Source organism: Rhinatrema bivittatum, chromosome 4, assembly GCF_901001135.1.
Source record: "Rhinatrema bivittatum chromosome 4, aRhiBiv1.1, whole genome shotgun sequence".
In the NCBI taxonomy this organism is placed as follows: Eukaryota; Metazoa; Chordata; class Amphibia; order Gymnophiona; family Rhinatrematidae; genus Rhinatrema; species Rhinatrema bivittatum.
Genome location: NC_042618.1, coordinates 469,711,220 through 469,999,577, shown reverse-complemented (window position 1 = coordinate 469,999,577; position 288,358 = coordinate 469,711,220). Strand labels below are relative to the sequence as shown.

Below are 288,358 nucleotides of genomic sequence, written 5' to 3'. Positions count from 1 at the left end.
AGGCCTTAACATGATCAATGCAGCTATGATGCAAATTCTTAAAAACCATTTCCTGCCACTTAGCATCTATAGACGTTGTTGCATAATGATCAAAAGAATACATAACAAAACGAGATCAACTTTTATACCAAACATGATAATAAGAATAAGAACTGTGTAGAACACCATTCGGTAACTCCGGTCCTCGAGTGCCATGAGCCACATGAATATGCATGAGATGTGGTGGGGGCAGTGCACACAGATGCATCTGAGGAGTATTCAGTGCAGATGTCTTAAAGACCCAACTGGCTTGCAGCACTAGAGGACTGGAGTTGCCTCCCTCTGCTCTTTATCTTGTCATTCCTAATTAGAACATAAAAGTCAAAAGGAACACCTTTTTTTTTTTTAATTGCTTTGCTGCACTCAAAACATTTTTTCTTTTGTATTTCTGAGTTAGTATTTTCAAGACTAGAGTTCAGCAGTCCGTGATACACATTTCATGTGGGGGTGCGTATATTGACATATCATTGTTCTGTCAAGAACTGTTGGAAATTCGTCTCTGACAATTAAAAGGTGTACATACCAACCTGAGCAACTATTAATCCTAGTAAACCTGTGTATGGTATGTGGCTAAACCAGAGAAATAGAACTGATTCTTGATTTTTATCCTGATTCAGACAGATGCTGGAGGCCTGACAGCTACACCAGCGAGACAGGAATCCTCAGGCAGGGTTCTTTGTCACAGACAATGGTGCAAACATGGTTAAGGCAATAAACGACGGGCACTTTAAGAGCATTCGATGTTTTGCACCACTCTGCACCTGGTAGTGAAGTCAGCTCTGGGATTGGATTCCAATGACCAAGAGAATGAATACCTGCATAGGTTAATACAGAAGTGCAGGAACATAGCAGCACACTTCCACAGAAGTGTGAAGGCGGGGCAGGTTCTCCGACAAAAGCAGACTGATTTGGAGATGCCTCACAAGCGTCTCATTCAAGACATTGCCACCCGGTGGAATTCCACCTCTATGATGCTGGAGAGATTAGTGGAGCTGCAGACACCCCTTCATGAACTTTCTGGTACAATGGACATAGGTGTGCAGAATCCCCTAGGGCAGGGGTGGGCAATTCCGGTCCTCGAGGGCTGCAAACCAGTCGGGTTTTCAGGATATCCTTAATGAATATGCATGAGAGAGACCTGCATGCACACTGCCTCAGTTGTATGCAAATCTATTTCATGCATATTCATTATTTATTTATTTATTTATTTATTTATTTATAACTTTTATATACCGGCATTCGTAAAAAAAACATCATGTCGGTTTACAGACAACTGAGAAAGGAAATTACAATGATAGATGGAGGAAGGATAGGAAGTTAAAAGGTGACAACTTTACTGTAGAGCCAACGGGCGCCACAGTTATTAAATGAGATTACATGTGGTTAACCAGGTTGGACATAAATTAATTATATACAAGAGGCGACAGAGTGGGGGGTAGCGCGGGGTGGGGGATGAAGCGCATAGGGGAGGCGGGGTGGGGTAGGAACTGTACAAGGGGGCAGGTGGTGGCGATGGGAAGGAGAGGTGGTGACTGAATATCAGGAAGCCATAAAATGGATGGGGTGGTGAGGGAGGGAGGGTGTGTAGGGGGGCGGGGGGACACTGTACTAGGGAGAGGGAAATAATGAGTGTTGAGGAGAAGTCAAATGCTAGGGTTGAGAGGCGTTGGGATAGGCCTGTTTAAATAACCAGGTCTTGATTCCTTTTTTGAATTGATTAAGTGAAGGTTCTAGTCGGAGCTCGGTGGGGAGGGAGTTCCAAAGGGTGGGGCCGGCGATGGAGAAGGCTCTCGCTCTGGTGTTTGTGAGGTGAGCAATTTTGAGTGAAGGGGTGTGGAGGGTGCCCGCAAGGGAGTTTCTGGTAGGACGGTTGGCCTGGTGGAAGTGTGGCATATCTTCGATCCAGGGGGAGTTATTTTTATATAGCGTGTTATGTATGATAGTAAGTGTTTTGTATTGAGAGCGATAGGTGATTGGTAGCCAGTGGAGGTTTTGTAATATGGGAGTAATATGATCAGTCTTTCTTGAGTTTGTAAGGATGCGAGCCATGGCATTTTGTAAGATTTGGAGGGTAAGATTTGTAAGATTTGTAAGATTTGTAAGATTTGTAAGATTAGGGGTATCCTGAAAACCCGACTGGTTTGCAGCCCTCGAGGACCAAACTTGCCCACCCCTGCCCTAGGGCATCATGATTGGTTAGTCATGAGTCAGCTGGTAAAAATCCTGCAGCCCTTCAAGGATGTCACGGAGGAGCTGAGTTCCAGAAGTGCCACCTTGGCTGACATCATCCCTATAGTTAATTTCCTGGATGAAAATTTGGAGGCCTTTAAACAGGAAGAGGGAATGACAGTTGAGGTGCTGCATTGTCTGGACATTTTGCAGCAGCAGGTGGAAGAGAGATTAAGGCCTTTAACAGAACAGAACACATACATGCTCGCCACAGTCTGTGATCCCCGTGTGAAAGGGAAACTCGCCCTACAGTATGATTGTCTCTTATTGGTGAAGGACCTGCTGTTATCAAAAGTCCGTGAACAGGAGCACCATAGGCAGAGACAGATTAGGCGTGAAGCAGAGGTGGAAACAGCGGGCACTTCAGAGAGTTAGGGTAGCCCAAGCAGGAGCAGCACTCTGTCAGTGACAGCTAGTACCTCCTCCTCCTCCTCCAATTCAGAACGCCAAAGGCATGTTGCCCATAAAGATTAATCTGTTGTGCTACGGGCTAGAGAGAAAGCAGCTGGCATGAGTGATTCTCAGCCCACCCAAGCAAAGGAGACACCAGCACAGCTGTCAGTGACACGGTATTTCTCAGAGCCGACAGAGAACATGCAGACAGATCCGCTGGCATATTGTGCACACAGGTCCACACTCTGGCCACACCTAGCCAAAGTGGCTCAGCAATATCTGTCATGTTCACCAACCAGTGTGCGCAGTGAACGTGTCTTTTCAATGACAGGGGATATCATGAGCCCTCACCGCTCAAGGCTGGCACCAGAGTAGATGGAAATGCTAGTGTTTTTGAAAGTAAACCTGCCTTTGCTTGGGTTTCCAAATTTTCCCTGTGAATGGCAAGATGAATAAAAGCAATTGAAAGCCTTGCAGCAGCTCCAACTGCCTCCTATACTCCAGATAACGTAAGCACTGCAGCACATGCACCTGACCTGAAATGCTGTGCCTGTCCATCCATTGTCCAGGCCGTATGTCCCTACAAGGGCCTTACCTCTAATGCTGTGCCTGTCCGTCCACTGTCCAGGCCTTGCGTCCCTACAAGGGCCTGACCTCTAACGCTGTGCCTGTCCGTCCAGGCCTTATGTCCCTACAAGGGGTTGACCTCTGTCCTCGAATGCTGTGCCTGTCCGTCCAGGCCTTATGTCCCTACAAGGGGTTGACCTCGATTACTGTGCCTGTTTGTCCAGGCCTTATGTCCCTAGGTGGGCTTGACCTCTGTCCTCGGTTGCTGTGCCTGTTTGTCCAGGCCTTATGTCCCTAGGTGGGCTTGACCTCTGTCCTCGAATGCTGTGCCTGTTCGTCCAGGCCTTATGTCCCTACGTGGGCTTCACCTCTGTCCTCGATTGCTGTGCCTGTCCATCCAGGCCTTATGTCCCTACAAGGGTTTGACCTCGATTGCTGTGTCTGTCCATCCAAGCCTTATGTCCCTAGGTGGGATTGGCCTCTGTCCTTGATTGCTGCGCCTGTCCGTCCAGGCCTTATGTCCCTAGGTGGGATTGATCTCTGTCCTCGAATACTGTGCCTGTTTGTCCAGGCCTTATATCCCTACAAGGGTTTGACCTCAACTGCTGTGCCTGTCCGTCCAGGCCTTATGTCCCTAGGTGGGCTTGACCTCTGTCCTTGATTGCTGTGCCTGTTCGTCCAGGCCTTATGTCCCTATGTGGGCTTGACCTCTGTCCTTGATTGCTGTGCCTGTCTGTTCAGGCCTTATGTCCCTACAAGAGTTTGACCTCAATTGCTGTGCCTGTCCATCCAGGCCTTATGTCCCTAGGTGGGCTTGACCTCTGACTTTGACTGCTGTGCCTGTTCGTCCAGGCCTTATGTCCCTACGTGGGCTTGACTTCTGTCTTCGATTGCTGTGCCTGTCCGTTCAGACCTTATGTCCCTAAGAGTGTTTGACCTCTGTCCTCGAATGCTGTGCTTGTCCATCCAGGCCTTATGTCCCTACAAGAGTTTGACCTCGATTGCTGTGCCTGTCCATCCAGGCCTTATGTCCCTAGGTGGGCTTGACCTCTGTCCTCGATTGCTGTGCCTGTCCATCCAGGCCTTATGTCCCTAGGTGGGATTGACCTCTGTCCTCGACTTCTGTGCCTGTTCGTCCAGGCCTTATGTCCCTACGTGGGCTTGACCTCTGTCCTCGATTGCTGTGCTGTCCATCCAGGCCTTATGTCCCTACAAGGGTTTGACCTCAATTGCTGTGCCTGTCCGTCCAGACCTTATGTCCCTAGGTGGGATTGACCTCTGTCCTCGACTTCTGTGCCTGTTCGTCCAGGCCTTATGTCCCTACGTGGGCTTGACCTCTGTCCTCGATTGCTGTGCTGTCCATCCAGGCCTTATGTCCCTACAAGGGTTTGACCTCGATTGCTGTGCCTGTTCGTCCAGGCCTTATGTCCCTATGTGAACTTGACCTCTGTCCTCGATTGCTGTGCCTGTCCGTCCAGGCCTTATGTCCTTACAAGGGTTTGACCTCGATTGCTGTACCTGTCCATCCAGGCCTTATGTCCCTACAAGGGTTTGACCTTGATTGCTGTGCCTGTCCGGCCAGGCCTTATGTCCAGTCCTTACGGCCGAACCCTCATTGCAAAGGGAAACCTCAGTCTCTGGCAATTTAAACTAGTAATCCTTCACAGCATGGATCCTTAAATAAAACAAACAGTTTTCTTTAGTTTCAGGGCAGAGAAGAGAACTTCCTCCGTCTTGCTTATGAAGTCATGATCTGTTTGCAAATGCTTAAATCCTAATAATTTGTACCATTATACACTCTAGGGGCCAACCCATTCCAAGGATCCCTTTCCTGCTCAAAGAAAGGGAACTTTCCCCGGTTTTGCAGCCTATCTCTTAGCACCAGTTGACCCATGTTGAACCGCTGTTCACATGGCACCCTGCTCCATGTCGCCACGCTTTGAAGACTCGTCCTCCACTCTAGGGGCCAACCCATTCCAGGGAGCTCTTCCCGGCTCAAAGGAAAGGGAACCCTCCCCAGGTGTAGCCAGCCTCTATCTACCCTCTGACCCATGTTGAACCGCTGTTCACATGCATCCTCCTCCGTCTCGGCCTTGAAAACTCTTGTTTGTATATCAGCTAAGTCCACCAGATTTTAAAAGACCAGCGAGAGCTCACTAGATGCCAATGGAAACACCCCACTCTATGGGCGAACCCATTCTAGGAAGTCCTTTCCTGCAAAAGGAAAGGGAACTCTCCCCAGGTATAGCTACCCTGTATCTACCCTCTGCCTCTGTGCCTTGCTGCCATACACCAGATGACTCACTCAATTCCTTGTGGTGTTCTTGTTACTATCATGGTTGCTCAGTGTGTTGGTGCTAGTCTTTCTGCTTGCTATGTTCCCCCTTCATTGTACTATAGGATGTTGATGCCACTTGTCTTGCCGCTTTGCCTGTCGTGCTGCCTTTGAGGGTTCATGCATCTCTTATCGGTGCTCTCTTTTGAAGCTGTGGTGTGTTTTTGACACTCTCACTGCTGCTTTGCACCTCTATTAAAACACTCTTCTTGCCACTCCTGGTACCCCTTTGCCCCTTTAAAGTACCTTACACTATTCATGCCACTTTGGTGCCACTTTGCCACAGTCTAAGAACCTTGGAGCTCTTTTCTTGTTCTGATGATTGCTCCTCAGAAGTTTCATCAAAATTGATAATAAAACCCCAATTCTGCAGCCAAAAATAGGCTGCAAATACTTCACCCATTGACTTTAATGGGAACCGGAAAACGAATGCACGTATCAACGTATCAGGGTCGCCATTGGACGAATGCAACACATTTGCCCATCGACAAATACGAATACCGAATTGGACGAATCCGTACCCTCTGCACATCACTAAAATTGGCAAGTAACCTCATTTCCTCAACAGCATACGCAGAACTTGCGTACATAGCACACATACTTCCACATAATAAGGTGAATTTTAAAAGCCCTGAGTGCACCACAGCAGGAAGATATACACACAAGTTGGGCCAGTGCACACCGAGCAGATTTTATAAGCTGCCTGTATACATGCATATCTCCCGCTACACGCACGAATCAAATGTTTTTAAAAAGGGGCAGGGTGTAGGCATGGTTGGGCGGAGCTTATTGGGGGAAGACCAAGAGATGTGTGTGTAACTTTACTACTGCTATGGATGGCATGTAAGTAAGAAAATAAAAAACCTAGGCTAGTCAGAGAACAATGCACCAACTGGAGAGCTGGTCCTTACTACAGGATCACTTAGTGCTGCACCAAGGTGATGCTTTCTGACCAGGTGACCTTCCTCCTCCAAGGTAGCACCCCAGCTGCCATGCTGGAGTTGGGACTTGGCTACTATGTCCCTGAAGGTATCCTCTATATACCTCTCTGTCTGCCTCTGCTCCTCCAGGTCTCTCACTCTAGCCTCCAGAGATTGGACTAGTTCTCTGAGAACCAGGAACTCTTTGTACCATGTGCACACATACAACCTGTCACCAGTGGTTAAAAAAATCATTCATGTCACACGATTCAAAAGACTGGAAGGCCCCTCTTGCTGCTGGACTGCTGCCTTCATCTTAATTTTGTACAGTTCTTAGTTAAGTTTAGGTTGCTAAGGGAGTAGGAATGCATAAATAGAGTCCTTTAAATGTATTGGTGTATTCACTATTAATCTGGTAATGACTCTTGATAAGGGCTGAGGCAATCCTGTGTTTTAATAAAAGCCAGATTGATTTTTAATGTGAAAGTGTCTCTTCCATATAAATCAAAGACTGAGCTAGGGGTGAGTGGGAGGGAAAGACAGATACTAGAATTAACTACCTTTGACTTGATTTTTATTACAGGTGCACACACACTCTAAACTATTAACTACCTTTGTGTTGCTGTTTATATCGGTCATATACGCATTGATGAATATACTATTTCACCTCTCCCCCAAACTTTTTAAGTCCTAAAATTTCCCAAAGCAATACTTACCAATCATTTTCAGTCATCAGCAAGATGGTCTCTTCTCAGTGTTCTCAAAGGATTTCTCAAAATTCCATCTCCACGACAGGTGCACCTTGACTCCACTAGAGAATGAGCTTTCTCGATAGTTGGCCCCATCTTATAGAACTTACTACTTTGCAGCATTAACGACCCTAAAGAATTCAGGAAAGCCTTTAAGACCTCTTCATTTACCAGCGCATTATAAAATGACTAACAATGTAAGACTAATATATATGTTTGACTCCTTCTGCAGGCTTGCTCCATATTTTGCACTTTATCTCTTTAGTGACTTTACATAGAAACATAGAAATAATGGCAGGAAAGGACCAAATGATCCACCTAGTCTGTCCAGGTGCCAATATCTGCTGCCAATATCTGCTGCACTGCCAATATCTGCTGCACTGTGCAGGTTACCCTCGTGTTTATTAGTTTCCCAGACTGTAAAAGTCAGGGCCCTCAGATGCTGTCCAAATCCAATTTTCCCTAACCCCTGCCATGGAAGCAGAGTGCAGTGATGGAGCTGCAACAAAAGGTCAGGCTTAATGATTAAGGGCCGGATTTTAAAAGGGTTACGCGTGCCGGGCCTATTTTAAAAAGGCCCAGCGACGTGCGTAAAGGCCCAGGATTCGTGTAAGTCCCGGGGCTTGCAAAAAGGGGCGGGGAGGTCCGGAGGCGGGGTCATGCTCCCGGCACAGCGGCCATATTTGCCGCTGTGCCGGGGATTGTGCGCCAGCCTGAGAGGGAATGGGGGAAGGCAGCACGGCTCGGCGCGTGCAAGGTGCACAATTTTGCACCCCCTTGCACGCACCGACCCCTGATTTTATAACTTGCGTGCGCCTGCACGCACCTTTTTAAAATCTACCACATGGGTAGTAAAAACCGCATCAGCAAATTACCCCATGTTGGTGCCCTTGTTGGTTGCTGTCTGAACCCAATTCCCCTTTTCCCAATGCAGTTAGCAATGATCGAGTTGCATTAAGCCTTGATACTGTTATTGGTTAAGGGTAGCAACCTCCACACCAGTTACCCCCATGCACTCTTTTCTTTAATTCCATCCTCTGGCCTTTAGGGATCCACAGTGTTTATCCCATGCCCCTTTGAATTCCTTCACTGTAATTGTCTTCACCACCTCCTCTGGAAGGGCATTCCAGGCATCCACTAGAGATGTGAATCGGAACTGAAATCCGAACCGATTCTGGTTCCGATTCACATCTATAGAGATGTGAATCGGAACTGAAATCCGAACCGATTCTGGTTCCGATTCACATCTCTAGAGATGTGAATCGGAACTGAAATCCGAACCGATTCTGGTTCCGATTCACATCTCTAGCATCCACCACCTTCTCTGTGAAGAAATATTTCCTGACGTTGGTTCTGAGTCGTCCTCCTTGGAGTTTCATTTACAGCTGTATCCGCCCGTATTTTAATTGTTAAGTGTCTTACCAGAAATGTTATGTGTGTTCTTTTGTACCCCGCCCCGAACTTTGGAGGATGCAGGATATAAATAATTTTCAATAAATAATAATTAATAAATAAATAAATAAATAAAATCTGTCTCTCTCTCTCTCTCTTGCTTATAGGGTCATTTTCCAAGGTGTGATAGCCCATTATCGCAGCGGTAAAATTAAAATTAGGGGAAGGGGTGGAGTTAGGGAAATGGGGTGGCGGCACTGCTGCCAGCGATAATGTTTTGGACATTATCCCCGGCAGCAGCGCGGGAAATAGCACCGCCTTTTTGCGTGGTGCTATAGCGGGGGCGACAGCGTGCGGCATGGCTGCACAGCGGCCGGCGGAACCGCACCGCCGTGATGCGGCCGGCTGCACACTAGCGCTCCCCGCCCCTTTACCGCAGCAGCTCATAGGCTTAAGCGTGGAAATAAAAGGTCAATAAATACATTTAAAGTAATACTTTTTTTTTTATATCGGACTAACAATACATTTCCTGACACGCTTTCGGCAGCCAGCACGCCCTTTCTCAGGTCAAAAACAAATGAGCCGGTCAACGCCAAAGAACATGGCCGAGAATCCTGGTTACGTTGCAATGGTTTTGTTAGGAGGAGGGGGAAGGGGGGGGCCACGATTAATAGAACATAATCTTAAGATTCGCCTGCATGCCCAGGCAAGGCCTTCTTTTGCTCTGACCTGCTCATTTTGTTTTGACCTGAGGAAAGGAGAGGTGGCTCCTTCAATAGGCCGGATAACTTGTCCCATGTATTCAATGCATCAGCCGAAAGTTATCTGCCTACCTTCAGCCAGATAACAAAAAAAACCTTAACGGCTACGTCTGAATATAGTCGGAGAGGTTTACGGTTATCTGCCCTTAATGTTCAGCTTACGCTTCCCCGGCGCCGGCACAAGGAGTAGGGCGCAGAGTCCCTCGCTTCCGGCAATGAAAGAAAAAAAGTATTGGGGGGGCCACCGTGAAGTTTAGAATCCTTACGGGTGGGGGAGATGATATAGGATTTTATAATACACTGGGACGGGGGGTGGGGTGGGTCTTTGTACATTTTAAGATTTTTAGGGGTGAAGAGAGCACGGCCCGAAAGCACCTTTATAAGATTTTTTTTTTTGGGGGGGGGGGGGGGGGAGGGATGAGATTGGCCTGTTGGCCCATTTATGTGTTTCGTTTTTATTCTTCAATGACAGCGCTACTTAGCTGGATATTTTTTAAAGATATCCGGCTAAGTAGCACTTTATCTGCCTAATCTAGCTGGATATCTGGTTAGCCAGATATCTATGCCCCTTCCTAGAACGTTCCAGATAAGTGGCTGAATGTGCCGCATTTACATGGATAATTTGAGTTATGCGTCTAAATGGCTTTTGAATATCTACCCCAAAATGTATTGTTAGTGCAATAAAAAGGTCTCAGCTTATATTTTTTTTTTCTTTACTGATGTGCATTCAAGCGGACTAATCCAGCAACTGTAATACTTTGTCTTGCCTAGTAAAAGAGATACAGAGATGGCAGAAGAATCCATGTGCACATTATGTTTATTATAAATGCAAGCAAAATTCAGTTACAGTCCACATTCCATAATAATATAAATGCAATTTATCCTTCAGCAAGAGGCATGGTTTTTCCACTTAATGCATCTCTGGGGTTTGTTACCGAGTTAGGAAGCAGTATAATACTTCTTTTAAAATTCATCCTTTTAGTCTATCTACTTAGACATCTGGAAGGCGCAGCGAGGCAGATAACCTTCTGGAGAGGCCAAGTGCTTCCATCTGAGGCTGTGCTAGGATTGGTGAGCTATAATTCCAGGCACATAGGAATTCATCTTCCTGCTCTGTGATTTACCATTAATTCCTTGAAAGCTAGAATATGATGTCAAATCTAATAAATCAAGCCTTTAGTCCAGGCATGACTGTCAGCTTAACAAAATGCCATGGCTGGTGGAGTGTGAGTTAAATAGCCAAGAGCCCATGTCTGATGCATATCATATTTACAACTGCAGTCAAACACCCAAGAGCGGACAGAAATCATTTCTTTTCCCAAGTGATTGCAGACAATATCCTTACCCTCATGTATTAATCCAGCAGCCATCCTGTTACCTAATGACTACGTTCAGGAACAGGCAGAAATGTGATAGAGGCATGTTAGAAAAATGAATCCACCTGTAATACTGATTTTTCTCCACAGTAACTTTTTCGTCTGCCAAACCGTGGATTCTGTACGTGTCCTGCAGCCTGACCCCCCCCCCCCCCCCCTGCATATGAGGAATTACAACAGGGTGGAAAGCAGACAGGTGTTTCAAGATAATTAGCTTTTAAATAAGAGGAGAAGAGCAAGAGTTATTTTAGTCATGGCTGGTTTCAGGCTGTGCTGCTATTAATTACCACACGTATTTAATTAAAATTGTATAGCTGAAAAGAAGCCGATATCAGGAACTTTCCATGACAAATAAGACAATAATTACTCAGGAATATGATTCCTTGGCAAGCTTTCAGCCTTCCCCTCCCCCCCATGCCTAATTCCTTCCATTCTTGTTAAAACATAGGATTCAGTTATTAAAGAGAATTCACTGTAATCCTCGTGATTTTTGTTCTAATTCCAAAAAAAACTGGATATATCAATTTTTTTCCCAACCACATATTCCGTAGTGCAGAGTCCTAGCAGCAGCAGCAGCAGCAGCATTGGTCCAGGAAAAAACTAAGCTATTTGCAAATTGTGACACCTTTCCCTGAATCAACTTGAAAAGGATACAAAACGGCAGCTGTATGTATAGAAGACTACTTAGGTCCCTTTTTTTTTTAAGGTCTTCTGTGCTACATTTTTGTACAAGCAGCTTTTCAAAAAAGATATCAAAGCTTGCAAAGAATCAAAATAGAAACGGTATACAAAAAATGAAAAAGCTGGAATGCGGAGACTTCATTTTGAGGGATTATATTATGTGACAAGCATTGGCATAGAGAGAATGACTGATCGATCCTCCATACACACAAAAAGTTTCTATTTCACATTTGTAACCCACTTAGAAAGTAGCCACTGCTATTACTAGCAACAGTAACATGGAACAGACTTAGTTTTTGGGTACTTGCCAGGTTCTTATGGCCTGGATTGGCCACTGTTGGAAACAGGATGCTGGGCTTGATGGACCCTTGGTCTGACCCAGTATGCCATGTTCTTATGTTCTTATGTCAAAGAGACCCAAAGTGGCTTACATCAGCAAAATTAACAAATTAAGAAACTACACCTCAAAAAATGTAGCCTGGATAACTTACCCTGCTAAATTTAGCTGGATATGTTATTCAGAATATTCAGCAGGATAAACATTCCACTGAATATCCCCAATTAAAATTGTCCAGCTACCTTTACACCTATAAGGGTTAGGTGTAAACTTATTTGGCCTCATGTGCCCGGATAACTTTATTTTATCCTGCTATATTAAAAAAATAAAAAGGTGCACGAGCCCAGCGAACCCAAACCCAAGTGTGCCACGGAATGTTTAAAAAAACAAACAGTCTGCCAGTCTACCCCACCTCCCTCCAGGTATTAATAAAAAATGAAAGCATTCAGTGTCAGCGCCGGCCATCCCCCCACCTCCTTCCCAGTTAGGGATGGTGTCACACGAAGACCCCCTGCACCCTCCTGGTACCTCTCAGACACTCTCTGCAGTCTGCTGTGATCCCCTTATGCTTCCAGCATTGTTCTGGTGAACAGCAGGTGCACAGTTCTGTGTAGGCATTTTTTTTCTTGCATTTTTCAAACGGAAAGATTTCCTTCTGTGAAATGGTGTACAGGCCACAGGTAAAAGGTAGAATGCAAAGTCCTCTTAAACTGTGAACTTTCTTGCACCCTGCGGTTCTGTGGACATCTTGCAACCGTAGTCATATTTTCATTAACATGCTTCACTGTGCTTTTAAAGCACGCAGGTAAATACTAGCTAGACGACCCATCCCCCTGAGGTGTGCTAATTTTATACTTTCAATGGGGTTTTTAGGATATGCTAACACTCTTTCTTTATTAATAGGTAGCGTTCATGGTGCACTAGAGAAGAGAATTGTCTAGGTCAATGTTTCCCAACCTGGAGTCCATGGACTCCTAAGGGGGAAACTGACAGTCATTCACGCTCATAGTTTGGAGGTAGATATCTTTAAAGGACACTGGCATAACAGGGCAGTTAGAATATCTCATCGTAGTAAAGGCTGAAGTGGCCAAGGTGAAATTAATAAAAAGCAGACAAATAAGAAGGATTCCAAATCACCTGTATCAACCATTAATAAGCAGGTTGTGAATACAAATAAAAACCAAATATCCTAAATTGCCTATATGCAGATTCCAGAAGGTTAAAAAATAAGACTGGACAGTTAGAAGATATGGCAGTAAATGAAGATATAGATATAATAGGCATCTTAGAGACCTGGTGGAAGGAGGATAATGGGACACGGATAACTAGGGTACAAATTATACTGACATGACAGGGCAGATCAAATTAGTGGAGGGAAGGCAATGTATGTGAGTCAAGCAGGGTAAAAATCTTGCAGGAAATAAAATGCACTGTAGAATCTTTACGGACAGAAATTCCATGTGTGACAGGAAAGAGTATAGTAGTGGGGGTATCCTGGCCAGGATGAAGAATCAGACAGCGAAATGCTAACAGAAATTAGAAAGGCAAATCATCGAGGTAGACTATGACCAAAGAGTGTAGCATGTCTCTGAGAACCTCATTCATGAGGTTTTGAAAAACCGCCGGGGCATTGCAGAGGCCAAAGGGCATGACCAAGTATTTGTAATGGCCATCCCTCGTATTGAATGCGGTTTTCCATTCGTCGCAGGGACGAATCCGCACCAGGTTGTACGCTCCTCGGAGATCCAATTTAGTGAATACCTTGGCCTCCTGTAACCTATCCAGGAGTTCCGGGTCCATGGCCTTGCAAACTGTTACGGTTGTGGACCCTTGGGCCGGTTGGGACAGAGGATGGTATGCTATGGATGACCATAGCAAGCGTCCCAGCCGGGAGGCGGCTCAGAAGAGAGACAGGGAAGGTTTCGTCGCTGGAAGTCAGAGGGGCCCCCTCAGACTAGGTGGAGTCCTATGCGACCAAGGACCCTAGGCAGTGGCTGAAGAGACGGACGATGGTTGGGTCCGGGCGGCTGGAGAGTCTTCACCCGGGAAGCCGGTACTCCCCCAGGAGGAGCCCGAAGGAGTCCGGCCGCTGGGATTTAGGAGATTCACCCTGGAAGCCGAAGCCCCCCCCCGGGAGGAGCCCATAGGGGCCCGGCCGCTGGGACTTAGGCGAATCTTCTGGGCCAGGGAGCTCCGAGAACCTATTTATTTTATTTATTTATTTAAGGTTTTTCTATACCGGCATTCATGATAAGATCATATCATGCCGGTTTACATATAACAGGGGGTGCAAAAACTGTTCTTTTAACAAGTGCAACGGAAGCAAAAGTTACAATAAAACAAGGTTGTAGAACTGGGAGAGGAAGGAAATAAGGATAGTAGCGTAAAAATTTACAGAGGTAACTTATTTACATTGTGCAGTGATGTCTCTTTATGGATATTAACATTGTGCAGTGAGGTCTCTCAATGGATATTTGACTCCGAAAAGGCTTGCCTGAATAGCCAAGTCTTAAGTTTTTTTTTGAATGTTGGTAAGCAGGGTTCAAGTCTAAGGTCCGGTGGTAAGGTATTCCAAAGAGAGGGGCCCGCTGTAGAAAAGGCCCGGTCTCTGAGTGCCTTATGGAGTGTAGATTTAGTTGGAGGAACGGTCAGGGAGCCTTTGTAGGCGTCTCTGATAGGTCTGGATGATGAGTGCATTCTGAGGGGGATTTGGAGGTTGAGAGGGGCCTGTGAGTGGATGGATTTGTGGATGATGGTGATGGACTTGTGTAGGATTCTGTAGTGTATTGGCAGCCAGTGAAGATTAGATAGAATTGGCGAGATGTGGTCTCTTCTTCTGGAATTTGTCAGAATTCTGGCTGCCGCGTTCTGTAGCATCTGAAGTGGTTTTATGTATGAGGCTGGGAGACCTAGCAATATTGAATTGCAGTAGTCCATCTTGGAGAAAATTACTGATTGCAAGACTGTTCTGAAGTCATGAAAGTGTAGTAGTGGTTTCATTCTCTTGATTACCTGCAGCTTGTAGAAGCAGTTCCTGGTTGTATTGTTTATAAATGCTTTTAGGTTCAGGTGTTTGTCTATTACTACCCCTAGGTCTCTTGCATGTGTAGCAATGGTGTTAACTGTTGCAGAGTGTGGGGAGTTGCTATTTTCAGGGGAGATGAGGAGGAGTTCTGTTTTGGCCGAGTTTAGAATCAGGTTTAGGTTAGCGAGGAGTTGGTTGATCTCTTGTAGGCAGTTTTCCCAGTATTTGAGGGTTTTAGAGATGGTTTCTTTGATGGGTATCAAGATTTGTACGTCGTCGGCATATAAGAAATGTTTTAGTTGTAGGTTGGTTAACAGTTGGCATAGAGGAAGAAGGTATATGTTGAAAAGGGTTGGGGATAGTGAGGAGCCTTGAGGAACTCCTTGTGAGGAATTGTAGCGGGGAGATTCTTTATTATTGATTTTAACTTTGTAGCCTCTGTTACAGAGGAAAGACTTGAACCAAGTGTAAGCAGAGCCTGTAATTCCAATGTCTGAAAGGCGGTTGAGGAGGGTGGCATGATTGACCGTATCGAAGGCTGCCGACAAGTCCAGTAGGATTAGTAGGAACGATTGTCCTTTGTCCAAGCCCATGGTGAGATGGTCAGTTAGTGATAAGAGAAGAGTTTCAGTGCTTAAGGTCTTGCGGAACCCGTATTGTGTGGGGTGAAGTATTTCATGATCTTCGAGGTAGGTAGAGAGTTGCGAATTGACCAGTTTTTCCAGGATCTTTGCTACAAAGGGTAGATTTGACTCCGCCCTCTGCTTCTTCCGCACCTAGGTGCGGAAGAAGCAGAGGGCGGAGTCCAGGAACGAAGCCCGGTCGGAGGCCGGGAGTCAGTGATCCAAACCAAAGCCAGGGATGAAGCAGGAGACGGAGTCGAGGACGGAGCCAGAGTCAGAACCAGAAGTTAGAAGTGAAGCCAAGCCAGGGACTGAAGCTGGAGCCGAAGTCGTGGGACGAAGCCAGGTCGAAAGCCAAAGGTCAGAAGTAGATACCAGAACCAGGGGACGGAGGCAGGAGACGAGTCAGGAGGCAAGCCGGGTCGAAGACAGGACACAATCACCAATACGCAGCAACTAGCAGTCAGGAAACCTGATGAACCTTGTTGCAAGGCACTGGAGTAGTCTGGATGCAGGGTACTTATACCCTGAGGGCGTCTGATGTCACCTATGGCAGGACTGAAGTTTTTCCCGCACTGGCCCCTTTAAATGGAGCTCCTCCCCGCGCACGCGCGTCAGGGGGCGGAACCAGCCACACCGGAGAGACGCGCTGGGGGGCCTGCAGGCCCGAGGAACCCCCGAAACGGCCTGGGCCGTCCCAGAGGTAGGTGGAGGGACCGGGGCATGGCCCGGGACCATAACAGATATGATGCCCGGAAGCGACACAATACAGGCACAGGTTCCGAAGCCATCGGCGATATCTCTTGTCCTCTGTCAGGTGGGAATGGCACATTTGCATGGGTTTTTCCAGGGATGACGAAGGGTTATTTAATTTATTTATTTAAAAAGTTTTATATACCACCATTCCGGTAGTGTTTGAGGTGGTTTACCATATTACATACATAACTGATATACAAGCTATATATTACATAACATATAGTATGATGCAAAGTAAAAGAATTATAGAGTTATCAATTTAGCCTTTCAGTTGGAAATATTGGCTATAAAAAGCAAATTATGATGCACTTAGGTGTTAATGAATGTCAAACTCTGGAATCTCTAACATTCTGGGGAAGATTTAAGTATGCTATAAAATGTTTCTTGTTTAGCTTCAATATCAAATATTTTCTTAAATAAAAATGTCTTTAAATTACATTTAAAGGTTTTCATCTCTGTGCAAAGAATTGGGTAAAGGATATCAAAGTATTGGACCTGCAACAGAGAACACTCCTTTCCTTGTAATATCAAGTCTTGCTACCTTCATAGTTGGTACATCAAGTACATTTTTATCTACTGAGCATAGATGTTGTATAGGTTTATAAATCATCATGAATCAGTTTGTACAAGATTGTTAGTACTGTATATTGGACTCGGGCAGATATTGGTAGACCGTGCAGGAAGGTTAAAGCGGGGGTAATATGGGCACAAAAGTTGACGTTAGTTAAAATGCGGGCTGCTGGGTTGTGAACTAATTGCAATGGATACAATACATAGAGTGGCGCAGCCTAGATATAATGCATTACACGCAGTAATCAAGTTTTGTGAGCATTAGAGTCTATAGAACTGATCGAAAATCGTATGTATTTAGCAATGGTTTGAGTTTTTTGAACAACTGTAATTTGTAAAATTCAGATTTAACCGTTTTGGAGATACGTGAATGCATTGATAGACTAGAGTCCAGTATTAGTCCCAAATCATGGATGTTTCTGGTAATTGGAATATTATGACCCTCAATATCAATTGATTCTGGTAATGAATGTGACTGATTACTAATACTGGATAGAAGCAAAATTTCTGTTTTTGTCATGTCCAATTTTAATTGATTGTGAGACAAGCAGGACTTTACAGTGTATATATAGCTTTGAAGTATCATGCCAAGATTTACTATAGGGAATGAAAAACTGGTTATCATCTGCATAAATGTTATCATTTATTCCAAGGCCAGTTAGCAATTGACATAAAGGTATAAGGTAGATGTTAAATAGCATTGCTGAAAGGGCTGATCCCTGAGGGATGCCTGATTGAATCTTATGCCAGTTGGGTTTATATACATTGATCTTTTATTTTATTTATTATTATTTAAGATTTTTATATACCGGCATTCGTGATACAATCACATCATGCCGGTTTACATAAAACAAGGGGTGTACAATGAACAATTGAGTAACTTATTGGTGAGGAAGTAAGCAGTTACAAATAACAGGGGAAATAAAACTGGGAGAAGAGAAAAAAAGGATAGGATAACATTAGATAACGATAAAGATATTTACATTAGCTAAACATTAGCTGTAGATATTTACATAAAGAAGGGGTAGGACTGGCTGTATGATGTATAGATTGATGGTAAGAGAATTAGTTAGTGTCTGGGAATGCTTGTTTAAACAGCCAGGTCTTAAGTCTTTTTCTGAAGGTTGGGAGGCTAGGTTCTTGTCTGAGGTCCGGAGGGATGGAGTTCCATAAAGGGGGGGCCGGCTGTTGAGAATGCCCGATCTCTTAAGGTGATGTGTCTGGTGGTTTTGGCAGTGGGTACTTGAAGAGATCCTCTGAGTGCATCTCGAGTTGGTCTGGAGGAGTTATAAATTTGGAGAGGGACTTGTAAATCGAGTGGGATGTGTTGATGGATGGTTTTGTATATTATGGTAAGAGATTTGTAAAGGATTCTGAAATGAATTGGCAACCAATGGAGATCTTTGAGGATTGGAGTTATATGGTCCCTTCTCCTGGAGTTTGTCAGTAGTCGTGCAGTAGCATTCTGTATCATCTGAAGAGGTTTAGTGTAAGAGGAAGGGAGGCCCAGAAGGATAGAGTTACAGTAATCGATCTTAGAAAAAATGATGGCTTGTAGAATAGTTCTGAAATCCTGGAAATGGAAGAACGGTCTGATTCTTTTCAGTACTTGGAGTTTATGGAAACAATCTTTGGTGGTTCTGTTGATAGAAGCTTTGAGGTTCATCCGGTTGTTCATCCGGTTGTCGATCTTAATTTGTTGTGTCCAGTCATGTAAAAAGGCAGTAAGCCACTGCAGGACTGTTTATTTATTTAAACATTTTATATACCGTTGTTCCATATAATGATCACAACGGTAACATTCATAGGTATTATTCAACAAATCTTGACGGTTTACATAGGTAGAATTCATTAGCAGTGATTAACATGTCTCAAATGAAATGATATGTTCTAATACCTATTACAGAGTTTACTAAAGATTGAAAAGACTTAAGGCAAATAATACAGGAAAATAATATAACAAAATTCACATAATTGTCTGTACATTGTTTTACGATTCTTAGGTTCTCTCTGTTTTATTTCTCTTGCTTCAATTAATATCACTCGTCTATCTTGTTATTGTATTTCTTTACATTCTGATGCACTTTTGAATAGCCATGTTCTTACCTCACATTTAAATCTCTTTCTATCTGGTAACACACGTAACATCTCAGGCAGAGAATTTTTCTTTTGGGGGGGGGGGGAATCCAATAGAGGGTGCAGGAACCTGGGTGCCAAGCGTAGTGCTGTGCAGGACTGGCTCTGCTCCCAAGATCCTTCTTGGAAATGGATGCCAATCTGGGTGCAAAGATATCCAAGGAGATGGGAATCTCCCGTCCGGCCAGCTCATCCTTAATCTGGACGGCTAAGCCTTGCCAGCACACAGCTGTTAAGCTCTTGTCGCTTCAGCGAAATTCCGCTGCAAGGGTCCGGAACTGGACAGGGCGCTGGCCCGCTGCTTTAGAAGCCTGGCGGAGATGCAGAAGGTCAGCTGCAGCAAAAGAGGAGCGGCCTGGTTCTGCGGACCATCCACGGAAATGTACCAAAAGCTCACCCAGGCTGATGAGCACGCGGTTACTGCATTCCCACAGCGGGGATGCCCAGGCCAGAGCATGCCCAGTGAGGAGAGAAAGGATGCAAGCCACTGTTGCCCGGTCTGAGGGGAAGCTCGGCACTGGTTCAGGAACCCCCTACAGGTTTTGGGGGTTCCCAACATATCGTGGAGGAGGCGAAAGGTGAATGCAAGATGCCCCAGGTGGAGGTTTTTGTACATGGGAAGTCAGTGCTATAACTGGTAGCTGAGGAGCTGTGTTCTGTGGCTGGAGAGAGTTCATGAGTTGGCAGAGTTTGAATGGACCCTGCGAGCTGCTGAACTTGAAAGGCCTGTCCCTGCCTAAGTTGGAGCGCCAGTGAGTCAGCAGAGCAGAGCAATGTAAGGAGTAAGCCCTTATTAGGGATGTGCAGACGAAAAGTTTAAGTTCATAAGTCCATAAGTCGAAAGGGGGTCCCATTTGCGGTCATTATGGACATATGGAGAATTCCATAAGTTGAGTCTATGTCCATATGTGCAAATAAAAATTTAAACCCCTCACCTGCCTTAATCCCCCCCCCCCAAGACTTACCAAAACTCCCTGGTGGTCCAGCGGGGTCAGGACGCCATTCCTGAACTCCTTTGCAAGGAGCACGTGACGTCGGCGCCACGTCGGAGTGACGCGGCGTCACGTGATTCCCCTCGGGTTCGCTCCCGGACCCTCGTTGGGCCCAAAAGGAACTTTTGGCCAGCTTGGGGGGGGCCTCCTATGTTGAATAAGTTGGAAATCCGATCGTTTAAAAGCCTCATCTTTTTTTTAAGTTAAAAAAAAAAAAAAGTTGCGTTTTCCATTTAAGTTCAAAACGAATGCACACCCCTAGCCCTTATGCTACTGTCACGTTGTGCAGGCACAAGATAGGCCTTAACAGGCAGTGGTTGACACACCACAGGAGATCTTCTGCCTAGCCAACCAGCCCCATTGGCTTAAGCCTGCGGGTTTTGGCAGCCGGCAAGACTTTTCTGGCCTGAATCAAAGGTGAGGGCGATAGGCTGGGTTGTGGCTGGTGGTGAGTGGAGTGAAGTTAAGGCCTCATTCAAGGCCAGGGCAGGCTGAGGGCAAGCGAAGTTGAGGTCCGGTCCGAGGCTGATGCAGGTTGAAGACAGAGCGAAGTCCAGGTCCGGTCCAAGTTCAAGGCAGGCTGAAGATAGAAGGAAGTCCAGATGCAAACCGAGTCAAGCCGAGAAAGACAAACCAGAGGAAGGAGGTTGAAGCATGGGCAAGGCGAAGGCAGGGACCAGAAGGCAAGAGAAGGATCAAATCAGGACCAAGCAGGAACAAGGAGGTGAGGAAACAGGAAGGGGCAGGAACGCTGAGCAGCTAGTACTGCAAAGGAGCAGGAGACCTTTCGCAAAGGCGTCGGTGAGGAGATCAGCTTGCGCAAAAATCCTCTGGCGGAGTAACGATATCAAGCAGTGCTGCGGCGAGGTTTCCTGCTGTGGAGCCCATAAATTGCAGGAGTGCGCACGCGTGCCTGAGGGCCATGGCTGCGTCGGAGCGTCTGGAGGGTAAGTGAGGCTGGCCATGGTGTGGATGCCGGGACTGGCCCATCATTACTCTTTGCCTCAGGACTTGTTTCCCAGACTTTTAGAGACGGGATGGATTGGGGCTACATTGTATGGGATGTATTTGTGCTAATATAAATGTATTAAGCTTTGGAGATCTTAGTGAGAAATTTTCATTGACAGAGATAAGTTTGCTTACCTGCAACTACTCCATTACAGAAAGTCAAAGCCAATTATTACTGATCTTTTGAAAGGTAAATCACTACTGGAAGGTTTTTGTGAAAAAGCAGATACTACTATTGTGAGAGTGGACCTGTTAATTCTAAACAAATCTCTGAAGCAATAAGTAACTTGAGACTTTATTAGAGAAAGACAGAAACAAAGGGAATAGGAACATGGAAAGAAACCGGAACAAAGCACAAAGAAACAGTTTGTTCCGGGGGGGGGGGGGGGGGGGCGACAGGTCCATACAACTGCATAATCTCCAAGTCACCCCAAAGTTCCAGTAATGTGCATAATCGTTTATACCTTTCATACTGACCAATCAGAGCATATTCAGTGCTGTTTCTAGATAAATGCAGGGCTTCTGATTTGGGAATATATTAGACCAATCAGCTAATGGGTCTGGGGTGTTGGCTAGCTGCATTCCAGCACGTAGTCAGGGTCCTCTGCATTCTGTGTCTAACACTGGTATACAGCACAAAGAAGTGTCAGAAAGACAGTGCATACCTACAGACCCTTGGACCGAGGTGAACTTGGCACAACCCACAGGGACTTATGCACGAGTCTCTGAGAAGATGTAGATCCATTGCGTAGGATGTTATAGGCCAGCACGGAGAGGAGCGGAGACAGTACGAGCAGTGGACGGAGCAGGTGGCAGGCAGCAGAGACTGGTGCAGGCTGTGGTCGGAGGCAGGCGGAGTTTGTTCAGCGCTGAGGTTCGAGCAGAGGTCTGGGCAGGCAGAGTTCAAACAAGTCAATGAGCAGGCAGAGGTCAAGCAACGTCAAGGTACAATCCAAAGTCAAAGCCAGGAGTCCAATCCGAAGGGGCGAGGAGAGGAAGAACAGCAGGACAGGCAAGACGCTGAAGGCAGAAAAAGCAAGGCAGACCACAAAGACGAGAACTCAGGAGAAGACCAGAATTGCGAGGGAACTAGGAACAGGACACGGGAACTCAACAGGTCATACAGCGAAACAGGAACCAAGCGGCAAGGATCAGGAACCAGGAACGCAGAGGCAAACCGCTACTCCAATGCAGTTGACCTATTGCCGAGGCAAGGAACATTGCCTGTGAGTATACAAGGAGTGGCCTTGTATACTCACAGGCAATGATGTCATCAGGCAGCGCAGATCCCAGTTTTCCTGCCTCTGGCCCTTTAAGAAGGGCAGGATCGGCGTGCACACGTACCCAGGACATCCCAGACCTGACTCGGAGTCAGAGGCAGGAAGAGCATGGCAGCCTGCCACGCCAGGAGGGGGAAAGCAGCGCCGGAGCTCCCAGGAACGGAAGAAGAGACTGCCACGTGCACATTTTGGTGTCTGCTGGGGCCAGCTCGGATCCAGGGCTGGAGGTAAGAGCAGCGAGTCGGACCTGCAACCCGCCAAACGCAACAGCTATTAAGGGTGAAATAATCCATACCAGTGGTTCTCAACCTTTTTTCTGTCGGGACACACCTGACAGATGGTTCTCACATGCGTGACACACTGACCCATGATCGTCACAGGGCTAGATGTAAATGTACAGTTTGCATCCACGGGAACTCCCCTGATCCACAATAATGGATGTAAAGCAGAATTATGACATTCCCCGTTCAACTCACTCTACAAAAAAGATATTCTGGTTCTGGTGTCATCTCAGTAACAGCAACTCAAACTCCTTCTACTTTCAGGCTCAATAGCCCTACTTATGAAAAGACAGCAGTTTACCACCAATGCATGTCCTCTTGAGAAAACGCAACAAATAAGACTGATAAAACACTTACATGCTAGTAAAATATCTCTGTAACAGACACAGAACCGACCTAACATACTCCCAGGATCTGTAGTAATGCACATAAACTAATCCACACACAGTTACACCTGTATTATGGAATACACTCAAACAGGAGCAACCCTATCTATGAAAAGGCAACACTACAAATATTAAATCAGGCTCTAAAAACCAATACACCTCTTATTAGGAAAACAGAACTAGCAGGCAGCTATAGATTCCCACACAGAAATAATTGTAAAACTATACTAATAAGCAGAATAAATGTTTCACAACTATGAACAGAATAACATCCAACAATTAAAAACTCATAAAAACTATTAAAAATTCTCCAAACACCAATAAAATATTTCAAAAAAAGCAGACACATCACATAATATTAAATAATTAAAATGGAAGTCAATCAAGAAAAATAAACTTAAAAAGCCACCTTTACTTACCCCCTCCAGCAGCTCTCCTACTCCTCTTCCATGCAGGCTGTAGCACACACCAGAAGCAGCAGTAGTGGCTAAGCTCTATACTCATGGTCCTCTTCCTTAGGGCCCATGTCTCTCACACACACACACCATACCAGTCATGCCCCCATGACCAGTTTCTGTCTCTCACACACCAATCATCTCCCAGTCTTTGACAAACACACCAGTCACCTTCCTGAACAGTTTCTCTCATGCCATACACACACACACAGGCTTCCCACTCCCGTGTTCCACTTACATATATGGGCTTCTCACTCTCATAATCACTTTCTCTTTCTCACATACGCTCACCAGTCTCTCACTCCCATGCTTGTTCTCTTCACATGCACAGGCTTCTCATTCCCATAATCACTTTCTTTCTCTCACACATACACACACACCAGTCACCTGATCTCTCTCATGCATACACACACAGGCTTCCCACTCCCATGTTCTCTTTCAGATATACAGGCTTCTCACTCCCATGCTGTATATCACACACTCCCAGTTTTCTCACTCCCATGCTCACTCTTCACATGCACAGGCTTCTTATTCCCATAATCACTTTCTTTCTCTCTCTCACATACACACAAACACACACCAGTCACCTGATCTCTCTCATGCATATACACACACACATAGGCTTCCCACTCTCATGTTCTCTTTCAGATATACAGGCTTCTCACTCCCATGCTGTGTCTCACACACACACAGGTTTCTCACTCCCATAATCACTTTCTCTCTCTCACACACACACACCCGTCACCTGATCTCTCTCATGTATATATACACACACACACACAGGCTTCCCACTTCCATGTTCTGTCTTACATACACAGGCTTCTCCCTCCCATGCTGTGTCTCACACACACCCAGGTTCTCACTCCCATGCTCACTCTCTTCACATGCACAGGCTTCTCATTCCCATAATCACTTTCTCTGTTACACACACACACACACAGTCTCTCTCTCATTTCCATGCTCGCTCTCCACGTGTACAGGCTTCTCATTCCCTGAATCACATTCTCTCTCTCTCACATACACATACACACCAGTCACACCGTCACCTTACCAACCAGTCTCTCTCATATACATGCACACACACAGGCTTCCCACTCCCATGCTCTCTCTCACATAATCAGGCTTCTCACTCCCATGCTTTCTTTCACATACACCCCCACAACACCAGGCTTCTTACTCCCATGCTTTCTCACATACCCAGATTTCTCACTTCCATGCTTTTTCTCTCTCTCACACACACACACACACACACACACATCCCTGACTGTCTCACACTCTCACATACACATCAGTCATCTCCTTGAGCAGTCACTTTCATTGTCTTTCACATATACACATACATCAGCTCTCTGACCAGTTTCTCTCAATCACACACATACTCTCGAGCAAATACATTCTCTCACTTACACACAGGCTCTCAATCACACACATTCTCTCACTTATACACAGGCTGGCTGGCTGCTTCTCTCTCTTTCTGTCACTCACTTCCTCTCCTCCCCCCCGAGCACAAACGGTAGCTGCTCCTCCTCCTCCAGCCCCCGCAGGCCAAGAAAGAAGAATTCCATCGGCCGCGGGAGGCTCCTGCTGCTCTCTCCTTTCCCGATTACCGGCTGCTGCAATAGCTTGGGGGCCGATCTGCTGCAGCGGCCGCTGCTAGTTTATCACGCGGCACGGCCTTTCTTCTTCCCGCGCACCACTTCCTGTTCCAGGTCCGGGGGGGGGGGGGGGAAATGCAGGCGCGGGAAGAAGAAAAGGGCAGCCGCGGATGCCACAGCTTTTTTTTTTTTTTGCACCGCTGCCGTTCCCGCTGGGCTTGAACGTGCTGATAGCCCGGCGGCAACGGCAGCAGGGAAGAACGAGCAGCGGGAGGGACCGGGAGCCACGCAACACACCTGCCGGTGCTTGGCGACACACTGGGGTGTCGCGACACACCGGTTGAGAACCGCTGATCCAAACTATATGCTGGGTTGAATGGGGAACTGCTTTCCAAACCATGACATTTAGTAGCTCGGGAAAGGGATTTGGGAGAATGCTTAGAGGAGTCCATTTGGGACTTCTGTTGGTGGGGAGAAGTGCTATCTCTGCGTTGCTGATTGAAAATGGATATAAACTATCGTTCTGGTGATACCTTACTCAGGAGACATTACACAAAATTTACCCTGATGTTAAGCAGAACTGCTGGCGATGTGGTTGGAGAAAGGCACATTTTTTCATATTTGGTGGGGATGCCCTTTAGGATATCATTATTGTACTTATCCAATAGATCTCAATGGTATTAACATTCCTAAGGATCCCAGGATTTTTCTTTTAAGACTTCCTGCCCACAATGTGCAACCTTCACTTCAATCCTTGATTCTGCAAATCACTGCCCCTGCGAGAGCTGCACTGGCGGCTCACTGGACGAGACCAGCGATGCCCGCTCTCACGTCAGTTACTATGCACCTCTGCAATGTTCATTGTATGGGGAACTTAACTGCGATTCCACAAAATGCAGTCAAAACGTTTGAAAGAATTTGAAAGCTTTATATCATTTGGTCAAAATCCTGTCCTACTTGATATGCGATTGTGGCTATATTAATGAACATAAGAAATTGCCATACTGGGTCAGACCAAGGGTCCATCAAGCCCAGCATCCTGTTTCCAACAGTGGCCAATCCAGGCTACAAGTACCTGGCAAGTACCCAAACACTAAGAAGATCCCACGCTACTGATGCCAGTAACAGCAGTGGCTATTCCTTAAGTCTACTTGATTAATAGCAATTAATGGACTTCATAATGTTCCCAGAACCGGTAGCTATGTTGTATGAGGGGGCAGGGTGTGTGGTATGGGATATTCTTGGGTTTTCATAACCACGTCTGCATAGGATGTTTATCACCTGGCTGGGCAAATGCTTCTTTTTATAAAAAAAACCCCGTAAATTATAAAAATAAATAAAAAATCAAAGATATTTTTCAAAAGGATTTATGTGCATAAAACTGGATTACAGGAACATAAACATCCTGTAAACATTTTCAGGCTGGATTTGTTATTGATGTAAAAGCTAATAAAAACATTTGTATTGAAAAAAAACAACTGGGTTTTAAGCAGGTAAATGGGTTTTTGAAAACTGAAACTTTTATGCGCTTAACTCATTTGAAAATTCACTCCGTAGGGCTTAATCTTCAAAAGACTGTACGCACATAAACGAGCTTTTGAAAACTGCTACAATATTTGCTACTTTTACGCATGTAATTCCTTTGAAAATTCACTCCAAAATCTTGGAAGCCCAGGCCCAGTTAAGCTGTGGAGATTGTTGCCAGAGGATGTGGTTAAGGCATCTAAGCACAGCCGAGTTTAAAAGGGATTTGAACAAGTTTGTGGAAGAAAAGTCCGTACATCACCATTATTAGCCAGATGGCATGGAAGTGAGCAAAGAGAAACTGTTAAGATTCACGGCTCGCGGGAAGGCCCCCACAAGCCGCTGGGACTCACCCCCGACGCAGTTGGCCAGGAGCTCCTCATGCAGCACACAAACACCGCCATCTCAGCTGCTCCCCATTCTCTCTAGGCTCGCGTGCGCCAGACCGCACACTACTTAAAGGGCCCGCGGTGGGAAAATGCCTGTGGCGCCCATCGATGGTGTCAGCGCGTCAGCCCTATTTAAGGGCCTCTCAGACCCTCGCCTCAGTGATGGGTCTCATGCACTCCTGTGCAGTGCATGTTGCTTCTTCTGCGGTCCTGGTTCCTGCTTCGTCTCTCCAGCCTTGCCTCGTCTTACATGTTGTCCTCTTCAGTGTCTTCTGTGTGTCCACGTCCACCCTATGGGAGGATGGGAGGAGCGGTGGTTTGTGGCGTCCCGGGCTGCGTGGAGCTGCGTCCCGGGCCTTGCTGCTGGTGGCCTCTCTGCCGCGCATGGGACCCGAAGTGGCATGCAAGCCGTGACGAACTCGCTGGCATCCTGGGGTATCGCGGCTCGCGGGGCCTACCTGTGAGCCCAGTTCAGGCCTTGTCCTTGTCCATGGTTCAGCAGTGCCTGTATCTAGTAGAGATGTGCATTCGTTTTTCACGATTTAGGCAATGCCAACGACATTGTCTAAATTGTCATTGTTCGGCAAGTTGGAAAAAAGAATCAAAATTCCACGAATTTTCGGGTTAAAGTCGGTTTTTTATTACTGCGCACTAACGGATGTTAGTGCGCATGGATTATCCATTAGTGCGCGGTCTCTGGAATTAGGGCGCAGTACATGCCGCCACACCATACTGCGCACTAACGGATTATTAGTGCGCACTAGGTACATGACAGTGCGCATTGATATATGTTAGTGCGCAGTAATATAAATTGATACTAAATTGACACTTTTTTGTAAATTGAAGGTTGAATATGTATTCCTATTGGGTGTCTTCTTGTTTTTATTCATTACCAAGGTTACCAACAGCCAAGGTGCTGTTTTTTACAGATTGTTTTATATGGGGGATGGGGAATGGGAATGGGGGATAGAGCTATTAGCTTGAAGTTCTAATCCTACTGTAGTGTGTCTGTGGATATTGTGATTATGTCATCAGTCATGTGACTAGAATTTGTTTGATATATGCATAATATTCATTTGCATCATTTTTGAATTGGCCACTTAAATTAATAGGTTTATTTTCCCTCCTACTTTTAGTCAGTAGCTAGCTATAATAGCTATATAATAAGGGGTGCTCTGCTTATGTGTTGCTTTTGTTTTGTGGGTTTGAGGAGAAAACATCAGTCAATCAGTCATTATAGCTAGCTGCAGCTGTTGATTGATAGTTAATATTATACAGTCTTTATTGTTATTAATAAGGGGTAGCTGCTAGCTGGCTTAGCTAGCTGATACTAGTATCAGCCTATGATACTAGCCAGCCAGCCAGTAGCCAATGCCACTAGCCACAGTAGCATATAGCTACTGCTAGCAGCCAAGTACCACTAGCCAAAATAGCCAATAGCCACAACCAGTGAGCTGAGCTGAGCTCTACTTTTTTTTTCTGTTTCTTGAGTGAGCTCTTCGTTCGCAGCATTCCTAGCCTAGGCATAGGCCAACACTCCAGCAGCAGTGCTTGCTTGCTTATAAAGGACAAGGTAGGTGCTTTGACTGCTTTCTGTACATTGCAGCAGTAGAGTTTTAATAGATTTATAAATATATAATATTATATAATATTATATTTATCAATATTATATAGATGTATTAATGTGTGTAATCTACTAGATTTATCACTAATAGTGTTTAATAGCTAGCCATAGCCAGTGACACTAGGCTAATAGCTAGCTTGGCTATTAGCCTAGTGTCACTGGCTATGGCTAGCTATTAAAGCCAGTGAGTCACTACTATCAAATCAATTCTACTACTAAACCTATAATTGGCCAATAGTCTGTCCACTATCCTATATTATGTATCTTGTGCTTGGCTTGAGGCTTCTGCTCCTGTGTGTGAGATTTGTGGGTAAGACTTGAAGTGGGAGGGAGAAGTTATTTTAGTCCAAAGAACAGAATAGGCCTGAAAAGGATATGAAAAAATAGGAATAGGACTTCTCTAACCTCAATGCTTGGCTTGCATGTAGTATTAACAGAAAAGCCTAGCCAGTCCTGCCAGGAGGCTAATGTAATGAGTGAAGTATTGCAGCCTAGTTTCAGACTCAGTCTGCTGCAGTTTGATGCTCTGGCCAATGCATGGTATAAATAATATAATACTGTAATTGCAATATAATATATTAGTAAGTATACTATATCAAATTATCAATTGTCAGTGTCACTCACTGACTAATAAATAATCACTATATCCTTCTTTGTCCTGTGGTCTGGGGGTAGCCTTAGCAATAGCTAGCTAATGCTATTAGCTCAATAAAGTTTTAAAAATGAATACCAAACTAATTTATTAACTTGTTTAATGTACTATATTTATTATATATTTCTTTGACCACAGGATCATAATGCCCCTACCAGTACCCTCTGGAAAAAAACGTGTTGCTAGTGATAGTGCTACTGGAAAGAGCTGTCTGCCAGTCCCTAGGAAAAAACTGCGATTTTTTGAGAAGAAAGAGGATGTAGAAGTGCAAGGAAACTTGTTGCAAGGGAAGGAACGAGCAAAATTTGAGGAAAAGGTGAAAATATTAGATGAAAGAATGGTGCTACAGAAAGTCTTGGATGATGATGATGAATCAGATATTGAGGAGGAGGAGGAGGATGATCAGGAGTTTTTGGCTAGTAAACATTCTGCGGAGGAGGAGGAGGAGGAGGAGGAGAACACAAGCAATGACAATGTTAGTCAGATTGCAAAACAAACAACTACTGCCAGTGCCAGCAGTATTGCTGGTACCCTGTCCCCTACACCATTTGAACATCCACGTGTGACTACTACTACTACTATTTCTACTACTAGTATGAAAATGACAAGACGTATCCAGCCTAGAGTAAGGAACAGTACATCAAAGATTTGGAATCATTATCATGTTGTGGCTGACCAGAGATTTGGACAATGTATCCATTGTAAAAAGATGGTGAGCCGTGGAAGAATTATTGGACATCTTACTAACAGCAACATGAAATATCACCTTGAAAGAGAACATAGAGCACTGTTGCTTGCAGAAGAAGCTGGTCCCACCGTGCTTGCCCAGGCTTCAAGTAAAGCAACAGGGAAGCAGCCACAGAAGGAAAGTAGTAGTACTAAAGAAGATACAGATTGTGTGCATCTGCAGAAGCAGCAGTCTCCTCTTCCTCATCCCCAGCAGCAGCGGCAAGCTACCATGGAGCAGATGGGGTGGTGTCACAGAGCAGGAAGCAGGCAATGTCCAAAGTGGGTGCACGACATATTGCTCTAATGATTGCTTTGGATGATCAGCCACTGCAGATTGTAGAAAATGAGGGATTTAAGCGGATGCTCCATTATTTCGCCCCTTACTACAAACTTCCTTCAAGAAGTACATTTAGCCGTCAGGTGCTTCCTTCCCTATACAGAAAATGTCGTGCTGAAATGCAGATTGTGATGGCAAGGGCAAAGGGGAGGAGCATCCATCTCACCACTGATGTTTGGACTAGTATGAATGCAATGCATGCATATTTGTCTCTAACAGCACATTGGTGGCAGCTGGATGAGGCATTAATACCTGTAAGCAGCACTAGCAGCATTGGCAGTGGCAGTGGCAGCAGCTCCAAAAAGGTTTCGCCAGGATACCATTGGGCTTTACTGCATGCTCAAGTGCTAGACAAGAGACATACTTCAGAAAATATCTTACACGCAATTCAGGGGATGATGGAAAAATGGAATGGGCTCCTTAGAAGCAGTGATATGGAATGCTTAAATGGATATTTCATTACTGACAATGGTTCCAATATTATTAAGGCTCTGGCTGATGGTAGATTCAACGGCATCCGATGCTTTGCACATACCCTGCATCTGATAGTGAGGGATGCTTTGGGGCTTAGTGGCAAGGAAGATGGTACTACTAGTTGTAGTAGTCAACTCCTGAAGCGGTTGATTGAAAAGTGTCGCAAAATAGCTGGGCATTTCAATCGTAGTGTAAAAAGTGGGAAGCAACTCAGAAAGAGGCAAATAGCAGTTGGCGCACCTTTGCACAACCTTCTTCAGGATGTGCCTACCAGATGGAATTCCACCTATCTTATGTTGGAGAGGTTGTCTGAACAGCAGACACCTCTTCATGATTTGGCAATGGCAACTGAAATTGGATTGGAAAATCCTCTTGGATGTCAGGACTGGACAAACATTGCACAGATGGTGCATGTCCTCAAGCCTTTCAAAGTATATACTGATGCATTGAGTTCAGCTAATGCCACTTTGGGTGGTGTCATCCCTGTAATAAACTATCTGGAGGAGGTATTAGAGGAATTTCTGCATCATCCAGATTTCTCTAAGGAAGTGTTAATGCTTGTTAAATGCTTAAAAGAGCAAGTTCAAAAAAGATTGAAACCTCTCATGCAAAGGGATTGCTATATGTTAGCCACGATGTGTGACCCACGTGTGAAAGGCAGTATTGCTCTCAAGAACAATGCTCTTATACATTGGAAAAAAAAGTTGATTAAAATGGTTGAAAACATAATGTCAAACAGGGTCTGTTCCACTGGTAACGATGAAAAAGAATTAGTATCATCCTCTCAGTCTCCAACTCCATCCTGCTCAAGTACTAGTATGATCAGCTGCTCCCCTACCCCTTCCATAACACATCAAATTATTAGTCATTCCAAATTTAATGAACTGCCTGCCATGTCACAAGCAATCGCATCAGCTGTTGGCAGAAGAGTGACTACTGAGTCCTACCTGCAGGAGAATGTTTCAGAAGTGCATGTCTGAGCCAATTCAGAGCATGGATTCAGATCCCTTGAGATATTGGGCACAGAAAGCTTCAATGTGGCCTGATCTTGCAATACTAGCACAGCACTTTCTTTCCTGCCCGCCAACAAGTGTGCAAAGTGAAAGAGTATTTTCAATGACAGGGAACATAGTGAGTCCACACCGTGCACATTTGTCTCCAGACTTAGTCGAGCAATTGGTTTTCATCTAAACGAACTTTCCACAGCTTGGGTATCCGAACTTTCCCTGTGACTGGGAGGAGTGAGCCTCTTGTCGAGGGCCGAGATCCAAGGTCAAGGGGTGGAAGAGAGGCTTGGCTCTATGCAGCTGTGCTCCCCGCATCGCTTGCTGGGGCGCCCGGCAGTGCCGCTACCACAACACTGCCGCTGCTGCCTCTTGTGGCCCCCAGGAGAAGCCAGTCCGGGAGTCACAAGACATGAACACTCTGTCCTGCTGCGTCTCCAACACAGGCTTCTCACTCCCAGGCTCCTTTCCCCCAGTGTCCACCTCTGAGGCAGGCAAGTCCTCGCTGGGTTCCTCTGCCTCAGCGTCCATCTCCGACAGCATGATTGTGTGAATGAAGTATGAAAGAATTTCAGGCCAATACAATATTAAATTGCACTTACAGTGCACAGAGAGGTTGATACTCTAAGTAGCTAGTGGCTGTACTAGTACTAGTAGTATACTACCTGTTACTGTTATATCCACTACTGTAACAATATATTGATTAACCAAATATATACAAACACCCTTGAGTGTAATAAAAAGAGAAAACTGAGCACCCAGAAGTTGTACATTTCTGAAGGATTTTTTGTTCATGAGTCTGCTTTCTTCTTACTCCTACTTTAGTATCACAAGCATTAAATTTTTTGCTTCAAATGGCTGTCTTGGTCATGGAGCAATTTTTGGCATCGACGTGTGAGTCATTGCAGTAGCTTGAGTGCTGCACACACTGCACAGTGCACAATATTGCATTGGCCAGGTTGAAAGATGTGTGAATGGTCAGTAGCCACGGTTGAAGCCTTGACGTTAGCGCTACTGCTCACAAGTATACAACGTGTGCTAATTCAGCCAGACTGAATGTTTTATGGAAGTGTATGACTAACTTAGTTACTACTAAAACAATGAAATGTGTTGGATTATAATAGACGTACATCCGTACATGTCTGCTCTTTGTAATTTAGTAGTACCATACTATTTAATTTTGGAATAATTATTATTAGTTAAATGATTCATAAAATCATTTAATATATAAAAAAGAACAAACAAACATTTTCAAAACATTTTAACATTTATTTTTTAAAATCATTTAATATATAAAAAAGAACAAACAAACATTTTCAAAACATTTTAACATTTATTTTTTGAAAAATATAAAATAATAGACATATTTCTTTTTATAAAAAAAAAAAAAAAATGAGTGGAGGTCAGGAGCCCAGGTCAAGGCGAAATATGATGCCTTGACTTCATGATGTTGCAGCAGGGTCAGACTCATGTGGAGAGGAGGGTGCCGCCACTGGAGAAGCCTGCTCTGAAGCAGAGGGAATTGGCACCTCCTCCTCATGAGGCATCTCGTGAGGAGGAGAAGCCATTTCCCTCTGCTCCTGAGGGGCCTCCTCCAGGGCTGACAACCTCCTCTCCACATTGCTGACACTCTCTTGAATGTCAGAGACCTTCTGCTGCAACATCATGAAGTTGGCATCATATTTCGCCTTGAACTGCCGTACTTCCTGCAGGATCTCCTCCATCTTTGAAAATTGTGCACAGCACTTACAGCTAGGAGGAGATCCTGCAGGAAGTACGGCAGTAGTAGTGCTGGTGCTGGCGCTGGTACTGGGCCGCCGGAGCTTTCTCTTGGCCTGTAAAGAAATCTAAAAAAAAAATAATTCAACATGAGACACAGAACAATACATTACATACATTACATAGTCAGATATGACAAATAAATAAGCAAATACTGGATGCGTGCGAGCAAGTTTATAAAATAATCTACCCCTTACTTAGTTTATTGACCTTGAGGATTATAGAAAAATGAGGAGTCCATTGCAGGGGAGAAGGAGTGAGGGGGAGAGTGGAGGGATATCAAATCAATCAACATAGATTAGAGATAATACATAATTTGAAGGATTGGAAGGAGAAATAATAGTCAATCTCAGGTTACACAGAATATGATGGTAGGAGATACACTACAAACCTCTTCTTTTTTTTCACCTTCAATTCTTTAGTTTACTATCATAGCCACTCAGTGTCATTTAATATATACAAATAAATAAATACACACATCCCCCCATTCCCAATCCCCAGCCACTATAACTGACTGATATAAAAAAAAAAGATTTTGTTTTTCAGCCTCAGATAATATATACTACTGTACTGGCCGTGCCAAGATATATTATTTCCTACCTAGACCACTAGTTGTTGCTGGTGCCTCCGTCCTCCTCTGGTGACAGCTCTGCCTCCTGCTAGGCCCAGGAAGCCCCGCCTCGTTCCTGCCTGGGTGTGGTTCTGTACAAGACAAATCAAAATTCAGAGAACAACAGTTAGAATTTTAAAAACAAGAATGAGATCAGACACAATGATTCATTCAAGGTTATAGTAAACAAACATATTTAAACACAAATTCCATTACAATTAATTGAATAGTTGTGTAATGTGTGTTGTTCTTGTGTAGTATTCTGAAAACAACCTACCAGGCACGGAACGGGGCAAGGTTCGGTGGACCTCCTCGAGCCACCTACTCTCATGTAATCTCAAATGGCGACCTGAAAATTAGAGGAATATACAGGAAAAAGAATAACATTGATTAATTGTTACAACATGCCCATGTTTTGCCTTGACCTACTAGATTATTTTTTATGCAACATACAAAAGTTAGTTATAAATAAATACTATTTAATTTATATTTCAATGTGGCTTTCAAAAAAATCCCAAATACCACCATTTCAAAACGATAAATATAAATATCAATAATATACCACAGATAATTTTATTTCCTTTGTAGTCTAGTTATTAAGTATTAATACTAGTATAGTATAGGGTAAGGGTGGTACACTAGTAGCTAGCTAGCTAGTAGCTAGCTACTAGTATTTCTGTTTTTTTAAAATATATTTACTTAACATTATAACTTTTATTACTTATAGTAGTTAATTATTACATTATAATTATATAACTCACTCTATGCTACTAGCTACTGTAGCTAGTATTACTATCATACTCTATTCAATTTTCAATGACAAAATAATATACATAATTTATAATTGAATAATATGATCAACATTATTATTTCTCACCTTTCTTTTTCAGGTCTTCCACCTCACGAGGGTAGGAGGCCCGCCGGCAAAACTCCTCCTGGAGAGAGGCCCAGGCAGCAGTCTCCCTTTCTAAGTTAGGCCTGCTGCCTGGGGGGTGTAGAGGTTCCTCTCATCCAGGAGGATGAGCCGGGCCAGGAGGTCCACGTCTGCCTGGGTAAAGCGGGGCTTCCTGGACCTTGCTGACACCTTGGAGGAGGACGGTGGGGAGGAGTCAGACTCCCTGTCCTCAGCTGACTCCCTTTCACGTTCCATCCTACCATGAGAAAATAAAAAAGAAGATGACAAAAAGTATGTGCTATAGGACACCTGTTTGTTCAGAAGCTCACACACTAATGCAGGGAGGGTCGGGCAGCTCTCCCCCTGTCTGTGAAGCCAGCCAGCCAGCCTCTCACTAGTAATGCAGGGAGGGAGCTGTCTCAGCCCTCAGCCCTCACCCACACACCATTCACTGGCTGGGACATGGGGGGAGGGGAGGAGTGAGGGTCAGGCAGCTCCCCCCCTGTCTGTGAAGCCAGCCAGCCAGCCTCTCACTAGTAATGCAGGGAGGGAGCTGTCTCAGCCCTCAGCCCTCACCCACACACCATTCACTGGCTGGGACATGGGGGGGAGGGGAGGAGTGAGGGTCAGACAGCTCCCCCCCTGTCTGTGAAGCCAGCCAGCCTCTCACTAGTAATGCAGGGAGGGAGCTGTCTGACACTGACAATCTCTGTTAAACTTTTTTTTCACTAAATTAGCATAAAATTAAATGAAGTACTTTGTGTGTTAAACTTTTAATTTCCCCTAATGTAACTTCATTTAATATTATTTTTATATTATTTTATACTACTTTACCAAAAAAAAGTGCATTAACTATTTAACTTAACCAACTAAGTAACTAGTAAAGTAATACTGTATAAAAACTAAAACAAAATCTTATATATTTATATATAATATACTTACAGTGGTAGAGATAGAATCAGTCTGTCTCTTTACTAATAGTTTAGTTTCACACTTCACAGCTGAGACTAGAGCTGTATTCACTTCAGTGTATTGTAAGTGCGTGTTTCAAATGAATTCTTAGTGCGTGTATTTGAAGCAAAATGGCCCCTGGGGACCCCACAGAGCATGCTCAAGGTAGTGCGCACTAACTTTAGTTAGTGCGCACACAGTCTCCCTAGTGCGCACTAACCCGCGGTAGTGCGCACTATCTACGGATGAGTTAAAATACTGATTCTACATTCCCATTGGCTGTTTTCCAGGTGGTGCGAACCAGTGGGAGCCCAGAACCATACATCTAGCTAACGAACTCCTTAAAAATTGATACGTTTTACTTATAAGTTGCAATTTTTGGTAGTGCGCACTAACCCCCGTTAGTGCGCACTATTCCCGTTAGTGCGCACTAACTCCGTTCGTAAAAAAAAAAAAACCACACGCGAAAAACTAAACTTTTAAACGAATTGGCCGACCGAAGCTCGACCCGATTCCTAAAAACGAAGCACATCTCTAGTATCTAGTCCCTGCCTGACCTCTGTACCAGCCCTACTGCCAGTACCTGACTCCAGCTTCCAGTCCATGCCTTCTCCAGCCATGATGGAGCAGGAGACAAATCCTACCGGCCTCCAGATCCCAAAGGGCTCAACCTGCAGGGGAGGGGGCTGGCTAGGCAGAAGACCAGCTCCAGCTTGCCTCTGCGAGGGTGCTCCGAGTCCGGCCTGCCAGACCGTAACAGTCTCAATCAGCACGGCGCTTCTTACGTTCTTAAATTCCTGAGTGTGTCAGTGTTTGACTGACTTGCATGGCATACAATATCTTATTTATCTCCATGGGCTTGCATAATCTGATTAAACCAGAACACTGGATTGTTAAGCGGAGGTGAGCAGAGGCCATCATGCCCTGTCCTTTCAGCTTTGTGGCAGCAAACTGGTCTGACAGGGGAACAGATGTGCGCCTTGTTTCCTGTATTCCTTGTGTCTTGGACGAGTCTGGAGAGCATGAACTCTGGCAGGGTAGCGCCATAGGCAGAGCGCTCTACCCTTGTCTGCCACCCACCGTGTGGCATTGAGTGAGTCATCCAGCCTGCCCGCGTCCTTAAACTGTCAGAGAAAGGGATGCTTTAACCATTTGAATTCTCGCCTGTGCTCACAGTGCTAGGTAATTAAATGTCGTCCCTTCTACTCGGTTTCAAAAGGCCTGACAACTTGCAGCTTTATGTATAGGAACGTGCATGCGACATCTGCTTTTCCACCTAAACCAGGGGTTCCCAATCTTTTGAGGCGTGTAAGACCCCTTTTCAACTTCCAAAAAAATGTGAGCACCCCGGCCTTTAACCCTTAACTGCCTGCCACACAGAAAACTGATTCATGTAATAACAAATAACAATACGCATTCCAGATTCATTTCTAACATTCAATAAAAAATGCTTTCTGCTATAAAGTGTATTCTCCCTCCTGCTCTTCTCTTAAGGCCTTTTCATGAGTGCTAATCCCCCCTCGCCCCACCATGGCCCCATCCCAAGTCCCCTCCTTCCACCCACAGCCCCTTCCTGAGTGGCCTTCCCTCCTATCCTCATCTACTTGTGGTCCCTTCCTTGGTTCTCTCCCTCCTAGCCTCCCCCCCCCACAGCCCCATCCCCAGTTTTCCCCCTCCTGTCCTCAGTCCCTCTTAAAGCCTCCTCTTAAAATACTTTCTCTCCTGTGCTCTCTCTCTCTTGCCCTCTCCTCCCTGTGGTCCCTTCTCCCACTCCTGCCTAAGTGCAGACTCCCCGCATCCCCATGGTCCCTTCCCTCCTGCCTCATTTCCTTTTCAAATGCTTGCTCCAGCAACTGAGCTCCATCCTGGGTAGGATGAAGCCCATCCTGTCAGAACAGGCTCCCTCTTCCCTGCACCATCGTCTCATCCACGCATTGAGGCTCCGGAGCTCTGCCTGCCTCTGGGGTCCTGCGCGTGGAACAGGGAGCATTTCAGAGAATGCCACCCTGTAGGTTCTGGATTTAAATTTTCTATCTAAAAGCCTAAATTTGGTTTCTAGCACCTCCCTATGTTGTTGGTGCCCGCATTTACCATGACAGCCGGCTCCTCCCCAGCGCTCTGTAAAATCCTATCTAGGTGACAAGCGATGTCCACCACCTTTGCGCCAGGCAGGCAAGTTACTAAGCGATGCTCACGCCCACCTGCTACTCAGCTATCTATATTGCATGAATTGCTCAATTGTAGTTGACAGCAGTATGTCTTGTGACGTGAATCCCCTCAATGACTTGAACAGAAACAAGCTTTATACCTCCAGCCCTAATCCCTCTATGCCCCTACAACTGAATGAGAAACAAAATGACCACATATTAGAGTTACATATTGGATCATGGTGTATGTAATATATTATATGCAACCCTGCTGGATGACGGAGGCACATATCCAGCAGCTGGCAACATCCCAGCTAAATCATTCTAACGCACCTATCGCCATAATACGAGGGCTTCGGAGTCACAGGGTGAGCAGGCCAGCAAGGAGAATTACCATACATATTGACATGGTCAGTAGACGGCATCTGTCTTCTTGTCAGCATCGCTGCCTCCTGAGGATTTTGGAATGTCGAGGCCGGTGAACCAAGGCTAAGCGCGGCTGCCTTTCATGATTCTCGGGGGAGAGTGACAGGCAAGAAGAGAGATCCATCCTGCTGACCGTATTATTGGACAACAAAAATGCCTTAATAAAAAAAAAAAAAGAAACCGACAGCATTCATAAGTCCTCTCCCCGTGGAAACAATACATTGAAACCAAGCTATTTCTCAAGATTTTACTTACGAAGGTACAGTCCAAACTACAGCTGTGCAAGTGCTGAGCTTTTTTTTGCTCTAAATAAGAACATCTGTATCTGCCTCGACATGACATCACAACATTCATTATCCTAACGAGGTTTATTTATTTACAATAATTTATATTCTGCCTACTACCAGGCCCTGTTCTAGGTGGATTCCATGACATGTAATACAAATAAACATAAAATAAGCAATTACATACAATAAAACTGTAAATAATACTTAAAGAATTGTAATAATATTAAAGTTAACAAAAGCAGAGAACATAGAACAACATAGAACAACTTCGTAAACAATTTAAATGCCTACCTCTGAGCAGGCTAAGTATTTACATAGGATCTTCTTAGTGTCTGGGTACTTGCCAGGTTCGTGTGGCCTGGTTTGGCCTCTGTTGGAAACAGGATGCTGGGCTTGATGGACCCTTGGTCTGACCCAGCATGGCATGTTCTTATGTTCTTATGTTCTTACATGTATACGGCAATGGTCAAAAGCTTGAATCAGTTTATATGCAACCACTCTGTTCATATGAAGCTGCTGGTGAATGTTATTCTGGTATAAAACAATCTGTAGGCAAGAAATATATGAAAAATCAGGATGCTATGACCTTTATATTAGAAGCTATGCCTGTAATTAATTTGATTATAAGATTTTCTACCCATTTACTTCTTGCAGGGGATGAAAGTCAGCAGCATTATCCATCTGCTTGCTCTCTCTGCCAACAGGGCAGCCTATTTTATGCACTAGTTCCTTCTACATTTATTTTCTATTACCTAAACTTTGAGCTTAGGTTTATCTAGCAGTACAGGCTACACAGCACTTCTGCGCATAAACCCCAAAAGTTACGCGCGTAACCCTTTTAAAATCCGAGCTTATACGAGCAGAAATTACTGTTGGTGAACATATATGCTCCAAACTGTTGCTTACATAAATTCTTCTCGGAATTAATAACTACGTCACTACAGTGGGAAAATTATGAGTTATTCTTGGGAGGAGATTTTAATGTAACAGATAACCCGCTCATTGATTGCAAACCCTCCAGGATGCCAAAAAAAACCAAAACGTCAATCTGAGATGGGGACTGGATGTCTAATACAGGAATTGTTGTTAATTGATTCACGGCGAGTTTTACACCTTGACAATTTAGAATTCGCCAACTTCTCTCATCCACTTCTAGAATTCGCCACATCTTAATATCAGAAACATTATTTGATAAACTTTTAAGTAGTGAAATGCTGGAAATGACATTTTCAGACCACACAATGATCTTAATCCAGCTCTCAATGGGAGGGAAGAGGGCCATATGCCAGTATGGCTTTCTCTACCATAGACCACCGTAATTCTCTCTTTATCGGTTTACCCAAATATACCCTCCGACCACTCCAGATCGTTCAAAAATTCTGCAGCTCGTTTATTGACTGGCAGACCTATTCGTGAGCAGATTACCCCAGTGTTACAGCAACTTCACTGGCTACCAATAACATTCCAAATTCAATATAAACTTGCCGCAGTTATTCACTCCCCTGTCAATAATGAACAATCCTCACGGATAAACGCCATCGTGAAAATAGACTCCCCAGCGAGATCAGAGCCTGCTGGATCTCCCCTCCCTTAAAAAAGGCCCATCTTGATGAAACAAGGGACCGAGCACTATCAATGGCAGCTCCAATCTCCTGGAATTCATTTCCAAACGAACTGAGAAACCTGAAAGACCCTTTCTCTTTAAACTTGCATTTCATGATGAATTTTTTGATTGCTTGTTGCTATTCAATGAGTATTGAACGTGACGTGCTGATGTTCTGGTTTTAAAAGCCGTGAACGTTATATTCTAACCCGCCCTGAACGTGGCACGGGCGGGCTAAAAAAAATGGTTTAAATAAATAAAGAATTCGTAAAATACTTAAAGGAAAATTGGGAGAATTATAAAATAAATAATCCTACGCCAGAAATTGAGGCTGGAATGTTTTGGAGCGTAGCCCAAAGCGGTGTTGAGGGGCCAAATAATTTCCTATTGCTCTCATAAAAAGAAACTGAGAAACAAAAAAATGTTGGTGTTAACTAAACAACTAGCTGAACTGAAAAGGGCGCATATACAAACGCTGGAGCCTGCTACCCATGTACGTCTGAACAAAATCTGACCAACAAAGCAAAGGAAAATATGGTTTTATAAGGATAAACTGTACCAGTGGGGCAACAAGTCAAGAAACTTGCTAGCCAATTTGGTTCGACAGGCCAAGGCCAAACATTAGGAGATTATATGATGGGAATAAACTTTGTGCAGAGACCAAGGAGATCCTAAAAGTATTTGCAACATTTAATAAAAACTTATATGCAGCAGGCTCCATAGCACCTACCAATTCCACAGTTATCTGAGGAACAAATGATGGCACTGCAGGCTCCCCTTACTGAATCAGAAATATGTAAAGTGATATCGCAAGTCAAGCTGGCTAAGGCATCAATCAGGGTCTGATGGGCTTGGCCCGGAATTTTATAAGAGTCTTGGCGAATAGGTGACATCGTCATTAAAAAGCATGTTTCGACTAGCCAGAGTACTGGGGAATTTGAGATGGGGCATAATTTAGCCACAGTGGTCCGGGGTGATCCCAGAAACTATAGACCTGTGGGCCTGACTTCAGTGCTGGGAAAAATCGTGGCAACCGTTATAAAGAATAAGATCACAAAACATTTAGATAGACCTGGTTTAATGGGACACAGCCAGCATGGATTTACCCAAGGGAAGTCTTGCCTCACAAATCTGCATCATTTTTTTGAAGGGGTAAATAAACATATGGACAAAGGTGAATCAGTAGAGGTGGTGTATTTGGATTTTCAGAAGGCTTTCGACAAAATCCCGCATGAGAGGCTTGTAAGAAAATTAAAAACTACCGTATTTCCACGCATATAACCCGCGGGTAATGTGCGTTTTTACCTACCCCGCATGCCCCCCGCGGGGTATAAACGTGGGCGGGTTATCCAGAAAAAATTTTACAACCAATAAAGTTTCCCGACTCTGAATAGGCTGCAGCTGAGAGGAGTCCGTCCTATCCCTGCGCCCGGCCGCTTCCTGATTGGTCGCGTGTTAAATCTAGGCCGCAGGCGGGTGGGCGCTTGTTCCAGGCGGCGGCGGGGGCGGGTGGACGCGCGTTAGTTCGAGACGGCCGGCGGGTGGTCGCGTGTTAAATCTAGGCCGGGTCGCACAGGCGCGCATTCATTCACTGCCGGTGGGGGCAGCCCCCACCGGCAGTGAATGAATGCGCGCCGAAAGCAGCTTGTTCCAGGCGGCGGTGGCGGGTGGACGCGCGTTAGTTCGAGGCGGGTGGTCGCGTGTTAAATCTAGGCCGGGTCGCTCAAGGCAATCTAGGCCGGGTCGCTCAAGGCAGTCACATGCCGTGACGTCACGGCATGTGACTGCCTTGAGCATCGAATCGCAGGGGTCGCATTCATTCACTGCCGGTGGGGGCTGGGGCAGCCCCCACCGGCAGTGAATGAATTCATTCATCCAGGCGGAGGAGCCGGCTGCTTTCAGCTGCCGCTGCCGGCTGCTTTCGGCGCTCAAGGCAGTAGCGGCGAAAGCAGCCGGCTCCTCCGCCTGGATGAATGAATGCGACCCCTGCGATTCGATGCTCAAGGCAGTCACATGCCGTGACGTCACGGCATGTGACTGCCTTGAGCGACCCGGCCTAGATTGCCTTGAGCGACCCGGCCTAGATTTAACACGCGACCACCCGCCTCGAACTAACGCGCGTCCACCCGCCACCGCCGCCTGGAACAAGCTGCTTTCGGCGCGCATTCATTCACTGCCGGTGGGGGCTGCCCCCACCGGCAGTGAATGAATGCGCGCCTGTGCGACCCGGCCTAGATTTAACACGCGACCACCCGCCGGCCGTCTCGAACTAACGCGCGTCCACCCGCCCCCGCCTGGAACAAGCGCCCACCCGCCCGCGGCCTAGATTTAACACGCGACCACCCGGCTCCCGCCGCCCGCCTGGACCCACGCGGCCCTCCGACAGGTATTTAAAATTTATTTTTTTTTGAATTGCGGGTTATATGAGGAGGCGGGGTATATTAAAACTTTTTTTCATAAATCTTGAAAACCTGCGGGTTATGTGTGTGGGCGGGTTATATACGTGGGCGGGTTATTGTCGTGGAAATACGGTAGTTAAAAAACAGGAAAGAGAGAGTAGGATTAAATGGTCAGTTTCCACAGTGGAAAAAGGTAAACAGTGGAGTGCCTCAGTGATCTGTACTTGGACCGGTGCTTTTTAATATATTTATAAATGATCCGGAAAGGAATACGACGAGTGACGTGATCAAATTTGCGGATGACACAAAATTATATAGAGTAGTTAAATCTCAAACGGACTGTGATAAATTGCAGGAGGACCTTGAGAGACTGGAAGATTGGATTCCCAAATGGCAGATGAAATTTAACATGCACAAGTGCAAGGTGTTGCATATAGGGAAAAATAACCCTTGCTGTAGTTACATGATGTTAGGTTCTATCTTAGGACATATCACCTAAGAAAGAGATCTAGGCGTCATAGTGGATAATACATTGAAATTGTCGGCTCAGTGTGCTGCGGCAGTCAAAAAAGCAAACAGAATGTTGGGAATTATTAGGAAGGGAATGGTGAATAAAACAGAAAATGTCATAATGCCTCTGTTTCGCTCCATGGTGAGACCACACCTTGAATACTGTGTGCAGTTCTGGTCATCACATTTCAAAAAAGATATAAATGCAATGGAGAAGGTACAGAGAAGGGCGACCAAAATGATAAGTGGCATGGAACGACTCAGTAACATAATAACATAGTAATGACGGCAGAAAAAGACCAAAATGGTCCATCTAGTCTGCCCAACAAGCTTCCCAAGGTAGTAACTGCCGCTCCGTGCAGGTTACCCCCCATGTTTCTCTTATTTATTTTATTGATTTAAAATTTTTCTATACCAGCATTCGTTGGCACATCACATCGGTTTACATATAACAAAAAACAAAGTGTAAGCTTTACAGGGAACTGTTTTTAGAAATAACCATAGAAATAACAATAACCTTGAACTGATTGAGTAAATAATAAATGTAGAACTGTAAGAAGAATATGTGTTAACTTAAAATTAATTACATGGCAAATAGAAGGAGAGGATTATGAATTGAGGGGGGAGCAGGAGGATGCATAGGGGAAGGCAGATATGGGTGTCAATGGGAAGGGGTTGAGTGGCATGTTGGGGGAGTAGTGGAAATACGGGGGAGCGGGCGAGTAAATACAGGAGGATCATGAAAATGCCTGTTTGAATAGCCAGGTTTTCAGTTGTTTTTTTAATTTTTGTAAACAGTGCTCCTGGCGTAGGTCAGGGGGCATGGAATTCCAGATTGTGGGTCCTGCCATGGATAGAGCCCGCTCTTTCGTGGTGTTGAGATGAGTGAGGTTAGGAGAGGGTGTGTGTAAGGTTGCCCTGTAGTGATATCTCGATGATCTAAAAGATGTGTGGAAATGTAGGGAGTCTTTAAGCCAATGTATATCTTGGTTGTGTAACGTTTTATGTATGAGTGAAAGGGTCTTGTAGAGAATTCGGGATGAGATTGGGAGCCAGTGTAATTCTTTGAGAATAGGGGAAATATGATAGGTTTTGCGTGTGTTGGAAAGGATACGGGTGGTGGCATTCTGCAACATTTGTAGTGGGGCGATGGTACTTTTGGAAAGGCCTAGAAGGAGGGAGTTACAATAGTCGATTTTAGAGAAGATGGTGAATTGGAGTACAGTGCGGAAATCAATGAAGTGAAGTAGGGGTCTTAGTTTTTTTTAGAGTGTAAAGTTTGTAATAGCATCTTTCAAGTTGGAGTTAATGAATTTTTTAAAATTTAGTTGATTGTCTATGATGAAGCCTAGGTCTCGTATGTGTTCTGAAATGGATATTGTAGGGGGGGAAGGGGTTTGGTTGGGCGTGGGTAATGGTGCTGCAGGCTAAAGAAGTTAGGGCTGTTCAGTTTGGAGAAGAGACGACTGAGGGGGGATATGATAGAGATCTACAAAATCATGAAAGGACTTGAACAAGTTAATGTAAATCAGTTATTTACTCTCTCAAATAATAGGACTAGGGGGCACTCCATGAAGTCAACAAGTAGCTCATTTAAAACAAATCGAAGAAAATTCTTTTTCATTCAGCGCATAGTTAAACTCTGAAATTCGTTGCCAGAGGATGTGGTTACAGCAGTTAGTGTAAATGGGATTAAAAAAGGTTTGGATAAGTTCCTAGAGGAAAAATCCATAAACTGCTATGACGGTAATTAATAAGCAATAGAGCTTGGGATTTATTTAGTGTTTGGGTACTTGCCAGGTACTTGTAACTTGATTGGCCACTGTTGGAAACAGAATACTAGGCTTGATGGACCCTTGGTCTGACCCAGTATGGCATATCTTATGTTCTTATGAATCATATCGCCCAATTTCACTCCTAAATCAAGATATCAAAATATTAGCAGCAGATGTGTTGGCAAAGTGCCTGAATATGGTGATACAAGGATTGATAAATCCAGATCAAGTGGGATTCATAAGGAAAAGGCTATCTTCCACCAATTTGGTCAAGACATTGGCTGCTATTTTCTCCACAGCAAAAGGAACAAGGCAGAGATTGATACTGTTGGATTTGTGGACCCTTGAGCCGATCGGAACCAAACGGTGAACTGCTGCAAGGTAGCAGCAGAGGCCCCGACCGGGAGGCGGCAAGGATGGAGATGTGGCTGGACCGAAGAAGACCCAGGGACGCCCTTTGCGACCAAGGGCTAGGCACGGAAGAAGGGAACGGATGGAGCTGACACAGTGGTGAGGAAGTCTTCGCCCTGGAAGCCGAACCTCCCCCGAGAGGAGCTCGTAGGAGTCCGGCCGCTGGGACTTAGGAGATTCACCCTGGAAGCCGGAGTCCCCCCAGGAGGAGCCCGTAGGGACCCGGCCGCTGGGACTTAGGAGCGCCCGCGGGGGCGGAATCAGAGGAGATCCAAGGTCGAGTGCCAGAGGGTCGTTGCTCACCAGTCCGGAGTCAAGTGCCAGAGGGTCGCCGCTTGCCAGTCCAGAGTCGAGTGCCTGAGAGTCGTCGCTTGCCAGTCCAAAGTCAGAAGCCAGGGAATCACCGTGAGCCAAACCGGGGTCAGAAGCCAGGGAATCGTCGTAAGCCAGTCCAGAGTCAGGAGCCAGGGAATCGTCGTAAGCCAGTCCAAAGTCAGGAGCCAGGGAACACCGTAAGCCAATCCGGGATCAGGAATCAGGAAGACCAGGAGAACACAGGACGCAGCAACTTGAGACAGGAAACCTGGAACCTCGTTGCAAGGCAAAGTCCTAGTCAGGCTGCAGGGTTTAAATACCCTGCAGCGTCTGATGTCATCAGAGGGCGTCCCCGATCTTTTCGCGCGCTGGCCCCTTTAAATCTTGGCCTGGGGTGCGCGCGCACGTCTAGGGGGCGGGGCCTACCGCCGAGGAACGCCGGCTGCTCCGGCGCGGCGAAGACACGGAGGCAGAGGAAGCTGCAGGCCTGGGGGAGATGGGCAGACGCTGGGCCTGCGGCGGCAGGGATCCCTGGAGGCCCGGGGAGCGCGGAACCTGGCCAGAACCCCGACGGGGTAGGTGGCGATTCCGGGGCCGACCTGGAATCGCAACAGTACCCCCCCTCCTACGCCCCCTCCCGGGGGGCCGCGGCTTGTCCGGATGTGCCTCATGAAAGTGGCGAAGGAGATCCTTATCCAGGATGTGGGCGGAGGGCTCCCATGAGTTCTCCTCCGGACCGTATCCTTCCCAGGAGAGAAGATACTCCCAGCGATGACGACGAAACCGAACATCCAAGACCTCTTTCACCGTGTACGTGGACCCAGGATCCGAAGCGACCTTGGAGGGCTCTGGAGGCAGAGGTCGGAAGCGAGAGAGGACCACTGGTTTGAGGAGGGAAACATGGAAGACGTCGTGTATCCGAAGGGTAGATGGAAGACGTAAGCGGTAGGAGACCGTGCCAACACGTTCGGCTACTCGGAAGGGTCCGATGTAGCGAGGCGCTAGCCTCATGGAAGGGACTCGGAGCTGGATGTTCTTGGTACTGAGCCATACCTGAGATCCGGGCAGAAACACTGGAGCGGGTCGCTGGGACCTATCCGCGTAAGCCTTGAACCGGGCGGCGGTGCGGTGGAGCTTCTCCCGAGTGGAACGCCAAAACTGATGAATCTGGCTGGCCGTCAGTTGCGCCGCTGGCGAGGAGGTGGATACTGGTAACGGTAGTGGAGGTTTGGGAACCTTCCCATAAACCAGCTGGAAGGGAGACTGTAGCGTGGCGGAGTGTCGATGGCGATTGTAAGAGAACTCGGCCCATGGGAGAAGAGCAACCCAGTTGTCCTGTTGCTCCCCTACAAAGGCACAGAGGAACGCTTTCAGAGTTCGATTCGTGCGTTCAACTTGGCCATTGCCCTGGGGATGGAACGCCGTGGTTAAGTCCAGCTGAACCCCAAATTTCCTGCAGAGTGCCCGCCAGTATTTTGCCGTGAATTGGGGCCCTCGGTCCGAGGCAATATGTAGAGGCAAACCATGCAGTCGGAAGATATGCTGGATGAATAGTTCAGCTAACTCAGGAGCCGTAGGTAACTTGGCAAGTGGCACAAAATGAGCCATTTTCGAGAAGCGGTCAATAGTGACCCAAACCACAGTCTTCCCCTGGGACGGGGGCAGCTCAACGATAAAATCCGTGGAGATGTGCGTCCACGGTTCCGTGGGTACAGGGAGTGGCTGGAGGAGTCCCAGGGACGACCAGGCGGGGTTTTCTGCTGCACGCACGTGGGACAGGATTGTACATACAGGTGGACATCCTCCTTCACCCGTGGCCACCAATAGAACTCCGTCAGTAATTGAAGAGTCCGGGCGATCCCGGGGTGGCCCGCCGTCAGGGAGTTGTGTGCCCATGCTAGGACCTTCCTTCTAGCACGTACCGGGACTACCACCTTCCCCGCCGGTGCCAGTTCGGTGGCCGCCAGCCGGACTTTAGCCGGGTCCAAAATGTATTGAGGGGGTTCGGAGGCGTCTTCAATTTCAGAAGTGCGTGAGAGGGCGTCAGCCCTGGTATTCTTGGCCGCTGGTCGATACCGAAGGGTGAAATCGAACCAGCTGAAAAAGAGGGACCAGCGTGCCTGCCGGGGATTAAGTCTTTGCGCCTGGGACAAGAATTCTAAGTTTTTGTGGTCCGTGTAAACTACGATCGGATGTTGGGCCCCCTCCAACCACTGACGCCACACTTCAAAGGCCAACTTAATGGCCAGTAGCTCCTTGTCTCCGATGCCGTAGTTTTTCTCGGCAGGCGAGAACTTGCGGGAGAAGTAGGAACATGGCCGAGTTTTACCGTTCTTGGAAGTCTGGGACAGGACAGCCCCCACGGCTACATTGGAGGCATCCACTTCCACAATGAACGGGCGTAGGGGGTCCGGGTGACGGAGGCAGGTGTCCTGGAGGAAGGCCTCTTTAAGATCGTGGAAGGCCTGTACCGCAGTGGGAGGCCAATTCCGGGCATCGGCACCCTTGCGGGTGAGAGCTGATAAAGGCGCCACTAAGGAGGAGTAGTGCGGGATAAAGTGGCGGTAAAAGTTGGCGAAGCCTAGAAAACGCTGGAGCGCCTTAACTCCCGCAGGTTGTGGCCAGTTCCGGATAGCCGCGACCTTATCGGGATCCATGCGGAAGCCGGTAGAGGAGACGATGTAGCCCAGAAAGGGCAAAGCTTCCTCTTCAAACTGGCATTTCTCCAGTTTAGCATATAATCGGTTTTCTCTTAACTTTAGCAAAACCTGGCGCACATGTTGACGGTGTTCCTCAAGGTCCCGGGAATAAATCAACACATTGTCGAGGTAGACAATAACGGAGGTATACAGGAAGTCGCGAAGCACCTCGTTCATTAGGTTTTGGAACACGGCTGGGGCGTTGCAGAGACCGAATGGCATGACGAGGTACTCATAATGACCGTCCCTGGTGTTAAAGGCGGTCTTCCACTCGTCTCCCGGCCGAATCTGTACGAGGTTATACGCCCCTCTAAGATCCAGCTTGGTAAAGATGCGGGCCCCCTGCAGGCGATCCAGGAGTTCCGGAATCAGGGGCAACGGATAACGGTCTCGTCAGGTGATCTGGTTTAGACCCCGGTAATCGATACAGGGCCGAAGAGACCCATCCTTTTTGGCAACAAAGAAGAAGCCGGCTCCTGCCGGGGACTTGGATGGTCTTATAAAGCCTCGGTCTAGAAGATTCTCCTTGATGTAGGCAGACATGGCTTGGGTCTCCGGCAGAGACAGAGGATAAACTCTACCGTGAGGAGGCGTGGTGTCCGGTAGCAAGCCAATCGCACAATCGAAGGGGCGATGCTCAGGTAGTAATTCTGCCTTCTCCTTAGAGAAGACATCCCGGAAGGCCTGGTACTGGGGTGGCACCGTCAGCGGAGCTGCCAGAAGCGGAAGTGTCTGAAGCGGGCGGGCAGGAAGACAGCAACGGGTGCAGCCTGGCCCCCAAGATGTGATCTGAAGTGAGTCCCAGTTGATTACTGGGGAATGTTTCCTGAGCCAGGGGAGTCCTAAAACAAGGGGATGAATGGATTTCTCCAGGATGAGAAAAGAGATCTCCTCTTTATGAAGCAGTCCGACCTGAAGCTTGAGTAGTTGTGTACGAGTGGTAATGGTCCCTGGGAGAGGGATCCCCTGGATGGACGATACCCGCAAGGGAGGTTCTTGAGGCACGACTTCAAGCTACAGTTGTTGTACCAGATCTCGGAGGATGAAATTCCCCCCGGACCCGGAGTCGATCAGTGCCAAGGTATCGAATCCCCCTCCTGGGAAACAGAGTCTCGTTGGGACAGTACATGGGGAGTTCGGAGAGGTACTGCCTAGAGTCAGCTCCCCACTAGACTCTAGGTTCGGCCGTTTCCCGGACGCTCTGTACAGCGAGCCAGGAAGTGCCCCTTACCACCGCAATAGAGACATAACCCCTGCGAGCGTCTACGCCTCCGTTCTTCAGCCGAGAGGGGGCCCCGGCCCAGTTGCATAGGTTCTTCAGGCGGAAGGGCAGGTGCCGCAGGAGGCGAAGCTCGGGCCCGAGGTGGCGTGGTTCGACGAGCGGCCGACCCCTGGACTGGCCTTCGCTCCCGGAAGCGGCGCTGGATGCGTCGGTCCACTCGTCCAGCCAAATCTACGAGCTCTTGGAGGTCATCCGGAAGGTCCCGAGCCGCGAGTTCGTCCTGGAGCCGTGAGGAAAGACCCTCCAGGAATATCCCATGCAGGCTGTCCTCTCCCCAGGCCAATTCGGTGGCAAGGGTCTGGAACTCCATCACGTATTCCTCTAGGGGGCGATTACCTTGTCTCAGCTGGAGGAGTTCCGAGGCAGCAGTAGAGGCACGAGATGGTTCGTCGAAAATCCTCCGGAAGGCCTTGACGAACTGTACAAGGTTATTTAGTCGGGAGTCTTGGCGCTCCCAAAGGGAAGAAGCCCAAGCCAGGGGTCTCCCGTCCAGGAGAGAAATAATGTAGGTCGTCTTGACCCGGTCTCTAGAGGAACTGCGCAGGCAGAAGGTCAAAGCGGATGTAGCATTGGTTGAGGAATCCCCGACCACGCCTTCGGATCTCCAGAGTACCCGTGGCGGGGATGGCAATCTGTACCGGGACAGGGGAACCCACGTTGGCCTGAGACGAGGATGCGGAGGGATGAGCAGCGGAGGCCCCTTCCACACGATCCGCCAGGCGTTGAACGGTCGACATCAAGGTATCAAGGCAGGACTGTTGTTGTTGCAGCTTCTGGGCTAAGCCTGGAATAGCCTTGAGGCCGGCAAGGTCCGCCGGGTCCATGGCCTTGCAATCTGTTGGATTCGTGGACCCTTGAGCCGATCGGAACCAAAAGGTGAACTGCTGCAAGGTAGCAGCAGAGGCCCCGACCGGGAGGCGGCAAGGATGGAGATGTGGCTGGACCGAAGAAGACCCAGGGACGCCCTTTGCGACCAAGGGCTAGGCACGGAAGAAGGGAACGGATGGAGCTGACACAGTGGTGAGGAAGTCTTCGCCCTGGAAGCCGAACCTCCCCCGAGAGGAGCTCGGTAGGAGTCCGGCCGTCTGGGACTTAGGAGATTCACCCTGGAAGCCGGAGTCCCCCCAGGAGGAGCCCGTAGGGACCCGGCCGCTGGGACTTAGGAGCGCCCGCGGGGGCGGAATCAGAGGAGATCCAAGGTCGAGTGCCAGAGGGTCGTTGCTCACCAGTCTGGAGTCAAGTGCCAGAGGGTCGCCGCTTGCCAGTCCAGAGTCGAGTGCCTGAGAGTCGTCGCTTGCCAGTCCAAAGTTCAGAAGCCAGGGAATCACCGTGAGCCAAACCGGGGTCAGAAGCCAGGGAATCACCGTGAGCCAAACCGGGGTCAGAAGCCAGGGAATCGTCGTAAGCCAGTCCAGAGTCAGGAGCCAGGGAATCGTCGTAAGCCAATCCGGGATCAGGAATCAGGAGACCAGGAGAACACAGGACGCAGCAACTTGAGACAGGAAACCTGGAACCTCGTTGCAAGGCAAAGTCCTAGTCAGTCTGCAGGGTTTAAATACCCTGCAGCGTCTGATGTCATCAGAGGGCGTCCCCGATCTTTTCGCACGCTGGCCCCTTTAAATCTTGGCCTGGGGCGCGCGGCGTCTAGGGGGCGGGGCCTACCGCCGAGGAACGCCGGCCTGCTCCGGCGCGGCGAAGACACGGAGGCAGAGGAAGCTGCAGGCCCGGGGGAGATGGGCAGACGCCCGGGCCTGCGGCGGCAGGGATCCCTGGAGGCCCCGGGGAGCGTGGAACCCGGCCAGAACCCCGACGGGGTAGGTGGCAATTCCGGGGCCGACCCGGAATCGCAACAGATACTAAGCTTGAATGATGAAAAGGTATTCGAGCGTGTGGAATGGCCATACCTGACTTGGGTTTTAGAAAGGTTTAATTCTGGTCAGGGATTATGGAATGGATAAGGTTATTATTAGATTTTTTTATACTCTGCTGTTCGCACTTTTTTCAGCACTTCAAAGCAGATTACATTCAGGTACTGTAGGTATTTCCTATCCCCAGAGGGCTTACAGTTATTGGCGAATGGTGCATTCTCCGTCAATTTACATTAAACATCTTTAGAACCATGTGCAATTAAACTGCCGCAAATGGAGGTATTTAGAGGAATAACGGTGGGGAAAGAGGTAATTAAAATAAGCATGTTCACTAATGATGTGCTATTATTTTGTAAGGCACCCAAAAAATGGTTTGACTCATATAATGGTAATGATTATGTTGGGGTCCTTGGCCGCGTGAAACCGCGACCAGGTCCCCTCACCTGGACAGGCAGGAGGCCCATGCCGGCTCCCCCTGTTGCCGTTTCCTCCCACCAACGCCATACGCTGTGGCCCGCTCTCCCGGCACCTTCCACATGCCGCCGACGCTGAGCTCTTCTTCCAGCCCCCTAGGCGCGCACGCGTCCCTACAGGGAATTTAAAGGGCTGGCGGCAGGAAAACTCTCCTCGTCCTGAGGAGATGACGTCAGACGCGTTGGGTATTTATACCCTGCCCTGCCACCACCATGTCGCCTCAGCAACGGGTCCTGCTCATCTTTGAGTGCGAGTTGTCTGCGTTCCCCATTCCTGCCTTGGTTCCTGCGTTCTTACCTTGTCTCCTGCTCCCTGGTTCCTGCATTCTGTTCCTTGCCTCCAGTTCCTGCCTTGCTCCTTGACCCCTCGGATCGATTCTCTGGGTCTGACCCTGCTTCGTTGACTCCGCTTGATCTCCGCCTGCCCTGACTCCAGCCTGGTACCTCGTCTCTGCTTGTTCTCTGCCTGCCCCGACCTCTGGCCTGGCCTTCGTCTCTGCTTGTACGCTGCCTGCCCTGACCTGTGGCTTGTTCCTGTTCATCCGCCGCCTGCCTCTACCCTGGGCCTGTCCAACACTCGACTCACGGCCCGACGCCTCGACAGAGGCGTCGGGCCGTGAGTCGAGGGCTCAACCTGCGGGGTGAGTGAGGGCTCACCTGCGGGGAACGAGGACTGGTATAGGTGAAGGTCCTGTGGGGTCTTCTTCTCCGGAGCCACCTCCTGACGACGAGGACCAGCAGGGGTCCTTCCCTGGTGGTAGCGTGGCCAAGGGGTCCACAATCCTAACAGATTACTCCATTTGGAACTTTTTCTGGGTTCGAAATAAACTACAATAAATTCCAAGATTTTCTGCTGGACGTGGGATTAAGAACTGAGTTACAGGACTTGTTCCCATTTACCTGGGCAGAAAGGGAACTAAAATATTTGGGGCGCTCAGTAAATATCTTATATAAGTTGAACTTTGGAGCAGCTTTAAAAAAGACAGAACTGCTACTGAAGCGATGAAGACATCTTCCCCTATCTTTCATGGGTCGGTGTGCAGTAACCAAAAATATTGTTATTAGATACAAATGCTCCCAATGTGGCTAAAACAAAAAGATACCTTTAAGTTTCAATCTATGATTATGTCTTTCATATGGAACAGTAAGAAAGCCAGGATCAGCTATCAAACCTTGAAGATTGAGAATGAGAAAAGGGGGTCTGGCGATGCCCGACACGGTTATAGATGAGGCATCCCTTCTCCGCTTTATCCAGGATTGGGTGTCTTATGGTACAAAATATGATCCAGAGGTCTTGTTAAAAGAAGGGTTTTTTTTGACCATATAATCCTGTTAATGCATTGCATACGTCCAAAGGGCCTGTGGGAAATAAATACTATTTGCCATTTTGCCAGGGGGCAATCAGAAGAGCCTGGAAATGGAACCTGGCGGAGGCTGGCAGGCAAATCTGTGACCATATCCCCATATTTATCATTGACAGGGAACAGAGACTTTCCTGTAGGACTTAGTGCCCCAATATTTTGTGACTGGGCACACAGAGGCCCGTACTGCGTGGGGGCAAATGGGTGATTCGGATACTAAATCAATAAAATCATTCCGAAGCTCGCAGAAGGACTGGTCTGCCCCTGACAGTCACTATTTTGCATCTATGCAGGCTAGGTATTATTATCTAAGTTTGGGAAGGACAAGAACGGAGCCCATCATTTTTTCAGAGGAGGAATGAAGAATCCCAAATATAACAAAATAGCTATAGGGTTTGGACTCTCCAGCAATGTTCAAAGATGCCAGGCTTGACTGTAATAGTGACTAAACGGAGCATAGACTTAGGGAAACAGCTGGAAGAAGATATCTCGCAAAAATGTTCCCAGATATACACCCACATGTCAGCAGTAAATACGAGTGAAATTCAATTCATAGAAACAAAGAAATGATGGCAGAAGAAGACCAAACGGCCCATCCAATCTGCCAAGTAAGCTTTCACACATTTTTTTTCTCATACTTATCTATTACTCTGACTGCTGAGGTCAGGGCCCTTATTGGTAACTTTTTGGTTCCAATTTCCTTCCACCCCTGCCATTGATGTAGAGAGCAGTGCTGGAGCTGCATCAAAGTGAAGCATCAAGCCTAATTGGTTAGGGGTAGTAACCGCCGCAATAAGCAAGCTACTCCCACGCTTATTTGTTTACCCAGCCTGTGCAATTCAGTCCTTGTTGGTTGTTGCCTGAATATAAATCCTATTTTCTTCATTCCCCCCTCTGCCGTTGAAGCAGTGAGCTGCGCTGGATATGTATTCAAAGTGAAGTATCAGGCTTAATTGGTTTGGAGCTATAAAACTAGGAATATGGGGGTTAAAATGAAGCTTTGGGAAGCTGTTTCCTGTGAAAAACATAACACAGAAACTGGCACGCTGTGCCACATGGTAACTCGTTCCACGAGACTGCAGAGGTTTTGGCACAAGGTGTGTCGGGCATGCTTATATACAGGGCTGGCGCATCCCATTAGGTAAACTAGGCGTTTGCCTTGGGCACCATTAGGGGGCGCCCAAGAGCAAGCATGTGGGGCCGTGAGTGGAGCCCTATCCCTATCTAGCGGCAAAGAGGAACAGAGATGTGGCGGGCTGTGCCCATCCTGCACGTGACCCAGAGAAGCCCACACGGCGGGCGCGAATGAAGTAGGAGTTGGGGCCGCGACGGGGGGGGGGGGGGGGGGGGGCGCGGTGCAACAGGGGAGGGAGAGCAGGTGCAAGGCAGAAGGTTCGCCTAGAGTGCCTAATACCCTTACACCTGCCCTGCTCATATATCTGCATTTATTAGACATAAATATGAGATTGCCGAGTGGTGTCTCTCTCTCTTACACTAGCTAAGAAAACTATTCTATCATCCTGGAAAGGGGTGGAACTCCCTCCATTTGAAGCCTGGCATGGAATGATGCAAGAAACTGCTTTACACGAGATGCAGAAAATGAAAGACATCACTAATCCTCACCAGGCTGTGGAACTGAAGGGCTATTACCTATTGTGATTCAAAGTATACAAAGCAATGGGATCAAATTCTGGGCGGAGAATCATTCAGTCGTTAACAATAGCCTGCGCTGAATGCAACTTTCAGGACTACAAAGGCGCTGGGTTGAGTGGATGAGGGAATGGGTTGTGTGCCTGGGGTGTAAACTGGCGTAGGGAAATGTTAAATTGAGCACATGAAACCGAGATGTTATGTGCCACAATGTTCATTTGCTGTGTGGTTCCATAGGAGTCAAATAAACAAGAGTGTATTTGACTCCTATGGAACCTGCTCTTGGGCATCAAAAAAATGTATTAATTCATAGAACGCTGCTGTTGCTTTGATCGGGTTCATGGCTCGTCACTTGTTGTGGATGTTTCCTCAGTTTTGAAGTTGGTTGCTCTTGTTTGGTGGCGGATTCCCGCTCGGGAGCCCATTTCTGTCAGCGTTGTGGGTGTGCATTTCAATCAAGTTCATAAGTTGTTTGTTTTTTGTATCACATGTTCCTTGTATCGCTTCCAGGCGACTATTCAGTTTCTATGTAACCGGTTGTGTGATGTTTATTCTATACAGGAACGTCGTATATATAAAAAAGTTAAATAAATAACTGATCCTGACATTAATCAGCGGATATGCCCCTGAAGCCTGGGCAGACACACGGAGTATTATAGGGACGTGGGGAACTCCCTAAAAATGAAGGCCACGCCCTCAAGATAAGAGAGATTTATGAAGTTGGCGTGGCCACTGATGATTTATCTTCTTCACTATACTGGACTCTTTCCAGGAGAAAATGAACCCCCAAGACATCCTTACTGTTCTCTTTTAGGACTTTCGCCGCCTGAAGGCACACCTGACGGGATCGCCAGAGCCCTCCGAGGTACAAAACACCGCTGCGGCTGCGGTCTGCACCTCCCGCCGCCTGCTCCGTGACCGAAAGGAATCCTGCTTGGGAAGCAGGGGCGCCACAGGGCGTGGAGGAGCTATAGCTGAACTGTACCAGGGGGGAAGGAGGGAGGAGAGCAGCACTGAAGACTATGGTGATGATGAGGAAGATCCGACCTAGAGGGGCTGCAAAGGGGGGGGGGAGCTTGAGCAGAGGTAAAAAAAAAACAGAGGGACTAAAATAAGAAAAGGTCAGAGAGGGAAGAGAAATAGGAACTGAAAACAGAGGCAGAAGGGAAGCGAAAGTGGAGCAGGCTGGAGAGGTCAGGAGAATGGGCTCTGAAGGAGAGGGTAATGAGGGGAACTGCCGAGAAAATTACAGCAGAAGAAGAGACGGATGGGGGAGAGGTAGAGGGGGGATGAGAGGAGTGAGGGAAACAGAAAGATCAGACAGTGACAGAGTAAGGAGTTAGGGGGTCACAAAAGACATTTTGGTCCGTACATCACAGCTGAAAAAATCATCCCAAAATGTCTGAAAGCTTTAGTAATGAGGGGGACCCTAACGGGAGAGACTCTGCCACATAACTGCACTAATACAGGGCTGCTTAGCTCATTGTTTTCACCATTAGCTGTCATGTGACAGATGGGAGAAGATGTGGGCGAACGCCAAGAGGAAGCCTGCCTGCGATCATCCCCTCCCACTATCTTCCGCATCCTCAAACTGCCGAGGCATAACAAGGTACCGAGCTCCAAGTTAGAGCATTTCGGATCAGACGGATGCTCTTTTCAAGACTGACTCAACTTCATTGCAGTTCTGTTGCCCGTGGTCCCTCTTGGAGCGGAGAAGAACGTCTGCATGCTTGTACCTCATGCCACGATATTCCACTTCAAAGGGTGTTAACAACAACAAAACTCGGTGGCAGAAACGCCTGTCATGTATTTTTGTATTCAGCGTTTTATTTATTTTCAGAAAAATCTCATTTGACGGGACGTCTTATTATTTAGTAATTGTTCATAAAAGGGAAACAGGGCGTGGGCGTTAGGACCCCTGTTTTTTTTTTTACTTCTATAACAGTTACAGAACAAAAAAAGAATCCATAACTTATATATTTTCTGAAATTAGGCTAAGGAATGTATTCAGAACTGGACAGCACAACTTTCTGGTCCTCTGAGTTGAGTGTGTAACTTTACTGTATTCCAGGATAAGGCTTCAGTTCCAGGGGGTTATGGATAAACCAAACTTAACATCAGCCTGATGTCAGAAAAAGTAACTTCTGATGAGATTCATTACTTGTGAAATTCTGCCTGTGCAGGAAAACCATGGGGCGGGACCCAGTTCGCCTTCTATAAAGTTTCCTGCCACAGGCTATGTTTTCAGAAAACAGATCAAATGTTAGGTTTCGGGAGCCGACAAGAAGTCTTCTCCCTGCAGTTTTTTTTCTTTATCATAAAACCCCCATCTGGAAGAGAAAGGGTTCACCTGTGTTTTCAGATCTATCTTAGATATAAAAAATATAAACTACAGTGAGATGGTGCATTGTTCAGATAAGGCATCCTGAGACAAGAAATGGTAGTTAATAGGTTGTGTCACAAAGCTGTCTTGTTTCAGTAAGGCATCCTGTCACTAATTAACAGGCCGATACAGTAAAGCACGGCCGCAGTTACCCCGTTTCTAACCCGCTGTGTACTCACAATTTCTTAAACGTAGGTGGCATAAGAGGGTCAGGTCTGTGGGACCACTTTCTCCCCGGTAATGTCATGCTACCTCAAACTGCTGTTACACTGGAACACAACTGCTGTGATTAGACAGGGATTATGTGCAAATGTGACCAGATACCTATAATAATTTTATATTGATGAAAACCTCATCTTATACTAAAAAAAACAACAAAAACCTTTGCTTTGAAGGTTACATTATTCTACTTTAAACATTTCATTGTACCCCCCACTTAGCAGATAACTTTCAAATCTGCCTTTGTATGCCTGTACGTGTCTATATGGGCACGCACAAAGTTGCTACAGTATTTTATAACCTGTGTATGATATAAGCGCAGGTTATAAAATATGAGCACATATGCACGCAAACATGCTCACATATGTAAACCCATGCGCCGCGTAAGTTCTGACTTATCTGGCTAAGTAGCGGCACTTATCTGGATAAATTCCAATTTATCCAGCTGAGTAGCAGCAAAACCGCCATTTAGCTGGATATATATTCTTTTCAGACTTATCCAGTTAACGGGCTGATACAATAAAAAACGCAGGAGAGCGGGCAAGCGCTCGCTCTCCTGTGCGCGCGATACAATAAAAAAATGTATTTAAATTAGGCCCGGCAGTAAAAAGAGGCGCTAGGGACACTAGCGCGTCCCTAGCGCCTCTTTTTGGACAGGAGCGGCGGCTGTCAGCGGGTTTTGACAGCCAACGCTCAATTTTGCCGGCGTCGGTTTTCGAGCCCGCTGACAGCCACGGGCTCGGAAACCGGACGCCAGCAAAATTGCGCTTCCGGTTTTCGGCCTGACAGCCGCCGGCCCATTTTAAATTTTTTCTTCTTTTTTTTTTTTTAACTTTCGGGACCTCTGACTTAATATCGCCATGATATTAAGTCGGAGGTGCACAGAAAAGCAGATTTGGGCAAGGTTCTCTCAACCTAGCTTGATGTTACCCAGGTAGAGAGTCCATCAAGCTAGGTTGAGAGAACCTTGCCCAAATCTCATCTTGCAGTGAGTTTCCTCACTCCGAAGGCCAGCAAATCTTCACAAGAGACCACTGTTCTGTTCGTAGGTGTCACGTAGAATGTCAAAGTGGCCCCTAACCCCCTACACACTTACCTAATCCCCACCTCGAGTTACTAGGTGGGCCTACCATAGGGATACAAATACCTGCCTATGGGCCATGATATTATGGCCAGGTGCACTCACTCTCTCTCTCTCTGAGGCTCTGAAGCTGTCAATTCAGCTGAAATTGGACTTATGGAAGACATCACAAATGGCAATGAAATGTTACTGCACGGTCACGGCAGCTATCGCACCCTTAACTCCTCCTATTTTTGGAATTTGCATCGCACCATACGATATGGTGCGATCGCATGCGGTAAACACGTTTTCACATGCGTTAAAGGCCTATCGCATGCGTTAACGGGGCTTTACGCATGCGATAAGCCCTTAACGCATGCGAAAACGCCTTACCGCATTTTGATAAATGACCCCCTTAGTTGGATAAGTGTGCGCAAATGATATACATGCATATCTTTACTTCCAATTTTAAATGGATACATGGATAAATTTTACACGTGTAATTTAGACACATTTACCCCCCCTAAACTGGCTTTTAAATGCGTACATTAGTGGATTTTCTAGCATTCACGAGACAATGAAATAATCGGTTTTACTAAATAGTCTACCAGTTCACTCAGTCCATCTGCAGCTCATGAAGACCCTCCTGGTTCTTCAGCCTGAAGTCCTCCCATTTCACCCAGACCTCCTACCCGGTCATTTTTACTTTTAAGATGTTTACAATCACTTGTTCCTGATAATGAGCAGAAGTAAATATACACGAGTATGGTGCCACATTTACATGTGTGGTTTGCTTATAAAATAGCATCTTTCTTGTGGAAACGTCCCTTTTTTACACTGATTTATGGGCGTTTGTTGATGTTTCTAACATAGCATATACTCTCATCTATGCTACCTTAACACGCGCAAGTGTTGCCAATTCACACTTTAAAGTCCTTGGGCCACGGAGGCTGCAAACAATCCGAAGTAATGACGGGATCAGTAAGCTTATTTGATCAAAACTGGGCACTCCTGTAAGTTCAGATCAGGCTTGTTGGGTTTTTAGATTTGCCAAACAGGAAGAACTTTCAAAAGCTTTAACTAATTCGCCACCTCAGCAATTAAAGAAAATATGCTTAAAAAGGCAAAGGTCTTACTAATTGTAACTGGCAACTAAATTATTAAAAAAAAAATTCCTACTACAGCTGCTCCAAATTGAGGAGCTCATTTGAGAAATTACTTCCCCTTATGTTGCAAAGTTACTGTGCAAACTACTCAAACCTCCTCTCCGGACGCATGGAAATGTCACGCATTGGGAACATGATGAGCAGACAGCAGCCTCCAAGCCGCCACCGCCTCACCGCATGAACTCTCCCCCCACCCCACCTTCGGCCTGTGGCACGAGGTAAACGCGCCGCACGTGGTCACCACCCGCCCTCTCTCCGCATCAGGGAGCCACACGACCGTCTCCGGATGTCCTCGTGCTAGCGAGCAGCAGCAGCGCGCGCACGGGCGGAGCCGATTGGCGCACGCGCGCTCCCGGCCTCGCGCTGTTTAGGGAGGGACAGGTCACAGCTGCGGGAGCGAGGCTGGCGGCGTGACGTCACGGCGAAAACTCTCCACGGGAACCTCACCCCAGCGGCTCTCGGTGCTCCCGGGCTGCGGGCGGGAAGGGACTCGCGGGCGCCGGCGGAGGAGGAGCCGCAGAGCGGGGCTCACAGAGTGAGTTGCCGGGCGTCGGTTGGCTGCTAGTACTTTTTTTTTTTTTTTTGTCGGAGGGGTGGCGCCGAGTCAGGCCCGGGCCGGAGTGGGGGAACCGGGGCCTGCCGGCGGTCGCGGGTGGGGGTGAGGCCGGGACGCGCTCGCGGAGTAGCGGCGGCAGAGGAGGACGCGCTCTGCCGAAGAGATTCGGTACTCCTGAAATATGGCGGAACCGGAGGCCGGCGGCAGCAGCGGCTCCCTCCCTCTCCCCTGCGGTGTTCGCCGTCCAGGAGGTTCAGCCGCTTGTCGCCTGCCGAGGGGGGTGGGGAGGGTGCGCTCTGTCGTTTCCTCGGAGCGCGAGGGCGCCCGGCTCCCCAGCGCCTCCCTCTCTTCCGCCGGGAGCCTCAGCTGAAGTTAGAGCGGAAATACAAAACTTGTCCCGTGCGGCTGCTGGCGTGGAGCCGCTGCCGCCGCCGCCGCCTCCTTTCCCTTCTGTCACATTCGGCTGCCCCGTGGAATACACGGAAAAGGGGGAAGCTGCGGTAAACTGAGATCTAGGAGCAGGAATTGCTGTCGAAATTGCTTGGAACCCCCGCCTTGGTTAAGGCTTTAGGGCAAGCAGCTCCTGCCTCTCACCCAGCGTCAGGGGAACCTTTTAGCGGACAGGGAAAAAAGGGCCAAAAGCTTTGCTTTCCCTTTAAAAAAAAATCATTTTTAAAGCTTGATCGGGTTTACACTTGTATTTTCTCCCTTAACGTGTCTTTTCTTTTCCGTTTAAGTGCAATTTATAATTATGTAAGACGTTTTATATACTTTTTGAACAAAGGTTTTCTGTTGCACACTGACACAAGTAAACTCGCATTATGTTAAAGTAACAGTCCTACGTTTTTAATGCAATAGTCTTAATTTTCGGTCCACTTTTGTTTTAAAATGCTATAAACGTTTTAAATGTAAAATGCAATTATACACTGATTTATATGTTAAACATTCTTGGGTATGTGCACTGACTTTTGTATAAATTGAGAATTGCATGATTTTCAATGAAAACAAGTAGGGTAAGGTGAATGCCTCAACCACAAGCATTGATTTTATTTTCAATGAAAACAAGTTCTATCCGTTCTGTGTTGCGTTGTTGCTTGAGTTAGTTCCTAGTGGGGATTAACTAGATTATGAATGTCTCTATTAATATATTGGCTATTAAATCGCCTCTGTCATGTACACTCTAACAAGAAGCAAACGATTGTCAGTCTTCTAGAGCAGTAATTTCAGGACAGGACAGGCCAGGAAAGATATGGCCCTAGGTATTCTGATTCTCAGCAAAACATTTAATAACCCAGAGCGGACGTCCTGGGTATCCAAAATATTTGCTGCCTTGGATACTTTAAGATGGCATTCTGAATCTCAGCAATCATTTTCTGAGTGCCCTTGCTCTTGTCCAGGGTTAGAGTTTAGAATACCTTTCAGAATCCCCAGTGTATGACTGTACACATGTTAATGAATGGTTGTGCATACAGCTTTCTTCTTGATTTCATAGGGAATTTAGCTCACAGTCACACAGACTGACCAAAATTTGCACTTCTGTAATATATAATTTAAAACAGCCATAATACCTGAAGGCTGGAGTATGGCCAACGTAACATGGATTTTTTTAGAAAGGGCTCTGGGGTTATCCAGAAAGCTATACACCAGTGAACTTGATATATGTTGGGCAAAACAAAATTACTGGCCGTATAGATACACTTGGCTTCCTGGGGAAAGAGTCAACATAAGTTTTAGCAAATAGAGAAACCAGTCTGTATGGTCTTTCTGCTGTCATATCTAGTCTGCCTGTAAAGAGAAGTCTTGTCTTAAAAATCTAATAGATTTTTCTAAAGGTGTAAATAAGGTGAGCTTTTTGGTGTACTGTTTGGATTTTCAGAAGGCATTTGACTCAGGAAATTAGTCATGGGATAGGAGGCAGTATTCTACTGTGGGATTGGTAACTGGTTCAAAGACCAAAAATAGAGGGTTAGGGTTAAATGAAGTGCCATTAGTTATGTATGAAAGGGATATGTATGAGGCAGATGGAAACAGTGGTGGATTGTGAGGAATTGTAAAAGGATCTTCTACGACTGGACTTCTGAATGGCAGATTAAATTTAATGTGGGAATGTTCAAAATGTTGCGCATAGGAAAAAATAATCCTAATTACAGGTATACAGTGCAAGGTTTGGTATAAGGCATCACTATCCAGGAAAAGGACCTCAAAGTTTTTTTTGGACAATACTCTGACATCCTCTGCTTGATATGCAGCTGTGGTGAGAGAAAAATCAAACAATCAGGCCGATACAATAAAGCGCAGCCGCGGTTACCCTGTTTCTAACCCGCTTTCTACCCACAATTTGGCCATGTAAGTCTAACCTGCGATTCACTATCCATTTTTACCAATCTTTACCACTTCTTTAAATCGATACATCCCTTTCCGCCCGCGGCATGTATATGATAGGTAAATGATCGGATTAGCTATTCCCTCCCATACAGTAATGTGCAGCCCGATTATCGCCTCTTTTAACTAACTGTTTTTGCCGCGTCTTTAACCCGCTAATTTACTGCCGACCCCTGGCTTTAGAGGATTGTGACAGCAAATAGGCAGGCTCCGGTCAAATAAGTGGGTGGGTTGGAGCAAGCAAGTAACATGGTGTGGCCTGGTTCTCCTACGCTCGGGCATCGGGGATTGCCAGTCCTCTCTCTCTCTCTCTCTCTCTCTCTCTCTCTGTCTCTCTCTCTCTCTCTCTTGTTAAAGCAAATAGAAATTGTAACAAAAGTAAACTTACTGCATGCTTCCAGCAGCCCCAGTCCTCTCCTCCCAAGGCGCCACTGCGGCGCCGGCTGCCTCCCGGGGGCAGCCGGCAGCGAAAGTGGCTACTAGCAGCCCCGCCGGCAAAGGTGCATGAACGCACACCGTGACCTCGGACGTCCATACGGGCGCTCAGGTCACGGCGTGCGCTCATGTGCCTTCGCTGCTTGAGCGCCCAAAATTGGACGTTCGTTCATGCACCTTCGGCGGGGCTGCTGGAAGCCGCTTTCCGCCGCCGGCTGCCCCGGGAGGCAGGGGAGCCGCAGTGGCGTCCTCGGGAGAAGGGGAGAGAGGACTGGGGCTGCTGGAAGCATGCAGTAAGTTTACTTTTGTTACAATTTCTATTTGCTTAATAACATGTCGAGTCGATTTTTGCCTTCTTCGAGAGGGGGGGAAAGAGGACTGGCAATCCTTGATGCCCGAGCATAGGAGAACCATCCACTTCCTGGTTCCTGTCATTTCAAATGTCATTTGAAATGACAGGTACCAGCGCACCCAGGATGCTGTATAGCGCTCTATACAGTAAATGGATTGCACTTCATGGATGCGGCTTGCATTTGCATGCCATTTAAATACTGTATCGAGCAGTATGTGATCCGAACTGTGTGCGCGGCAAACGAGCGGGCGCCTGGCACTGCAGCACTTTTTTTTTCTTACGTGCCCTTTCTGTATCGGCCCTAATGTTAGGAATGATCCAAAAAGGAATGGAGAACAAAATGGTAATATATTGTGCACCGTTCTGATGACTTGGTGGGGAAGGGGGGAGATATGGTAGAGGTTTAAAAATATTGAGTGGGCTAGAATAGATAATACTAAATCAAGGGGGGACATGCTATGAAACAGATTTAAAACAGAAATTACTTTTTCACACTGTATACAATCAAGCTATGGAATCTGTTGCCAAAGGACATGGTCGTGGCATTTAGCATAGGATTTAAATGACATTTAGATGGGTTCCTGGAGGAAAAGTGTAAAACTTTATTAGCCAGGTAGATTAAGGAATGTCATGGCTGGAAGTAACAAGGAATGGATCAACGTTTTGGGATCTGCTGGGTGCTTGTGACTCGGAGTGACCAGTCTTTTTAATGGACCTTGGTTTGACCCAACTGGCATATCTTGTGTAGCTATTACTCTCCAATGCAGAAAGATGCATAGACTTAACTCCTGGGGTGGAGTGAAGTTTCTTGAGCTAGTGTTGATCTATACAGAAATATAGTAAATGACAGCAAAAGTCATGGCTCATTCAGTCTACCCCAGCAAGGTTTTTTAAAGTTGTCACTCTGTGCAAATTATTCCCATGCAGAAATGTTAAAAACCAAAATTTGCCACAGGTCATCCCTTTTCTTGATTTTCATTCTCTAGCCACTAGGGATCCTCTGTATTATCCCATGCTTTTGAATTACCTTACAGTTCTTGTCTTCGCCAACTCTTCCAGGAGGGCATTCCTTGCATCCATCATCCTTCTCGTAAATAAGTATTTCTTGACACTCCTGAGTCTATTCCCATGGGAGCTTCACATTGACTCCTAGTTCTACAGCTTCTTTTCCGTTGGAAAATGTTTTATTCTTATGCATTATTAATACAGACTTTTAAAATTCCTGAAGGTATCATCATCCCTGCTTCTTCGGTCATGTGTGTATGTATTTTAGAAGATCCCTAAGTCCTTATATGTCCTTTGGTGGCAAGACCCCAACATCATTTTCCTTTTCTCTGAACTACTTCTATTCTCAATGCTCTTCCACTTGAGAGATGACGTCCTGAACTGAACACAATACTCCAGGTGAGGCCTCGCCAATGATTTCTAAAAGGGCATTTATCTTTTAATTGCTAGTTATGCCATTCTCTATGCAGCAGTAGCATTCCTCTGGCCCTTTAGTGTTTCTACCTTCACCTTCACTGCACCTTGACGTCTTCCTCCCAGCCCTATATACATTAATCTCTCTCCCCCCCCCCCCCCCCCCAAATCATGTATAGCCCCTATGGATTACTACAGCCCTTCTTGGCATTGAATCTGTTGCCAAATCTTCTACACTCCTCAAGCTTTTTTGACATCACTTCTCATTTTCTTTACTCCTTCAGGGGTGACCACTCTGAGGTAGATTTAGTGTCCTCAGCAAAAAGACAAACTTCTTCTAACCCCTCAGCAGTATTGTTTACAAAGATATTTAACAGAACCGATCCCTGAGGCACTCCACTAATTGCACTTCTCTCCCCAAAGAATTGCCTGTCGATCAATTTGCAATCCATTTCACCATATTGGGGCCCGTTCCCAGGCTGCTCATTCTATTCCTGAGCCTCATATGTGGGACCTGCTGAAATCAAAGTAACCCTCATCACGTCTGTCCTTGATATAAATCTGTAGTAACCCAATCAAAAAATGAATCAGATTTGATTTGACAGAACCTTCCTCTCATAAAGCCATGTTGCCTTGGATCCAGCAGCCTCACAGTGAGTGAATTATAGATAATTCACTATTTTTTTTTAGCATGCTTTCATTAATTTTCCCACTCCCAAGGTAAGACTAATCGGCCTGTAGTCTCCAGCCTTCTCTCTGCTACTGCTTTTGTGAAGCAGAACCACAAAATTAAATAAAAAAATCTCCCTTCTCCAATCTTGTGGCGCCTCTCCGTATCTGAGGATCTATTGAACTCCTTCAGCGGACCATGGCCTTGTCCACTTGTTTTGCTATTTTCAGACCAAGCACTCATCTGTAAGTGTGGTGGTATCTATCCCTCACACCCATCTCTACTTTTGCCCAGCCAGCAGTGGTCCTCTTCCAAGGTCATCTTTAATAAACACTGAACTGAGCATTTGTCACCTCACTTTCTCTTTAGCAATCTTTTCTTCCACTTGAGCTGTTGCCATTCTTATTTCTCTTTTGGAGTATGCAGTACAGGAATCATGTATGCATGAAACACAATTTGTAAACATGTTCTTTGTGTGTAAACCATGGTTTATGCAGACTACATGTGTACACCATGTTTTGTGTGCATGTTTAGAGGATATGCTTTTTTTTTTTTTTTAATTTCTGATATATTAGCTTACTGCTGGGGTGGTCAGCTCTGGCTTTGTTACAAATAGATGAATATCCAACAATACACCAAAACAGCGAACTGGTATTAATCAAACAACAATCAAGAGCGAAAGCTCTGTCGCTGGACAATTGAAAATTTTTTCAAAATTGTAATATTGTTTTTCTAATGTTTCTAATTGAAATAAATACCTACACTGTGCAATGGAAAAATTTTTTTAGTGTTTATGTGATTTATACTGATCCGTCTGTTGTTAAACCCAAATCCCATTGGATACCACCGGGACCTCAGGATCCCTACATTCAAACTTTCCATGCTTTGGTACTTAAGGATTTAGCCACATTTGAATCTAAAACACATAGAAGGACACAAAATCTTTCCCCAGCACTGAAGGAAGCTCTTATGAGTTTAAAAAAAGAATCCCAGATTATCATCAAACCCGCTGACAAAGGGGGGGCAGTGGTAATACAAGATCGGTCGAAGTATATTGAAGACCTTACGGCACACTTGACTGATGCGAAATACTATAGATCAGTTTCCACAGATCCTACAGAGTCTTTGAAACTGTTGGTACGTGAAGTGGTTGATAGTGATTTAAGACTCACTTTAAAAGAAAAAGCCTATCTCATGGTTTCATCTCCCAGGCGTCCAGTGATCTATTCTATACCCAAAATACATAAGAGCCTGACGGCTCCGCCGATTAGACCCATAGTGTCTCAAAACGGGTCTGTCCTGGAACCTGTGGCCAATTTTTTAGACATCTTTTTGCAACAGTACGTGACACAGTCACAATCATATATTAAAGATACATCCCACTTCCTACGAAATTTAGAATCTCTGACAGTCGAGTGGCAATCAGTCATCCTGGTAACTATGGATATAAACTCCTTGTACACCAATATACCGCAAGATTCAGCATTAGAAATTGTGGAATGTACACTAGGTCATCGTAGTGACACAGAAAGGATTAAAACCCATACATTGCTAGAGTTGGCTGAAATAGTCCTACATAACAACTTTTTTTGGTTCGGTCAAAACTGCTATCATCAGGTACATGGGATCCCGATGGGGTCTCCCCTTGCCCCGTCGGTAGCAAATCTGTACGTTGCCCAGTTCGAAAGGACTAGGGTATATACGTCTCATTGGTGGCAATACATTTTATGCTGGTATCGTTTTATAGACGACATCTTTTACATTTGGAAAGGTTCAGAAATACAATTGCAATCGTTTTTGGAATGGATTAACACTCTGGATGAAAATTTGCAATTCACTTCTCATGTTTCTAAACGGCAGATTACATTTCTAGATGTCCAGATAAACATTGTCAATGGAGTATTACACACTACTATTTATCGCAAATCGACGGACCGCAACAATTTGTTACGATTTTCAAGTCATCATCCTAGGAGCTTTAAAATGGGGCTCCCAGTGAGCCAGTTCTTCAGAGCGAAAAGAATTTGTTCTACTGAGAAGGACTTTGAGACTCAGGCAGCGATATTGACTGGCAGATTCCAACAAAGGGGATATCCACAAAAGGCTGTTAACAGTGCTTATAAGAGAGCAAAATTCAGTGCACGCTCGTCACTATTACAATATAAACCCCAGAAGGAAGAATCTAGGTTAACGTGTGTCTTGCAACAATCAACAGCAGCAAGTGCAATAAAAGCAGCAATACACAGACATTGGCATATACTATCGATGTATGACATTTTTTCAGAACCACCCACATTCGCCATGTCACGGGGGAAAAACATCAGAGACCAGACAGTACATGCTCAGATAGACAGTTATGATAGAGATGACCCTTTAGTGGGTCACCGCAAATGTGGCCATTGTTCCTGGTGTTTACAGACCATTACGGGTGTCTTATGGGAAGTTCCATCTTCAGGTTACAAGATTTGGAGGAAAAGTAACACCGACTGTCAATCTAACAATGTGGTGTACGCGATCATTTGTACCTGTCCAAAACTATACATAGGACGGACTACTAGACCCATTCGAGTGAGATTGGGGGAACACAAATCACGATTTACCACGTTGAAGCTCACGGCACCAATGGTTCAACATCTGGTGGATTTTGGCCACACTATCACAGATTTGAAATGGACGATCATTGAGCAAATACAGCTCTCTCCCCGCGGTGGGGATATACGATCATTGCTCAACACACGAGAAGCCTTTTGGATTTTTACCTTACAGACCTCTACACCCCTCGGTATGAATGACGAGCTTAATTTTAACATCCTTTTATGAATGGTAAACAGTGATTATTCATTGTAGATGCTAGGCATTTTGTTACCTGATCGCTCAAAAGACTGAAACATTCGGACTGTTTTGGAAGGTTTCCTTTGTTTATATCTTTTTGACAGCTTGAAAAGTTCTACCTTAGACCTAAGGATTGCAGTATCAACCTATTGAATGAGCTCTTCAGCAGGTGTGAGATTGACGTCATTAATTATGTTTTGACAGTCTAGAGCGCCTCTTTCAGGTCCGAGGCTTTCAGTATCAGTCTATGGAGCTTGTTCTCTAGCAGGTCCGTTAGAGACGTCACTAATTGCATCGCTATGTTGAGATTTCTCATTGGTCGTTTTGAGCCCCAGTAGCAACATATATTAGGAGTCTGTTTTCCCGACAGGTTATTCTTCCGGGCGACAGAGAGGAAGATCACTCAGGAGAAACCGTTGAGAAGAGGGTTGCAGATTCCGTGAAGTTGGTTTTGGAAACATCGAACCCCCTGAGGAAAGGCACTTTCGTCTGAAACATGTTGGGATAACATAGAGGAACATGGACACACCAACCAAAAACGGGGAAGTCTGTTTTTATACCCTTTATTAGCATTCTCGTTGAGTAGCACTGAGTAATTAGCTTGCAGCATTGCAATTAAAAAATTAGATCGCCACGGAAGAATCCTGTAGGTGTTTTCAGGGACAACACAAGTAGACACACAAAAAAATCATTTTAAAAAAAATTATATTATAAATTTATCGAGGAGGAGGAGGAAGGTTGATGATTATATGTTCACCTTACAGAGGTGCAGGGCACCTACACTAGTATGAAACCTTTCTCTGACTCCATTATATATTTTTATAAATCACATAAACACTAAAAAAATTTTTCCATTGCACAGTGTAGGTATTTATTTCAATTAGAAACATTAGAAAAACAATATTACAATTTTGAAAAAATTTTCAATTGTCCAGCGACAGAGCTTTCGCTCTTGATTGTTGTTTGTTACAAATAGGCCAGGTTTTCAGGATATTCACAATGAATATGCATGAGGTAGATTTGCATGCATTGCCTGTCATGTATGTTCATTGTGGATATCCTGAAAACCTGGCTTGTTTGTGGTTCTTGAGGATTAGTTGGTCTCCTCTGGTTTATAGCATCAGGTATTAACTCTTAGCACATGAGTAATGAATATGTGCACTGAAATTAGCACTTTCTTTACTCGTATATCAAGACCAGAGGTGGTCTCTATATGTTGTATAATGCCAATTTTTATGAAATTCTTGTCTTTGCAGTGTTGTGCACATCGCCAGTTAGAAATCTGATTGGTTACGTGGTTTTGGGGTTTGAGAATTTAGATAGCTGCATTTTGAGCTAAGTTTTATGGCTGGGAACTAGTGATAAGTATCATGCAGATTCTGTTAGCCTCAAGTACAAGTGGGATTTAATAGGTTATTATGCTGATAGCTTCCAAGTTGAAGCTTTTTGCTGTTTCCCAGAAAAAGTGAATTAGAAAAGCCTGAAGCAAAAATCTCAAGGTTATACTCTTACTGAATTAAAAAAAAAAAAAGTGTACACTAAGTGGTGAGAACCTGGGTACATCTGAAAAGGTGTTGCCAAAAGTTGTCCTAATATTAAGCCATTCTGTATACCTGTAGGAATGCATACTTCATAATTAAGGTTTGAGTGGTGCTAAGGTGAAGCTCTACTTGCCTGATACTTTCTATTTATAATTTAAAATGTGTAATTGTAAGATTTATTGCAATCTGCCACAAACACCTTAAGCTATATATTTAAATAGTTTGAGAAAAATGTTTTCATATTAGAAAATAGCACCAAGCAGTGTGACAACCAAGTCCAAAGAGGTCATAGCAGATGAAAATAAAATATTACTTATATGGATGAGTGGAATAGTTGTTATAGGTTAAGGTCCTCTCTGCATGATTAGCTCTGCTTGAGAATTGAATAGCAGAGTTGATGTGGGAAAGGAGATTAATTTAATGTATTTGTATATTGTAGAAATTTGTATAGTGCCCCTTGAAAATCTAAAGAACATGCTGATGGGAAGGTGGCAGTGTTGCACTTTAATATCAGTAATGTGCTGGAAGGGTTAAGTAATATGGTGGAAGATTAGTATAAAACATATATCTATGCTGCTAGTCTTGCTAATCATACAGAGGAATTTAGTGATCGTAGACATACGTTGCACTTGCTTGCACTGCACCTATTAGGGACTCAAGTTGCATGAGTAGTAATATACATTAAACAGTACTTGCTGACTTTAGGAAATCATTCTGGGCAAAATAGTTTTATAATCAGCTGGGAATGAATGTGCAAAGCCAAACAAACCAGAGTTCAGTGTGGTAATTGGTGTATGTTACAATAGAGTTCTAAAGCTGTGCTTCTCACTCTTTTTTTTTTTTTTTTTTTTTTTTTTTTTTTTTTAATTTTGATTTTTTTTATTTGCAGTACACTTCTCCAGTTTGCTTGGTCCTTGAGGCACACCATCCAGATGTCATACAATCCTTACCCTGATTCTCTTTCCTCCCGAGTGATCCTCACTTCCCCTAGCATGATCCTCTTTCTCGCAGCCCACTGCATGATCCTCTTATGAACCAGGGCTCAAAACACGTTTGTAATTGAGCTTTTTGTTTTTACTTACCTTCCGTTGGGTTTGCTGCCTCTTTAAGAATTGGTGGGGCAATAGTGAGTGACAGCAAGCTGTTCAGCAGTGATTGCAGACGAAACTAGTTCTAGTGGCAGGTATGAGGGGGAAAGGTAGCATGTTCTTGGGTTGTGGGATTCCTGGAAGTAGGCAGCATTGATATGAGCTAAGCAATGCAGTACTTATGGGGAGTAATTATCCTCTTCCTTCTGCACACCTGCTCGATCCTCTTACATCTTTCCCCCCCCCCCCCCCCCCCCTCCTTATCCAGCAGAAGGAGAGCGGCGCTTATTACCTGTCTGCCGCTTCACAGTGGTGTCTGAATGTGTGGAGCCAGAGGGTCTCACCAGATATCCTTAAGGATCAGAGTGAGGTTGACAGAAAAGGAGGTGGATGTAGCATGAATCGCTACTCTTTCTGCAGGAGGAAGGAGAGAAGAGCATCAAGATGGGATCGCTGCTGGTGTGGCACTGCAAGGACTTTCTCGCATATATTAGAAGATGGAAATAAGGGATAAGAGTCCTAAATGGATGAGAGGGGATTATTTTTATTTCAGGAGCAAAAGATTTGGAATTCTCTTGGGCTAAGTATCAATAGATTTTACCCCCTTTCAGGGAAAAGTATTGGTCATTAAATGAAATCATGGAACATTTTATCAACTGATCATGGTTCTGGTCACAACACTAGCTTAAAAGCAAAATTAGGCAAACTTGTGTGGATGTGAGGGTAGACAGATAATGGTGAATATGATGGAGTAATTTTACGCTCAGTGAAGATGTCAGTTGTCCTTTTCTCTTTTCTCCGTGATGCTAAATTGGCTATTAGTACAATATTTTCAGTTTCTTTTTGGATTACTATCTTTTCTATAAAAAGCAGTTGTGTGAAGCTTGTGTTGGAAGGGCTGTGTAGAACGTAGCTTGGAGGGCTATGTGCCTTCTGCCTGTCTATAACAGTGAGTGGCATAGTAGCCTACAGGGACACAAGGTGGCAACAGTGGTTTGAGCAACATAGCTGTCAGGGACCCCATCCCTGGCAACTGACCAAACTTGTATGGTGCAACAAAGCAGGTAGGGAGATCAGGCCGTGCTGGCTAAAAGACACAAGCATGTGGCAAAAAGACGCCGCTCCATCGCTGAAGGGGAGACAAGCAGGTGATAGTGTGCTTTTGCAAAGAGAAGAAGGTTCTACCAGCCCTAGAAGCTGTGATGCAGATGGTGGTAGGGGAGGGCTGCAATCTTGACAGTTGCTTTTGTGAAAAATCGCCCAGAACAGAAGTAGAGGCAGTGAGGGAAGAAGGGAGGATCAGAGCAGAGAGGTTGGCAGAGCACAGTAAGCAAGTGTGCTCCCCCCCTCACCCTAGCTTACCCATATAATCTCACATCCTGTGCCTCAGCTGCCCTTGCACACTCTCTTGCACCTGCCCTGCCAGCCCCATACATGCACACACAACACCCACCAGTCTGTCCGTCCCCCCACTTCCAGCCACACACACATCTTTCAGCCTCATATGTGCACACATGCCCTATCCCACCATATCTGCAAACCCCATCTGGCAATGTAGGCTAACCATGCAGTTCAAGCTGGAATGTAGTTGCAATTGGTGAGCATGCCTTTTGTGGAATGATGTGGAGGGGCATGTGCACTCCACTTGACTAGTTTTCCTGTCATTCAATGATGGGCTTTTTCTGCTAATATAGAATGGCTAAATTGGTCAGAAGGTAGGATTCTGTGGAACTATGGTTGACTTTCAACCTTACCAGTTATGCATGCTAACCATTATATGCGCTTAGATACATTTCAACATGGCATGAAATTGCATTACGTTGAGTCATTTTTGGAGAGATCTCATGACCGAGAAAATAAATGAACTTAAATGATATGCAAATTTAATAAATTGTTATGAGTTGTACCCAAGATGCTTAAGAACATAAGAAATTGCCATGCTGGGTCAGACCAAGGGTCCATCAAGCCCAGCATCCTGTTTCCAACAGAGGCCAAACCAGGCCACAAGAACCTGGCAATTATCCAAACAATAAGATCCCATGCTACTGATGCAATTAATAGCAGCGGCTATTCCCTAAGTAAAATTGATTAATAGCCATTAATGGACTTCTCCTCCAAGAACTTATCCAAACCTTTTTTGAACCCAGCTACACTAACTGCACTAACCATATCCTCTGGCAACAAATTCCAGAGCTTTATTGTGCATTGAGTGAAAGAATTTTCTCCGATTAGTCTTAAATGTGCTACTTGCTAACTTCATGGAATGCCCCCTAGTCCTATTATTCAAAAGTGTAAACAACAGAGTCTGAAATACATTATCTATTCACATTCCAACTTGAATACCCATAAGGGCTCTTTTTTTTTTTTTTTAATGGGTACTTAAGATCCTAGATGTCTTATGTACTAAAAATTATAAGATTATATTTTGAAGATGAGCTCTTGTTAAACTAAGACTTATCTGTATGAAAGTACATGTCTGCAACTTAACCACCACCAAAGCTCAACAAACCCTCCCAATAACACAAGCCTACCTGACAACACTATGATTAAACTTTGAAATAATGTGAAAGACCTAGGTATATGGCTAGACCCTGAACTGAACTTCAAGAAACACATCGCCCTGAAAGCCAGAGGGGGCTTCTACAAACTCGCAATACTTAAGACTGAAACCAATTCTAAACCAACCAGAATTCAGATCCGTACTGCAAGCTCTAATTTTCTCATGCACTGACTACTGCAACTCTCTACTCCTAGGACTCCCCAAAACAACCAGACGTCCTCTTCAGAGAATTCAAAATGCCACAGCCAGAATTCTCACCGGACACACAAGATCAGACCACATCACTCCATTACTAAAAGATCTGCACTGGTTATGCATTGAACACAACGCTCACAATCCACAAAACTATACATAACAAGGAACCCAACTGCCTAAATACATTATTTCAAAGCATCATCCCCATCGAAACACAAGATCAGCAAACAAAGCCCTACTAGCAATTCCCCCCCAGCTCCTCAGCAAACTTCACAACAATCAGAGAGAGCGACATCAATAGCTGGACCAAACCTATGGAACTCACTCCCAGAAAACATAAGGCTTCAAAATGACACAAAACTCTTAAACTACTCAAAACTTGGCTATTCCGACAAGCCTACAAAGACGGTATAGGACAAACTCATGATACTGCAGAAACTGACAGTATTAGATAAGCAGATATCAACCTTTACATCTGTTTCCGTTTACATCACTATTATGCTATTTAGCCACGCTCCCACGGTTTATCATCCTGTGATATTTGTATTCTAGTCTTTAACATTGGAATACTCTAACTGCCATTACTATGGTCTTTCTTCGCTATACATAACTGATATCATCCTTTTACTATTTCATTATTGTACTTTCCTTGTTAAATGATCATAAACCATTGTGAAGGTTCCTGCTGATACGACAGTATAGAAAAACAAACCATAAACCATCAGGAATTGAGATTCAAGTTGTGGTGTACACGCTTGTTACAAAATTGCTGAAGAATAAGATTCAACTGTTAACTATTCTTACCACAATATTATCACAAAAGATCATCAAAACAGGTATATAGTTGGTTTGGGTGTTTACTTTCAATAGTTATTTTTTTCTTAATCAAAAGGGAGCCTGTGGTTAACTTAATTGGACTGTTAGGGTTGATGGTTTTCCAGCGCACCATTATTTTAGCGCTCTGTTCTTATAAGGTGTTCTTATATAAGAACACCTTCAGCCGTGAGCGCACTTACTGACTGTCAGTAATCGCTGGCAGATTAGTGGGGACACAAGTAGATTCAGTGTGGTTTTGGAATACAGTTTGTTAGAGCACCATTAGCATGCTGTTTAGATAATTTGGCATTTAAAATTGTTTTATATAGAGGCTTTTAAATATTAAAAATACTTAGCTGGCACATTCCTGTGGATCATTGTGGATGTAGGTGCTATAGTGAAGATCCTCATTAGAATACCATGCGCATGCTGAAAAGGGGACCTAGGAAGGGAATCTTTATTTAAATAAGGAAACTTGGCATCTAGCCACCCATAAAAACAGCGTTTACAAAAAAAGTTTAAAATATAAGGAATTATTTGCACAAAGAAGGAAGACGTAATGATACAATCACAAGAAGCAGTATAATGCAGAATAAGTCCTTATGTTGAGTAATCTCTGCGAGAGCTGTTTTAATCAGTTTCTGAAAGCACGTGCAAAATAAGGTATTGTCACGCAGTTCTAAAGGGAGAACAAAACAGTTTCTCTCGTCAGTACTTAGTTTACTAATTAAAGCCTGTAATTATTACCTGTTTCCAACTGGCATCAAAATTCCTGCATTGAAAGCATAATGTGATGTAGTATGCTTAGAGAAAAAGTGAATACTGTTAGCTCACAATACTATAAAAACTATGAAACATACAAATAGGACTAGACACTGGCAATATAAATTTAGAATATTCCTCATTTTCTTAACTTTGTAAATAGATATTTTTATTAAACAAACATCCTTGCTATTTTAAACACTTTCTGTTGACATTCTAATTTTTCTATGCACAATATAATTTTGATGGCCTCTAGCACCAGCTAATCTAAGCAGGAGTATAAAAACTTTGTTAAAGAAAAGTGACAAACTGTTGATGCCGAAGTTGGAGAATCGGATTCTTTTTCTGTATTCAGCTCCTTTTTTAAGGTGCTTTTTAGCTAGGTGTGAAAGTGCTATAGCTGTGGCTTAATCTGGATGCGGTCACAATAGCTTACATGAGAAATTCATTGATTGGATGTAGCATGAGCCTGGCATCTACTCGCTTGAAAATGACCTTGGTTTTGTAAGGGTGAGAACTTATTAATAAGGCCAGAGTTGAAAAGTGTTAGAAAATCCATACATTGGCATAGTTTTCACTTCCCTTGGCAGTAAGAATGTCCCTGTGCTATAGAACAGTAGTTTGCCAGCAGCTTGAAACTCTTGTCACAGAAAATAGTACATAAATTGGATGGTACAATTTGTTTTATGTTATGGTCAGATCATACATCATAGGTGAAAGAGGCTAATGGCTGCTAGGAAATCTAACTGAAGATATTTTCACTGTGCAATATTAGTCTTGCAAATTGCAGAGGTCAGAGTAGAGGAGTAGCTAGCTAGGGGTTAAAATTTTGCTGACATGCCTTATGACTTTTGGTAAGTCACCTTTTTCCCTATATTGCCTCAGGTATTAACTTGGGGGATAGTTTATTAAGGCTTTTCTCCCATTCTCTGTCTGAGGAAAATTAGTAAATCAGGCCCTTAGATTGTAAGCTCTCTGGGGATAGGGAAATAACTACAGTACCTGAATGTAATCTGTTTTGAAGTGTCATGAAAAGCAGAATATAAATTATAGAAACAGGATCCCAAACGCATTTTTTTTTGAAGGGATTTTGATTTTTTACTTTTGTAGAACAGCTGTCACAAATTTGAGCTCTTGGGCTATGGCGTGGTTGATGTAGCCCAGTAGGTGAACCTTCGAGGCCCATGCCAACCACTGGCTGACATGCCTTTACTGGGTCTAGAGATGGAGCTTCACTGCAGTTTGAGCCCAGGGGCCAGGGGTGACTGTACCCTTAAAGAGAATCCAGGTCAGGGCTGGCAGTGAGGAGACAGGATCCAGGTACAAGCTGAGGTTGGGGCAGGCAACGGTGTAAGGAGGCATCAGGGTCTGTAGCAGATGTTGCTACCAGGCGGCATTCAAGGCAGAGGTCAGTATACAACGGGCAAGGCTGTAATATTGCTAAAGTCACATGTTGATTTTTTTCTTAGTGTTACTCATATGGAATTACCAAACATATGGGCATGGTTCAATTTATTTGCCATGCTGATTTTAACAAGTATTGGACCTACTATTTAAATTGGTAAACAGGTTTTTTTTGGTGTTTTTTTTTCTTGAAGATTTAAATCCCTCCTAGCTGACAGAGAATTCACCTAACTTGCTAATTTGAGTCAGTTTTACAGTTCTCCCATCTGCTAATCCTTCTTTCTTGATATGTATTGTCCTGCTGTACAGAATGCGGATAATCTAATTGATGTTAGCATGCAATGCTTTTCTCAGGAATTGCTTCTGTGGCTGTGTATGAGATTAAAAGCAGGGTCTTGCAGGAACCATGTTTGTAAGCAGACTTGGACAACCTGATTATTGCTTTGGCTAGAGTATTAAATAAGACTACTTTCTGTATTTTTTTTACCTCCAATATCCACTTATTTTTTGGAATAAGTTGAATAACAATACTAATATATATTAGTGTTTACAAAAAATGCATTAAGTTGTTTGGCTGCTGTTATACTCGAATATACATAAATGGTTAAATACAAAAAAGTGATACCTTTTTATTAGATTAATACATTTCTTGACTAGCTTTTGAGAGCTAATACTTTGGGTCAGAATTCAAATGAGCAAAAGATGACCTTTTAATAGGAAATATAAAATTGTGTGGCTGCCATAAGTGAATCATAAAAGGCATTCCAATAATAGGGGAATGGATGAACTGAGGGGGAAAAAAAAAGACCCAGACCTAGGTTTCCTATCTCATGAGCCATAAAATTATATTGCCTGTCGGCTTCTGATCATCCAAACCACCTCCTTGCCCCTTCCCCTATCATTGGAATGCCTTTTATGAGTCACTTATGGCAGCCACACTGCTTTATATTTCCTGATAAATGTTATACACATAGAAACGACCCATCCAGTCTGCCCAGCAAGCTTTCACTCTTGTTTTTTTTTCTCATACATATCTGTTACTCTTGGCCCTTAATAACCTTATGGTTCTATTTCCCTTCCACCCCCACCATTAATGTAGAGAGCAGTGCTGGAGCTGCATCTAAGTGAAGTATCTACCTTAATTGGTTAGGGGTAGTAACCACCATAACAAGCAAGCTACACCCATGCTTATTTGTTTACCCAGACGTGTAATTCAGTCCTTGTTGTCTGAATATAAATCATCTTTTCTTCATCCCCCCCTTGCCGTTGAAGCAGAGTTACGCTGGATATGCATTGAAGTATCAGGCTTATTTGGTTTGGGGTAGTAACAGGCAAGCTATTTCCCGCTCTTTTGTGAATGCAAATCCTTTTTACCACATTTCCTCTTGCCGTTGAAGCATAGAGCACTGTCGCAGAGTCACATTAATCGTGTGTATGTTTATTGAATTAAGGGTATTAATCACCAGGTAGTAGCCGTCATTCCTGCAAGCCACCCCATGCCTCTTCTCTTCATTCCCATCCTCTAGACTTTAGGGATCCACAGTTTTTATTCCATGCCACTTTGAAGTCCTTCACAGTTCTGGTCTTCACCACTTCCTCTGGAAGGGCATTCCAGGCATCCACCACCCTCTCCATGAAGAAATACTTCCTGACATTGGTTCTGAGTCTTCCTCCCTGGAGCTTCAGATCGTGACCCCTGGTTCTGCTGGGTTTTTTTCTTTCCCAGTGGAAAAGGTTTGTCATTGACTTTGGATCATTAAAACTTTTCAAGTATCTGAAAATATGTATTATATCACCTTTCCTCCAGGGTGTACATATTTAGATTCTACAATCTACCTTTTGGTTGCCCTTCTCTGGACCGCCTCCACCCTGTCTCTGTCCCTTTGGAGATACGGTCTCCAGCACTGAACACAGTACTCCAGGTGAGGCCTTACCAAGGACCTGTACAAGGGGATAATCACTTCCCTTTTTCTTACTCTATATTCCTCTCTCTATACAGCCCATCATTCTTCTGGCTTTAATTATCTTTGCTTGCTTCAGTTTTTGTCCTGAATAGTATTGGTGCTCAAAAGCTAGTGACACATACAGTTAGTCCAATAAAAAGGTACTACCTGTGTTTTGTTTTTACTAATCTTTATTTCTGTGCAAAAATGCAATAGGGATAGTGCAAACGTCATTCCATTATTGAGAATTTCATTGATGTATGACTGTTAATGATCTTAAGTATTGCCTGTACATAAATCCAATCCTGCTAGGCCTGTATCTGGCAAAATTCCTGGGCCTCTGCAGGCTGCCTCTAATCCCAATTTTACCTCCTCCCCCCCCCCCCCCCCACTGATATTCCTTTTTTTTTTTTGGCTGCCATTGCTTGCCCAGCCACTCTGCTGCAAGCTCAAATCTCTGCCTGGTGCTGCTGTTCTGACAAGGCACTGTGTATGTGGGGGACAGTCAGCCCATGGCCCCTGCACTTGCAGATCCCGACTTCTACCTTGATTTGAGGTGGTTGGGGCCACCATGGTACCTATGAATGCCGTGCCATGGACTAACTCAGTCCCTCGCACACTATTTTATGAGAACAATTGCACCAGCTGGACATCTAAAGTCTGTGGGGGAGCAATGGAAGGGAATGAATCAGGTCCCCAGAAGCAAAAGATGCTGAGGTAGGGTAGGCTTCAGAAAACCAGGTAGGCAGAATGGAGAGGGGGTGGTGCACGGCAGAAGACAAAATTGGTCACTGCTTGAAAGTGGCTGTTTCTCAAGTTCATGAGGTGGGAGCCCACAATAACTTTACAAGGCATGGGTAGAAATAGTCAATTTCTATCTGCTGTGGCTTTTTCTGAAAATTCAACTTTCTGTATGTTACTCTTGCTTTTTCCCTTCTGTCCTCTGTGGGTTTTTTATAGCTGTCAAAACTGCTATTGGGTGTGTTATAGCACAGATTGTTAAACATAACTGAATAGAAAATACCACTGAATTGTGTAACAGTAAATGAAAATTGATATAATTCACTATGTATGTCTTCATAAAACAATTATAGCAGGCATAGTGACAGAACCAATAGGAAATGAGCAATTGGTCATCTTGTCTGTCTACTTTTCTGGTTCACACTAATAGATCCCAACTGCTAGCTACAGAAGTTCTTGTAGATTGACCCTTCAAGTTAGTTTTTGATGTTTTCCTCTCTTGGTTTTATGCTGTTCTGGGTAGATGAGCACACAAGTTTTTGTACTCAATCCGCCACTCAGCCTCTCTCCTATCTCAATGTTTTATCACCAAACTTTTAATCTAAACAGCTCTCAAATCTAGCAAGGCTATTGCCTTGGACCAAGGGTAGGTAACATCAGTGCCACAACCAGGTCTGGTTTTCAGGATATCCACAATGAATGTGTGAGGTGTATTTGCATGCAAATATCTCATGCATATTCATTGTTGATGTCCTGAAAACCAGACCGGCTTTTGGCATTCCAGGACCCAGAGCTGCCTTCCCATGATCTTACTAAACAGTACCCAGTCTCTATCCCCCTGTCAGCACTGACAGTTATTTTGTAGGGAGTTGCAATCTGGCTACCTTGAGACCTCTGGGGTTGGTAGGTTGTGCTGTCTGTATCTTGCTGCTTGTTTTCTCCATTTCCAGCTGGGCAGTACCCAGCTACCTCTAATCTATTGCTACTAACTCAGTTCATTTCTGGGTGATTGTAGCCATCTGATTCCAACCCAGTTATCCCATGACCTACAGTATTATTCATTCTTCCCTTGTTTTCTCCCGGTCACTTCAACCCTTGAGGGTATGAAGGGATAGGTTGTGTGCAATACTAGTCTTCTGTTTTACCACTGTCTTCTTTATCTGTCCCAAGCATGCTTTAAGTTGTCACATTGCTAATTTCCATCTCCTCTGGCAAGTTTTTGTTTTGTTTTGTTTTTTTAAACCATTGCAAATACAGTTGTGCTCATAAGTTTACACACTCCTGGGAGAATTTGTAAGATCTGTAGCATTTTAGGAAAACATGAGTGATCAGATAACACATCCTTTTTTTAATGTTTCAGATTAAACTAGTACGCATCACAGAATAGCATAATCATTAAGTCATAGCAGTAAAGGAAATAATTCAACCTGTTCAAAGGTTTGAATACCCTTAGTTCTTAATATCGTGCATTGCCCCCTTTTTGCATTAATAACAGCTTGCAGTCTTTTTTTTTTTTTTTTTATGGTTGATGTGAATGAGGCCCTTTATTTTCTCTTGTGGTAAAGCTGCCCGTTTCTCTTGGCAAAAAGCCTCCGGATCCTGTAAATTCTTTGGTTATCTTGCGTGTTTTGAGTTCTCTCCAAAGTTGCTCAATGACGAGGTCAGGAGACTGCGATGGCCACTCCAGAACCTTGGCTTTCTTCTGCTGCAGCCACTAAAGGGTCGACTTGGCCTTATGTTTCAGATCATTGTCATGTTGGAAAGTCCAAGTGCGCCCGATGCGTGGCTTCTTGGTGGTTGAATGCAAATTCTCCTCCAGTGTTTTCTGATAAAGATGCTGCATTTATCCTGCCATAAGTTTAAGTTCCTTGTGCTGCTTTAGCCCTCAACAGATCTACCTCCATGCTTCAAGATAGGGGATGGTGTGCTTCTCTTCATAGATCTTGTTGATGCCTCTCCAAACATAGCATTTATGGTTGTGACCGTAAAGTTTGATTTTGGTCTCATCACTCCAAATTATTTTGTTCCAGAAGTTTTGAAGCTTCTCTAGGTGCTGTTTAGCATATTGTAAGGAGGCTGTTTTGTGGCATTGCTGCAGTAATTAGTGAAACAAGGTAAAATTGTGGATGCCTATCCTTCATTGCCATCTCAACATACTCAAGTTGACACACAGGTTATCAGCCCAAACATTCGAGAGTGCCAACTTCTTGGTGCAGAATCATCTTATTTCCTTTATTGCTATGGTTTGTTTAATGATTGTGCTATGCTGTGATCCACAATAGTTTAACTTGAAGCACATTAAAAATTAAATGTTTTTTGTCTGATCGCTCATGTTTTCTTGAAATGCTACACATCTTACAAATACTACCAGGATTATGTAAACTTATGAGCACAACTATCTTTTATTTTCACTGACTGCCCTTTGTTTGGTTTTTATTATCTGAATTCATTTCTTCCAGTATTTATTACTTTTATATACTGATATTTGATCTCAATCGAGATCACACAGGTTTGCATTCAGGTACTGTAGGTATTTACTTATTCTGAATTTATTTTTCTCCTTCATCTCCCACATCTGTTCATTCTTTTTTATCCAACCCATACTGTTTAATGCTGTCCACTTTTCATCTAAGTTCTTCCACTTTTTTGCCTTTCCTTGACTGATTTAATTACCTTTATTTTGCTTCACCTTTTCAATCTCATCTCCCATCATGTCTTTGTCCCTTTTTTCCTTCTGTTTTGCTTCTCCAAGTCCTGTCTATGTATCTTCTATTTCTCTTCATGCAAGAGGAGTGGTCTGTGCTTTTGGGATCCCATTTCCATAAACAGGAAAGGAAGGGATATAAAGTCCACAAATTACTAATGCTGCCTAGAGTCATTTTTGAAATAGGTGACCAAAAATGTAATTAAACCACATCAGGAGAAAATGTCTTCTCTTGCTGCCTCATCCCAGCAGGCTTTTGTCTTGTGAGCATAACAGCTAGATACTAGGCTGTGCTAACTGATCAGAGTGGCTATAAATCACTTGTCGGCTTTGTAGTTAAGCTGTAGTGAATGATTAGTGCCATTATGGATATCCTGAAAAACAAGACTGGCTGGAAAGTTCACTAGGATTGGATTCAGAACCACTCTTGTAGAAGATATGAGCTTTTATTAGACTAAAATAAAAATTATTGGCGGGACCCAAGATGGCTGCTCGATAGAGATGCACAATTTTGAGCTCCTGCGTTGCCTGAAAAATTTTACTTGCTAAAGAATTACCTCTAATGGGAAGGAAGTGAAAACCACGAGGGGAACCATAACCCTGCAATTCCCTCCGCCGATCTCGGGGCCAATGGATGCCCATATCGTGCGCAGAGAGGCAAACGCGGGAAATGCTCAGCCGCTGGAGATTCGGGGAGGAGAAGTTGAGCTCCCCTCTCTCCCAGGCTCGATGTCACCTTTGAGCCCCGCGACGAGGACGCCGCCGGAGAACCTAGCAGGCGAGAGGCACCCTAATCCGATCAGGCACGCCAGACGACCGAAGAGCGTATCCTGGCAGGGAACAGAGGGGTTGAAACTCCGCCAGCAAACCCAGGTAACATTGAGGAAGTAAACTATGTGAATACAGCTTCTTCTTTATTGGACAGACCTGGAGGAATATCACTGGTCCCAATTCAAAGTATTCCTGAGGTGGTAAGACCTTCTCATTTTTCAATGGAAACTTTCTTCTCGATACTGTAACGTGCGATTGAAGATTTCCTGTCTGTAACGTGCTGGGAGCGCACAATACAGACGTGTAAGGCGAACCAACAATAGTCTCCAGTTTCACGCGTCCTTAGCGCTTCTTAAAATAGACACATAACCCTTTCCGCACGCAGCATGTATATGATGTGTAAATGAAGGAATTAGCTATTCCCCTCTGATACTGTAACGGGCGCTGATATTATCTCCTTAGTAACCCGCTGTTTTGCCGCGGCCTTAACGTGTTAGTTTACCGCCTCCCCCTAGTAGGTGTTAGGACTGTGAGTCTAGTAACAAATCCATCGACACCACTTAAGATACTCACACAATAAAACACAATAAAACAAAAAAAAAAAAAAGCGATACAGAGATGAGCAAGAAAATGTAATGCTGTGGGACACATAAAAACCTGTCAGAAAATTTTTTTTTTTAAATACCTGTCACTTTCGTGCGGTCATCCAGGCAGCGGCGGGAGCCGGAGGGCCGCGTGGGTCCAGGCGGGCGGCGGCGGGAGCCGGGTGTTCGATCGAGGCCGCGGGCGGGTTGGGGCGGGCGGGGGCGGGTGGGCGCCTGTTCAAACGAGGCCGTGGGTGGGCGCCTGTTCGGGCCGGCGGCGGGATCCGTGGGGGCGGGTGGGTGCGTGTTCAAACGAGGCCGGGTCGCACAGGCGCGCATTAATTCAGGCGGAGGGAGCCGGCGGCGAAAGCGGCCTCCGGCAATCCCCACCGGCAGTGAATGAATGCGCGCCTGTGCGACCCGTGCGATTCGGCGCTCAAGGCGTGACGTCATGTGACTGCCTTGAGCACCGAATCGCACAGGCGCGCATTCATTCACTGCTGGTGGGGGTTACCGGAGGCTGCTTTCGCCGCCAGCTCCCTCCGCCTGAATTAATGCGCGCCTGTGCGACCCGGCCTCGTTTGAACAGGCGCCCACCCGCCGCGGCCTTGTTTGAACATGCGCCCACCCACCTACCCGCCCGCGGCCTCGATCGAACACCCGGCTCCCGCCGCCGGCCGCCTGGACCCACGCGGCCCTCCGGCTCCCGCCGCTGCCTGGATGACCGCATGAAAGTGACAGGTATTTAAAATTTTTTTTTTTTTATAACTCAGGTTTTTACATATTTTTTGTTTTTTGTTTTTTTTACACTTCCTGGTGCCTGTCATTTCAAATGTCATTTGAAATGACAGGTACCAGCGCACCCAGGTTACTGTATAGGCGCTGTATTAAGCGCCTATACAGTAAAATGGGTTGCGCGGGCATAACCCTTCCCTAACACTTCACAGCCGCGGCATGCATTTGCATGCAATTAGAAGAGAGTATCAGGCGCTAGGTCAAGAGAACTGTGTGTGTGGGGAGGAAGGGTGCACCTGGCAATGCCGCACTCTTTCTGCCGCGGTTTTAGAGTATTGAGCCGTTTATGTGAAACAATTATTGAGATGCACGCTTCTATAATACAAATTGTTCAGCCATTAACAGTAAAAGTTGCTCATTTTGAAGAGGAAGTGAAAGTGCAATAAAACATGCAACAGTGGAGTTGGAAAACCAAGGAATGTCTAATAGACAACAGATACTCGAAATTAAGGCAACACAGGCAACGTTTATTAAGGACAGTAATAGTACTGCAAGGAAATTAGAAAACCTGGAGAATGTGAGTAAATATAGAAACCTGAGATTTATAAACTTCCCTCAGGTACCATTGACACCCCCAAGAGACTTGTTTAAACGTTAGGCAGCAATGCCCCCCATTTCAAAGATGTTTTATGCACCTAAAACAAGAAGATCTGAGGAGAAAACTCAAGGGAGAAGATCTATAGACCCTGGGCAAAATCAAATAATTGATATTTCTAACATCCTAGAAAGTTCAGATACTGACTTGACACCAGCAACATTAATAGTATGCTTAGCATTGGATCATGATAAAGATTGGCTATTGCAGTTATGTTTACGATATAGAAACGAAGTATTTCTTGGTTGTAATATGAGTTTTTCCAGATGTCTCTCGTGAGACACAGAAAAGGAAGAAAGCCTTCCTACTGTTAAAACCGCAAGTTTTGCTTATTGGGGGGGGTCATTCTTTTTTAAATTCCCTTGCAAATGTACTGTAAAATACAATAGTAATACTTATATATTTTATGACCCTCCACAGTTAACCCAATTTTTAATAGGGAAAACTGTTACTCCAACAAGTGCTAACATTGAAACTTTGTCCTTAATAAATAACTCTCTGTATCTATTGAACTAATATGTTGATATAAGAATATCTTAAATTTCTTTAAGTTGAGTACATCCTGTCCCCCATCATTGGTGGACTTTATTGCAGAGCTGTGGAAGATGTTAGATTTTTTTTTAAAGGTTTCAATTGTAATTGGATGTAAGTAACATCTCTGTATTTCATTTTTCAAGAGAAATTCTTGCAATTTTTGTTAAATTGCATAAAAAAGAAAATAAAAATTATTCAAAGGCATGAACTTTTGAAATCGCTGCTTTCTTTCTTTCTTTTGGATCACAGTGGTCTATTGTGCAATGTAATCATTAACTGGCACTAGGCAGCACCATTCTATGGTCAGGGACAGCACAGCATGACTCCTGGTAGGAGCCTGCAATCCTAGGCCTTGTCTAGCAATTAGGTGGTTTTGTGCAGTTGAAACTTCTACCTCACCAGGAGCTTTGAAAACTTCAGAAGCATCTCTAGCTGGCTCGGAGAGCAGAGGCTGACCTAAGAATAAAACTGGGCCTCTGTACTGAGCCACTGGGCCAGTCCATTCTATTTTGTTGTTTTTTTTGTAAAAATCACACATGACTTCTGTGTATCAGCCCATTTTATCATCTTCAACATTCCTGGCTGTAATTCTATTTTTTTAACAATTCCTTTTCAGCTTTGCTTTAATATCCTTACAAAACTTTAAGATATTTTAATGTTTAGCATGGCTATATTTAGTACACTTGGATAAATAGAAATAAAGGTCAACAAGCAGACTGTAGAAAATACTATTGCATTAGGTTAACTCAAAATTTGAACTGGCTTCAAAGAGCTACATTCCATCGGGTCCATACAGAAAAAGGTTTATTCCTACTTTATACCAGTTAAACAGCTACCAAATGGTCAGCTGAAGTCTGGCTTCCTTGGCATCTGTACTGCAATTAGCATAACTATGCAGGAGAAAACTGAAAATACTAAAACAGAGACTGGGGCTGCTTGACTCTTGTTTGGAAATTTTTATTTTTATCCAGGTTTTAGAGTAGCCTGCAAGAGGTATGCATAGCATAATTTTAGAGCTGAACAAAGTACATTCTGTCTTCTGATGTGATTCTGTTTTTAAATATTCTTACAAAGGCAATCTGGAACATGGAAAGCAAGTGGCTGTATTTTCTCATTGAAAAGCATTTAGGGACTTTGTAAGTCCGGCCCATGGGTATCAGCATTGGAGACAGACACCCAGAGACCCGGGAGCTATATCAGGAGAGCATTGTGGCCCCTTAGGCATCAAGCACTAGGCAGAATTGAGGACTGACATCTGTCACTTCCCACCTACACAGAGCAAAGGGTTCAGCCTTTTTTTGTTTGGGCATAGAGTTGCTCAGGTGACATGTTGGGTGAAAGCCAAGAGGTCTGTTCTCCTCCTCCTCCTCCTCCTCCTCCTCCCCCCCCCCCCCCCCAATGTGCAGTGCCAGCATCAGGGATAATCTAGCCACAACCTTAAATTCCCTGCTCCCTTCCCTGGCCCAAAGTTTTCCTGCGATAAGGAGAGCTCATCATTGATGCTATCCCTGGAATTGTCAGCCATTGATGTCTCTAGTATCTCAGAAAGAGGTGGCCTCCTCTTAAGCCATGTTGGCATCAGTAAATTTTGAGAGAGCTAGATAAAAGAAGCAAAGCATTGGTGCACTGGCATTGACAGCATTGGTGTCCTCAGACAGATGTCCAACTGATATTGGAAACCTTGCTGGCATCTGGTAGAATGGCACCAATACTGGTTACTGGAGGGTTACAGACCTCAGGACTGCACTGATGGTGATATTTAGCCTAATGGGGAAGAAACTTTCCTGAGGCACAGGAGCTTGTCGGGGTCTAGATTCCAACAGATAAGTGCTCCCCTCTCTGAGGCCTTGTATGCTAGTCAGGTGAGATCCAGGTCCATGCTCTTGCATACCAGTTGGGCGTGGGATATTCCTGAGGTATGGCTATGGATCTGAGGAATTCTCTGATAAGGGTATAGACAGGTCTTCCCTTCGATCTCTCCTGAGGACCTCTTCTTCCTTCTCCATATTTATTCGGAGACTTGAGGACCTCTTTCATTTACGTTGCAAAAGGAGGAAGAGTCCAGAGCAAAGATGCTATGTCTTCCAGTTTGTGGAGCTCCCAAAGAATATTGTGCCAATACCAATAAGATCCTTCAGGAGGTACAGATGATGTAGGAGAGCCCTTTCTCTGTGGCTTTAGTGAGCAAGAAGGCAGGTGGAATAAAAGGTGACAAGGCTCCAGGATTTGAGAAATAGCATCTGCCACTCCAGTTGGTGGTCCAATTCATTCTCAAGAAAGCCAGGAGGTCAGAACCCATTCCTAGTTGCCACTGAGGAAGAATTCTTGTGCCCTGGATCTACTTGGGAGAAGTTTTCAGGAAGCTAGGCTTAGGGCTTGCATAGCATCCTATCCTCAAAAGTAACATGATGACCTCAGAGCATTGATAGACAAGGGCATGGAGTATGAAAAATGCATGGTCTGATCAAGCTTAGTTTTGAGACAGTCTTTGCAGTGGGTTTTGGCTTCTGTAGACTTATCTGACTACAGACATCAGTCCTGACAGGATGTTCAGGAAAGACTTGTAGTCATACCTTGCAGAGGAGAGAATCTCTTTGGAAGCTCAAGGAAGTGGTGGCCCAGATTTAAGGACCACACTCTTAGGGAGGTGCCTGAAGGAATGGAGCACTGAGGCGTTTTCCTCCATCCCCTCAGTGCCATCAATAGGGTCCTTGTACTTGGCTTTGGGGGCCCTCTGATACTAAGGACACACAAGCACCCCAGCCAAAAGCTGGGATGGAGTTTTGACTGTATCATAAAGAGCATAGTAGAGATCCTCCTACCTATGCCAGAGAACCTTCTGTTAGTGGCAAGCTGATGTATTACATCAATGGTTGACCCAGAGAAACTTTAAATACTAGAGTCTTCAGCATAGTATGAAAAGGGTACGGTTTATACTTGGGCATTGCTCTAAATCGCTCATTGAAATCCTTAATTGGTGTCTCAACATCAGGAACTACTGAAATGGAACTCTTCATTTTAGAGGCCAATGTGGTTGCGTCTGTTCTATTGGGAGAAAGAGGGTGTGAATTTTTTTCCAAGTACTTCCTGATCTCAAAGAAATAAGTGAACTCTGTCCTATCCTAGACCTAAGGGTGTTGAGCAGGTTTCTAAAAAGGCACAAGTTAAGGATGGTTTCCCTAGGCACCTTGATTCCATTTCTAGAAAGAGAACTGGCTGTTCTCTTCAGATCAAAGGATGCTTACACTGGCCTAGAGCCAAAATGCTTCCGAAATGAATGTAGTCAGTCTTCACTAAATTTGTGTCACTGAGAATGAAAATGCTTAAAATTGATTGGCTTTAGTTTTCAAGATGTTACTGGGTCACTATCCTATGCAAATAGGATAGTCATGCAAGAGATTCCTACTGCAGCAAGAAACTGGCCACTCCAATAGTGTTTGGAGCCTGGGAGGAAAAGTGTTCAGCATGCAGCACTTGTTGAATCGAGGAAGATTTTACCACCCTTGCACATAAAGCTGGGTCTGAAGAACTTTTTCAGGGCCATGGACAAAACTAAAGTAGCTTTCAAGTATATTTGGTAAATTTCCAAGGTTAAACAAACCTAAGATAAAGGAAAGGTGTCTTTGTTGGCCCTCAGATTCTCAAAAAAAACAAGCAGCCATGGTTCTCAAATGAGCTCCGTACCCAGAAGCAAAACCTAAGATGGAAAGAAAAAGAATGGAGGAAGAATCCCAATCCACATTCTCTAACCATATACAAAGCCGCTCTCCACCATTACAGAACGGCAACGCTTCGAACAAAAAGATTTCTATGCCCACCACATCCACGATATGATGTTTGACAAGAAGGCTCTTTTTTCGTACGTATCGGAACTCACCAAAACTGCTCCCCCTACAATCCCAGATGATACAGCCCAATCGAAGGCCAATGATCTGGCCTTATTCTTTCAGAACAATTTCCAACACCCTGGCTAGACTACCTACCAGCCCAAACTCACTGCCTCCGAATACTCTCTACCTACTGAACACAGACATTAGCTTGGAATCCTTTGATCCTACTCACACTACGGTGGAAACCCTGATAAAAAGAATGAAACCTTCGACCCACCGTCTAGACCAAATGCCTTCCAAATTTCTGATTCTCATACCAGAATACATCTACAAATTTCTAGCTGATATCAATTGTTCCTGCCTCACAAGGAATATTCCCAGATGCTCTCAAATTGGCCACCCTCAAACCTATACTCAAAAAACCGAACCTGGACCCAGACGACCTTAACAACTATCGCCCCATATCAAATCTCCCGTTTGTAGCTAAGATCATGGAGAAAATCGTAAATAAGCAACTTTCAAATTACCTAGAACAGTGTTTCCCAACCCTCTCCTGGAGGCACACCTAACCAGTCAGGTTTTCAGAATATCCATAATGAATATGCATGAGAGAGATTTGCATACATTGGAGACCCAGGGTATGCAAATCAATCTCATGCATATTTATTGCGGCAATCCTGAAAACCTGACCTGCTAGGTGTGCCTCCAGGAGAGGGTTGGGAAACACTGACCTAGAAGACCATAATATTCTACACCCGTCACAATATGGTTTCCGAAAAGAACACAATACCGAAACCCTCCTCATCTCACTCCTTGATCATGTTTATATTGGCTTTGATAAAGGACAGTCGTTCCTCGACATCTCTGCAGCTTTCGATACTGTAAATCATAATACCCTTCTAAACCGGCTATCAGACATAGGAATTGCAGGATCAGCTCTCAGATGGTTCGATTCCATCCTTAGCAATAGGAGGCTATAAGGTTAAAATCAATAACAAGGAATCCTCTCACTAACGCCCCATTCGGAGTCCCCCAGGGCTCCTCCTTATCGCCCACCCTGTTTAACATCTACATACTCCCTCTCTGCCACTTACTCTCAAATCTAAAACTTAAGTTCTTTATATACGCAGACGATGTTCAAATTTTAATCCCAATATCCAATTCACTGGACTCAACACTCAGGTTATGGAACTCGCCTGCAAACGATCAACCATCACCTCTCAAGCCTCAACCTGGTGCTCAACACCTCCAAGACAGAACTATTGCTAATCACTCCAGAAGGCAGTCCCTTCCAACAACTGCAAATTAACATACAAATATCCCACGCTAGAGATCTTGGAGTCATTATTGATAGTCACTTGAACCTAAAGCAATTTATAAAACACACTACAAAGGAGTGCTTCTACAAGTTACAAGTACTCAAACTGCTCCTATTCCATTATGATTTCAGATCTGTCCTCCAAGCCATTCTATTTTCCAAGATAGACTACTGCAATTCCATTTTGCAAGGTCTCCCAGCGTCTACTATAAAACCCCTCCAGTTGCTCCAAAATGCAACGATGAGAATTTTGACAAATACCAATCGGAGAGCGCATATCTCTCCCATTCTAAAAGATCTTCACTGGCTCCCAGTAAACTTCAGGATTCTCCATAAATCACTCAATTATCCACAAAAATATTCACCATCAGACCCCTCTTGATCTGCTACACCCTCTCAAATTGCACTCGACTGCCAGACCCTTAAGGGATCCTTACATGTTCCTCCAATCAAAGTTGTGCACCACTCAAACATCAGAGACCGGTCATTCTCTATCACACAGTTCCCGCCATCTGGAACGCCATGCCTCCGGACCTCAGGCAGGAAACTTGTCTAACTTTTAAAAAGAAACTAAAGACATGGCTGTTCTGCCGAGCCTTCCCTGCTACTAGCCCAACAGCCTGACTTAGAATTGTTCCAGCAATTATGTAAATAAACAAACGCTAAATCACGCGTATGGGAGGGAGGCAAGGAGCCGTCCTCATGATACTCTCATGTATATAATACTTTATCTTTGTTCTCCCTTTCTTATTTCCTACTCCCAGTTAAGGCATCCTTGTTATAATGTAACTTTATGCTCCTTCGAATTGTCTCTTGTTGATTGGTTGGTTATAGTTACTGCTTAGTTCGATGTAAACAGAGTTGATTTGTATCAGTCTGTATATAAAAGCCTTAAATAAATGAACTACTTCAAGATGATATGCTTAATTGCGCATTGCATGGCAAGGAAAAGACTGCAGGGAAAGCCTTCTAGTTAGTGGTAACAAACTTTATCTAAATCAACAAGGCAGACAGCTACAAGGAGTTGGTGGGAAGACATCCTCAAGGTGTCAAAAGCCTTGGCTGCAACATGTCACTAAAGATACATTTCTTTACGCACTCATCTAGATTTTTATCCCCACCAAACTGCAGAGCAGTGAGCAATTTTCACCAGGACATTGCAGCAATGGAAAAACTGTATCGGGGAAATGGAGCCTATCTGTGCTTGCAGACAATTGCTGGACAGATATGAGATGTTCCATTTAATGAATGAGACAAGCCAAGAACAGAGTAGCCACTGAATAAGGATTAAACTATATACAGTGTATATTATATTGAGAGAATTACATTTTTGGCTGCTTGTTTCATAGTAAACTTTATTTCTATAATCCTTTTGCTGATTTAATTTTTAAAGTGTTGCATATTTCACCTGTCTAAACTTAAATACACAAAAACACCTTGTTTACAATTTGATTAAAACTCTACACAAGACAAAATAAATTGTATAAACTTCAATATCATGGAAACAGCCAAATCAATTGGCTTAATTGTCCAATTTGAAGTCTGAACATCAATAATGGCACATTTTATCGCTGAAGTACAGCTTAAATATATACAACTGTTTTCTGTGACTTGGAAATCTTTTTTTGTAATAAGAGAATACCACCTCTTATCCCAGGACAAGCAGGATGCTAGTCCTCACATATGGGTGACATCATTGATCAAGCCCTATTGTGGAAAACTTTCTATCAAAGTTTCTAGAAACTTTTGACTGGCCCTATGAGGCCACTGAGCATGCCCAGCATGCCATGATATTCTCTGCCACAGGGGTCTCTCTTCAGTCTTTGTTTTTCCGTGCTGCTGTAGGCATCGCGGAGCAGGAGCCTTTGAGTTTTTCTCGGTGTTTTCTCTGACTAAAAGTCACACTTCTCATTCATTTTCTCCCACATGGGATCTCTCAGGTTTCCACCAGCTGGTGAGTAATCGTTGTCTCATTTTTACTCCTCTGAGTAAAATTTTTCCCCCTCACGTTTTCTCCTCATTTCATCAGCTGTCGACGTTAAAATGGCTACGGGGTTTAAAAAATGTCCCATCTGTAATCAGACAATGTCCATTACAGACCCACACCTTGAGTGTGTGCTTTGTTTAGTAGGGGAAAAACACGACTTAACAACCTGCCCTAAATGTGCAGAAATGCCCGCCAAGAAAAGATGGAGCATTTATTCCTTCTACATCTTCTGCCATTTCCCTCTACATAGACTAAATCGTCTCGGCCGGAGTCTCCAAACGCATAATTTTGAAAAAACGTTGTCCGGAAGGGTTGGGGGACCATCCATCACAAACATCATCGATAGCATCAAAGTCAGCGATCGAACACCGCTCGAAGCACAGTCATCGACAGACACCCAATGATACCAGAGGCGCTTCTCTCCCCGGAGGAATCTACCGCGAAATGGCCAAGAATCCAGGAAACACCGGTACCTCCGCCGGGGCCTTCATCCCATGGAGACGTACCAGTTGTCGAACCTCCACAGGGCTCTGTGGAAAGAACATAGACACCTCCACCACGTACAGCTGCTCTGCCTGCACCAGCTGCTATGCAGGAATTGTCGGATTTCATCCGTCAAGTGGTGCTCCAGGCCTTAAAGGAACATATGTCTATTCCGGTGCCTATGCCGGTGGTTCCATCGCTGCAGATGTCACCTGGGGCTCCAGGACATCCTGAATTTGTGCTGTACCAACTTCTCATGAAGAGATTTGATGAAGTAGTCGGTGCTCTTCCACCCAAGCCATGAGAAGAGATTCCTGGACAGACACACCTTGATTGCAACCAGGTCCTTCAGGACTTCCTCGTCCACCAAGATCTTCTCAGATATCTCCACATTAGGACGATACTTGGGATGATGGGCATACAGACACTTCCTCTGAATTAGTCAGATCCTTCCCTTCCAGACCAAAGGAAGAAATCTCCACTGGAGGATTTATCCTTTAGAAATTTTGTTCAGGTGGACACCATACCCTTCACCTTGGTAACTGAGGAAGATGCTAGACCGCAAACATTGGAGGTCCTCCAATTAGTGGAACGCAAGATTTGGTGAGAGAGGTAACTGTGGTGGGGCCACTTGGCAACAGTGATCATAACATGATCAAATTTAAACTAATAACTGGAAGGGGGACTAAGTAAATCTGCAGCTCTAACAGTAAATTTTAAAAAGGGTAACTTTGATAAAATGAGGAAAATAGAAAAAAACCTGAAAGGTACAGCTGCAAAGGTTAAGTGTTCAACAGGCTTGGACATTGTTTAAAAATACAATCCTAGAGGCGCAGTCCATATGTATTCCGCACATTAAGAAAGGTGGAAGGAAGGCAAAACTATTACCGTCATGGTTAAAAGGTGAGGTGAAAGAGGCTATTTTAGCCAAAAAAAATCCTTCAAAAATTGGAAGAAGGATCCATCTGAAGAAAATAAGATAAAACATAAGCATTGTTAAGTGTAAAACATTAAGACAAGGCAAAGAGAGAATTTGAAATGAAGTTTGCCATAGAGGCAAAAACTCATAATAAAAACTTTTTAAAATATATCCAAAGCAAGAAACCTGTGAGGGAGTCGGTTGGACCATTAGATGACAGAGGGGTTAAAGGGGCTCTAAGGGAAGATAAGGCAATTGCAGAAAGACTAAATGAATTCTTTGCCTCAGTGTTTACTAATGAGGATGTTGGGGAGATACCAGTTCTGGAGATGGTTTTCAGGGATGATGAGTCAGACGAACTGAATGAAATCACTGTGAACCTGGAAGATGTAGTAGGCCAGATTGACAAACTAAAGAGTAGAAAATCACCTGGACCGGATGGTATGCATCCTAGGGTACTGAAGGAACTCAAAATGAAATTTCTGATCTATTAGTTAAAATTTGTAACCTAACATTAAAATCATCCATTGTACCTGAAGACTGGAGGGTGGCCAATGTAATCCCAATATTTAAAAAAGGCTCCAGGGGCAATCCGGGTAACTATAGACCAGTGAGTCTGACTTCAGTGCCTGGAAAAATAGTGGAAACTATTCTCAAGATCAAAATCATAGAGCATATAGAAAGACATGATTTAATGGAACACAGTCAACATGGATTTACCTGAGGGAAGTCTTGCCTAACAAACCTGCTTCATTTTTTTGAAGGGGTTAATAAACATGTGGATAAAGGTGAACCGATAGATGTAGTGTATTTGGATTTTCAGAAGGCATTTGACAAAGTCCCTCATGAAAGGCTTCTACAAAAACTAAAAAGTCATGGGATAGGAAGTGATGTCCTTTCGTGGATTACAAACTGGTTAAAATACAGGAAACAGTAGGTTTAAATGGTCAATTTTCTCAGTGGAAAAGGGTAAACGGTGGAGTGCCTCGGGGAATCTGTGTGTGTGTGTGTGTGTGTGTGTGTATATATATATATATATATATATATATATATATATATATATATATATATATATATATATATATATATATATATATATATATATATATATATATATATATATATATAAATCTTGGCTTGGACTTTAGTATGTACTTTTTCTCAGTATTGCACATTTCTTTATAATGTGGAATTGATCTACTAAATTTCAGGCTTGTATCTAAGGTTTTTAAACTCCATTTTTTTTTTTTACATAGAAATGACGGCAGAAGACCAAACAGCTCATCCAGTCTGCCCAGCAAGCTTCACACATTTTTTCTCTCATACTTATCTGTTTCTCTTAGCTCTTGGTTCTATTTCCCTTCCACCCCCACCATTAACGTAGAGAGCAGTGATGGAGCTGCATCCAAGTGAAATATCTAGCTTGATTAGTTAGGGGTAGTAGGGGTAGTAACCACTGCAATAAGCAAGCTACACCCATGCTTATTTGTTTTACCCAGACTATGTTATACAGCCCTTATTGGTTGTTTTTCTTCTCCCCTGCCGTTGAAGCAGGGAGCTATGCTGGATATGCATTGTTTTACTTGTGTGTAAAATTTGGATTATGGTGCTGCTTTCAAATGCCTTGGGTTATTTTTTCATAGGATCTTTGGCCCATAATCTGTTGCCAGCAGACAGTAAAGTACTCAGTCTTCCGTTTTCAGTAAACTTGTGCCCATTGTGAAAAGATTCTTACCTGTGCAAAACATTTCCTAGGGCATATTTTACAATTTGTGGTTTATATTTCTAAGATTATAAAACTGATGTAACAAAATATTGGTAGATAGGAATATAGAACATTATTGGAGCAGGTTGAAAGATGACGAACTGTAGAAAAAAAGCACAAACGTTAGATTTCAATGTTCATTTATACTTTCATTTGTTAAAATGTGCAAATTGTAGGTGACTATTGCCTACAACTTGTTTGACCCTTATTTCTGTGTATTCTTGTGAACTAAATACCTACGGTACCTGAATGGAATTTGCTTCGGACTGACGGGCAGAACGTAAAATTAAAAAAAATATTTTTTTTCCAATTCCTCAGAACTAAACATTAATTTGCTCTATTCTCTGACAATATTTACATATCTGTTAAATAGCTTTGGATTACCACCTTGATTTGGAATTTTTCAGAACAGAAACTAGCACTGAATAGAATGGTAGGGTGGGATTTATTGCTTGCTTCAGTAAGGACTTTTTTAAACAAAAAATTTTATGTAGGCCATCTCATGCAGCCTGTTGGAATGTGGCCAGGCCACTAAGATTAATAACTGTGCGACAGGCATAGCCTTATTTTACACACTCATCTGAAGATGACATCTTCTGTAGCACAGTGCTTTCTACCACATTAAAGAGAGGGTATTTTGACATGTTATGTAGACAGGTAAATGCTTCTTCCCGCTCCTGAGGCCTCAGAGTGCATAGTGTGTGTAGCTACATCCAGAAGAATAAAAGCAGACCACTTTTTTGCTGTGAAAGTATGGTCTTGTGGGACAGGCTCATAGTAATACTGGATATTATGATATTAAAGGGGAAAAAAAACCCACCACCTTTTTCTAGCTTGTGTTCTGGATTTTCCCCTTAGTAATTTTGGTTAGTTCAAAGGTGAATAAGGGTTGATCTGTGCAAACCAGCCACTCAAAAAGCTGCACAGAGGATTTTCACCACCTATGTAGCTCTTTGAGGTATTCTATCTAGGTAAGTAGGTTGACCATATACTTCATGTCAAAGGGCACATAAGCCCGTCCTGGTTTTAACTCCTATGTATAGAGATGTGGTCCTGCTTTTCTTAGAAATCATTTGGGGAAATCAGAAGCACATTGCCATGCATGCACTGGCTTGATCAGCCTGTTCCCCTTGACACTGAGCTCTGTGGCCACCCTGTACATTGTGGGATGTGGCCACCATTGCAGTGAACTTGTGCAAATTTATATTTTTTACACTCGCTGCTGAACTGGTTGGACATGCCTTTGTTCTGCTGGGTACTCTCAGCCTGCATCAGGACTATTTGGGATGGCTTCAGTTATAGGACTGCTGTAACAGGTTTTTCCCAGCACTACATGGTGTCCTGTTAGGATTGAATAGGCCTTTTTATCGCCATGTGTCAGCTTTGCTTCCTGCTTGTCTGACCTGACTTTTATTGCAAACTCAGCTGCATAGAGAGACAGTTTGTTTCAGTACATAAGAGCCCTGAAGACAAGCGAGTGCTCTTACTTCATATGGTGTGGCATCTGTTGGCACTTGGATGCAGCATGCACGTTTGGGTGAAGGCAGAGCACGGCAGTCATGCATGCAGTGGCTGATATGTGGGCCCCAGTTCCTGATAACTGCAGCCTCAATTAGCCTAAGCCCAGGGTACTGAAGGTACAGGCCCAATCTCAGCCACAGTTCCTGGAGACCCCTTTGCTCTTACTGACACGAAATAAGTTTTACAGACCTCACCTTTACTGACTTTCAGTAAATTAACTAATGACTGACATCCTGTTTGGGAGCCTAACTCCTCCCCCCTTCTGTGATGTGTATAATATTTTGATGTTCCAAGTAGAGCTGGATATCTCCCACAAAATTCTCTGCCCTAAACAATCTTCAAACTTTGGATTGATGTAGTAAGAACAAATATATATATATATATATATTTTAAATAAGCAAATGTCATACAGTGCTATACAAAACATAACTGACAGGCTACTGTTATGGAAAACATAGGTAATCTGCTTGGCTTTGGGATTTAATTGAAAACCTGTTCATGCTTTTTAAAACCTAAGGACTTATGATTAGTTTACAAGTTAATGCTCCTGCCTCAGTGACTGCTCTAGTTCATCTTTGGGTTCTTTGTTGCTCCTGACATTTTCACACCATGCGCTTATGTCCTGAGAAGCCAGAGCAAAGGTTGGTCTGAACAATCGATTTTTTTTTTTTTTTTTTTTTTTTTTTTGTGCAACAGCTGGGTGCTTAATGTGGGGGGGGGGGTTTGTTTTAAATCGAGGTGGAGGTGATCTGTCATACAGCAGCACTGTATAGGCAAATGAGTTCTCTCAATTTTACAACATGACTGTCATTGCAAAGGTGCTTTAATTTTACTTTCAAAATGAGATTTTAGAAAAGGCATGGAATGCATTTTGTAAGATATGTAAATAGGATATGACATGTCTGAGATTCGTTTGTGTGTCTTTAAACTGGTTGCCCTTTTTCCATAAAAGGAAATGGAAATTGGAGCTCATAGCTTGAGTTCAAGTTGTTTTTTTTTTTTGTTTTACAAGCTCCCGAGGTCATTGCTCCTCCTCCTGGTGTCTGTTTACATTTTGCAAGCAGAGATGACACATGGAATAGCTTGCCTGGGGCATTAATAGGGTAGCTTTTCTGTGGAAGTTCTGCTTATGGCAAAACCAGCTTGTGCTATTTTATAAAGGCCATGGCTAGATTTATGAAACTAAATCTCAGCTGTACTTCAATCATGTGATGCCCTGCATAGAAAGAACTGTAGACCTTTGGTTACTGTAACGTTCAGCACTCTTCTCCCAAATCATAGTAAATGATTGTAGATTTCTTTTGTTTTGTTTTTTTTTGAAATGTGACTTTTCTAAAGTGAAGAAGACTAGTGAGAAGGCTAGTGATACAGGAGGTAAACATTTTTTTTTTTTTCTCCAGACTGAAAACAGATTAGCAAAAATTGTTTTTGGTATGGGGGGAGACCTGTTTTCTTGGGTATCAGTTTTTCATAGCCCCATGTTGGCCATGCTTTTTACCCATTAGTACTGACCCAAGTCCAGCGGTCAGTTGTGACCTTAAATGTATTTGGCTGCTTGCCAGTTTTCATGGGTAAGTGACTACGTGACGATGGAGATTCTTAGAGGGAGCAGTGTAAATCCAATGATCTTAAAAATGAGTTGGCCATCTGCATTCTTTAGATGACTAAGTGACCAAGCTTTAAAGAGGAATCTGTTCCTCTGCCTGTCAGAAGGATGAAATAGCTTTTTTGTAGTGTTAAGATTGTTAATCTTCAGTTGCTGTGAACTCAGCTACTCTTGTCTTCCACTGGAGTCTGTTGGGTAACTTCTGTAGAAGTATGCAGCTCTGTGACAGAATGAGGAACCACCACCACCATGGGTATGGTCTGATTAGAAGTATTTTGGGGTTTCTTTTTTTTTTGTCTGAGGATATATAGTAATGTTTGTAATACTCATCTTAAGACACCTACCTAAACTTACTGTAGCTAGTAAAGTTGAAGTGCTCTTTTAAACTTCCAGGAAAAACTGTGAAATCCATTGACGCATGAACAGTTTTGACTTCACCCTTGTAGATGAGTCCAGGTGAGAAGGTACAGGTTGATGACTGGTCATTTGTGTGAGATTGCAAAATATAACTTATTTTTAGATGTGTAATTTTAGTGACTAATACTGGCAGTTCTTGTGGTGTTTACCATACTGGGTCAGACCAGGGGTCCATCAAACCCTGTATTCTGTTTCCAACAGTGGCCAATCCAGGTCACAAGTACCTGGCAGGATCCCAAATGATGGGTAGATGCTCTACTTATGTACAGGGATAAGTAGTGGCTTTCCCTAAGTCTACCTGGTTTAATGGTTTATAGACTTCTTCAGGAACCTTGTCCAAACTTTTTTTTTTTTTTTTTTAAATCCAGCTTTTAAATTACTTTTACATCTTCTGGCAAAGAATTCCAGAGCTTAGTTGTGCATTGAGTGTTTAAATGTACTATTTAGTTCCTTCATGGTGTCCCCTAGTCTTATTTAAAAGCATAAACTGATTCATGTTTATCCATTCTGTTCCTCTTAGGGTGGATATCTATAAAATCATCTTACCTAAGCTGTCTCTTGAATACTATGTGCAGTTCTGGTTGCCGTATCTCAGAAAAGATAGGTGCATTGGAGAAAGTACAGAGATTGGTGACCAAAATGATAAAGGGCATGAAACAGCTTCCCTATGAGGAAAGGCTAAAGAGGTTAGGGCTGTTCGGCTTGGAGAAAAGATGGCTGAGGGGGGATATGATAGAGGTCTACAAAATCATGAAAGGACTTGAATAGGTAAATGTGAAAAATCTACTCTTTTTGGATAATATAAGGACTGGAGGTACTCCCATGAAGTTAGCAAGTAGCACATTTAAAACACATGGGAGAAAATCCTTTCACTTGATGTACAATTAAGCTCTGGAATTTGTTGCTAGAGGATGTGGTTAAGGCAGTTAGTGGAGCTGGGTTTAAAAAAAGGTCTGGAGAAGTCCATAAACTCCTATTAATAGGCAGTAGCTACTGCTTGCCAGCATTAGTAGCATGGGATCTTTGGGTAACGAAGAATTAGGTGAAATTACTGCTTTAAGAAAATTGCCCGTGTTGACTAGTAACTGAAATAAAAAGGCCTGAAGAGAAATAAATGTACTCATTACTAAAATGTTATTGCCAGCCCGGAGACAGGATCGGCTGGAGGCTGAGAATGGCCTGAGACTGCAGGGCAAATGTTGAGAGAGGGGAGTTATAACAAACACAGAAAGCACTAAGGTAAGCAGAATGTATGAGGTCTGAAAGACGCATGATTACCTGATGACGTAGGGGATGGGAAGAATGAGAGCCATGTTCAACAAGTTCTATAAAAGGGTGGTGCAAATTTAAAAACATTGAGTGAATTGGCATTGCTCACAAACAGTATATTCTGTAAGATGGGCTCAATGTTTACTCCCTGAAGGGGACACAATCTTCTCATTCCCTTTGGTTTCTGCTATCTGATTTATTGTATGTATGCATGAAATGAACAAAGCCTGTCAGCTTTTATAAGATCTTTAAGCTAATTAATAAGTGTTATGTTATGAAACTGAATGTTTCGTCACTGGCTATCTCTCAAGAGAAACCAAGCAGGAAAAATTCAGGGTTTTAACATTTGTTTTTAACAATTCTGTTCAACAGACTTGCCAGGTACTTGTGATTTGGATTGGCTGCTTTTGGAAACAGTATATTGGGCTTGATAGACTCTTGGTCTTACTCAGTATGGCACATCTTATGTTTAATCTGACCCTTGATATTGTTGGAACGGAAAGGAAGTGAGTGGAATGGCGCCTGGTAGCGGCGGCGAGTTGGTTTGGTAAAGAAAGTGAGAGGCCAGTATATGGTGGCATAACATCTATACTTCTGCACAGAGAGATTGAGCTCCTTGAAGTGTGTCCAGCCAGCCGGCTTTTCATTAATCGGTTAAGAGGAGTAAAAAGGAAATGTTTGGGTATTTTTTTCGCTCCATAAGATGCACTCCCCCCCCCCCCCCCCCCCAAAAGTGGGGGGAAAATGTCTGTGCGTCTTCTGGAACAAATATAAAAAAAAATAATAATCTAACAAAACCGCCCCGCCCCCTCCTGACCCCCCCAGACCTTCCAAATTAATTTACTGTAACACCCCCCCCCCCCCCCAAAGACCTGCCATAAGTCCCTGGTGGTCCAACGGGGGTCCAGGAGCGGTCCGGGAGCGATCTCCTGGACTTGGGCTGTCGGCTGCCAGCAATTAAAATGGCGCAGACAGCCCTTTGCCCTTACTATGTCACCGACCCCAGTGACAAGCGGGCCGCTACAGTAAGGAGCGGTAGGAAGAGCTGCGTTAGTGCCGGGCGCACTCACGGTTGCCGCATGCACAGTCCGGCTCACCTACCGCTCGATACTGTGTTTAAATTGCTTGCAAATGCAAGCCGCGTCCGTGAAGCGTTAGGCCTGCGCAACCCATTTTACTGTATAGAGCGCTATACAGTATCCTGGGTGCGCTGGCCTAACGCTTCACGGACACGCTGGTATCTGTCATTTCAAATGACATTTCAAATGACACAGAATTAGACAAGTTTTCTGATCTGGGGAATGGACTGAAATGGCCCTCCCCAGACCCAAAAACAAAATGGGGAGAAGTTATGCACTCCCTAATCTGCTCCATAAGACGCACAGATGCCCGGGGACAGAGCCGGTTTAGTACAAAAAAAAATTTTTTTTTTTTTTTTTAATTTTTCCCCCTCTGAATCCTAGGTGCTTCTTATGGAGTGAAAAATACGGTAGCTTATAAGAGTGGGCATTGTGGTCTGGATGTGTGGTGATTATAATAAATAGGAAACACTCGCTCATCAAGAATGATGCATGATTAGAATTAAGTGATCCCATGAAGAAGCCCGAGTAGGGGTGAAACGAGGTGCCTTGTCGGGTGATTGTTGTTAAAATACTTGGATGAAGATTCGGGTGATCGGTGTAAGGAACTTACAGGTCGATACAGTAAGGTCGAGGTAGAAACAGTGAGGTAGTGTCAGGCGCACCCTTCCTCCCCGCACGCACAGTTCTCTTCACTAACTCCCCGATACTCTCCTCTAATTGCATGCAAATGCATGCCGCGGCTTTAAAGCGGTAGGGAAGGGTTATGCCCGCGTAACCCATTTTACTGTATAGGCGCTTAATACAGCGCCTATACAGTAACCTGGGTGCGCTGGTACCTGTCATTTCAAATGACATTTGAAATGACAGGTACCAGGAAGTGTAAAAATCAAAATTTTTAAATACCTGTCGGAGGGCTGCGTGGGTCCAGGCGGCCGGCGGGATCCGGTGGTCTCGTGTTAAATCTAGGCCGCGGGCGGGTGGGCGGGCGCCTGTTCGCGGCGGCGGGGGGACACGCGTTAGTTCGAGACCGCCGGCGGGTGGCGGGTGGTCGCGTGTTAAATCTAGGCCGGGTCCGCACAGGCGCGCATTCATTCAGTGCCGGTGGGGGCTGCCGGAGGCAGCCCCCACCGGCACTGAATGAATGCGCGCCTGTGCGACCCCTGCGATTCGGCGCTCATGGCGTGACGTCACGGCATGTGACTGCCTTGAGCGCCGAATCGCAGGGGTCGCACAGGCGCGCATTCATTCATCCAGGCGGAGGAGCCGGTGGCGAAAGCAGCCGGCTCCTCCGCCTGGATGAATGAATTAATTCACTGCCGGTGGGGGCTGCCTCGGCAGCCCCCACCGGCAGTGAATGAATGAATGCGCGACCCCTGCGATTCGGCGCTGAAGGCAGTCACATGCCGTGACGTCACGCCTTGAGCGCCGAATCGCAGGGGTCGCACAGGCGCGCATTCATTCAGTGCTGGTGGGGGCTGCCGGAGGCAGCCCCCACTGGCAGTGAATGAATGCGCGCCTGTGCGGACCTGGCCTAGATTTAACACGCAACCGCCCGCCGGCGGTCTCGAACTAACGCGTGTCCCCCCCGCCGCCGCCTGGAACAGGCGCCCACCCACCCGCAGCCTAGATTTAACACGCGACCACCCGGCTCCTGCCGCCGCCGCCTGTACCCACGCGGCCCTCCGACAGGTATTAAAAAATGTTTATTTTTTCTTCTGACAGGTTTTATGTGTCCCACATTACATTTTCTCGATCATCTCTGTATGGCTTTTTTTTTAAATTGTGTTTTATTGTTTTTGAGTATCTTAAGCGGTGTCGATGGATTTGTTACTAGACTCACAGTCCTAACTCCTACTAGGGGGAGGCGGTAAACTAACACGTTACGGCCGCGGCAAAACAGTGCGTTACTAATGAGAGAACCTGAGTGCCCGTTACGGTATTGGAGGGGAATAGCTAATTCCTTCATTATACAGCTAATTCGTTCATTTACATGCCGGGTGCGGGAAGGGTTACGCGTCTGTTTTAAGAAGCGCTACGGACGCGCAAAACTGGAGACTGTATCGCTGGTTTGCCTTACGCGTCCGAATTGTGCGCAGCGAGCTCGTTACAGACGAGAAATCTTCAACTGAACTTTACTGTATCGAGCTGTTAGTTTGTGAGAAACTGAGAAGCAGTATTGAAATGGGTGATCATTTGGAAGCACTGTTGCATTGAACAAACTATTTGGTTCTGATTAGATACTCTCCATGTATTCAATAGGGATTTATTGTCCAGTAATTGAAACAAATTGAAGTATACCATTTAGATGATACTGAATAAGATTATTTATTTATTTAAATGATTTATATACCGGAGGTTCCTGTATAGTATACATATCACCCCGGTTTACAAAGAACAGTAACTATCGCTAAAAAAAATATAGCGGTTTACATAGAACATAGAACATAATAAAAGAAGTTTTACATTGAACAAATCTAAGGTAAAGTTTTTACATTGAATAAATTAATTGAAGCAAATAGTGTATGATATTTAACCGTTAATAAACAAGCAGTTAATAAATCAATGAATAACATTATTTAAAGGGTATAGGGATATTTTAATGGGGTAGGTAGCTTTTTAAGTGAATGAATGAGTGAATGTGAGTATGTGGGGTTAGGGTAGCGGCTATGGTGATTAGTTCCAGTACATGTCCGGACTAGGTGTATGTTAAAATCATTACTAAAATTCATCATTAGTCATAATATATAGTGTGATGTCTGTGGTGAGGGGTGAAATGTATTAATGTATATGTACTATTGAATATGGTGCTGTTTGAAATTATGTATTAAATTATGGTCTATTTGAGATTAAATGAGATCTATGTGGTTTGACATGGAACAATAAAATATATCAATTTATTAATTTAAGGTGATATTGAACATCAATTTAAAGTGATATTGAATATTCATGTTAATAATCTTAGGATTCCCCAAGTGTGTTGGGTTGTACATCTTATGTTTAGCCTTTCCTAACAAAGGAGTTGTACCATCCTTTTATCACTTTAATTGCCCTTTATCTTTTCCGGTTCTGTTTTCTTTTTTTTTTTGGGGGGGGGGCGGTGACCAGAATTGCACACAGTACTCTAGGTGTGGTTGTGATACAGAGCTATTATGACGTTCTCCATTCCTTTGTCAGGCTTTGAAGCACTCGCACAGAATTTTTCAATAGTGGGTTTTATTTAGAAATGGTGATGCAATGCATAAGACAGGAATGGTTGTGAGTGAACGTAAGAGGTAATTTACACATAGGAAAGGCTTACTTTCGGTGCAGGTGTACCATCCAGGGCTTTTCACCAAAGATTATTTCCAGTAATCGTGTGCACATGATTTTCTTTATAGGCAAGGTACAAGACTTTTTTTTTTTTTAAACATAGTAGCACAGCATCGCATCAGAGCACATCAAGGCAAGAACTTGCAGATCTCCTCTGGGATCCCACACTTTCATTTCCAAAATGGATCTGAATTTCTTGATTTTCCTGAATGAATTTGTGCCTCAATACTGCAAACTCCGATTTTGGCACAGTGACTAAATTGGCCTGTAATTCATTAATTCCTTTGGATGTAAACTAGGCTTTTTCAAAAGTGAATGAATTGTAGCCCCTTTCAAGGATGGAAGATTACTTTTCTCTGTGCATTGCTTTGTGCTTGTCTACATGAAATGTCATCTGCCATGTGGAGGTCCTGCAATTTCTCAATCTGCCTGTGATTTAAAAACTTGGAATTTCGATTCTGCAAACTTGATCAGATCATTTTATAAATATATTAAAGCATTGGTCCTAGTTAGCATTAACATTTTTGTTCCTTGTTTGTAACATGTACTTTTAGATTAACTGCTTTTAAAGAGTAAATGTGACCTTTCATGAAACTGATCTGTTCTACTGCTGAACTAACTAGTCTCAATCCAGATTTCACCAGTAGATACACATCGCACCTCTGTGGGAGATGTACATGGGCAAGTTTGATTTGTGCCCATGTAGTAATGATTTTCATCTTATGGCTTGAGGCATGAATTTCTCTTTAGATGAAAGGCACTGAATGACCTTTAACAGATTAGCAGAATTTCATAAAACTACAATTGTGGATCTTGTGGTGGTGACATTTGAACTTTTTATTGGTGAAATCTTTGAACTGAATTCAATTTAGTTTTGAATACTATGATTAATTTGCTGAAATATATTTGTATTAAGAAGTAGTGTATTTTAGCTGAGGAAGGTTGCAAAGTAGGTCTTGCTCATCAACCCCAGACAATTTTTTTTTTTTAATTGTAGTTATTTTGATTTTGTGACACCTTTGGGTGTCTCACATATCTAATAGAGCAGGGCTTCTCAAACCTATCCTGGAGACCCCACAGCCAGTCGGGTTTTCAAAACTCTACAGCCTCAGCCCCACACCCTTTGCAGTAGAAGAGGACCGGAAGGCTCATCTGCATACTGCTCTCAAACCTTTCAATCCTTTGAGTGAAGATCAACTTAATTGTGGCTGAAGAGGATTGGGAAGTAATAGCTTTGGGAAGTCTTAAGACTTCACTTTTTTTTTTTTTTTTTTTTGGACAGTTTGTGTGCCTGAGATAAGCAAGCCAGAGGGAGTTAATTCTAATATCTCTTTACCACCCACTCAACCCCTAGCTCAACCCTTGATTTTTAGGCACCAGACACTTTCTCATTAATCAATCAGGCTCTTATCTAAATCATATTATTGCACCTGCCCTTATTGAGTTTAATCATCCCTCTTGTAGGACACTAGCAGATGAGTAAATACACCTGTAAATTTAAAGTACTTCAATTCCAGCTCCTTTAGTAACAAACTTAACGAGGAACTCAACATTAAGGTGAAGGCAGCAGTCCAGAAGCAAGAGGGAGGCTTTCAAGTCTTTTGCATTGTCATGTATGATATAATCTCTCACTGTCAGGTAAAATATGTGCACCTGGTGCAAAGGGCTCCTGGCTCTCAAGAACAAGTCCGATCTCTGGAGGCTAAAGTGGCAGATCTGGAGGAGCTGAGGTAGACTGAGGTACATTGAGAGCTTCAGGGACATAGTAGCAAAGTCCCAAATCCAGTCTGGCAGCCCTGGTACTGCCTTGGATCAGAAAGGGTCTCCCAGTTGGAGAACATTACCCTGGTATAGCAAGAAGTGATCCTGTAGCAAGGACCTGCTCTCCAAGTGATGTATTGTTCTCTCACACTGAGGACAAGTCTCCCAGGGCTACTGCCTAGGAAGGAAAGGTTAGGTCGGCCATCATAGTTGGTGATTCGATTAGAAATGTAGATAGAATGCTTGGTGGACCTGAGGACAGTCTGGTAACTTGCTTGCCTGGTGCAAAGGTGGCAGACCTCATGCATCACCTAGATAGGATTATAGATAGTGCTGGGGAGGAGCTGGCTGTCATGATACATGTGGGCACCAACGACGTAGGAAAATATGGGAGAGGAGGTTCTGGAAGACAAATTTCGGCTTTTGGGTAGAAAGCTGAAGTCCGGAACCTCCAAGGTGGCATTCTCTGAAATACTCCGTTCCACAAGCTAGGAGCTCTTTGCACACAATCTCTCACTATCTGGTAAAATATCATACATGACAGGTCCCCAGAGGCAGGCATGCTCTGGAGTCTCAATGTGTGGATGAGACTATATGCAGGGAAGAGGGATTCGGTTTTGTAAGACACTGGGGAACCTTTTGGGGAAGGGGTAGACTTTTTTTTTTTTTCTTCTCTAAAGGATGGGCTCCACCTTAACCACTGGCGGAACCGGGTTGCTGGCACTAACTTCTAAAAAGAGAGCAGCTTTTAAACTAGAACAAGGGAGAAAGTCACTCAGCAGTGCATGGTTCGGAAGAATGAAGGATACTAATGAAACTAGCTAGGGCTTGCCAACAGAGGTTCCAATAAAAACAAATGTAACCCATGTGCCTATAAAGAATCACCTGAGCTAAAAAAATTCCAAATTATCCCTATAAACTGAAAAGCAGGTTGTAAATACAAACAAAATACGCACTTTGAAACTTCTGTATGCCAATGCCAGAAATCTAAGAAGTAAGATGGGAGAGTTGGTGTGTATAGCAGTAAATGAGACCTAATGGGCATCTCAGAGACCTGGTGGAAGGAGATTAACCAGTGGGACAGTACTGTATCAGTGTAGAAATTATACCGTAAGGATAGGGAGGATCAACTTGGTGGGTGTGTGGCACTTTATGTCCGGGAGGGTATAGAGTCCAATAGGATAAAGATCATACAAGAGACTAAATGCTCAGTAGAATCTATATTTATTTATATGGGTAGAAATCCCATGTGTGTTGGGTAAGAGTATAGTTATAGGTGTATACTACCATCCACCTGGCCAAAATGGTCAGACAGTTGATGAAATGCTTAGAGAAATCAGGGAAGCTAACCAATTTGGCAGTACATTAATAATGGGAGACTTACATTTACCCAGTCAATATTGGGGTAATTTAACATCAGGGTATGCTAGAGACAAAGTTCTTGGATGGCATAAACTGCTTCATGGAGGAGTTGGTTCAGGAACCAATGAGAGAGGGAGTTATTTTAGATTTAATTCTTAGTGGAAAGCAGGATTTGGTGAAGTTATGGTGGTGGGGCCACTTGGCAATCATGATCAAATTTGAACTAATGACTGGAAGGGGGACAATGTGTAAATCTACAGCTCTAACACTAAATTTTCAAAAGGGAAACTTTGATAAAATAAGGAAAATAGTTAGGAAAAAACCTGAAAGGTGCAGTTATAAGGGTTAAGTGTACAACAGGTGTGGGCATTGTTTTAAAAATTCTATCTTGGAAGTGCAGTCCTGATGCATTAAGAAAGATGGAAGGAAGGCAGAAGGATTACCAGCATGGTTAAAGGAGTGGTGAAAGAGGCTATTTTAGTTAAAAAAAAAAAAAAAAAAAAAAAAAAAATATGAAGGATCCATCTGAAGAAAATAGGAAAAGGCATTGGCAATGTCAAGTTAAGTGTAAAACACTGCTAAGGCAGGCTAAGAGAATTTGAAATGGAGTTGGCTGTAGAGGCAAAAACTCATAATTTAAAATATATCTGAAGCAAGAAAACTGAAGGAGTCGGTTGAACCATTAGATGACCAAGGGGTAAAGGGGCTCTTAGGGAGGATAAGGCCATTGCCAGAAAGACTAATGAATTCTTTGCTTCTGTGTTTACTAATAAGGATGTTAGAGATACTGGTTCTGGAGATGGTTTTCAAGGGTGATGAATCAGATGAACTGAACCCAATCACTATGAACCTAGTAGGCCAGATTGATTTGCTACTCTTTAGTTTGTCATTTGGACCAGATGGTATGCATCCCAGGGTTCTGAAGGAGTTAAATGAAATTTCAGATCTGTTAGTTAAAATTTGTAATCATCCATTGTACCTGAAGACTGGAGGGTGGCCAATTGTAACCCTAATATTTAAGAAGGGCTCCAGGGCGATCCGGGAAACTATAGACCAGTGAGCCTGACTTCAGTGCAGGGAAAAATAGTGGAAACTATTCTAAAGATCAAAATCGTAGAGCATATAGAAAGACATGGTTTAATGGGACACAGTCAACATGGATTTACCCAAGGAAAGTCTTGCCTAACAAATCTGCTTCACTTTTTTTTGATTTGGTTAACAAACGTGGATAAAGTTGAACCGGTAGATGTAGTGTATTTGGATTTTCAGAAGGTGTTTGACAAAGTCCCTCATGAGAGACTTCTAAGAGAACTAAAAAGTCATGGGATAGGAGGTGATGTCCTTTCGTGTCTTACAAACTGGTTAAAAGACAAGAAGGATTAAATGGTCAGTGTTCTCAGTAGAAAAAGTGCCTCAGGGATCTGTACTGGGACCCGTGCTTTTCAATATATTTATAAATGATCTGGAAAGTATATAGAGACTGTAATGTGAAAAGAGTGAGTTGCACCATTCCTGCAGTTAAGAGACCGCTTCCTGGGGTGTCAAACTTTTTCTAGGAAATGTACTTTTACTTTCAGGTCACTCACTTTCTACAATCTGAGTTTAAAAATATGCTCATTTTGGAGTCCGTGTAATAAGCTGCAGTAGACTTGCCACAGGTTTTTGCGCGTAGTACTGCGCTTATTTTCCCACGCTAATCTTGCTCGTGTGTGTAGTGCTGTTAGCATGGGAAAAATGCAAGCACAAACCTATTCAGAAAGCCACGGCTGGTTTAGTGTGAGTCCATGCTAATGCTGTGAAAAGGAGGCAAATAACTATTCATGGGCAATGCGGAGAGCCGGGCTGGCATTAGTGTGGCTTTCTTTAGCTTCTGGGGCAGGGCAGGAGGTAACTTTTTGACGTCTGAGAAGGAACAAGTACATGTCAGAAATGCTGAATGCTTTTGTAGCCTCTTCCAAATCTCTGCTGCACTGGCCCAGCTTACTGGCATCCACCGTTTATAACTTCCACGCAGACTGTAACAGATCATGGATGGGTTAGATTGAGCTAGCCACCTTCAGTTCCACGCCAGACCACTAACTCACTACTGTCTTAAAAGCTTTCAACCAAAAATCAATCACAGGTCAGCACATTAATGTGGGTTTATGTGTAGTTTATTGTATAGGGCTTTCAGCACATATCTGAGAAACTTGTTTTGTGTGGATCTTCTGTGCATATCTCATTTTGCTTACGTCCCCTTATTGCATCCTGTGGAGATGTCTGCTTTTGCTGCTCACACCAAAAAAAAGAAAATCTGAAAAATGGTGCCAATTTCACTGCTGGTCTTCTGCCCCTTTGAGTAATGTATTTTGGAAGGGGGGTGAGAGGAACAGTGTATATATTTGTGTGACCACAAACTATAAAGCTATGTTAGATCCTCCTTAAAAATTCAGGACGAGGCATTTAGCCTGGTCCGCCTTAAGACTGCCCAAGGGAGAGGGATAAGATGCCTGGGCCAGAGGGAAAGAGACCTCAGTCAGAGTAGAAAGCTTCAGCAAATTTCTGGCTAAGTATCTATCTGTAAACTGCTATGTTTCTGTTGCCAGCACTACTGAGGTAATCAGGCTTTTGTTTAATTTGCTTTAAAATAATAAAACTCTATAAAACAATAGCCAGCGTTCGGTCTTTAGGCAAGCCAGTGTCCACTCACATTATTCTATAGTAAAGTGGGTAAACTTAACTTTAAGTTCAGTTAATGTGTGTTCACTAGCCAGATGTGTATCCTGCCCCTCTGTTTTAAGGGCCTGCGTTTCATCTCCACTAGGAAAGCCACCACTTATCCATGGGAGTGAGCAACAAGAAATGGATCTCTTCTGAGTACTTGTGACACAGATTAGCCACTGTCAGACAGAATGCTGGGCTCAATGAACCTTTAATGTGATTTAGCACTGCAGTTATGAATAATCTATTTCAATAAGTAGACTGATTTTTGTGGCATCTTTACAATGGTTTATTTTGAATTTCAGATATGGTTTTGCATTTTTTCCTCTAACTTGCAGTAGTTTGGTTTGAGTATAGTCTGTACACCATTCTGCCTATAGAAACTTGTCAAAAAAAAATTGTGGTTTAAATAAAACTGAATGCGTATGAGCCATTATCTGTAATATTAAAACAAATGGATTGATAAATTTGTTGGGGAAAATCAACCTTCCTTGTCAGACCAGGCCAGACAAGTGGGCTTGTTCTTCCTACTAGCAGATTAGGCAGAAGGCAATCTTTTTTTTTTTTTTTTTTTTTAATTTTGTTCTGATGGCCTCACTCTGTGTAGCCTGGTGCAGCAGGGAAGGCACCAGTAGTCCTCTGCCTTCAGCAAATACTAGGAGGCTGGTCCATCAGGAAGGAATGCAGTCCACTGGGCAACAGCCCAGGGTGTGGGTTAGTTCCCCCAGATCTGGGCTGAGTCAGGGGAGCTCCAGCAAGGACATAAGTGTTAGACTGCTCTTCCTTTCCCTGGGGCAGTCAGGAGTAGCAGACTCCTGCCTTTCCCAGTGTTGGTGAGGATCCTTTAAGAGAAAACTGCATTGCTGCTGATAGTGCAGGTTGGCACAGACTCTTCCCTGTTCTTGCCCAACCTGAGGAGACCTTGGGGATGGAAATGTGGGTGGTGCAGGACCTGGCTTGTCTTGTAAAGCCTGCAATGTGCCCGATGGGAAGCTGGCACCAAGCATGGAGGGAAGAGGCAGACTGCTTAGAGCAGTCTTTCCCTGTCTTACTGGGTCAGGGCTGCCCGGCAGAAAGCTACTCATGGCACCGAAGCCGCTGTGGACAGGACCCAAAGATGCCCCTGACTTCCCAGGGCTCGAGGAAATGGGAAGTCCTGTATATTCAGTTAAATTCACTAAAATGATAGTGTTGGGAGGTGAAGGGGTTAAGCAACCGGGAGAGGTCCCCATGAGGCCTCCTTTTAAAAGACTTACCTAAGGAAGATGAGACAAAGGAGTGAGCTCCATTCACAGGGAGACGAGACTGAAAGACCAGCCTAAGGAGGGAAGTACCCAGATGAGACCCAGTCCTGGCTGGCATGAAGAAACCGGCCAAAGCAGAACCAGATCCCACTGCTATTGTAAGTATGAGTGGAGTGGGACTCCCCAGAGGCAGCCTTCAAGAATTTCAGGATGATGGAGAGACTACCCTGTACAGCAGAAAGTGACATGGCATCTTTTTAAAATGCCAAAGGTTGCAGCTGTAGTGGCAGTAACGAAGGGAACTACTTCCTAGTAAGAAGGCAGATCAGTCCGGGAGGATCTGCAGGATTGAAAGGCTGATACCATGCCAAAAAACCTCATTTGACTTGGCAAGCCTTCTTTCATTGCAGGTGGCTGTTTTGTAGCAGATATGTGGCAAGAGCCATGATATGCTGGGTACAAAAAGTCTGGTTTGCCACTGACCCGGAGGGATACACAAGGCGTTGACAGTGAGAGGGCACTCCAGGAGTCAGAAGCAGCACTCAGAGTAGATAACTTGTATGTTTAATCCTTGAACTGTTGTCTTCACTGATTTAGAGCAGTATATACAATCTGAAATCAACTTGTCTAACATCCAATATCTCTTTTGTATTTGCACAGTACAGGAGAATACATTTTTTCTATTTCTTCAGTGTTGTATTGCATAGTCTGGCTGCTTTGGATTTCCTGTTCAGTTTTTGTCTGCATATTTCTGTTTCTAGCTTGTGGTCACTTATTCTGTATTTAAGGGTATATTTTTGTCTGTATGACTGAGGTGAGGCATTCTGCTAGCAAGGTAGTCTCTATGTATGGACTGTAGTACTCTCTGTACTATGTTACATTCTGTATCTCCAAATAGGTATATTGAGCAGTTCCCATATTTGCATTGCTGCCTTGTCGTAGGCTGAATTGTCATTGAAATGCTACGCTGCTCTCCAGTCCAGCCCTTACCCTTCTGTCCTGCAGGGAACAAGCGAGAAGGAGGTGATGCTGATGTGGATAAAAGTTCAGTTTGACTAATTGTTTAACTTTTGGTCTCTTATTCTGTATTTGGCTTTTCTGTGTGACCAAAAACTAAAAGTCAATTGGAAGTTCTTTCTAAATAATGCTCAAGGCAGTGGTTTGCAGCATTTTCAGAATTCAGGTGCAGGTCCCTGCCCAAAAGAGCTGATCTTAAATTGGTTATCTAAGGCAACAGGAGATAGTGACTTCTCAAGGTTCTGTGCCACTGTAGTAGCCCTGCACTGGCATTTATTTTATGATTATAAGGCTCATATAAGGAAACTCAATGAGCAAACATCTAACCATTAAGAGTTTCGATGGCTACCAGTTCAGTTAGGAGTGATGTACAAGGTGTCTGTGCTAGTACACAAATTGCTAGCATGTGTGACTCATGCACCCGGGTCAGTATCCTCCTTAAGATCTACAGTCCAGCCCATAATCTGCACTCATCTCGAGACAGTGCATCAGGCTCTGCTGGCAGCAAACTTTCAGTGGCTGCTCTTGTTTGGAACTCTTTGCCCTATGAGCTATGCATTACTAGTTGTGTAAAAATGTTTAAAGCAGTGTTGAAACTGAAGTCTGAACGCTTGGTTATATAGTGCTATCATCTCAGTCTGTAGTGTATTTTTGTTTAAATCATGTTTGTATACTCCTTTTTTTTGTTCCCTGCCTTGGTAATGGTGGTTTAAATACAAATATATTCTGCTATTACACTATTAGCTCACAGTGGATTATGGCAAAGTATATATATATAAAAAAAAAGTTTAAAAATAATCCATAAGCAAAATGGTGTTAGTAACAAGAATCCAAAATTATAATATAAACAAACTACTATGTACTAAAAACATAACATACATTATCATTAATCACTTAGATACCTAAGCAATTTACATCCAACATACATAGTTAATTTCAGATGACAAAAAAAAATACATGATCCTGGGGCAAACAAATCTTCATATGAATCCTGGCTAAAGTATTCATTCAAAGGCTTGTTTGAAAAGACAATGGTGGTAACACTGATTTAAAAGCCTTGGAGATCACGTGACCCTTTGACGGGAGAGGATGTGATCCCCCGTCGCTGGGCTCGAGCCCCTCACCTTTCAGCCTCATCCAGCGCCATCAGCGCCTTTTTCAACCTGGTGCCTACCTTAATCGAGAGGTCTGTGGAGCTGCCTTGCCGGTGAACACCGATGGCGACACGCGGGGGCAAAAAAGAAAAAGACAAAGACCGCGAGAAGGCGCGCATGGCCGACGGTAACCCGGAAGTGCCGGGGGGGATGCCAGAGCAGGGCGTGCCGGCGCCTGCCGCGACGGCGGAGCTGACCGCGGCGGTTCTTGCTGCCCTCACCCCGGAACTCCAGAAAATATCAGAGCAACTTAAGGAGCTTAACGCCGGCATGGCCACGATAGATCGCCGGTTCGTAGAGCTGGAAACGCGGGTCTCGGGGAATCAAGATGGCCTCCACACAGCCACGACCGACATCGCATCCCTGAAGGCGGAGCTTGGTAAGCAGGCTCTTCGCATAGAGGATCTTGAAAATCGCTCGAGAAGGGCTAATTTAAGACTGGTGGGGTTACCGGAGACTTTGCCTGAATATCAGCTGCCAACTTTCCTTGAGGGATGGCTCCCTCAAGTTTTGAAACTGACGGGCCTGTCGGGACCCCTACGGGTGGAAAGGGCGCATCGTTTGGGCCCCAGACGCGAAGCTCAGGCTAAGCCCCGTGTGGTTATTGCCAAAGTTCTAAATTATTCTCACAAGGCGGCCATTATTAAAGCTTTTCAAAAAGGGCCCAAACCGAGCTATGAAACTCAGCCTGTCTTGATCTTTCAGGACTTTTCTCAGGCAGTGTCTCAACAGCGCAGGGCTTTGGCGCCATACTGCTCACAACTCTTTCAGAGAGGCATTCGAGCGGTGCTAGTCTACCCGGCCAAAATGCGGATCCAAACTGACCAGGGGGTGCGCTGGTTTACTGAGGTTGCGGCGATCCAGCAATACATCCAAGCTTTGCCAGCGCCTGCGACTTGACAGGTGATTGCGGCTGCTGTGCCAGTGTCTGCTGACTGTGGATCTCCAAGCAAGTCTAAAAGGATACCCTGCTTCCCATGAGTTTGACTTGGCTGGGTTGTGCTATTACTGGTTGTTGGAGGAATGTTTCTATGTCCTCATGTTGCCATGGAACTGCACTGAAGCGGCAGTTTCAACCGTCACTATCTGCCCTTAATGCCAGCTGCCTGACTGCGGCGGAGGGCTGCCAGTTTTAGAGCTGAATGCCCACTGTGCCAGAGGAAGAAGCCCACCTGTTACTCTCTGCTTTTGGTTCCCCTGCAGGTTGGGGGACTGGACTTCTCAACTGCACCGCCCGGATGAGAGAGACTGGCATATGAACTGGCGCAGAGAGTGGCTTTAGGTTGACTGTTATGCTGTTCTAGGCACCCATAATTGGTTTTTAGTTACACATTTTGAGTGCTGTTTGGTGGGGATGGATGGGGCTGTGGTGGGGGGGGGGGGGGGGCTGAGCCATGGGTCGGTGTGATCTTCTCCTGCTATCATTAGGATGGTGGGTTTGGGGGTTTTGGCTAAAGGTACATGGGGGGGGTGGGGTTAGGGTAGGAAGGGTAAGGGGGAGGGGGGGGGGGGGGGGGTGGAGACCATGGTTAGGTTCCACGGGGGAACCTCTACTGAATGTCTGTTACTCACATTTCAGGCTCGGAGGGAGGCGCTCTGCTGGGAGGCGTATTCCCTCTTTCGATTTGGTGTGTTTTTCCTGTTTTCCTACCTAGTCACTGAGCCTACATGATTATGAGCACTTTTCGTTACTTCTCTTGGAATGTAGGAGGCATAAACTCCCCTGTTAAAAGGACTAAGATTCTGCAGTTATTACATAAAAAGAAGACGGATGTGGCCTTGCTGCAGGAGACCCATCTGTCTGATATAGAACATGAAAAGTTGAAACAACGGTGGGTGGGCTCCGTTTATTACGCATCTGCTAGCTCACATTCGGCTGGTGTTGCCATTTTGATTATACGGGCATTCCCTCTCCAGATTAATAAGGTACTTAAGGACCCTAAGGGTCGATATATTGTGTTAGTAGGGGAATTACACCATATGCCTGTCATCCTATGTAACTTATACGCCCCTAATGTGTATCGAGCCTCCTTTTTTACAGACTTGTGTGCACTTTTATTGCCATATATTGATAATCTAATCCTTGTGGGCGGCGATTTCAATGCCGTTAAGGACCCCTTGCTAGACAAAGCCACCCTTGCTCGGACTCCGGGAGCCTCGGGAAAGGGGCTCCTTCTTTTGGAGCGTTCCCTCCATCTGACGGATGTATGGCGTGTGCTACACCCTCAGGATAAGGAATTCACGCATGTCTCCAGGGCCCATGCTACCCATTCCCGCTTGGATTATTTGTTATTGAGTACAACCCAGTTCTCTAAGGTTGTGGGGGCAGGGATTGAGGATATTATTATATCAGATCACGCCCCGATATGGCTCGAGTTGGCAAATCCGATAGCGTCTCAATCCACATATGTATGGCGGTATCCCTATTTTTTAGCAGATGATATTGCGTTTCAAGATTACTTAAAGGAACGCTGGGAGTCGTTTGCACTTTTAAACGCACAACATAAAGCTGACCCAGTTCTCTTTTGGAGCACTGCCAAAGCGGTGCTCCGAGGAGATATAATCTCGTTTGTGGCGCATCGGAGGAAGTCTCAAGACCAGCAGCTCCTCCAGCTCACAACTCAGTTTCAAAGAGCCAGGCGGGCGCTAGCGCGCTGTCACTCCTTGGGGAATAGGGAAACTTACCTCACCTTACAGGCGGCTATTAACTCTCTCATTCACCAGCGTACAAAAAAAGGCATACTTTTTTATCGGTATAAGCTTTTCCAATTTGGGCAAAAGTCCGGTAAGCTGATGGCTTTAATTAAATCGCTAGGGGGAAACCGGCATATCCTGGCGCTTAAGAACTCCCATCACAGATAGTTCATGACGTTGACCAGTATTCGCCAAGTTTTTCATGCTTATTTTTCTAAGTTGTATAGCTCCGAGGGGTGGGATGCATCTAAATGGGAGGCGTTTGGGGTAACTCATTCAACTCCCTTCCCATCTTTGGGAATACTACCGCTATTTAAATGAACCTATCCGGGAGGAAGAGGTTAATCGGGTCATTCTGCGAGCCAATAAGTTGAAGGCTCCCGGCCCGGACGGATATGGTTCCGAATTTTATAAATGTCTGATAACCCCGCTTTCTAAATTGCTTCCCACAGTGTTTCAATCTCTCATTGGTAAAGGGACCTTCCCCCAAATGGCAATCTGGCATATGTGACTCTTATACCCAAACCAGGTAAAGACCCTCTACAACCTATGTCTTATAGACCCATCTCCTTGTTGAATATGGATCATAAGATTTTGGCAAAAATTCTTGCAGAGCGACTGGGGAATGTATTACCATCCTTGATACAGTCGGGGCAAGTAGGTTTCATCAAAGGCCGCTATGCTCTACGCAATATACGTCAAATTGTCACTGCCATGGCACTGTCAGAGGATAGGTGATCCCTATCTGGTAGTTAGCCTCGATGCCGAGAAGGCCTTTGATAGGGTGGAGTGGGGCTATATGTTTCAGTTGTTAAAATTGATAGGGTTTGGGGGTTATTTTTACCAAGCCATTGAACGTTCTATATTCCTCTCCAGAACAGCGCGTATTTTGGTCAATGGGGGACTGACGGATGCCTTCACTGTGTCTAGGGGGCACTAGACAGGGTGCCCATTATCCCCCATTACTTTTTCTTCTTGTTTTAGAACCTTTCCTGCGGGCTATACAGTCTACGCCAGCTATTCAGAGGGAATACTATTTCAAGGCGAGGAGCGGTCGGAGAGGAGATTTTACACAGTATGCAGGCATCGCTGATGATGTGCTATTATTTCTTACATCTCCCACACCGGTCCCTACAGGTGCTTTGGATGTATTACTAGCTTTTGCACTTTTTCTGGGCAATGCGTATATAACTTGGGATAGATAAGTCGGAAGCCCTGGGCCTTTCCCGATTTCTCTTAAGGAGCGTTGGGGGGCTTCATTTCCTCCTCTTCAGTGGGCACCAGGCCTTCTCTCAAATATTTTTGGGGATTACCTTGCGAAATGATATTACCCAAATCTACAAGATAACATAACTCGACCTGCTCCGCACCACTCAGGAGAAATTACAAGTTGGGCACACCTTGCCGCTCTCTTTAAGTGGCAGGGATTAATTTGTTTAAAATGGTCGATATTGCCCAAATGGTTATATGTCTTCCAAATTTCCCTATGATACTGTCTAACCGACATCTGAAAAACTTAGATAAATCACTTCGCCGGTTTATTTGGAGAGGTGGGAAAAGCTAGAATTCAATTGCTCTGGTGTGACACGGTATTCCTTGGGATCATGGGGGTATGGGGGTCCCTAATCTCTATGATTATGGTTCCTGAGCGGCTAATTTTCGCCTAATCCGAGGCTGGCTCCTGGGGAAATTCTGCTTATATTAACGTATTGGCTGGGCCGCCTTTACCAGACCTTTGGCTCTAAACTATATTCTTATGAGCCAAAGTAAAGATTTTCCCCAGGGCTGGTTACCCACCACTAGTCGCACCCCTCAGGAAAACTTGGGCCCGTCTGACTCGTCCAATTAGGGTTACCCCGACAATGTACGTATTTTTTGCCTCTTAGAGGCAATCTGGACTTTACCCCAGGGTCCACGACTGCGTGCTTTAGACGCTGGCAACACCAAGGTATACTATATTTGGGTCATGCTTTAGATGCAGATGGATGTGCCCTACCGTTTGACCACTTACAAGAACTGTATGGGATTCATAAGTCTCATTACTTTGGCTATCTGCAAGTTTTAGGCATTACCTTCAGTCACTGGGCTCCCCGGCCCAACATTCAGCAGCAATTAAAACTTTTGAATGATTTTTTTCAATTGACCGGACTGTGGAACTGTCTCTCTCGACTTACTACAACCGGTTGCACCAGTCGGCTACCTAGGGATTTTTTATCGAATCTCAGTAGACCGCTGGAATCGAGATGGTGTTTTTGTGCTAACACTCCCTATTTTTTCGGCTAGTGTGAGAAGTATTTTTACTATCACTGGCAATATGTACTTTTGGGAGATGCATTTTAAATTCTTGCATAGGGCTTATATTTTGCCCCATATTGCCTTCAAGGCTGGTATTGTTGCTGCTGCTGGATGTGTGCGCTGTGGGAAGCAGCCGGGAACCTTGTCCCATGTTTTCTGGGAGTGTCCCCCCATCCAAACGTTTTGGCAGCGGATTGGGGGTTACTTGGAGTCTTTGGGAGGGGTTCGCCTACCGTTCTCCCCGTATCTTTGGTTATTTCACTGTGTTACTTATCACTCAGTCCGTTCGCCTGGCCTACGTATGTTGCTTAAAAAGGCGGGTCTAGTGGGGAAAAAGGTACTTCTACTCCATTGGTGCAATGCGGAGCCGCCTTCCTTTTGGACCTGGCGCATACATTTTCACCGCCTTATGCAGATGGAACAGTTTTATGCTCGTAGCTCGCCCAAGCGAGGGAAATTATTTCTGCAAACCTGGGAGCCCTACATTCAAATGCTGCCTCCTAGAGCTAGAAGCTTGGCTCTTAATACTTGTAATTGAGTGTTCAGAGAGTAACTGGTGTTTATTCTGATTTCAGTTGGTCTCCGGGGGGTGGGGTGGGGGGAAGGGGAATAAGGCGTTCAGAAGGGGGGGAGAGATAGATAGACCTGCTATTGTTCTTATTCTTAATTGTTATTTCCCAAAAAACGGGTGAACCAGTTAAATTGCCAGCATTTTGTTCGCTTGAGATGTATTTCTGCCTGTTGATATTGTGTTCTTTGCTGTGCATGTTTATGTAACAATTTTTTTTGTGCCTCACCCAATAAAAAACCGTTTACACATAAAAGCCTTTGCATCCTCTGACAGTGTGCCTCTGGAAGAGTACCAAATGCTAGGGGCTGCCACCAAAAAGGCAGTCTAGGTTCAATAAACCAAGAAATATTCTCCGATTTATACTGATGCTTGGGATAAGAGGCTAGGACAGGATTTCAAAATTTTAATTTTGTCTGCCAAAAAGATTTCTAGGGGGAGGAATACAAAAATCTAAACTGAGTTAAGATCTTTCTGGTAGTTCCTAGTTTCATATCTGAAACCTGAAGAGCTTTCTGCAAGAAATGCAGTGACTGTATTGGAAGCTTAATCCAGTGTGTTCTCTAACATTAGTAGGTCCACAATTCAGCAATACCCTAAAATGCTATCACTGTGGCCTCCAATATTTTTATAAAAGAAATTGGAAGCCATTGTAATGCCTCTAAAATTGAGGCAGGAGCACTCTGCTTATAGCCTGTAATAAGATGAGCAATGGTGATGTGAATAAGTCTCAAATGACTTTTTTCTTGTCCTGCTAGTAGCAAATTTATAGTAGTTAGTCTAGGTAAAATAAGTGTGTGAACTATGATTTTTAAGATCAGAATCTGATAATGGTTTCAGATATCTGAGCTGCTATAACTGGAAGCAGCAGCTTTTGACAGCAGAATTGATGTTTGTCAAATAGTTTTTAATTGATCTTTACTTCTTTCTTTTTGACCTCATCTTAGAACCATGGATTTATTCATTAAGAACAATGTAGGTTTCCCAATACATAATGCCTCTACTTTACTCTTCTCTGGATTAACCTTCAGACTATGAAACCAATCTTTTATTTTATTTATGCTTCTGTTTAACTTGCCCACTGCCGCCTCATGAGTTGGTACCAGGGGAAGGTGCACCTGGATATTGTCTGCATAAGTTAATTTTTTTTTTTTAAAGGACTACCTGGATTTATAGCTTCCAGTTGTAACAAATATTAAAATGGATAATATGGACTCCTGAGGGACACTCTGGTCTGAGTAGGTAGAAGAATCTTTTCTGTTGCTGTGTACATCTGATTGAAAATCTGCACCACCTTAATCCTGTGCCAGCATGATCTGATCCAGCATGTGCAGAGGTGTAGAGGAACACTGGTCATTGCTGCTCTTTGCTTTGTTGGAGCTAAGGATGTGAGAGGTGATGCTGCCCCTCCTTCTGTCCTGGTTAGCTGGAGAATGGGCCAGCTGGTCTAGCACTCGTGACCCAGTCCTATTGCTGCTGGCTTCTCTCCTGCACCAAACAGCTGATCTGACTGGTATGCTCTGATATTTTATTTGATGATCTGCTTTGTGTTATGTATGCCTTATTGAAACTCTTGTGTTAATTGTTTAAGTCGCTCGGTCTCATTTGGAAGGGAGCGTCTAGGAAACCGAAATAAATGGGAAGAGCTGATGGCTCCAATAGCTGCTAGCAGTGCCAGAGCACTGGCCTTACTGTCCGAATGTCCGGGCTGAGGGGAGAGGAAGGTGATGCAGGGAGGCCTCCAGGAGGCTAGAGTAGCCTTCAAGCTAAGGATTCTTGACACTTGGGGGGAGGGGATAGGGAGCGTGGAGACTTGAGGATAAAGCCCGGAGGTAGGGCTGTCCTTGAAGGAGAGTGAATTGGTACAGCCACTTCCAGCACTTGGGTGAAGAGGATTTGGGGGCCCTGCATTCCCTGTAGTTCACTCCTTTTCCTGGCTGGTGTTCTAGGGCCTGGTGTAATATTTGAATTGCTGCCTTTTCCTTAGGTAGGGCTGTTGCGGTTTGAGTTTTGGGAATTAATGCTGTTTTGGTAAGAGGTTTGCGATCCAGGTTCTGAATTTGTCTACAGGGTTTTGTTACTTTGCAGCATACTTGGCAATGGAGGGACTTTGTGTTTAATGATATCAGTGACACCATAAACACTTTCATATTCTTTTTAAGTAGCATAAGGAAACATTCAGATCAGGCGGCCGTTTCAGAGACTACTGATGTGGTATAGATTTCTTTTCGTTAACTTTACGTATTTGAATCTTTTTGTTTTTCCAGACTAAATGCAGATAACACATCAGTGTGACATAATTTCTGAATGTCATACCTGAATGTAATCTGCTTAGTGCCTGAAAAGCAGAATATAAATGAAATATATGCATAAATTAGTATTTAAATCTGGGGGGGGGGGGGGAATTTTCAAAACTTCACATTTTGGTGCAGAGTTGTAGGCACACTTATCATTCGGTTTTTAACCAATTCTCAAAGAGCATGAGTATGCTTTCCCTTATCAACCATGCATACTTTTGCGCACTTTTATACTTCTGGGCAGCTTTTCACAGTCCTCTTCTCCTGAATAAATTAGCATTTACCTGCATAAATGGCTTTGGAGCATGGTCCTCCCTAACCTCAGTTGTGTGTTAACAGAATTGCTCCTGGGAGAGGCACTTGGTGGGGTTGTCATGATGAGTGTAACTATCCAAATCTCAGGGGGTGGAGTGCAGAGCTGAAGGTTTTGCCTGGGGTGCCTAATACCCTTGCACTGGCCCTGAATTTGTGAGAACATGGAAGGAGTAAGCCAGGAAGCAATGAAAAAGCCAAATACCTGTGCACAGGCCATGCTGAAAACAGAATTAGTGCTCTTCATTCTTTGGAAAAGAGTGTAAGCTACAAAACAAAGATCCTGGGGGGACTGACTGTGAGTAAAGTGTGGAATGACTTGCCTTCCCTTCTAAGAGACTTGGAATGGACAGCCAGAGAGAGAGGAGTACAAAACTAGACAGACCAAGAGCGTGAGGTATGCTTGGTAGAATTAACGGAGAATTTGACTGCTGTCAGGTTTAGCATTGATAAAAGCTATTTTTTCTCTTGTGGGGAGAATACACAAAGCACTGAATTTTGTAATTTAAAATATAGTAATATAGTATAAATGACCCCAAGTTGTCCGTCCAGTCTGTCTAGCAAGATTTTTTTTTTTTTAAGGGTAATTGCTGTTTCTTTGCAGGTCACCCCCATGCAGAAATGTCACACACAGTTAATGCAGGATACTGCTTTGTTTTCATTTACATCCTTCATCCTCTAGGGATCCTCTGTTTCTCATGGCCTCTTTGGATTCCATTGCCTCTTCTGGAGAGGCATTCCATGCATCCACCAGCTTTTCCATGAAATATGTCCTGATTATTTTTTTTTTATATCGTCATTTAGGGTTGCTTTTCACAACTGTTTACAAGCTGGATATAAAACAGTAACATTTACATCATATCAAACTAAGTAGAAAACATATATTTAAATCTAAAAATACAAGTGTTAAACATACTATAAAATGACACTAAAATACAAGTTCATTATTTATCACTCTAAAATGTATCAAACTAGTAAAATGATTAAAAGTATAGTGCTTGATGAAAGTTGTCTACGTGGGCTGTTCTCATTCATTATCCTTAAAGGCATTACTGAAAAGCCAGGTGTTTACACCTCTTTTAAAAGCTTTAATATCTAATTCTGTCGAGTATTCCACAGCTTGGGTCCGGCCAAAGAGATGGTTCTTTCCCTTACTGGACTCAAATGGGCAGAATTTACGGAAGGGATGATTAGCAATCCTTTATTTGATCTTATTTTATTTATTTGCTTTTCTGTACAGACATTCATTGGGGTATATCACATTGGTTTACATTTAACGTATAGAAATAGTAAGACTAAAGTGTCTTATTACATTGTAACGGAGGCAGTTTAATTAAAATTACATTTTAACAGGGGGTGGAACATTGTAAGGAATTAACTCAATAGCTCAACAAAAGTTTACAAAACAATTAATATATTTACATTAGGAAGTAGCCATCTCAGGAGATACTACTTTGTGAAAATGAGTATGTTGGCACGTAGTGGATTTAATGTGGTACATGGGCATGCAATAAGCTAGGTAGGAATGAGATTTCATTTTGTCATGAGGGTGGGATGGGGAGGGGTGATGTTCAGTGGGCTGGTAGGCTTTTGAAATAACCAGGTTTTTAGACTTTTTTTTTTAAGGACTGGGTGGAGGTCTCCAATCTGAATTGTGCAGGGAGTGTTCCATAAGGAAGGGCCAGCTATTGAATGGCGTATTCTCTGGTCCTTGTGGTGAGGTGTGCTTGTTTTTGCAGAGGATATGTTTAGCAATCCTGTGTTCTTGGATCTGAGGTTTCTTTGGGTCTCATGGTTGAGAGGGTGACTTTTAAGCCATTCTGTGTCTTTATTGTAGACGGATTTGTGTGTAGTAGAATTAGAGGCTTGTTGTTAGCCAATGAAGGTCTTTGAGAATGGGTGTTATGTTAGGAGGAACGACTGCTGTTTGTTAGGGATCTGCTGCTGTGTTTGGCAGGAGTTGTAAGGGTTTTGAGGGTGGATGAAGGGGAGCCCGAGGAGGATGGAAGTAGTCCAGTTGGAGAAATAGAGGGATTAGAGAACTGACCTGTAGTCTTGATTGAAGAGGTGGCTTGAGTTTCTTGAGGACTTGTAGCTTGAAGTCGCCCTCCTTTATTGTTGCGTTATGTTTATTTTTTTAGATTGAGCTCGGAGTCCAGTGTGATATCTAGGTCTTTTACTTCAGTAATGCATTGGTGAAAGGGGTGGGAAGCGGTCTTGATTGTTCTTTGTGGGGGTGTTTGTGTAGTATTTCAGTTTTTGTGTGATTGAGTGTGAGGGATAGCTGTGAAAGGAGGTTAAGCTGCTTTGAGGTTTGTACAACCGATTGACTGCAGTTAACCAGTCTGGTCACTCTAGATTAGCTTGTGTATAATGAGAAGTACTTTGGAATTGGATATGTTTTATTTTGTAGTTTTATATACAGATAAGTTTTCACATCGTATCGGTCTTACATGGAAACAAGGAGGAAACAGAACGCAGAGTTCAGGAACAACCGAATAAATGGAACACAAGAATAAAACTTCATTACATAGTAATAACATGGACCGCGTGGGAACCAGGATATATGTTAAAAGGAAACTAATCGGGGTAGCATGGAAAAAAGGGCATAAAATGTTATGAATTGGGAGGGAGGAGAAACAAAAGGAGAGGAAAACAAAATACTATATATAGTTTGGAAGTCTGAGTTAGTAAAGGATTAGTTATGATTCCTGTGGAGTGTGGAAGGGTTAGGAGAAGGCCTCTTTGAATAGCCAAGTTTTTAGTTTCTTTTTTGAACTTCATTGTGCAAGATTCTGTGCGGGATCAGCGAGCATGGCATTCCAAGTTGAGGGACCTGCTATTGAGAGCTCTCTTCATTGTGGAGGTGAATTTGGTGAGCTTTGGGGCAGGTAACTGGAGGGTTCCTTGGTATGCTGTTCGTGTAGGTCTGTTGGAGGAATGGAGTTGGAGAGGTTCATGAAGCCATTGTGTGTTCTTGTTCACTAGGGATTTATGTATGAGGGATAAGGTTTTTGTATTGTATTCTCAAGTTAATGGAAGATCTTTCAGTATAGGCATAATGTGGTCGTTCTTGTGAGAGTTGGTTAGGACTCGGGCTGTGGCATTCTGTAAGAGTTGTAGCGGTTTGGAGGCAGGGAGGCCTAGGAAGAGGGCATTACAGTCTATTTTGGAGAAGATCATGGATTGGGAGCACAATGCGGAAATCGGCGAGGTGTGAGAGGGGTCTTAATTTCTTCAAAACGTGTAGCTTGAAGTAGCTGTCTTTTAGGGTGGCTTTGAATGGTTTTAAGGATAGTTGGTTGTCGTAATACCTAGGTTTCGTGCATGTTGGGAAATGGGTTTGAAAGAGGGGGGAGGTTAGAATAATAGAGGGGGTTGGGGAGGTGACAACTCAGTTTTGTGGGGGTAAAGGGCTAAGTTCATTTTTGTGAGAAGTTGGATGATGGAGGTGAGGCAGTTGTCCCATGACTGGAGGGCTTTATGTAAGGAGTCCGTGAATGGGATGAGAATTTGGACTTAGTCTGCGTATATGTAGTGGATGATACCTATGTTTGAGAGGAGTTTGGATAGTGGTAACAGATATTGAAGAGAGTAGAGGATAATGAGCCTTGGGGGATGCCACGGGTGAGGTGGTTGGGGTCAGATTCATGGTTGCCCAGGATGACATTATAGTGTGTTTTTGAGGTAGGATTTTAGCCAAAGTAGTGCTGTTCCTGTAATACCAATATCTGTGAGAAGACTAATGAGAATGTTATGGCTGGTGTCGAATGCGGCTGAAATGTCGAGCATAGCCAGAAGGTAGGAGTTGCCGCTATCAATTCCTTTGGGAGCATAGTCTAAGGGATAATAGGAGCGTTTCTGTACTGAGGTTTTTCCGAAAACCAAATTGGGAAGTGGAGAGAATCTTGTGATGGTCGAGGTATTCAGATAGACTAGTCTTTCAGTGACTTTAGCTAGGAAGGGTAGATTAGAAATTGGTCTGAAGTTGGAGAGATCTTTGGGGTCAAGGTTTGGTTTTTTGAGAATCGGTTTGACGATTGCCTGTTTTAGAATGGTAGGGATGCTACCCTGTGTAAGGGAGCAATTGATTCATTTGAATATAAGTTTAGCAATTGTTAGGAATGGAAAGTAGTAGTTTAGTGGGAATGGTGTCAGAGGGATGATAGGAAGGTTTAATTTTCTCAAGAGGGATTCAATTTCTGAAGCAGAGGTTGTCTAAGACAAGCGATGCGGAGGGGTTGGTCAGGAGAAAGTTGGAGTTGGGGGGGTGTCTGAGAGAAATTAGCTGAGAGGGTGGATATTTTGTTTGGAAAAAGAGGGCAAGGTCATTGCACTTATTCTGGAGCCTATGTCAGGTAGGTGTGGGGATGAGGTTTTGGTGAGGTTAGACATGATAGAGAAGAGGGCTTTGGCATTATACTGGAAGTTATGTATTTTATGGGCATGGAAATCCCATTTTGGATGGCGTTCCTGTAGGAATGCGTGGTGGTGTGTAGTATGAGGCTCGTAAAGCTGGCAGGGGTGTTTTCACCATTGTCTCTTTTTCTGAGGTCATTTTTTTGTTTAAGTTGAGTGTACCACTTTTTTTTTTTTTTTTTGTTGCGTGCAAGGTTAATGGTTTTTTTAGGTAAGGGGCATAGATGGTCAGTAATGTCTTGGGTGAGATTGTCCAGAAAGCACAGGAGCAAAAACAGCACACAGCTAATATATCAAATCCCAAAAGAGTGCTGTAACAAATTTACATAGTCCACTAATCATAAATTCCAATCAAGCTTTATTTCATGTCAGGCAACTCCACTGTAAATACTGTTAGAATTCGCAGGGTCCCCCGACACGGACCCGTGTTTCGACGAGGCTGCGTCGGGAGGGACAGTCAGGTATTCTCAATAAGTTCTACAAACAAAACATTACAGGGACTATGTTAAACGAAGCAAAACAGTGCTGACCAAAATTCAAATGTATACAACAGCATTATAAGACATACCTTTACACAAGTCAAAATTGGTATGGCAGGGAGCATGTATAGCATTCTGACAAAGGAATTTTAACGTCTAAAAAAAAAAAAGTGCCAAAACAGACGCGGACCAATCGGGGGTGAACACATAGTAACCAATGGCAATCAGGTAAAATAAAACCATTCAATCTCCTTGTTTATACCTGCAGGAGATACAGTATTCAATAAATATATCCACTTTTGTTCATCGAATCAAAAGTTCTGAAAAGTTGCCGCCCCTGCTGGGAGTAGGGACGACCTCCAACACAAAGAAAAGCAAGTCAGAAACAGTGTGTGACTCAGAGATCCAATGATCGACTAACGGGGCAGTTTCACAGGCATGCTTAATGTTTGATCGGTGCTGGGTGAGATTGTACCAGGAGGAAATGGCAGATTCGGTGTTTGAAAAATCTATTTTGTTGGAGATATTGGTGCATGCAGATATGAGGTCATCTCTTGAGTAAGCTTTACAGTAGGTAAAGGTGAGTGGGGGGGGGGGGGGCATGTGGGTTTATTTTTAAAGATAGTGTAACATTTTATGAGAGAGTGGTCTGACCAGGGACAGGGGAGCAGAAGGTGGGGGGGGGGGGGGTGTGTCAGGGTTGTGGATGCTGGCGTTCGTGAATATGAGGTCTAGAGTGGCCTGCTTTGTGGGTGGGAGAATGGATGATTTGAGAGAACCCCATAGCTTCGAGTGAGGAGATGAAAAGCTTCACAGGCGGGGGATTGGGGGGAGTGTCTACATGGAGGTTGAAATCGCCTAGTAGAATGGTAGGTAAATCATGGTCTAGAATATCAACTAAGAATTCAATTAGGGGGGAGGTGTTTCAAGGAGACAGGGGGGAGTGCAAATGAGGCAGAGTTGAAGGGATGAAGATTTGAAGAAGCCAACTTCATATTTGGGAGGGATGTTGACTTTTGGGAAATAAGGTTTAAGTTCTTTTTTTGGCAACGAGGAGAATGCTGCGAGGTGTTTTTTTTTTTTGTTTTTTATTTTAGTTCTGGGTATAGAAAATGTTGGAGTGTAAGGGCATTTGGTTGAGTAGGGAAATATCAGAATGTTTCAACCATGTTTCTGTGATTGCACAGATGTCAGGCTGTCGGATAGGATATTGTTAAGAATATGGATCCTTTTTCACCAGAGATTGGGCATTGAAGAGGGTTAGTGAAATCAGGGAGAGGCCCAGGAATTGAGTGAGGGGGGAAGCCATGTTGGTGATCAGTGATCTTGAAGAGGGGGGGGGGCGGTGTGGGAAAACTTAGGGGTGTGCGGGTAGTATTTGAGAATGGGGATGGGACGGGGAGGAAACAAGGGTAGCATGGAGGGCGTAAACAGGGATAGATGATTTGAGGGCAGGTGATGTGGGTGGGGAGCCTGAGGGTGTGGTGTGTGTGGAGGGGGGTAGGGAGGAGACCAGGCTGTTACAAATTATAGATGGTGAGGATGGGGGAGCAGTGGATATGAGAGATAACGGGGAGACAAGGATTGGTTGGATGAGGGAGGGAGCAGGGCACGTTATCAGTTGCTGGAAAAAAATGGTGTAAGGCAGTAAGGGTTACAGTGGAGCGTTATTGGGTGTAATGTCATATGGTAGGGGGGGTGCAGGCGGGAAACTAGATTAGGGGGGGCAGAGGAAAAAGGGAGAGGGGTGGCTGAAGGAGAAGCACAAAGGGGCACACTAAGCGGCAGGCCCCTTTGTTGTGCTCCTTAAGTGCGTGACACAGGCGCACGGCGCCAGAGGCTCACCGGCGCTGTTCTTAGTGTTCTGCCCCATGTCGCCGCCTCGAACATAGGTAGGCGGAGTCCTGAGGAAGGCCTGCAATGGGCGGGCTCAGCGCGTCTGTTCCTGGTCCTGTGTTGGATGCCGTGGGATCTCCCCGACTCGGCAGTGCTGCACTGCTGGGGCCACTGGTGGGCACGGCAGGAGGGCGACAGGGTGGGTAGGTGGCCTTGAGCATGCAGCGGGAGGGCCGTTTAATCCGGGTCTGGGTGGGGAGGCAGTCGGTGCAAGAGGGCCTTACTGTGGAGGTAGGGCCATGTAGGTGCCTGCATGCAGCCTCATGGCTGGGTCGGCAAGGAAGGGTCTGTTCAAGTCAGCGTCAGCTGGGGAGAGATGGGCAAAAGCCAATGGGAAGCCAATGCAAGTTTATCAGGGTTGATGTGTTATGGTCACTTTTTTTTTTTTTTTTTGCTTCCGGTTAAAACTCTGGCTGCTGCGTTCTACAATACTTGAAGTGAGCAGAGTATGGAAGATGGTAAACCTAGCAATAGTGAATTTCCACTTATAACATACCTGCTGTACTAAGTGGATTGCAAAGCAAGTTAAAAATAAGCAAAAATACACCCTAAAAAATGGCATGTTCTACCTTGAACACAGAATGCTTCACAACACTGAACAAACCCTAATCCATACCCCTGCCAAATGCTTCCTGGAACAAAGCTTTTAGCTGTTTGTGGAATAGTCAAAGATCTATAAAACGTATAGGTTCTGGTAATGCAATCCACAAACTTGGGCCTATAATTGAAAAAGCTTGTTCTCATTTGATTTAGTGAGCAAATCTTGCAGAAGCTATACATAACACCTTCCCCCTGAGAATGCAAACTTTGGGTAGGGGCACAACACTCCACTAGCCTAGACAGATAGGGCCTATTCCCTTTTGAAGATCTAAAGAAACATAATTTGTACAGGATGCTAAAGCAATTTCTGAAATAAGGGGGTTACATGCTCCCAAAGTATACCTCTTTAAAACCAAACAAGTGGCAGAGTTTTGTAACTTCTGCAAAGCTCGCAAATGTTAGTCTTTCCTCTGTTACATATCATGATACCTAGTTCTACAACTTTTCTCAATTTGGTGGAAAATGTTTGATTCTTGTGCATCACTAATACCATTTTTAGGTATAAGAATTGATGCAAAAAAAATTCCCACACAACCAGTGCTAGAGGCCATTGTTTAAATAAGACAGTTCTATCATGATCTATGCCATGACTCTCTCGACATAGAAAGTTATAGTGTCAAATCTAGTGCTGAAGCTCATATGCGCTGCACTAATTCTCTTCACTGCTGCAGAGAATTTCCTTTGGTGCTAGAAATGTAGCATAGTGGTTTTGCTTGTGGATGATGCCATATTCAACGCAGGCCGCAAAGAATTCTTCAAACAAGGTAGGACCGCCTACCTCATTCACCAATCCAGCTCTTCCAGCCCTTTTAAAGGCCCAACGGCTCTAGGCGTCGCTCGACAAAGGTGTGCCCCTTTGTGCGCGTGGGCACCTATTCATCCACCTCAACTTGCAAATGTCAGATTGGTCACAGGCACTAAGCTAAACAGCTGTTTAAGTTGCTATCATCCGTCCTTCACCAGGAACAGTGCTTTTTCCCATTCAATCCCTCTCTAGCACACACCTTAAGAAACAAGATGCAATTTTATCCTATCCCCATTAGATATAAACACTACAGCTCTTGCTTAAAGTTACCACTACAACACTCAAGCCAACCTGCTGGTCTCCTTCTCCCTATCATGGCCTCCCCCCTCTCTCAACTTCTAGGACTCACCCTCTTCACTCTAACACTATTCAATGCTCAGTCCCTTACAAAGAAAACCCACATCGACTACCTTATGGATTCAACTCCTGACATCTGCACCATCACAGAAACCTGGCTCAAACTCTGACACCGTTCTGACAAACTACCCACCCACATTTATGACATCTTCTCCATTCCCAGACAAAAAAAAAGGTGACCTTAGGCTCACCAACCAATCAGGACCTCCTCCTAACTCGAACTAGGTTTCTTCAAATCGAACCATCTCCAAATTCTATTAGTATATGCTCCTTCTGGACTTGGATGCCTCCCCCCTAATAGAAGCCACCATGAAATTTATCAACACAGACTCCCCAGCTATAATTATGGGGGACTTCAATATCCATGTCGACGATACACCACCCTCACCAAACTGTGAGGCCCTCCTTACCACACTCAGAGCCATGGGCTTCGAACAAATCATAAACAAACCTATACACAGAGCAGGCCACATGCTAGACCTCATTCCAGTCCCATGGTCAGACATTCAATGATTTCCACTACCCTCACGAACAAAGCACACTCCAATGCCTCTCAACCACTCAATACTATACACTTCAGGAAGACATGCACCGCCGATAGCCTTAGCGAACACCTTTCCAAAGAACTCACTAACCTGGATATAACTAATCCCAACATAGCCATTCAAACCTGGCACAACATTACAGAAGGAATAGCCAATAAGCTATGCCCTCCAGCAATCAAAACAAGCAATCCAGATCAAAAAGGAAAACAACCCAGGTATACCCCAGAAATTAAAAAAATGAAACAAGACCTTAGACATAAGGAACACAAATGGCGTAAGACACCCAGCACTACTAACCTATCAGACTATAGAAGCTCCCTTCACTGCTACAGGAACCTCATACTACAGACAAAAAGACTTCTTCGCCAGCAGAATCCACGACCTCCAATTCGATGCCAAGGCTCTCTTCTCCTATGTTTCCCAACTCACGAAAACCTCCACCCCCGGCTATCCCAGATGAACAAGCACAAATCAAAGCTGAAGAACTCGCTCTTTTCTTCCAGAAAAATATTTCAAATACTCTAGCTCTGCTGCCCCCCCATCACAACCCCACCCTTGCCTACTCCCACTATTCCCACCTTCTCCGGAACCAGCCTTGATTCCTTTGAACACAGATCTTCCAAGGAGACTGAAACCATCCAGCCACCCGTCAGACCACATACCCACAAAACTTTTGCTACGTATCCCAGACGTCATTGCTAGACCCCTAGCAGACATCATAAACTGCTCTTTATTCCATGGAATTTACCCCGCCGCACTAAAATCCGCCTCTCTCAAACCCCTTCTGAAGAAATCCAACCTTGAGACACAGGATCTCTCCAACTACCACCCCTATTTCCAACCTCCCTTTTATTGCTAAAATCACAGAGAAACTGGTCGACATTCAACTTTCGGACTACCTAGAAGAACACAAAATTCTCCATCGCAATGTGGTTTCTGCAAATCCTATAGCACGGAAACCCCCCTCCTCTCCCTCACGGATCACATCATGGGCCTGGACAAAGGGCAGTCATTCCTCTTACCTCTATGGTGAACCACTCCATTCTGTTGAACCACCTCTCAGACATCGGACTTTCAGGATCTGTACACAGGTGGTTCAATTCCTTCCTAAACAATAGAAGTTTCAAGGTCAAAATCAACAATAATCACCCAGCTTCAATTCATCGCTAGTTCTCAAAGGATCCTCCTTATCCCCCACCCTCTTCAACATCTATCTCCTGCCCCTCTGTCAATTACTAACAAACCTAAAATTAACTCATTATCTCTACGCAGACGACATACAGATTCTTATCCCCATAAAAGAATCCCTTTCAAAAACACTCATATTCTGGGAGAACTGCTTCCAATCTATCAACCACCTCCTTAACAGCTTGAACCTAGTCCTTAATGCTGCCAAGACGGAAATACTTATCTCCTCGGAACTCACCTCTTCTCTTCAGCTCCCCCCCCACCTCCCAAATCACACAAGTAAGAGACCTCAGAGTGATTCTTGATAACTGTCTGAACCTAAAGAAAACCATTAACATAACTAAAGACTGCTTTTACAAACTTCAAGTCCTAAAAAGGCTTAAACCCCTCCTCTACTCACACGATTTCAGGACAGTCCTCCAAACCACGCTCTTTGCTAAGATTGACTATTGTAACTCACTCCTCCTAGGGCTCCCCCGCTCTACCACAAATCCACTACAGATGCTCCAGAACGCGGCAGCTAGAGTCCTGACTAACACCAATCGTGGAGACCACATTACGCCCATTCTCCAGAACCTACATTGGCTTCCAATAAACCATAGAATTTTATACAAATCCCTCACCATAATCCACAAATCTATTCACAAACAACTCCAGCTTGACCTCAAGATCCCACTCAGTCTCCACACCTCCACCAGACCGATCAGAGATCTGTACAAAGGATTCCTACACGTTCCTTCAACGAAAGCATCGCGCTACACAGCCACCAAAGAATGAGCATTTTCGATAGCAGGACCTACCCTTTGGAATTCTATCCCTCCAGACCTCAGACTTGAAACCTGCTTACAAACTTTTCGGAAAAAACTCAAAACGTGGCTTTTCCGCCAAGCTTTCCTATAATCGGTCCGAACTTAGGAGCCTTTCAATTTAACGTTCTTCGCTAGACATGTAACTAATTGCTATTTACCCAGTGGTTATTCTCTCCCTCTCCCTCCCTCTTCCTTGTATCCTTTTCCAGATTCCAAGTTTGCTACACCTTGTTAAATGTAACTTTGCTCCCAGTTAAAGTCCTCTTGTTAATCAGTTGTTAATGTATGTTAATCCCCTAGGTTCCTTGTAAACCGATCTCATATGATCCATATCATGAAGGTCGGTATATAAAAGAATTAAATAAATAAATAATCTTCTATGCAGACACACTTTCAGCATGAAGAATCAGTTTTCAGTGTAGAGAGCCACACAACCAAAGCCCCTCAGTCCTGATTTTTGGTTCCTGAATCAAAAGGTTCTTCTACAACTGACCAACATGGAGCCCTTAACTATAGAAATCATCCTAGCCCTGCTGGTCAACCACTAGTTCCTCCTCCTGCATGGAAACACCTTGACCCCGATTCTAGTTCTAACTCTTAGTGCTTGATACACAACTATTGACACCATGTTTATATGCCTCATAGAAGGGATTATTGCTCTGGACCTTTACTCTGATGGCATCTGACATGAAGAGGAAAGCACAAAATGTCCTTGTGTGATGGGGGCTGGGTTACACAACTTAAATAGTCCCAGATCGTTGCTGAAACCTGTACCAACTTTCTTAGCCGTCCTCCTTAATTCTTGCTCATACTTCTCCCATTGTTAATCCACCCCTCCTGTGTCAAGCATTACTCTGTTTATTCTGCAGAGTAAGCAGATTTTTTTTCTAAACCAGTAGAGTCCCCTTTGTCTGACTGATCCCCATAGTCTCTTTGACAAAATCTCAAACATGCCCCAGAATCATTTTACTACTTCTGTAAGTAGTAAAAGTAAATGTTTCGCACAGTCTGCTTCCTGGTGACAACCCTGGAAATAAACACTTGTGCTTATAAGTTTACATACCCTTGGCAGAATTCTTAATATGTAGCATTTTAAGAAAACGGTGATCAAACAAAACACGTTGTCTTTAATGTGTTTCAAATTAAAACTTATGCATCGAATAGCACAATCATTAAACCATAGCAATAAGAAAATAAATAAAATGGTCCTGTTCAAAAGCTAAACACAACAAAAGGACATTGTGTAATATTTCTGATACTGTGACGTATTTTCAGCCTAGATTTTTTTAAATGGCGATGGAACTGCATCAGCAAGCCTGACAACGGCAGTATAACAAACTGCTGTCCGGTCTACTCGTCACTTGCGGTATTTTTTTATATCCAAAGTACTTTGAAATAACAGTTCAAAATTCCAATATTAAATTTTTAGTTCATCTGTTCCCGTCAGCAATTTAAACATGGACCCGACAGCGGCCGGTGTTTCACGACTCGACAGTCGCTTCTTCAGGAGTATGTTCCACAGAACAGAAACTTTATTCCGGACTCAAGCGTCTCATATGATTACACTGTAATCTGGACAGAGCATACAGTGGAATCATATGGATTGAGGAACTCTGCCTGAAAGAGGAGGGGGCTACAGGTGTGCATGCTGAAAGCTCTAGAATCAGATCAGTTTGGGTGATGTCACCCATATGAGGACCAACATCCTGCTGTTCTCAGAACACCTGTTACAGGGAAGTAACTTCAGACAGAAATGTGGCAGGTGCCTTTGTCAACACTGTATCTCGGAGAAACTAGAAAATGTCAGGTTCAGCCTTCACTAGGTCATCAAAGTCAAACTATCTCACCAATCTAGTAAAATCTGCTTAAAGAAAGGCAAAGATCTAAAACTCATTCTAATAACCTTTAGGGAAAGATCCTGCTTTACTGGATAACCCAGAAAAATGTTTGTTTTCCCAATTAGCCATGTTAAGTTCTAGAATACCAGTACATCAATTCTGTATGGTGCAGTATATGTATTCTTACAGAAACTGTAGGGTATGAATCAACTTCAGCAGATGTCAAGTAGTGAATGTCAGCTGTCCATGCAGCTGAAGAATTCAGTAAGTACCGCATCAGATCAACCTGTGAGGTTTATGACACTTCTGGGAATTCAGCTATTGAAGCCAGAAGATTAGTTTGGCTTAGCTTGGCTTCAGGACTGTGAAGATGTACATGAAAAACTGACTGCTGACCCATGTATAGAAAAACAGAAAACTGATACGATTAAGGATCATTGCTACTCTCTTGACATTACCAGTGGATGACTGAGCAACCTTCTATATCTCTAAAAAGCCTCAGCCCTGGTTCTACAAAAGACAGTACTACTATATCAAGGAGAAGATAGCAGCTTTTCTAAGGTCCTTGCCTTCAGTGACGACGACAGCAGCCCAGACAGCATGTCAGGGAGAGAATGCAAATTCTTTGCAAATTTTTCAAACCTAAAAGTTTTGAGTACAATGTCAAACAAAATTCTGTTAGCCTTACAGTCTTCCAGTAGACGAAAGACTTCAACACTTCACTGCAACTTGGCATTTTTTTAACAGATGGAGTCCAGCATGTCAGGATAAATCAATTCACTTCTCTTTGGCATGCAATTACTTCTGGAGTGCTGCAGGGCTTTTAACTCTCTGCTGATCTATTTAATATTTACTTAACCCCTTTCTGTCAACTACTGTCCAGGTTGGGTGTTATAAGTTGTTTTTTTTTTTGTTTTTTGCTGATGACATACAGTTCTCCTTCCTGCTAAAAACCTTGTGGACAAATTCAGTCTAACCTACCTCATGTTTAAGCACTATAAGGCCTTGGTTGCATTGTAATAAACAATCAATAGAATGAAGACCGAGGCTGTCATCCTCTAGCACCCTCCACCAAATCCCTTCCTCCCATCTATTCAGTATGATGGGCCTATCAATCTGTCCCACACCATAAATGACTTAGAAATATTATTGATAGCTTACTATGGTATCCCAGATCAAATCGGTAATAAAGAGCTGATTTTCAAAAACTGAAGCTACTCTTAGTACCATCAGGCTTCTGTACAGTTCTACAAGCATTGATCCTCTGCGGTCTTGAGTACTGCAACTCCCTTTACTGCTTGTAAATTATCCAGAATTCTACGGCTTGGCTGTTAACTAGTACTCCTCTCCATGACCATATCACACCAGTTATGAAAGCTGTGCAGTGGTGTATTCAATACAAGACTGCCGCCCTCATATAGTTTACTTCATCTCCTTGGATTTGTTCAACTTTGTGAATTCATACTCCTAACCGTTGCTTGCTCTGCTAATCAGTTTGTTGGATGAACCTTCTCAGAGGCATGCCAGACTGGATGTGCCCCTGAAGTCTTTGACCATACCGTGTGGAACTCCCTCAAAACATCTGCTTGACAAAGACCTTTAAAAAGCTCCTTAAGTCACACTTATTTAATGAGGTTTTTCCTGATTCAAGTTAGTGATCTTCTATTTTCTGCCTCTGAATTCACCCAGCTTGTTACTGTTGTATTTTTTTTATTTGTGTTCTAAATTCTGTTTTTATGCTATGTTTCTTTGTAACTTGCCCTGAACTATTTGGAGGGGCAAGTGATATACTTTACAGATTGTAAGGATTATACCACAAGACTGTTTAAATTTCAAATCTCTCCCTCCAAACAATCCTCCAAAAAGGCATTCCCTAGTTGTGGATCATATTGAACTTCTACAGCAAAAACTCGCTGTACTCAGCTAATGCAGTAGAGCATGTTCCACTAAAAGAAATATTGGTTTCTACTCCCTAGTTTTTTCCAACTCCAAAAGATAAGAGTTCATTCTATTCTGTACCTCCAAAAATCTTAACAGATATCTGAAAAGAGAAATGTTCAAGATGAGCTCCTTAATATCATCCTCCAATATTGTTTATATCAAGGTGGTTCACAATATACTATTCCAAAATGATCAGCGATTGGTTGTCTTCCCTAAATCCCAAAGTTGCATAAAGGAATACTTCAATTCACAAAAATCATAGGAAACTTCTTCATTTTAACATACAGAGAATCATCAGCAGTTCTCCCTTTCAGACTCTCAGCTATTCAATCTTCACAAAACGCCTTGAAGTAGTTATAACTCATCTAAGGCTACACAGTGTGGTTTTTGTTTTTTGTTTTTCTTAAAAGCTTGTTCCATTCATACAATGAGAACCCTTCAATCCCTAGGATTTCATTATCAATTTGCCAAAATCCATTATAAACCCTCTCATGTAATAGTTTATAGGAGTCCATCTTGATACAACACAGGGGAAAGCTTTTCTTCCTCTTCAGTACAACAGTCATTCTTCCAACAAGTTACACTTTGTTTATGTAAATATTAGGGCATTTCAAATGCCCTGCCATGAGATTGGCTTAACATCTAAAATTCCAGTGGAACCAGAAATTCACACTGTACAAATATCCACTATTTTGTTCATTCTCTCAAATGAAGAGTACTCTTCCAATATAAAGGGGATGGAACAGCTCCCCTGTGAGGAAAGCCTGAAGAGGTTAGGGCTGTTCAGCTTGGAGAAGAGACAGCTGAGGGGGGGATATGATAGAGGTCTTTAAGATCATGAGGTCTTGAATGAGTAAATGTGAATCTGTGTACACTTTTGAATAATAGGACTAGGGGGCATTCCATGAAGTTAGCAAGTAGCACATTTAAGACTAATTGGAGAAAATTCTTTTTCACTCAACGCACAAAGCTCTGGAATTTGTTGCAGTTAGTATAGCTGGATTCAAAAAAGGTTTGGATAAGTTCTTGGAGGAGAAGTCCATTAACGGCTATTAATCAAGTTGACTTAGGGAATGGCCTCTATTAATTGCATCAGTATCATGGGATCTTCTCGGTGTTCGGGAACTTGCCAGGTTCTTGTGGCCTGGTTTGGCCTCTGTTGGAGACGGGATCCTGGGCTTGTTGGACCCTTTGACCCAGCATGGCAAGTTCTTATGTTCTTAATATACTTTGGCTTTTTTCAACAACCTCAGAATTGAGAAACAATCAAATACTTTGCCCCTAGATTCATCATTCTGCTATATTTATAGCAGAATGAGGAGGCATGAAAAAAGGGGGTGGAGGGACGATAGTAGGCAGCTGGCCACATTGTGGCGATGCGGCTGCGCCTCACACTATCGAGCCATGGGAAAAGGTATAGTTTCCTTTTGGTGCTGCCGGTGATAATGTGAAGAACATTATCGCCCGCAGCGCTGCCAGGAGAACTCCGCCCAAACCCTTCCCACAATCCTCCCCTTCCCCTAGTAGAATAATACCACCTTGATACTCCGGCACATCGCAGAATATAAAGAATGACCCTGTTGGCTAGGGAAAAAAATAACTTTACCAGTGGTTCCCAAGCCTTTCCTGGAGGACCCTAGCCAGTCAGATATTTGAGATCCACAATGAATGTGCATGAGAGAAATCTACATATGCTGCCTCCATAGCATTCACATTTTAACTCATGCATATTCATCATGAATATCCTGAAAATCTGACTGAAGATGTTCCCTTACCTGTCCTAGAGGTCCCTCAGCCAATCTTCTAGAATTGAGGGATATTCTGCTCTCTCACAGGAGTTACATGCATAAAAATAGCATGCATTATAGCAATCAAAAGCCCATTTATGCATGTAAAACATTTTGAAAATTACCTCCAATCTTCAGTACCTGGCTAAAGAATAAAGTAGTCAATCCAAATAGACAACCAAGTAGAAACAGACTGGCTTTTTCAAACTGTCAAGAAACCTACAAGATTTGGAGTTGGGCTGTTTGCCACAGAATGCTTCAAGCTGTCTCTCCCCAGGAGACAAAAGCAGAAAGCAGATACATTTGCTAGTTAAAAGCACCTGAATAGTCGTTAGACAATTGAATAGCCCAAGAACGTTTCAGCTTGTGGCACAGTCTGATCATCTGCTTGCAACACCAGTTAAATGTTTCACATACTGCTGTAGGAGATAAGTGGAAAAAAGTCTGGTAAGGGACATCTAATTCCATGGAATTACATAACATACATTGCCATACTGGGTCAGACCAAGGGTCCATCAAGCCCTTCATCCTGTTTCCAACAGTGGCCAAATCAGACTACAAGTATCTGGCAAGTATCCAAACATTAAGAAGATCCCATGCTACTGAAGCCAGTAGTAGCAGAGGCCATTCCCTAAGTCAACTCTATTAATAGCAATTAATGGACTTCTCCAAGAACATATCCAAACCTTTTTTTAAACCCAGCTACACTAACTGCACTAACCACATCCTCTGGCAACAAATTCCAAAGCTTAACTGTGCATTTTCTCCAGTTTTAAATGTGCTACTTGCTAACTTCATGGAGTGCCCTCTAGTCCTTCTATTACCCAAAATTGTAAATAACAGATTTACATTTACCCGTTCTAGACGTCTCATGATTTTAAAGACCTCTATCATATCCCCCCATAGCAGTCTCTTCTTCAAGCTGAACAATTGAGGATTGTTCTATGCATTTCCCCAAATTCCACATCTTGGGAAGGTACTTTAAAAGTTAAGAAATGAAGAGGGGCAATATTGATATAGTCCCCTATTATAGAAACATAGAAATGACGGCAGAAGAAGACCAAACTGCCCATCCAGTCTGCCCAGCAAGCTTCACATTTTTTTTTCTCATACTTATCTGTTTCTCTTAGCTCTTTGGTTCTATTTCCCTTTCACCCCCACCATTAATGTAGAGAGCAGTGATGGAGCTGCAACCAAGTGAAATATCAAGCTTGATTAGTTATGGGTAGTAGGGGAAGTAACCGCCGCATAAGCAAGCTACACCCATGCTTATTTGTTTTACCCAGACTGTGTTATTCAGCCCTTATTGGTTGTTTTTCTTCTCCCCTGCCGTTGAAGCAGGGAGCTATGCTGGATATGCGTGTAGTATCAGTTTTTCTTCTCCCCTGCCGTTGAAGCAGGATATGCATTGAAAGTGAAGTATCAGGCTTATTTGGTTTGGGGTAGTAACCGCCGTAACAAGCCAGCTACTCCCCGCTTTGTGAGTGCGAATCCTTTTTTCTTCTCCCCTGCTGTTGAAGCAGAGAGCTATGCTGGATGTGCATTGAAAGTGAAGTATCAGGCTTATTTGGTTTGGGGTAGTAACCGCCGTAAGAAGCCAGCTACTCCCCACTTTGTGAGTGCGAATCCTTTTTTCCACATTTCCTCTTGCTGTTGTAGCTTAGAGCGATGTTGGAGTCACAGTAACCATGTGTATGTTTATTGAATAAGGGTATTATCTCCAGGCAGTAGCCGTCATTCTGGCGAGCCACCCACTCTTTATTGACGGCCTCTTGATTTTATGGATCCACAGTGTTTATCCCACGCCCCTTTGAAGTCCTTCACAGTTCTGGTCTTCACCACTTCCTTCGGAAGGGCATTCCAGGCTTCCACCACCCTCTCCGTGAAGAAATACTTCCTGACATTGGTTCTGAATCTTCCTCCCTGGAGCTTCAAATCGTGACCCCTGGTTCTGCTGATTTTTTTTTCCTACGGAAAAGGTTTGTCGTTGTCTTTGGATCATTAAAACCTTTCAAGTATCTGAAAGTCTATCATATCACCTCTGCTCCTCCTTTCCTCCAGGGTGTACATATTTAGATTCTTCAATCTCTCCTTATAAGTCATTTGATGAAGACCTTCCACCTTTTTGGTCGCCCTTCTCTGGACCGCCTCCATCTTGTCTCTGTCTCTTCGGAGATACGGTCTCCAGAACTGAACACAATACTCCAGGTGAGGTCTCACAAAGGACCTGTACAAGGGGATAATCACTTCCCTTTTCTTACTCGATATTCCTCTCTCTATGCAGCCCAGCAACCTACAATTCCCACAATTCCTACAATTCCTCTCTCTATGCAGCCCAGCAACCTACAATTGGTCTTGCTAAACTTGATTTCCATGGCTACAATGCCTAACTCCAATATCTGGAAAATTGCACACATTCCCATCTTTGATCTCACACATTGGGAATCCTCTACATCCTAATCTTCAGTTATTGCCTCTGACTGTGTTAGAATTTCTGTATTGCCTATACACAATGAATTATAGGTGACATATTATGAACACTCATAAAATACACACGCATAAAACAAACTAGCAAAAATTATAAATTGACAATCAACTGGAAATCTGTACATGGGCAGTCTTTAAGTTGACAAGTAAACTTGCTGGAATAGGAAGGTTGTAAGCTCCACTTTAAATGACTTCAAACAGTTTGGCATAAACTTTCTGACAAGGAGTTCCAAACGTAGGTGCTGCCACCCCAAAATAGCAATCTTTTTTTTTTTTTTTTTTTTTTTTTTTTGTTTTTGTTTCTACAAGTCTAGCCTGCTTAGTTGATGGTACATCAAGGAGATCACGCTGCTGAGATCTTAACATCTGAGGTGACCGATAGAACCACACCAGCACATTTGCCCTTGTGCAGTTATTAGAAGCAGTTTAGGTACGGTTACTCCAATTTTGTATTGAATTTGCTGGAGGATGGGAAGCCATGTAATTCCATTAATACTGGGGAGATGTTCATTATGTCGCTAACCAGAGGTAAGTCTTACAGTTGCTTTGAGTAGGAGTTCTAGGGTTCTTAGCGTAATCCCAGGTAAGCCAATATAAACAGTTAAAGTTAACCATATCTTCTGTAAGTTTGCTGTCCCAAGTTAGAGTTTTTTTTATTTATTTATTTATTTATTTAAATTTCTTATATACCGGCATTCACGATGGGAGTCGCATCATGCCGGTTTACAAATAACAAGGTGTGACAACAGAATAAATACTTAATAACTTAAAAACATTAACATGTGATAGAAGAATAAGGTAGCAGTTACAATAAAACAGGGATAAAATGCAACTTGGAATGAAGAGAAGGCAAAAGAGAGATTAACACTGAGATAACAAAAGAATGACCAAGGTAAATAAAACCAAGGTAAATAAAACCTTATATCTCCTAATAAAACCTTATATCTCCTAATATTAGGAGATAATATTAGGAGATATATTAGGAGATATAAAACCTTATATCTCCTAATATCCAGAAAATGTTCAATAAGATCAGTTTATAACTTCAAAGGAAAAGGTTCTCTATCTGGTGTTCTATTTTACAACTAGACCCATTTACCCATCCTGTCTTTCATGTTACTTCGGCACCTGTTAAACCTTTCTTAATTAGGGTTGAGACTAACTCTAACTCCATCAGTTCATTTCAGTGCTATGGCAGCATACCATGGACACTTCAAGGGTCATCCTGTTTCTCAGCAACTACAATTGCCAGATTCATGATGGGCCTAAATCCATCTTAAACCTCCCATTAAAGATCCTCTGATTTAAATGTGGTTCTAGCTGAACTCCTGGAACTGTACCTTTTTAAACTTTGTCCAAAGCAAAACTCACCTTTTTTGGGGAAAGTTTTATTCTTAATAGCAGTTACATCTGCCCAGAGTAAGCAAGCTACAAGCCCTTGGTACTGTTTTTTTCCTATATTCAGATTTTCCATAATGGGAGTTTTCTAAACTCATCCAAACTTTATACATAACGTTGTCTCAATTTCATTTAAACCTGCTGACTTGCCAACATTCTTTCCAAGGCTGCATACCATTAAGGACAAGCAGGCTCTTTATCCTTTTAGAATGCAGAAGAGCTTTGTTCTAGTTACAAAGAACAAGCTCCTACAGAAAATTCACAACTTTGTTGCTTTCAACCCAATAAGCTATGGCTCTCTGGCTTCAGGGATCTTTCAACTGGGACATTTTGATTGCATTATCTTTCAACAGGAAACTCTGGAACGAGGGATAAGAGTGAAAGGGGGTAGACGGTAATCTAAGGAAGTATTCCTTTAAAGAAAGGGTGGTGGATGCATGGAGCAACCTTCCAGTGGAGGTGGTGGAAACAAGGACTGTATCTGAATTCAAGAAAGCATAGGTCAAGCCCAGAGGAGCTCTTAAGCGCTTGATAGAGATTGTAGAGTTGTAGTTGGTGTCTATGGACAGATTACGTAGACTTTATGGTCTGGTTTTTGTTTTTTTTTATAGACCTTCCTACCATTCCTCGTCTGTTCATTGCAGTAACAGTCTGGAGGTCAGGAGCCATTCATCAGGGCCCAGGTGTCATTGTTCATCATGACTCCTCACCCTGCTCCTGCAGCATCCCCAGCTGATCTGCTGGGCTGGCCTGGAGTGTAGAGATTTTGATGTCTCTTGGATTCACATATGGTTCAAAGAACTAAAAATGCTGTGTTCAGCACACTGTCCCTTGGGATCCAAAATAGTTGTCTTGAGAAATGAACCCTTGCTGGAAAAACTTCTTGAGGAAGATACTCAGGATATACCCTCACTTGGTTCTCAACCTCTTAAATTTAAATCCCATAAACCTTACAAATTAAGTATTGAAAGTTTTTGTATCAAATGCATTTTTGGGGGGATGGGCATAGCACCTCCTCCTTCCAGCTAAGTCAGCGCTAGGGTTGGGATTCTGGTGCCATGAGCCTTCATTTGCAATTACCCAGGGGTATTTTTCCCCTTATTTTAATGGCCCCACTACCTCCCCTGTTTTGTCGTTGCGACAGCTGTCCTGAGGCTGGAATCTGTTACAGGTGGTGGTTGTTATGGGCTCTAAATCTAGGCATTGGGCGGCTGTTCTTGTTGAGGGCTCTGATTACCACCTCCATTAGGGGCTGTGAAAACTGCCTCTACTTCATCCCTAGCCAATCCAGGGTACGTAAGACCTGATCTGGGAGTCAAATGCATGTCCTTGTGCATGGCAGTGCAATTGAGCCTCTGAGCTGACCCAGAAATTTTAATGTACGCTAAGCCTTCATTGAATACTAAGAAGGAACTCTGAATAGGAATGGGGGAGTGGTCTCGTGCAGTGGTTCCCAAACCTTTTCCCATCATGACGCACCTGATGGACAGCGCTCACATGTGGCACACTGCTCATTATCCATAGCAAAAATTACCAAAAAAATAAAAAAAGGCCCAGTATTACTCTTAAGAATGACGCAAGGGAAAGATAAGTACTTTCTGAACAGAAATTACATAATAGTAAACTAGAACAGCACCAACTTCCAGCACTCAAATAGTAACCACCTTACCTAAGAAAAGGCAACACTGAAAATATTACACCAGGCCTTAAGACACCAAGTCCTTCTATTAGGAAAAGGGAACAAGCCAGGTTGCTATAGAGCCCTCCACAGAAACTACACCCCAGCAGAATACCATAAAGCATAAATAGAAACATGCAGGCCAAAACTGAACTGTAAACGGTGGTAAGCTGGGGACTCTGTATCCAGTGTAACAAAGGAAAAAGAGAAACATCACCACTCCTCAAAACAAATCAAATATAAAATCAATGGCAGTAAAACCATACTAACAGATTTCAAAACTGATAAATGGAATATCCAATTAAACTCATATCAGAAATTTCCCGACACCAATAAAATATTTCAAAACAGCAACCACGAAGACCCAGTAACTAAAAATAAGGATTAAAAAAAGTTCTGCTCTCCATACCTGGAAACATTAGATTTGATGTGCCCTGAGATTGCTGTGAATTTGGGGGGGGGTGGCTGCTTGCAACTTTGTCCTCTGTCACACACAAGCTCTATCAGTTACACACATGACTGCAGCCCGGGAGGATCGCCCGGCACCCGCAATGGTAACATGGAATAGACTTAGTTTTTGGGTACTTGCCAGGTTCTTATGGCCTGGATTGGCCTCTGTTGGAAACAGGATGCTGGGCTTGATGGACCCTTGGTCTGACCCAGTATGGCATGTTCTTATGTTCTTACACATGCCTTTTCTCTTATACACACAGGCCCGTAATTTATTTATTTAAGTTTTTTATATACCAACATTCAAGACAATAGTCCCATCATGCTGGTTCACATGAAACAGGAGTGCAAAATAAACTTAAACTTGAACAATAGTGCGGAAATAGCAGTTACATGTAACAAGGAAAATTGAACTTGGAATGAGAAGAAAAAAGGAAAACCAGCTAATTACATATAATTACATTGTAATCATATGTGCACATGCTCTCACTTAAACATACAAGTTCTCAACAACACATGTCACACAGGATCTCAAACATATGCTTGCTCACTCATACTCTTCTTCTCCCCCCCCTAAACAACTAGTGGCAGCAACAGCCGCCGCCTCTTCCAGTCCTCACGGCCACGGGGCATAACATTGCTCCGGGCCGCACTGCTCTTCTGCTTCAGACCGATGCTGCAGCACTTGTACCTACCATGGTATCTTCTTCCCTAGCGCGCGGACGCTGCTCGCCACTTCCTCTTATGGGCCGGGGAGGGGCGGGAAGAAGAGACCTTGCCGACCGTGCCGCTGACTCCAGCTTTCCTGCCGCGTTCCACCCGGGCTCTGGGCATTTCAAGACTGGGCGGAGGCAGAGTTCTCATTCTTGCTGGGCCAGCAGGGGACCAGTAAGTGTGGTGGCACACTGGTTGAGAACTGCTGGTCTAGTGGTTAGAGCAGTGAGGAAGCCAGGGTCGAAATCCCACTTCTGCTGAGCTTGGGCCAGTCACATCACACTCTGTTGCCTTAAGTACAAACTTGTGGGCCTATTTACTAAAGATTTTCTCCCATTTTCTGTCTTTGGGGAAAAATGCTTAGTAAATAGGGCTGAGATTGTAAGCTCTCTTGAATGGGGAATACCTGCTGTACCTGAATGTAATTTTGTCTTGAGCTTTGATTGGAAAGGTGAGTGAGTAAATCTAAAAGCAAATCCAAACCATCAGCCTGTAATGCAGCATATTCTGACTAGTGCCATGAAGCAGGCAGTCAATTATGATGCAAGGATTTTTATTTAAGCTTTTCTTCATAACGGTGGTTCCCTGCTGCAATCGCCAGTAATCTGCTCTGCCCACGGGCAGCGGCTACAGGCAGTTATTAGAGTGAAGAAATGTTCTGTCAGTTAATTTCATTCTTCTTATTCCAGGTGGTCTTTACTTTTCAACATTGGGCAGCCACTTTTTTTTTTCTTATCTTTATCCACACAAAAGGGCGTTTATCTTGCAATGAAACTTCTCTTAATTTTTTGTTTCAAAGCAAAAACTAAAGTAAACTGATTTGAGGGCAAGAAAAGCTTACTTTAATTATATTGTACCTTGGTATACAACACAAGGCTTTCTTAGTATTGCATGCATGCAGCCGCTGCTTTTTAATCAAAGGGAGATCCTCTCTCTCATCCCCAGGCAAGTCCTTTGTCATTTCTCTGAGCCTTTTGCAGTGTCCGGTCTATAGGAGAGCCTTCAAAGAATGGAGTGTGGGGGTTTTTTTTGTTTTTACTGGCTTCACATTTGTTTCTACACTCTGTTCACTCCACCAGCCTATAACAGCTAAAGGACAATCTGTTCAGACTAGAGGTGGAGAATGTATAAAAGCAAGGCATCCTTTTACAAGTGTACTTTTGTATGTGCTACTATTTTGATCAGTCTTGGTAATATTTAAAGTTTAATATTTTGCACTGAAATAGAAGTAAAATGAGGTGGTTTGGGACATTTACACTTTATCTTAGCTCTTGACATCAGTGCTAGGTTGTGACAGAATTTGGGTACATTGTTGGACCTGTGTTTTGAGCCTTGGGATTCATATATATTTCCAGGGTTGTTTGCATCCTAGCTTGCCACCTGTGACTGACTGGAAGAAAACAGAATACAAAATATTTATTTATGCTACTTGCAGAAGTAATAAAATGTTTGTGGCCGCCTGATTTTCTTCTGAGCTTTTTATTGAGGTGGTGCGGGCTGCGGTGGTCAGCGGGGCTTGGGTCCCAATTCGGGGCGGCGCCAACAACGCGGTTCATCCGGCGAGGAGGGGAGGTGAGCGCATGTCTACGTACCACGGTCTTCTTGGCCAGTCCGGGGCCACTAGAAGTACTGGTCCCCTGTGGTGGTCTCTCTTGTGGATGATTGTGCCCAATAGGGGCCACAGCGGGAAGGGCGTATAACAGTCTCCTGTGGCCAGGTCTGTACCAGGGTATCAATTCCCTGGGACTGGGGTTCCCGCCTGCAGCTGAAGAAACTGGGCACTTGGGCGCTGGACCAGTTTGCCAGGTGGTCCATGGTTGGTGTTCTCCAATGGTTTATCATCAACTGGAATGCTGTGGTCGACAGTCTCCATTCTCCCAGGTCTAGACTTTTCTCTGCTGAGGGTAATCCGCAGCAACTTTGTCTTTCCCAGTGATGTGGATGGCAGAGATCTCTTGAAGATTCACTTCCGCCCATGACATTAGGAGGTCTATTTCCAGAGAGACACCTGTTGGCTTCTGGTTCCTCCCTGACAGATGTAGGCCACTTGTGTTGTCTGACATTACTCTGTGTGGTGACATGGTCCTCCATCCACACCTTCTCCAGGTTTTACCGCCTGGATGTTCAGGCTCGGGAGGACACAGCAATTGCAAGGGCAGTACTAAGTGGGTCACGGGCAGCCTCCCTCCCGGTTCGGGAGTAGCTTTTATACATCCCATTGGTCCTGAGTCCATCTGCTACACGCTAGGAAATGGAGAAATTACTTACCTGATAATTTCGTTTTCCTTAGTGTAGACAGATGGACTCTGCATCCCACCCACGGCTGCCGTTTCTCGTGGAATTCTCGGGTGACATCCCCGAGAGCGAGTGATTCACGGGTAAGCCATGCTTTCCTTCAGCTAGGACACCCATCCTACTGGGTGTTGACGTTTCTCGGTTGAGGGCACTGGCAGTCTCCAACTGGTTCAAGTTAACAAAGTTATAAAGTTAATTAAGTTATTCAAATTATTCAGTCATACATATATATCCACAATGCTTTTCGAGGAGAATACTGAGTTGCTGCACTTCCTGCAGGGGTATATGTACTGGTGCTGACGTCAGATTGAGATCTGATCAGTCTCAAACTGCTATCAGTACACTATACCCATTGGTCCTGAGTCCATCTGTCTACACTAAGGAAAATGAAATTCAGTTAAGTAATTTCTCCATTATATGTGCTTGATTCATCTGTGGTCTGCCTTTGCCCAACTGTCCTTGTTCGTGCAAGATCTGCAGTGAATCTTAGGGATAATATATTTGCATTTCAGGGAAGGGTAAAGGTAGGAGAACAGAAACTTAGAAGGAATACTGATTTTATAAGCTTCCTGGCTTTTGGAGGAAAGAGGTGAGGTTGGTATAAAAATGCTGAAATTTCAGAAGCCCCAGGGCATGCACTTACTGCCCAGCTGCCCAATTGACCACAACAGTTGAGAGCAAAAACTCCCATGTTTCTACGAGTGCCCTTGAAAGTCAGTTACTTCTGTGTGATTGTATTGTGTGTATTTCTGCAGCACTTCAAACTATGACATTTTAGCCATGGAATGTAGGGCCATGTGTGGGGGAAAACCTTTATTTGGGTTGTTCTGCTTTGTGGCTCTTGTCATTTTCATTATTTTTTTGTTTCATTACTTTATACATGTAAAGTCATACTTATGCGCAGAAGTACACTTATGTAAGTAAAATAATTTACAGCCATAAAGTAATGAACCCAAATGAATGCATATCCCTATGGAATTGTAGTCTGACAGTGAAAGCGGATTCTGGAATTTTAGTGCAATATTACATCTTAAGTCAGAAAGCTGTCTAATTAGAGAAGTTAGTTTGCTACAGGCAAGGATTGAGGAGAACCTTAGCCACTGTCTGCTTTTTCTCTTTTTGTTAGAAAACTCTGATCATGGTAATTCTGTTCTTAGAGGAAGATTAGACAAAATACAACTAAAACTGCAGTTTTATATCTAGGTGCCCAGTCCAAGCAGTTGAAAGCTCAGTAGGTGTAACTTTTTTGACCTACTTATGGGGACCCATGTAAAGTTGAATATTAAAACTGGGCATTAATGCAAAAGAAGTTTTTTTTTTCAAATCCCAGTGCGTTAAGGCTAATGGTATGCTAATTAATGGGGAGTTTAAAAATGCACATAGCTCAGAAAACGTCTGTAAAGAAAAAGCTTAGCAAACAGCAAAACATGATTTACGTGCATAAATCATTTTATGCGCACAATGTGTGCACAAAAATGCATTCCATACAAAGCATTTTTGCGCATAAATCATATTTTACTTAGTAGTAAAAGCCTGTTCAGGGACTGAAATACTGTGATGCATAGGAAGTGCGTAATTGAGATGTGTGGTGGTATTGTGCAGGCTAAGTTTGAGTATATATACTTAGTATGACAATGGTCAAAAACAATGTTAGGAATTATTAGGAAAGGAATGGTGAATAAAATGGAGAATGTTATACTTTTATAATTACTCCATAGTGAGACTACACTTTTGAGTACTGTGTGCAATTCTAGTTACCACTTCTCAAGGATAACATCAACCAAGAAGATAAAGGGAATGGAACAGCTCCCTTATGATGAAAGGCTAAAGAGGTTAGGGCTGTTTAACTTTGAGAAGAGATGGCCGAGAGGGAGTATATCTATAAAATCTTGAGGACTAGATCGGGTAAATATGGATTGATTATTTACTCTTTCAAATACAAGGACTAGGGGGTCACTCCATGAAGTTAGCAAGTAGTACATTTAAAACACAGAAAATTGCTTCAGTGCACAATTAAGCTTTGGAATTTATTGCCTGAGGATGTAATTAAGGCAGTTAGAATAGCTGGATTTTAAAAAGAGGTTTGGACAAGCTCCTGGAGGAGTCCATAAACTGCTATTAACCAACTAGACTTGGGGAATAGCCACAATTTATTACCAGGTACCTGGATTGGTCACTGTTTCAAGCAGGATGCTGGGCTTGACGAACCCTTACTCTGAGCCACTATGGCAATTTATGTTCTTATGTAAAGGCTGACACCTTTCTAGAAAGCATCTGATCATGCATGTTTGTCCGCTAAAGGCTTTCTGGTCCTTTGGTTTTGCTTTTTTTTTCTTGTTTTCCCTGATTAGTCAGTTTCTTCTCCCAGTTTCTTTAGTTTTCCATGATTGCCACATAAACTGCTCTTTCGGGCACTAGTCCCTCTGAATCACACTGAGTTAGGCTTCTAATTATTTTCTGCTTTCTCAGTTGGTGGCAAGACTTGTCCATCCTTGGAAGACATCCCGGGATGTATGGAGTTTTCTTCTGAATAGTTGGGATGTGGCCGGTTACTCTTATCACCTGATTCCTGGGTCAGTGTCCACTTTACTTATGATTCAGAAGAAGATTTACTGGGATCTTCTCTCCTCCTGACTTCTGGAACACTTACCACCTGAGGACCTTACTTAAATCAAATTCTTGGTCAAAATGGGCAAAGCGCTTAGGGGTCCATGTACATCAGGATAATGATCCCAGGGTAGGGCTCTCTGGAATCTTGAAGATCCTGGAAACTCCAATGGACCAGCAGAAATCCCCTATAATCAAGATTCTAGAGGACCTGCAACTCAGGATGTGAGTTTCCGTTGTCATGCCTATCGGCTGTGCATAAGCTCAACTTTATGGAGTCCAGCAGTCCCCAGGATTTGGTGTGCAACTCCCACCAGTTGGTGGTGACTGAATCTGCACCGAAATGGCCGAAGATGATCCACCTCTTTTTCAACTCTCCTCCAGGCAAAGACCCAACTTTTCTAGACAACCTTGTGAAGGTGTTTCACAGCTCTGTGCTGAATGTATGCTGTACATGGTGAAATACCTGTACATGACTGCATGAAGCAGTTGGAAGGGTAACACAAGTCCTATCATCAGGTCCTAGGAATCAAGGAATGTCTTTCACTTACTCAGCTCTGTGTATGAAACTTGGCACATTCATCAGATGCTGCCATTGCAGCTGCCTGCATGTCTTGACTTTGAGCTACCAACTACAGAGAAGGATTTCCATGAGAAGCTGGCCAATGAAGTTCCATGTGTTGGTGTCAGCCTTTACATAAGAACATAAATTGCCATACTGGCTCAGAGTAAGGGCTCATCAAGCCCAGCAACCTGCTTGAAACAGTGACTAATCAAGCACCTGGTAATAAGTTGTGGCTATTCCCCAAGTCTAGTTGGTTAATAGCAGTTTATGGACTCCTCCAGGAACTTGTCCAAACTTTTTTTTTTTTTTTTTTAATCCAGCTATGCTAACTACCTTAATTACATCCTCAGGCAATAAATTCCAAAGCTTAATTGTGCATTGAATGAATTTTCTGTGTTTTAAATGTACTGCTTGCTAACTTCATGGCATGACCCCCTAGTCCTTGTATTTGAAAGAGTAAATTGATCCATATTTACCCGTTCTAGTCCTCAAGATTTTATAGATATACTCCCTCTCGGCCGTCTCTTCTCAAAGTTAAACAGCCCTAACCTCTTTAGCCTTTCATCATAAGGGAGCTGTTCCATTCCCTTTATCTTCTTGGTTGATGTTATCCTTGAGAAGTGGTGACTAGAATTGCACACAGTACTCAAGGTGCAGTCTCACTATGGAGTAATTATAAAGGTATAACATTCTTCATTTTATTCACCATTCCTTTCCTAATAATTCCTAACATTGTTTTTGACCATTGCCATACACTGAGCCAAGGACTTCAATGTATTGTCCACTAAGATGCCTAGATCTTTTTCCTGTTTAGTAATGTCAGGATATGATCATGCAGGTCAAAGAGCATTATGTGGGGTTCCAGTCCCTGTCCAATGCAATGGCAAGCCACAAATTGCTGAAACGCTGCTACTTCTATAAAAGATTAGAAACGCAGAAAAGGACCAAGCGGTCCAGCCATCTGATGCTATCATAAGCTTGCTTAGTTTCCCAAACCGTCAAGGCCCTTGGTGGTTGCTGCCTGCTGCATGCAGAGGGACAAGCCCTTCTCTGTTGATCCCCTGATGTCTTAAGTTCATGAAAGGTTTGCTTTATACAGAGCTGCTGGTTTTGAAACTTGCCAATCCCTGGGGACCTCAACATGGTATTGAGACAGCTTATCAAGCCTCCGCTTGGGCTTCTGGTGTCTTCCTTGAAATTCTTCACATGGAAAAGTGTGTTCCTGGAGGTTGTTACATCAGTTCAATGTGTCAGCAAACTTCAGGCCTTGGTTTCTTACTTACAATATCTTCAGTTTTTTATAACATAGGTGCCTCGCACCCATCCTAAATTTCCACTTTTCACACCAACTTTCTTGCCTTCGTTTTTCCCAAGGCCCCATGTTGAGGATGAAAAAGCCCTTCATACATTGGACTGCAAAAGGGTATTGGCTTACAAATAAGAATACAGCCTCATTGTCAAGCTTCTCAGCTGTTTATTACAATCCTAATACATTGGGCATGGCTGTTGCTAAAGATTGTATAGCACACTGTTATGCATTTGCTGGACGTCAAATATTAGGCTCTATCTAAACCCATCAAGTTGGAGCCAAGGCTGTGTCTCTTGCTCGTCTGAGAGTGGTTTCTATCGATGACATCTGCAAAGCTGTGACTCTGTCATGTCTTCACGTCCCACTGCTGTCTGGACAATAACTGCAGGGTCGACAGTACTTTAGGACAAGCAGTTATGTAGTCTGTTCTCAGAGTAGTCCACACTCCAGTTTCCACAGGGATGCTGGGGTGCTGTTCAGTAAGTATTGATTGTGCAGCCCTTAGCTTGAGACTTCTCATATGTTATAGCTAATTCCATCCTGCTTGCTGATGGCAAAAAACATGTTTTCTTACTGAAAATGTTCTCCATGGACGGCAGGATGAATTAGCCATGCTTAATATACCCACCTGCCTCCCTAGGGCATTGGCTTTTGCTTAGCTACAAATGGACTGAGGAGTCTCATGAGGCAGGTCTCTTGTGGGAATGTGCATGCATTCTCAGGATGTAAAAGCCCTACTGAACAAGAGAGGTCCAGTCAGCACTGTTAGAGGACATCACACCATGTGTCATAGCTAATTCATTCAGCTATCTAAGGAGAACACAGTTCATAGTAAGCAAACATACCTTAATGTTTTGAGTGTTAACAGGAAAGCATACAATAAGTTACTTCTTTATCCCAAAAAATGTCTAGATCTTAAGGCTCTCAAGTGAGAGAGCACCTAGGGAATTACTCAGTGATGATGCAGCTAATTAAGGATAGTAATTTGTTTTTGCATTTCATAAGGACTGAAGCATAAAACACTTGATTATTACCTGTTAATCAGGACTGTTAAATTCTTTCCCTTTCATAGAGCTAGTCACTTAGAAATATTTTCAGTAAAACAGCTGGAATCAGTTAATATAATACTGAGCAGTGTAGTCTGCAGTGGATGCTTTTTCTTCATGAGGTTTGTGGTACAGTAATTGAGTCAGAAAAATTTACAGCCAAGCTGATATCTGCAATTAGAGCAGTGCAGCATTATAAACCTAACTTTATTTTGATTATACTTGCCATATCTTTGTAAATGTTATAAATATCCCTGAAAATAGATGCATAATTTTGGTTTAATACTTTCTATAGTTCTCAAATTGAAAGATCTTTTCTGCTTTTGCAGTATTTACATAATCAGTATTATAAATTTGTATTTGTAATACCCATTATGTAAATACTGCAAAAATCAATAAACTGTTGGTTGTCAGCTGTGTAGTGTTATGGCTTGCAAATTTGAGATCATTGTACTGACATTCCATTTTTGGTTTCGTTATCCTCTAAAGTTGGTTGATCTTCACAGTGGATGGTGCTGTTATCAGCTGCAATATCAGATTAGTCTTCTACTTGCGGAGGAATGCTTGCTTTTTTTTTTTTTTTTTTTAAGCTCATTGAATTTGTGGAGCTGCATTTTTCTCTTGGCTTAACCTATAGACATTTGCATGTAATGAGAAAAGAGGTAGGTCTTTTTTTCATTTATTTACATGAAAAACTTCAGTTTCCTTATGAATTTATGTATGCCTTCTTTGAAGCTACTGGTTTGGAAAATTATCTTTGTAGGAACTCTATTCAGCTGGACATTTCAGTGAATCAATCACTGTTGCGATTTGGTTTTATGCCATTGTAGGTAAAACTGTATTCTGTGGATATAGCTTAATTACAATGTACCTCTTCATTTAATACAGAATTTAGTATTGGTCATAAGATAATTTAATGTTAAGTACCTTCCCCTTTATACTAAACCTGTTGTATTTGTCAGAGAAATTTCAAATTCTCTGAGAGGCTTTTGGTACTAAGCTGTCAAAGAAGATAATTAAATCCCTTAAAAGTAGGATTACATAGGATTAAAAGACATAAACTTGAGTTGTCTGCATTTGCTAAGCATTAGGACAGATAAGTGCACCCTTTTGGAAGATTTAATGTTTGTTATACTTGATGTATCACTTATAGAGTCCACTTATAGAAGTGACAAAGGGATTCAGTTAGTGTTCTCAGGTGGAAAAGTCCTGGTTGCCCAGATGACTACATTTTTATTTCTGGGGCCCGCTGATAGTCTGTCACCAGGTCAGAAAGCAGGAGTTGGTGATTTTCTACCAGGTCACTGTCCTAGAACTCTGGAACAGGCTTCCTTTACCCCACTGGGGAAGGTAAATGTGAAAGGTTGCCTCTGGCCCCAACCTGATTCTTCTTTTTTTTTTCTTTTTTTTTAAAATGATTAATGGAGGTGAAGTATTCTTTGTCTGGTCTCAATTATGTGCAGGTTTTAGTACAAAGGTTACACAAGTGTAAGATGAGAACTAACCAGGAAAGTGCCCTCTAGTTTTTCAATCATTGTGAATACTCATTTTATGAAAACAGGAATACAGAAGGGATTACTATTTGCAGTGAATTAAACGGAGTTATTTGTTTAAAGATTTTCTAAACACATTTTCAAAATGGTCTTGAGGCAGTTCAAAGGAGGCTCACCAAAATGCTACATGGACTGTACTTTGACATAAGCAGAGACTGGATTTTGGATTTAAATACTACTTTTCCCGTCGATAGCAGGGCTGAATTAGCCATGCTGTATGGGAAGCGCCACGATCCCGGGTAGGCGGAGTTTCTCTTAGTTAATCAGAGTTTTGAACTCTGTGCGTCTGCGCGGTTGTCTTCCCGCGCGGTTCTCTCACCTCTTCAGTTTCTTTTCTTCCGTGAGCCGTTCGCACGCGGGGTTTTTTCTTAGTACATTTTTCTGACTGGATATTTTTTTGACGATTTTTCGCGTTTTCTTCTCAAGATTTCACATCTCAGATGGCTCCGAAGCCATCTGGATTAAAATATTGTCAATGTGGCAAAGTTTTATGTCCATCACGGATGGACATAATTATTGCTACATTTGCCTAGGCCCCGATCATGATCAAAAATCATGCCAGGACTGTGGCAGGATGTCGCAGAGGGCCCAGCGGCACCGGGCCGCGAAGATGGAAAGGCTCCATACTGGATCTTCGGCTCCACCATCCTCCATCCATTCCTTGCCGGACCGGCACAATCGGGTAAGATACACACCCAAAGAGAGCATTCTCACTGGGACCAGCAGGACATGAACAACCGGAAAAAAGATTAAGGCCAGGGTCTCGTTCAAAAGCCGGGGTTCCAGCGGGTGAGCCACGGCGCAAAGTATCGGAGAGTACTTTTTCAAAAACTGCGTCTGCGCCGAAATCCCATCACGATGCTTCAAGAACGAAGCACGGACACGGCGCGTCTGCGGCGCATCGCAGTCAAGAAGCATCATTCGAGGCACGAAGCATCTGTGAAGCACGGAGCACCTTCGCACAGAGCTACGGAGCTACGGAGCAGATATGATGCGCAGCCCATTTCACAACGCACCTACGGAGCATATATTGATTAGAGATGCTCCAACATATGGTGCCAAAACAATGCATTTACAATCGCCAAGTGTATCAGAAAAGCATAAACAGAAGTCTTCAAAATCAAGAAGTTCATAAATGTCATCAACTTCTGAAATTGATATTCAAGGCCTCTCATCAGGATCTTCTCCTAGTGGTAGCTCCTTGGTGAGTCTCTCATCACTTTCCAGAGAGAATAGACGTTCTTCTTTACAAATACCATTAACAAAATGTATTCGACCTTCCCCGGTTATACCTCCTCAAAGTCAACCTAAGGGACAGGTAACAAAAGATATTTTGCGGCAATTCCAAAACAAGATTCACGTTCCTCCACAAGGTACTTTGGCTGCATCAACTATGACGAAAATCTCAGATATTCTCTCCTCTTTTTTCCAAGAATTGGAAAACACAAAGGAATTACCACCACAGCATTCTCCAAAAGATTCTCCTGAATCACCTACAGGGTTAGAACCTCTAAAACCGGCAAAAGACGATACCCTAACTCAACCCATCAGCCCAGATTCTCCGGAATCAGTTTATTCTGAAACTTCCTCAACGGGTATGCCATCTGACCCTCAGGAGGGGTTACCATATTCTCCTCCGGAGGATCTCACATTCAAAATTTGTTGAGAAAGTAGGCAGTCTTCAAGTAGAAACGGGAAGAATTCCTGACCCAAGAGCTGAAATGTTCGGTATCTTAAAGATCTTCGAATCTCCTCCCGAGCCCACCGCTCTCCCACCTCATTCGGTATTAGAAAACCTACTCTTCAAAATTTGGAAGACTCCTTTCTCATCACCGGCTACTTCTAGAAAAATTGATATCAAATGTAGGATGCGTAATTCAGTGATTTACAAGTCTACCCAACTACCACACCAATCAATAGTGGTAGAATCAGCCTTATCCAAGGCAAAACGAAATAAGTTGCACTCAAATACCCCACCGGGCAGAGAAAACAAATTCCTAGATTTTGGAAAAAAGATCTATCACTCCTCTATGCTCACGAATAGGATACAACATCACCGGTTTTACACTACGCATTACTTATTTGAAACACTCCAAAAACTGCGCCCACTGTGTATATCTGAGGACAACACATCTTGGACATGGAGGAAGGACTCAGGCATTTATTACGCTCTATTTATGAATCTTTCGAATCCTCAGCAAGAGCGTCGGCTTCAGCTATTGCAGCCAGACTTATGGCTTGGCTTAGAGCCAGCGCTATTCGGACAGATGTCCATGAGAAGTTGGCCAACATTCCATGCATGGGCGACAATCTCTTTGGAGATAAATTTGGAGATAGTCTCACATTTGGAAGAACAAAGTGCAGCAGTGCAATCTCTCACCACTCCTGCAGAGATCCTCAGAAGTCGCAACATCGATTCTATCTTTACTGTCTGTATTATTCCAGACCTTACAAAAGATCTTATACATAGTACAGGCCTCAACAGTACGTACCTCCGAGAAATGCGGCTCAGCAGGGCATTAGGGGTCATGGCAGACAGCAAAGAACAGCAAAACAATTACCAACACCTCAGCAGAAACCTACTTCCTCTTTTTGAAATTGATGCAGCTGCCACCAATTCCTACTTTCAGGAGGACGCCTTCAATTTTTTCTCAAATTGGGATTCCATCACTTCAGATCAGTGGGTACTCAACATTATCAGAAACGGTTATTCTCTGAATTTTCAATCCACTCCATCTCTTCCTCATATTCCTCCGAAGAAGATATGCTCCCATTCCACATTCCTCACAGCGGAATTGAACAACCTGCAGATTCAACAATCGATACGAATTATCCCCCTTCATCAGCAACACAAAGGATTTTATTCCCAATATTTCCTCATTCCAAAGAAGTCGGGCGGCCTACGACCCATACTAGATCTCTGACTTCTCAACAAACACATACAGAGAGAAATTCAAAATGACTTCTCTCAAAAATATTCTACCGCTGATTCAGCCCAATGATTGGCTATGTTCCATCGACCTGAAGGATACATATTCCCATATACCAATTCACCCGTCATCTTGGCGTTACCTATGTTTCCAAGTTCAGAATACATATTACCAATACAAAGTTCTCCCCTTTGGTCTATCTTCAGCTCCAAAAGTATTCACCAAATGTCTAGCAGTGGTGGTGGCTCACCTCAGAAAACTTTTGATCCAAATATTTCCTTATCTGGACGACTGGCTAATAGTAGCATCGGACCAATCTACTCTGAAAACGCACGATCGAATGCCTTCAGAAGTTGGGACTTCTAATCAATTTCGAGAAGTCTCACCTACAACCAACTCAAAATACTTCAATTCATAGGTGTTCTCATACAGTCAGAGAGCATACCTTCCCCAGGACAGGATGCAGAACATACAATCATTAGCACGCAACCTGCTTCACAGAAACCGAGCATCAGCACGCCAGGTGCTTCATCTTCTGTCATATGGCAGCAGCAATCTATGTGGTTCCCCACACCAGACTCCACATGCGCCTATTGCAATGGGGGTTAAAAACTCAGTGGACTCAATACACACAACCACTCAACACCAGGATTCAGATTACAAACGCAATGAAAGAGGACATTCGATGGTGGCTCCCTTCCAAGAATCTTTCCTCGGGCGCTCCATACAGTTTACCACCTCACCAAATCACTCTGACCACAGATGCCTCCAACACAGGTTGGGGAGCACATCTGGGCGAACTGAAAACTCAAGGTCTATGGACCCCTCAGGAATCTACATACCAGATCAATCTTCTGGAGCTGAGAGCCATACGGCTGGCACTTCAAACGTTCTCTGATCAGATAAGGGGATCAAGCCTCATGGTATATACAGACAACCAGGTAGCCATGTTTTACATAAACAAGGTAGGAGAGTCCGGTTCCTGGACTCTCTCGGGAAGCAACACGAATTCTACATTGGGCAATCAAGGCCCAAGTATCAATTCAAGCAACATATCTTCCAGGTCTGGACAATGTGACAGCAGACTGTCTCAGTCGGATTTTTCATCCACACGAATGGACCTTTAAATCCAGAGGTGGCACAAAAGATATTCAAACAGTGGGGGTTTCCCATAATAGACCTCTTTACCACGGAAGCAAACAGACAAGTCCAAACCTTTTGCTCAATTTACCCCAGCAATCACAGGATGGCTCCAGATGCCTTTCTCATTCCATGGACACCAGGCTTGATTTATGCCTATCCACCTATTCCACTCATTTCTCGAACGATTCAGAAATGCATCCAAGATGTATCAGACATGATTCTAATAGCCCCGGCATGGCCGAGGCAGCCCTGGTACGCGTATCTCTTGAAACTCTCCATTTATCCACCGATATCACTTCAAAACCTTCCACATCTTCTGACACAGGAAGGGGGCTCATTACTTCACCCCATGAGCCAATCACTTCATCTCACAGCGTGGAGATTGAAAGGCAAATACTAACCTCCCTTAGGTTTATCTTCTCAACTAGAAGATATTCTCATTGCGTCACGGAAACCTTCAACCAGACGTAACTACAAAGGAAAGTGGCAACGCTACTTGGACTGGTGTACTCCAAAGAACACAAACCCTTTCTCATCCATGGCCACTCAATTGCTACAATATCTGCACACACTCTACGAAGCAGGATTAGCCACCACTTTGGTACGAGTTCATATCAGTGCCATAGCAGCCTTCCATGATCCTTTTAATAACCTTCCAATGTCTAACCACCCATTGATATCTAGATTTATGAAGGGAATGGTCCGGCTTCGACCACCAGTGACTAAGCCTTCAATTCCATGGGACTTAAATGTAGTACTAGAACAACTGTTTCCGCCTTCGAACCATTAGAATCTAGCCACATCAAATATGACATGGAAAACAGTTTTTCTCGTTGCCATAACTTCGGCAAGAAGGGTCAGTGAATTACAAGCCTTGGTTCACTACTCTCTTTACCTTGAATTCTATGACAAGGTGACCCTTCGTCCTCTCCCTTCTTTTTTTACCTAAGATTGGTAACATCTTTTCATCTTAACCAAACCATAACTCTACCTATTTTTATGCCAAAACCACATAATAACAAACGTGAAAAACTTTTACACACGTTGGACTGTAAAAGAGCGCTGGCCTACTATAAAAACAAGACTCAAACTGAGACCTTCTCAACTGTTCCTTTCCTTTAACCCGAATGATCCTGGTCAACCAGTCTCAAAAAGGACTATAGCCAGCTGGTATTCACAATGCATACTTTTTTGCTACAACAAATGCTCCATCAAACTACCCTCTAAGCCTCAGGCGCACCAAATTCGCGCCACCGCAGCATCAGTTGCACACTTAAGTAAGGTTTCATTGATTGATATCTGCAAAGCGGCAACATGGTGGTCAATTCATACTTTCACATCGCATTATTGCCTCCAACAGCAGACTACCTCTGCAGCACTAGGCACAGCAGTCTTATCACTAAAAGGAACATGAGACCGTCTACCACTTCAAAGGTTGATGTCCTAACCTAACAAATATACAAGGACACAACCGGATGGCTGGGGACTCCCATACAGCATGGCTAATCCAGCCCTGCTATCGACGGGAAAAAGCAAGTTTGCTTACTGTAAACGGTGTTTCCTTAGAAGGATGAATTAGCCATGCTGACCCACCTCCCTAGACAGTCTTGAAGAGTCACACAGCTCCTGAACTTACCTCTCGCTTGGCTACAAAGAAACTGAAGAGGTGAGAGAACCGCGCAGGAAGACGACTGCGCAGACGCACAGAGTTCAAAACTCTAAGAAACTCCGCCTAACCAGGATCACGACGCTTCCATACAGCATGGCTAATTCATCCCGCTATCTACGAAAACACAGTTTACGGTAAGCAAACTTGCTTTTTACAAAGAGAGCTAAAGATGTAAAAGAGATGGGAAAGGGGAGACAAAATATACACATTAAAATAGCTAGCTGGCTTCAATAAACTACCAGAAGTATTTTCTATAGAACAAAAAATTCAAGGACAAGGGGTGAACATATGAAAGGAGGAAAACCTGAAAAGAATTGAGAGAATATTTTTACTAAAAAGGATAGTGAACACCTGGAACAGACTTCAGTGGAAGATATAGGAGATAAAATAAGAACATAAGAAATTGCCATGCTAGGTCAGACCAAGGGTCCATCAAGCCCAGCATCCTGTTTCCAACAAAGGCCATACCAGGCAGAAGTCAAATATAGGATAGACCAGTGTTTTGTTAACCTTTGGTATGCCAGGGATTAGCCAGCTACGTTCCTTAAATTGTGAAGCAGCTGCAGTTATGACTAGCAGGGATGTGGGGATGAGATGGGGAGGATGATATTGTCGTCCTCTCTCCATCAGGTCTTAAAACTCATGGGTCAGCTGTGTAGCTGTCTGTCATTTTTATGAAGGTAACTAGCCAATTTAAGAGAATTTGTTTTCTACAAAAAATAACCCCATCCCCTTCCATTTCTTTCCCTCCCCTCCCCCAGTCAGTCACCAACTCATTAAAATAAATCCATCCCCTGAGGCCAATTTTCCCTTGGGCCAATCCCTGAAGCCAAATCTCTGGGAGGGGAGCAACTGCAGCTCAATGTTAACAAAAGCGATTGTAAGACTGCTTTGCAGTAGTTGCATCCCCCCTCCTGGTCTCTGTACAGGAGGTGGGACCTGAGAGTGGAGCAAACACTGACTTGGTCTCATTCTTGCTCAACAAATTCAACTGCAGCTGCTTCCCTTCCAGAGATGGGACCAAAAGACCAACCCCAGCTGGGAAAAAAAGGGTCCATCAGGCAGTGGGGAGCAGTGTTCTCTAAGCTGTGCACATGCAAGCTTTCATGCTTCAGCGCACACTTTTTTCTCTTTAGTGCACAACTGCAAGTATTGACGGCAGAGAAGCAGCAGCAGCCAGTTGGGCCACTGTGGAGTGTCATCCCATGGCGGTCACTGAAGATGAGTGTCTGCCTGCATGTGTCTGTAGGGAATATTTAAAAGAATGAATGTGTGAGAGGATAGTTTGTGTGCCCCCTTCAAATTCACAGCAATGTCTAGGTGACTGGCCATCAAAAGATCCCAGGTATGGAGAGCAGGAGATAAACAAGATTTCTTTTTTTAATTTGTGGTTTTGTCTACTACTTCCAAATATTTTATTGGTATTTGTGGAAAATTAGTCATGCATGTTTTTAATTGGTGGTTCAGCTGTTTTGAAATTTTTTTTTTTTTAGTATGGCTTTATTATGAATGATTTATTTCTTTATGGCCTTTTTTTTTTTTTTTTTTTTTTTTTTTTTTTAGAGGAATGGAGGTGGTTTTTTTTCCATTGTGGCAATGTGTAATACACTTGGACTTGTTGCAGTTTCCAGTTTAGCTTTTGCCTGCATATTTCTATTTCTACTTTATGGTCTCTTTTTTTTTTGGTTCAGTAATTGGTGAGGGTCTCTGCTCTGCATGTGTGTAGTAGTCTAACACCAGAAGTGGCCAACTAGTGTCTTGAGCTTTATGCATCAGTGAATCTTCTGGAGAGCATAGGTGCCAAGTGTGTGTGGGTCTTTGTGTGTAGGGGTCATCTCTCACCTGCCTGAATAGTTTAAATGTGGCATTTTAATAAATACATTAAATGGATCTCAGGCATTTTGTATCAAAGTAAGTAGTGCTCATAGGGTAATCTTTTTTTTTTTTTTTTTTTTTTTTTTTTTTTTTAAAGTTTTAGGAAAAGTTTGGTGCTATGGTGTAGAGTGCACTGCAGCTCTCAAACAGGCTTTGTCCCTGAGGACCAGCAGAAATGCTGCTGGGCACTGGGGTCTCTCAAAGGACTGGTAGTTGAAACACTGGCAAAGACCCAAAGGGACCTCAGGGACAGAGGAGAACACAGATGAAGTGAGACCTGTAACAGCAAACTAGGGAACAAATGGGTAGCCTGGGTATGCCAAATGGTTCTCTGCATCTTCAGTGTTTCTGTACAATGTTCTGCTTATATCTGCCATGAAATGGCAGTAGTTCTGTATAGGACTGGGAATATAACTGCTGGAAATCTTTCATTAGTTCAAAAACAGTAATAAACTCATTTGTTTTGTTGCTTTATCTGCACAGATCAAGAAGCTAGATATTAAAGTATTCACCTTGATTGTTGAGAGGTTCGGTGTTGGGGTTGTAAAAAAAAAAAAGTGATCAACTGTTTCTTATTGTTAAACAAGGGTAGAATTTTAAGCTTTTTTTGTTTGTTTTTATACCACCTTATTAAGAAATATTTTTTCTTTTACTGTCCTCTTTGGCGATGAGCATTATGCTTGAGAAGTATTGCTAAGATGTATGAAAATCAAGTTGACAAAACTGAAATCTGTTTTCGAGGGATTCGGATTATTTGCAAAAGTATCAGTTCCCTCACTGTTTTGGGAAAGGATGTTTTAAATCCATAATTCGAAATTTGGGTTTTCTTTTCAATTCCCAGTTATTTCGTCCACAAATCCATTACATTTTAAGGGTGGATTTTTATAAATTGCTTCTCAGACATCTGATATATCCTGGGTAAGGATGATTTTCAGGCAATAGTGCAATCTCTTGTTTGCAGTGATTACTGTAACTTTGTTTATCGGCCTCCATCCATCCTCTATAGTTGCAGAATAATTCAGCTGCTTGCCTAATTTTGGGGGTCCATAGATGGGGACCATGTGTCCCCATTAAGTTCCTTTTGGCTTCCAGTCAGCAGGTGAGTTGAATTTAAAATGCTGATGCTTTTCTTTAAAGCTTTTAAGGTTGAGAGACCTTCCCATTTGGCCTTATTGCTTAAGATATAAACCCACTAGGAATTTGCGTTCCCAAGGGAAAATTATTACTCCAAGACCTGTATTAGGCAAGTACATTTAGTGGAGACTCTTAACAAGCTTTTTCTGTCATTGGTCCATTATTGTAGAATTTGCTGCTGGAAGCTATGAGAAATATTGATATCTTATAGTTTAGCAAACATTTGAAAGCATTTGTTTTGTAGGAAGTGATGTTGCAATGATACATTTTGTTTTAACATGTTTTTTTTGTTGTATTTTTATCTTGTAGTCCACCTAGCATGGAGAGCAGTTATAGGCAGAATAGAAATTTTTAGAAAGCCAGGTCCGGATTTGATTGTGGCACCTGTAAGCAGCTCCATGGTATTGGGTGCCCCTTTGAAGCTGCACATGGCACTATAGCAAGCAGAAGCTGTCTTCTCTATGGCCTTGATATTTGGTGTCTTCAAAATTTGGCACCCTAGGCAGTTGCCTGTGCCCTCAATCTGGGTCTATTAGTAACTTCAATACAGAAGTTATATCAGATCTTTATTCTGCCATCTGCAGCAGTCCTTCCTGTCTAGCTCTCTGCTGCAACTTCTACAGAGTACTGTGTTTTCTCTCCTCTTCTAAATTAGTTCTGCTTGGCATTTAATACAGCTTTGAACATCTGTGAGATCTCTGGTGCTCTTGGTGGAAAGATGTTCTACAAAGGGTCTGTCTGATAGCATCTTGGCAGGCAGACCATTTGGTGGCACTGTGGAATAGTCATGTTGAAACCAGACTTTCCAAACTATAAAAATCTTTTAAGGTCCCAGAGGGCTATTTGTGAATTTTGTTTTTGCACTATAGGAAAGTGCCTTTTGAGAATAAAGTTCTTTAAGATTGGGGAAACCTTTTTTGCTTATTAAAAAGAAAAAAGCCTTTTCTAAAAGAATTGCTGTTTAGAAGTTGTACGTTTGACCATGAAAATTACCCCCATATGGCTGTTCCTTTGAGCTTGGCTATGCTTTACTTTGGCTGAGAGTAAGCTGGATCCTTTTGCTTACTGTGTATGGAAGGTACCCTGAATATGAAGGATCCAATAATGCTACTGTACTTCACGGAGGATGGAAACAGTTTCCATTTTCTTAGTACTTGTACAAACATCCCTGAATCAGGAAGTCAAATCAGTATCTGAAAGAGTCTAATATTTTCAATGCCCTCGTCGCACGCCGTGACCTGAGCGCCCGGCTGGACGTCCGAGGTCACGGCGTGCACTCATTACGTTTTAGAGAATAGGGAGCCATGGGGAGCGCCCGATCCGCCCTGGGCTGCTGAAGCTGCTTTCGCTGCCGGCTGTCCCCAGGAGGAGGACTGGGGCTGCTCCAGAGCTGTCAGCGCGGGAGATGGACGCAGGCAGGTGAGCGGGGGCTGGTGGAAAGTTTGCCCGATTCACTTCGGTCTTATCCCGGGGAGTTAGGGGGTCAGGCAGTGAAGCGGGGCTGGCTGGGGCTGCTCCGTGGCCCGTGAAATTTAGTCTCAGCTTGCCTGACGCTCCACACTAACGCAGGGGGAGGGGGAGCCGGTAAATTAGCAGGTTAAACGCGCTGCAAAACTGCAGATTTAAAAAGCGATAATCGGGGCGCGCGTTACTGTATGGGAGGGAATAGCTAATCCGTTTACATCTCATATACATGCCGCGGGCGGAAAGGGTTACCCGTAGATTTAAAGAGGCGGTAAGGATGGGTTAAAAGGGATAATGAATCGCAGGTAGGACTAACGCGGCCAAATTGTGAGTAGAAAGCGGGTTAGAAGCAGGGTAACCGCGCCACACTTTACTGTATCGGCCTGAGAAGGAAGTACCAATAAAACCATCTGAGAGGAGCATACACTTTTAGGAAAGTAACAAAGCACACAGTCCCTGAGATAATGCCAACAAAGATTATGCAGAGACTTAAAAATGAAAGCATCATTATAAAGAAATTAGGCTCAGTGAAATGTCTCAAATAGTATTCTGACTTACCTGTAACCTATGCAATGAATTGCAGTGATGCAGGCAGCTCGTAATCGGCACATGAATAATCACTGTTGTGAGATTGGTTTGGGAGAGATGGCACATTACGAACTGCATGGAGTTGAGCAAAGCTGATTTGCACAATTCTTAGAATATGTTCTGGAGAGTAAGATCTCCATCAGAATCATTCTTAAAATCCAAACTTCTCTTCTTTTTGACAGTTTAGCACAACCTACTGGTTAAGAGGAGCAGAGAAGGAATTTGGGGGGAGGCATTTGTGACCATAACAATTTTCTGAGGATTTACCTTCCGTTTATTTGCTTTAATCAGTTAATGATCTGATAGACAAATATGTAACCTCTCAAAAAATGGACTTAAGATCTGACACTCTCCATACCTGGGAACATTAGATTTCCAGTCACAGGGAGAGACCCAGTGACCCCCACGGGTGCTGGGCCTGTCTCCCCCTCCAGTTAATCTGCTCCATCACTCTGTCCCCCAGTTTGCCCCTTCTCGCACACTCTTCCCAACACATTCCCCCCCCAACCCCTCAGATGTCCCTTGTAGTACTCTCCCCAGCTTGTCCCTCCTCCTCCTCCAAGTCATCTTTTCCAATAATCTGTCCCCCCTCCAGCTCATATTCCTCAACCAGCTTGCCTCCCCATCTGAAACGGGTCCCTTCGTCCTGCACACACTCCTCCCCCCCCCCCCCCCCAACTCGTGCCTTGCCTCTCCCATTGATCAACAGCACAGTGGCTCTGAGTGAGGGATGGTGCCCGAACTCAGGTTCGTCAGAAGAGCATTGGGAGTTCAGAGCCTGCACTTCTCTCAGAGCCCTGTGGTGCAGGAAGAAGACAGCGGCACGGACTCTGGTTGCTTCTCCTCCTTCCCATGGTCTGTCTTGCTTTTTGGGGAGTCAGTTCTATGCAGTTGTGCAGAATTCCGCAGAAGTAACTCCATGAACAGTAATGTTCAGATCTTGATGCTTGTAGCAGTTAATAGAATAGTAATTTAGTCGGGACAGGTTCTTGTTATGGTCACACTACAGATTGTGTTCCCTTGCAGAAAGCATTTGCCATCTTTAAAGACTACTTTGTAATTCCTATTACAAAATCAGTTTAATGTAGACATCTATGGATAGTTTTTCCTTTGACAGTCACTGGGAAAATATTTTCTGTTAAGCTTCTGGAGGTGATTTAATGCAAAATGCATATAATGAAAACTCTTATCAGTGGTAGGGGCCTGATCTTTATTTCATTAGATAGTTCTATAGTCTTTAAAATAATAATAAAAAAAGTTAGCTGTAGAATACCTTAGACTGTTAAATTTTTAAATAGCCGGACTTTGTCTTGATTGAATCTTTCCTGTGGTATTCAGGAGCACTGCTGAAGTGATAAACTCCAGCTTCAGGGGGAGGGAAGGTGGCTCTCTGAGCAGAGATTCTGGTAATTGGGCAGAATATAAATGACAGTAAAATAAGGACCCCCCCCCACCCCTGCTATAAGACTTTTTCTGAGGATTTCTTCTCAGACCTCCCAATTCAACCTTTGGCTGGTGAGAAAATCTGAGTTGCATGAAGCTTCTTCTGGAGGGATTTTAATGTGGAGGCAGTTAAACAGTATCATATTTGAGACTAGTATTCTCTTTTTTTATGAAATACTAGATAGTATACAATGGGTGTAGTTAGCATGGAGATGTTATGAATTCTGAGAAGCTAGTCTTGGTCATAATAACACACAATCCTTGTCTTAAAGCAAGAGTGGCCTCGTGGCTCAGTGGCTAGGTCAGGTCTTGCATTTCCTCGGCCATTCGGGGATGCTGTGAAGACGGTGCTCATAGCTCCTGGATAAAGGAGTTCTACTTTATTGTACCTAGTGAATAGATTTAGGGCATATGATTGCAGGCTTCTGGAAGGAGCCCTGATGCATGAGCCCCAGCTGAGGACTGTCACACTGATTCAGTTTAAGGGGTTGATTTACTAAACCCTTGAGAAATCTGCTCATTATGGCATGTTAATGCTGCTTGCTTTGCTGCCATGCATTAATGTATTTTGATAGAGGCTTTTAAGTGGGTCTAAAATGGGGAGAAAATCCTTGGCTATTTTCTAGTGCTATATAGCCCTTAGGTTTTCAGCATATCCCCAATGAATATACACAAGATAAAATTAGCATGCTGTGGAGGCAGTGCATGCAAACTTAACTTGTGCATATTAACGGTGGATATCCTGAAAAATCTGACTACCTGGGGGTCCTCCATATAACAGGTTTGGGAACCACCGATGTAGCCAATAGAGCAGGGATGGCCAACTCCATCCTCAAGAGCCACAAACAGGCCTGGTTTTCAGGATAGCTACAATGAATATATATAAAAGTTTTACATACATTGGAGGCAGCAAATGCAAATTTCTCATTCATTGTGAATATCCTGAAAACCTAGCCTGTTTAATTGACCATCCCTGCAACAGAGGCTGGCTCTGCTTGAGCTACCGTGTTTCCCCGAAAATAAGACAGTGTCTTATATTAATTTTTGCTACCAAAGATGCACTAGGCCTTATTTTCAGGGGATGTCTTATTTTTCCATGAAGAAGAATTCACATATATTGCTGAACAAAAAAATGAACATTTATTATATTCTGAATAGTTGTCTGGTTATGCTGGTTTGTGATGACAACTAACTGTGAATCCTGCAGGGTAAAAAAATCACAGCTTGCATGCTCTGGTGTTCTGTGCGACGGGCATGCTCCCAAATAAAAACTTTGCTAGGTCTTACTTTCGGGGGAGGTCTTATATTTAGCAATTCAGCAAAACCTCTACTAGGTCTTATTTTCAGGGAAACAGGGTAGAAACCCAAAGGAGCAGGATGACAGAAAAGAAAGTGATAGGGCGTATTGAATGTCTGTTACCAATTAAATTGTCTGCATAAATCATAGAAATTGCACTGCTATATTTAATGTTGTGAAGTAAGTGTGTGGTCATATGCTTAGTGGGCATTTTATTGTGTGCATTCTAGTTACAGCAGTATTGTGTAAACAAGTTATTAATGTGTAATGTTTAACTGGTGTATTAAATACAGAAATAATAGTTTCACTAAAGTTTCTGCCCATGTTTTATTTTGTCCTTCTGTAGTGGGAGCATTTTTGTAACCTAAATAAAAATACTTGAAAGTGGGTGTGGATTATCTGAGATGTGACCCTGAAATGTTCCAACCTCATTGTAGGTGCTTTGGGAACTACTGGGAGTCTGATTGCTGGCACGAGAACTGGAGACTTGTTAAATATCCTTGCATACTTTGCCCAGATCTCCTAGACTGAGTTTGAGAAATGGGGGAAGTTTAAAACGGAGCCATAATGCAAAGATAAACCTGTGATCAGCAAGCTGTGTGCACTCGCTTAGGCTGATGGTGGAGGAACATTTAGGAGAATAACCTGTACTTATAGGCCGATGCTGTTCTAGTCAGACTCTTTCCTCAAAGATTTTACAGCTGCTGTGGTTACAGAGGGAAGTCTCTACTCAAGAGTAGGATCTTGTCTTGTATGTCCTAGCTTTCTTACAGCTGGAGCAAGCAGGAAACTGCACCAGAGTGCTACCAATATCAAATTCTTTCCTTTTACCACTTGCATTCTTTTTCCTTTCGCTATATCTATTTGAACAGGAGCAGGCAATTATGACTACCGGGAGATGATGCACATTTCCGGGGGAAGGGACTTTCAGGTGTGTGACAGATGGAGCTCTTTGAAGTGATAGATTCCTTGTGATGCAGTACAGTGTGTATCTGTCTGTTGCATTTCTCTGATTACTTGGAGCACTGTTTTGACACTACTTGACTTTAGGGACTGCACTCTGAGGAATAAAGGTACTCAGTCGAATGAAAAATACAACGGTGAAAACAGCCAACCAATAAGTCAGCTGCTGAAATGGGTGCTTGTTTTTTTTCCTCCAGGAGTTTATAGGACTATAGCATTCCAAAAGGTGACAATCTATTTTATTTAAAGGATGTCTTCAGAAGTGATCAAGTCCTTGTATTGTGTACTTCTCTGCTCTTTGATCACAGCTTGGAGCCTATCATAATTAGTAACATAGATGGCAGAAAAAGTGCAACTCTTCCACTTACTCTGCCCAGGTACTTCTGTCCATACAAGTGGGATATTGCTTATCCAAGACCATTTTTGTCACGGTCCTCCATTGTACTCCACCCTTCGGAGTAGCTGAGCCTGCAAGATCCCCTTTTTAGTTTTATGCACCCTCCCTTCCAGGACGTAACTATCCACTAGAGATGTGCATTTGTTTTATATGAATTAGACAATTTCAACGAAATTGTCTAATTCATCATGGTTTGGGAGTGTTCAAAAACAATTTTCCCAAATTTTGGAAAAACTTGTATTTCGTGTTAGTGCGTACTAGCGGGAGATAGTGTGCACTAAATCAAAATTCGGGAACTATGAAAAAAAACCCCAAACTGCAGAAAAAACAAAATTACCCACAGGGGACACGAGCCAAACCACAAAACGGGGAAAAAAAAAAAGAAACACATCTCTATTATCCACTGTGACTCCTAGATCTTTCCTGAGTTGTAACTCCTAATATGGAACCTAACATCTACAGCATGGGCATATTTTTCCCTATATGTAACATCTTGCACTTGTCCACATTAAATTTCATCTGCCATTTGGATGCCCAATCTTCTAGTCTCACAAGGTCCTCCTGCAAATTATCACTTTCCTCATGATTTAACTACTCTGAAAATTTTGTCATCTGCAGATTTGATCACATCACTCATATCCTTTTCCAGATCATTTATAAATATATTGAAAAGCACAAGTCCAAATCCCTGAGTCAAGTACAAAACCATGGTTTACCTTTTTCCACTGTGAAAATTAACCATTTAATCCTACTGTTTCCTGTCTTTTTTAACCAATTTGCAATCCATGAAAAGACATAGCTTCCTATCCCATGACTTTTTAGGTTTCTTAGAAGCCTCTCATGAGGGACTTTGTCAAAAATCTTCTGAAAATCCAAATACACCGCATCTACTGGTTCACCTTTATCCACATATTAACACCTTAAATGTAGCAGATTTGTGAGTCAAGATTTCCCTTGGGTAAATCCATGCTGGCTGTGTTCCATTAAATCAGGTCTCTCCGTTCTGTGATTTTATTCTTTAGAATAGTTTCCACCATTTTTTTTCTCTGCACTGAAGTCAGGCTCACAAGTCCTATAGTTTCCCAGATCTCCCCTGGAGCCTTTTTTAAATATTGGGGTTACACGGGCCACCCTCCAATCTTGTCAAAATAATGTGGGCATATTTTAAACCAACTTTCTCTGTAAAACTGAGCTGAACTTTTTTTTTTTATTAAAAAGCAAAAGCAGTTTTGGTAAACTTTGTACTCTGTAAGGAATTGACAAAAACCCCTTCTGAATGAATTGCATTGTTTTTGTAATTTAAGTATTTCCCTGGCAATTCCCAATCATATTAGAAAGTAACAATTTACATCATATGCTCAGACTCAAGGCCTGAGATTTCTTTGGCGGATGTGGTAGGGGGGATAGCATTGTTACCTTTGAGTTAATGGACAAACGCCACATTGTTCAAAATACTCATATTTGCAGATGAAGAATACATTAGAAAAATTGATAGGCATAGGGCTAGGTTCCTTGTACCCAGAGTTCTTTAGAGAGGTTTATAAGTAGTCCCACTTCTCAGGGGAGAAACTTTTTTCTCTTTATCATTGTATCGCTGATGTAGATCACCTTCCGGACTGGATACTTTCTCTGATACAGGAGTAGAAGAATGATTTGCAGATCACACTAGATGAGACTGGGATGAGATCTGGAGGGCAGCACACTTTCAGTCTGTTCTAGGAGAGTTGAACTTATGATTAGACTTATTGTATGTACAGACATCCAGCATTTTTCACTGCCTTTTTCAGATTGGTTTCTCTGCTGTTGGCGAGGATGTGGCCTTAGGGCTGGACATTTTTCTTGGTGTTTTCCTTCTGGGTAGGAAATAGGAAAAGAGATTAGGTTGATTTTATAAATGTACATTTTCCTTCACGCCAAGTCTGAAGTTGCTGGGTCTTTGGGGAGAGAGAACAATTCTGATTTCTGCTGTGGATAAACTTATTATATAGTGTCTGCATGCTGCCAGGCATACTCTTGCGTTGTAAGGGAAAAGTGCACCATGTTTTCTTGGTGGAAGAGCACTAGTAGAGAATGACTCATTCCTTGCAAGAGGAAAGGGTGTTTGGGGAATATGTATACACAGATCTGGATGATTTCTTGTTCTATTAACTTGGCTGTAACTGAGTCTTGTCCTACATTTGTGCTCTTTACATTAAAAAAAACTGTATAGAAAAGATCTATAAATCTAAAGTTTGTCTTTTCTGTTCCTGATGTATGTATCTGAATAAAAAGGTCTTAAAACCAAAAACCCTTGTAGACTGGATCCGTTGGATCAGCTTCTTCGTTTGCATTGTCATCCATCATGCTCTCAGTGTAGGAAGCATTCAGATCCCTTCCCATATGGAGTCATGGGACACTTGTGAACATGACTGTTCCCAGGAGAAACGACTCTATTATAGCTTAACTGAAAAGTTTTGGTAGAAATATATACAGGTAAACTCTGAATCTTTATTCTAGGACACCGTCTTGAAAAGTAACACTTTCCTGACATCCTAAAAAAATTCATAACCATTACATTCCTTACATGTGAATCAGAAGTAAACTTGTATGGACATTTTAATTCTGTGTTCACAGATCTGATCTTCAGTGATGCATCTCGGGTTTTTTCCACAGTGTATAATAAATCAAATGAATTATACAGGCTGCTTCTGTAGATTGTCTGCAGGTAGCTCCTTTGTCAGTATCCTGCAGTTCTTATCTAATGTAAATTTAATGATGTAAACTGTTGGGCACTTGTTTACTGCTGCATGTTTGATAGGAAACAGATGGGTACCAAATCATAAACATTGTATCTGCTATGTAACAGGCATTATACTATTAAGTCTTCATGCATATCTTGTGAGATGCAAACTATTTGATTCTGGCGGGTATTTTTTTTTGTTTTCTGCATATTTAATATTCATTTTCTTATGACTCAGGTGTCAAGGTGTTGATTGAGAATTTGCACCATGCGTGAATACAAACTGGTGGTTCTTGGCTCAGGAGGTGTTGGGAAGTCTGCCCTGGTAAGTCTCATTCTTTTAGTAATTGCAGTCTATTCATTGTTTGGTTCGTGTTAGGAAATGGTCTTTTATTAAATAAATTGGCCTGTGTTTCTTTGGTAAAAATGGACTGTCTTTTCATTTCCTATACTCTTCCTTCTCACCTTGGTCACCATGGAAATGACCATGGTGGGATGGAAAATACAAAATACACAGTATTATCTTGCTAATGGAGTAAAGCACAGCTTTCTTCAGAAAACATGGAGTGAATTGGTAGCAAGGGGTAAGTCCGCATATCCCTGACACTATGCTCCCTGGGCCACCAAAGTTGTTAGAAGTCCTCACATGATCTGCCCTTCAAAATAAGGGAGAACAGACAAATGGGTTCTTGGTTTGCTTTCCCTGGTATGATACCATCTTATCTTGTACTTCTGATTCTTTTAATGATATCCTAACCAAATAAGCTCAGTTTAAATGATAGTATTGAATGATGAGCTAATAAGCAAGGCCCCCTGGTCTCTTGTAATGCCATGACAGACTAAAATTGATCCCTTGCTGCAGAATCATGGAAACCAAGTGATGACTTGAGCAAGTACCCCTCCGTTCCCTGATCCTACCCTTTCTGATCCACTTCCCTCATCTGCCTGCTGCTGATAACCCTATTACCCCTTCCCTCTCCAGTGTAACTGAGAGGAGGAGGAGCACCTTTGCTGCTAGAGCCTGACTTTTTGTGTTTGGAACTGTGCAACACTACTGTATTGTTCAAAGCCCAGATTGGATTTTGGCAGGGAAACTGGATGCTGCACCTGCAGTTCAGTATCTGTGTCCTCCTTGCTCTGTTTTTGTACATTTTGTGAGGTGCTGGCAAGACTGACTGAATGCAGTCCGTGGGTGATCCGTGTAGGCTGCTGAGCCTAGAGACTTGCCAAGTTCTAACTGAGCAGAAGGTCAATGCTGTTTCACTGATTGGCTCCTTGTGGTGTCTGGGGCACTGAGGGGCATTCTGCTGTCCCATCATTGGCCTATGACTATCAGGCACTGTGGATACCTATGATCTCAGGGGGGGCCTGAGCCACTGGGAACGGGGGGGGGGTATTGGAGATCCCACCTGGACCATCAGTGCTAATGAGCACTAGCAAGGCTATCGTCAGCCATAGCCGCTCTTGAGGGATGCATTTGAGCTCACAACATCGACACCCTTGCATGGATAAGTGAGCGAGGGGAACAGTGGATGGTGCTAGCAGTCATTTGTTCCTTTGGGCACGGATGAGATGTGTTAGGACTGCAGAGCTTCTGCCTGCCAGCACCCCAGGTCCATTGATGCCTTCAGGCACCAGGGTGTCTATTGGTGCCGCCGGGTTGTCTGTCTGCGGGCGCCTGTAGCACCAGGGATTGTACTACATACTGTCGAACTGATTAAAATATGGTCAAGCACTGTCAAAGTCCTGGGGGCAGCGACATTTGGTGCCCTTGATGTGAACCATTGTTAGTAAGCACGAACGCTATTGGGCCTACAGGCGCAGTCACCATGGTGGGCACCAGTAGACCCAGTTGGATGTTGCAGGACATGACCACAGAGCACCATGGGTACAGTCGATTGCCATGGATTTTGCTGCTGCCATTCCATGAGGGAACTGGCGGTGAGTCATTCCTGATGCAATTTCAAGGGCTGCGTCAAGCCTCTGCATTATCAGGTACTGGAGATGGTGATGCCATAGAACGCCACCATGCCATAACCAGAGCCCCAGGGTACTGGAGACACTCATCACACTATTCCTATTCACGCCACTGGAAGTTAGCGTGACAGGAGCGCAGCATGCGTGGTCGGGTATGACAAGGCATCTGCTCCAAGCGCCTCAGGTGACGGCAGGTGGCATTCTCCATATCTATGCAGTACTAGCCATGCCAAGGTTCTGCCATTGTTACCTAAAGGCATCCTCATCGGTTCTGCACCATAAAGTGCTGGGAAGCACTGTTGAGGAAAGCATCACTCTGATTTGCTTTTTGGCAATGCACAGCCAATGACTTAACAGGTGGTCTTTTGAGTCATGGGATTCTTCCCACAAGCATGGCGAGAGGGTTCATAGGTGGGGCACAATACATAGGATAAGATACCACTGAAGAGTACTAGTCAGCATGCTTTTTACAGTGGAGGGCTTTATTCTTCTAGTTGCCCTCTATTCTGTGGAGTGGGGGTGGGATATGTATGTTTCCCTCATGGCGAGTACAACAGGTTGTATGCCGCAGCTACAGGACTGACCTAGGGCTGGATTTCTGGTCGAACTCTTGGAGTAGACACCAGGAGGGTAGTGTCAGGAGTCTTCTCCTTCCTCAGAATGTCTTTCGACACCCCCCCCCTCCCTCCCAGGTCACAAATCACCTTTTGTGGGGAAGCCCCTTTGGGCTCTATTCCTTGTAGGTTATTGCAGAACTGGAGCCTCGATTCTTTGAATCAGTACCTTTCCTTACAGGACAGGACTGGGGGACAGCAGCAGCGGTCATTGGACCATTTTTGCTGGGGTTCTTCTGTTTATTACTGAGGTGGCCTTACCCTATCTGAGGATAGCTACCAATGGCAGATTGGTTGCTTCTGAACATCAGGGACAGTAACTCAACTCTCAACTGGAGGCCCTGATTCCCATTGCTTTCCTGTCCCTTCAGGAAGGGGAGATTAGACTGTTCCACTCTGGATGCCTGGTTGTGCCCCTTGATCTCAGGTTCCTGGAAAAGGGATGTCACTGTTTCTGACTGGCAGTTGCTCTCTTCCTCAAGGGCTCCAAGAGCCAGTTGAGCAGAAGCGCTGTCATTACATCTTCCTAAGGTACAGTAGGTCTCTTTCGCAAGGGAGCTATTCCAGAGTAGCTTGGGAAGGATATGTAATCATGGCTGAGGCATTAATTCGTAAGCCAGGTTTGTGGCAATCTATTATGAGATCACACTGACCCTGCTCTGGTAACCTTAGGGTTTCTAGGCCGGTGAAGAAATCCTGTTTGACAGGGGGGTCTGCACTTGCGGCACCCCGACTTCCTGTCTCTTGGTGGAATGTTGATGGATTTCTTCCTTGGGGATTCGCTGTTCCAAGCAGGCTGAGGGCTCTATTTCAGTGGGTAACTCCCTATTGGAATCGGCATTGTTATTCACTTGGTGTTGAGATATGCAACCTAGTGACGTGTTCTTACCCCTGCAATCCAGTGGTCTGCCTCCTTGTGTTCTTCGCTCCTTCCGACTTCCAGTTGGAATGTCGAGGGGAGGAAAAACTAGGGCATTTGTGTGGTACCTTGTATGTCTTTCCCTGCAGGTATACACTTTCCCTACATTTTTGACAAGTTCTGGCCAGTACTGCCTTTGGGTAACCTAATGAACTGAGAAAAGCTAAAGTGTCTTCCTGTTCACCTGGCTAGCCCTGCCCTTGACAGGATGCAGTGTGGGTGAGCTTCAGGCTTTTAATTTATCTCCCTGCTCAGATTGGGCTAACAATCCCATTCAGGGATTGCCTTTTATCCCCTGAAACTCTTGAAGCTATCTTGCATGGTGAGCTGTCTGGTGCTTTGGCTCATAGGGTCTTTCACAGACCTTGCCATTGTTGCTGATTAGTCTTCCAAGAGTTGCTTGGGTTTTTCTGTCCGTTGTGCTTAGCCAAACATGAGCACACTTCTGCAGTTGTATTTTGTCCTTTGGATGCCAGTGGACTGAAGTTTCTTTCTGGGGAGCTCTTGGGCCCCAGTTTATTTTTGTTTTGTAACCACGAAGGAAACTATGCGGTCTTTGTCCAAGAGTCCTTGTTTATATCTCTAGACTTTTTCCTGTATCCAGGAGGTTCTAGACCTAATGTAATCAGGGTTTCCTGATCCAAAACCGTGCTTGTAATGTTTTCTGTGAGTTTCTTGCTGGCACTCACATCACTCCTCTGCCTTAGATGACCCTGCTACACATGGGATTTTTGACTATTGCTTCTATTTTATCTTTGTAGAACCCAACTTTTTCCCGCTTAGATCCCTGGGTCAGCTGCCTCACAGGAAATGGAGAGGTGGTGCTTTCAGCACAGTACGGTTTCCCACTTGTCCTGCTCGGACAGCCTATAGCTTGGGAATCACCCATGTGTGAGGACTACCATCCTGCTTGTCCTCTGAGAAAGAGTTGCTTACCTGTAACAGGTGTTCTCAGAGGACAGCAGGATGTTAGTCCTCACAAAACCAACCCCACCTCCCTTGGGAGTTGTTTTCTCCATGTATTAGCTATATTATGGACTCTGCCTAGGTGGCAGAGTAACTACAGCTGCACATGCTCAGTAGGGCATTTTGAAAGTTCTAGAACCTGAGATCAAAGTTCTGAAATGTGTCTCCATCCGATGTCACCCAGGTATGAGGACAAACACCTGTTTACAGGTAAGCAACTCTGCTTTCCCTGCCCACTATGAACAGGGATAGTGCTATGCATGAGTATAGTCTCTTGCAGTCCTTGGATGTCAAGCAGCATCTGATGAAGTACTTGATTTCTCAATCTTCCAGGAAGTAAGACAGGCTGTTTCTGATCCATTGTGGAGGTGAACAAGGGAAAAATGTTGTCATGGCTGGCTGGTTGCCGAGATTCTTTTCCCTAAGAGACTTAGAGCATATTCCATTAGGGCTCAGGCGGTATCGTGGGCAGAGTTTTCCCAAGCAAGCGATGCGATCTTCCTTGCATACTTCCCAAACGTTACTGCTTGGATGTTCGGGCTCTGAAGGGTGTAGCCTTCGTGTGTGCAGTGGTAGCTGGACCACAGGTAGCCCTCCCATTGTGTTCGAGAGTAGCTTTGGTACATCCCACTTGTGCAGAGGAAGGAGAAATTACTATTTCCCTGATAATTTCTTTTCCCCTAATGAAGGCAGGCCAATCCCCTACACGCGCTCAGCGGCCAATTTTGACTTCGGTTCGCCCTTCAGGTGCGGACATTGCAGTGTGTTCCTGCTATTCGTTGAAGGATTGGTAAGTGTCTTAACAGGTCCCTCAGTCTGGTGAATGTTAATTATTTTGTCTTAGCTCAGTGTTCCCTATTGGTTGGAAGCATGAGTGGTTGATAATCAGTTTGGCCACAGTTTGGAATTTCCAGAAAACACTGGTGGGCTGATGTCTGCACAGGGCTATATGTCCGTGACATCAGTTTTTACTCCCTCTCCATCTGCAGGCAGAGGTGCATAACCCATTTGTGGGGATTGGCCTGCCTTCATTAGAGGAAAGGAAATTATCAGGTAAGTAGTAATGTCTCCTTATGACCCCTCTCCTGATCCTTCCTTCCTTTTCCTTCTCCCCCATCCCATTCCCTGAATTCTCCCTATCTCTGTTGCACAAACATCTGCAATCCCTTTCCCCACAGAAAAATACACATTTACCCAAGCAAGGTGGGCAAGCTAATTTTGTAAGGCAGAATGTACATTTAAAATATGTAATAGATGCAGAATTTATTTAGCTCTTGCTGCAGAATCTAGTCCTGGGCTACTTCTGGAAACAGGACTGCAATCATAAGTACAGGTGCACCTTTAGAGGACTTTGAGATAACATTCAGACACCTTCAGCAGTGTTATGGACAAAAATGCAAAAAACCTGTATTGATGGGAAAGTGTTGGTAATTTAATACTTATTTATTTTTATTTATTTAAAAACTTTTCTATACCGTCGCTAAGTTATATACCATCGCAACGGTTTACAAATAGGCACATAGACTAAGGTTAGTAAATCTAGGATACTTCTAAAGAATCAGTCCCTTGTCTTCACAGCAAAATTAGGAGTAGGAAAAATAACCCTTATAGGAAGGTAGTGGAACCAGGGTTTTGGTTTTACCCATTTGTGCATGTAGATTCATAAAATCCTCCTTGTCCTCGGAGCACCTTTAATAAAATGCTTCCCATTTATTTTGTGCTCATGGCTGTCTCTCTGATCTGTCTCTGATCTCTGTCTCTTATCTCTTGAGTATATATGACAAAATAAATGGGAAGCAAGATCAAAATTTGTAGCCCAGTTCATGTGTGGTGAAATTATGCACATCGTTTTGGGCAGCTGAAAATCCATTTAAGCATGTTTGGCCAATCTACTTGTGCAACTTCTGACTAAGCTTTTGAAAGGGTAGGGTGTCGGTGTGTATTTCAGACACCTGCATTTTCTGGACTGTTGCTGCGCCAGTGAGGGAGCTGCTCTGTATGGCACTTGCTGTTACATCCATGAATTTCACATTCATCCGTGTGTTTTATAGCCAGATAGCTGCAAATATAAATGTGACCAGAGAACATTTTTTTTTCCCGTTCACGATTAAGGATGTCTCTTCTGCACGGCAGCTATGTAGCAGAATAAAGAAGCAAACCCACATCTTTGCCCGATATGCCCCCCTGGTGCTTTATAAACTATTCAGTCTATTTTAGTAACATCTCATGCAGTTACAGCCAATCGCCCATTTCCCCAGCAATGCTGCAAGATCTGTAGCTAAACACCATGTTTTGCTTTGATTTCAGGCTTCTGTTAGGAAATATTAGAATAATTAAAATTATTTAAATGATCCATATTAAAATGTAGAACATGCCCTGTGGCGTGAGAAGGCAGAACAGCATTTAAGGTTGGGAAATGAAAAATAGAGAACAAAACACAATTTCATTGTAAATAGTGGAAACTCATTTAAGCCCTGTATATATTTTGAGAATTTTTCATATTAATGACTGTATACAGGGTCCAACATTCAGTATTGAGCTTAGTTCATATAGTCCCTCCACAGTGTTTGAGTACATACTATGCAGCCCTTCTAAATACTCAACATTACCAAGTTTGCTTCAGCTCAGTTATATCTGCAACCAGCATTTCTGTGTGTTTCCATTATCAGCAGAAAGGGTCTTGGAAAGGATGCTGACTGAGAATCCATTATAAAACTTCTAAATTTTAACAATATTCTTCCCTAGGGTATATTTAAATTCAGAGGCTTTGCAAGAAATGTTAGTTTCACTTAAGGCTTTCCTTTTCCTTTAGAACTAATGTGTAATGTTTCTATAAACTTTATAGTAATCTGAATTTGTGTGGAGGAAATCAGATTTATCTAGCATATGGTATAGCTGTTATATCTTCTAGGCAAGGCTCCCAATTTCCCATGATACTGTGGTAATTGCCACACAATTCTTGATATATTTGATTATACTGCTCTAGGTGAATGATTTAATTGGCTAGATTAAATTAAAATACATGTGTACTGAATCAGGAAGGCTGACGAAAATGGTAGTGAACCAGTTAACTGGCATTTCTTGAATCTGTTTTATTGAGGAAAATATACAGATTTGTTCACACCATATAGATGCAGATTATTCATAGTAGCTTAAACAGCATTGTCCCCAGTGAATTCCAAGTCTTATCCACAACCCTACCGCAATTGGTGTTTTTGATTCTTTGCCTGCAATTTTATTCAGTGCTGTTAAAATTTTACTTTTTAAAATCCAGCTGTTTAAAGATATAGGACATTTTTACTATTTTGTTACGCTCTGGATGCAGAATATGCATGCTAGGAAAAATCTGCTTTTTTGCCATCTGCAGTACTTTACTGCCAGTTGAATGCTGAAGTATCTCAAGTACTACTCTGCTGATTGTCCTGTAATTCCTAGCACTTGCACCGTTTGTGCTGTTTATGCTGGCCTGTTCTATAATGGAATCTATTGCTGCCAGGTTTAATGAGTATGAACAATAATTCTTCAGTCAATAAAACTAGCCTGTCTGTGCTTTTTGTTAACAAAGGATTGATGGGCATCAGCACAATGGGATGAATGCTTGGGAGACCATGAGGACATTTGAGAGAAGAGTAAACTGAGACCATGAAGGAGTGGGAGTGTGACAGGAGATGTGATTTTTCCTGGATTTTGTTGCTATGGCTGCATCACATGAAAATTCAAGGGAAGTCATCAGGGGTGTGCATATTCTAGAGCTGTTTGCTGTAGAAAATGGTGTGTAGTCTGCACCAAAAGGCTTATGAGATGAGACTGGAGGACCTAGATATTAGGGGTTGCATTTCTTGCATTCATTAAAAACATCAAATGAGGCCATCTTCGGTTCATTCCAAATGGAAACATCAAAAATAGCCTCTGACCATATACTTACATTTTGGTGTATTTTCATTTCTGAGGACAAGCAGGATGGTAGTCCTCACATATGTGACATCAGATGGCACCCTGACATGGAAAACATATGTCAAAGTTTCTAGAACTTTGGTTTGCCACACTGGACACGCCTACCATACCCTATACCAGCTATTCTTAACCAGTGTCGCAGCTCCCGGTGTCCCACTGCCCTGGGTGTGCTTCCCCGTTGACTGCCCCTGCGGGCCAATGGCAAGCCTCCTCCTTTTTACCTGTGAGTGGGAGTAGAAAGAAGGGAGGAAGCTTCTGATTGGCCGGTGTGCAGTGTGGAAGCGAGGCTGCCACAGGAGTTCATCCCTGTGGTGGTAAAGAGGAAACCCGACCTGATGAATCAAAGCTGCCACGGGAGCTCATCCCCATGGCAAAAAAGAAGTCCTGCTGGAGTAAAGCCGCAGTGGAACTGGAGCCCATCCCTGCAGCTAAGGAAGAGGTTTGGCAGTGAGGCCCTGGTGCATGCATGTGAGAATGGAAATGTGGGTGTGAATGGGTGCCTGGGTGAGGGTGGGTGGGTGTGAATGGGAGCCTGGGTGTGAGAGACTGGTTGTGGGCCCTAAGAGGAGAATCGTGAGGACAGAGCTATAGTAGCCACTGCTGCTTCTGGTGAGTACTATTGGCCTGCAAGAGAGGAGTAGGCGAGTTGCTGGAGATAAGTAAAGGTGTCTTTATTTTTCTTGATTGACTGCCATTTTAATTATTGGGTATTATGTAATCTGTCTCTTTTTTTTGAAAAATTTAATTGGTATTTGGACAATTTTTTTAAATTTGAGTTTTTAATTGTTCTGTTAATCAGCTGTTTTGAAACATTTATTAGTATAGTTTTACAATTTCTGCATGGGGTTCTATAGCAACTTGGTTTATTCTGTTTTCCTAATAGGAAGTATTTTGGTGTTTAGGGCCTGGTTTAATATCTGTAGTCTATCTTTTTCATAGATACGGTTGTTACTGTTGGAATGCATGCCATAATGCAGGTGTAACTTTGTGCAGATTAGTTTGTGTGCATTAGTACTTTCAAAAAGGAGAGAGAGCAGCTTTTAAACTAGAACAAGGGGGAAAGCCGACAGTCACTCAGCAGTTCATGGTTAGGAGAAATGTATCCTTGAAGGATACTAATGAAACAGGAGAGTTAGGGCATCCCAATAGAGGTTCCATTAAAAGCAAATATAGTCCATATGCCTATATGTAAAAAATCACCAAAGCTAATGATTTCCAAATTATCCCAAACAGCTGAAAAGCAGGTTGTTAAAAAAACAAAAAACACACTTTGAAATGTCTGTATGCCAGAAGTCTAAAGTAAGATGGGAGAGTTAGTATATAGCAGCAAATGAGTGACATTGGCATGACAGAAACTTGGTGGAAGGAGGATAACCAATGGGACAGTGCTATATCAGGGTACAAATTATATCACAATGATAGGGAGGATCAACTTGGCAGGGGTGTGGCACATTGTCTGAGAGGGTATAGAGTCCAACAGGATAAAATCATACAAGAGACTAAATGCTCAGTAGAATCTATATGGGTAGGAATCCTATGTGTCTTGGGTAAGAGTATAGTGATAGGAGTATACTACCATCCACCTGGGCAAAATGGTCAGACAGATGATGAAATGCTAAGAGAAATCAGGGAAGCAAACCAATTTGGCAGTGCAATAATAATGGGAGATTTCAATTACCCCAATATTGACTGTGTAAATGTAACAGCAGGACTTGCTTGAGACAAAGTTCCTGGATGTAATAAATGATTGCTTCATGGAGCAATTGGCTCAGGAACCAACAAGAGGGAGCTATTTTAGATTTAATTCTTAGTGGAACGCAGGATTTGGTGAGAGAGGTAACGGTGGTGGGGCCACTTGGCAACAGTGATCATAGCATGATCAAATTTAAACTAATAACTGGAAGGGGGACAATGAGTAAATCTGCAGCTCTAACACACATTAAGAAAGGTGGAAGGAAGGCAAAACGATTACCATCATGGTTAAAAGGTGAGGTGAAAGAGGCTATTTTAGCCCAAAAAAAAATCCTTCAAAAATTGGAAGAAGGATCCATCTGAAGAAAATAGGATAAAACATAAGCATTGTCAAGCTAAGTGTAAAACATAAGACAGGCAAAGAGAGAATTTGAAATGAAGTTGGCCATAGAGGCAAAAACTCATAAACTTTTTTTAAATATATCCAAAGCAAGAAACCTGTGAGGGAGTCAGTTGGACCATTAGATGAGAGGGGTTAAAGGGGCTCTTAGGGAAGATAAGGCCATTGCAGAAAGACTAAATGAATTCTTTGCTTCCGTGTTTACTAATGAGTATGTTGGGGAGATACCAGTTCCAGAGATGGTTTTCGGGGGTGATGAGTCAGACAAACTGAACGAAATCACTGTGAACCTGGAAGATGTAGTAGGCCAGATTGACAAACTAAAGAGTAGCAAATCATCTGGACCGGATGGTATGCATCCTAGGGTACTGAAGGAATTAAAAAATGAAATTTCTGATCTATTAAAATTTGTAACCTATCATTAAAATCATCCATTGGCCACCCTCCAGTCTTCAGGTACAATGTAACCCCAATATTTAAAAAAGGCTCCAGGGGCAATCCGGGTAACTATAGACCAGTGAGCCTGACTACAGTGCTGGGAAAAATAGTGGAAACTATTCTGAAGATCAGAATCGTAGAGCATACAGAAAGACATGATTTAATGGAACACAGTCAACATGGATTTACCCAAGGGAAGTCTTGCCTAACAAATCTGCTTCATTTTTATGAAGGGGTTAATAAACATGTGGATAAAGGTGAACCAGTAGACGTAGTGTATTTGGATTTTCAGAAGGCGTTTGACAAAGTCCCTTATGAGAAGCTTCTAAGAAAACTAAAAAGTCATAGGATAGGAGGCGATGTCCTTTCGTGGATTACAAACTGGTTAAAGACAGGAAACAGTAGGATTAAATGGACAATTTTCTCAGTGGAAAAGGGTAAACAGTGGAGTGCCTCAGGGATCTGTACTTGGACCAGTGCTTTTCAATATATATGTAAATGATCTGGAAAGGAATACGAGTGATGTTATCAAATTTGTGGATGATACAAAATTATTCAGAGTAGTTGAATCACAAGCAGACTGTGATACATTACAGGAGGACCTTGCAAGACTGGAAGATTGGGCATTCAAATGGCAGACTAAATTTAATGTGGACAAGTGCAAGATGTTGCATATAGGGAAAAATAACCCTTGCTGTAGTTACACGATGTTAGGTTCCATATTAGGAGCTACCACCCAGGAAAAAAGATCTAGGTATCATAGTGGATAATACTTTAAAATCTTCGTCTCGGTGAGCTGCAGCAGTCAAAGCAAACAATGTTAAGAATTATTAGGAAGGGAATGGTTAATAAAACAAATGTGATGCCTCTATCGCTCCATGGTGAGATCACACCTTGAATACTGTGTACAATTCTGGTCTCTGCATATCAAAAAAGATATAGTTGCGATGGAGAAGGTACAGAGAGACAACCAAAATGATAAAGGGGATGGAACAGCTCCCCTATGAGGAAAGGCTGAAGAGGTTAGGGCTGTTCAGCTTGGAGAAGAGACGGCTGAGGTGGGATATGATAGAGGTCTTGAACGAGTAGATGTGACTCGGTTATTTACACTTTCAAATAGGACTAGGGGGCATTCCATGAAGTTAGCAAGTAGCACATTTAAGACTAATGGGAGAAATTTCTTTTTCACTCAACGCACAATGAAGTTCTGGATTTTGTTGCCAGAGGATGTGGTTAGTGTAGCTGGGTTCAAAAAAGGTTTGGATAAGTTCTTGGAGAGAAGTCCATTAATGGCTATTAATCAAGTTGACTTAGGGAATAGCCACTGCTATTAATTGCATCAGTAGCATGGGATCTTCTTAGTGTTTGGATAATTGCCAGGTTCTTGTGGCCTGGTTTGGCCTCTGTTGGAAACGGGATGCTTGGCTTGATGGACCCTTGGTCTGACCCAGCATGGCAATTTCTTATGTTCTTATTGCAGATCCTGGGACTGTTAGATGCTATATTTCTCTCTCCATTTCTCCAGGTTTGCACTGACTGCAGAGTGGGGGTTTCTTTTCCAATTTTTCTCCATATTTATAATTTGTGGTCTTTCTGTACTTGGTGAAGGTCAGTTCTGTTGTGTGTGACTGAGGTGAGGTATTTTACTAGCATGTAGGCATTTGTATCAATCTTATTTGTTGTTTTTTTCTCAATAGGATATGCATTAGTGGTAAATTACTGTCTTTCATAAGGAGGGCTGTTGTGCCTGGTAGTAAAGGGAGTTTGTTTTGCTTTTACTGAGATGTCGTCAGAACCAGAATATCTTTTTTTGTATGTCGAATTTTACAGGGTAATGTCCTAGATGTGCTCTGCACTCATTGCTGGGGTCGAGGATGTTCCTATGGATGCAGAGTGCATGTTTACATATAACCCCATGACAGTTACTTGTTCAGTGTCATGCATGTGAGAACCATCTGTCAGGTGTGTCCTGGCCGAAAAAAGGTTGAGAACCACTGCCCTATACCACACATCCATGCAGGGTCCTTCCATCTTTTTCCGCAGAGCTGCAGCATCATGGCTGGTGAGTTTTCTTTTGGCCTTTATGGCCCATTCTGGAAAACTTTCCATTTTTTGCTGTTCTGCAATTTTTTTTGCCTGCATTCACTCTGTTCCTTTTGGTCTTCCACATAGTATTCCTAGTTGGTGTGTTTGTTTTATCGGTAAGTTTCTTTTCGCAATCTGTCCCCCTCAGTGGCAGTGCTTCAGTGCCAGTCTGCCTTAGACACCTGCCATTGATTTTTGATCTTGCTTCCCATTTTTTTCGTCCTGTCATGGCCACATCTGGTTTCTGACAATGCCCTCTGTGCTCAAGGATCATATCCATCATGGACCCCCAATATGTATGTGTTCTCTGGGGGCATCTGACATCTGGGGTTGCCGCAGATGCACCCAGAGGAACCTAAAGGGACTTTGTCTTGGGCTCGATAAGATGGAACAACTCTCTTCTGGGTCAGAAGTCTGAGCCACACCGATGGACACATTCATCGACATCTGCGGAATCTTTGGTTCCTTTGGTGCCGTCAGCTGATAGGGGCACCGGAGACCTGCCACAGACTCCTCCAGGCCAAGGACATCGGGCTGCTCATAGTCTGCTTCGGCAACGGGGAAAAACCATGCCGAGCATCGAGGGAAGCCGAAGAAGCATCTGCATTAGCCCCCGTTGATGCATGGGGATGTGCCAGCTCATGCTGTGATGCCCCAAAGCGACCCCTTGGTGAGGAGTGCCAGGGGTCCATGACAGTCTCCACCAGTCCTGATGCCAGTCACAGATCTTCCTCTTGGTTCTGAAGATCTAGTCATCCCTCCTTCCACCCAGTTGGTGTTGACTATGTTCTAGGAAGAGCTTGAGTGGAGAGTCCTACTGGCAGTCGAGTGGGTGATGCGGGACATCAGTCCCATGGCATCACTGCACCGGATTTCTTAGTCTCAGAGCCATTGTTGAAGCTCCATGCACTCATCAGCATGTTACCAACCTAGCTGGCGTCTGTTCCTGGGCCATTATCTAAGCCCGTAGGGGCACTGCAGCCTCCCCCTGCTAACAGTGGTCCTTGCTGGTTCCTCTGAGGAGGAAGCTCCACTGAGGCCAGCTGAGACGCCGAGGCCTGCAGCTCTCCCATCCGGCTCCAGTAATGCCTGCATCTCTGGATGAAGGCTGAGTGCCTAGGGCCTCACCTCTTGTCTGTTTCAGTGAGGATGAAGGCCCCTATCCCCCCTGGGGTTTGACACCACTGAGTTCTGCTCAGAGGGTCTCCCCTCAGACCCTTCTCCTCCAGAAGAGCAAAGGGAAGGCTCAACCAGAGGACTTAACTTTTGCAGGGTTTGTAAGGGCAGTGGTGGAAGCCATCCCATTTCAGTTAATGACAGAGGAGGCTGCCAGGCACAAAATGCTTGAAATCCTCCAGTTTATGGAGTCTCCTAAGGAGATTGTGGTGGACCCAGTCCATGATATCCTTAAGGAGTTACTGCTGAGGATATAGAAACACACCCTCACAGTGCCTCCCATGAATAAGAAGGCTGACGGGATTTACCTTGTCCAGGAGACTTCCAGATTCAATATTCAGCAGCTTCCCCACCAATTGGTGTAGTCAAATCCACTCTCAAGAGAACCAAGTGGTCTCAGACCCATTCCTCTGTGTCCTCAGGGAAGGATCAGAGTGATGTATTCTCATGGGAGAAAGGTGCCCCAGAGGGCCATACTCATTGCCCACATGGCTTCCTACCAGCTCTGCATGAGCCAGTACTCGGACCTCTGAAAGCAGGTTTAGGAGGTGGCTGAGCAGCTGCCTCAGCAGCAGGACACCCTCATGTCGCTAGTGCACAAGGGCCTGGAATGCAGGAAATATGAGATCCGAGCAATCTATGATTTTGAGACTGCATCGAGGGTCTCTACAGCAGGAATTGGCATCCATAGAATGACATGTCTGTGGGCCTCGGATCTCCGACCAGAGGTACAGGAAAGACTCGCTGATGTGTACGGGGAAGAATCTCTTTGGAGATAGGATGAGGGATGATGTGGCCCAGCTCCGGGACCACTATGAAACAGTCCAACTCTCTGCTAGCACCCCAGATCCGCTGTCTTCAGCTAGGAGGCTGGCAAGATCGAGACAGTCTTTTGCCAGAGGAAGTTCTATCCTCTGCCCTCTCACTCCTGTCAATAGCATCAGGGCTCCCAAGGCCATCCCAGACAGCCAAGGCCCAGCCGGCACCTGTCAACTCCAGGGAGGAGGTTTTGACTGCATCATAGTGAGCCATAGTCAAGTTGCAAGTCTGCTATTCATTGCAATTAAAGAGGGGGGGGAAGAGTTTGGGGGGGGGGGGCAGGCTCCTGGGGCCTGCCTGAAGCAAGCTAGGATCCGCTCTTCCAGCGTTGAAATGGGCAGGAGCAATGCCCAGTCACTCCTGCCCGGGTCCTGATACTTTAAGAACTGCACCATCTGCCTGAGGATGTTACTTCAGTACCTTTCATTGGTGTGGCTAGCACTGTTTTTTTGATGTACAGCACAGTTTTTAAAGCACCTGGGCCCAGGTGGGAGTGTCTGGATATCACTTATGACTGTTTCAGTGCTGGGACCAGAGTGGGAGTGCCCCAGTAATTTTGAAAGACCTGGCCTGCTGCCATGCTGGGCTAGAACATACACTAAGAGAATCTTCTTTAAATTCAAATACACAATTATACAGAAATTTTTATTAACATCCACAAAGGTGTAAAACATATACACAGTTAAAACTAATCTCATTCACACAAAGCATTCAATCATTAAAATCTAAATGGGAGGAGTTCCTGGCTGGAATCGCTCTCGAAAGAGAGGGAGGCATAAGGGACCTGAATCGCTGCTCTTTTTTCATTCCTGAGCCTAACACCTCGAACGGACCCAAAGCCACGCCCCCGGAAGTGACATCACCTACCGGGCTGATCGCTGGAATAAATTCAAAGCAGGTGTGGTGTGCAGCCGCCGGCGCGCAGCCAAGGCCGCGTGCCAAAGGGGCGCACCCCTTGATAAAAATTTTTGTATACATCTATTTGAAGTTGTATGTGTAGAAAAAGGAAAACGAAAGTTCTCACATCTTCTCCGGCACCTCAGCAGGTTAAGGGCCCCATGGACTTTCACCTAACAAGGCGGGTAAGTCAATCTGCCCGCAATTCTATACCGGACATTTCTTTTTCTTCTGGAGCATCAGTAAGTCCAAGCCAGCAGCTCGGATCTCAACCAGTTGTAGAAACACTGACTCCATCTCTACCAATTGCAAAAACAAACATGTTATTAATTAACAATAGTGATTCCCCTTCCGTAGAAGGAGCTGGGGAGGATGAATTGGGGGCTGTAGGGGGTTCCGAAATACAGAAAGTTGTTTCGGACCCTATGGACCCCCAAAATATAACATTGGTTGATGTATGGAGGGCCATAAACGAAATGCAGAAAGTTATGATGGGCTTTATGGCCCAGAGTAATAAGTCATCTGTTGAAACAAAAAATGCCTTAGATCTATGTGATGATAGGCTGAAACAAGTAGAGGAAGCAAATAAAATGGCTTCTCTACAGATAACATCTCTTCAGGGAGCCAACAATGCTTTTAATAAAGATAGCATAAGTATTCACTGGCAGATTGAAAATCTAGAGAATAAGAACAGAGCAAGGAACATAAGATTTTTGAATTTTCCAGTGACTAGACTTCTATCTCCCAGTGAATTACTAAAGAAATATTTAGTGGAAAACTTAGCGATTACATCAATAGATGATAAATGCATTTCAAAAATGTATTATGTGGTTAATACAAAACTAAGTAAGCAGGAGGGAGAGGAAGAGATGGACATTGTCCAGCAGCAGTCTCCTAACTTGACTGCTTTTTTTTTAGAGTCCTCATTGGATGATATACCTATTAGATCTACATTGATTGTTACACTTTCTAGAGAAAGTGACAAGATATTAATTATGCAGAAATATTTTAAGAACAAGGAGTTTCTGTTTTGTGGACAAAAGGTCCAACTCTTCCTAGACGTATCCCGCACTACACAGACAAGGAGGAAACAGTTCCTAAATTTAAAGTCCAGAGTAATAGCTCTAGGAGCAACATATTTCCTAAAATTTCCTTGTAAGTGTATTGTGGTTTATCAGAAGAATAAATTTGTTTTTCAGGATCCCTCCCATTTAGAAATTTTTCTTTCAGATAAAGAAAGTGGTTGAGATAAGATAATGTAGCTGCAAACCAGAAAAAATTTCCAGTATGTAAAGTTTAAATTTACAGTTTTCCTTAGTTTATTATTTGAATTTATCCTCCCTTGATGTGGACTAAATTTTGGTCTGGATTATTCTTAATTATGTATCTATCAATTTCCTATGACAAAAATTTGTTCTTTGATTTGACACATTGTAATAAATGTTTAAAAATCTTAATAAACTATTAATAAAAAAAAATAAATCTAAAAACATGACACAATGTAACTCCTCTTACAATACATCATATTAAAGTGCAAAATCAATTGTTTATAATACAAGGTTTTAAACAATGATTTTCTTCCCAAGATTTCCAATGTTGTCCACATTCTTTCTTCAAAGGGAAATTTAAATAAATTATCCGCTTCCTCTCCCTTCACAGGGACCAAACATCTTCTGATACATGTGCTACGTGCTAATTCTTTGCACGCTGCACCCACAAAATGTTTTACATCAATACACGAAATATCAGAATAGCTTGCATCCGGGGCGGACTGCCCTCCAACACGCTGTCCACATATACTCTGTCCAACAAAGGATCCTTGTTTCACCCTCTCCTGGGCTTCATCAGGGACTCATTAACAACTACCGGTATTTCACCTATATCAAAACAGTAAAAGATATGTATAGCTATACTTCCAAAACCAATTACAACCCCACTACGGAACCAAAACACCATATATCTACTAGTCTTACCTGTCTTATTCTCTCAATAAGATTACCAAATTCCATTCGAAGTTCAATATTTTTTTCAGCTTTTAATTCCAACCTCTAAAAAAAATCAAAGATATCACAAACGAATCATCACAATACCAGAGCAAACACCTATCCAAACTAACAGATTTAAACCAACACCATATCCTACCTTCACAAAGTTTTCAACTCTCCACAGAAGACAACGGATATCACGTGTCACAAAGACATAGTGACGTCTCCCCATATCCTCCTACTTATATATCCTAATCAATCCCCCAAACCATTAATTCAGAGACCGCAATTATAACCACCTGAGACTCTCAACTCACATGCAAAAACGCATCCCATTCAATGGGACCATTTAATCCATCCGGGGCCACCGTACCCCACCAAAAAATGAAACTCTGTTCTAGCCGACGTAGAGATGCAGACAAATCACCTCCCTTTACTAAACTTAATTTCCTCACTACAAAGAATTTTATATCGTCTATTGTATGGGCCTTTTGCACCCAGTGCTCTACTAAGGGTGCATTCACTTTTACTGCATTAATACGACTTCTATGTTCTATTATACGCAATCTGATCATTCTGCTTGACCGATGTATATAAGATTACACGGGCATACAATCACATAAATAACTCCACTGGATTCACATGAAAAATTCCCAGGTAGTCTATATGGAAATTTTAAACAAGGATGTTGGAATTCTCTCATTATCAATACGTGTTTACACATGGAGCATGTACTGCAGCATACTTGACCATGTTCTAAATTCTCTACCACCTTAAATCTACGATGTTTAAGGTAATCCCCCAAATTCTGACGTTTCTTTACTGCAAAGATTGGTTTTTCACCAAATACAGGGATAGATAACATATGCCAATGACTTAAGATACTATGTTTGATATCTTTAATTCTAAAAGAATATGGGATAGTACAGACAGTTCTTGAAAGAGTGGGTTTTTTGTTTTGTATAAGGAGATTATTTCTATTTGCATAGAGTGCCCTTTTATATGCTTTCTTCACGATAGACTGTTTATACCCATGAGAAATAAACCGATCCCTTAATTTCTGAGATTGAATTTTATATTCTGTAACAGATGTACATAATCTTCTGTATCTTAAGAATTGGCCAATTGGTATATTTTCCCATAATTGTTTCAGGTGAAAACTCTTAAAATGAAGTAACGTATTTCTATCCGTCATTTTGCGATATACAGTAGTGGTTAATCTGTCATCTTGTATATGTATTACCATATCCAAAAAATTAACTGATTTTTTAACCCACATATATGTAAATTTCAAATTTGAATCACACGTGTTTAATTCTTCCAAAAATAACTGAAAACATTAAACAGACCCCTGCCAAACAAAAAAAACACCAATAAAACGTTTCCACGTAACAATGTGGGGAAACCACTCAGATCGATACACCATTTTTTCTTCAAAAAGTGACACATACAAGCACGCTGCACTCGGGGCTACTGGAGACCCCATCGGGATTCCTTTTATCTGCAGATACATCGTGGTATCAAAACTAAAAATATTGCATGTCAACACAATTTGTCACCTGTAACAAGAATTGTAACCTCCTAGCTGAGACATCCAATTTCATAAATTGACTCTTAATAACTTGAAAATAACTTGGGGAATGTTAGTATATAGTGAGGCAATGTCTGCTGTTACTAATATCCAATCTTTGGAAACCATAGGCAGATTTGACAACTTGTTGATAAAGTCAGTAGAGTCCTCAATATGACATGATCTTTACAACATACGGTTGGATAGAAATCAATCATTTTGGCAAGGGGTTCAAGAATGGTGCCAATGCCCGCTACAACTGGTCTGCCGGGGAGGTTGACCAAAGTTTTTTGTGAATCTTTGGCAAGATATAAAAATATGCCCGTTTTGGGTTTACTACATTCAGATAATGAAATTCCTTTTGGAAAATATTACTTTTCATGGCCAAGTCTAGTATTTCATTTATTCGCAAATCTACAGACTGAGCCCACCTCGCATCTATCTGCATATAAAACTGTTGATCACCAAGTTGTTTCAAAACTTCCTGATTATAATCCTCTATATTCATCACAACCCCTCCCCCTTTGTCCGCAGATGTAATCACAATGGAACCATCCTGTCTCAATTGTTGTACAGCACACCATTCTTCCTTAGTTAAATTATAGGGGATAAATTCTTTTCTTTGTTCCATGGCTTCTAAATCCTGCCATACTAATAACTGGAATGCTTGTAACAGACTCGGGGTGACAGGGGGAGTCCAATTAGATGGTTTATATAACATATCCCTTTTCCTTACACCTTCATTTGAAAAAAATTCTCACAAATGTAAACTTAAAAATTTTTTTTCAACTCTGTGTTTCCATAGCATCATGTTTACAAGAAGGGACAAAAGAAAAACCCTTATTTAAAGTTTGATCATACCTGCTGTAAGTACTTTTGATGACAAATTAAACACAGAATTATAATTATCAAGCTCATCAACAGTAGATTTTATAACAGTACTCATTTGCGTAGATTGTACCCCATATTGGTATTCCTTCCTCTCTGAAATCGAGATTCCCTTACATTTTTTTGACCTCGAGGTCGCTGTTCTAAAAAAATTAGAACGTTGACCCTTATTTGATATCTCCTTAGATTCATCATCTTTAAATCTTACCTGACGTGAATCTTTGTTTCTTAACCGTATCTAATTCATCAGAAGATGAAAAATCCCCTTTGTCTACACGATTTTCTATGTAATTGCATCCATGGGTACACATATCCACTAGAATAGTCTTTTTCATCCCGCTGAAATTTTACTTATTTTTATTTTCTTAGTCTCATTACTGTATTCCTCCAATTGTCGCTGCAAATCTTTTATCTGTTCGTCCAATACTTCCTTTGGGAATTTGCACTGAATTTTCTCTAGTTCTAATTCCACCTCATTCTGAATCTCCTGTAGTGCCAGAGGCCTGGCTAGGCCAGGCCTCTGGCACTACAGGTTTGGTGCAATGTTTTGGCTCAAGAAGGCCAACCAGAAGCCGGTTTGGGTCTTTTTTCAGTGTTTCAGTTTGTTTTGGAGGGTGAGAGTCAAGGTTTTTGTTGTTTTTTTCCCCAGTTTGGCAAACTGAATAAAACACCCCATCAAAATGAGAATACAAACCCTGGAAATGCGAGACGGAGATATAATACTTTTAAATACCTTTTAAAGGTATAAATGATGCACAAGAATAAAACCTTTTACAATAGAAAAGCTGCAGAAAATAAGGTCCATGACCTGAAACTCCAAGGGAGAAGAACCAAGAACAATATTAAAAAATTTCTTCATTGCCAAGAGGGCATTCCATGCATCCACCACCCTTTCCATGAAGGCAAAAAATAATGAAATTCAAAAAGGCTTGGGATAAACAGAGGGTCCCTAGTAGCTAGAGGATGGAAATAAAAAAAAAACCTTTTAACTTTAGGCGTATAATTTCTAGATGGGGTAACCTGCATGGAGTGGCAGTCACTACCCCAACTAACTTTCTAGATATACTAGATGGCCCATTGGGTCTCTATCTGCTGTCATATACTGTCACCATGTATACCCAGGGGTGCTATCAAAATGGAGCATTGTAAACCATCAGGTATTGAGAACAAGATAGGTTAACTGATGTATAATAATTACAAATAGAGACTTCAACTATTAGATACTGAAAAGCTTTTCATGACAAAAGATGATAGGCAAAAACCTCTACTAAACAGGTTTTAGTTGGCGCAGTGGGCCTACTTCTGGTTACCTATCCCACATAAACCCATGGAATATTGACGAATGCCACTTGTGAAAGCAAATATAAGATCATAACCATTTTATTTCACGCGGCAGTTTCCCTTCCAAACTCGGGAAATTGTGGATATTATGGATGCAGGTGTTAAAGCACAATTAGAGATGTGAATCGGAACCAGAATCGGATCCGATTTCAGTTCCGATTCACATCTCTAAAGCACATCTTCTTAAAATGTTATTGTTGGTGGTTTTTTCTGCTGGTTTCTTCCTTCAACTTGTTGCTTTTTATGGTATTTCTTCCTAGAAAATGTTCTCATGGCAGGATATTATACAGAAGCAATTTATGCTTTTTAAAACAGAAGCTGGAAAACCCAGCTTTATTTAGGCTTTCTATATACAGTCATTCCAAGAGATCACAACAGTTTACAAAATCCTCATACATATATTCATAGACAGTGGTCATATACTGTGTTCAGTATTACCTTCTGGACTGATTCCGCATTGTATACGTACTCTAGTTCATAATCGTAAAATGTTCTAGGGTATTGCACTAGCTGCTATATAATCTACATATTCATGCATTTTCTTGGTTGATCTAACTGATTACAGGTTCTAATCCTACTAACAATGTACTTCATGTCATTCATTACTTAATGCACTCTCAGTTCAGTGTTTTGTCTCTTACATTGAATCATACGCTTTTCTTTACTTTAGATCGTACACTTTTCTAAAGAGCCATGTTTTCAGTTCACGTTTGAAGTCCTTTCTATCAGTTATCAGACGTATTGACTCTGGAAGTGAGTTCCATAACATGGGGTCCGCTGTGGAAAACATTCGGTCTCTTATTTGCATTAGGGGTGTGGTTCGAGTGGATGGTACCATTAACAGTCCTTTGTTTTGAGATCTTATGTCTCTGGTGTGTACTTCTGAAAAGATACTCCTAATAAACATGGACTAATATTGTTGATATGGAATATTAGGGATCTAAAGGACAGGAGATATCTCCATCAGTGTTGCTTTCAAAATGCTAGATCACGTGATGGGTGGCAACAAAGGCATGAAAGGAGCCCTCTGTCAATAGAAAATAACTAGTTTATTTTGCTTTATTTATGTGCTGCTTATTTCAGAGTCCCTAGGCAGCTCATAATAGAGCATACACAATTATGAATATGCATTTAGATTTGAATGGTGTTCATAATCTTTAGAATGAAGAAACCATGTCTTGTATTTCTAAAAAGTTACCCAGCCTCCTTTAGTTTCAAGTGCCGTCTTCAGGTTGAATGTTGATAACTATGGTACACCAGTTCCCTCCATTCTGTTTTCCATTTTCACAATCTTGACCATTTAATGTTGCCCCAGATTGATCTTTGCTTTCCACTTCTGCCCTCTTTATGCCTTCTAGTACTATATCTAATTTGCCACCAAAGCATAACCAGTAAATCTCATTGTCCTTTTGGTCAAGTAATAGTAACATAGGAAATGATTGCCGAAAAAGACCAAATGGTCCATCCAGACTCTCCAGCAAGTTTCTTATGGCAGTAACTGCTGTACCGAACTGGTTTCCCCCAAAGTCTTATGTTGAGTAGCAATATTTATAATCAAAACCAAAGAACTGTCAAACCCATAAGTTACTGCTAGCCCTATTTTTATGGGGTGAGCAGCCTTCTTGGATAATTCAGACAATGCTGCTTGAACATGCTTTGCTTTTGGACTTGGCCAAAGAAGCAGTCCTGTGCTTTTTCCCTAATGTCTACATATCAATACCCCAGAAGGTAAGTCATCTATGTGGCTGCTTAGATCAGAGGTACAGAATTCAAGCTAACTAAAGCTTATGTAGAGAATAGAGTAACCTTTAGGTGTACCATGTTTGTTCTGATGGTAAATGCAACTTTTGCTGGCATTAGCTCTTGAATTAAATTGCATCCTATTTGTTTTATTTATTTTTATTTATTTAACGTCTCTTCTATATCGATAGCCGTTCACACATCGTATCTGTTTACATCAAACAAATAACTTTTGGGCAGGGCCCTTACAAGTAACAGTTGAAGATTTTACATTTGTTACATTTCTTGTGTACTATTTTGATGCTGTAACAGTTTTCCATAATGTTTCTTTTGTTCAAACTAGTCATCCATAAAACTATTAATATTGTCTGTTTGTTACAGACAGTGCAATTTGTTCAAGGAATATTTGTTGAAAAATATGACCCAACAATAGAAGATTCATACAGAAAGGTATGTAACAGCCCCTTTTAATTTGTCATTGTGTATGGAAGGGGGGGGGGGGGTCCAGTTTAAAAAAAACAAACACATTTTTTTGGTCTGAATAATTTTAATTCCTTTTGGCATAATTTTGAATTAATTTCTCATTAATAGAATATTGTGCAGTCTTCTAACTGATCTTTTTTAGAACAGTATTAGTGTTTTTAGTCTGTTTTAAATATGCATGTGGAAACCCAAGTGTGTTTAATTTTTTTACATTTTCATTAACATTTGTGCAGCGCATTTTAAATAACATGGAAAATACAACTTTAGTCTGGTTTGGAAGCAACCTGGAGATGGTAGACTGGCTGGGAGTGGTGGGAAGGATGACTCCTAGGGCTTAAATAACAAGACCACACCCCCAGAACGCCAGATTAAAATGTCTTTGAACACAGCAAAGGGAAATTACAACTCCTAAGCTAATTTGAGGTGGGAACTGAAGAATTCTTAGTCTTACTCCGAGTTGGTGGAGAGAGGAGGGATGGGTAGAAAATGAATCTAAAATTGATCGTTGGATGCTGAAAGGCTATGATGCTTTTTAAAGGATGAAGAAAAAAGTAGTACATGAGTTTGAGATCTTTTCTTCGGGGAATTAATTTAGATGTGGAGAAACCAGAAAAGGCTTTTTAGTGTTAACAAGGCCTGTCTTCAGAGCTTATTTATTTATTTATTTTTAGTTTTTATAGACCGAAGTTCTTGTAGGAACTACAAATCAATCAGGTTCACATACAACTTTTAAATGCCCAAAAAGAGTAGTGGGCTTTACATAGAACAGTTGAACAATAAAACAGGTAACAATAGAACAACAATAATGATGGAACAAATAGAATAGATAACCAATTAAACATAGTAATATGGTAATAAATATTATATAGAAAATAAATATAAAAGAGAGTAAATGAAGTGTGAGTACAGTATAAATACAAAAGATGAGAGCTCAAAATTAAGGTACAGTTGGAAAAAACCAGAGCTGCTGGTTTTCTATGATTCTGTGGCCATGGCAAGTACCACAAAATTTAGTTAGGCCACAGTCACAGAAAAATGTCTAATCTAACAATGCCCGCTGCATGTCTTCCTTCTCTGGCCACAGGTTTAACTAGGCTATTTAACAACCTTCCTGATGCTACAGGTTGTGGACTGGATCCCAACCTACTGTTTTTAGGCTGAGTGGTCCATCTCCCAGTCTTCCTCCCTCAATGGCTGGGCCACACCATCCTCCTCTTGGGTCATTGCTACCAGTTTCTACCATCTGCCGTGCTTCCTTTCCATTTCTGGTGCCGAAGCATTGGTAGAAGGGGGGGAATGTAAGGAGTGGGGAAAGGAAAAAGATTGAGGAAATAAGGAAAGGAGAGACTAGGTAAGTGGGGCAGAGGAAGAGGTACAAGATGGAAGGAAAGAGAAAATGGGAGAAAAGAATTACAGGTGAATGCAATTTTGAAAAATGCACAAAAGAGAATTTGGCACTACAAATATTTGAAAAGATTTCTCATTAAAGATTTCCAGTAAAAATTAATGTCGGTATAGGTGGAACACTGAATTTATATGCAGATATGCTGCAGAATCTACCCTAAGCTTGCATGTGAGATGAGGGACTTTGCTTATATTAAGTATTGAAATTGCTGAAAATCAGCTCAATAGAGACAAAGCCCCTGGATCATACTCCTAGTCTGTGATGGATGACCTGCTTCTGTTGAATCATGCATAATCTTCAATGCATGCGAAAATAGTGGTGCATCCAGCTCAGTTGTGTTGATTTTCTATACATTGCCATAGATTTAAAGGAACTGGCAGTAGCTGCTTTGTTCAGAAACATCTTTCATTTATTTTCCTGTTTTTCTTTACATTAAAAACTTTTTTTAAATTACCTGCTTTACAAGTTTAAACAATAATAAAAAAAAAAACAAAACTGTTTCACCTGCATAGCCAGCTGAAGCCTGGAAGGATTGAAGAATGTTGGTTTAAGATGGGGTTGCAAGAGCCTCCAGAGGTGCTGAAACTAGAAGCCTAGGTTGCACTCTGCATGTATTTATAACCACTGCTTACAGCTAGGCAACAGAGCAAACTAGGAGGGAATGGGATTCTCGTTTTCCATTGACAAGCAGCTATGAATTAGCCATAATGTGTAGGTGATATCTGGTGCTGATATGGATCCAACTCAGAGCTCAGTAAAATCTTTACTGAGCATGCATGGGAGTTCTGTGTGTTTGTGTGCTCCTGTGTCTATCTTCATAGCATGGGCAGCAGAAGGCCTTATTGATTGTGAAAGGCAACCAAACTCTGCCCTAGCCCCACCCATTCATAATAGTAAAACCATGTTAATAAAAGGAACAGATATTTCAGAACATCCAATTATTAAAAACTCAAACCCAATAAAATATTTCAAAACAGCAGACACATCAAATAACACCCTAAAATTAAAACCAGTAAAGAGTGAGAGAGAAAATCTCCCAGCCCTCCATATCTGGTATCTTCGGCCAGTCACCCTGAGAATGTAGTGGAATGGGGACAGGGTGGCCACACAAATCTTATTCTTTCTCTCACACACACGCGGTCATTTGCTCAAACATTCCCCACATGCTCTTGCAGAAACGCACAGGCAGGTACTCGCCCACACGCACAGGGATGAAGGTGTGCTTTCGCCTGCCTGCGCCCAGGCAGGAAGGCACACCCTCATTTTCAGTTAGTGGCCGCTGCGGGACGGACTCTACAGTAGCCTGAGCTGCTGCAGGGTGGGCTCCATGGCGGCCCAACTGGATCTGTTGGAGGATCGTGACCTTGCCACATAGGTTGCTTTCTCCTCCTCCGGCTTTTGGCACCTGTGTAAATCATTCGAGTGCCAGCAGCTGAGGAGGAGGAAACAGCCCGAGGCACTGCAAGGCAACGATCCTCCAGAAGCAGGAAAGGTTAAGTGAGGAGATCACAGCAATGGAAAGGACAGTGTGCTGTCCCACCTGCCACTGAGGCTTCTCATGAAAATAGTTGGGGGGGTGGCACGGCCCCTCCCATTCTGATACCTAAGAGCTACTGCATGGATGTGTCCCAGTCTCCCACATTTTTCAGCTTTTGGCCTTGATAATGCTGCTTTGGATATTTTTTCTTGCTGTTGCCTTGGCAGCCCCTTATAAAAATTTTCCATTCTTTATAAGTATGGAGAAGGCCAAGAAGTCCATGTTTGGTGGCTTCAAGGTCTATTTTTGTGGGATCTGTATGCCAATTATGAGTAAGCACACCATCTGCTATTGCTGCCTGGGGCCCAGCTATTGGAGCTGGAAAATGTATTTGCCTTGGTAAGCCCTGGAGATCAGAGGGGGAAATTGGAACTTTTCCCATATAATGGGGGCTGTTCAGGGTTCCACAGCAGCGTGCCTCCCCACAACAGCTTCTGGAGTTTGGAGTAAATTCTTACCGCAAGGTGGTAGATTATCCTCTAGGGCAGTGGTTCTCAACCTTTTTTCTGTCAGGACACACCTGACAGATGGTTCTCACATGCCTGACACACTGAACCCATGATAGTCAGGGGCTAGATGTAAAAGTACAGTTTACATTCACAGGAACCCCCCTGACCCACAATAATGGATGTAAAGCAGAATTATGACATTCCCCATACAACTCACCCTACAAAAAAGATATTCTGGTTCTGGTGTCATCTCAGTAACAGCAACTCAAACTCCTTCTTCCAGGCTCAATAGCCCTACTTATGAAAAGACAGCAGTTTACCACCAATGCATGTCCTCTTGAGAACACAACAAATAAGACTGATACAAACGCTTACATGCTAGTAAAATATCTCATCTCTGTAACTGACACAGAACCGACCTAACATACTCCCAGGATCTGTAGTAATGCACATAAACTAATCCGCACACAGTTACACCTGTATTATGGAATACACTCAAACAGGAGCAACCCTATCTATGAAAAGGCAACACTACAAATATTAAATCAGGCCCTAAAAACCAATACACCTCTTATTAGGAAAACAGAACTAGCAAGCAGCTATAGATCCCCACACAAATAATTGTAAAACTATACTAATAAGCAGAATAAATGTTTCAAAACAGCTATGAACAGAATAACATCCAACAATTAAAAACTCATAAAAACTATTAAACATTCTCCAAACACCAATAAAATATTTCAAAAAAGCAGACATCACATAATATTAAATTAACATGGCAGTCGATCAAGAAACTTAAAAAGCCACCTTTACTTACCCCCTCCAGCAGCTCTCCTACGCCTGTCCTCTTCCATGCAGGCCGTGGCACACACCAGAAGCAGCAGTAGAAGCTATGGTCTGTACTCATGGTCCTCTTCCTTAGGGCCCATATCTCTCACACACACCATACCAGTCATGCCCCCATGACCAGTTTCTGTCTCTCACACACCAATCATCTCCCAAACAGTCTTTGACACACACACACCAGTCACCTTCCTGAACAGTTTCTCTCATGCCGTATACACACACCATAAGCTCCCCACTCCCATGTTCTACTTACATATATGGGCTTCTCACTCTCATAATCACTTTCTCTCTCACCCCCCCCCCCACAACACCAAGCTTCTTACGCCCATGCTTTCTCACATACCCAGATTTCACTTCCATGCTTTTTCTCACACACCAGTCACCTCCCTGAGCAGTCACTTCCATTGTCTCTCACATATACAAACACATCAGCTCTCTGACCAGTTTCTCTCAATCACACACAGGCTAGCTGGCTGCTTCTCTCTCTCTCTCTCTCACTTCCTTCCCCCCCCCCCCCCCCCCCGAGCACAAATAGTAGCTGCAGCAGCCACCTCCTCCTCCAGCCCCCGCAGGCCAAGAAAGAAGATTCCCATCGGCCGCGGGAGGCTCATGCTGCTGTCTCCTTTCCCGATTACCGGCTGCTTCGATTGTTCGAGGGCCGATGCTGCTGCCGCCGCTATTTTTCCACCTGGCACAGCTTTCTCCTTCCCACGCACTGCGTATCACTTCCTGTTCCAGGTCACGGGGGGGGGGGAAGAAGAAAAGGCCAGCCGCAGGTGCCACTGCTTCTACCACCACCACTGCTGTTCCCACTGGGCTTGAACGTACTGATTAGCCCGGTGGCAGCGGTAGCAGGGAAGGAAGAGCAGTGGGAGAGACCGGGAGCACGCAACACCTGTCGGTGCTTGGCAACACACTGATGTGTCACGACACACCGGTTGAGAAGTGCTGCTCTAGGGGAATCCCCTCAAGTTAGAAGGAATGAAGCAAACTCTGTCCATTCTGAGTTCTAAGGAAGGAAATATCTGGTATGAAAAGTGAGTCTTTCCTTATCCTCTTTAGAGTTGTGGCTTAGTGTTTCCTCATGGTTTTGAGAGGAGGAAGTTTCTGCTGAGACTCCTTCGGATACCCAACTTGACTTGCCTCAACATACTTGTGCAAAGGATCTCTGCTACTCCAAGGTGGTAAGAACATAAGACTTGCCATACTGGGTCAGACCAAAGGTCCAACAAGCCCAGTATCATGTTTCCACCAGTAGTCAATCCAGGTCATAAATACCTGGCAGGATCCCAAGGGATAGATAGATTTTAAACAACTCCACCTTAATGGTTTATGGACTTTTCTTCCAGGAACTTGTTCAGATCTTTTTTTTAAATGCAGCTACACTAATAGCTTTCACTGCATCCTCTTGCAACGAATTAGAGCTTAATTATGCGTTGAGTAAAAAAAAATTCTCCGCTTTAAATGTATCACCTAGTAACTTCATTGTGTCCCCTGGTCTTTGAACTTTTCGAAAGAGTAAACAGATTGTTTACTTCCATTCCACTCATTTTATAAACTTCTATCATAGCTTCCCTGAACTGTCTTTTCTCAAAGCTGAAGAGTCCTAATCTAGGGAAATCTGTCACCCTTTTCTGTACCTGTTCTAATTCTGCTATATCATTTTTGAGATGTGGCAATCAGAACTACACCCAGTACTCAAGATGAGGTCACACAGTGAAGCGATAGGCATTATGATCTGTTTTATTCTCTATTCCTTTCCCAATAATGCCTAGCATTCTATTTGCTTTTTTCGCTGCTGCTGCACACTAAGCAGAATATTTCAGCATATTATCAACTATGATTCCTAGATCCTCTTCCTGAGTGGTGACTCCTCATGTGGAACCTTGCATTGTATAGCTATAATTTGGGTTACTCTTCCCTAAGTGCATCACTTTGCACTTGTCCACATTAAATTTCATTTGTCATTTGCATGTCCAGTCTCCAGGTTTTGCAAGGTTTTCTTGCAATTTCTCACAATCCTCTTGTGATTTAACAACTCTGAATAATTTTGTCATTGGCAAATTTGATCACCTCACTTGTTCCCATTTCCAGGTCGTTTATAAATTATATTAAAAAGCATTGGTCCCAGAACAGATCCCTGGAGCACTCCACTGTTCACCTTTCTCCACAGGGAAAATGTACCATTTAGCCCTACTCTGTTTTCTGTCTTTTAACCAGTTTGTAATTCATAATAGGACACTGCACTCTATTCTATAACTTTTTAATTTTCTGAGAAATCTCTCATGAGGGACTTTGTCAAATGCTTTCTGGAAATCTAGGTACACTATATCAACTGACTCACTTATCCACATGTTTATGCCCTCAAAAAAAAATAGTAGTAGATTGGTGAGGCAAGACTTCCTTTGGCTAAATCCATGTTGACTTTGTCCCATTAAACTGCACCTATCACCTATGGGCGAATAGTCTGAGGACATGCATATAATCATCTTGCAGATGTTTTGCACAGAGGACGATTAATTTGGTAACAAAGTTCAAGAGACTGGCTTTGATTAAAGAACATCAAGCCACCTTGCAATCACAATCAGCTGCAGCAGGGGACCAGTCAACCCTGCCAGATCCTAGTATTTTCCATAAGTATCCATTCCTCCAGAAGGAAAGGCATCCGCAAAAGACTCAGCAACAGAATCAGCTGAAGCAAGAGACAAGTTTCAGACTTGTCAAACTAGCTTCCACACTTCCTCTGATGGCAGGAAGGGCTCAATCCTTCTCCCCAGAATGGTTCTGTATCCTCCAAACAGTGGGTCCTGAAAATTGAGTTATGGCTACTAGCTGTGCATTCGGCCGGCATTTGTTCATTCAATTTGCTGTTGCTTGCGCGTGTGTGTACTTTGAGGTATGCATGTAATGGCAAAACAAATTAACAAATGGCTGGCAAATGCACATCCCTAATGGTTACTGCTTATGGTTCCTTTGTCCTTCAGTCTTGATTAACTTCGGCCTTTGAAGTTGGACCAACTGCAGCTGGAGTTGCTCCTTCAGCAGGAGGTTGTCAATTCTGTCCCTCAGGAGTGTGGCAGGGATTGGGGGATCTAAGATCTGTACTGGACTTGTGGAGACGATGCAGGAGAGGCTTGAGATGGAACTTCCTCCAAATGATTCTTCCTCTCAGCTCAGGGATTGGGTGTGTGCTGGATCTGAAAAATGCATATGTACACGTTTGCATTCATCCTGCCCATTGGGAGTTTTTCAGGTTTGTGGTGAAGGGGTACACTACCAATATAAGGTGCTCCTCTTCAGTACCTTTATAGCCTCAAGGGTGTTCATAAAATGCCTTGTAGTGGCATCACACCATCTGCAAGGAGTCTGTGTTCCCATACCTGGATGATTAGTTGGTGACTGGTCTCTGTCAGGAGTTCTGGAGTCCTTTTTAGACTTGCATATGGCTCCTCCAGTCCTCGAATTTCCTGATCAACTTTACCAAGTCAAACCTGGTTGGGTCTCAAAACAAATTCAGTTCATAGGAGCCTGGATAGACTTAAAGCATTTCTTCCTGTCGAGCTGATTGCTGGGGGGAGGGTCTCTGAAAGTCTCCAGAGCTGGTATTTGGGTAGGGTGAGCTGGATGTTCACCCAGGTTGCTGTGAACTGAGGGGTGCCTTGGGTACTGACAGTATCAATCACATGCCAGCGGAGCCATGGCAGATCCCATTAGTCCACAACTGAAAAGAGGGCAGGGGGATGGATTTTCATTCAGGATGCCATTTGCCCTAGATGTGACCCTGAAAGCCTCTCCTTAAATAGCCCCAAATATAAGCAAGGTCAGTCCTTATCCTTCTCAGACACATGGCTGCTGTTGTGCATGTGGTTCCTTTGACTTGTCTGCACATGCAGGGTTTTCAGTGGGGCTTCCAGAGCCAATGGGATGAGCTCTGTCCACCATTATCCCACTATCTCAGTAACCCCCCAGGATGAGAGCATCCCTGCAGTGATGGGTGAATCCAGGCGTTCTAAAATTGGGTATCTTGCATGTTCCAAATCAAGTGACTGATATCTACACTAAGGGGTGGGAGAGGACACACCAGAAGAGGCATAGACCAAAGGATCATGGTTGTATGGTCCATAGTGGAGTCATCTAAAAATAAACTACCTAGAACTGCAAGCCATCTGCAGTGCTCTAAGGGATTTCTCACTTTTTGGGAAAATTCCTTGACCAGATGGACAACCAAGTGGCCATGTTGAACATAAACAAACAGGGGCAGGAGGCCCTCTGAATCTGGTCATACACATGTCATTACAAGGCCCATCTCCAGGTGACCTGCCTTCTGGGAATCAAGAGCATGTTGGCAGACATCTCAGCCGAGTGTTACAACCACATGAGTAGTACCTAGATCAAGGTACCTCTGACTACTTCAGTTGTTGGGGAAGGCCAGCAATTGATCTGTTTGCCTCAAGAAGGTAAAGGTCAAAGTTCTACTCAGTGCATCTATAGTGGACAGGAGTAGAGAAGTAGCCAGGCAAGCCAGGATTCAAATCCTACTGCTGCTCCTTGTGACCTTGAGCGAGTCACTTCATCTTCCATTTCCTCAGGTACAATTAAATTAAGCCCTCAGGGAAATACCTACTGTACCTGAATATACTCCACTTTGAAGTGCCAAAAAGCAGACTATAGTCTGAGCAGCGACAGATCAGCTTTTGTGTTAGATTAAAATGTCTACTTTGTGTACCCACTAATTTTCTTTGTCAGGACTAGAAGGCAAGTTAATCGTTGTAGCACCAGCCTGGCCATGGCAAGTGTGATATCCATATCTCATATGGCTGTCAAACCAGTCTACGGTTCCTTTGGGAACATAGACTTTATCACACAGGAGAAATGTAAGACTGTCATCTGAATCTACCAGTGCTTGTCTTCATAGCATCGATGTTGAACACACAGTAGTCATCTTCAACCAGAAGAATCCTATGGCTTGAAATGGAAGAGGTTTTCAACTTAATGTAGGGCAAACCAGCAGGATCCCTTCTCATGTGGCATAAGGGACCTGGTAGAGGATCTTTTCTTCCTCTTGTCCTCATACCTTAGCATCTCTTAAAGAGTTCATCTTGGTGCCATTGCAGTGTATCATTAGCAGGTGGAGGGTCTCTGGTCTCCACTCCTTGCTATTAAGATTCATTAAAGGACACTGGCATTCCAAGCCTCCAATCACTAAACTTCCAATGTGAGACCTCAGTGTAGTCATAACTCAACTCAAAATCTCCTTTTGAAACTAGTCTCAGTGGAATTAATTTCTCGCCTGAAAGGTTTCTTGTGCCTATCACTTTGGTAGGAAGAGTAAACTAAACTACCTACAGGCTCTGGTTTCATATTCACCATACCTGCAGCCTCTTCACAATAGAGTGGTTCTGTGAACTCATCCAAATACTTTTTTTTTTTTAAATGTTGCATCTGTTTTTACATTAATCCAGCCATTGTTGTCTGCATTCTTTTCGAGACCACATCTGCACAAAGTAGAACAGGTCCTTCACTCCTTGGACTATAAGAAAGCCCTGGCGTATTACCTAAAAAGGATTCACACTTGCTATCCAACTTCTCAATTGTTTATGTAGTTTTTGATCCAAATAGATTGGGACTAGCAGTTTCCACACACACTCTTGCTGTTTACATAGTGTACTGTTGTGCACTGGCTGGCTTACAAAAGACTGGGATTTCCTATGTATAATGGCTAATTCTTGCCTGCTTGTCGACAAACGGGCCGATACAGTAAACCACGCGTTGGGAGAGTGGGTGCTCTCCCAGCACGCGCACAGGCAGCTCTCCTGTGCGCGTGATTCAGTAACTTAATTTATTTAAATTAGGGCCCGCGGTAAAAAGGCACTAGGGACACTAGTGTGTCCCTAGCGCCTCCTTTTTGACGGAAGCGGCAGCTGTCAGCGAGCTTGACAGCCGACGCTCAATTTTGCCAGCGTCTGTTCTCAAACCTGACAGCCACGGGTTTGGAAACCAGATGCCACGGGTCCATTTTTAATTTTTTTTTATTTAACTTTTTTTTTTTACTTTTGGGGCCTCAGACTTAATATCACCATTATATTAAGTCGGAGGGTGCACAGAAAAGCAGTTTTTGCTGCTTTTCTGTGCACTTCCCCAGTGCCGGCAGAAATTAACGCCTACCTTTGGGTAGGTGCTAATTTCTTAAAGTAAAATGTGCGGCTTGGCTGCACATTTTACTTACTGTATCGGGCTGGAATGACTAATAGGGCCATCAACATGCATTTGCATGTTGCGGGCGCTATTAGTCTCGGGGGGGGGGGGGGGGGGGGGGGGGGGAGTTGGACGCAAGTTTTCAACACGCTATTACCCTTACTGACAGTGTGCTCCACCGGAGCGCACTGTACTGTATCAGCCTGAAAGCAAGTTTGCTTACGTGTAAACAGGGTTCTCCATAGGCAGCAGGATGAATTAACTATACTTAATACCTGCTCCCCTTCTTGAAGAGGCTATTACCTAAAGCTTAAGCTCTGGAAATGACTGAGGGGCCCAGGAAGTGCACATAGGATCTCTTGCACATGCTCAGTAAAGTTTTGTTTTTTTGTTTTTGTTTTTTTGTTTTTTTTTACTGAGCTCTGACTAGTCCATGTTGGTGCCATCAGATCTAATCACGCACGTTTTAAGTCTAATCCTTCCTGCTGTTCATAGGGAACCCTGTTTATAGATGGCAACCTTGCTTGACGTATAACAGCTAGCAGTCTGAAACAAAATTCTAGGATACAGAGTAACAGTTTTCTATGCCTTTTGAGCAGTTTTAAATTTCATAAAATCCACTTAATTTTAAATCTGACTTTCACATATTGGAAAACTGAGGTGGTATACTTAGGCCTGAGAGAAAATGGCTTCCACTACTGTGGCAGCCCCTGTTGGCCAGGGAGCAGTGTTGAAGTTTCTGCTTTTGAGGAGGCGTACCGTAGGGATACCACAGCTGCTTTGGGCATGTTTGGGGAAGGGGTACCACAGAGACTGCAGGGAAACAGGATAAAGAGAAGGGTGACTAAGATGGTGTGGGGTCTATATCAGAAGACCTATGAAAAGAGGCTGAAGGATCAGAATATGTACACCCTGGAAGAGGAGGTGCAGGGGAAATATATAATACAACCTTCAGATCCATAAAAGGTTTCAATGGTGCATGGACTTCAAACCTTTTCCAAAGGAAAGAAAACAATAACTAGGGGTCACGAAATGAAACTCCAGGGGGGACGACTCAAAACCAATGTCAGGAAATATTTTTTCATGGAAAGGATGGTCTAGGCCTGGAATGCCCTTCCAGAGGTGGTGATGAAGAAAACAGTCAAAGAATTCAAAGGGGCATGGGCTAAACATTGGATCTCTAAAGACTTGAGGACGGAAATAAGAGAAGCGTGCAGGTGGTAACTTTCTGGTGCGGCGGTTACTACTCTTAGCAGAAGGCATGGAGATTACTACCCTTAACCAATATGCTTTGACGCTTTTTAATGCATCTGCAGCATTGCTCCCTGCTTAAACAGCAGGGGAAAAAGAGGAATTGGATTCAGACAACCGAGGGGCCCAGACTTCCACGGTCTGGGATACTGTTACACAGACATAAGGGAAAAAACACAGGACTGCTTCTACGGCCAAGTTCTAAAGGAAACAAAGCGAGCATGGGGGTAACTTGCTGGTGTGGCGGTTACTACCCTTAGCCAATAAGCCTTGATACTTGTAATGCATCTCCATCATTGCTCTCTGCTTCAATGGCAGGGAAAAGAAGAATTGGATTTAGACAGGAAACAACGAGGGCCTTGACTTTTATGGACTGGAGAACTGATAAGCATGGGGTAACCTGCACAGAGCAGTAGTTTCTACCTTTACAGAATGCATGGGATTACTACCCTTAACCAATAAGCCTTGATGTTCTCAATGCAACTACAGCATTGCTGTCTGTTTCGAAGGGGGGATGGAAGGGAAGAGAAATTTGGATTCAAAGACAACCAACACGAGACCTGACTTATAGTCTGGGGTACTGATGCACAGATACTAAAGGAAATAAAAAACCCCACAGGGCTGCTTCTATGGCCAAATCCATACGCAAAGGTAATCTGAACAGTGATGCAGATATACCAGGGGAATCTTGCTGGGCAGATTGGATGGACCATTGGTCCTTTTCTGCCTTCGTCTGTTTCTATGTTAAATACTGGAAAGAAGAAACCATATACTGTCACATACCTCCATTGCTGGAACAAAGAAGCAAAAGTGTTAGCTGCCTATATAGGGAGGAACAAAAACGGGATCTCCATAGCTCACAGGGATCAAACACAATTTGTTTTAATTAAACAGATTTCATGACATTTTATTGATAATTCTGTCACTTTCTTCTGCCATTCTATAGTAGCCTTTTTCTCAGTGCCCCTACATTCCCGTGATTATTTATTTATTTAGCACTTTTATATACCGACTTTCCAATAACAGAGTTACTGATCAATTCGGTTTACATTCTAAACAGAAACATTGACAAGTTAATGTCTTACAATGAACAGGTAGTATGATTATGCGGCTTCTTCAGCAGCCACACAATTAGCTTGTTTCCTCATAATTGACAACCTGCCGCCCAATCAGTATTCTTGACTGAGTGAAGCTTCCACACTCCTTAATTCAGTCAGTGGAAGAGAGCAACAGGATGCCTGCCTTCAGTCTGTTCTTTCTGCTCGTGCACCAGTCCCTCACCTGACAAACAGCATGGAGGCAACAGAAGAGGGTATGAAGCTGGAGCAATTGAGAGGCTCTTTGCTCCCTAATCCAGCCCTTCTGATTTCTGCCTCTCCCCTTTTTTCCTGCCCTAAAGGGAACAAGAGTGGAGGGGTGCAATTTGAGTAGACAGGGAAATGCCAATGTTTAATCCTTCAAAGATTTCTTAAATCATACCAAAGACTTTGACATTCCTAGTGATCTCTCTTTAGGAAAATGTAATTTTTATATAAAGGTTATTGCACCTGCATATGTAGTCACCCATATACCAGCTACAAAGACCTGGATTTATTTTTATAAGTCTGCAACTGTTATTCACAGCTGGCAGAGAGCATGAATTTCAGTTTGTAGAAGCCTTGACTGGCACTGCTGATGAGTTTTAAACCTAATTCAGCCCCTTTTTGTCTGCTACCATGTGCCCAATATATATGCACATTTTGTTCTGTGAAATAGCATGACCAGTTGATGTTGAGGGCATTTTTAGTATACTTAGGACTTTCTCAAGAAAATATAAAGGATGGTTTTATTTCAGTTCAAAACAAGTGACATTTCACAGGCAAGTTTGCAACTTGTCTTAACTGCATAAAGTGATTTTTGTATATGGTTCATTGTTTTTTTTATAGTTTTAAATATTTAAAAACGTGAATGGTTTTCAATAAAATAGTTTGCATAGTCAGGTGTGACTCAATGCAAATTTGCCACAGATTCATGAAAAATCTGCTGCTGGAAACCTGGAGCTTTGCTTCTTAATTTTGAATGCATTACTTTGATTTTTAGTAACTTCAGATATTTATTCTCGGTGTGTGCTTGAGCAGTAGATCATTTAAAATTATACTGTTTTGTTCAGTGCTCGTTAATAGAAAATATTTACTACTCTTTTCACCAAACAATATTTTCATAGATGTTTTAATGAAGTAGCCGGGTTATAACATTTGTATTTGGTACCTGCTTTGTACTGTTTGGCTCATTGACAGACTTTCTAAGGTGCATAAACAAAGGAAGAGTAGATCGCTGTAAAACTTGTTGTCCTTGGATTTCGTTCTTAATGCTGCTTTGTTTTTGTCTTGCCAGCAAGTTGAAGTAGATTGTCAACAGTGTATGCTTGAAATCTTGGACACTGCAGGAACGGTAAGTGAAAAGTAGGCTTTGGAAAAATGATGGGAACAATGAAAAGTCCCACTGTCCTTACCTTGTCATGATTAAAAGCATTAATGTGTTACTGTACAATAAAACTATTTCAAGTTGGTCTTGACCAAGAATACGCAGGTGCAGGTTTTAGAAAATGAACTCTTCATGTCCTATGATTTTTCTCTCCATCCCTCCTCCCACCTCTTTTTTTTTTTCTTTTTGGATAAGCTAGAATAGCCCATCAGTTGCCACCTTGGGTTCATATTTTTTTTTACTGTGCTTCTGGTAGTTCATCTCTTGCACAGTCTTTCATGGCTAGATGCCATCATTATAGCACTGAGCTGTTCATAGTCAAAATGACAGAGCAGATGGATTTATACATAAACAATCTACAGTTAGTAGCTGTACACTATCAGTTCAGAGCTGAAAAATCAGTGATTGAAAGATAACAGGATTTCATTTTGTTTGATGGAATGTGTGGCTTTGTGAATGTGTTCCTCTATTTTGGGGGGGAAATGGGGCAAGGGGATGGAGTTCTGTGAATATAAAAACACATGCTTTTAGATGTAGTGTAAATATAGAAAAGATTGATTACAGTAGCAAAATAGCTGTGATACATTTCATGTACAGATAACTAGGGTCTGTAAATTTTCTTACAGTGAAAAGCATCTGCATAGTATGTATTTTTATGCATACTAGTTATAGTATTACACTGATAGTTTTGAAGTAAGCCAAAATTGTGCCCCAGACTGTTGTTGCTTCTCATTCATATCTGCTCTGCAGGTTTAAATCCACCCTTTACAAATTTGATTGCACAGTGATAGAGCATATAGTTATTAATCTTCTATTTGTACAACAGAGGTAGTCCGTTTCAAAGGAGAGTGCATTCTGATGGTGTTCACTATTTAGTAGCTATGTATGTTAAGAAAAAGATTCTGACTACAAAACAGTTACAAGAGTCCAAGAGAAACTGCATAAGGCTACCTGATAATCCCATTTTTATAATGAATACTTTAAAGCCACTGTGCTCCTAGAAAAGAATCCAAAAATGTCTTCACCTGTTCCTGAGAAAGCTCTTCTGTATTTTATTTTAAATTTAGAACCATTCTGCCATCCTCTGGGTGCCATGTGTCTTCCTTTGTTGGATCTAGTGCATCTGCTCTGTCCAAAGGCCTCTTTCCATGGAAGCAGGACAATAATCAGCCATACAAGTTGGGTGATGTCATCTGACTGCAAAGACTGAAATTCACTCAGGGCTCAGTCGGAGCACATTTTAACTCTATTGTTGAGAAACAGGTTTTGCATGCTGCTTTGATTGTTTTGCCCTGTGACACTTTTTTCTCCAGACAGCTCATTTCTTCTGTTGGCCTGCATATGGTGGTTGACCTCTGCAATGTAGTTGAGGCTTTGGATGCTTCCTTGATCCAGAAGGAAGCTTGAACAGTATACATATCCTAGCATCCCTGAGGACAAGTAAGACGTGAAACCTCCTGCAATACTATTGGCCAGAAAGTTGTTACCAGTCAGGCCATTGGTCAGGGAGAAAGCAATTAGTACTGTGCGCACTGATTGGCCCTGCAGACAGATAACTAGTTCTGAAAGTGCTAGAACTCTCCAGTCATGGCTGGGAGTACAAGGGGGCAGATCTCTGCGCGGAGGCCCTGATCAGCTCTTGTGGACAGCCTTTTTCCAGACCTTCCCAGGCACTAGTAAGTAGTGAGAAGTGTTCAGTTAACTTTCGCTGTATAATACTTGTTTTACCTGTTTCTGTTTGCAGTTTAAATCTTTTGCTTGCTCACTGTTCCTACTTTTTGTTAATAAATGTAGTCTTAGCTTTGCCTGTCATGGACTGACAATCCCAGTATTGTTTGGTCTGTAGTTGTTTTTCTAGGAACTGTTGACACACTCGGGCAGTGTGGTCCCAGTGTCCTAAGTAACTACCAGGAGCTAGCTTGCCCAGTGGCAAGCAGGATCCCAGTTGGTGGTGAGGGATTGCCAGTGTAAGGAGCACATGTGCAGGCGGGCCTGAGCAGTGCTTGGCAGGACCCTCCAGATGGCCACAGGGTTACCCTGTGTGAATCTTACGTGTAGGGCTGAGATGTTAAGTGACATGTATATGCAATTTTTAACTCCCAATACATTAGCTTACTACATCAGAAGTTTAAAAAAAATTACCTGTGTGAAAACTGCACTGAAATTGTGTACAGTTTCTTAATGCACAGGTTATTACATTGGCTTGGGAGTCTGCTGCCCATACCAAATGAACTTTATCTTATTGCACATAGAGGGAACTGGTCCATTATGGGCTCATCTCTGCCTGCCTCCCCCCTTTCTTTTTTTAATTAGGAAGAGATTAGTGGGGCTTTGAGTGCTTACCTAGCACTTCTTTTGGCCACGAGTCCTCTCCATGCCTGCACTGCCTGCTTGGTGGAGTGTGATGTGACACAACATTTTTATTCATCTAGGTGCGTTTTGGGTTTGAAAAGATTAGGAAACGCTGACTTAAATGCACCCCTCAGCTTGGGAGTCCCCATTTGTGTGGCTGATTGTTGTCCTGCTTGTTCATAGAAAAAGCAAAGTTGCTTACCTTTTAACAGGAAAAATCAGCCACAGAATCCCACCCACACTTCCTCTTAAGAGTTGAAGGTTAGCTTGCTACAAAACTGAGAAGATCTGGTGCAACTACTGCCACACAACTCCCACGCATGCTCGGATCTTTTCTGTCTCACTGTCAACTGACATCACCCACTTGTGTAGCTGATTTATCCTGCTTTCTATGAAGAACATGTGCTACAGATAAGTAACTTTGCTTCCTTCGTTATTAATGTATGACCAGTAGGAACTATCATTCAGTAATCGCTCCATGGTGAGACCGCACCTTGAGTACCATGTACAACTTTGATCACCGCATCTCAAACAAATATATAGTTGCACTGGAGAAGGAACAGAGAAGGGCAACCAAAATGATAAAGGGGATGGAAAGGCTAAAGAGGTTAGGGCTGTTCAGCTTGGAGAAGAGACGGCTGAGAGGGGATATGATAGAGGTGTTTAAAATCATGAGAGGTCTAGAACGGGTAGATGTGAATCGGTTATTTACTCTTTTGGATAGTAGGACTAGGGGGCACTCCATGATGTTAGCATGTGGCACATTTAAAACTAATTAGAGAATTCTTTTTCACTCAACTGTTTAGTGGAGTGTAGCTGGGTTTAAAAAAGGTTTCGATAAGTTCTTGGAGGAGAAGTTCATTAACTGCTATTAATCAAGTTGACTTAAGAAATAGCCACTACTATTACTGGCATCAGTAGCATGGGATCTACTTAATTTTTGGTACTAGAAGCCTGGATTGGCCTCTGTTGGAAACAGTATGTTGGGCTTGGTCTGACCCAATATAGCAATTTCTTATATTCAGGCATAGCTCTGAATTAGAAGAATGTGACATTCAATGGTGGCCATGTTTAAAGTGAATTTAAAATTAAATAGTGCTTTCTTACTAATTTTCATAAAAGTGAAAGACTTAAGTGGATTATTTAGCCAAATAGAATATCACTGTATGAATTGCTCAAATTTGACTACAATTGAACTTGTAGCACTTCAGTTAAAATGGTCTCATTACTTTAACAAGATTTCTTTATGAAGTAATCTGTAATTCAGTTGAGGTCTGTTCAAGCAGACGCTTTTAATCAGTGTCTGTTTTCCCATAATGTGTTAATATTCTTTCTATTTCTGAGTTAACCAATTTAGTTTTTCATCAGTATCGCAGCAGTGTATTACTGTCCTCTGAATGCTTGGTTTAATTGTACAGTTTCAGTACGCTAACTAAAATGAAAATTTTAGCAGCCTTATTACCCCCTCATCAGTCCACAAACACCATTCTGTGACTGAAAAATATCCCCTTGAACCCTGCTGAATATTTGAGAGCTCTAGTGGGAGAAGGCTGAAAAGAATTCCTTTTATTCCCATTATTTGTACTCTTTGGGGGTGACTGATGCTGTGTACCTGCTAGGTGAGTGGGGGGGGGGGGGGGCATTTTAAGTCAGCTGATTTCTGAGCCCCTCAAGCTGAATTGCTAATGGCATTAGCATCTTACTATCTCATATTTCAAATGCCATTATCCTCTTTACATGGCTGTTTATTTCCTAATAGTTCATTATATTTAGGAACAACTGCTCTTCCTCCCTGGTTCCAAATACCAGACCTTTACTGCTTATCACCAACCACTTTTTTGCTTAATTTACAAAGCTGCCTATAAATAAGTTAGTAATGGAGGTTTATGTGAAGCCTACTGGAATTTTCAAATTTTAGTTGGCATTCAGTATAGATTGCTGGAATGCAGCCTTAGATTTTGCCATTCCAGCTGTACATCACTTTATTCTCATCTGCACCTGAGCTCCATCCCTCTCCCTCCCTTTAGGGTCTAGCTCTGCCCCCTCTCTGTATGTGCATTGTGCTCTGCCCCTCCCTCTGTATTGTCCAATCCACTCTACTTATATAGAAATGATGGCAGAAGACCAATAGGCCCATCCAGTCTGCCCAGCAAGCTTTCATACGGGTCGATACTCTAAGGCCGCGGTAGAAACAGTGCGGCAGTGTCAGGCGCACCCTCGTTCCCCGCACGCACAGTTCTCTTCACCTACCGCTCTATACTCTCTTCTAATTGCATGCAAATGCATGCCGCGGCTGCGAAGCCTTAGGCAAGCGTTAGGCCCGTGCAACCCATTTTACTGTATAGAGCGCCTATACAGTATCCTGGGTTCGCGGGCCTAACTCTTCACGGCCGCGCTGGTATCTGTCATTTCAAATGACATTTGAAATGACAGGTACCAGGAAGTTGACAGTTATGTTCCCCGATGCTCGGCAAACTATCCCCCAGCCCCCGCTCACCTGCCCTGGCCCCGTCCGGTCTCCGGTGCAGCCCCAGTCCTGTCTCCTCCTCCCGAAGCAAAAAAAAAACAAAAAACAAAACTGAAAAAGTAGCAAGGCTCGGGCCTGCTACGATAGTCCCTTCTCCCTTCTCCTCTCCTCCCGATTTCGGCGCTCAAGGCGGCCGGGTGGGCGTGCATTCATCCAGGCAGAGGGTGCCGGCGGCGAAAGCGGCCTCCGGCTCCCTCTGCCTGGATGAATGCACGGCCCCCGCCGGCAGCGAATGAATGCCCATGCGATTTCGGCGCTCAAGGCATGAGCGCCGAAATCGCACGGGCATTCATTTGCTGCCGGCGGGGGCCGTGCATTCATCCAGCGGCCCCCGCCGGCAGCGAATGAATGCCCGTGCGATTTCGGCGCTCAAGGCAGTCACATGACGTGACGTCACGCCTTGAGTGCCGAAATCGCACGGGCATTCATTCGCTGCCGGCGGGGGCCGTGCATTCATCCAGGCAGAGGGAGCCGGAGGCCGCTTTCGCCGCCGGCTCCCTCTGCCTGGATGAATGCATGCCCACCCGGCCGCCTTGAGTGCCAAAATTGGGAGGAGAGGCGAAGGGACTATCGTAGCAGGCCCGAGCCTTGCTACTTTTTCGGGTTTTTTTTTTTTTTGCGCTTCGGAGGGGACAGGACTGGGGCTGCACCGGAGACCGGACGGGGCCAGGGCAGTAAGCAATGTTTTTACACTTTTTTTACACCATTTTTTACACTTTATTCCCGTTTTTAATTTTCTAACACCACACTAACACCAAGTAGAGGGTAGCGGTAAACTAACAGGTTAAGGATGCGGCAAAATAGCGGGTTACAAAGGAGATAATCTGAGCGCGCGTCACAGTATCCGAGGGGAATAGCTAATTCCTTCATTATACAGCTAATTCGTTCATTTACATATATACATGCTGCGTGCGGAAAGGGTTATGCGTCTGTTTTAAGAAGCGCTAAGGACGCTTGAAACTGGAGACTGTATCGCTGAATCGCCTTATGCGTCCGAATTGTGCGCTCCCAGCACGTTACAGATGGGAAATCTTCAACCGCACGTTACAGTATCGACCTGATACTTATTTTCTCATACTTATCTGTTACTCTGAGTTCAGGGCCCTTATTGGTAACTTTTTGATTCTAATTTCCTTCCACCCCTGCCATTGATGCAGAAAGCAGTGTTGGAGCTGCATCAAAGTGAAGTATAAAGCTTAATGTTTGAGGGTAGTAACCATCGTATCGAGCAAGTTACCCCAATGTTTGTATACTCATACTGCTCAGATCAATGCCTTGTTAGATGTTCTCTGGATGTAAATCCCATTTCTTCATTCCCCCCCTGCCATTGAAGCAGTGAGCTGTGCCGGAGTTGCTTTCCAAGTGAAGTAACACTTAATTGGTTTGGGGTAGTAACCGCCACAACAAGCAAGCTACTCCCATGCTTATTTGTTTACCCAGACTGTGCTACCTTGTTGGTTGTTGGCTGAAGGCAAATGCTCTCTTCCACATTTCCTCTTGTTGAAGCATAGAGCAATGTTGGAGCCGCATTAGCCGTGTGAACATTTATTGAATAAGGGTATTAATCACCAGGTAGTAGCCGTCATTCGTGCAAGCCACCCCCATACCTCTTCTCTTCATTTCTATCCTCCAGGCTTTATGGATCCACAGTGTTTATCCTTCACAGTTTTGGTCTTCACCCCTTCCTCCGGAAGGTCGTTCCAGGCATCCACCACCCTCTCCGTGAAGAAATACTTCCTGACATTGGTTCTGAGTCTTCCTCACTGGAGTTTTAAATCGTGACCCCTGGTTCTGCTGATCTTTTTTTTTTTTTTTTTTCCCCCAACAGAAAAGGTTTGTCATTAACTTTGAATCATTAAAATCCTTCAAGTATCTGAACGTCTGTATCATATCACCCCTGCTCCTCCTTTCCTCCAGGGTATACATATTTAGATTCTTTATTCTCACAGGACAAGCAGGATGGTAGTCCTCACATATGGATTACATCTAGATGGAGCCAATCACGGAATACTTTTGTCAAAGTTTCTAGAACTTTGACTGGCACCTACTGGGCATGCCCAGCATGGCAGGTCTCCCTTCAGTCTCTTTCCCCCCCCCCCCCCCCCCCCACACACAGTTTTAGCCACGTGGAGTTTTGGAGCGCTTCACAATTCCTAACAGGAATTTTCTCCTCAGGAAATTTACTTCAAAACTTGCAAACGTTTATACCCCCTAGCGGTCTCCCTTCTCCGCCGTTGCAGAGTCGTACAGTAAGTTTGCCCCGTTTTTCGATTGGTTCCCAGCAGGGACCGCTGTGGGCCTTGTCAGCGCCGTCCGCAACTGGCCTAAATTTTTTTTTCGACGGCCATGATGGCAACGGGTTTTCGTTGGTGCCCTGACTGTCTGAGGACTGTCAGAGACCCTCATCTGGTCTGTGTATTAAGCCTCGGGCCGTCACATGACATGGAGACATGTACCAATTGTGCCCAAATGACCCCGAAGGGCCGTCGGGCACATCTGGAAAAAATGGCACTTTTATTTGTCAGTCTCCACAGGCACCATAGACTCCATCCCCGGCGAAGCATCGGTGTCACTCCGAGGCCGAAGAGTCCCGATCGGCGCCTCCTTCATCGATGCTGGAGTCGGGTAAAACGGAACACCAGGTGAAGCACAGACACAAACATCGGAGACTGGTGCCTTCAACGTCCGCAACACCGGTGGCGTCATCGAGCGAACCACCGAAGACCCAAGCTGAGGAGCGTAAATTGTCCTCGAAGGCAGATGCACAGAGGCGTCCCTCACCTTCGGTGGGCACTGCTACAGAGACTCCACCGCAACCGGTGGACCCTCACCACCCCAGCACTCCAAGAGGAATTGCACCAGATAATGCAAGAGGCAGTGATCCAGGCTGACCAAGGTCTCCCGAGACCACAGACGCTAGCATTGATGCCCGTGCCGGAACTGGCACCGATGCCACAGATGCTGCTTCCTCTCCTGGATAAGCTTGATTTGCTTATCGGTGCCCTACTTGGGGGCACCGAGAAAATCAAATTCCCCCCCCCCCCCCCCATATGGCTCCTTCACCCATCCCACTTTCATCGGGAGAAGAGGACATGTCGCAGCCAGAGCCCATTCTGGGACTTTTGGGAGTTCCTGCACTGGTGAAGTCCCCCCATGCCATCTGTGCCATTGCGTCCGATATGGACCTAGATTTATCGATGCCAAGGCCAGGTCATCTATGCCGGCACAGATACCCTCGATGCCAAGACCTCCGGCTGGAGGAGTTCCAGGTTTTCCAATAAGACCATGGATTGGATGCAGTGGATCAACCTTATAAGAACATAAGAAATTGCCATGCTGGATCAGACCAAGGGTCCAACAAGGCCTAGGATTCTATTCCCAGTACTTTCTAATCCCCAAAAAATCAGGATGCGTCAGTCCAATTCTGGACCTACGTGCCCTCAACAAGTACCTCCACCGATAAGTTCAAGATGGTAACCTTGGGTTCCCTCCTTCCTCATCTGCAAAAAGGAGACTGGCTCTGGTCTCTCGATCTCCAAGTCGCGTATACACACATTGCGATAACTCCATCTCATCGCAGGTTCCTGAGATGATTGATAGGCCCCAAGCACTATCGGTACAGTGCTACCATTCAGCCTGGCATCTGCACCACGAGTCTTCACCAAGTGCCTCATAGTAGTAGCAGCCTTCCTCAGAACTCAAGGTGTTCACGTCTATCCCTGTCTAGACGATTGGTTGATCAGGGCTCCCACTCAGCAGGCTGCTCTGTTGTCCCTACGTCTCACTTTACACACTGACTTCGCTAGGATTTCTAGTCAACTACGCAAAATCCTGCTTAGTTCCATCTCAAACTTTATCATTCATTGGGGCAGACTTGGACACATTGCAGGCAAAGGCATTTCTGCCTCAACAGCGAGCTGTCTCATCTCTCTCGCACACCAGCTACAGTCTCAGCACTGCACGCCACTTCCTCATCCTGCTGGGACACATGGTGTCCTCAGTACAGGTTATCCCAATGGCCTGCTTGGCCATGAGTCATGCAGTGTACGCTAAGGTCACAGTAGACTCAGTCTATCCAACCTCTAACAACCACTGTCCACATCACTGACTCACTTCGTCAGTCTCTAGCCTGGTGGCAAAATCAATCTCCTCAGAGGCCTGCCCTTCCAGGCTCCAGACCCTCAAATAATTCTCACCACTGATGCTTCCAACCTTGGCTGGGGAGCCCATGTTGCCGATTTGCAGACACAAGGAACTTGGTCTCCAGAGGAAGCCAAACACCAAATCAATTTCCTGGAGCTTCGAGCAATCAGATATGCCCTTAGGGTATTTCAGGATCATCTTTCCAACCAGGTCATCCTCATTCAGACAGACAACCAGGTGGCCATGTGGTACATCAACAAACAGGGAGGGACGGGCTCCTACCTACTGTGTCAGGAGGCTGAGCAGATATGGGCAGAGGCCCTCTCCCATTCGATGTACCTCAGGGCCAGGAGTGGACAATGTGTTGGCGGACAAGCTGAGTTGCGCCTTTCAACCACACGAGTGGTCCCTCGACCCCAATGTAGCGGACTCGCTATTCCAACATTGGGGTTACCCCCACATAGACCTCTTTGCTTCACCTCAGAACCGCAGAGTAGAGAACTTTTTGCTCTCTCACTCGCAGACTACTCTCTCAGCCAAGAGATGCATGCTCCCTTTCAGGGGCAACCAGTCTCCTATATGCCTTCCCTCCACTTTCACTTCTCTCGAAGACTCTCCTGAAGTTATGTCAGGACAAGGGATGCATGATCCTGATAGCACCTCACTGGTCTCGCCAGGTGTGGTTTCCAACTCTTCATTACCTCTCCATTCGCAGGCACATTCCCTTGGGAAAGGACCCACTTCTGATCACTCAGGACGACGGCTGCCTACGCCACCCCAATCTTCAGGCCTTGTCTCTGACGGCCTGGATGTTGAAAGGTTAATTCTTCAGCCACTTAACCTTTCAGAGCCAGTTTCCTGTGTCCTGATTGCTTCACGGAAGCCTTCCACGAGAAAATCTTATCTTTACAAATGGAACAGGTTTACATCATGATGTTCTTCTCAATCCCTTGATCCCTTTACCTGTTCCGCCACAAAGTTTCTAGACTTATCTCTGGCACGTGTCAGAATCAGGTCTAAAAACCTGTCAGTGCGGTAGCCGCTTTCCATAGAGTTGTCGGATGTTCCTCTTTCAGTACAACCCCTCATAACACGTTTTCTGAAGGGCTTGCTTCACCTCAAGCCTCCACTGCGTCCTCCGGCCCCTTCTTGGGACCTCAATCTGGTTTTGGGTCGGCTTATGAAACCACCATTCGAGCCTCTCCAATCCTGTGATCTTAGTTATCTCACATGAAAAGTGATTTTTCTTTTGGCAATCACATCTGCTCGCAGAGTTAGGAGTTACAGGCCCTAGTTTCCTATCCGCCTTACACTAAACTTCTGCAGGACCGGGCAGTACTCTGCACTCACCCTAAGTTTCTTACCTAAGGTAGTATCGGAGTTTCACATTAATCAATCCATTATACTACCTACCTTCTTTCCCAGGCCTCACTCCGATCCAGGAGAACAGGCTCTGCATTCCCTTGATTGTAAATGTGCTCTAGCATTCTATCTAGACCGTTCAGCTGCCCACAGGAAAAGCACTCAGTTTTGTCTCTTTCCATTCCACCAAATTGGGGCAGCCTTGTGGGTAAGCAGACTCTCTCCTTCTGGTTAGAGGACTTGCTATCAGCAAGCAGGCATTCCACTTCAAGACCGTGTTAAAGCATTTTCTGTGATGGCCATGGCGACTTCAGTAGCACACCTACGCTCTGTGCTGCTTCCTGTCATTTGCAGGGCTGCCACCTGGAGTTCTCTCCACACCTTTACAGCCCATTATTGCTTAGACAAGGCTGGAAGACCAGATTCCATCTTCGGCCAATCTGTCTTGCACAACCTTTTTACAACTTGACGTACCAACACCCTTCCGCCTGCCTGTTAGGGTTCAGGATGCCCTCTACCAAATTCCTCCCCAATCCTTGTGCCCATTGCACATCCTCAGCTCGGTACTCACCCATATGTGATGACTACCATCTTGCTTATCCTGCGAGAAAGCAAATGGGGGAGATGGAATTAGGTGGGAGAATGTATATTCGATTACTTGGTATACTTAGTTGCATTGGTAACTGCTCCTTTTAGTTTGGTCCACTGTTCCACATCTCTCTTGTTCTCCCAGCCTAATAGTTCTTCCTCCAGGTACTTCCCCATTTCATCAAAGTCTGTTTTTTTGAACTGCAAAACTCGGGTCTTCGTGCTGCTACTCTGTATTCTATTTGTAATATGAAACCATACCGTTTGATCACTGGTGCTGAGGTGGGCACCCACTTGGACATCAGAGACATTATCTCCATTAGTGAGCACTAAATAGAGTATAGCTCCCTCCCTCCTGGGTTCCATTACCATTTGTTTGAACAGAGCCCCTTGCAGGGCATCCACTATCTCTCTACTACTGTTAAATTCTGCAGAAGGGATTCTCCAGTCTACATTCGGCAGATTAAAATCCCCAACAATCACATACTATCACATATGGAAATTGAACTCAGCCTCCCTCTGGCTGTCCTCTCCAGCTCCACCTCTCTGAATAATCAGTCCACTCGATACGACCACACAGTACTCCTGGGGGAATTCTGCACTATTGTGGGAGTGCAGAATTTGGAGAGAGACCTGTGGGACACAAGTGGAGCCCATCGTGCCTGTGAAAGTGTGGCGCTGCATGTGAGGGGGTGTGTGTGTGCCAGAAAGAGGAGCCTGTGTGAGGGAGTGTATGAAAGAAACTAGAAGCCTGGATGCATGTGAGAGGGATTGTGCATGTGTGAGAAGGGAGCCTATGTGCAGGTGTGTGTGTGTGTGTGCAGGAGGAGGAGCCTGGTGTGAAGGGGATGTGTGCCAGAAGAGTGGGAGCCTTTGTGGGGGGTGCACATGAAGGACAGAGGGAGAGTGTGAGGTAGCCTGTGTGTGAGGGGGGGGGTGTGAGACACAGGGAGCCTGTATGAGGGTATGTGTGCGTGAGAGGAACCTATGTGAAGGGCTGTATGAGAGAGGAGTCAAACTCAAAATGGAAGGTGGGAACAGGAGAGATAGTAAAGTGTGGAGGAGTTGGAGCCTGTGAGGGCAGAGTGGAAGGGGTCCGGCCAGGGGGAGGTAAGGGAAGAGGTAGAAGGGACACTCTTACAGTGTACGTTTAGGGGAATTCTGGTCAAAATATTTAAAACTGCATCTGAGTAATACATTTTTTTTCTGCATTACATTTTTAATTTTTGACTAATATAAAGTATGTGGAACTCTTTTATGCACAGAATTCCCCCAGGAGTAATAGTGTACGCAAGCTCAGCATGTGCCCTCTACTACCAAACATCTCCATTACTTTCTACACTTCACAGTATTTCCCCATCCTTAGATGGGCTTTTACTACCAGTTAGCTTATGTTTTATGGTTCTTATTTATAGCTATCTCATTGTTAGTTCCAGTAAGGCTGGCTGGCTTTCCATGCAAGAGAGGATGGCCTACTGCGATGCAGTTATTGTCTACTTTGTTTATAATTTTATGATTAACTGTTGTAATCCACCTAGAATAGTCGGGCAGTATATATTTTAAATGAATGTTTATTATACAGAAGACATATGACAGTTTATGTATGTCATTCCTATGTCTGAGTTAAATTGTGGTCCCTGTTCAGACCTTTTTGGCCTGCCATCATTCTCTGTGGAGGTTTAGGCAGAATCACCGGAGAAATTGGTTCATCCTTTTCCTACATGCACATACTCTATGTAGGAGATGCATGCTTAGTGAACTAAGGGGCCGATGCAATACAGTGTGCTCAGCCAAGCGCACTGTATAACCTGCAGTTGGATGGGGGTTGTACAGGCACTAACTAATCCCCTTATGCAGTAACGGGATTAGCGCCTCTACAACGCATGTCCAACTCTGAGTGAATCTATAGCACTCATCACATGCACATGCATGTGACTGAGGCTATTAGCTGCTCACTCCCAATGCGGAAAAAAAAAATAAAAAAATGTGAGTCTAGAATGCACATTTTACCAATTAGAAAATAACGTCTTCCTGGAGCAGGCATCAATAGTTGAGTGCTCCTAAAACTAGTACAGAAAAGCAGAAAAAACTGCTTTTCTGTACTGCCTCCTACTTAATATCATTGCGATATTAAGTAGGAGGAAAAACTAAAGTAAATCAACCAAAAAAAAGCGCTGGCAGTCGGGTGCAGGAAATGGATGCTCAATTGACAAGGATCCGTTTCCTGAACCCCTGGCTGTGCGGCGTCAGTTTTCCTAATCGGCGTACGGCTGATGCTCTTGGGCTCCCGTTGATAACACGACCCCTAGTTTAAATATTGCATGGTGCCCCCAGGAGGGGCGCATTAAAGCGGTTGCTGACTGCTCAGCATCTGCTTTCTGCGCATAAATATTGCATTGGCCCCTAAGTGTGAACTATTTAATCTGTGGGTCCTCATCTCATAGAGGGAAAGAGGATTTGCAGTTACATAGCAAGAGTTTGCTACTTCCAGGTTCTGTTCATTCACTCATTGCTGGTCAGTAAGACATGCACCATAATCCAGCTCCAGATGGGTTAAAATATCTATGCCACAACTGCAGGGAGTTTTTCAAGACATAATTGGATAAATACTGGCTTATCTTTGTCCTAAAAACAGAAGTCATTCCATTCAGTGAGTGTCTGAGACACCTAATTGTTAATGTAGATCCTGGGTTTACCCTATTACTGAGCTGACTGTCCTGTGTCCTTAGTAACTTATTTTTATTTATATTCTGCCTTTCATGACTGGTCTCCCATTCTGTATCTATGGGAAGAATGCTTAGTAAATGAGGCCTAAGTTTGTACCTGAGGAAATACGGGGTGAAGTGACCTTCCCAAGGTCACAAGGTGGGGCAGGCTTTGAACCCTGGCTTCCTTGGTTCACAGCCCATTGCTTTGACCAGTCCAAACCTGTTTGTAATGATTACATATGGATAGGTATAGAGGATTCTTGTTGATATTAGAATGACTTCCAGGTGCGAAGCCAAATGAGCCAAACAAAACCTGTTTGAAATATAATTCAAGGGCATATTTTTGTTCACTTTTGATTACAGGAACAGTTTACAGCAATGAGAGATCTCTACATGAAAAATGGACAAGGCTTTGCATTAGTATATTCTATTACAGCACAGTCAACATTTAACGACCTCCAGGACCTACGAGAACAGATCCTTCGAGTCAAAGACACTGATGATGTGAGCTGTCTTCTAAAGTAATGCTGCAATAGAAAAGCTGCCTGTTAATGATGCTCTTTCAAGCTTTGCTTCCTTTGATCAAACAGAATAACTGAATTTATTCCAAGCATTAAAATGAAAGGCAAATCAATTTTTATGTCCATTGTACTGTAAATAGGCTCACTCACACAACAAAAACTGTTCAGGGACTGAAGTCTAGTCATGTAGACTATGCTGCTGCTTTAAGCATGTCTTGGTTTCAATCTTGCATACAAACTTCATGTTGGAGGTGGATGCCATATTAAGAACTGTAACTATAGGGTTCATGGTCTGATTCTGGGTCTTATTTACTCAGGGTATTTTGGGCTGGTAATCTACTTTAGTGGTTGAAATATAAAACTGAAACCTATAATTGATTTTTTTTTTAACTCATGCACTGTCTGGTTAAACTTCCATCTTTACACTTTTTGTAAGCTGTTTAGGGAGGGCCCGTTGAACCTTGTGATTTTATATTGCATAGCATTGTGCACATTGTCTGCACAAAGGCACAAGGCATGAGAACCATTACTGAATAGGAACATTTTTAACATTTTCCTATGGTTTGAAATCACCAGGTCCCATTAATAACTTAGAGGAACTCTAATGTCAAAAACTTTCCAAAACAAAAAATAATCCTGACTTAATAGTTTGCCAAATAGCATGATAGAATTCCTAGAGAAGCTTCACATTTTTATGGTTATAGCTAACAGCTTAGAAGCTGCTGTAAAGCAGAAATCTTTCACAATTTAGTTTTTAATAGCATGGTAAATGTACATCAAGGGCTTCATTTTTTAAACTAAGCGTTCTGGTTTTATTTTCCAAAAAATGCTTTCTGCCTGTGTGGCAAAGAGTCAATTCAGTTGTGGTTCCTTTGTTCAGCTCCTCAGCACACATGAATGTCCACATGTGTTTCACCTAAGCAAATTACTTGCTTTGCTACAGACAATCACAGATTGTGTATACAGTGAATATCATGCATTGGGGTGTTTAAAAAGATGAGATCATGAGCCAAGTATATACAAGAGCTATTGATTGTAATGTATGCAGAAGGGAATTTTAAATTAAATTGCCAAAGTGGTGATTTGATACCTTGGCTTTCACGTTTCCTATATTGGCCAATTTATTTTGTAGAGAGCAAATGCATTTGTTTTAAGAGCTGCCTGTGAAGTGTACAATATTTCAGACAAGTGTACACAGTTATAACTAATATCCTACTGCAATAAAAATTAGTAAGCATTTTAGCTGTACTCCTAGGACAAGCAGGATGGTAGTCCTCACAGATGGGTGACATCCGATGGAGCCCAGCACTGAAAACTTTGACAAAAGTTTCTTGAACGTTGACTGGCACACTGAGCATGCCCAGCATGCTACTATCCCTGCGTTCTTGCATGGGTCCCTCTTCAGTCTTTCTGTGAAGTAGTTTCCTCACAGTGGTGGAGCTCTGTTCTGCAGTTATTTAAGCATTTTTATAGGTAGACATTCGTTGGGAACATCACATCTGTTTACATAGAACAAAATGTAGCAAACAGGCTTCACAGTAAACAAGAAACTGGAATTTAAATAACTTAGAACTATCGAATCACTAACTTAGAACTAACAATTTGGGATATATATCCATGTATAGGGATGCAAAACTTATAAAGGGAAGTGAAAACAAGGTATTGACAGTCAAAGTATATTGCCAAATTCAAGATAGATGTAGTGCTTCTTCAAAGTGTTACCCCCCCCCCCCCCCCTTTACCTCTGGAAGGTTGATACCTCTGAGTCCTCTTTGGAGGACTCTCTCTTCTTTCGGAACCTTCTCCACCAGATAGGCATAGATCTCCCCTGGAGGATCTTTCCTTTGTGGGCTTTGTCCAGGCCATGGCTGAAGCCATCCTGTTTCAGCTCCTCACAGAGGACGCCCACCATAAAATGCTGGAGGTCCTCCAGTTTGTGGATGCTCCAAAGGAAGTAGTGGCTGTCCCAGTCCATGATATTTTTAAGGAGCTTATCCTTAGGATCTGGGATCCTTAGGATAAGGATAAGGATAAGGATAAGGATAAGGATAAGGATCCCAGTTAATCGAAAGGCAGATGCCATCTACCTAGTCCAACAGGTATTGAGTTTTGAGAGGCGCCATCTCCCACACCAATCATTTATGGTGGGGTCCCACCTAAAAAAAACCATGTGCTCCCACACCCAAGCCTCTCCCCTCCAGGGTGAGATCACAGGGTGTTGGATGCCCTGGGTAGGAAGGTATATTAGGGCACTATGCTCATCACCCATATCACCTCCTACCAACTATATATGACCCAGTATAACAGGAACCTGTTGGAGCACCTGCCCCAACAGCAGCTGGATGCATTGTCAGCAGTAGTACAGCAGGGTCTGAGGCAGGAAAACACGAGGTGAGGTCCACTTACGATGTTTTCAAAACTGCAGGAAGAGTGGCTGCAGTGGGCATTGGCGCCTGTAGGATGACCTGGCTCCGTGCCTCGGACCTTCGGCTGGAGGTCAAAGAAAAGCTTGGCAGATCTACCCTGTAAGGGTGAGAATCTCTTCGGAGATAAGATCAGAGACGTGGTGGCCCAGTTGAACTACCTTGAGACCTTTCAATACCTGTCGGCTAGTACTTCTGACCTGCCATCTTCTGTCAAAAAAAATCCTTGCAGCAAGGCTCGAAGTCCTTTCGCCAGAACTAATATCCTGCCTTGTAGGCCCACATACCCTGCACTGGTTCCAGGGGTTGTTCCAGTCAGTAGCAGACCCCCAAGCCTCAGCCAGCCCCCCAGCAGAGCCCTGCCCCTCAGTTTTGACTGAAGAGCGAGGGAGCATGAGTCAGATTGCCTTACCCTCTGCATCTTGCCCTCTGGTCAGAGGCAGACTGCGTCATTTTGCGTACCGCTGGCCCCACATTACGTTGGACCAGTTGGTTCCTCACCATTGTTTGCCGAGGGTACCGGCTGAACTAAAGGGACGTCCCTGTGGACTCTCCCCCATGTCCATTGTGGGCTGTCTGCTCCTCAGGAAATACTTTTGTCGGGTAGAACCCGTTCCCCCCTCCACCACCAGGGCAGAGTTCTATTTTCGGTATTGCCTGATAGCAAAGAGAATTGGGAGCCTATGCCCTATTCTCAACCTGAGAGTCTTGAACAAATTCCTTAGAGAGGTTAAAGATGGTCTCTTTGGGCACCCTGATCCCACGCCTAAGAGGATGAGACTTTCTGCTCCCTCGACTTGAAAGATGCCTACACCCACATTGTGATCTTCTGGGTCACAGGAAGTATCTTTGCTTTGTGGTAGGAAAGGATCACTTCCAGTATTGCTGCCATTCGGCCTTGCGTCAGCCCCCTGGATCTTCATGTGTCTGGCAGTGGTGTGGGTATTACTCCAGGGGGTGCATATGACTGGCTGGTCAAAAGCACCACTCAGCAGGGGGTACTTTGCTCCTTATGTCTGGCTACCCAGTTGCTGCAATCTCTGGTTTTCATTAATTACCCCAAGTCCCACTTCAGCCTGTCACCACACCTGGGCTTCATCGGGGCCAGACTGGACATGTTTCTGCCCTGCTGGTGAGCTTGGTCTGCAGCCATAAACAGGTTTCTGCTCGTCTGCTGCTTTGCCTTTTGGGTCACATGGCTGCATCTGTCCATGTCACCCCTTTGGCCTGCCTGTGCATGCGCAGGACACAAAGGACTTTGCAATCACAGTGGCAGCAGGCATCCCAGGACCATGGGGCATGTGTCCACGTCACTCCTCCTCTCCAGGTCTCCCTGTCCTTGTGGGAGGATCTATCCAATCTGGAGCAGGGGGTCCCTTTTTAAGTTTCCCTGTCTCAGGTGGTGCTTACCACCAATGCCTCCCCCTGGGGTGGGATGGGGGACACACATGTGGACTATCTACATATGCAAAGTTTGTGGATGGCTCAGAAATCTGTCAATTAACTTCTGGAGCTTCGAGCAATTCGCTACACCCTTTGGGCACTTTGAGACTTTGTCTGTCTGGATCAGGACTACCTTGTAGGACAATCACGTAGCAATGTGGTACATCAGCAAACAGGAAGGCACTGGGTTGTTCCTCCTCTTGTCGAGAGGTGGTACAGATTTAGTCCTGGGCTCTGTTGCAGGGCATGCTCCTGAGAGCGATGTACCTAGCTGGAACAGAGAATGTGGTGACGGACTGTGAGTTGAGCGTTCTGGCCACACAAGTGGTTGCTGGATCTTCTGCTATGGGGAACTCCAGACGTGGATCTTCGCCTCCCCCTACAAGTTGAGCAAATTCTGCTCCCTGTTCAGGACAGATGGACTTCTAGCCTCGGACGCCTTTTCCAGACATTGGGGCACAGGTCTCCTGTATGCGTATCCTACTCTTCTGTTGGTCATGAAGACTCTGAAGATCCAGCAGGACCAGGGAGCCATTATTCTTGTGGCCCCTTATTGGCCCAGACAGGTCTGGTTCCAGCTTCTTTGGGACCTGTCAGTCAGAGAACCCATCCATTTGGGGACCCCTCCCAACCCAATCACACAGGATCGGGGGCAGACTGCACCATCAAACATCCAAGCATTAGCCTTGATGGCCTAGATGTTGAATACCTAGTCCTGCAGCCCCTGGACCTCTCTGACGACGTGTCTCAGGTGTTGCTAGCTACCAGGAAGTCTTGTCGACTGAAGTGGAGGAGGCTCTCCATCTGGTGCGAGGGTCATGGCTTGGATCCCTTTGCCTTCCCCACTCCGAAGTTGCTTGACTATCTGTGGCACCTCTCAGAGGCTGGGTTAAAAACCAACTTGGTCAGAGTATACCTGAGTGCCATCAACGCTTACCATCAGGGTGTAGGTGCTATTCTCATCTCTGTGCAAGCCATTGTGGGGTGGTTTCTGCGGGGCTTGCTTCAGTTGAAGCCTCCCCTTCGGCCTGCTGTTGTCTTGGGCCCTCAATGTAGAATTGGCGTGGCTCATGCGTGAGCCTTTGCACTCCTGTGATCTTGGGTTCCTGACCTGGAAGGTTCTTTTCCTGGTAGCGGTCGCTTCGGCACGCAGGGTTAGTGAGCTTCAGGCATTGGTTACATATCTGCCTCACACAAAATTCTTTCATGATAGGGTGGTCTTACGTACACACCCTAAGTTCCTGCCTAAGGTGGTGACTGATTTTCATCTTAATCAGTCCATCATTCTGCCCACCTTTTTTTCCCCCAAGACCTCATTCTCACCAGGGTGAACAGGCTCTGCACAATTTGGACTGCAAGAGGACTTTAGCTTTCTATCTAACGCACAGCAGGCCATAGGCAATCCTTGCATCTCTTTACATCCTTTGACAGGAACAGGCTGGGCGTTGTGGTGGGCAAGCAAACACTGTCCAACTGGCTGGTGGATTGCATCTCCTATGTGTAGGTGGGCCTTCAGCTTGGAGGCCATGTAAAAGCTCACTCTGTGAGCCATGGTGGCATCGGTTGCCCACTTGCGAGTGGTTCCCATTGCTAAAATCTGCAACGCTGCAGCATGGAGTTTCCTACACACGTTTGCTGCCCACTACTGCTTGGACAAGGATGGTTGACATGACAGCTTCGGCCAATCTGTCCTTCCCAACATCTTCCAGGCTTAAACCCAACTCTCCATACCTAGGATCCATTGTTAGGTTCAGGCTGTCTCCGAATGTTACCAACAGCACTGCAGTTATGTTTGTGCCCGTTGGCACCTGGTTCAGTGCCTGTTCATCATGGTTGTTGCCGGGAGCAGCCTGTAGCTTGATATTCACCCATCTGTGAGGACTACCATCCTGCCTGTCCTAGGAGAAAGAGTTGCTTACCTGTAACAGGTGTTCTCCTAGGACAGCAGGATGTTAGTCCTCAGGAAACCTGCTTGCCACCACCATGGAGTTGGGTTCTCCTGTGTTTAATTTTATTTTTTTTGCTTGTGAATTGTTACGAGACTGAAGAGGGACCCCGTGTGGATGTGTGACTAGGGTCATGCTGGGCATGCTCAGTGTGCCAGTCAAAGTTCTAAAAATTTTGACAAGTTTTCCGTGCCAGGTTGCCAACTCTGCTTTCTCTTATAGTAATACCGCTGAATACCTGGGAGGAACAAGTGTTGCAGAATGTTGACATGGAATGTCTGTTTATGCAGTGTGCAAGGCACTGTTTTTGGCATTGATTCACTTGATTCTCTTGCTAATGTGGCTTCTTCCAGAGGTTCAGGGGAGTTGCAGTGAAACATAAATTTTATTAAAGATGGCTTAACATTTTGAATGGACTTTAGTTGCTTTTTGTTATATGCACTTTTGAAATACTTGAGTACATGGCGATATTTTGTTTAAAATTAAAATGTATTGCCTCTTATTACTTTTTGGAGAGATGAGATCTACTTTTATGTATGTCTGGAAATTTGTCTTACATGTTGACAGTAATTATCTGCTGAATGTAAGTAATTAGGATCAGTGGAATATAACTGTTTTAAAATAAGTAAAATATAGAATCTCTGCAAAATGTTTACAACAGAAGCTTCAGCTGAGAGAAATGAAGAGCTAATAATATTGGCCCCCAAACAGTCGGTCATAATTCTATAGATATTAAACTACAGGCTGGAAGCTTTAGTTTTAGGGGTATAAGAATGTTTCAGAGCAGTACTTAGAATACTGCATTACATAGCAAACATTTGTGTCAGACTGTGCGATTTTGAATTTGACAAAATAAAGGCAGTACATCTAAAGTAAATGCTACTCGGCAGTCTTGGATGGAAAGTTTGTATCACCAATGGACTCTTTCCCCCCCCCCCCCCCCCCCACACACACACACACAAATTAAACCACTTAAATTTTTTTCCTGGATTCAATATATTTGATTCCTTCTTTGTCCACAAGATTCATATCAATCTCAGAAATAGCAACAAAATAAAAATACTATTCAAATGGAACAAAAATGTTCACTTTACTGCACTAGTATCTGGACAGTTGTGATGCATTGTCATGGAAAAGGAAGTGAAATTGGATGCATTGGGGAAGAGGGTGTTGACCTAGCTGCAGATACAAAACCGGTAAAATGCAGTTAGTGTTCAAAGTAAACACAGTGCTGGAAGGTGTGGCAGTCAACCAGCAACATCCTTTTCTTACCACTTGTATAGATTATGAATTCGGTGTGCAGTGCTAAACACATCCTTTGTGGTGACTCTTAGCTTGCTGACTTGACCCTCTTATAGCTACAAATGAGCATTGTGTGAAACATTTTACGAAAGTCAAAATTGTAATATATAAATATATGATCTGTAAATATAATTTTAGATATCAAGGATATACAATGTACACATCTATCGGGCCGATACAGTAAAGACTGCGGGAGAGCGGGCGAACAGGCCACTCTTCCTGTACATGCGATTCAGTATGCAAATTATGTCTGGCAGTAGAAACAGGTAAAAAGAGGCGCTAGGGACACTAGTGTGTCCCCAGCGCCTCTTTAGGGACAGGAGCGGCGGCTGTCAGCGGGTTTGACAGCAGACCCTCAATTTTGCCGGCATCGGTTCGGAAACCGGACGCCGGCAAAATTGAGCGTCCAGTTTTCAACCCGTGAGCTGCGGGCATACTTCAAATTTTTTTTTTTTTTACTTTTTTTAACCTTCGGGACCTCCGACTTACTATCGCCATGATATTAAGTCGGAGGGTACACAGAAAAGCAGTTTTCTGTGTACCCCTGGTGCCGGCAGAAATTAGTACCTACCTTTGGGTAGGCGCTAATTTCTGAAAGTAAAATGTGCGGCTTGGCTGCACATTTTACTTACTGAATCACGCGGGAATACCTAATAGGGCCATCAACATGCATTTGCATGTTGCGGGCGCTATTAGGTTTGGGGGGGTTGGACACGCGTTTTCGACCCCTTACTGAATAACTGGTAACACTAGCGCATCAAACGTGCGTCCAATGGCGGGTTAACAGTGCGCTCCAGCAGAGCGCACTGTACTGTATTGGCCTGTTAGTGCTTTATTCAGAGATTAGAAAATAGAATAGGTACATCAGTGACAGTGCACTAACTGGGATGCAGTGTACATTTAGCTAGAGGAAAAATTATAGTAACATAGTAGTTGTCAGCAGAAAAAGACACAAGTGGTCAACCTAGTTGCCAAACAAGCTATTTTTTTTAATTTTATTCTTAGGGTAATTACTGCTCTGCACATGTTATGAACATAAGAAATTGCCATACTGGGTCAGACCAAGCATCCTGTTTCCAACAGTGACTAATCCAAGCTTGCAAGTACCTGGCAAGTACCCAAATACAAAGTAGATCCCATGCTACTAATGCCAGTAATAGTGTCTATTCCCTAAGTCTACTTGATTAATAGCAGGCAATGGACTTCTCCTCCATGAACTTATCGAAACTTTTTTTAAACCCAGCTATACTAACTGCACTAACCACATCCTCTGGCAACAAATTCCAGAGTTTAATTGTGTTTAAGTGAGAGAATTTTCTCCTATTTTAAATGTGCTACTTGCTAACTTCATGGAGTGCTCCCTAGTCTTTCTATTATCCAAAAGAGTAAATAACTGATTCACATTTACCCATTCTAGACCTCATGATTTTAAAGACCTTTATCATATCCCCCTCAGCAGTTTCTTCTACAAGCTGAAAAGTCCTAACCTCTTTAGTCTTTCCTCATAGGGGAGCTGTTCCATCCCCCTTATTTTGGACACTCTTCTTTGTACTTTCTCCATCGCAGCTATCTTTTGAGATGCAGCGACCAGAATTGTACACAGTACCCAAGGTGCAGTCTCACCATGAAACTCTGTCCAGTTCTGGTCACTGCATCTCAAAAAGGATATAGTTGCACTGGAGAGAGTGCAGACAAGGGTGACCAAAATAAGGGGCATGGAACGGCTGCCCTATGAGGAAAGGTTAAATAAGTTAGGGCTGTTAGTTTGGAGAGGACTACTAAGGGGAGATATGATAGTTTACAAAAATCATTAAAGGACTTGAATAAGTTAATGTAAATCTGTTTACTCAGATAATAGGACCAGGGGGCACTCCATGAAGTTAGCAAGTAGCTCATTTAAAACAGTGGTCCCCAACCCTGTCCTGGGGGCCCACCAGCCAGTCAGGTTTTCAGGATATCCACAATGAATACGCATGAGAGAAAATTTGCATACACTGCCTCCATAACTTGCACATTTTCTCTCATGCATATTCACTGTGGATATCCTGAAAACCCTGCTGGCTGGTGGGCCCCCAGGACAGGGTTGGGGACCATTGATTTAAAACAAATGGAAGAATTGTTTCGCTCGGCGCATAGTTAAGCTCTGGAATTCAGTGCCAGAGGATGTGGTTACAGCAGTTAGCGCAACTGGGTTTAAAAAAAGGTTTGGATAAGTTCCTAGAGGATAAATCCATAAACTGCTATGATGGTAATTAATAAGCAATAGTAGCTTGTGATCTATCTAATGTTTGGGTACTTGCCAGGTACTTGTGACTTGGATTGGCCACTGTTGGAAACAGGATGCTGGGCTTGATGGGACCCTTGGTCGGACCCAGTATGGCGCATTTTATGTTCCTATTAAATTCTGGGCTAGTAATTTTGCTAATTTAGCAGCTCTGTGTTAGCAGAAGGACATTTGGACGAGAGAGTTGGCCCACTGGTGTAGGTCTATGTAATTTCACAATACACATACCAGTATTCTGAACTGTCAACATTTTAAATAAGTATATTATAGAAATAACCTTTATGTATCAGAACTTTGCTATTCTCGCCCAATTTTCAGGAATTTTGTCACAGTATAGAATTATAGTCTGGAGATTTTCCAGCAGATATGGGTCTCTAAGTCGTAGGCAGCATGCACAGGGTTTTAGTTCATTAAACCATTAACTTTCTTGTATTGGAGAGAATTTGGAATGAAGAAGCTACAAAACTGATTTACCAGGGACTTATATTGTGGTTTTTTCTGTGCAGACTGATAATCTGAGAGGTCAGTTACTTGAAAGTCTTATGTTTAGAACTTGTAGCTCACTCAGAATTAAGAGGCGAATTGATACAATTTGCTAACCCTGAAATTCAGTATATTTTTCCAGAATAGTTGCACTTTCTATTTTGTATTGTTGCCTAATTTTTGTATTGATCTGTGTTTAGGTACCAATGATCTTGGTTGGCAACAAATGTGACTTGGAAGATGAGAGAGTGGTGGGAAAAGAACAAGGACACAACTTAGCAAGACAGTGGAACAATTGTGCATTCTTAGAGTCTTCTGCTAAATCAAAGATTAATGTTAACGAGGTAAGGCTAATGGCCCTCAAGAACATGCTTTTTACAGCAGAAATTGTGATCATTTTATCTTCTACCTCGGAGATGCTACTAGAGTAAACTCAAGTTTTATAAGCCAGGATAGATGTCCTCGATATAGCGTGCACAAAGTAGCCGGCCGAAAGCCATCTCCTTATTTCCTGTAAACCGGCAGCTCTAGTACCAAGCTGTGTGCCTGGCAGGAAGTTAGTTTTAATAAAGAAAGCAGTACAAGTGCGCTGCTTGCAAACTGTTTAAAATAGTGCACCGTAGCCGCTGGATGCATACACAAGGTACCCAACAACAGAAGTGATGCTGACGTGTCCTTCCCATTCAGTTAGTATCTGAATCCAGTCAGATCAACCTAGCAACTGTGGACTGCATATATTGCTAGGGCTTTTTTTTTTTAAAGGGGGAATCTGCTTTCATTTGATCCTTTGTAAAAGACTGTAAGACTATATCTGTGAGTTGTCCTAGTGCATTGCTATTATAACACCTCATCGTTTGAACTGCTTTTTCACCAAAGAGATCAAAGCGAGTTACAATTAGTTGAGAAATAAAATGAGTTGTCAAGGTAAGAAACAAAAAAAAGTAATGGGTGTTCAGTGCGTCTCGTTAGAAAAGGTGAAGGGCTAGAGCAGGTTGGGGTCAATGGGAGTAGTGGGTTATATACAGGACTCAATTTTTTTTTTTTTTTTTTGTAGGGACTGTGGGGGGATTTCAGCAGGTCTCAATCAGTGAGTGCCAATTCTCTCTATGAAAGCATTAGTGGGGTGCCAAGATATTGGCTAGCACAAAGTACTTCCTCAAATTGCCAGGTTTTTACCAGTTCTCTGAAACTTAGGAGATCTGGGGCAAAAGTGATGTGAGGGAGGTAGGGAGTTCCAAAAGGTAGGGGCAGAGCCTGTGAAGCATCTTCCGTTTCTGGAGTTTGGGAGGTAAATAGTTTTTGGGGATGGGATCACCAGGTAGGTCTGAAATAGTGAAGTTAGCTATACAAAGAAGATGTACAAAGAACCTCCAGATATGTTCTAGCTCTTTCTCTGTTGTCTCAAGTCAAAGTGGACATACTTCTACAGAATTGTATAGCAGCTGTAAGTAAAAAGAATGGAATTTTAAAAAAAGCATTATTTAATGAATGCATCAAAAAAGGTTCAAAATAATTTAAAAGAATGTACAAAAAGCCTTAACAGCTGACTTGTATGTCAGTTTCTGTCCAAGCAACGCAGAGCCAAACCTAGCTAAATATAGTTGTTTGTATACAGACATTGACATACTGCAGGAGACACACATGTACAAGGAGCACATCTTATAATGGGCTTTAGCCTGTGTGGCTTTGTACTATTCAGTATAACACAAAAATTTGTCTTGGGAATAGAAATTGTGCAGCAAATGTTGTTTTTTTTTTGTTTGTGTTTTTTTTAATGGAGTAACTATTTTTATTGTATTGGTTTTGTTAGGCTGAAATTTATTTTCATTTAATAGTAACTGAATCATATTTAGGGACCTTCCTTTTCAGTATTTATTTTACCTGGGAATTTCAATGTTAAAGCAAAAAAATCTGTAGAAAAATGACTCTTCCACTAATAGTTCTCTTGTTATATTAGTCGTTTTTCCACTGACTTCTTTTGTTATAACATTGAAATTACCAAGCAAAATAAAAACTGAAAGCAAAGGTCCCTAATCATATTTAACGAGTGCTACATTTTGTGTGTATTTAACATAAACATGTTGCATGTAGCTTTTCAGATTTGAAAAACGCTATCTTAGTAAGAGAAAAGCTGCATACAAGTTGCTTGTTTAGCCATGCAGGGAAACGGTCCTCCAATAAAGTACTGTTGAGACTGGAGAGTACTGAAGGATTATAGAGGTGGAAAATGTTGGAGAAATCTGCGTAGAAGCCACAGCTGTAATGTCTCCTCGCATAGCACTGAAGTCTGAATGGTTAACAGGATGGAACTCCTACGCATCTAGAAAATCTAATTCGCTAAATACTGTCCACAGCAATCTGCTTCCAACTAGAGTGGCTTGAAAAATATGTAAAATGTGTACGTTAAATAAACAAATATCTGTTTTCATAGATCTTTTATGACCTCGTGCGACAAATTAACAGAAAAACTCCGGTACCTGGCAAGGCACGTAAAAAGTCAACATGTCATCTGCTTTAATACACAGATGTACTGTATCTCTGAGCCAGGTATGCTATCATGTGTGTGTGAAATGTTTTTTTTCTAATCTTAGCTGCATGTATAGGCAAATAAAAACTGTTTTTCAGCTTATTAACTTGAAGTGGAACTTACTAAAGATAGTGTACACATTATACGAAGGCTTGGATGTAGGACCTGGAAACAGCTCAAAAGGGAAGGAGAACTCATGCTATTAGTACTGTACTGAGACATTTATTAATATGTAGCTTTTTGCTAAGAATCAAATTAACTGCATTTTTCTGGAAACAAACACTTTACCACAGCTAGCTGGCTCCATCTGATGTCACACAGACTGTTCTGGCATTGGCGATGTTAGAGGAGAAATTGGAGAGGCGCGTGCAGCTGGCCATGGAGGAAGGCAATATGTGGCCTCGGTGAACAGGCCCTGCATAGTTTGGACTGCAAAAGAGCCTTAGCCTTCTATCTGGAGCTGACAGACAGTCCACCCAGCTTTTTATTTCTCTTGATAGTTAGCTCAGCTGACGAAAGTTCACATTGAGCCGCTGCGCTCCTGTGACCTGAAGTACCTGCCCTGGAAGGTCATATTTTTGGTGGTGGTCACTTCAGCACACAGGATCAGCAAGCTCCAGGCCTTGGTGGCTCATCCGCCCTACACTAAGGGAATAAGTTGAGTATCGCTGTTGCTAAACACTTTCTCATTGCCTAGCAGACTGCAGCTCCTATTGTGCCCAGGTGGGGCTACATCTTGGGGGGGGGGTCATGCCAAGGCTCACTCTGTTTGAGCAATGGGCAGCATTGGTGGCCCACTTACGAGTAGTTCCCATGGAGGAGAGTTGCAATGTGGAGTTCTCTCCACTCGCTGACTGGCACGTCTCTTCTCGAGCTGCACACACTTAGACTTGTAGCTCTTGCTAAACAATATGGAAAGAGCTATGCTTTCCTGAGCACAAAGATCCAGCCCTTTGTATCTGGGCTTGTCATGATTTAAGAAGGTGTTCTGCCTTGAGTATAGCACACTGGGTTTGGATTTTAGATTTACTTGGCGCTGTAAAAGGCATACTGAGCCATCACCATACGTTTAACTATTCCATATTCCAACATTTAAAAAAAAAGTAATAATCCTTCTAAAGGGTAAATTCACTTAAATTATTTTCAACCTACTGACAGCACTTCCTTAAAATGATGGTTTACTTTCAGGATATGTAAATGAGAACCCAGTTGTAACTTGTACATTATCAGATTAGTGTTTGTCAAACCTGGGAGTTTAATCTAAATGTTTGAGTACTAGTCTTTTTTATAGTACCATGCCTAAACCATATCAGTGGTGATAGAAATGTACATATTTCATGATTTTGTTGTTTCCCATAACTGCACGGAGAAGTTGCTCGGTATGAGTGCATTAATCCTGGCACATCATTCCTTGAAATAGGAAGGCCTCTTAAGCTCTGTTCTGCCAATTAACTGGGAGAAGGCAAGGCTTTCTAAAGTCATGTGACTTCATACGTAGGAACCCATTAATTCATTTAATCTTTTACTTTCGTCATGATTGGATCTTAAACACGTAATTCCATTCTCTAATTTGTGCTTCCTTCCTGTGCCCTGATTGTTAGTACATTTTGGTGTGATTTTTTAAAGTTTGTTATAAAGTGTTTGTATACTGTACAGGTTCTCTGAGCTCCAAGAATTTTAGGGAATGATCTTTAGAATATGTAAACCTGATTTTTTTTTTTTAATCTTATTTTACTCTGTCCTCATTGATATTTTGTCTTTTGAGGTCCCTCCTGATGCAGCCTTCGGGCAAAACACATGACCATTAGATGATCAAGGGTAAAAGGGGACTTAAGGCAAATCCATAGCAGAAAAACTAAAATTTATTTTTTGCTTATTGGTTTGAGGAGGATGTGAGGAAGATACCTCTACTGGAAACAGTATTTAAAAAGGGCTCCGGGGTAATCCAGGAAACTATAAACCAGTGAGTCTGACATAAGTGTCAGGAAAAGTCGTAGAAATTCTAAAGAACAAAATTATAGAACATATAGATAGTCTTGGTTTAATGGGACACAACAAACATGCATTTACGCAAAGGAATTCTAGCCTTACCAATCTGCTACATTATTTTTTTTTTGAAGGATTTAATAAACAGGCAGGTAACAGTGAACTAGTAGATATTGTGATTTGGATTTTCAGAAGACAGTTGACAAAGTCCCTCTAACTCTCAATAAAATTTAGTCATTGGGTAGGAGGCAATGTACTATGGTGGATCGCAAATTGGTTGACAGGAAACTGTACGACTAAATGTTCTGTTTTCTTAATGGAAGAAGAATAGTGGAGTGCCCTCCAGGGATCTATACGGGAACTGGTGCTTTTTAATATATTTATAAATGATCTGGAGAAGGAAATGAGTGAGGAGATCATATTTGCAGACAATACAAAATGATTGCAAGCTGATTGTGAGAAATTGGAGGAGAACATTACAAGATGGGGGAATGGGCATCCAAATGGCAGACTAAATTTAATGTGGACAAGTGCAAAGCGATGCACATAGGGGAAAAATCCAAACTGTAGTTACTTAAGTTCCAAACTAGGAGTCCCCACCAGAAAAATAATCTAGCGTCATCGTGGATATGTTGAAATCCTTTGCTTAGTGTGTGACTGCGGTCAAAAAAGCAAACAATGTTAGGAATTAAAGGAATGGAGAATAAAACATAGAATATGAATACTTCTGTATCGCTCCATGGTATGACTGCATCTAGCATACTCTGGGCAATTCTGGCTGCCATATCTCAGATATAGCAGAATTGGAAAAGGTTCAGAGAAAGGTGACCAAAATATTTGGAATTGATCCCCTGTGGTGAGAGGCTAAACAGATTAAGGCTCTTCAGCCTGGAGAAGCAGCTGGGGGGGGGGGGAGGATATGATAGAGGTTTATAAAATCATGAGTGGACTGGAATGGGTAAATGCAAATCAGTATGCACTTTCAAAAAATAGACTAGGAGACACTCCTTGAAGTTACTAAGTAGCACATTTAAGGAAAATATGAGAGAATGTTTTCACAATGCACAATTAAGTTCTGGAATTCATTGCTTGAGGATGTGATAAAGGCAGGTAATGTAGCTGGCTTTAAAAAAAAAAAAAAAAAAAAGTTGGGCAAATTCTTGGAAGAAAGGTCCATAAACAGTTATTAACCAGATAAACTGGAGGAAAGACACGGCTTGTCTCTGGGCATAAGCAAAATGGAAATTACTATTTGGTATCCTACCAAATTCTTTTGATCTGGATTGGCCACTGTTGGAAACAGGATGCAGGGCTTGATGTGCCCTTGGTCTGACCCGGTATGGCAATTCTTATGTTCTAACAATTGACGAAGGACAAATACAAGATGAACTTCCTCTGGAAGTTCCCCAGGTTTGTGGTGAAGGGAGACACACTAGCAATACAAGGTACTCTCCTTTTTGGCTTCTCTGCAACCCTAAAGGTATTCACAAAATGTCTTGTGGTATAGCTTCTCATTAGCAGGGAGTGTGTATGTCCTCTACCTGGACAATTAGTTGGTTGGGTCTATCTCCATCAGGAATTCTGGAGTCCCTTAGAAGATTATATGGCTCTTCCAGACCATGGATTTCTTTGTTATCTTTTCCAAGTCAAATTTTGTTTTGCTTAAAGCAATAGTTCTCAACCTTTTTTTGGCAGGGACACACCTGACAAATGGTTCTCACATGCATGACCTGAACATGACCATCATGGGGCTAAATGTAAACATGCACTCTGCATCCACAGGAACCTCCTCGACCCCCCAGCAGTGAGTGCAGAGCAGATCTAGGGCATTACCCTGTACAACTCACCATACAAAAAAGATATTCTGGTTCTGATGACATCCCAGTAAAAGCAAAACAAACTCCTTTTACTACCAGATGTGGGGAATTATGAGCTTTGCCAGCAGGCCATATCAGGGGTTAACTCTAACTTCCCTTCTCTCTGACCTTTGCACTGAATGCAGCAAGACTAGCACATCTTAAATCTCTAGCTTATAATTAACCCTCACTGCCTAAGGAGAGGATACCTAGCTGCCACGTATTCAGCTGCAGGCAAAAGACACACATATATGGTATAAGCTTCAGCAGCCAATGAAATGATCTGTACGCACCCCCTGAGCCAATGGTCTAATGACATGTCTGTATGCTATGGCTAGGAGAGCCAATGATGTGATGGCACATTTGTATGCTATGGATGTATGTACAATAAAAAGGGACCCACGGGAGTGTTCAGCCCTTTTTGCCCTTCCTTTTTGCCATGAATCCTGCCTGATGTGTCTTCATTGCCGCAACAACCAGGCAAAATAGCCTTCCTTATCAAGACAGTAATTTACCACTAATGCATATCCTATTGAGAAAACACAACAAATAAGATTGATACAAATGCCTACATACTAGTTAAATACCTCACCTTGGTCACACACCCTTCAAGTACAAAAAACCCACAAATTATAAATATGGAGACACAAACTGGAATGGAAAACCAAAAAAGCCACTCTGCATGCAGTGCGAACCTAGAGAAATGGAAAGAGAAATATAGCACTTAACAGACTCTCAGGATTTGCAATAATGCACACAAACTGACCCGCACAAAGTTACACCTGTAAAATGGAACACACTCAAACAGTAACAACCCTATCTAAGAAATACAACTATTAAACCAGGCCCTAAACACTAATACATTTCCTATTGGGAAAACAGGATAAGCCAAGCTGCTATAGAGCCCCACACAGAAATAATTGTAAAGCTATACTAAAAATGTTACAAAACAGCTGCTGAACACAATATCCAACAATTAAAAACTCATACATATTAAAACATGTCCAAATATCAAAATATTTCAAAGCAGCAGACATCGCATAATACCCAATAATTAAAATGGCAGTCAGTCAAGAAAAATTTAAAAAGCCACCTTTACTTACCCTCTTCAGCAATTCTCCTATTTCCATTTCCCTACTAGGCCAATAGCACTCACCAGAAGCATCAAGGGCTGCTGAAGCTCTGTCCTCACAGTCCTCTTCCTTAGCGCCCACACACACTTCCAATTAGACCCCACGACCACTCTCTCACACCAGTCATCTTCCTGACCAGTCTCTCTCAATCACACTCATGGTCTCTTTTTTTTTTTTTTTTTTTTTTTTTTTTTTTTTTATACAAGCTCTCGATCACACAAATGCTCTCGCACCCATTCACACCAGCTCTCACCCAGGCTTACATTCACACCCACACACTGAAGCTCTCACCAAAAACGTATTCATTCTTCACTGCAGGAATGGGCTCCAGTTCCGCCGTGGCTTTACTCCGGCGGGCCTTCTTTTTGCGCCACCACAGGATTGGGCTCCACTGGTGGCCTCGGTCGGGGTCGGGTTTCCTCTCTGCTGCCACGGGCTGTGGCAGCCTTGCTTCGGGGTCTGGTTTCCTCTTCGCCGCCACAGGGATGGGCTCCTGTGGTAACCGGGATCGGGTTTCCTCTTTGCTGCCACAGGCTGTGGCGGCCTTGCTTAGAGTTCAAAACTATTTCTCCCATCCCATCCCTGGGCTAGGCGATGCCTGCCTCACCAGCCAATCAAAGGCTTCCTCCCTTCTTCCTACTCCCACTGGTAGGTAGAAGGGAGGAGGTTTCAGATTGGCCTGCGCGGAGGCAGGCAGAATGAAGGAGGCTTCCCATTGGGTAATGGGGGTAGGAAGAAAGGAGGCTTCCAATTGGCCCACGGGGGCTGGAAAAAGGGAGGAGGGAAGTGTAACGGGCAGTGGGACACCGGGAGACGCGACACACCGGTTGAGAAGCGCTGGCTTAAAGAATTCAGTTCATAGGAGCCTGGACAAGACTCTCTTCAGGAGAGAGCGTTTCTCCCTGATGAATGAGCTGCATTGCTGAAGGGCCTGATAAAATCTCTTGTGACAGAACTGAATACCAGGGGATAAATCTGGTGGTCCTGACAAATGGCTGCTGCAGTCCATGTGATTTCTTGTCAGCACAAGTGGGGCATTCAGAACTAATGGGATTAACTCTTATTAGCCTTTATCCCACCAAATCTGTGACCCCTGGGATGAGAGCATTCCTTCAGTGGTGGATGAATCTGGAGGTTCTAAAGGTGGGGCTTTTCATTCAAGTGACACTAACTACTGATGCTGCTGCCTCCAAGGGATGGGGGTGCAGCATGGATCCAAGGATTATAGTCCCTAATGGAAAATCTACAAATCATCCATCTGGAGCTGAGCCATCTGCTATACTTGAAGAGCTTTTTTGCTCATTTTGCAAAGACTTTTGATCCATATGGATAACCAAATGGTCCATGTTCTATACAAACCAGCAGGAATGTACAGGCTCTTGTGCCCTCTGTGAGAAAACCCTTCAAATCTAATTGTGGGCAGGACCTCACAATGCCCATCTCCAAGTGACCTACCTCCCAGGAATCCAGAACACATTTAGCAGACTGTCTTATCAGAGTGCTATGACTGTACAAGTAGTCCCTGGATCAAGAGATCACGTACGACTCGTTCAGTCAGGGAAAGCTGGTGATTGATCTGTTCACCTCAGAAGACAGCAAAGTTCTGCTCCATACATCCAAGCAGCTACAGATCAGCTCCTGACACTCTTCTCCTAGATAGGCATGTCTATTTACTCTGCGTACCCACAGATTCCTCTGGTCAGGACTGTCTAGAAGGCCCTTCGGGTCAAGGCTAGGATAATCAGCATAGTACCAGCTTGGCCATGGCAAGTTGTGGTATCTTTATCTAGAATATCTGTCAATTGTTCCAGTTCTGTTAGGAAAATCAGTTTCATCACCCAGGCACAAAGCAGGCTCTGCCATCAAAACCTATTTCTGGTCCTTGCATGAATGTTGAGCACACAGTCGTCTCCTTACTCCTTTCCAAAGAGGTGGAGAATGTTCTGATTTCTGCCAGGAAACATTCAACATTCTACAGTTTCAAATGGAAGACGTTCTCAACTTGGTGTAGGAGCAATTAGCTCCTGTAGCCAGAGGGACTTGCTGCAGTATCTATTCTGCCTCTTATCTTCAGGCCTTAGAACCTTGTGAACTATCAACAGTGGGTGAGGCCCCAATCTCTCTCCACCCCTTGGTATCAAAATTCATGAAAGGACTTTTTCTTAACAAATTTATGGCCAGACTAGATGGACCATATAGATCTTTATTTTCTGTCATTTACTATGTTACTATTCTAAAACATCTGGTTGGTGAATATGTGCCTTGAGACCTTGTAGAAACCTCCTTTTGAAACTCACAATTCGGTGAACTTGAAGTTTATGGCCTAGAAAACATTGCTTTTTTTATGGCTGTCACTTTGGCACAGAGTGAATGAACTATAGGCTTTGGTTTCATATTCACCATGCCTTCAGTTTTTTCACAGTAAGGTGTAGAGTTCTACAAGCTCATCCTCCATCTTTTTTTTTCTGAAAGTGATATCTGCATTCTACATTAATTTACTATTTCTTTCTTTCTTTCCAAGACACCCCCCACACACACACATGCTTTTTACTCCAGAGCCTTGGCATAATACCTAAAGATAACTTAACATAACATAGTAACAGCAGAAAAAGACCAAATGGTCCATCCAGTCCGCCCAGCAAGTTTCTTATGGTAGTAACTGCTGCTCCATGCAGGTTACCCTAAGCCTTATGTAAAGGGTAGCAATATTTACAATCCAAAACCAAATAACTGTCAAAACCATTACAAAATTGCTAGCAGCACTTTTAGAGAGTGAGCAGCCTGCATGATTCAGACAATACTGTTTGGATGTGCTTTGATTTTGAACTTGGCCATAGAAGCAGTCCTGTCCTTTATCCCTAATGTCTGCATATCAGTATCCCGGACCATAAGTCAGGGCCAAGAGTTGGCTGTCATCTGAATCCAGTTCCCCTTTCTCCTCTACCGTTGAAGCAGAAAGTGATGTTGCAAGGTTAATTGGTTAAGAGTAGTAATCTCCATGCTTTCTGTTAGAGTAGTAACTGCAGCTCTATGCAGGTTACCCCTATGCACTCTTTCATTTCCAGCCTCTAGTTTTTAGGGCTCCACAGTGTTAACCCATGCCCTTTTGAATTTTACTGTTTTTTTCCTCACTACCGCTTTCAGAAGGGCAATGATGGTTCTGAGAGTCTCCCTGCCCCAGAGTTTGATTTCATGACCCCCTAGGTCTACAGTTTTCTTTCCAGTGGAAAAGGTTCAAAGATCATACGTCATTAAAAACCTTTTAGGTATCTGAAGGTCTGTATCCTGTCTCCCCCGCACCTTCTCTCTTCTAGGGTATACATATTGAGATCCTTCAGTCTCTCCTCATAAGTCTTCCGATATAGACCCTACACTTTGGTGGTTCTTCTCTGGACTGCCTGTCCTTATCCTTTGAGATACAGGCTCCAGAACTCAACACAATACTCCAGATGAGGCCTCAAGGACCTGTACAAGGGCATTATTGCCGCCTTTTTCCCTGCTAGTTATTCCTGTTTATGCAGCCCGGCATTCTTCTGGTTTTAGCTATTGCCTTGTCACATTGCTTTGCTGCCTTCAGATTGCCAGGTCTCTCTTCCAGTCCATCCATTAGCCATTCACACCCCCCCTCCCCCAAATCATGAATACCTCTTTTGTATTACTGCACCCCAGATGCAGGACTCTGCACTTCTTAGCATTGAATCCCAGCTGCCAAGACTTCAACCACTCTTCAAGCCTTCTTAAATTACTTTTCTTTCTCTACTCCTACAAGCGTGACCACTCTGATCTTAGTATCATCCACAAATAGGCAAACGTTACCTTCTATCCCTTTCATAATGTTGCTAAGATATTGAACAGAACCTGTCCCAAAACTGATCCCTGTGGTACTCCACTTACTGTTCTCTCTTCAGAATAGGTTGCATTTACTATTTTACATCCATCTCCTGTCAGTCAACCAGTTTGTATTTTCAGAGAACCTTGACACCTCCTATGCTGGACCATATCAAAAGCTTTTGCTGAAATCCAAGTAAGTTACATCGCGTGCTCTTTGTCATACAGGACCTTCCCCTGATGAATCCATGCTGCCTCAGGTCCAGCAACCCACCAGATTGTAGATGGTGAACTGTCCTTTCCTTCAGCAGATTCTCCACGAATTTTCCCACCACAGAGGTGAGGCTAACCGGCCTGTAGCTTCCAGCTGAGACACTGCTCCCACTCTTGTGAAACAGGGCAACCACTGCTTTTCTCCAGCACTCTGCCCCACTCCTGTTTTCATGGATCTATTGAACAGGTCTTTCAGCAGACCTGCCAGCACATTTCTGAGCTCCCTCAGTATCCTGGGATGTTCCTCATCCAGTCCCATGGCCTTGTCCACTTTCAGTTTTGCTAGTTCTTCCCTTAGTTCTCTTTGGTAAATGGGGTTGCATCTACCCCACTTCCATCCATGGTTTTGTCAACCAGCAATGGTCCATCTCCAGGATGGTCTTTAGTGAACACCAAACTTGAAGTATTTCATATTTCTGCTTTTCCCTCCTCTTTCTCCACACATTCCTCTGTCACCTTTGAATTTCAGTATTCCGCCTCAGGTTGTCCTTTCTTTGATGTATCTGAAAAATGCTTTGTCACCTCACCTTACCTCTTTGGCAATCCTTCCTTCCACGTGGCTTTTTGCTTTTCTGATTTTTCTTCATCACCTTAACTTTCACAAAGTATTCTTCCCTGTCTTCCTCTTTTTAGGATCCTTTGTACTTCATGAATGCTGTTCTTTTTGCCTTTATTTTTTCAGCCATGTCCTTTGAGAACCAGATCGGTTTCTTTTCCCTCTTTTGTTTACTTTTCTAACATAGAGATTTGTGGTCTTTGTAATAGTTCCTTTTAATTTGGCCCAACCTCAGTCCAAGCTTCTCAACTGTTTTTTGATCCAAATAAATTGGGAGTAGCAGTTGCCAAATGCAGGTTTTCAGGATGTGAATATGCTGCTTCTGTTTGCATCTCTCATAGGTATATTCATTGTGGATATCCTGAAAACCTGACTGGCTAGGTGTGTCCTGAGGACTGAACACTAGGCTTGCGGACTATACAGTGCACTGTTATGTACTGACTGGTTTACAGATTACTCTGCCAAAGCCCATCAAGTGTGCCATTGCCACTCCATTTTGAATATTACCATAATGTACAATGATCAGCAGCTCTGACAGTAAATGTCTCCCATTACAAAAATAAATCTAATGATATTTGAAGAAATATTGACATCAACAAGATAAGTAGAAATTCTGATCTCCTGTCCCTGAAGCAGACATGCACGCTAAATCAGTAAGTACTGTCTGATTTGGACATTTTCATCTTTCAAAAGTTAACTCTTTAGATAAATCTACCTACTGAACAGCAGATGCTTCAGATCTCTATCTTTTCATTAGACAGATATTTTGCTTTCTGAACAAATGCTTCCACTTTTTGGACAGGTATTTAAAGGAAAAAGAGTTCTCGCACTGATTGTGCTATCAGATATCAGAAATTGCTACATTTATATTTGGATCTGTATGTCCTAATAAACATAAATTTTGATAAAACAAATATTTTGCAGAAAATGAGAAGCCAGACTCAGCCCCAATGAGTGTGATACCCTGTAGTACTTTTTAATAAAATTTTAAAAAAGGCAAAAAAATAAAATAGAAAGTAAAATAACATTGTCTATTTATAAAATAAAAATTTCTTCTAGAAATTTGACATTCTACTAATTTTCCCAGGAGATTAATTGAGGCAAGTTTACAACATTTTTACATCCATCCATTCCACTTCTATGGAAGTCATATGCAGTTGATACTTCACCTTCTGTTCATAACTTCACATCCCCACTACTATCTGGACAGCATGTCCCAAGGAGATGATTAACTTTGGCCAAGCAGTTTGAGGCAGCCTGTTCGCTCAGTTGTCGACTCTGCCTGGTGTAGCCAGGTTGTCATGAAGTGTAATGACTAATCCATGCTCTTGTCGATAGAGAAAGCAAGTTTGCTTAGCTGTAAACAGCACTCTCCACAGACAGTAGGATGAATTAGCCATTTTTAATATGTCTGCCTCTTTGGAGAATCGAATATCTAGCTAAAGGTTAAGCTCTGGAAGAGTCTAAGGGCTCACAAGGCAGCATACATGCATGGGAGAGCTGCACACATTAAAGACTTTGCTGAGCTCTGAGAGCTGGATCCATGTGGGCACCATCAGATGACATCACCCCACACAATAGCTAATTCATACTGTTTACAGAAAGCAAACTTGCTTTCCTTGCCTGCCTTACTCAAGTTTCTGGCATTTGCAGATTGGAAAGGAGCTTTGGGGAAGAGAGATGCATGAATGGAGGTGTATAGTAGTGGGAGGGACTGGAGAGAAGAAAATCTAATCCTGCAGTAAGAGGCGCATGCTTTTGTGTGACACTAGGTTGCCTTGCTCTGGTTGCTTTTATCACATCCTTGTCACTTACTGTTTCTTCTTGTTAAACTTTGTTTTAGGTCTGAAGAACTGTTGCCCAATTCAACAGTGCCAGCATTCTAACTTTATGAACCTACCAACGATCTAAATGGACTTCCTGTGGTGGTACCTTTTTTGAAATGGATGATAGCTACATCATTTTGCACATTCTAATCACTTTTCCTGTATCACAAGAGATTTTTACTTATAAATAATTCTTAATGTATGCAACTGGTAAGACCAGAGCCTACATCCAGTATTACTGCTAACAGACTTTGTTCATCCACCAATGTTGTACATGTATGACAACTGTATACTTCAGTGAGCCCCATCCTTTCTCCTGGAGAGCAGAATCCTAAAAGCACCACTATTTTAGCATAATAAAAGAGAAAGTCCAAAGAGCTCTGATATAGACTACTCCAGATAACTTGCTTTTTGGTATTTATACCTTACTGTAACTTTCTTGGGCGTTTTGATTTCTTAAGAGATAAAAGATGGTTATCCAGTGTACAAAAGAGCGCTTTTGATTAACACAGCTATAGGATTTTTTTTTCTTCATTTTTACAGAAACCTGGGGAGGCCATGAACAGTCTTGAAAATAAAATGGTCCTTTCAGTATGTCTCAAGTCCTTGCCTTCAGCATCTGTTGGGAAGCAAATGTCAAGGCTTTTCCACTTCGTTTCCTTTTTCTCTTTCTTTGTTTACATAGGGAACAATGTTTATAGTTGTGTACAGTGGGGGTCTACAACAAGAAGTGTATATTTTAAGAGTTTTTTAATGATTTAACAATCTTTTTGTAAATCATTTGCAGGCTTCTGCCGCTGTAGATTCTCACTGTGAATCCCTTGCTTGCTCATGCATATAAGTGTATTTGCAATACCAAATATACAGGTTTAGTACTTTTGCCTGTCAGTGGTTGTTTCACATGTGTAATGTTTTGGTTGAGATGTTAAATGGTGGAAGAGTACTGTGGATGTGACATTGAGAAGTAATTTTTAATCATGTGTAACTTGTCACAGGGCCTTAGTTACAGTAATTTAACTTTTGCTGATTTATTTAACAATGCCTTGTTGCTTTGTACGCATTAATGATTGGGTGTAAAGATTGTGTGTATGTTCAACAGGGAGCCACAGTATTTAAATTGACCAACCTAATGCTATGACTGCTTTGAGGTGGCCAAATGTAAACGAAAAGCCTTAATTAAAGTGGTGCAATTTTGTATAACTTAGCATCAGTAGTTCAATAAATTTGGATTGCCATGCAAGGGCTTGCATTATAATTATCTGCCACTTGAATGTTTTGTGTAATGTTTTCCCAGTGCTAGTAAATAAATATGGGTTTAACTTTTTTAAATGTAAATTGTGCATTCTGCACAGTGTGGTTTCCTACTTCAAGATATGGGGGGAGTAAGGCAAGTTTGCTTACATGTAGAAAGGGTTCTCCTTAGCAGGATGAAATAGCCATTACACTTGGTGACGACATCCAATGGAGCTGAGATGGACCCAGCTCTCAAAGCTCAGTAAAATCTGTACTAAGCATGTGCAGAGATGTCTGTGCACACCCTGCCTCATAAGCCCCTCATTTTTTTCCATTGCTTAAGCTTTAGTGAGGCAGTTGACTCTCCAGAGATGTGGATGGAGTATTAAGAATGGCTAATTCATCATGCTGTTTATGGAGAGCCCTGTTTATAGGTAAGCAAACATGTTTTCTCCATCGACAAGCAAGCATGAATTAACTATTTTGTGTGTGGAGTCCTGAACTGAGGTTTGCACTGCAGAAGCACTCAGACAGTCTGGTCTCATCAGATGGAGAGTGGACTACTGGTGAATTGGACAAGCAGTTCTGTGCAGCCAAAGTTAGGCTCCTTGGAACATGCTGTCCAGAAGATAATGGGACATAAAGGCAAGAACAGATGACCAAGTAGCAGCTCTGCAAATGTGTTCTATAGAAGGGGCCCTGAGAGGAGCCATTGAAGGTCGCTATGGCTCTCGCTTGAGCCTTGACAGTCTAATCCACAAGCCAGCTAGTGCATAACAGTGGTATGATATAGCCCTCTAGCCAGTCAGTTTGGCAACTGCCCTTCCTTCCCAATCTATTGGAGTCAAAGGACATGAACCGTTAATCTTGATGGTGTGGTTGAGGCCTCTTTAGCTAATTCCTTGTGCAAGAGGTCTTGGGAAAACATGTTGGAAGTACAATAGCTTGTTCCCTGTACATACCCAGATCAGTCCAGGCTCCTGGGTTTTGCCTCCCCTCCAGAAGATGGAGAGAGTTTTGCTGAGGTGCCACCTGCAGTCTGTCAGTATTTCTCTGTCTGCAGTAGATGGTGGAGGACAGAACCTGCAGTCTTGACTAGTTTATATATAGTTTATTTTTTTTTATAGTTAGAAGATCTTCAGCTGCTGAAGCTTGCCTCCCAGGGGGTTGGTAGATCCTGGTGGGGCCATCCCCCCTGGTTGTAAGGGATTGGGGGGACCCTTGTTGCTCGAACCTTATTGCCTAGGGTTGAAATCTGGTGGTTCCAGATCCTTCACCCTGTGGAGGATGGACAAGCCAGCTACATTTCTTCAGATCCTAGGGAAGTGTTTGCTCTTTTTTTCCTTCTCTGTAAAGTTAGATATAGATATATAGGGGGGGGGAAGTAATAGTGGATTTAGCTCATTCCGTGCCTCTGTCTTTGACTGGCAGCAGGGCTGTGCGGGCAGTCTGTCAGGTGCCTCCTTTGGCTGTGGTCCTCAGGCAGCTAACTGCACTTCAGGTCCCGATGTTATGCCGCACAGTGTGGCTTGCAGGGCCTGTAGTGATTCACACAGCGGCCTGTGCTCCCAGTGCCTCTCCGGAGGAGAGGTGCAGCGAGGGGATGCTGGTGCCAGCATAGGAGGCAGTGTAACTCGGAGAGGCTCGCCGGTGCTTTGGCTGCGGTATGGGGACCCTTCCTGGACAGCATGGAAAAATCTGCCATTTTGTCTTCCTCTGGGGCTGTCTCCCGGGCCACGGAGGGGGAGGGGGGTTTTCCTCCTCAGCTGTCCCCAGTGGATGGGTGCTCCAGGGGAGGCTTGAAGGCTCAAAACTTGCAGTCAGCATTGGATCCTGGGGGAGGAGTCTGATTCTTCGGGCTTCAGATTTTGTCCTGCTATTTCATAGGGCTAGAAAGTCTGCAGGGCACTGGATAGCCAAGCAGGGGGCATCTCTGTTAAAATCAGGTTATCTTTATCTGTGAGGATAAAGTTTGCTCTAGTGGACAAGGAGGATAATTTCTTTGAGGTTTCAGAGGTGGAGGATCCGCAAGGGCAAGATTTCCAGAGCACAGATCCAGCCCTAAGGGATTTGGATGGAGACCAGGGGCAAGCTCCGGCTGTAAAAGGAGATGATCCCAAGGTTGTGCAGCTCTTCCATAGGGAAGAACTGGCCCCCCTGATTCCCCAGGTTTTTGCAGAATTGGAGATAAGTCCCACGAGAGTCTGATCAGGAGGTCATGGCTGGCCTCTGGGGTTCGGTGAAAGTGTTCCCTTTTCATAAGTCTATAAACCAGTTAGTTTTTCGGGAGTGAGACACTCCAGAAATTGGCTTAAAGGGCTATGGACAAATTGTAGTCTTTGCCTGACAACACTCTGGAACTCCTTCGGATTCTGAAGGTGGATTCCTCTGTGGTAACGAAGAAAATTCCTGTAGCATGCTCAGCTGCTCTTAGGAACCTTCAGGATAGGAAGCTTAAACTTCACCTCAAGAAGATGAGGTATCTGCTCTTAGTATACATAAGGCGGTGTGCAGCAGCTTTATGCTGAGAGCAGGTCTGTGATAGGTGCTGCAATTACAAGTTGACAAATCCATGTCCAACTCAGAAAACAAGAAGGCGGAGCACTTAGAAGCTGTGGTTGCTTATGGAGTGGATGCCCTATATGACCTCCTTAGGACTTCGTCCAGAACAATATCTGCAGTATCGGCCAGGAGACACCTCTGGTTAAGGAACTAGTCAGTTTATGTCCAAGTCTGGGAGCATTACCTTTTAAGGGGAAACTGCTCTTTGGTCAAGATTTGAAGGTGCTGATCAAACATCTTGGGGAGAACAAAGTTCATAAATTACCTGAGGATAAGCCTAGAGCGGGAAAAGGTCTTTTCCTTTGTGCTCTCACTTCAGAGGGATTAAGTGTCTTCGACCTAGCAGAGCCTCTAGTGGCACCCAGATATATAGTCCTCAAGGAGGCAGGCCTGGAATCAATCCTTTTGCAAATGAAGGCCAAATAGAGATGGCTCCAGCCAGGGTGGTGGGTGGAGCCAAGTCCACTCAATGATTTGAGGCCAATCCATTCCTTGGTCCCACCTATAGGGGGCTGGCTGACTTTGAGGAGTGGACCAAGATCATGTCGGACCAGTGGGTTCTAAGCATAAGACAAGGTTACGCTTTAGAATTTGCTTGTCTGCTAACAGATTTGTTCATGGTCTTGCTGGGTGCTTACGAAGAAAAGAGGCTGGTGGTGCAGCAAACTGTCTGTCGCCTTCAAATGCTGGGAGCCATTCATCTGATCCCACTGGAGGAATAGGGGACAGGCCGTTATTCCATCTATTTCATCATTCCCAAAAAGGAGGGAACATTCCACCCCATCTTGGATTTGAAGAAAGTAAATGTGCTCTCAAGGTTCCTTGTTTCGGTTGGAGACTTTGCATTTGGTCAATCCAGCAGTGCACAAGGAGGAGTTCCTGGATTTGACAGAGGTGTACTTGCACATAGGAATCTGGCCCGATCATCAAAGATATTTGATTCATGGTCCTGGGAAGGCATTTTCAAATTTTGTGCCCTTCCGTTTGGGTAACGATGGCTCCAGGACCTTCACCAAGGTGATGGTCGTGGTAGCAGCAGCCCTTCAGAGAGATGGCATCTTGGTTCACCCATATCTGGCTGATTCAGGCAAAGTCAGAAGCTGCTTGCCAGCAGGCAGTGCATTTGGTGCTTCAGCCCCTGAATTCACTGGGATGGATAGCCAATCTGTCCAAGAGCATCTTTCCCCTACTCAGATCTTGGAATTTCTGGGGGCATGGTTTGACACCAAAGTCAGGAAGGTCTTTCTCATAGAGGAGCGCATTTCCAAGTTGCAGGCGCAAGTCCGCGGCTTGTTGGATAGCAGAGGCCCAGGGTCTGGGATTACTTACAGGTCTATGGAGTTGGTTCCCTGGGCCTTTGCGCATATGCAACCTCTTCATTCGGCGCTGCTATACCATTGGGACCCGTTGTTAGAGAAATTCCAGTTTCTGCTGCTTCTTACACAGTTAGCCAGGTCCATTCTCTTGTGGTGGCTTGGTTGGTGCCAGTTGAGGTGGGGAGTGGACTTGGTGGTGTCAGACTGGATGATTGTTACCACAGCTGCCAGTCTCTTCAAGAGGGGAACAGTGTGTCAGGGATCAGTCTGTCCAGGAACAGTGGTCTGTGGAGGGAAGCAGCAAGGTCCATCAATCACTTAGAGACAGTGATGTAATTGGTCCTACATGCCTTTCTTCCTCAGTTGCAGGGGAAACCGGTGAAAATCTTGTCTGACAATGCGACAACAGCTTACATCAACAGACAGCGTGGTACTAAGAGATGGGCAGTGGCCCAGGAAGAGTTTCTTGGGCAGAGCAGCATCTGGCACTTTTAGCAACCTCTCATATAGCTGGTGTGGATAATGTACAAGCAGACTTCCTCAGTCGGCAGCAGCTGGATCCCAGAGAGTGGGAGCTGTCGGAGGAAGCAATGAGCCTTATTGGCCACAGGTGGAGCAGAGACTGCACATGGATCTAATGACCACTTACACAAAGGCTCCTTGGTTCTTCAGTCGGAAAGGACATGGATGCCCTGGTGCTACCTTGGCTAAAAGGCATTCTTCTGTATGTGTTTCTGCCATAGCCGCTGGTGGGCAAAGTGAGGTGGATAGAGCTCCATCTGGGTGATATGATTCTGGTGGCACCAGAATGGCTGAGGCACCTGTGGCTTGCGGATCTGATCAACCTGGCAGTGGATGATCTGATAGGCTGACTCGTGTGCCAAAACTTCTGCGTCAGGGCCCCATCTTTTCAGATCAGGCTGATCACTTCTGTCTCGGAGCTTGGCTTTTGAGAGGAAGCGGTCAATGCAGAAAGGCTATTCTGAGGACGAGATTTCTACTCTTGCAGGCTTGAAAGTTTTTCACTTCCTTGGTGTATGTGAGGGTATGGAGTTTGCGTCTTCATATGCAGGGCTAGGTATTGGTCCTATGTGGACATCTGAGGCACATTTTGGCTTTTCTAAAAATAAGATTGGCAGGTTTATCCTTTAACTCCCTCAGAGTTCAGGGGGTGGCCTTGGCCTTGCCTGCAAGGTAAGGTTGGTATCTGGATGTGGTGTGCTTCCTTGGGGGGGGGTAAAGCATTTGCATCCTCCACTTCAGAAGCTGTGTCCCTCCTGGAGCCTTAACATAGTCCTTAAGGGCACGTGCACGATGCCATTCAAACTTCTTTGAAAGATCTCACTTTAAAGGTGGTTTTCTTGGTGGCTATTTGTTCAGCTCAGTGGATCTCGGAGCTTCGGGCCTTATGCAGAGAGCATTTTTGAGGATCTTTGATTTGGGGGACTCCTTGAGTGCACTGTTCCTTCTTCCTTTCTACCAAAGGTGGTATCGTCGTTTCACTTAAATCGGTGAAGCTCCCGTCTTTTCAGAGTTCAGATGCTTTGGCAACTCAGGCGAGGGAGTTGCAAAGTTTAGATGTGAACCAGGCATTGTTGCAGTATCTTAAGGTAACTAATAGTTTCCAGTTGTTGGATCATCTTTGTGCTGTGGCACGGTGCAAAAACAGGGTCATAAGGTGTCAAAGGCCACGATTGCGTGCTGGTTAAAGGAAGCTATTGCCGCAGTGTATATTTGTGAGGGTTGCCCTGTCGCAGAGGGGTTGCAGGCGCATTTTACCCGTTCTCAGGCAGCATCTTGGGCTGAATGTCAGCAAGTTTTGCCATAAGAGATTTGCAGCGTGGCTACTTGGAAGACATTGCAGACGTTTGCCAGGCATTATCATTTGGATGTCCAGGGCCCCAGGAGCCATGAGGTTTGGGGAGAGAGTGTGAGCAGGGGCCTTTCAAGGTGCCACCCCATTTAGGGAAGCTGTGGTACATCCCAGGAGTCTGGACTGTTCTGGGTACATATAGGGAAAGGAAGATTCTTACCTGCTCATTTTTGTTCCTCTAGTTCCACAGATCAGGCCAGAGTCCTGCCCACTTGGCGGGAAAAGGTAAATCTTGGAAAGTGCTTGTAGCCTGAAGTGTCTGAAGATTATCACAGGTTCTGTTAGTCCTGCATTTTTTTTTGGGTGTGGGCATAGTGGTTAAAAATGTTCTCTCCCTCTACTCATGTTGGGGAGGGGGGGGGGGGTGTTATTTCTTGTTGGTATTGCTCTGTTTCTTGGCTTGGATACTGATGGACTGCAGGTGCCACCCAAGGTTCTGTGGCAGTGTCAGCAAAACTTTGCCTCCCCATCTGCTGGAGGGGAGGCAAAACCCAGGAGTCTGGACTCATCTGTGGTATTGCAGGAACAAAAATTAGCAGGTAAGAACCAGTTTTCCTAGGGGAATGCAAACATACAGTGGCTTGCAAAAGAATTTGACCACACACAAAGTCAACAGATGTGTGTGAATTACAAATGCCACCTACACAGATTGTTGCAGGCAGAATGTTTGTTGTAAACCAGTATGCTCTTAAAGGACATTTTCAAAGTCACTATTCATTATTTCTCTGCATTTTTTGTAAAATAAAATTAACTGAAAAATTATACAGTCTCTTATTCCACTCAAGCTTTTGCAATCCTATTTTTTCTTCCTTGTGTTCCTCTTTGTGAGTTCCTGTGTACTTTTTAAAAACCAGTCTTTTTGCCTCTTTCTTAACCAACTCCAAATTGATTTCCTTTTTCTATTCTTTTCTTTTTTTCATAAGTTTGTGGCTTTTGTTATAGCTCTCTTTAACCCTGCACCTTGTTTCACGTCCCCCATCTCCTTCCAGCCTTCCACTCCTGGATGTACACTGCATTTTACCAAAGTCTGTGTTTGTAAAGTCCAGGACCTTAATCTTTGTATAACTTAGCTCCCTCTTGGATATTATATCAAACCATACCATCTGACTAACCTAGTACTTAGAGCAGCGGGCTATGAACCAGGAGACCAGGGTTTGAGTCCTGCTGTCACTCCTTGTGACCTTGGACAAGTCACTTTACCCTCCATTGCCTCAGGTATAAACTTAGCCTGTACACCCTCTGGGGCTAGGGAAATACCTACAGTACCTGAATGTAATCCACTTTGAAGTGCTGAAAAATGTGCAAAAAGTGGAATATAAATCTAAATAAATCACTGCTGTGCAGGTGGGCTCCTACCTGGAAATGTGAGATACTGTCTCCATTTGTGTACCAAATCCAGTATTGCTCCTCATATATGTTCCATCATTTGTCTGAGCATAGTCCCTTGAAAAGGCATCCACAACTGCTCTGCTTTTTGAAGATTCTGCAGCAGGGGATAATCCAATTCACATATTAGGCTGACTCTAACAAGCAACATGTCTCCCTTCCTTGCTACCATTTAGATGGCTTCAGCCAGATCTCTATCTATTTGATTTTGGAGGCCTCTAGCCCACACCATTGGAAATGTGTCTTAAAATTTTTTTATTTATTTTTGTAATCACCACTCACTTCTTCCTGTCCCCATACCCCCTGCATTTCAGTTGCGCAGGTATTGTTTTTGATATAAAAAGCTGCTCCTCCCCCTCTTGTCATGTCTATCCTTTCTGAACAGATTGTAACCTAGTATAGCTGTATCCCTTTCATGAGACTCTGTGAACCATGTTTCTACAATAGCCAAGTTTGCCTCCACCGTTAGGGCCTGCAGACCTGGAATTTTATTGCTCAGCTTATGAGCATTTGTGGTCATAGCTTTTCTCACACAGCTTGCTGCTCTTCTGGGACACTGTTAGAACATAAATTGTCATATTAGATCAGACTGAGGATCCAACATCCAGGATTGATGTACCTAACAAATACTCGGTGTAAATAAATCCCATGCTACTAACAGTAATAAGCAGTGGTTATTCCCTAAATCCATTTGATTAATAGTTTATGGACTTCTCCAACTAAAATCCAGCTATGCTAACTGCCTTAACCATATCCTGTGGCACTGAATGCAGAGCTTAATTGTGCACTGAGTGAGAGCATTTTCTCTGATTTGTGTTAAACATGCTACTTGCTAACTTCATGGAGTGCCTTCTAGTCCTTGTATTACAGTGCATTCAGAAAGTATTCAGACCCCCTTCACATTTTCCACATTTACATTACTTCCTTATGTTAAAATGAATATACATTTTCTCTCCATTAATCTAAACACAATACAATATCCCATAATGCCAAAGCAAAATAAGGTTTGTAGAAATTTGTGAAAATTTAAAAATAGATAATGAAGCAAGTCCTTTGGACCATAGGAGAAGAGCTCCAGATGGCTGGCTGACTCCACATAAGTTGAGAACCTCTTCCAATTAAAATTATAGGATCTTCTGGTTGAAGGCTTTCTAGCCAAAATCAGTATGTCCTCCACCGCCTTCAGTAGATGTGAAGAGACTACTGTGCATTCAACTTCCACTTTCTGAGGGCCAGAGATGGCAGGTTCCGGATGATAGTCTGCCATCTTCCTGAGTGCTGAGTGTCTGGAACCTAATGGACAAGAGATGGATACCACACTTGTCTAGGCCAGGCTGGTACTGCAAAAGACCACCTGGACAATCTTGAGGATTAGAGTAGAAACCAACATTGCAGGATAGCTGAAAAGCATTAGGAGCTAATGTGTAGCTGCTTGGTTGCTTGGAGCATAACTTCTTGACCTTCCCTGAGAGCCAGGAGCTCTTTGCACCAGTGCACACACACACACACTCACTCACTCTCACCGTCGGGTTAAAAAAAATCATACATAACACTCAGTGCAAAAGACTGGAAAGCCCCCCTCTTGCTGCTGGCCTGCTGCCTTCATCAAGTCCAAAGATTTCCCAAAGCTATACTTACCAATCCTTTTTTTAATCACCATTGAATTGATCTTCACTCAAATTGAAGGGTTTGAGATTCACACGCTGTTAGGTGAGCCCTTCTGGTCCTCTTCTATTACAAAGGGTGCAGGACCTCTGGAAGCTGGGGCTGTGGAATTCAATCCCTGGATTGCTTGCAGTGACCTCTGGACTCCGCTCCCGGGGGATGCTGGGAGCAGTATGCAGATGAGCCTGCTGGTCCTTCTACTGCCACATGTTCTCACTCTCATACACACACACTGAAGCCCCCCCCCCCCCCCCCAATACACACACAAGCAGCATCCCTGTTTCAAATACCACACACTGGCCCCCACTGGCCTGGTCTTTTGTGGCAGGGGGTGTGCTCAGATCTTCAGCCCCCGCTGGCCTGGTCTTTGGTGGGTGCGTTCCGATCTTTGTCCCCTGCTGGCCTGGTCTCCGCCAGTGGGCAGCGCTCTGATCTTCGCCCCACTGGCTGCAGGTAGCACACAACACACCTGCTGGTGCTTGGTGACTCACTGGTTGAGAATCGCTGCCCTAGAGGATATTGGGGTAGATTTTCAGACGAGCGCGAACAGCCTATTTTTGTTTGTGCTCCAGGCGCAAACAAAAGTACGCTGGATTTTAGTAGATATGCGCGTAGTCGCGCGTATCGGCTAAAATCCTGGATCGGCGCGCGCAAGGCTATCGATTTCGTATAGCCTGCGCGCGCCGAGCCGCGCAGCCTACCCCCGTTCCCTCCTAGGCCGCTCCGAAATCGGAGCGGCCTAGAAGGGAACTTTCCTTTGCCCTCCCCTCACCTTCCCCTCCCTTCCCCTACCTAACCCACCCGCCCGGCCCTGTCTAAACCCCCATCCTACCTTTGTCGGGGGATTTACGCCTCCCGGAGGGAGGCGTAAATCCCCGCGCGCCAGCGGGCCTCCTGCGCGCAGGGGCCGCGACCTGGGGGCGGGTACGGAGGGTGCGGCCACGCCCCCGGGCCGTAGCCACGCCCCCGTACCTGCCCCCAAAACGCTGCCGACACGCCCCCGAAACGCCGTGACGACCGGGCCCGCCCCCGACACGCCCCCCTCCGAGAACCCCGGGACTTACGCGAGTCCCGGGGCTCTGCGCGCGCCGGGAGGCCTATGTAAAATAGGCTTCCCGGCGCGCAGGGCCCTGCTCGCGTAAATCCGCCCGGTTTTGGGCGGATTTACGCGAGCAGGGCTCTGAAAATCCGCCCCATTTTGTATTTAATTTTATTTTGTTTGTATGCAAATTGTGGATGTTGTCGGGTTTGTTTTTTTTTATTTATATTCTGTTTTTTCTATTTATATTCTGTTTTTTCAGGCACTTCAAAGCGGATTACATTCAGATACTGGAGGTATTTCCCTATCCCCAGAGTGCTTTCAATCTAAGAGGGTCCTTTACTAAGTAATTTTCCCCATACACAGAATGGGAGAAAAGCCTTAGTAAATCCAGCCCTAAGATTGTACCCGAGGCAGTGGAGGGTGATGTGACTTGCCCAAGGGAGCAGCAGTGAAGTTTGAACACTGGCTTGCTCTAACCATTAGGTGGCTACTCCACTATACATTTATTCTGTTATTTAGTGGAATAGAAATATTTTAAATATCTGATCAGAGCTGAAGCAGTTCGAGTCATGGTGCTGTCTAAATAGAGAATAAATGGTGTGCATATCCATGCTGGACATCGCCCTACAGGAGCAGACCTTACAGTCACTTACTGCAGGCCTCTTCGCCTTGGGTTTCTCCATGCTCTGACATCTCCTCCTTTAATGCCTAATCTTACCCTTTCTTAAATTCTTTAACAAAATAAAATCATTCTTTGAGGAGCTGCTCAGGCAATATTTAAGAAATGAGGCAGATAACACTGACTCCCCTCCCCCCACCAAGTACAAAAACCTCACAGGCTGCTGCAATACAGGGCGCTCAGCCGAAGGCACTGATTAACCCATGCTTGGACCTGGGTTTTGGATGCACGTCCACAACCTCTTTTATGCTATAAGGGGATTAGTGCGTCTGTGAAACTAATAGCGCTCATCACATGCATATGCATGTTGATGAGGCTATTAGCTATTCTTCCCCAATTTAAAAAAAAAAAAAAAAAAATTATGCACCTGATGTGCACATTTTTACACTCAGAAATTAACACCTGCCCAGAGCAAGTGTTAGTTTGTGAGCAGCCCAAAAAAGTGTAAAAAACCAGAAAATATTGCTTTTCTATACTTCCTCCAACTTAATAGCTGGGCAATATTAAGATGGAGGGAAAAAAAGGACAACCTTTTTTAAGTGCCAGTTATCAGGTTAGGAAAAGGGATTCAAAATTGAGCATCCGTTTTCTTAACCAGCTGACAGCCAACCTTTCTTGGTGCCTTCTGCCGAGGAGGTGCTAGGGGCGCACAGTTTCCCCCAGCACCTCCTTTTTACCGCCACAGCAGATTTTAAATATTAAATTGGGTGCCCCGGAGAGGTCGATCGTCGTGCATTGGGGGGAGCGGGCGCTCAGTCATGAGCTCCCGTCTTTCCCCGTGCCGATATTGCATGGGCCTGTAAGAGTGGGATGTATCCGTGTGGTAAAGAGTGGGTTCATGAGGCAGGAAGTGCTGTGCATGCTCAGTAAAGTCTTCGCTAAACTGAGTGCTGGACCTGTCAGTGCTGTTGGATGACATCACCATGTGAAATAGTTGATTCATGCCTGCTTGTTAGAATTTCTCATATTTTTGTTTAAAAAAAAAAAAAAAAAATATATATATATATATATATATTTTTTTTTTTTAATTTTTTTTTTTTTTAATATTGTCAGTGAGCCAAGAGGGACCACCCACTAGCCTTCACTATATATATATATATATATATATATATATATATATATATATATATATATATATATATATATATATATATATATATAGTGATTTCACAAGGAGGAGGCCAGTAGGGACATGCCCCAGGAGCGTTTTAAAATCCATTACATTCAGTGAATCTTAAATACTATTTCTAGACAATGGAGGCAGTAGGCCAGGGTTTGGCTGCATAGGTTTCGGTTATTTCTGCAAGCACACCTAGTTATAGATGAGGCTTTCTTTACTAAACTGAAAGCCCTGACTTGGGCACCTTCTCACAGCCTGCTGGTCTCCATTCTCAAACATAATCCCAGTGTGGTAATGTGTGATTTCAAAAAGCAATGATCTACTACTGTAACCTGAATTGGACAGAGGTACAATCATAGGTTAAATTGGCCTATCAATCCCGTCGGTACAGAACAAAATGGTACTGGGCGCTAGTTTTGGTGTGTTGGGGAAACAGGCAGATATCTGAAATGCCTTTTAACTTTGAGAAACAAGCACATTTTCATGTAGAGCTGAGTACTTTTTATATTATAGGAAACACGTTAACTATTGGATTAACAGTACTAGAAGTTACACAATGACTACTTAAGGAAAGGCAGATTCACTGTGGATCACATCTGAGGAAGAGGCAAATTGGACAATGGAGATTGCAAATTTAAAAAAAAATTGTTTAAAAGAAGTGACCTGTTTTAATGTACTAAATTTGGCTAGTCATGTAGCAAATACTGGAGTGATAATTTTTGTTAGTGGTTTGGCTAACAGCTACTTGATGTGGGGGGGAACTTCATTATTTCCTAGTCTGTAGCCAGATGGACTCAGTACCAATGGGTTATGCTCCCCTGGCAGCGGATGGAGACAGGCTGCAAAGCTGACATCACAGTGCACATACCCGACCTCCGCTCTCCAGTATTCTCAGTCTCCAGCAGATAGACTTACCTCTCTCTGTGGGGATTGTACTTTTTGGAAGGAAAAAGTCTACATTTTAAATTGGAGAAAATTGAGCCCCGCTATCCTGCAGTGATACCTAAAGGTCCCTCCCCAAGTTGAGAATTCTTGAGGTGATTTTCGGCGGTCCCTCAGAGGTGTGCCTTGGTCGGGTAGCTGGTTCCCAGCATGGACTTTGCTGCTGAAAGGCAACAGGTGCAGAAAGCAGAGCACGGCAGTGACTGCCAAAGCCCTCTTCCCCCACAGCCAGAGCCAGTCTCTGTTCTCAGCCGGTAAGCATTGAGCCCAGGTAAATTAAAAAAAATAAATAAATTACCTTCGATTCAGAAACTATTAGAGGGGTTTTGGGTAGGACTCCCCCCGGTCTCTGTGCTAGGCGCGTCATACCGCTGTCATTCCCGCTCCCATTGAGGTAAGGGGAATTGGGTTTTCGAGCGGGGTTGAGCAGCCCCCTGGTGGGCTAGGCCCTACTATAGGCTTGGTCGGCACAGTGCATGGTAGGCCACAGTGGCACCATCTTGTGTGTATTTCCTGAGTGCCTTGCCAAGTTCTTGTGGCCTGGTTTGGCCTCTGTAGTTGCCGGTGCCATTGGTGGCAGTGGCTGTGCATAGTAGGGCTTTACAGCCTGACCTGGACTCCAAATTGTCAACACTGTGAGGAAGCACAAAGAGAGTTGGCCTCCTCTGACGTTGCTAAGCCAGGCTTCTCCCATTCAGATGACGGGTTGGTCACAGCCTTAACTGGCAGTATGCCGGACCTGAGTACACCCTTGACTGGGTCAACTGTAGGAGTGGGGAATTCAGCTGGGTCCACCCCAGTACCTGCTGGATTAGACATGGATTTGGCTGCCTTCTCTTGGGTGGAGTTTTTCTAGGGGCTACAAGCCTTTGTACAAGTGCAGTCTGCTGCCTCTTTGGCCCCTGTCCGAACGGAACCTCAGCTGGTGACCCTTCCCTCCTATTCCTACCAGCAGACCCCAAGGCATGCCTTGCTTTACCAAGGGTATCCCAGGTAAGGACTTAGATGGCACAGATGAAGAGGAGGACCCAGATTCCTTAGAAGATGGGGAAATTCCCTCTGGGTTGGAACCGTATTGGACCAGGTTATGGTTCTTTCACAGGGATGAATTGCTGGCCCTGGTTTCCCGGACCCTGAAGATGCTGGGAGTTCCTGGGGAAGATTCTATGACCAAACCAAAGAAGAATCCCATTCTGTTTTCCCTGCGGAAAGATTCTTGCTACTTTCCAGTGATGGACACCATCCAGGAGTTGATGGATCTGGAATGGGATGCCCCAGAAGCAAGTTTTAAAGGGGGCTGAATGTTGGAAGCTCTTTACCCTCTGGACACAGTGGTAAGAGAAAGGGAAACACAAAGTGGATGCACTGTCTGTGCCGTCTCTAAGAGAACAACTATCCCAGAGGAGTGACCTTAAAGGATGCACACGATAGACAGATTGACTCTATCCTTAAACAAACCTTTGATGCAGTAGCAATGACCTTACAGATTCCTTCTTGTTGCACTCTAGTGGCTCGTTCGTGTCTACCTCTCTCTCAAGAGGTGGATGACTTGGTGAATTCTAGAGCGGTTATGGAACCTGCTGCCACCTTTTTAGTACATGCAGGCTCTGATTTAGTCCGTACTTTGACCAGAGGAGTGGCCTCAGTGGTGGCAGCCAGGTGACAGCTATGGCTGTGGAATTGGACAGCTGACACAACCTGCAAAGTTAATCATATGAAGAAGCTCTTTAAAGGATCACGCCTATTTGGGAGCGAATTGGAAAAGTTGGCCAGTAAATGGGGTGAATCTCCAGTTACTGGGAGATAAGAGAAAGCACTTACAGTGCCCCTCACCTATGAGGAGTCGTTCCAGGGGTTCCCAGTGTGTTTTGCCACTACAGAAATTCGACATTTCAGAGGTCTCGACCCCTTGGGACGTCTGTCCTTTCGCACCCGGCAGCCCAAGAGGGGCAGGTTTGGGTTCAGGCTCGTCCTGAACCCCAAATGACATTTTACCAACGAGGAGATAGGGGGTCATCTGTCTCTTACTAACGGTGGGTCTAGATCAGTTCAGACAAAGGAGTACTGGAAGTCATACAAGAAGAATATGCACTGGAATTCCACAGCACTCCTCTGGATGTATTCATGATGTCTCCTTGCCACTCCCAGCACAAGTAGGCAGTGGAAATTATGCTTTTTAAGGCTCCTCAGGATGAGGGCTGTAATCTCAGTACCTATGTGTCAGGAAAATATGGGGTGTTATTCTATTTATTTTGTTGTCCCCAAGAAGGGAAGGTTCCTTTCATCCCATCCTGGACCTCAAGGGTCAACAGTCACCTGCGAGTGACTTATTTTCACATGGAAACCTTACACTTCAGGATAATGGTCTGCGTGATGTCGGACAACACAACAGTATCCTACATCAACCGCCAGGGAGGAACCAAGAGTCAGCAGGTGCCACAGGAGAGAGAGATACCTTATGGAGTGGACGGAAGTACATCTACAGATAATCTCAGCCTCCCACATTGCAGGAAAAGACGTCTGAGTGGACCTAAGCAGGGAAAGTCTGGACTCCAGAGAGTCTGGACCCAGGAGAGTGGAGGTTGTCTACCAAGGCATTTCAACTGATAATAGATCGCTGGGGCCTCCCATCAATTGACCTGCTGCTCGCATCTCACAATATGAAGGTCTCTCGATTCTTCAATCACAGAAGAGATCTGGGATCCCTGGGAATCAATGTTCTCCTCCAGGTCTGGCCAGAAGACTAGTTGCTATACGCCTTCCCTCCATGGCCCCTACTGGGCAGGGTCATCTGCAGAATCAAATACATCTGAGGACTAATCCTACTAGTGGCTTCACATTGGCCCAGGCATCCGTGGTATGTGGACATGCAGAAACCCCTGGTAGAGACCCCCCTGTGCCTCCCACTACACAGGGATCTGTTGCAGCAGGGACTGGTCCTTCACGAGGATCTGATTCTATTCTGTTTTACAGTCTGGCCCTTGAAAGGGCTCGCCTAATGAAGCGGGGATACTCTGCAGTGGCAATTGTCACCTTACTCTGAGCTCAAATTCTCCACGTCCCTAGCGTATGTTCAGGTCTGGTGCAAAGAATGCGGCATCCTCCCGTGGACGGTCAAAACTCCTTATTCTGGAATTTTTGCAGGACTGCTTGAATAAAGGTTTGTACTTTAACTCCTTGAAGGTACAGATAGCAGCTCTGTCCTGTTTCAGGGGTGAGGTGAATGGGGCCTCCCTGTTGGCTCATCCTGCCATAACCCATTTTCTAAAGGGAGTGAAGCCCCTTCAACTTCCCTTACAGTTGCCAGAGTCCCTTGTGGAATCTTAATTTAGTACTGGATTTTTTGGGAGATCCTTCCTTCCTACAGCTGCATGGTCTTTCCGTGCGATTGACTTTGAAAACTGTTCCTGGTGCCTATATGTTTGGCATGTCGCATCTCTGAACTGCAGGTATTGTCGCGCCGGGAACCGTTCCTCCAGATGACTCCAGGGGCAGTACAGCTACGTACTGTTCCATCCTTCTTGCCCAAGGTAGTATTGGCGTTTTATTTGAATCACTCCATTTTGTTGCCACCCATAGATAAACTCAAGGACACGGAGGAATATAGTCTCCTCCATCATTTGGACATCAAACTTTAGTGTGGTAGCTGGAAGTCTCAGAACTGGTCTGAAAAACAGACTGCCTGTTTATCCTTCAGGGCGGAAGAAAGCAGGGTGAACCAGCAGGCTATTATAGGCTCTCGTGACCACCTTATTAATCCAGCGAGCTATGTGGAGGTTGGAAAGCCATTACCTTATCAGATCAGAGCCCATTCCACTAGGGCTCAGGCGGTCTCAGGGGCAGAAGTTAGACTGCTGTTTCCTGTCTATCTGTCCAGCAGCAACTTGGTTCTCCTTGAACACCTCCAGGTTTTACTGCCTGGACATACAGGCCCAAGAGGATGCAGCCTTTGCACGGGCAGTGTTGACGGATCTGTGGGCATCATCCTTCCCTGATCGTGAGTAGCTTTTGTACATCCCATGGGTCCTGAGTCCATCTGGCTACATCCTAGGAAATGGAGAAATTACTTACCTGATAAATTTGTTTTCCTTAGTGTAGACAGATGGACTCAGCATCCTGCCCTTGGCTGCCTGTGGAGTGGCATCTCGAATCAAAGGGATCACAAGTAAGTGTTCATTCAGTCCCTAGCTTAAGGTACCTACATTCTTATTGAAGTTCAGTGTTTATGGTTTGAGTACAGTTACGGTTATCTGTTTTTAATCATTTTTAACCTTATTTTTAATCAAGTTTTTTTCACTAGTATGTCCACAGTACCTTTTGAAGAGAATACTGGATAGCTGAGGTCACTGCAAGGAAAACTAATTCTTACCTGTTAATTTTTGTTGCTGTAGTACCACGGCTCAGTCCAGACCATGGGTTGAGGCTCCTGTCCAGCAGATGGAGACAGACCAAAACTGAAAGGGTATCCTATATCAGGACAGAGCCTACCCTGCAGCCCTTCAGAATAACCATTGTCAAAGCAGAAAGTATGAAGATAAACAGAAAGGAATCAAGCAAGTAACAAGAGAACTCTAGCAAACAACAAGAGAACTCAAAAACTTGAACAAGTGCAAACACTGGATGGACTCTGTAGATAAGCGCTCTTGCAGAAAGTCTGTGATCAAAGAGATGCTTCTGGTACCTCTAATTATAATCATTCTGAATCCTGAAAAAGGGGGAAGGAAGCTTCGAGCGGGAAGAATAGGGAAGGGTGTCTGGACTGATCCATGGTACTACATGAAGGAAAATTAACAGGTAAGAACTAATTTTCCTTTCCCTGTATGTACCCAGATCAGTCCAGACCATGGGATGTACCAGAGCTTCCCTAAACAGGGTGGGACTGCCGACCAAAGGAACCAAAGACTGGCGCCTGAACATCAAGGCGGTAAGGCCGAGCAAAGGTATGCAGGGATGTCCAAGTAGCTACCCTGCATCTCTCCTGCGGAGAGACCGCTTGAGTCGCCGCCCAAGAAGTAGTGTGAGAAGGCAAGGAATGAGCATTCAGACCCTTCGGGACCGCCCAGCCCTGACAGATATAGGCAGACATGATCACCTCCTTCAACCAACAAGAGATCGTAGTTTTAGAGGCCTGTTTGCCCCGGTTGGGCCCACTCCATAAGACAAATAGATGATCGGAGACTCAGAAATCATTGGTGACCTGAAGATTAAACGCATGAGAACGTGTTTGACATCCAGATGGCGTAGATCATCACCAGCCATACCGGCAATATCCATGGGAGAGAAGGCAGGGAGCTCCACAGACTGACATGAAAGGAAGGAACAACCTTCGGCAAAAGAGACGGGACAGTCTTACGGGAGACCCCTGAGTAGGAGAAACGCAGGAAGGGCTCCCTGCATGACAACGCTTGAATCTCCGACACCCGTCTAGCAGAACAAATAGAGACTAAAAACACCGCTTTAAGTGTTAAATCCTTGAGAGTAGAGCGACTGAGAGGCTTGAAAAGAGCTAGGCAGAGAGCCTGGAGGACCAAGTTAAGGCTCCACGAAGGGCAGGTGGAATGTAGTGGTGGCCTCAGATGTTGAACTCCCTTGAGAAAACGGACAATATCAGGATGAATGCAACTACATAACAGTCAAGATTTCCCAAGAGCAGAAACCTGTACCCGGATCGAACCGAAGGATAGACACTTAGTAAGACCATGCTGGAGAAAGGAAAGAACCAGCGAAACCGGTGCCGAATGAGCCGAGACACCCAATTCCACACAGACAAATTTGAAAACCTTCTAAACCCGGACAGAGGCGAGGGAAGTAGAAGTCTTGCGGGCCCGCAGAATGGTGAATGAGGTCCTCCCTATATCCCTTCTTTCTCAGTCTCCGCCGTTCAAAAGCCAGGCCGCTAGACAAAAGCGATCCGCCTGGTCGAAAAATGACCGAGACGAAGAGGGCTGTCCCTCGACAGGTTTACGAGATGCGCGAACCATAGTCTGCGGGGCCACTCGGGAGCTACGACAATGACTGGACCCCTGTGGAGTTTGATCTTTCTGAGCACTTTGCCCACCAGGGGCCAAGGAGGGAACACATACAGAAGGACATCACGTGGCCAGGGAAGGACTAGAGCATCTACCCCTTCCGAACAGTGCTCCCTCCAGCGGCTAAAGAACTGGGGAGCTTTGGCATTGTCCAAGGTTGCTATCAGGTCGAGGTGAGGAGGACCCCACCGGTTGACAATCAGATCCATTGCTTCGTCGGACAACTCCCACTCGCCGGGATCGAGCCCTTGGCGACTCAAGAAATCCGCTTGAACATTCTCCTTGCCCGCAACGTGAGACGCTGCTAAGCACTGCAGGTGGCGCTCCGCCCATGTGAAGAGCTGCTGGCCTCGAGGGCCACCAGGTGATTCCTGGGCAATTGTTGAACCCACCTGAGGCTTGCCCGCTGCATGAGACTGCTGCAGGTCGACACCTGGACACCCAAGGCCAAGACTTTGAAGATGCGCTTGAGATGGAATTTTAGCTTGCGGTCTTGAACATCCCTGAGGGCTGTAGTACCCACCAGCGGGATGGTGGTGTGCTTAGTAACTGCAGAGACAGAGGAATCCACCTTGGGAATTTTCAGCATGTCTAAGCACTCCTCCGGAAGAGGATAGAGCTTCTCTATGGCCCTCCCAACTCGGAGACCCGAATCAGGAGCCCTCCCACTCCTGGAGGAGCCTCAGCTGCTGCATTAGATGGAAGGAGAAGGTGCATGGAAGAGCCCTGAGTCCCGCCAGGACCGGGTCCGCGCAAGCCGGCATCGCACCCGAAAACTCTTCCACTGAGGGGCACAAAATCCCCACCTCTTGAGAGATAAAGGGGATAAGTGGCTCCAGTTCCTCCCTTCTGAATAGGTGGAGGACCTGGGGATCATCCCCCTCCAAGGGGGGGGGGGGTGTAAGTCTCAACAAAATCCTGATCCGGGACAATCAAGGGAGGGACCTCCCCGCACCTGAATAGACTCCTGCGCATCAGGAACCACGGAAGCAGGCAGCGCAGCAATCCGAGGAATTTTAGGAAGAGGAGGACCAGGGAGGGGGGTCCACCTCCTCTTGTAAACTGGGCAAATAGGATTTGTGTATTAAAAGCACAAATTCTGAGGAAAAATGAGGTCTGGAACCTCTGGGGGGGGGGGGGGGGGGTCAGGACCTGCAGCCGGAGACTGCACGGGGCTCAAATCGGGGGGAGAATCCAAAAAATCTGGGTCTTGTGAGTCCTGCCCCAAAGGAGCAGCAGCCGAAAAACCCAAAATGGCCGCCGTTCCTGCGATTTGCTGACCCGGGAACCGCGCGGCCATTTGCTTGGAAGGCCTGGGGTCTTGAGGTGATCGCTGCCGTGGAGGAACCCTCACCTCCCGCTAGACACTTAGAGCATAGCCCCTTGCAGGAGAGTCGGATTGATGACTCCCCGCAGGCTAGACATAGAGGGGAGCGCGGCCTGGCCCCAGTGCAGAGGAGGAGCAAAGAATCAGCTGGGCTGAAGGAGCAGAGGCAGGAGAAGGAACTCTGCATGCTCCCTTCTCTCCAGAAAACACTTGAACTACCGCGTTTGGTGTACTATTATTATTTATTTTTTTAAATCGGGTAGGCAGGGGAAGAAGACGTCCCAGGGCGAGAGAAGGCTGCACAGGGGGAGTGACTGGCCCCACCAGTATCACCCCACAGCTGAAGAACACCGGGGATAGGGAGCCTAGGCTAATATTACACAAGGGGCAAAGCCCCCCCAAGAGCGAGGAGACAGGAACTGTCTCCTAAACAGAGATCACCAGAGTCCAAGTTTAACCTTTACACTTTTTTTTTTTAAATAAAACCTTGAAAGATGATGAATACTTGCTTGATCCGATACAATTAGAGAAGAAAAAAGGGGTCCCGACCAGGGAACCGCAAGGTGAGCTGTCGCATCTGCTGGAGACAGACAAATACTGAAGGGCTGCAGGGTGGGCTCTGTCCTGATATAGGATACCCTTTCAGTTTTGGTCTGTCTCCACCTGCTGGAAAGGAGGCTCAACCCATGGTCTGTACTGATCCGGATATGTACTATGATGTCAGCTTTACAACCTGACTCTCTCCATCTGCTGGCAGGGGAGTGTAACCCATTGGTCCTGAGTCCATCTGTCTACACTAAAGAAAATGAAATTAGCAGGTAAGTAATTTCTCTACTATAGGTAGGCGGCTGATGCAGTTACATATAGAGCTGGTTACCGAGATGAAAGTTGTCATGCGCTGTTATGTACAGCAGGTCAAGGCAAACTTCTAAAATTAGAATTATACACAGGCTATCTTTATGCTCATATCTCAACAAATGCTACTACATTTAAATCAAGACATTTTTATTCTTCACTTAAATATTCTCATTTTTATCCACAGTGTAAAGATGTAGATCATACCACTCACACACTCAGTCCCAACCTAAAAACCCCTGTCAAACAGTATTGCCCGCACACTTTATACTCCTATCCCTTATTTCATTTTCCTTTCTGTATTCTATTTGTTTCTTCGTTTTCCTTTCAAAGTCCTGTAAAACGTTGATACTTTGCAGTCCCAACTTCCCTTCTTAATTCCAGGTTTCCTTTTCATTCAGACACCATCATTTGCTATTCAGCTGAACCGTAATCTGTATCACATCGTTACTCAGCCTCTTTATAAAAGATGTGAACAAGCCCCCGCTTCTTCAAAAATGGAACACAGTCACCGAGCCACACCCGACGCCAGGGCATTTTGGTGCTTACCCTACTGCCTGCATCAGGGGATAAACTTCTACACCAACTCTGGAATCCAACCGGCTCGTTGGTTCAATAACTAACTTCTCAGTTTATTTGCAGGGCTTCACTCCAAGAGGCTAAATGTCAATCTGACCACTAATACTGAGGTAGATTTCTAAATACAGATCCCATTTCGGCACAAACCCGATCCTTCCTCCTTCAACGTTTTCAGCGGCTGGTGTCGGTGAACGAAAAGTAAACCTGGAATTAAGAAGAGAAGTTGGGACTGCAATTTAATGTGAACAAGTCCAAGGTAACACACAGGAAACAATGCTAGGTTCTGTTATGATTCACAGCCCCCCGAAAAGGACCTTGGAACCCTTGTGGACAATACCTTGACATCTTCAGCTCAGTGTGCGCCAACAATCAAAAAGGCAAATAGCATGTTAGGGATTATTTGCAAAGGAAGAGAGAACAAAAGTGGGAATGTCATAATGCCCTTGTAAACTATACATGAACCAGAGAACCAAGGGCCTCTTGTAGGGGTTATACCGTGGTGAAAGATGAAGCACTGTCTCTAAATTTTGATGAAGAAAGAAGCATACAGTGAAGAGCATCAGATGAAGATAATTTATACTTTAATGCATGTCTAAGTACAGACGCACATATGTATTGATGACTTGATTACCATGCTGTTGTATAAAGAATCGAGGGTAGTGAAACGAATGTGCTATTGGTTTGAAATATTTATAGAGTTGTAAGTGGCGTAATAAGCCACTGTGTGTGTGTGTGTGTTCTGTTGCTTTAATTTTAACAGTGTGAATGAGTGAGTTTTATGACACACTTTTTATGTGATTTGGTGAAAAGCTTTGATAATAAAGATTAGTAACCTATCATAGGGTTTAGGTATAGTTTTACATTAGTGTTGAGAGGATAGTATATATCACCCATTGTGTGCACATAATGCCCTTGTATACAGCCATGGGGCAACTGCACCTTGAGTATTGTGTGCAGTTCTGGTTACGCCATTTCAAAGGGACGACATAGAGAAGGGCAAAAAAAAAAAAAATAGAGGTCACATGACCACCCGCATTACTCACAATCTGCTGCTGTTTCATGACTCAATTTTGTGTCACCTGCAAACTTGGTCAACTCCCTCATTGTTCTTTTCTCCAGATCATTTATGAATATGCTAAATAGCACAGATCTCACTGCAGACTCTGGGACACTCTACAAGCTTACCTTTTTCCATTTGGAAAACTGACCATTAGTCTTACCCGCTTTCCTGTCTCTTATCCAGTTGCCAATCTATAATAGGACATTGCTTCAGATCCCATGAACTCCCAATATCCTGAGGAGTCTCTCATGAGGGACTTTGTCAAATCCAAATGTACTATCAACCAGCTCACCTTTATCCATGTTTGTTTACACTTTCCAAAAAAAAAAAAAATCTATGGTGCCAAGTGGTAAATATTGTACTTACTGAGAAGCTAACATCTGTTAAGACGTAACATTAGTCTTTATGATAAGAGGCAGGAAGATACTGGAAGTTTTATAACTCTAGTAGCACTTAGTGCTGATGACCATGCCCTGTATGTTCTTGAGGTATGTGTGCTTATGAAAGATTGGGATTTTCTTCTTTTTCCTCTGATTTATGCCTGAGCAGTAGTTTGGTATTGTGTCATGTATTAAGACTGTCTTGCAATGCTATGTATTTGTTCAGCTCATTGTGTTGCTCTTGGACTCGGTGTTTAAAAAAAAGTAAATAAATTGGTAGAGCAAAACTTGCCTTTGCAAAAACCATGTTAACTCTCCCCTATCAAACCATACGTATTTATCTGGTCAATTTTATTTTTAATAGCTTCTACCATTTGCCCTAGCACGGATGTCATGCTCACTAGTCTATAGTTTTCTGGATCATCCCTGGTGCCCTAGCAGTGGCACATTGGCCACCCTCCAGTCTTCTGGTACTGTGGTTATTTTAAATGATAGTTTGCAAATCACTAGAACAGGGGCTGGCCAACGCCACTCCTTGAGAGCCATAAACATACCAGGTTTTGAGTATCCACAATGAATATGTATGAGAGAGATTTGCATGCTCTGCCACCATTGTATGCAAATCTATCATTCATTGAGAATATTCTGAAAACCAAGCTTGTTTTTGTGGCTCTTGAAGACCACAGTTGGCCATCCTTGCAATAGAAACATGTTTGTAATTTTATTTTTTAGTTCCTTCAGAACTCTGGGGTTAATGCCGTCCGGTGATTTATCACATCCTTCAGTTTCACAGTGATTTTGTTTAGCCGTTCAGGCAACACCATAAAAAAAATGTCTCCGGTGTGGGTATAACTTAAGAACATAAGAAAATGCCATACTGGGTCAGACCAAGGGTCCATCAAGCCCAGCATCCTGTTTCCAACAGTGGCCAATCCAGGCCATAAGAACCTGGCAAGTACCCAAAAACTAAGTCTATTCCATGTTACCTTTGCTACCAGCAACTTCAGTAAAGAGACAGGGCTAACTTACTTTTTCTGTTATTCCCTTGTCCTCCCTCTGTCATCTAGTGACCAGCTGCCTTCCTCACAAACTTTTTGCTTCAAATATAGTTGAAAACGTCTGTGTCTAAATGGTTTTATTTCACTTATAAAGAAACCCACAGGTAAATTCACTAATTGTGAACCACATCTTGATAACTAGTATAATTGAGACTCTTCTAAAATGAGCAAGTAATATCTCATTTATTAGTGGTTACACAATTTTGTGTTAATCACCCATATGGTATTCTGCTCAATTGTTTTAATCAGAGGGTCACTAATTGTGAACCATACTGTCTTAATAAATAGTACAACTGAGACCCTTTTTCTTAACAAACATATGCAAGTCAGCATAGAAAAGAACAGGCACCAACAAATGATACAAAAGCAACCTGATCAGCTCAAACTATTTTCCATTTTACCCCCGTACACAACCCTACGATGCACTGGTCCTGTACCCCACAAGGTTTAGGCAGCCACTCCTCGCTCCCTTCTAAACTCGCCTCCACATAAACCCACCCTACCCCTCCCTTAAAGGGTTGTATTACTTGTTTTTACCTCTATGGCAAACTTCTTTTCAAATTATTGTAGCCTGCTTACCCGTGCTTGGGCTCTTCCCTATTTTCCTCATTTGGGTCTGCTTTCCATTTTTTGAAAGATGCCCTTTTGGCCGTAATTGCCCCTCTGACCTCACTGTTATACCCTACTGGCAGTTGTTTGGTCTTCCTTTCACCTTTTATAATGTATGGAATATGTTTTGGCTGAGCCTCAGGATTAGTAATTTTAAACAGTATCCATGCCTTCTGGAAGTTGTGAGTTGCTTTCTTTAGGTTTTTTTTTTTCTAACATTTCTTCATTTTATCATAGTCTCCTTTTATAGTTAAATGCTGTTGCAGTAGTTTTCCTTAGCACGCACCCTCCAGTGATTGTCATGTAATTACATTATGATCACTGTTACCAAGCAGATCCACCACATTCCACTGAGAACTAGCTCTAATATTGTTTGCCCTCTTTGTTGATTCCATGACCAACTGCTGCATGAGGCTGTCACTTATGGCATCTAGGAACTTTGTCCTTTGCATGTCCTGATGCAAGGGAAGTAAAGGTCCTAGATGCCATTAATACTTTGATAACTGAAGTCTCTCATCATTGTTTGCCTGTCTTACTAGCCAGTATAACCTCTGTTAGTTTAGTTTGCTTCCTCATCCTGGCCAGGCAGATGGTAATATACCCCAATACTATACTCTTCCCTTTTAAGTAGTAGCTTCTTTCTTACTCCCTCTCAAATAGGTTACGGTTTGGAGTAATCTTGAAATTGTTGAAAGGTTAACATTTTCCTCAGTCTCAAGCGGAGACTGCTGTAATTCTGTAAAAGTAATCTTGGGCCTTACAGTGCTCTTCTGTAGTAGTCTCTTAACGTATGGCTACTGACTTTTGAGTGATGGCCTGGCATGATTGTGGGAATGGAGTAGTAGCCTAGTGATTAGAGCAGTGCCTACAAACCAGCATGCAAATCTCACTAATGTGCCTTGTGCGCTTAGGTAAGTCGCTTCACTCTCTAGTGCCTCAGCTACATGCTTATGAGCCCACTAGGGGCAGGCAACTACCTACACTACTTGAATGTAATCCACTGAAGTTCCTGAAAAGCAGAATCTAAATCAAAATCAACAATTGTGGCAGTTTCTTAGTGATGTCAAAATGTTTCCATTTTACAGGGATGAGCCCAACAGTGCCTCAAGGCCTATTCAAACACATTAAAATGTTCTTATAGTGTTTCCCCCATCTGTACCTTTTCAATAACATTATCCTGGAGTTCTTTCAGTAGTGGTGTTTGGTATATTTTAACATTTGCTTTTGCTTCATATAACAGAAACAGCTTCATTATTCAACCAGCAGTATTCAAATCAGCTTACCTACTGTCATTGTTCCTTCATTGTTCCTATGTGAGCCCGCTGCCCTCCCCCCCCCCCTGTTCATTGTATTTTCCTCACTTTAGTTATGATGTAAACCGCTATGATGTCCCCACTAATATTGGTATAAAAAAGTATTTAAATAAATTATGGTCTTGTCAAGACAATTTTCTGAACTATGCCTAAACTATTGCTCTGAAACAGGATATGAGACTTAGCCCATATAATTTTTATTAATTACTATCAGAATATTTCTATAATTCTTTCATCATAGTGTAGGGTAGAGTTGGCAGTGCAGTGAAACAAACTCCTATGTTAATGCATATTCATATGTGTTAGAAAGTGGATAAGGAGGGTTAAGGCTTTTACAAGGCACTGTAACAATTTCTGGGTTGTGGTGGAAAAGGGCTGCAGAAATACTGGGCTAACTCACAGGTCGATCCAGTAAAGTGTGCTCCGTCGGAGCGCACTGTCACCCTGCTCTGGACGCGTGTTTTCCCTTACCCCTTATTCAGTAAGGGGAGGAAAACACGCGGCCCACCCGCGGCACCTAATAGCGCCCTCAACATGCAAATGCATGTTGATGGCCCTATTAGGTATTCCCGAGCGATCCAGTAAGTAAAATGTGCAGCCAAGCCGCACATTTTACTCTAAGAAATTAGCGCCGCCCAAAGGTCGGCGCTAATTTCTTCGGCGCCAGGGAAGTGCACAGAAAAGCAGTAAAAACTGCTTTTCTGTGCACCCTCCGCCGGAGCTAGTTGCACTCTTCCCGTGCAACTAGCTCCGGCGACTCTTCTCCCCACGCGGCATCCGGAACGAGGGAGGGCCTGCGCGATCGGCGCCAGGGACCCATCGGGGTAAGGCCTCTAATTTCCCCCTTGCCCCCGCTGGGTCCGAGGGCGACCACGCGGCCTACCGCGCCGTCCTGCCGCCGACCCGACCGGAGAGTAGGCCCGCCGACCCGCCGATCCGACCGGATTAAGGCCCGCCTACTAACACTCACCTCCAGCCAATCGCAAAGGGCACAGGGGCCCTTTAAATTCAGTGCAGCTCCAGCGAACAGCCTCTTCCCGTGCAACTAGCTCCGGCGACTCTTCTCCCCACGCGGCATCCGGAACGAGGGAGGGCCTGCGCGATCGGCGTCAGGGACCCATCGGGGTAAGGCCTCTAATTTCTCCCTTGCCCCCGCTGGGTCCGAGGGCGACCACGCGGCCTACCGCGCCGTCCTGCCGCCGACCCGACCGGAGAGTAGGCCCGCCGATCCGACCGGATTAAGGCCCGCCTACTAACACTCACCTCCAGCCGCTCCGCTCTTCATCCTCCTCTTCTCTCCACAAGGCTCCAGCGGTGAACTTGGCCTGCGCAATCGGCGCTGAAGCCCGCCGGGGTAAGGCCTCCTGTTCCGCTCACCCCGATCGGGCTCCCTCGCCGATCGCCGGCCTTTCCCTCCAACTGCTTGACCTACCTGAAGAGCCGCGATCCTCCGCCTCCAGCCGTGCTGAAGCCCGCCGCTCACCCTGATCGGCCCCGAGCGGCCCCGACCCGAACCACGAGTTCTCGCGGCCAGCAAGCCCCGAACCGCCCACAGAACACGTCGCGGCGGTGACGTCACAGGTGCGACCGGCCCGGCTTTTAAAATCGACACGCTCCCGGGCGTCGCGCGCACGAAGGAGCGCGACAAAGGGGCCTGCCCCTTTGTTTCGCCCCTTCGTGTCGCCCCGTGCTAAGCTCGAGCACCACCCCACATATCCTCCTAAATTGTGCCCAGAAGTCTCACCACAGCCAAGAACTCCCTGACAGAAGCCGCCGCTTATCACCTTGAGACAAGAATCCGTTCCAAGTGAACACCCTTACTAAAGTCAGACCAAAGCCCTTTCACAGCAAGCTTATCAGACGTAAGTGTGTCCCCGTCTGAACTATATGGCAACTTAATTTTACAGTACCTGCTTTTCCTAACCGAACGCATCCTAATGCCTGCCTACTATGTCTAACTGTAATTACTTTATTACACTGCATTACCCCAATCGATTGTTTTAAACTGTGATGTTGCTTTTCACCTGTTCAAATTGCATTAATCCAGTCTAATTCTTAGCTTGTTAAACCACATTAATCTGTTCATCTGTACTTACAGCGCATGCTCCTACATTGATCTGCTACCATTGCTTTAATCTGTCTAACCGCACTACGGTGCCAGCATCTCACAACCTGTCCTTCACCCCTATATACCTCCACTTGCCCATTACATAATAATGCCCCCACACACTTACTGCTATCCCCCCAATCACCCGCCCAGACACCCCCATAAACTAACCTTCCCCCCCTACAACCAACATAACCCTCAAAAAAGGCGGCTGATCTCTATTCCCATATCTCCCACCTCGCAAGCCCTCACCATTTCTCTCATTTCTCTGCTACTCATTAACGCCCAATCCCTAAAACAAAAAACACACCTTTTCCATGATATTCTAACTGACTCCAAACCAGAAATCTTTGCAGTAACTGAAACCTGGTTCAAACCCTGCGACACCCCTCTCATCAACCAACTACCCTCGGAAACCTATGACATTTTCTCCATCCACGAAAAAAGAAAAGAGGAGGGGGCCTACTCCTCCTAGCAAAAAAAGAACTCAAGCTCACCTCACATACCTGCAATATTCCCAACCAATATGAAGTAGGCCTTTTCAAGTCGCAATCACTACAAATTTGCCTTATATACACCCCCCCTGGGCTACTAGAAAAAGACCCCTCCCCCCTCATTGAACTCCTCACCGTCTCCCTCTCTCCCGACATCCCCACGATTCTCCTTGGCGACTTTAACCTGCATGTTGATTCCTCCCCACAATCCCCATCATGCGAAGCTTTCATTTCATCGTTAGACGCCATGGGCCTTACCCAAATTATCCACTCCCCTACCCACAAAGCAGGTCATACCCTTGACCTCATTTTCACCAATGCACTCATCAATGTCATCCGCCCCCCCACATGCCTCCCCGTCCCATGGTCCGACCACTCCATCATTAACACTACCCTCTCTCTACAAACCTCACCGACCTCCTCTCCCTCCCAGCCTAAATCTTTCCAATATCGTAAAACCTGCTCTATTGATACCCTTACTTCCGCCTGCTCCAACATCCCAAATCACCTTGACCTGGAGACAGCAGACCGGGCTATATCCTCCTGGACAGAAACAACACAGAAAATCGCCAACAATCTTTGCCCAATCATCCACAAAACAATCACACAAACCAAATCATCCAAAAAACCCTGGTACACCCAGACACTCAAAACCCAAAAAATCCAGCTTAGAGCAGCAGAAAGACACTGGCGTAACTTTCCCACTACCGCCACAAAAACTATCTATTACCAACTCATGCATGCTTATAGAAACGCCATTCAAACAACAAAAAAAGAATACTATGCCAAGAAAATTCACCACCTCCAATTCAACCCTAAAGCTTTATTCACTCTAGTTTCAAATCTCACCAAACCCAACGTGTCCGCAACCCAAGTCCCCTCCACACAAACCCGGTGCAATGAAATTGCCATGTTCTTTAAGGACAAAATTTCCAACATTACTGCTAAATTTACCCCCAACACCAAAAACTCCCCCATCACCAGCTACATTACCCCTCCCACCCCTCTTACACCCACCATCCTCTCCTCTTTTGAACCCTCCTCATCTCTTGAAATAGAAAACATCTTAAAAAAAATGAGACCCTCCTCCCACCCCTCAGAAACTATCCCCACTAAACTACTCCTCTCTATCCCCAAAACCATAGCCACCTCACTCTCCAAAATCGTTAACTGCTCCCTGGAACACGGCCTAGTACCTATCTCCCTGAAACAAGCCGTGGTCAAACCCATCTTAAAAAAACCCTCCCTTGACCCCTCCAACCTTTCCAACCTCCGTCCCATCTCCAACCTCCCCTTCCTCTCCAAAATCATTGAAAAACTAGTAAACTCCCGTCTCTCCGACTACCTCGAACAATCCAATATACTCCCACCATCACAATATGGCTTCCGTAAGCTCCTCAGCACTGAATCCCTACTCCTCTCCCTTACCGACACCATCATCAAAGGAATGGACGCTGGCAACTCCTATCTCCTTGCTATGCTTGATATCTCCGCTGCCTTTGACACTGTAGATCACAACATCCTCATCAACATACTCATTGGTATAGGAATATCAGGTACTGCTCTCTCCTGGGTAAAATCCTTCCTCCAAAACCGTACCTACACAGTCCTCACCGACAACTTCACCTCCCCCCCTATTAATCTCAACTGTGGCGTCCCCCAAGGATCCTCTCTCTCTTCCACATTATTTAACATCTACATGCTCCCCCTTACTTACCTCCTCTCCAACCTTGGGATTACACACTTCATCTACGCAGATGATGTGCAGATCCTCATTCCTTTTACTAATTCTGCTTCCACTGCTCTCCAAAAATGGAACACTATTCTCGCTTCCATAAACCAACTCCTCACAGACATGCACCTAGCACTCAACCCGCAAAAAACTGAACTCCTCCTCATCTCCTCTAGACATGCCTCCACACCCTCCCCCTCCACCCTCCAACCCTCTAACTTTCTCTCTGATACAAGAAATCTAGGTGTCATACTTGACAACCAACTTACCTTCAAACCATTTATCAAATTTATTTTATTTATTTTTAGATTTTTATATACCGGTGTTCCTATATGAAATAAAGATCACATCGGTTTACATTGAAACAGAACATGAAAATTGCCAAAAGGCATTACATAGAACAAGGTTATGAAACTTGGAACAGTGTACATAAGTTCAAAATTTAACAATAACGTTGTAACATTGATGACCAAAAGATAAAGGAGAAAAAAAAAAAAAAAAAAAAAAAAGACTTAAACAATTAAGTTGACAGGTCTTATTGAGCATAAAAATTATAACGTATAAGTGAGAAAGTCTCAAGTGTCCTGCAGCAAGAGATTAGATACCGAAGTAGGTAGTGGTATGGAAAATGGGGGTTTGTGAAGAAGATATGTTCTTGCTGGTTGGAGGGGAAAAAATGATGATCATGGTCCTGGAAAAGCTTGGCTAAAGAGCCAGGTTTTAAGTTTTTTTTTTGAATGAAGAGTGGCAGAACTCAAGCCGAATGTCTGGTGGGAGCGCATTCCATTGAATGGGGCCTGCTGTAGATATGGCACGTTTATGATGCGAGGATTTTGTTGAAGGTACATAGAGTGTGCCTTTATATGCTCCTCTGATGGGTCTAGAGGAGGAGTGAGGGCGTAGTTGGTTACATAATTGAAGAGGAGAGATATTGTGAATGGATTTATGAATTACGGTGAGTACTTTATATAGGATCCTTTGCTTTATAGGCAGCCAGTGGAGGAGCTTGAGAATGGGGGTGATGTGATCTCTTTTATTCGTATTGGTAAGGATTCTGGCTGCAGAGTTCTGTAGCATTTGGAGGGGTTTGATGGATGAATATGGAAGGCCAAAGAGAAGCGAATTGCAATAGTCGACTTTTGATAGAATAATGGCTTGTAGGACCATCCGAAAATCGTTGAAATAAAGAAGAGGCTTCAATTTTTTTAAGACTTGTAACTTATAAAAACAGTCTTTGGTGGTTGTGCTTATGAATTTTTTAAAATTGAGCTGATTGTCTAGCATGATACCTAGATCTCGAACATGTGGTGAGTGATTTAATATGGGAGTGGATGAGTTGAGTAGGTCAGCTGGGTTTAGAAGTTTGATGTTGATGTCTTGATTGATGATTAGGATCTCAGTTTTGTTGTTGTTAAGAATGAGGCAAAGGCTGGAGAGAAGATGATTGATCTGTTGCAAACAATTGTTCCAGTGAGCCAAGGTTTTTTGTAAGGATTCTGAGATTGGGATGAGTATCTGGATGTCATCCGCGTAGAGATAGTGAGTTAGGTTTAGTTTAGTAAGTAGATGACATAGAGGTAAGAGGTAAATGTTGAAGAGGGTAGGGGAAAGGGAGGAACCCTGAGGGACCCCCCGGTTGGAAGGGATCGGTTGTGATTCTTTGTTGTTAATCTTTACTTTGAATTGTCTATTTGCTAGGAAGGATTTGAACCAGCTGAAGACTGTTCCTTTAATGCCTATATCTGCCAGACATTTTAATAGAGATGAATGGTTGACAGTGTCAAAGGCTGCAGAGAGATCTAGTAGTATCAAAAGATGTGGTTGCTTTTTGTCCATATTAGATAGAATAGAATCGGTAAGAGAGATAAGGAGAGATTCAGTGCTTAACGATTTCCGAAAGCCATACTGGGAAGATACAAGAATGTTGTTTTCTTCCAAATATTCAGATAGTTGTTTATTGACTATCTTTTCCATAATTTTGGCAATCAATGGCAGATTAGCTATTGGGCGGAAGTTAGCTGGATCTGTGGTTGGAAGGTTAGGTTTTTTAAGTAGAGGTTTGAGAATGCTAATTTAAGTTGGTCAGGAACTAGACCCTGGGAGAGAGAGCAGTTAATGATGTCTGCAATTGGTTTTGATATGGAGTTTCTTATTGCGATGAGAAGGTTAGTAGGAATTGTGTCTAAGGGATGAGATGACGGTTTCATTTTTTTAAGTATGTTTTCTATCTCAAGTGCTGAAGTGGTCTCGAAAGTTTCCAGCGTTGTATTTAGTTGAGGTGAGGTAATGTGAGGGAAAGGGGGATATGAAAAAGATGATGAGAAAGAGATAGTTTGTCAATTTTATCCTTAAAGTATTCTGCTAGTTCTGATGCTTTGTTGAGTGCTTGATCATCAGGAATGGTAGGAGGTGATGGTTTAGTGAGAGCTGAAACGTAGGAGAAAAGTGCTTTTGAATCAAATATGAAATGATGTATTTTTTTTTGAGAAAAAATCTCTCTTTGTTCTCAGTATGGTGATCCTATAAGCATTGAGGGAGGTTTTATAAATAGCTAATGTTGTGGGGGATGGGTTTCTCCTCCAAGTGTGTTCTTTATTTCTTAGCTCTTGTTTAAGCAGCTTCAGTTCTGGGGTGAACCAGGGTTTCCTGTTGTCTGGCGAAGGTTGTACTACTTTTGTGATGGAAGGGCAGGTAATGTCTGCGATCTTTTTGGTGATGTTGCACCATGAGGTGGTGGCTGTAGATGCGTTGGAGAGATCGAGATGTGATAATTCATTAGTGAACTGATTGATGAGAAGGTCTGTAGAACAAGGTTTCCTGAATTGAATAGTGTTTTTTGGGAACGAAAGTGGAGGATGTTCTGAAAGCTTGAAGGTCGTGTTGATGATTTGATGGTCCGACCAAGGGACAGGTGAACATGTGATTGTATTTGTGTTTGAGATGCACTGATTAATGAAAATAAGGTCTAAAGTGTGACCTGCTTTGTGGGTAGGGGCTTTTATAATTTGTGTGAAGCCCATGTAGTTGAGAGCCGAGAGTAGGGTAACACAATTTGGGGATTGTGGTGAAGCATCGACATGTAAGTTGAAATCACCCAGTAAGATGGCAGGTTTGTCTGGGTTGAAGTATTTGGCAGAGAGTTCAATGACTGGTGAAGGGTCAGAATCTAAAGATCCTGGTGGAGCGTAGATTAGGCCAATTTGTAAATGATCAGATTTAAAGAAAGAGAGCTCTAATTTTGATGTGGTATATGAATGTTGTAAAGATATTCTTAGACCTTTCTTGGCTGCGAGAAGCAGACCTCCTCCCTTTCTTTTGGTTCTAGGTATGGAGAAAAAATCATAAAGCTGAGTTGGTAGTTGATTTAACAGAGCTAAATCTGAAGGTTTAAACCACGTTTCTGTGATTGCACAGATATCTGGGTTTACTTCAGTAAGGTAGTCGTTTAAGATATGAGTTTTTTTTGAAAGTGATTGAGCATTGAATAGAGTAAGAGATAACAGAGAAAGGCCGAGGAATTGTGTGATTGGTGAAATCATTATTGGAATTAGCCTTTGATGACGGTTGTAGTGTTGTGGGAGAGGCTTAGTTTGATGTTTACGTTGATTCTTGATGATTGGTATGGAGTATTCGCCATGGCAAACATGGTGATGTATAGGGATAGGGAAACCAAGAAGCATGTTGATCTGTTTGTGTGGTATAGAGAGAATATTAGAGGCTTACTCGAGTGCTCCAAAGAAGATGAAGATTCAAGGGCCAGTAAACTGGCTTATTATTGACCCGAAGCTGGCTTTAGGATCAGGGAACACTATCTGTTGAGGTTCCAGGGTTTGTGGAGATTTTGGATTACAATTTCAATTTGTTTTCCTGTTGATGAATAAAGCTTGGGATCTATTCTCGTCTCCCTTACACGAATCAGCTGACTTGAATCTTGTTGCCAATGTAATTTATAGATTTAAAGATGATATGCTGAATTCTAATCAAGGTATGAAAGGAGAATTAAGCAGATAATGAAAAAGAGTATGATCTCAGGGGCTGCACGAAGGGGCGCACAAAGGGGCAAGCCCCTTTGTCGCGCGCCAAAGGCGCGCGACGCCGGAGAGATATGAAATTTAAAATCCCTCTCGTCTCCCCGATTGGATGGTAAGTCTGGAGGGAGGGACTTAGCTGTTGTGCTGTGATGCTGTCTGTGCGATCGCAGATCAGGTTCGCTGGGGGGAAGGGAACAAAAAGGCCTTACCCCGACGGGTCTGGGCGCCAATCGCGCAGGCCTTCCTCTTGCAGCGGCAGCAGAAGCGGTAGCGTCAGCAGCAGCGGCGGCCTCAGGTTGTTATTGTCAGCGGCGCCGGAGAGAGGTGAAATTTAAAATCCCTCTCGTCTCCCCGATTGGACGGTAAGTCTGGAGGGAGGGACTTAGCTGTTGTGCTGTGATGCTGTCTGTGCGATCGCAGATCAGGCTCGCCGGGGGGAAGGGAACAAAAAGGCCTTACCCCGACGGGTCTGGGCGCCGATCGCGCAGGCCTTCCTCTTGCAGCGGCAGCAGAAGCGGTAGCGGTAGCGTCAGCAGCAGCGGCGGCCTCAGGTTGTTATTGTCAGCGGCGCCGGAGAGAGGTGAAATTTAAAATCCCTCTCGTCTCCCCGATTGGACGGTAAGTCTGGAGGGAGGGACTTAGCTGTTGTGCTGTGATGCTGTCTGTGCGATCGCAGATCAGGCTCGCCGGGGGGAAGGGAACAATCCATCCTTAGCAGCTGCTACTTTAAATTACAAACCCTCAAAAAACTCAAACCCCTCCTCTACTTCTCGGACTTTCGTACAGTACTCCAATCTATAATCTTCTCAAAAATTGATTACTGTAACGCACTCCTACTGGGACTCCCTGCTACCTACATCAAACCTCTACAACTCCTTCAAAACGCTACCGCACGCATCCTCACCAATGCCAAAAAGAAAGACCATATCACTCCCACCCTCTGTAACCTCCACTGGCTTCCTATCCACTCACGAATTCTATACAAAACCCTCACCCTCATCCACAAAAGTATAATTAATGAACACTACAACTGGCTAAACCCACCCTTCACCCTTCGTACCTCCACAAGACCCACCCGCTCCTCCCACCGTGGAACCCTTATCCCTCCCTCCACAAAATCCTCCAGACTCATCTCCACCACGAACAGAGCCCTCTCCCTCGCAGGCCCTCCCCTCTGGAACTCCATGCCTCTTGACCTACGCATTGAAACCTCCACACCCACCTTCAAAAAGAAACTCAAAACCTGGCTCTTCCTCCAAGCTTACCCCCAATCGTCTTCTTTACCTACTAACACCTTAACTTTACCTACTAACACCTTAACCCTACCACCTCCCCGTACTAACACCCCCTCCTCTGGACCTACCCCCACACCCTCTAATGACTTACAAACCCCACTCCTAACTTCTAGCACATAATATTTGACACATAGCTCTACCGTTCCCATTTTCTCACCTGAATCTCTTATTTTCTACATGCCTATACAGTTTTGTATATAACCTATGTATATTTCAAGAATATAACCTATGTCAATTTGCCAATGTATATAGATGTCAATAATATAACCTATGTATACGTCAATAATCTCTCGACCCCTGTACATATTACTCCTTTTGTACCTGTACATATTACTCCTTTTGTACCTGTTTTTCACCCACCCACCCCTACCCCTCTTTCCACAAGTTTGCTAGTTTTGCTCTGTTTCTGAGCTATGTTTTAAACACTGTTCCTTGTAAAGGCTCTGCCTACATATCTTTGTTTGTAAGTTATCTGTAAACCGGCACGACGTGCAAACGGTTGCCGGTATATAAAATTAAATAAATAAATAAATAAATAAATAAATAAATATCATAGCGACATTAAGTCGGAGGTCCCCAAAAGTAAAAAAAAGTAAAAAAAAAAAATAAATTTTGAATTCTGCCCGTGGCTGTCGGGCCGAAAACCGGACGCTCAATTTTGCCGCTGTCCGGTTTCCGAGCCCCTGGCTGTCAGCGGGCTCGAGAACCGACGCCGGCAAAATTGAGCGTCAGCTGTCAAACCCGCTGACAGCCGCCGCTCCAGGCCAAAAGGAGGTGCTAGGGACGCGCTAGTGTCCCTAGCGCCTCCTTTTCCTCGTTTGCACCGCGTCGCCTAATTTAAATACTGGATCGCGCGCCGGGAGAGCGGGCGTTAGTCCGCTCTCCCACGGACTTTACTGGATCGGGCTGTTAGATGTGTGCAAAGTTTGCCTCCATTAGATGGCCCTGTAGCTTAAATACGTGATCAGTATTCCATGTCCCTGGATGTAGGCTAATATGCTAGCTTGTTACTATGTATGGAAAATTTGATATGTAAGCGTGGGCTTTGTTCCTGTATACAAGTAACAGACACGGCACTGTCCAACCTACTGGGGTGGTGGTTTAGCCTTTCTGTAAAAATGTGCTGTAACTTTCTTTTTCATAACAAGAAGTTAATATTAAATTACAGTCTGTAGTTGCTTGCTAGGAGGAGGCTTCCGCTACTGAAACTAGTTCCATACCCCCTACCTAAGCCCCTCTACCCTTAAAGGTCAAGTGTGCTTCCCTCTAGCGGTGGAGTTTGAGGGGGGGGGGGGAGAGGTCAACCCGTAGTGAAGTTATGGGGTTTTATCATTCACCACGGAGGCGTTCCCAGGGCACCGGCCCATCAATTATAGATATGTTTGTTCGCTGAAACAATCTGTACTGGTCACCAGTAGAGCGGCGTGCTCAATGGACCAAGGCTGTTTTGGGGGGGGGGGGGGTAGCCCCACCCCCACCCCCACAGATGAGTAATAAGTCAGCCCCCCCCCCCCCAGATCTCGCCCGCCATTCCCAACCTAAGCAAACACCACCTATGCCCTAGAATGGTCATGCAGTAGCAGTATTTATTTTATCTACGATAAAGATGGTTATGGTATCTGCACCCAGCCTTCCTGCCTCTCTACACCCAAGAACGGCTGCTGAGGGCCGCACGTGGAAAAGGAAGTGGCTAGAAAGGGATCGTGTCTCGTTCTGAGCGACAGCGTGACCCTGCCGGGGGAACCAAAGCCCATAAATTGTGAAAGCAGACACAGCTTGGTGAAACTGCTTGCTTGACAATTCTGCTTCGCGCCCCACCCCCGCCTCTATTCCCGGTCCCGCTCTGTGCGCTTAGCCGATCACCGAGTACCTCCGCAAGGAGGATGGGATGGGGGGGGGGGGGGTTTCTCCTTCACGCGCATGCGCCTGAGAAGGGCACGTCTGGTGACGCGCGGCTCGATTTGCTCGGAAATCAATTGGGACGGTGGGGTTGCCGGGAAGGCGGCTGTGGCGCGCGGCGGACCTGCTGGGGAGGCATGGATCGGTGAGGACTGGCTCCTTGCACCCAGCCCGATCGTTTTCTAGATTTAACGGAGCTAAGATCCTTAAAGCAGCCCCTGTCCTCAATGACGCTTTGTCGGTTTAGACTGTACGCTCCGGGCGGGGGGGGAGGGACTGTCTCTTCTGTGCATCTGCAACGTGCGGTGCTGCGACCGGGGGCTGTTCTGTACGGGCAGGCCGAGCTCGGCTGCTCACCGTGTGGCTCTTCTTTTTGCAGGTCCGTCTTAGGGGAGATGGTGTCCCCGGAGGTGCGGGATGTGGAGGTGTCCAGGACGGCTCGCCGCCAGGGCTCCCAGAAGAGAGTCTCTCGTATCCTTATTACTGGCTCTCGCTTGCTGACACACACCTGCTTATATTTTCTCGCTGTTGAAAATATCGGTGTATTTTCGTTTTTAATGTAAATGCATGTCGCCTGGTGACCCTGGAATTTAAAAAAAACCCTCCTCTAACAGAAGGTGTCACAGCCGCGAAAGAATTCACGTATGTAAAGGAGGTGCCTAAGAAAAATTGTCTTGTGAGAGAAATCGGTACAATGTGCTTATAAAAAGAGTGGTTGGACCTCATTGCGCTTATGTACTGTCATCTACC

The 288,358-nt window shown here is 44.0% G+C and overlaps 2 protein-coding genes across 3 annotated transcripts in view; both read left to right on the top strand.

Moving 5' to 3' along the window:
* The first annotated feature begins 60,011 nt into the window (after positions 1-60,011).
* On the top strand, positions 60,012-250,357 carry RAP1B (RAP1B, member of RAS oncogene family). 2 transcript variants are annotated; one of them, XM_029597232.1, is made up of 8 exons: positions 60,012-60,106; positions 173,104-173,190; positions 196,708-196,776; positions 210,866-210,922; positions 224,999-225,139; positions 235,238-235,381; positions 237,469-237,584; positions 249,040-250,357. In XM_029597232.1, the coding sequence occupies exons 2-7, from the start codon at positions 173,134-173,136 to the stop codon at positions 237,553-237,555; spliced, it is 555 nt and encodes a 184-aa protein (XP_029453092.1). In that variant the 5' UTR covers positions 60,012-60,106; positions 173,104-173,133; the 3' UTR covers positions 237,556-237,584; positions 249,040-250,357. The 2 variants fall into 2 exon arrangements, with proteins under 2 accessions (XP_029453092.1, XP_029453091.1); XM_029597231.1 differs by lacking the exon at positions 60,012-60,106 and adding an exon at positions 60,267-60,423.
* Positions 250,358-287,568: 37,211 nt separating this feature from the next.
* The window catches only part of NUP107 (nucleoporin 107), a 65,036-nt gene continuing 64,246 nt past the window's right edge, over positions 287,569-288,358 (top strand). Inside the window, exons 1-2 of the mRNA XM_029597229.1 lie at positions 287,569-287,753; positions 287,988-288,079. Of these exons, the coding sequence (XP_029453089.1) occupies positions 287,593-287,753; positions 287,988-288,079 (253 nt within the window). The 5' untranslated portion in view covers positions 287,569-287,592. The remainder of the gene's footprint in view (positions 287,754-287,987; positions 288,080-288,358) is intronic.

Coding starts and splice junctions, on each gene's coding strand:
- RAP1B (XM_029597232.1), top strand. CDS start 173,134: ATGCGTGAATACAAACTGGTGGTTCTTGGCTCAGGAGGTGTTGGGAAG. Junction 196,777..210,865: donor TAGAAGATTCATACAGAAAG/GTATGTAACAGC, acceptor TTGTCTTGCCAG/CAAGTTGAAGTAGATTGTCA. Junction 235,382..237,468: donor CAAAGATTAATGTTAACGAG/GTAAGGCTAATG, acceptor CTGTTTTCATAG/ATCTTTTATGACCTCGTGCG.